Source organism: Anolis sagrei, chromosome 1 (genome assembly GCF_037176765.1).
Source record: "Anolis sagrei isolate rAnoSag1 chromosome 1, rAnoSag1.mat, whole genome shotgun sequence".
NCBI classification, from domain to species: Eukaryota; Metazoa; Chordata; class Lepidosauria; order Squamata; family Dactyloidae; genus Anolis; species Anolis sagrei.
This window is the reverse complement of record NC_090021.1, coordinates 288,510,902-288,749,762: the sequence shown is the minus strand read 5'-3', so window position 1 is coordinate 288,749,762 and position 238,861 is coordinate 288,510,902. Positions and strand designations below refer to the sequence as shown.

Here is a 238,861-nt window from a genome sequence, read left to right as displayed (position 1 = left end):
GAGAGGAGGGCCTCCCCAGAGGATCGGAGGGATTGTATAGGTTGGTGGAGGGAGATGCAATCACGAATGTAGGCAGGTTCCAAACTGTTCAGGGCTTTACTGCACCTTGAATTGGGACCAGAAGATGAACGGCAGCCAATGGAGCTCCTTAAACAGGGGGGTTGACCGCTCCGTGTAATTCGCCCCAGTTATTAATCTGGCTGCCGCACATTGGACCAATTGGAGTTACTGCGCCATCTTCAAGGGAAGCCCCATGTAGAGTGCATTGCAGATGTAGAGTAAGTTTATATTATTTTTCTAAGGGATCTAGGGTCTGGTTTGCAGCAAATTAATGTGGGACTGTCCAGAATGTTGATTTGACAGCCCCTCATTTATTGCGGGAGTTGCTGCAATAAAGGCCCTGTCTGGATGGGCCCTTAATGATACATATCTCCACCTGCTGGTAACTGCATGAGCAAGTATATAAACCATGCTCTTTTGCTATCTCCTCCTCATTCTATAATGTTGCTAGTGTGTTCATTATGTGTATTTAACTTGCATTGAAAGGATAATTGTAAACCACTAAAATAAGTATTAATTAAATAGTTTTTTTTAAGGAAGGCATTTTGGATTTGACAGGAGGGTCTTTGATAACACAAACATCAGCCAATCAGTGCTGTTTGGGGATAATACACCTTGACATTTGGGATCTGTAGTTGCTGGGATTTATAGTTCACTTAAAATCAGACAGCATTCCGAACCCCACCAATGATAGAATTGGGCCAAACTTCCCACGCAGAAACCCCATGCCTTGAAGGGACTCACTGGAGTGAACCTCCCTCCAGCCTAACACGCTCTCCCTCACCTGCACACGCACACCACGCTCCAATGCAATGAGCATGCCTGCTCTCCCCTCCTCGCTTGGAGTCTCAGAAACAGTCCTCCCCATGGCTGAGAGGCTGGCCAATCACAGCAGAGGAGGGCTTTTGCTGGGAGGATTCACTGTCTGTTTCCAAAAAGGAAGAGAAGGACATGTGGAGAGATCTTCAGCTTTTTCTGCCAAAAGGTTTTCAAAGACCATTAGAAATATATGTTTTCTGATGGTCTATGGTGACCCCTCTGAAACTCAGTCACAACCCCCCCAGGGGTCCCGACCCCCAGGTTGAAAAACACTGGTCTAAAGACTATCATCTTCATGGCATCTGTAAACATTCCCTCCTTTATGAAAAGATATGTGGTGGAACTTTATTTAGTTCCAAATTGATTTTATAACCAGACTAGAATGTCCACGGCATTTATTTCTCTATGTTTCTTGAAAGAAACTACAATACAACCCAGTATCCACCGAGATATGTTCCAGAACTTACCATGGAAACAAGAAATGCTAACAGTAAATCCTATTGAAATGAATGACTTCTGCTGGAAATAGTCCTAAAGGAATTGCAAAGTTCCCAGAGAGGATGTATTTTCTTGGATGTAAATGAAACCATGAGTTGTGGTCATACAATACAACACTTTGCAGCAATTCATTGAGATGAAATTAAGAAGAATCCAGAATCTTGCTTTCTCTTTGCAGAAATTCTGGGGTGGCATGTTCTACATTTAAGTGTCACATGCATGCATACACAAAAATATATTTATGCAAAATCTGCTGAAAACATTATAAAATAGTCTACATTCTATCATCGGTGTCAACCACTAGAGGACGGTCTTACACTATCTTTTCTGGAACCTAGATATTAGCCTTGTACTGTACAAGCTCAGAATATTTCTCTATCAAACCCAATGCGCTCTTCTAGGGGTTTTCTGAATAAAATTTGAAAATAGGAATGAAGTCCACACAGGCTCCCTAATTCATCTTTATGAGGCCATGGACTAAGGGTTTTGGGGAATCCTGTTCTGGTGTGATAAGGCCACAGTCAAACACTACACTGTGCTGCCTTTTTCTCCGTTCCTGTTCCACTAGGAGTGGTGCTAATATATTTAGCCAATTCGGAGTAGTCTGAAGTGGCATCCAAGCATTTTTCTCCCAAAAGGACAAATCTCAGGCACTTGTATTTGAAAAGTAAGAAATAATATTGCAAAAAATCATAAGAATCTTGCCTACCCCTTCTTCTAGAATTAACCAAAAAAAAAAAACAAAAAAAAAAACACTTGACCAAAGAATTTAATCAAGCATTACTTTCCCTTATGTCTTCCAGGAGTTCAAACTTCTAAGCAGTGTCTACAATATTTACAAGTTTTTCCCAATGACAATTGTTGTCCCTTCTAACTCCATGATTCTATCATCTGCTTTTCATAGAATCATAGAATCATAGAATCATAGAGTTGGAAGAGACCTCATGGGCCATCCAGTCCAACCCCCTGCCAAGAAGCAGGAATATTGCATTCAAATCACCCCTGACAAATGGCCATCCAGCCTCTGCTTAAAAGCTTCCAAAGAAGGAGCCTCCACCACACTCCGGGGCAGAGAGTTCCACTGCTGAACGGCTCTCACAGTCAGGAAGTTCTTCCTAATGTTCAGATGGAATCTCCTCTCTTGTAGTTTGAAGCCATTGTTCCGCGTCCTAGTCTCCAAGGAAGCAGAAAACAAGCTTGCTCCCTCCTCCCTGTGGCTTCCTCTCACATATTTATACATGGCTATCATATCTCCTCTCAGCCTTCTCTTCTTCAGGCTAAACATGCCCAGTTCCCTAAGCCGCTCCTCATAGGGCTTGTTCTCCAGACCCTTGATCATTTTAGTCGCCCTCCTCTGGACACTTTCCAGCTTGTCAACATCTCTCTTGAATTGTGGTGCCCAGAATTGGACACAATATTCCAGATGTGGTCTAACCAAAGCAGAATAGAGGGGTAGCATTACTTCCTTAGATCTAGACACTATGCTTCTATTGATGCAGGCCAAAATCCCATTGGCTTTTTTTGCCGCCACATCACATTGTTGGCTCATGTTTAACTTGTTGTCCACGAGGACTCCAAGATCTTTTTCACACGTACTGCTCTCGAGCCAGGCGTCACCCATTCTGTATCTTTGCATTTCATTTTTTCTGCCGAAGTGGAGTATCTTGCATTTGTCACTGTTGAACTTCATTTTGTTAGTTTTGGCCCATCTCTCTAATCTGTCAAGATCGTTTTGAATTCTGCTCCTGTCCTCTGGACTATTGGCTATCCCTCCCAATTTGGTGTCGTCTGCAAACTTGATGATCATGCCTTCTAGCCCTTCATCTAAGTCATTAATAAAGATGTTGAACAGGACCGGGCCCAGGACGGAGCCCTGCGGCACTCCGCTCGTCACTTCTTTCCAAGATGAAGAGGAAGCATTAGTGAGCACTCTCTGTGTTCGTCCACTTAACCAATTACAGATCCACCTCACCGTAGTTTTGCCTAGCCCACATTGGACTAGTTTCCTTGCCAGAAGGTCATGGGGGACCTTGTCGAAGGCCTTACTGAAATCCAGGTACGCTACATCCACGGCATTCCCCGCATCTACCCAGCTTGTAGCTCTATCGAAGAAAGAGATCAGATTAGTCTGGCATGACTTGTTTTTGATAAATCCATGTTGACTATTAGCGATGACTGCATTTGTTTCTAAGTGTTTGCAGACCACTTCCTTAACAATCTTTTCCAGAATCTTGCCCGGTATCGACGTGAGGCTGACCGGACGGTAGTTGTTTGGGTCGTCCTTTTTTCCCTTCTTGAAGATTGGGACCACATTGGCCCTCCTCCAATCTGCTGGAACTTCTCCCGTTCTCCAAGAACTCTCAAAGATGGTTGCCAATGGTTCCGAAATGACTTCCGCTAGTTCCTTCAATACTCTGGGGTGTAGTTGATCTGGCCCTGGGGACTTGAACTCATTAAGAGCGGCCAGGTATTCCTGGACGACTTCTTTCCCAATTTGGGGTTGGATGTCCTCCAATCCCTCATCCACTCCATCTTGCTGAGGTTGAAGACTCTCTTTTTGTGAGAAGACCGAGGCAAAGAAGGCATTAAGTAGTTCTGCCTTTTCCCTATCCCCTGTCAGCATTGCCCCATCTTCTCCTCGAAGAGGTCCTATCGCCTCCTTGTTTTTCCTTTTTCTACTGACATAAGAATAGAAGCCCTTTTTATTGTTTTTAATGTCCCTGGCAAGTCTGAGCTCGTTTTTTGCTTTAGCCTTGCGGACCTTTTCCCTACAGGTGTTGGCTATTTGTTTGAATTCTTCTTTGGTGATTTCTCCCTTTTTCCACTTCTTGTGCATGTCTCTTTTCTGTCTTAGCACAGTTAGAAGTTCTTTGGACATCCATTCTGGCTTCTTTGCACTTGTCCTATTTTTTCTCTTTGTTGGCACGGTTTGCAATTGCGCCTTGAGTATTTCACTCTTGAGAAATTCCCATCCATCCGTAGCTCCCTTGTCTTTTAGTATCTGTGTCCACTGAATGCTGCTCAGCGTTTCCTTCATTTTTTGGAAATCAGCTCTCCTAAAGTCCAAAATGCGGGTTTGACTTGTCTTAGTTTCGGCCTTCCTTTGTACCTCAAATTGCAGGAGCACATGGTCACTTGCCCCTAAGGATCCTACCACTTCGACCGCATCGATCAGGTCCTCCGCATTTGTTAGGATGAGATCAAGAGTAGCCAATCCCCTTGTTGCCTCCTCTCCCTTTTGTTCGGTTTCTGTGAAAGAGGTTATACCCCTCGATATCTACATTCCAGCGATAGGAGTCATCCCACCAGGTTTCAGTGATGGCTATGATATCATATTTGTGGTGTTGTGCTAGAAGTTGGAGTTCGTCTTGTTTATTTCCCATGCTCTGTGCATTAGTGTAAAGACATGTGAGCCCCTGGGATCTTCCCTTGAGCTGTTTAATTGGGATTATTGTGCTTTTGGTACTTGGTCCTTGTTGTGTTTGTGCAGCCCTCCGTTTAGCCTTCTGGCGATTCCCAGACATTATGGGTAAAGTAGTGTTCGCAAGGCTGTTGTCCCCCTCCCCCGGTGGACCTAGTTTAAAGTGCGTCTAATGAGGTTTGCGAGTCTGTGAGCAAAAAAGTGTTTTCCTACTTGTGTGAGATGCACCCCATCCCTTGCCAGTAGGCCATCCTCCTGGAATAGCAGGCCATGGTCGAGGAAGCCAAAGCGTTCCTCCTGACACCATTTTCTAAGCCAGTCATTGACCTGTACTATTTTTCTGGCTCTTGTGGGTCCGTGTCTTACAACAGGGAGGAGGGATGAAAAGACCACCTGTACATTACATTCTTTTAGCATTGCTCCTAGAGCTCGAAAATCATTTGTGATCTTTTGAAACGTATGCCTTGCAGTATCATTGGTTCCTACATGAATCAACATGAGGGGAGGACGGTGATAGGGCTTGAGGAGCCTGGTGAGCCTCTGAGTGATATGGTGTATTTTTGCCCCCGGTAGGCAGCATATTTCTCGAGCCATCCCATCTGGTCTGGAAATGACAGCTTCCGTTCCTCTAAGGAGGGAGTCGCCTACTACCAAGACCTGTTTACTTTCAGGAATGACAGCGCCCCTTTTGTGCAATGTAGTGTGTAGGTCTCCAGAAAAGTGATCCTGTTGGTGTGAATTGTGTAGGTGAAAAGTGTTGTCCTCCTCCTCGACATCCCCGGTGCATTCGTCAAGGACAATCCATTGAGATTCGTCCGAGAGCCTATGGTTCTCCTGTATGTGTTCCTGTTGCTCCTGGTCTATGGTTGGGGATGGTACACCTGCAGGATTGTGCAAGTGTGAATGTTGTGAAGTGTTGTCCCAGTCAGGGCTGTCCCCCGCACACTGATCAAGGATGAGCCACTGATCAATATCTAAGCCATTCTGGTCTTCCCCAATATGTTGTGTTTCTTGGTCAGGTGCTAGTTGTGTGAGAATTTGGAATCTATTGTGTAACTGCAGCTGAGCAGAGGTATTCTGAGGAGGCTTCTGGGTCCTATGTGTCCTTCTAAGGGTGACATTTCTCCAAGCCTGAGGGTTGTCCACATCTGAGGTGCTGTTCTGTTGAGCCTCCCCGTAATGTTGGTGTGATATGGGCTGCGTGTCTAGGCCAGTGTGGTGTGTGGTATCTAAGAAGAGCTCAAGTTCCTGAATGTCCTTAAGGGTCTTAATACGGTCCTCGAGTTGTCGTTGCTTTTATTGTTATCTGATATGAAGTACAAAGTGGACTGTCTACAGACGTCACGTCACATTCAACTCCTGGAACGATTCCATCTGCATTGCCTCTGAAAAATCCTGCAAATCTCTTGGGAAGAAAGGCAGACAAATGTCAGTGTGCTGAAAGAAGCAATTGAAGTGATGGTCCTACGCTGTCAACACCGCTGGCCATGTTGTCCGAATGCCCAATCACTTTCTCCAAAACCAGTCACTAGACTCCCAACTCAAGAATAGAAAACAGAATGTTGGTGGACAGGAAAAGAGATTTAAAGATGGGCTTAAAGCTAACCTTATAAAATGTGTCATAGAGACCGAGAACTGGGAAGCCCTGGCCCTTGAGCACTCTAACAGGAGGTCAGCTGTAACCAACAGTGCTGTAGAATTTAAAGAGGCACGAATGGAGGGAGAAAGGGAGAAACTTGCCATGGGGAAGGTGCTTCAAGCCATCCCTGACCGGGACTGGAAACCAATGCTCTCACTGTGGGAGAACATGTGGGTCAGGAATAGGGCTCCAGAGTCACCTACATATCCACCGCCAACACACTGCACTTGGAAGGCCATCATACTTGGCAATGAGGGATTGCCTAAGTAAGTAAGTAAGTAAAGTATCTGATATGTGACCCCAGAGGCAGCCCTAGGTAATTTTCAACGGTAAGCAAACAGTATTTTGGTCCCCCCCCCCCCCCAACCAATCACTGATATATATTTTATGTTTGTCATGGGAGTTCTGTGTGCCATATTTGGTTCAATTCCATCATTGGTGGAGTTCAGAATGCTCTTTGATTGTAGGTGAACTATACATCCCAGTAACTACAACTCACATATGCCAAGTTCTATTTTCCCCCAAGAGTGCCTCAAGAGCGCCCCTGGGCAAAATCAACTATACTGCAAATACTTACTTTGCGTAATGGGTTGAGTCGCCCCTGTGTGACCCTGAACCTGGAATCATCTGTTTGCAGTGCATATTCGCTACTATGTTTTCTAGAAAGAATGCCTTTTAAAAATGTTGAGTAAAAATAGTATACAATAAAGGTGAAGGGTGAGGTGTAGGATAATAATAACAGAGCATACACTCCTAAATCCTGCCACAACCTATTTGGCTAAGAAGATTTTTGCCCACCAAAATTTCACAGAGGAAAACTGGGAGGCATGTAGCCAAGCAAATCTGAGTGTGGTCAAGATGATAGATCTGGATCAAACTTGGTACGAATACTCAATAAGAAGATGATGGAAGAATTGGTGCTGTTGCAGTTTGCTTTTGCCAGAGCCAACCAGCAAGGAAACACAAGATTGAGTCTCCTTATCTCCTTCAACTGCTACTGAGTTAATTGAATACAAACTATGTTTGCATTTTGAACTCAGATTGCCTAACCTGAAGGAAGTTCAGGACAAAGATAGGAGGAGGAAAGAGAAACTGGGACATTTTAAAAGCAGCTTGAAAGTTGGATGGCAGGGGAGTAATTGGACCAGTCTCCAATAAACCAGAACTGCTATAATGCATGTTAGCCTCTCCTATTGAGGAGAACCCATCACCGTCGGTTTCGGAGTACATGATGTACTGTGTACTTTCTTCCTTGTGTGAATGCATAAACGTGTGCAAATCTTCCTTGTCTTATATGTTGGAGCTGGAACTGGGGCAGCCACCAGCTGAGCTGCCTGGGGCTATATGCTATGCTGTGTCTGGTTGGGAGCACTAGCTATTCCTTAAAGCTATTCCTTTAGTGACTCTTTGTCTCCTGTTCACATTTGTGCACGTGGATGAAGGCAAAGAGGGTCTACATCCCTTCTCCGTTCCCTGCTCAGATGGATGAGACATACAAAACTGAAGAAAGAAGATCACTATAGAAAATGAAGAATTGTGCCTGTCAGGAACAAAACTGAAATTACAAGATTATAATCTGATGTTGTGAGAAATTGCAAGGAGCTGGGAATTTTGCATCCTGGTTTTGATGTCACTCCATCCTGATTTGACATAAGCTAGAGATCTATTTCTTTCCCCATATGTTTCAGGAAAAAAGTGGCAACAATGCTCATTTAATGTATAGGGCCAATAGTACTTTAAGTGATAGGTTCCAGTAACATATGACTCACCTACATCGATGATATGACAGATATTTGAAAGAAAGGCTACTTGGAAGATCCCTTCATGAATATGGATGCAATACTTCAAGGGGAACATTTTAAACATTTCCTTTTGCCTCATGGGCCATTTTGCCCTTTCTTCAAATACCTATCTGGCATAGCAGGACTGTCACACAAAATTAGAAGGCACTGTGGACCTTTGTGTTCCTGCTAACCAGGAAAAACTGGTTGCATTATAATCACATGAAAAAGCAGAGTTATGATTTGTATTGTACAGGAAGCCTCCAGGCTGGTTGATGAAATATGTCCTTGAACCAGCCTGACTTTAGGGTGAGAGAAGCTGACGCAGAGAAAGTGCCTCTGGCTATCTCTAAAGGTGGTCAGGTCAGTGAAAGGGAACTCTAACCATAGGGCAGAAAAGGAATACCCTGGTTTCCTTCCTCATCTCCAGGCCTCTAACTCTTCTACGCAGATGAAGGGACTGGCTCAGTGTTAGTGCTGGTTTCTTTTTTTATCTCTTTGTCTGTCTATCATGACTTCTCAGCATGTCCATTTGTGCTGACAGGATGGTAGGGTGTAGGGCATGTGTACAGGCAGTCCCCAAGTTACACACATCCAACTTACAAACAACTCATCCCTAAGAATGGGGGTGAGACAACAGGATGTGAGAGGAATCTTCCCCTTGGAAGGGAAATTCATTCCTAAAAGAGTTATTATCATGGGAAAAACGTGTCTCAACTGAATCTTTATCAACAATCCTTGTTTCCACAACAAGCCAATTTTTTCAAAATCAAATTATCACAGGGACAGAAAGTGACATGAAATCTTCTGAACAGGGTCACACAGAGCAAAACAAACTCTGACCACAGGGTTTAAACCTTCTAGATGCTATCCAAAGCTTGCACCTCTCCCTCCATCCCTCTCTCTCTCTCTGATGGCTTTGATGGCTGAAAGTGAGGAGGAGCTGAGGAGCCTTCTAACCAAGGTGAAAGAAGAAAATGCAAAAGCTGGGTTTCAGTTAAACATTATAAAAACCAAGATTATGGCAGCCAGACTGACTGATAATTGGAAAATAGAGGGAGAAAATGTGGAGGCAGTGACAGACTTTGTATTTCTACCCACGAAAATTACTGCAGATGCAGACTGCAGTAAGGAAACCAGAAGACGTTTACTTCTTGGGAGGAGAGCAATGAACAATCTCAATAAAATAGTGAAGAGTAGAGTAGACACTGGCAATGAAGATCCGCATAGTTAAAGCAATGGTATTCCCTGTAGTAACCTATGGATGTGAGAGCTGGACCATAAGGAAGGCTGAGTGAAGGAAGATAGATGCTTTTGAACTGTAGTGCTGGAGGAAAATTCTGAGAGTGCCTTGGACGAAGAGAAGATCCAACCAGTCCGTACTTCATGAAATAAAGCCTGACTGCTCATTCGAGGGAAGGATAGTAGAGGCAAAGATGAAGCACTTTGGCCACATCATGAGAAGACAGGAAAGTTTAGAGAAGACAATAATGCTGAGGAAAATAGAAGGGAAAAGGAAGAGAGGCCGACCAAAAGCAAGAGGGATGGATGGTATCCTTGAAGTGACCTGCTTGACCTTGAAGGAGCTGGGGGTGGTGACGGCTGGCAGGGAGCTGTGGCGTGGACTGGTCCATCAGGTCACAAAGAGTTGGAAGTAACTGAACAAATAAACAGCAATCTCTATCTCTCTATCTATATTGAGTTATATTTAAAATTGTACCTGTTCTGACTTATATACACATTCAACTTAAGAACAAACCTACAGAACCTATCTTGTTCGTAACTTGGGAACTGCCTGTATATTGGTTTGTACAACAGGCAATACACTCTGGATTTTCTCTTACAGTGGTGTTGTGAACATATATTTGGGAGAAAGAGAAGCCATGTTCACCATGTGGGAGAAAGAGAAGTCATGTATCAGATCACCAAACTAAAAGCCCTGCCCAATTTACTTAAAATGAAACCAATTCATTACAGTCCCCCCCCCCCCCCCCAGCATATTTTTTATTGGATAACACTATGTACTATTTTTTAAAAAATCTGTTCCTGGTTTGAAAGTGTTATTTTCTGTTTAATTGTGCGGAACTTACTATGAAAGTAATTGTTATACTCCAGAAACCTCATTTTTGTGGCTGCCACAAACTATATTGAATTAGTTGAGAGTCTATGAAATATTTATTGAAAAACTATAGCAAATGTGCTGCACTCTGTCCTGCAAAAACAAAGTTTTAGCAGTTTCATTTTTCCCCCAGGTTTTTATGTAACCAATTAGGAAATAACATTTATAACCCAGGAACAAAAATAGTGTTACATAGTGTAATTTATCTTTTGAGATGCTAAGTACCATTTATATATTATCTTGCATGTATTCTCCCTTATTTTGGATGATGCCAAATTTGAAGGACTCATATTCTTGGTGCTCTTCTATTTCCCATTTCTGTGTTTGTGGTATCCATTGCTTCTCTTTTTTAAAATTGTAGAGACTGCACAAACTAGGCCATTTTGCTTTGTATCCATTCTGGTATCAGTTGCTCAAATTCTGTTAAAGGGAGGACCATTTGTCCTTTAATAGTTGGATCAGATATAAAATGAATAAACTGTTAAATGTGCAGCAAATGAATACACTGCCATTTACTTCTGGATTGACTTATGCAAGAGCAAGAATGACTTAAGTTCTTTGCAAGTGAAAATTTCTGCCAAAGTCTTCCTTGTCCTGTACAATGCAATTTGCCTCTCTGACTTACTATGCATTGTGTTTAATACAATGCATATACCCAACTATATCTATTTATTTTTCTTATAGACCTCCCCCCAGTGGCTCAATGAGTTAAACCCTTGTGCCGGCAGGACTGCTGACCAAAAGGTCGGCGGTTCGAAAACAGGGAGTGAGGTGAGTTCCTATCTGTCAGCTCTAGTTTCTCATGTGGGGACGTGAGAGAAGCCTCCCACAGGATAGTAAAACATCCGGGAGTCCCATGGGTAACATCCTTGCAGACGGCCAAGCAACTTGCAGTTTTTAAAGACGCTCCTGACACAAATTTTGTTTTTCCGTATTCAAAAGCGAATGTGTCTCTCATATGCAGTCCTGGGTCATACTGGGAAAAAGGCAATGGCTTAAAATTCCCTCCTTTGCTAGAGTCCAGATCTGAATTGGGACATTTATGCACACATTTGAGAAATCAAAACAGGAAGCATACGGTATGCTTGCAAATTATTGTGTAGTTTGGCTATCTGTCTCAGCTTATGAGAAAGTGTTTGAGGTGTTTAGTAGCTTTTGTAGGATGGAAGTGGGCAGGATACGGGGTTGTGCTGGAAGCCAGGTAGAAAAAAAAAGACCAGCAGAGGAAACAAATTTGGACTTTGAAGCTTCAGTTTTTCATCCCTAGAGGATGTAAATACTCCAAAACAGAAGTTACTACCTGTGGTTCTCCAGATGTTTGGGCCTCCAACTCCCAGAAGCCCTAGCCAGCTTGCCCAATGGCCAGAAGTTCTGGAAACTGAAGTCCAAAACACCTGGAGGGTCACAAGTTTAATACCACTGCCCTAAAGGCACCAGATCCCATCTGATCTTGGAAACTAAGCAGTGTTAGCGTTGGTTACCTGGATGGGACACCACCTATTAATACCAAATGTTGTCAGCTATATTTCAGAGCAAGAAAACGGCAAATCATCTTTGAATATTCCTTTAAATGTTAGCAAATTCTGAAGCCACCATAAATCTACAGGTGATTTGGAGGCACCAACATACACATGTATGGGCAGGCCTTGGAAACTGTTTTTGCACTATAACTCCAAGAATATCTCACTATATTTTACACAGTAATCCCTAGAATATCTTTTTATGATTCTGAGAGCTATAGTCTGAAGATAGGATACATTTTCAAGTTCTGACAGCTAATCTCACAATTAGTCCTCATCTACACTGCATTATATGAGGGTGGCACAGTGGGTTAAATCCTTGTGCTGCTGAACTGCTGACCTGAAGGTTGCCAGTGCGAATCTGCGGGATGGGATGAGCTCCGTCTGTGAGCCCTGGCTCCTGCCCACTTAGCAGTTCGAAAACATGCAAATGTGAATAAATCAATAGGTACCACTTTGGCAGGAAAAGGCAAAAAGATGCTCCATGCAGTCATGCCGGCCACATGACCAGGTGTCTGTGGACAACGCAGGCTCCTCGGCTTAGAAATGGAGAAGAGCTGGAGATGAGCAACGCCTCTAGAGGTGGAAATGAAAGGAGAAGCCTTTGCCTTTATCTGTGTATTTGTGTCTCATTGTATTTCACTGTAACACTCTGAATCCCCTTGGGGAGAAGGGCGGAATATAAACAAAGTGATATTATTATTACACTAACCATGTAATGCAGTTTCAAACTGGATTATATGACAGTGTATATGCAGCCTAAGTTCCCCATAGGCAGCCCCTGTACTAGCAAAATATTACAGGTATTTGTGAATCTGCGAGTCTCTGAATAAAAATCTCTAGTTCAATTAACACATTTCAGTAAACAAATCCAGTAGTTTTGAAAAAGATGCACGAACAGGCCAACTGCTTCCTACCAATGAGGGATTATAATTAACCTGTTGCTGTTGAATCTGATCCCACTTCAGCCTGTGCTTTCTTCTAGAACAAGTATGCATTTCTCAAACACCCGTCCCCCCCCCCCACATGAATAAGCTTGCTCCTTTTTTGAAACAGCCTGTTGTTCTCCAATCTCACCTCCCAGCAATAGACTCTTATCAGACCAAAACGAAGTATCAAATACTTTGCAGTGTGGTTTTTGAAAAGCTAAAATTAGAATTAATATCACATCATTTCTGGTCCAACAAAATGGATCCCTGCTCCTGTTTCAACAAGAGATCTAAGCTATAATACAGTATTTACCCAATTCTGATATTCTATGTGTTTCTGATTTCATCTTTGGCTAAGTCGGATGAGGTTTGTGGGAGTCCAAAACACTTAGAGGACTAAATATTGGGAATTGGTAAGTGTTTCAGAGTTATGATACACTTTTAGTTCAAACATGCATTATGGGCTTGACTTCTTGTGTGAGTGAGTAAGAGAGACTTACCCAAACTACAAGAAAGGAGATTCCATCTGAACATTGGGAAGAATTTCCTGTGAGAGCTGTTCAGCAGTGGAACTCTCTGCCCCGGAGTGTGGTGGAGGCTCCTTCTTTGGAGGCTTTTAAACAGAAACTGGATGGCCATCTGTCGGGGTGCTTTGAAGGCAATTTTCCTGCTTCTTGGCAGGGGGTTGGACTGGATGGCCCATGACGTCTCTTCCAACTTTATGATTCTATGACTGTATGACTTGAGGGTGGATTGTAGAATTAATGCAGTTTGACACCACTTGGATTGTCATGGATCAATGCTATGAAATCCTGGGAACTGAAACACCAGCACTCTTTGACAGAGAAGATTAAAGACCTTGTAAAACTACAATTCCCAGGATTCCACAGCATTGAGCCATAGCTGTTAAAGTAGCATCAAGATGCATTAGCTGCACAGTGGAGATGTACCTTGAGACTATGGGAATGCCAACTCAAACCAAGTTCTATTAGTGGATCATTACCCATAATGTAAATATGTACATTGAAAGCAGGACTCCTTCCTAGACAGAAAATCTCTGCTAAGGAGCAAGGAAAAAACACACATCCTTTTATTAATGTGATTCAGTTTATGTTGTGATATTTTAAGTGTTCGGTGTCACTTTATTATAGTGTATTTACTGACGTCACTAACTCTTTTTCTAAACATAATCTTAGCAACAATGCCATGTTTTTCAAGAACTGGAAACCTGCTGAAATAAACCGATTAGTCTTAAAGGAGCCACAAGACTCCTTTCCTTTTTAATACTGGAACAAACAAGCACAACCATCTTTCTCTCACAAGTACTTTCAAGACACCTCTTATTATCCCAGGTGGGCTAGCAATGCTTAAATATAAGAAACAGCAGCACAATCTTATACACTACTCCTCGGAGGTAATTCTCATTTGTGAATTAATGCCACCAATTTAAGTATCATGGCTCAATGCTACAGAATCCTAGGAGTTGTAGTGTGGTGAGGCACCATTACTCTTTGACAAATAAGGCTGAAGTCCTTGCAAAACTATAAAGCCCAGGATTCTATATCCCTGAGTTATGGCAGTTAAACTGGTGGCAAACTACATTATTTCCACAGTGCAGTTAAACTGAGTTAACACAATGTACTCCCACTTTATTTATTTATTTACTGTATTTATATACAGTCTAATAAGTTTAAAAATGCGGAAGATAGGAGCCCCCGATTGATAACTGATTGATAACTGGAAAATTGAGGGAGAAAACATGGAGACAGCGACTGACTTTGTTTTTCTAGTTGCAAAGATTACTGTAGATGCAGATTGTAGCCAGGAAATCAGAAGACATTTACTTCTTGGGAGGAGAGCAATGGCTAATCTTGATAAAATAGTGAAGAATAGAGACCACACTGGCAATGAAGATCCGCATAGTTAAAGCAATGGTATTCCCCGAAGTAACTTATGGATGTGAGAGCTGGACCATAAGGAAGGCTGAGCGAAGGAGATCTACACTTTTGAACTGTGGTGCTGGAGGAAAATTCTGAGAGTGCCTTGGACCATGAGAAGATCCAACCAGTCCATACTTCAGGAAATAAAGCCTGGCTGGAGGGAAGGACACTAGAGACAAAGATGAAGTACTTTGGCCATATAATGAGAAGACAGGAAAGCTTGGAAAAGACAATGATGCTGGGGAAAAGGAAGGAAAAAGGAAGAGGGGCCGACCAAGGGCAAGATGGATGGATGGGATCCTTGAATGACTGGCTTGACCTTGAAGGAGCTGGGGGTGGCCACAGCCTGCAGGGAGCTCTAGCACGGGCTGGTCCATGAGGTCACAAAGAGTTGGAAGTGAGCACAATTCAAAGTGCGGGCATTCAGTGGAACTGACGGGCATTCAGTGGAACTGACATAACAGAGGGGTTGTGTGTTCCCTGTACACTGCTCTGGTGAGCAATCTTGCTGCAGCCCTTTGGACCATTTGACGCTTCTGAACAGTCTCCAAAAGCAAACCCCTGTAGAGCATGTTGCAGTAGTCTATACATGATGGAACCAGCACATGGACCACCATGGACAAGTCTGATTTCCCAAGATAAGGGCACAACTGGCGCACAAGTTTTAATTGTGCGAATGCTCCCCTGGCCACTGCTGAAACCTGGGGTTTCAGGCTCAGCAGTAAGTCCAGGAGACCTCCCAAAATGGGTAAAGAGCACCAACCAATATATATCTGTATCCACAGATTCTCCATCCATTGATTAAACAGCCCTTTGAAGGCAACTATAAGGCTGATGTGGACCTGGATGAAAATGAATTTGACACCCCTGAAATAAGAGCATTAAAGGGCATCTTACTTACTCCCTCATAGCTCAATATGATTGTCTTCCAGATGTGGTGTCTTGGCGGTGGGTTCATAGGTAGCTGTGGAGCCCTATTCTTGATCCGCATGTTCTTCTGCAGTGAGGACATCGGTTTCCAGACAGTCAGGGTAGGCTTGACATACCTTCCTCTTGGCACGTTTCTTCCTTTCGCCCTCCATTTGTGCTTCTTCAAATTCTGCAGCACTGCTGGCCACAACTGACCTCCAGTTAGAGAGCTCAAGGGCCAGGGCTTCCCAGTTCTCAGTGTCTATGCCACAGTTTTTGAGGCTGGCTTTAAGCCCATCTTTAAATCTCTTTTCCTGACCACCAACATTCTGTTTCCCGTACTTGAGTTTGGAGTAGAGTAACTGCTTTGGGAGATGGTGATCGGGCATTTGGACAACGTGCCCAGTCCAGCAGAGTTGATGGCAAAGGGCCATTGCTTCAATGCTGGTGGTCTTTGCTTCTTCCAGCACGCTGACATTTGTCCGTCTGTCTTCCCAAGGGATATGCAGGATTTTTTGGAGGGAGCGCTGATGGAATCGTTCCAGGTGTTGCATGACGTTTGTAGACAGTCCACGTTTCGCAGGCATACAGCAGGGTTGGGAGGACAATAGAGTTATAAACAAGCACCTTGGTATCTCTACGGATGTCCTGGTCCTCAAACACTCTCAGCTTCATTCGGAAGAATGCTGTACTCACACAGCTCAGATGGTGTTGTATTTCAATGTCAATGTTGACTTTTGTGGAGAGGTGGCTGCCAAGGTAGCAGAAATGGTCAACATTTTCTAATGTTACACCATTAAGCTGTATTTCTGGCATTGGAGAGGGATTGGCTGGTGACTGCTGGAAGAGCTCTTTGCTTTTCTCGATGTTCAATGACAGGCCGAGCTTCTTGCATGCTTCTGCAAAGGTGTTTAGAGTTGCTTGTAGGTCTTCTTCTGACTGCACATGGACGACATTATCATCAGCATATTGGAGTTCTGTAACAGATGTTGTTGTGCCCTTGGTTTCGGCTATTGGTGATAGTATGATAGCTGGGTCTGGAAGCTCCGAGTGTTACGGAGATGCTGCAAAGGTGGCTGTGAATAAGGGAAGAGAGGAGGCGGAGTGAGAGTGGGGAGAGCAAAAGAAGGATAGAAAGGAGGGAACACTTGGTAAGGTTTAGGGCAAGGTTTAGGGTATGGGTTAGGGTTACAGATAGGGTAAGGGGTTATGGTTAGGGTATGGTTTAGGGTTTGGGTTAGTGTAAGGGTTTATTATTATTATTAAGGGTTGGGGTAAGGTTTTGGGTTTGGGTTTGAGTTACAGTTAGGGTACGGTTTAAGGTTAGGGTAAGGTTTAGGGTTTGGGTTAGTGTAAGGGTTTATTATTATTATTAAGGGTTAGGGTTAGGGGTTATGGTTAGGGTACGGTTTAGGGTTAGGGTAAGGTTTGGGGTTTGGGTTAGCATAAGGGTTTATTATTATTATTAAGGGTTGGGGTAAGGGTTAGGGTAAGGTTTTGGGTTGGGTTACGGTTAGGGTTAGGGTATGGTTTAGGGGTAGGGTAAGGTTTAGGGTTTGAGTTAGCGTAAGGGTTAGTTTAATAAGGGTTTGGGTTATGGTTTGGGTACAGTTTAGAGTTAGGGTAAGGCTTAAGGTTTGGGTTAATGTAAGGGTTTGGGTAAGGGGTCAGGCTTAGGTTTATGGTATTCTCAGGGTGGTCCACGAGAAGGCCTTGCTGGTACATTATTTAAACTGTTATGTTTATTCATATCATGATCTGATCACCATGCTCAATATATCCCATATGTATGGGGGTATGGGGGAAACGGTACAAAAGGTTTGCTAGGGTAGACCCTCTTTCACTCAGACTCAGCCCCCCATCAAACTCAGCCCCCCCCCCCCCCGAATCGAAATCCTGGCTACGGGCCTGGTTCAGGGTTAGGGTTTCACCACTAAAGAACTCTTACATTCCTTCTATATTATCTGTCTCCGGCCTGGCTTGCATTAGCTAAGTCTCTCTTGCGCAAACAGCGCTCCCGATAGAGCGATGCGGCATCTCCGTAACGCTCGGAGCTTCCGGACCCAGCTATCCTACTATTGTCCGGCTTTCATCCTACATGTGCCTGTTTCGGCTTGGTTCTCTATGAGACAGACTCGGGACATAGTTCAGCACTTACCAGGCATGGGAAAACTTCGGCCCTCCAGGTGTTTTGGTCCAAAACACCTGGAGAGCCGAAGTTTCCCCATGCCTGGCTTATGCCAATGCTTCGCGTTGCCTTGGGACTGTGACGGAAACCCAAGCAGCGTTTGGAGTTGTTGAACTTGGCGTGTTGTTGTTTGTGGGCTCCTCCCGCTCTCCATCCGCCCTCGCCCGCTCCCTCCACGCCCCCGCCCCCCTCCCCCGCGCACTTGCTTCCTTGCTTCCCTCCTTCCCCGAAGGGCTGAACTTTGTCCCTCCCCACGAAGAGGTTGCAGCCCACTCGCGGAGGCGGAGCCAACAACTTCCCCGGCGCTTCCTTCACTCGGATTTGGAGGCGCTGCCTGGTTTGAGTGAGTGAGTGGAAAGACAGAGAGAAGCGCGAGTGGGAAGAGAAGAGAAGAGAAAGAAAGGAAAGGCAGGGAGGAAAGAGCGGGGGTCTCCGGATCGCGCGTGGGAAGCGACGAAGAAGCATCAGGTTTCCTCCTCGCCGCGGTCGCGGGGGAAAGGCCCCCCATATGGGCCGGTGAGGGCGAAGAAGAGAGGCGGGGATCGGCTGGAGGGCCATGCTGGCCGGGCGGGCAAGGAGAGCCACTCTCGAGCCCATCGTCCGCGCGGAGGGGACTCCCTGAAAGCCCCGGAGGGTGCTCCTCCTCTCTCCCTCCTCCATGGAGGCCAGCGGGAGCAGCCCGGACTCGAGCCGAGGCCAGCGCCTGAGCGTCGGGGAGCTGCGGTCGCTCTTCGAGGCGCGCTGCGTGGCCGCCGCCCAAGGCACGCCGCTGCCCGAGGCGGCGCAGAAGGGCTGCCCGCGGCCCCGCAACGGGGTGCTCCCGCCGGTCATCCCGCAGCTGACGGTGACGCCCGAGGATGAGGAGGAAGGCAAGGGAGGTCCCCGGAGCCCCGCCGGAGGAGGAGGAGGAGGGTGCCGGCCAGGCGAGCCCGAGGGCGCCTGGCTGAGCACCGAGAGCGGCGCCCTCCTCCCTTCCACGCGGCGCCTCTCCACCTCCTCGCTCTCCTCCACGGGCTCCTCCTCGCTCTTCGAGGACTCCGAGGACGACCTGCTCAGCGACACCGAGGGCAGGAGCCAGGGCATCGTCCACCTCGAGCACGGCGAGGAGACCCACCAGGTGAGCAGGGGGAGGAGGAGGCCTCACGGGAGAGGGATGGGAAGGCGTCCCCAGAGGTGGCCAGCCATCGAATCCTAGAGTTGGAAGACACCTCATGGGCCATCCGGTCCAACCCTCTGCCAGGAAGCAGGAAAATCGCCTTCAAAGCACCCCGACAGTTTCCCATCCAGCCCCTGTTTAAAAGCCTCCAAAGAAGGAGCCTCCACAACAATCTAGGGCAGAGAGTTCCACTGCTGAACAGCTCTCATCTTCAGGAAGTTCTTCCTCATGTTCAGGTGGAATCTCCTTTCCTGTAGTTTGAAGCCATTGTCACCTGTTCTGAGAAAGCGCCCCAACAGGTGGCCAGCCATTGAATCATAGAATAATAGAATCTATGAACCAGTTCCTAGGTTAAGATCTTCCGGGGAGGTCCTGCTCTCGGCCCCACTGGCCTCACAAGTGTGGCTGGTGGGGACGAGGGACAGGGTCTTCTTGGTGGTGGTGTCACGGCTGTGGCACTCCCTCCTGAGCGAGATCAGGTTGGCCTCTTCCCTCCTGACCTTTAGGAGACAGCTAAAGACCTGGCTGTGGAACCAGGCGTTCAGCCCATTGTGGTTATTGTTTATTCGTTCAGTCGCTTCTGACTCTTCATGACTTCATGGACCAGCCCACGCCAGAGCTCCCTTTCAGCTGTCGCCATCCCCAGCTCCTTCAGAGTCAAGCCAGTCACTTTAAGGATACCTTCCATCCATCTTGCCCTTGGTCTGCCTTTTTTCCTTCCAACAACAACGACAAAACAACACAACAACTTTATACCCCACCACTATCTTCCCAAGAGACTCAGGGTGGCTAACATGAGGCCGTTCTGACTGTGAGAGCTGTTCAGCGGTGGAACTCTCTGTTTCAGAGTATGGTGGAAGCTCTTCCTTTGGAGGCTTTGAAACAGAGGCTGGATGGCCCTTGATTTGACTTGATTTGATTGTGCCTTTTCTACATGGCATGGACTAGATGGCCCATGTAGTCTCTTCCAACTCACAATCAAAAGACAAGATCAAATGAAGAGCAGTATTTATTTATTGTATCAGAAGCAAACAGAGGGTAAAGTTGTAATGTATTTTAAAAAACACAGAGTTTAAAAAACTTGGCATGATACTAAATGTCCTTTGACCAGTAGCTGGCCACTTGGAGTGCCTCTGGTGTTGCTGCAAGAAGGTCCTCCATTGTGTATGTGGCAGGGCTCAGGTTGCATTGTAGTAGGTGGTCTGTTGTTTGCTCTTCTCCACTCTCACAGATTGTGGACTCTACTTTGTGGCCCTGCATCCCATGCCTCCAGAGTGCAGTCTGTTTAGTGCCTTCCAAGTCGCTCAGTGAGTCTGAGGTTTCACTTAGAGGGCATCTACACTGGGGAATGAATGCAGCTTGACACCACTTTCACAGCTCATCGACTCCTCAGGTTGGGAAAGACCCCCCGCCCCCAAGGCATCCACTCCAACCCCATTCTGCCAGGCCAAGAGCACAAATCAAAGCATTTCTGATAGATGGCCAACCAACCTCTGCCTAAAGACCAAGTGTGCATAGAATCACGGAGTTGGGAGGAACACACAATCAAAGGGCAAGATCAATTAAAGAGCACTGAGGTATCACTTCAGAAGCCTCTATTCCAGGCCTGGGCAAACTTGGGCCCTCCAACTGTTTTGGACTTCAACTCCCACAATTCCTAACAGCCCCAGGCCTCTTCCTTTTCTGCTTAAGTGGCTGAGGGGGAAAAGGAAAGGGCCTGAGGCTGTTAGGGAGTTGAAATGATGGGAGTTGAAATCCAAAGCACCTGGAGGGCCCAAGTTTGCCCGGCCTAGATATATGCTGTAGAAAGAATGTATGCAGTTCAACACTGTTTTCATGTGGCTCATAGAGATTCCTGTCCAGCCCCATTCTTCCAGGCAGGAATACAGAATCAAAACACTCTTGTTCTTAGATAGCCACCCAGAATGTGTCAGACTCTGTCAGTCACTTGTTGCATAATATCTAATTAAGAAGCATGATGGCTTCTCAAGAATAAACTTTGCATATCTTTCAGCATACCACAGATGGAAACTAGGGACTTGTCTAAATTGGCACCTCCAAGAAAAAAAACAAACAAAAAAACAAAAACAAAAATAAAATAAAATAAAATAAAAACCAGACTCATAGAATGAAAACTCATAGAATGTGGGTTGCTGTGAGTTTCCCAGGCTGTATGGCCAAATTCCAGAAGCATTCTCTCCTAACATTTCACCCATATCTATGGCAGGCATCCTCAGAGGTTGTGAGGACGCCTGCCATAGATGTGGGTGACATGTCCGGAGAGAACGCATCTTAAACATGGCCACACATCCCGGAAAACTCTAAGCAACCCAGTGATTCTGGTCATGAAAGCATTCGACAACAAACTCATAGAATCTTGGAGTTAGAAAAGACCACAAGGGCCACCCAGTCCAACTACTTTCCATATAGGAACGCCCAGTCAAAGCAGAGCAGGAAAAGGGGCGTCAAGCTGCACTCATTCTACATCATTAATGTGCCCAGGGTTAGAGCAGTGTGATACTACTTTGAATGCCTCAAGTCCATATTATCATGTCCTAGAAATTCAGGGTTCCCCAGACTCTAGTCCTCCAGGTGTTTTTGTACTTCAACTCCCAAAAGCCTCACCTGCTGTGGCCAATGATTGGAGAATCTGGGAACTGACGTCCAGAAAACCTGGAAGACCAGTGTTTGGGAGATACTTCAACCAGAGTATCCTAAATCCCTCAACATCAAACCTGGAATTCCAGGGTTCGGAAAGATTGGACTAGGGCCTTTTCCAGACAGGTCCTATATCCCAGGATATGATTCCATTTTTTCTGCTTTAATCTGGATTATATGAGTCCACAATGCCAGATAATCTGGGATAAACAGAACACCTGGGATCAGATCCTGGAATATAGGGCCTGTCTGAAAGGGCCCTTGTACTGCTGCCGTGGTTTAGAATAGATTCTGAGTGTCCCCCTCTGTATTCAGTGGGTCTTACCTCTAAGTAAGTAAACCTCCTGTTGCATATTTGCTGTAAATAATTCTTTGTACATTTAAGAAAAGCACAAATACTACATATTTCAATCAATGCATCATAGTTCGATCATTTCATAGAATTCCAGCAGATTCTCAGGATATGTGGGATGCATGGGGGTGGGAACGTATGAGTGGCTGCCACATGTGTCACTGAAATACTCAAGGGAAGGTCTGTCTGCGTGACAAATACACCTTCCACACGGTTTTAGGAATAGTGCTTTATGGATTAGAATAACTTGCAAAGTGGCATTGAAGCCACTTTAAATGAGTAGAATATCAACACAATCCCACTTTGCACAGAACATGATGTGCAGTGTGATTATATATATGTTATATAACCAGTGCTCAGGGTTTCTATAGTGGTGCATCTAACCAACATCCCCCCCCCCCCCCACGTATTATTATCTCGGCAAAGATGAAACCAGCACTCTTTCCTTTTAAGTCAGAGGGAGCTTCCCCCCTCTTTGTGTATCTGCAACACCCACTCAGTTGGACCCGAGCCACAGTTGTCTTGTCAAAAAGGGATGAATCGAGTCTCCAGAAAACTTGAGACTGTGGCAGTTCATCTTTTACATAGGCTTCTACACTGTGTAACATCTAAAAAGTCCATGTTTTCAAAGACAGACGTAGTTATTGCTTCTTCCAGTTATGTTTTCTTTATGTTTTGGTACTTTGTTAGGCCTCACGTGCTCTTAACTTCAATTTGAAGAAGAACTTGGAAGAGGCACAGAGGTTTATATTGAGTAGTTTTACTTACATAAATTGCTTCTATTTGTGTTTTATGCTCATTTACTAAAGGGAAATATGCCAATTTGGAAGCAGACTTCTGGTCCATCCTAATTCTGATAATGGGCCGCTAATAAGTGATTGATGTATTGAAGTAGGTTTTAAGAGCTACTGTGGTTTAGAAAAAAATGTTTATTTAGGACTGCCTGTAGTGTGTAATGAGTTAGAAAGACTTCTTAGATCTGTTCAACTAGTGCTACTCTAAATTGGTTGCCCATGGACTAATGCCATAGAACACTAGTTTGGCAAGTTTCCATGAAAAGAAAAATAATTACAGTCATTGGGGAATGTATTGTACTGGTCCCTGGCACAGTGCAGAAAAATGCTGACCCTGCACATTTGCTTGCTGGAGATGCACTGTATTAGAGGACAAAGTGGAAGGCATTCTCTATGTGACTTCGTCAGACCTATTATGACAGTATTCCTACCCTTTCTCCCCCTCTACATGAAAATTGTAGTCTTGATGAGCCAGTTAATGGACTTCATTTTATTTAGACCTATATAAATCATATGGTTTGTTTCTAAATTAAATATGAAGAAAAATAAAATCACATTATAGTGGATGGTTTAATATCATTCCAGGGAGTAAGCATTTCTTATAAATCTGCTATGAAAAAGTTGTAGCATATCAGATAGGTGAAAGAGGGTATTTTTCCCCTCACAACTACTGGTTTGAATTTAATTAGTGATTCTCAGTTTTTTTTATTGCCATAATTACTTTCCAGTCCATGTATGAAAATTGCAGGACTAGAGTAGATTGTTTGCCTGAGTCTAGCAGTGACTAACTGTTGAATGTTTACTTCAGTTGTGGAATTGTATCTATTGTCATGACTCCATTTAGCAAGTGTTTCTCAACCTTCCTAATGCCACGACCCCTTAATACAGTTCCCCTTGTTGTGGTAACCCCCAAGCTTAACAATATTTTTGTTGCTACTTCATTACTGTAATTTTGCTACTGTTATAAATTGTGATGTAAATATCTGATATGCTGGATGTATTTTCAGTCACTGGATCAAATTTGGAACAAATACCCAATATGCCCTCATTTGAATACTGATGAGGTTGGTGGGGGGTGGGTGGGTTGATTTTATCATGTGGGAGTTTTAGTTGTCAGGATTTGTTGTAAACCTACAATCAAAGAGCATTCTGAACCCCACTAACAATAGAATTGAACCAAACTTGGCACACAGAACTCCCATGACCAACAGAAAATATTTGAAGGATTTGGTGAGCATTGACCTTGAGTTTGGGAGTTGTAGTTCACTTACATCCAGAGAGTACTGTGGACTCAATGATAGATCTGTACCAAACTAGGCACAAATACTCAATATGCCCAATTGTGAACACTAGTGTAGTTTCGGGAAAATAGACCTTAACATTTGGGAGTTGTAGTTGCTGGGGTTTATAGTTCACCTATAATCAAAGTGCATCCTGAACCCCACCAATGACATAATTGGGCCAAACTTCCCAGACAGAACCCTCATGCCTTGAAGGAACTTTCTGGCATGAGCCTCCCTCTAGCCTCACACGCTCTCCGTCATCCACATATGGGCACCATGTTGCCACCTGTTCCCCCCTCCCTGCTTGGAGTCTCAGAAACAGCCCTCCCCTTGGTTGAGAGGCTGGCTGAGAGTGTGTCCAATCACAGCGGAGGAGGGCTTTTGGTGGGAGGATTCACCATCTGTTTCCAAAAAGGAAGGACAGGAGGTGTGTCGCACAACTGTAACGAGAAACCTCTAAATCTGTGTGAAAGAAGCAATAAATCATATACTTTAAATAAAGGCTTTTATGAGATATGCTGTGTCCCTGTACATTTCGCTATTACAGTTTATGTATGTGTACGTATCTCTTATAGGGGGTTGTCTTAACCTCTAGTTTGCTAATAAAACTGAATTACTGTGCTGTGAAATGAGACATATCTATAAAGTATGTTACCAACATGAAATATTTGGAAACCTCTGATGTAGAGCAATAGGTTATTTGACTTGCAGGAGAAGAAAAGGAGTTTCCATCACCATTTCATGCTTTGTCTTTTACTAGAAATACTGTGGAAAATCTTTTTATCCTGTGAGCATTGGCATTCCGCTGTAGATTTCCTTTTCCTGGGATAACTATTGTTGCAAATCTCTTCTATAGTCAAATATTTGTAGTTCCCAGATATTGCTGAAGCCAGCAATGTTCAGATTATGTTTGCAGTATACTTCTTTAATGCACAATCAAAACTTTGTATGCACCTATAAACCTTGCTAACATAGATAGATTCAGAGATAATTCCAAACAAGGTTATTCATAAAATGAGTGAACCTTGGGCCTGTGTCTTCTATTGTTCTCTGTACTCTAGTTCCTTGGTGCACCAAAACCAGCATTAGTGCTTTCAAACCAACAAATTAGTTCATTGGTGCACCCAAACCTGCATTCTCAGGCATGAAACAGCAAACAGTGATTTTCTGTTTCTCAAGAAGAGAAAGGCAGCACACAAGGGGAAAAGGGGACATATGAGCTGCGGCTTACTCATGTGTTGTGTCAAACCTGTGAAGTGAGTCAGTGACAGGTGGGGTTTTGCCTGGCAGCATTGATTTTTACCAACCTTCTGTGACTAGGATTAATGGGGAAATGGGGAAGCCATTTGGGCTGACACATCAAGTTTACACTCCTCAGTAAATAAGGGAGATGCCTTTCCAAATAGTTGGGAAGTAGGTATGAACTTTCACTTGATAGTATGTATGATCAAGAGATATGGGGAAAATCTCAGTAGCTGCTTGTATTTCCAAAAGGGGTCTATTCCTCATTGAGACTGGAAGGGGTGTTTCCTTAGGTGTATCTTTTCTGTACAGAACAAATGCAGTTCGACACCACTTTAAACTACTGTGGCTCAATGCCATGGAATCATGGGAGTCTAGTTTACAAGGGGCCCTCCAGACAGTTCCTTTATCCCAGGAGCTTCTGCAGCAAACAGGAGGGTGGCCAGACACCATTCCTTGTAAACATCGAAGCAATCGCTATACAAGGCAGAAAATGTGAGATTTCCAGGTGTGGGAATATCATGGGTTTGAGCCGAATATCCTCATCTTCTTATGTTTGTATGTCGCTGCAATCAGAAATCATGGGATTTTCTATTTTAGGTTTGTTCCCAGATTTTGGATATTTGTTCCTGATTGGTCAGTTTCTGAAAAGAAGGAGACACTTGAGTAGAAACAAAAACTTTGTTTGTGTGGCAGATACTTCATGAAATGTCTGGAGGGCACTGTTTCTCTGGAAGAATTGAACTTTTGCAGTAATTAACTGTAGGGATTCTCCGCATATCTGCATATCTGCATATATTTTAAAAATTTCTGGTGGAAGTCCTGTGGTGGCCATCTTGGGAGCCTCTAAATCTCACAACAAACCATCAAGTCTGGACAACAGAGGCAGAAATCCCGGGACCAACAGGTCTGTATGTGGACCTCTTCTGAAGTCCCGGGATTTTTGCCCCTGTTTAAAACCCATGATTTAGTGCTGTCTGGAAGTGCCCCAAGTCTGTAGCCTTCTCTGCCAAAAGTGCTGGTGTCTCATTGAACTACAACTGCCATGATTTCACATCATTGAGCCATAACTATTACAGTGGTGTCAAAAACTATACAACATTCTCATTCTTGAATTACGATCAGTCAAAGCCAGTGTCAGAACTGGCAAGACAGCTCAGTGGGTTGTACAGCAGGAGCACTGATGGTCCACTGAACCTCTGGTCACTCAGGGATGACACCTGCATACTCAATGGGGTCCCAGCCTTGCCCTTAGAAAGATGTAGTTCCTGGTCTTTGGGTATACTGAAACCTCAAACTTATAGAAGTTTTCTTTTTTTTTCTAGTAGATGTAGTCCTTCCTTAGTTACAACTCATTTTAAAATGCTTTCTTGTTTAGGACAAGGGGATGGAAGGCTGGTATCAAAGTGTTAACCAATGGCTATAAAGGGATGGTGGCAGATGGTCCTTGCAGATACAAGTAAAGCATTTACCACATTCCCCAGATTTGCAATCTGCAGACCTGAGCACATGTACTCCACTTTCAGAATAGTTTTGCAAGTTGTAAACAAAAAAGTTTGGAAGCTTTTTAATAAAAGATGCATTTATAAAAGATCCTGTATTAGAATATAATAAAACTCCAGTATAGTCAATTAGTATCTGTGTTGTATAACAAATATCTTTTTTTAGTTGCTAATAAGGAGCTGCACACACACACGCACACACAAACTCTACAGTGTAGGGCTGTTGATTGAGAGCAGTCTGTCCAACACAATTTACTGCCTCTAATTGAGGTCCTGTTCTAGACACAGAACGTTTGCCAATAAGAAGAAAACAATGAGATGCTTGTACTCCATTGACAGTCTCTTGTTGCTTTCAGTTTCAGGAGATATGGAGTGTTCAGAGATAGATGTCTGCCCAGAGCATCACTGCTGATACCATCGATATATACAAGACTGTTTCTTGTGAAAGTCCTTTGTGCAGGAGGCATAGAGATTAGTCTGATTAGTCTTCTTAGATATGAAAATATTCAGTGGCATTTCAATTTCATGACATCCAGACATTGTCTGCAAAAAAAAGTTTTGATGACATAATTTCTACCTTTATTGAACCTTTGCTATCTCCTGATTTTCATTTTGAATTACATATATTTTAATGTTACTTTATTTTAGATTAAAAGCCATTCCTCCCTAAGCTAAGCTTCTATACAGTTGTGCTGTGAGTGTGATTGGAGATTGGGAAATGTTTCGAAAGATTAACACGTGCGCTTCACTCCATTTTGGCAATAATATGTTTTTTCCAGTAAATCTGTTCTGCAATTTGGCAGGTGCTCACATGCATAAGTCGCTTTAAAAACAAACAAACAAGCAAACTCCTTTTCATGGTATTATTGAGGCAATTTAACTTGGTTCTTACAGTGATTTTGGGAGGAGCACAAGCTGGAATCTGTTTTTCTTCCCAAATCTTTTCATATTGAGAAAGTACAAAGTGATTAATTTAGAGACAACAATGAGCAGCTGTCAGGGGGTCTTTTTTTCTAAGGAACCAACATATCAGTGGGAAAGAGATGAACAAAATACGTAGTGGGGATTCTACAGATTGGAATAATACATAACTGCAATGAAAGAACAACTGTTAAGTGGTTAGAAGAAAGGCACAATTGGCTTTTTGCTATGTTTTAATTTAAAATTCCTATAGATCTCACTTTGTAGCATCTTATGTACTTATCTGAATTATCTTATATATAAAACTTGAATTAGTAAAGAAGACATATTTATTACATTTATTATTATTAATATTGTTTCGTCTGAAGACTCTTAATAATAATAATAAAATAACAATAAACTTTATTTATATTCCCCCTCTCTCCCCGAAGGGGTCTCTTAAATAGGTCTTATAAGAAAATAATCATAAGCAGAGGATTGTGATTCCAGTCATAAGGGCCATCCAGTCCTTTATGTCTACAGCCATATATCTATCGTAAGGTCCTAGGGTTGGGAAGGGTACCCAAAGGCCATCTAGTCCATCTCTCTATTGGAAGAGGCATCCAGAGGCCATCCAGTCCAGCCCCCTCTATGTGTATATCCAGATCTCTCTCTCTTTCTATGTCTATCATAGGATCCTAGAGTTGGAAGGGTCACTCAGAGGCCATCCAGTCCAGCCCCTCTATGTATATAGCTATACCTATGCCTATGCCTATATCTACTGTAGGATCCTAGAGTTGGAAGAGGCACCCAAATATGTCTTTATCTATTTCCATAGTTATTATAGGATCCTTTGGAAGGAGCACTCAGAGGGCATCCAGTTCAACTGCATATATGGACATAGTTTTATCTATTTCTATGTATAGATATAGATATAGGCATAGATATAGAAATAGGTATAGTAGCTGGACACACTCTGAACCTGGTTTCTAAGGAGGCCTCCTCAAAGACTGAGTAAATACAATCGGACGTCCCCTGGGCAACATTTCTTGTAAACAGTCAATCTTTCCAACCCAAAAGCATTGTGTTATAACATTCTATGCAATGCTTTTGGCATAAAATAAATAAATAAATAAATAAGTGGAATAATAATAATAACAATAACAACATCAACAATATCACCAGTGTCCCTGAAACTATAGTGGCAGTTTATACATGGTTCAATGCTTGCTGGAACAGGTGTCAGGAGCAAAGTTATTGTAAAAATTGATTTGCATTTTGTTTGTTTATCTGTGACCACAGAAAAGTACAGATTTTCTATTAGATTTCCGAAGCAGCTTGTTATGCCATTGGCCGTTTAGGTATTGAGATGCATTTGGGATCAATGTCAGATAACTGAATAATTTCTAGCCTTTTTTAAAACAACAACAACAGAGAAGTTTAGAGTGAGTCGTCATTCAAACTGATAAAGCTTGCTCATGGTTATTGTTGCTGGTGTGTACTCAGGGAAATGGGAACATTGAATTCCAAACTAAATACAACACAAGATTACTTATGGGACCTCTTACTGATTTTTAAAGGCTTAATGGCAGATGCTGAAAAAGTTCCAATTCATATTGCAATATGTGTGGTGCTTGTATATGTTTCTCTATGGGCAAGTAGCAATCCATTTATAGAGAGGATTTCATTGCAGAAATGTCATGGGAAGAAAAGGTTATTCCTCCTTCTGTGGTTGTTAATGATCCTGTAAAAACTATGGGGAAAGAAGATCACCTTTTGGAGAGAAAAAAGCAGGATATTATTATTATTATTATTATTATTATTAATAATAATAAATATGGGAAGAGTCTGATATTCAGAGACAAATCCCAGACATTTGGACCTAATGTGCATGTGTGCTGCGATGTTATGTACATGTAATAAATGACAATATCCTTCCAAACTGATCAACCTTGAGATAGAAGGGAATCCTATAGTAATTCATACATTTATTATTTCATCCTTTAAAAATATTTCTTTTAGCTTCATTCCTTTTAGTATTCCTTTTAGCCTAATTGATAATGCGTTTTGCAAGAATTTGCCATAACTATCTCTGAACTAAACAGTATGTTTTGTAAACATCTTTATCCTCTTTTGTCCCTGCTTTTGTTCACTTTACTTGGCTCTGTGCAGTTTTGCACAACATATGCCTCTATATTATGGCAACTTACAGGAAAACAAATGCTGGCTTACAAAAAGATGTAGCATTGAGCTGCCCTAACACCAAACAAAGAAAAAAGGATAAAAATATAGAAACACATCCAGTGTCCTTGTTCGTGTACCCACCTGCTCCCAATGCAATATGAAAGTGCAGAAAATGTCACTAAATTAAGTATTACTATGTTATATACCAGGTGTGGGCAAACTTTGGTCTTCTTGGTGTTTTTGACTTCAGCTGTTAGGGATTGTGGGAGTTAAAGTCCAAATCACGCAGAGGGCCGAAGTTTGCTCATGCCTTTTACATACAATGTAGACTAGTACCAACCCAGGTGGAAGTTATGAGCTAACTAGTAGTAGCTGCATGGTTTAACCTCACAATCCATTGCATTTCTCCCATAAGCAACCCCAGTTGAGGAATTGACACTAGAGTTCTGTGTGCCTTTTGTGATTTTTGCTTAGTCTTTTTGCAAGCATATTTGCTTTCTATGAGATACTAGCTATACCCGCCACGCATTGCTGTGGCCAACCTTCCCTCCCCTCTTTCTCTTCTTTCTTTCTCTCCTTCCTTCCCACCCTCTTTCCTTCTTTTCTTTTCTTTCCTCTCTCTCTTTCTCTCTCCTTCCTTCTTCCTCTTCTTCTTCCCTTCCATCCCTCCCCCACCTTTTCTTTCCCTTCCTCTTTCTCCCCTTTCTTCCTTCGTTACCTATTCTTGGACTGCAGCTCCCAGCAGTCCTCCTCATCGATCTAACTACCTACCTACCCACCCACTGATCTCTATCTAATCTATCTATCTATCTGGAGGATTGCTGGGAGTTACAGTCCAGGAATAGGAAATTGGAAATATGCGGGGATTGGGATGCTCTCAAAGATATCCAAGGATAAGAAAGCTTGCAGCTTGGAAGCAGTGCATTTGGATCATCCTACTCTCTTAACGGGCCTGGTCTAGGGGATTCTGGGAGCTGTAGTCCGGAAGTGAGTGTGCATATGCTATTGTGTGTGTGTGGGGGGTTTTTTTTTGTCAGGGAGAGTTGTTTTGCGCATGTGCTGTAGCACAAAAAGTGGCAGGTTAAAACTTGGAACCTCAATCAGTGACTGAGACCGGATGAGAAACTCCTTCCTGGGCACACAGAAGACTGGGCGACTTGGAAGGCTCTGAACAGGCTGCACTCTGGCACCACGAGATGCAGAGCTAACCTTAAGAAATGGGGCTACAAAGTGGAGTCTATGACAGGTAAGTCCATGTGGAGAAGAGCAAACCACAGACCACTTACTACAGTGCAAGCTTGGCCCTGCCGCATGCACAATGGAAGACCTTTTTACATCAACACCGGAGGCACTCAAAGTGGCCAGCTTCTGGTCAAAGAAAATTTAGTGCAATGCCAAGCTTTTGACTTTGTTTATGGTTTTGTGTAACTGTATTCTCAATTCACTCCTGACACGATAAATAAATACCACACTGGCTGTCTAATTATCCATGACTTGATAGAATAAAATTTCCAAGCAGGATTTCAGCATTTCCTGATCACTAAGATAGTATGATTTGGCTTTTTCTTATTATATCAGAAACGTTTCCAGGGTAAACTACAGTATATTAAAATCAATAGATGTTAAACATTTAGTGCCAAATCTGTTTCTGTGGAACACATCTTCTTGCAGTGTGTTTCTATGAAGGATACATTGAAGAAAAGAAAAGCAGGTGCACATGAAATATTTAATGAAACATGAGAAGGAGCGTGTGTGTGTGTGTGTGTGTGTGTGTGTGTAGAGAACTCCATATGCATTACTGTTTGTAAAGCTGTCCAGGATTGTTTGATGAAGTAATGTATAAATGCAATGTATTGTTACCGTTTCTATTTTGATGACAATCAGATACTTAAATGAGAATACTTCACGGTCTAAAGAACTGAGAGAACATGTACCAAGAACTTCAAACAGGGGGCTATTACCATATCCTTGAGTTGTTCCAGCCTTAAGATGAAAGGAAGAATCCTTCTTTTATGTACAGACATCCAAGCAAATATGAGAGCAAACTGCTACTTTTATGATGGGAAATGAAAAAAGTGAAACTAGGGGCATGTCTATACTGGCCACGTACCCTGAATTGGGCCAGAAATTGCCCAGGTCCTTACATTGGGGGGGGGGGGGGAGTAAATCAAGTAACCCAATTTTACTCTGTGTTAGCAAAAGTTGGTGAATGCTCTGGAGTTTCTCCAAAACTCTAGAACCGTCCTACACTTTGGGGTTGGTGTGATCAAGTTCTAATTTGATTAGAAAAAAATGCTATAATCCATATAAGTTTTATTAAAATATATTCATTCTTTGTATTTTTTTTTAAAAAAACCTTGTAGCCTTACTTTCCGGATAACCCTCATACTTTGGCCAATCATTAAACAAAAATAGAGACTGTGATCAAGAAATTAGAAGAAGGCTAAGACTTAGACAGTCATACAATAAGTAGATAAGATCCTTAAGTAAAAAGGCTGGGATGGGATATGGGACAGATTAATAATAAAAGATGATTAGTTATGAAAGAGAGAGTGATCTCAGAATGTATAAAATAGATTTGTTCCACCAAGTTTGCCTATGCACTTTGGCCAAGAAGTATTTGTATCATTTTCTTTGGATGCAGTTAAAAGGGGAGGAGGGGGGAGATATATATGCATTAGTCACTATAGAAAATCTGCTTCTACAGTACGCACATGTCTCTTTTTCAAATAAAATAGTCATAAAGAAATACCGTAATACATTGAACTAAATTGAACTGCATACCTATAAAATAATACTATTTATATATTTACAAAGCAATTTGAAAAGCAACCTGCTTTGCCTCCTCCTCTGAGAACTACCTGTTGCCACCAGACATAAGCCATGGAACACACTTTTTGAAATCCATGTAGGCTGTTTGTCAAATGATTTTGCACATCTATGGAGAGTATTGTTCTATATGTATACATTATTATTTAGTTTGTATTAATCTTGCTATTTAATACCTGATTTAGTATGACACATATGCATTTCAGTCGGAGTCCTGGGTACAATGTATATTTAGTGTCACCTTTGCTTTCCTCCTAACAGCCCTCAAGAAGGCTATACAAACGTTTCTTAGCTGAAACGTGTTGGGCTACATTATGAAATAAAACCTTTCTTATACACTTCGGAAACTTAGTTTTTCTTCACAGGTGATTCATTGGAAATTTCCAGTTTCCTACTGCTTTTGACAGCCGGAAATTTTGTTGGGTTGTTTATTTGGAATTCTTTTCCTGTTGCAATGAAGCAGGTGAATTGTGGTATTTTATGTCCTGAGTTGCCCTTCAAAAACAGCCTTAGTACAATGTTGAAAGGAAAAGAAAAATGCTTTACTTCAGCAGACACAAAGGATAAGCAAAATGCAATTGAAAAGTACAAAAGAAAGCAAGGAAGTCTTAATCCAGACACAAATTAAAGTCTTTTACAAAATCCCAAAAGAAACAGCAGTTTCCATCAGACAATGGGCAATGATCACTAAGTCCTTAGCAGCAGACATAAAGCAGGTTCCATTGGAGTGAAAACATCAGTATCAGGATTGTTGTCACCAGCGAAAGCTGACTGCTCCTGCTTCTTTTATAGCCCTGAATTCCCCACGGAGTTGCTAGGGCATCTCCCAATTAGCTCAGTGTTTTTAGCAGCTATTCTAGCTAAACGCTGTCTGTGCTCTGTCTCTTTTCATCTCTCTAAAAATCTGGGAACTTTCAAAACCTCATCATCTGATTCTTCTTCTCCCTCCAATTCCTTAGCACTTCCCTGCTCCCCTTCCTCTTCTGAAGATGAGGAATCCCTAACATTTTAGGAGGTTGTTCATGTATAGGTCTTTGTGAGTTTTTATTTACAGTTCACACCACTTGCACATTGTTTTGATCAGTCCAGGCTACGTTCCTGGCATGAACAATTTTTTTCTTTTATAAGTCCAAAAGTTAAAATTAATGTCAGCCGCTATTTTTTTTGGTGCTTTCCACTAGTCTGCAAAGTATCACTTTCATTATGGACCTGTCATTTCCGATGTGATCAACATGATGACACAAATAGAAGTAGTGCAATTGTAGATAGTAGTACTTTATAAAACAAAAGGCATGTCCAAAGAAGGTGATCACATGGTAGAATAAATGGTGAGTTGAAACAGTGTGAAGTGGTAGGAGAAACAAAAGTACCATATATACTCTAGTTTAAGCCGACCTGAATATAAGCCAAGGCACCTAATTTTACCACAGAAAACTGGGAAAATGTATTGACTTAAGTATAAGCCGAGGGTGGAAAATGCAGCAGCAATTGATAAATTTCAAAAATAAAAAGAGATACCAATAAGATTACATTAATTGAGGCATTGAATATTTACATAAAACTGTAATTTAAGATTAAGACTGTCCAACTCCGATTAAACCATTATTCTAACATTCTTCAATGTAAATATGCTTATGCATCCTTCCAATAATAATAGAGTAAAATAATAAATGTAATAATAATAATAATAGAGTAAAATAATGGAAATGTAATAATAATAAATAGAGTAGAGTAGAATAATAAATATAATAATAAATAGAGTGAAATAATGGAAATGTAATAACAATAATAGTGTAAAATAATGTAAATTTAATAATAATAATAGAATAAAATAATGTAAATTTAATAAAAATAGAGTAAAATAAACATAATAAATGTCATAACAACAGTAATAGAGTGTAATAATGTAAATGTAATAATACAAAGAGTAAAATAATAAATGTAATAATAATAACAACAATTGAGTAAAATTAATAATAATAATAATAGAAAAAATAATTAACTGACAAGAGTATAGGTGGCTTTTTCTCCCTTAAAAAAGGGCTCAAAAACTCAGCTTATACTCTCGTATATACGGTATACAACATGACATCCTTATCTTCTGCAGACTAACTATCCATGGTTTCAATTACCACACTCCAAAAGAATTACCACACTCCAAAAGCCCTAAACGGTTCCGGCCCAAAATACCTTGCAGACCGCATCTCGGCCTACGAGCCCACGAGGGCCTTGAGATCATCCGGGGAGGCCCTTCTCTCGGTCCCGCCTGCCTCACAGGCACGTCTGGCGGGGACGAGAGAGCGGGCCTTCTCGGTGGTGGCCCCCCGGCTGTGGAACTCCCTCCCTGCTGATGTCAGACAGGCCCCCTCCCTCATGGCCTTTCGTAAGGGCCTGAAGACCTGGCTCTTCGAGCAGGCCTTTAACTAAGTGCTATGCTACGGGTAATGACAACCGGATTGAACTACGACGACGAGATTGGCCATGATCCCATAAATATGACGCAGCGGATTTTTAGTATAAGTTGATGTATGTATTGTGATGTTAATTGTTGTTTGATCCTTTTGTAAAGTGTCTTTTGTACTGTACGCCGCCGCGAGTCGCCCTAGGGCTGAGAGCGGCGGCTAACAAATGCAAGAAATAAATAAATAAATATAATAAATTATTCCCCAAAATGTTTGTGGGTCTCTCTAGGTCCTCTAATGATAAATAGTGGTGTACTTCTGGCCCATTATATACTCAAAACATGGGGTTTGGTATTATCTATGATTTCAGGTATCCATGGGAAATCTTTGAACATATCCCCAGCAGAAACGATAGTGGCGGCGGCATCATACTGTATTAGAAAGCAATATTCAAAAGACATTTGCCTGAATTGTCACTCGGGGAAAAAAAAAATAAACGAGCTTTCCCCAAAATTTTCCAAGAAAACTCAAACTTTATACTATCACTCTTCCATCACTGGTAGCAACAGACTATTTAAATTATGGTCCTGTTCTGCTTCCAGTGTTAATTTAGAAACCTGACTCTTCAGCAGTCTAATTTTTCTGAGAAACCACCTGTCTCTTTGTGTGTCTAATAATTGAATATGTAAAGATAGGTGGGTAGTGTTTGCTTTATGATTATAAATTACAGTTTTATTTCTTTGTATTTGGGCAACGCTTAAGTGCTAGGGCTCTACTGTCAGTGCTTCTAATCTATACAAACATATTTTATTAAAAAGTCATGTTCCTGATCACATAGGCTGAATTCACACCAGTAAAATAATGTCTCCTCATTTTGATCCTGGTGCTGTTAGAACACACAATGTTTCTCTACTGTCTTTTGGGATTTAATGTGATTTTTTAAATGTTTTTTTTAATTCTTAAGTGTCTAGGAAAAGTCTTTTCTTGCAATGAGTGAATGGGAATCGGGGTGGAATTGGAATGCTTGGCATGGTTGGAGGATAGAACAGGTGGGTGCGTGGTTGCTTAGGCCCAGTAAGCATGGTATTGCTTTTTTTTTTTCATTCAGTGCATATTCTATATACTATATTCATATTGAATACTCGTGTGTCTTCTGAAACATTCAGTGAATGTGTGGGTGGGAAGTGGGGAAAGATCATGATGGGAAAGTTTCCAAGGGGTTTATCTTGGCTTCCATATTTTTCACTTCAGTGTATGCATGTATGCACATTTCCACATATTTGACTATCCAGAAGAACATGTTCATTTCAAAAGCAGTGTGAGCCTGTGGATATTTGAATATGTGTTTATTCATATAAATACATACACAGAAGGAAAAAAAAACAACAACTGTTGACCTGTACACACTTCCTCCATCTTTCATTTGTGTATGTTTGTTTGTATATGTGTATTGGGAGAATTTAACCTCCTGGGTCAGTTTAGGCCATGACATTTAAAGTTCTGGCACTCACACAGATGCAGAAGGGGATTGGATGTGGGAACATCCACTGGAAGTGCAAAGTGGGTGGTAAGACTGACAAGAAATCTAGAAGACTATAGATTGATAGTTTATACATACCAGAAAGAAAATAAATTCAGCTGCTCTGGTTTGTGACCATAATGACATATAGGAATGAGGACTGTGTAGTGTTCAAGACCAATTTGAGTTTGTATCAAAACCTATAACATTAATGTGATCAAATCTGGGCAAGATAATGCAGCTGGGATGTAGCCATTGTGTGGATTCAGCCTTAGAAACTGGACAAATTATTATTATTATTTACCCTATTTCTAGTCCACCTTTCTCTACCCCAAGGATGACTCAAGGCGGCTTACATATGGCAATTATTCAGTGCCTTAAAGACATACAACATTAAGCTTAAAATCCATTGAATTGAAATTAATACATATTCAAAATTTAAAAATTACATTCAATATTAAAATCACGCCATCTAAAAGTGATAGTCTGAGGCTGTTCCATAGTCATTGCACATATTCCAGTTATATTATATTATTGCACTGCTTCTCTGAAGACCTGGTCCCAGAGCCAGGTTTTTAGTCTCATTCTGAAGGCTAGGAGGGAGGGGGCCGATCTAATGTCGCTACGGAGGGAGTAACACAGCCGAGGGGCCATCACTGAGAAGGCCCAGTCTCTCGTCCCCACCAGTTGCGCTTGCGAAGAAGGTGAGGCCGAGAGCAGGGCCTCCCCAGAAGATCTTAATCTCTGAGGTGGTTCACAGGACAGGTAAACTGGGCCGGAACTGTTGCTGGGATTTATAGTTCATCTGTAATCAAAGAGCATTCTGAATCCCACCAACGATAGAATTGGGCCAAACTTCCCACAAAGAACCCCCATGATCAACAGAAAATACTGTGTTTTCTGGAAGTCTTTGGCGACCCCGCTGACACCCCCCTCACGACCCCCTCCAGGAATCCCGACCTGCAGGTTGAGAAGTGCTGGTTTAGGGCTTTATATTCTAAAGCCAGCCCTTTGAATTGGGCTCGGTAGCAGACGGACAGCCAGTGGAGCTGATGTAACAGGGGGGGTTGTATGCTCCCAGTATATCGCTCTGGTGAGTAACCTGGCTGCTGCCCGTTGGACCGATTGAAGCTTCAAAACAGTATTCAAAGGCAACCCCACATAGAGCACGTTGCAGTAATCTATACAGGATGTAACCAGAGCATGGACCACCATGGCGAGGTCTGACTTTTCAAGGTATAGGCGCAACTGGCGCACAAGTTTTAGTGGTGCAAAAGCTCCCCTGGTCACTTCCCAAAACTGGGGTTCCAGACTCGATTATGAATCTAGGAGAATCCCCCAAGCTGCGAACCTACACCTTCAGGTGAAGTGTAACCCAACCCACGCAGGCTGTAACACTATATCTTCTTCAGCCTTGTGACTGACCAAATCACCAGTCTGTGAGCATGAAACATAGGTCACAGCTACCCTAAGTCAATTGGAAATAGTCCTGATCTTAGTGAGAATATTTGTCAACTGCGCTGTCATTATTTTCAGGAGATTGAAGTTGGCTTTACATGGCATAACTTGCCAAGGAATCATGTTGTTAACACAGAAGGCAGTTCCTCTGCAGTGCTGTATAAGCGTGTAGAAGCTTAGCATTCATTTTTTCAGGTCCCTTGAAAATTATTCTGTAATTTTCCTTGATTGTTCACGCCCCCTTCCAGTGTCTTAGATTTAGAAGGTACATGGAGCTGCAAGCTGAGGACATTGGCTCACTCATCCCTCCTACAGCTACACCAATTTGTACGCAGAAGTGTCTTTCCCTCATGATCTTTTGATCCATGCGTGTGTGACTCATGGATGAGAATAACAATAACAGCAGTATGAATCATCTTGCCACCCTTGACTAATAGGTCTGTTGTCTAGCCTTATTCTTCCAAACTTTGATCCTGTATATCCATCTGAATAGGTGAGTTATGACAGGGGAGGAGCTATTCTCAGTTTTCTACCTTCATAGGAACCCATCAAATAATAATAGAGATCCTCTTTGATTTTTTTCTTTGTGCAGTAGGATCCTCATATCCATGGGGGATACGTTCCCAGACTTTGAATGCATATGCAGAACTGCAAGTGATTGAAATGAATGGCCCAGGAATAACATAAAATACCATGCCGGATAACCTAAAAATGCCTAGAAGGGACATATTTTGTCTGATGTGGATAAATGAAACTGCAGATACCAGTCGTACAGTATGGGGGTTATACTGTATACACTCAACTTTCCAACCCCCTATAGAATCATAGAATCATAGAATCAAAGAGTTGGAAGAGACTTCATGGGCCATCCAGTCCAATCCCCTGCCAAGAAGTAGGAATATTGCATTCAAATCACCCCTGACAGATGGCCATCCAGCCTCTGTTTAAAAGCTTCCAAAGAAGGAGCCTCCACCACACTCCGGGGCAGAGAGTTCCACTGCTCAACAGCTCTCACACTCAGGAAGTTCTTCCTCATGTTCAGATGGAATCTCCTCTCTTGTAGTTTGAAGCCATTGTTCTGCGTCCTAGTCTCCTGGGAAGCAGAAAACAAGCTTTTTCCTTCCTCCCTGTGGCTTCCTCTCACATATTTATACATGGCTATGTTCACCAGCCTTTTTTGGCCTCACAAAACCTCTTCTCTACCCCTTGCTCTGATCTACTCTCATTATGACTGAATGTCCTGCTATCTATATGACCATTTATCCCACTTCTCTTTGCCCCATGATGCATTTTCCCCTGCCCTAAACTGAAAGCCTTACCCCTCTGTTTTATCCTTCTTGGGATCCCCTCACTTACACATTTTCTATTCCAAAATCACCCAGGGTTTTATCATTTTATCTTGCTCATTTGGCCTGCCCATCCTGTTCGATTTGATATTGTGTTATTTTTTTATTGTTTTGTTTTGCTACTGTAATTATTTTCTTCTTATTATTATTCCCTTATGGTATTGACTCATTACCTGCACTGCAATCTATAATTTGAAGCCTAAATCACATGTGGGAATTATGCCATGCTCCAGGTGTTGCTGGTTTGCAACTGCCAGATTTCCTCACCTTTGGCTGCACTGGCTAGGGCTGCTGGGATTTGTAGTCTAACAACATTTGTAAGGTTTCATGATATCCACCTTGTCTGCTTCAGATTTCCAGGCAACAGAAATAATCAGAGCTATTGAATTAAGTATTGCTTTCCAATTCATCAATGATGTAAATCTCATTTATTCAATTAGTTTATTCCAATTCATTAATGATGTAAATCTCATTTATTAAATTAGTTAATTCCCGCTTAACCTAGCAGTTGGACCACAGAATTTTTATGTAGCAGTCATCACAAATGCTTTTAAGTGCTAGTACATTTCTGTGATGTGGCCTATAATCCTTCTGGTCTTTTGGTTCTCTCTCCCTGAAATATTGGTAGGAAACAAAAGGGAATTGGGAAAGTTATTTGTTTCAGATGAAGTAAAATATAGGAATGGACTTTTTCTTTTCTTTCTTGGTCAGATGCCTAAAGTACTTCTTAAGTATAAATGAATTTCTGTTCTGGACCTAACTTGAGCAGCATGTTTTCCATAAAGGAATTGAAGGGTTTCGACTGAAGTATAAGCTGATAACATCAAGTATGACACTGAAAATTTCTTCTCCTCTTGAAATAATGGTTGGCAAAACACACCTGGTAGAATGTTCAATCTTAAAAAAGAAAAGAAAAAAGAACAGTCAAGTTGTGTATGAGCAAAAGCTTTCTAGCCATATAATAGATGAGCAATTCCCGAGGTTTCCTGAGCAGAGTAACCAGGGCCTGTCAAAATGGGTTGCTCTCACTGACCTTTTAAAATGCTTGGGTGTATAAAAATGTATACAAAATATAGGGGGAGCCCTTTCAGATTGCACAATTGTAGTGCTATTGTTTCATGATGTGACCCGATCCTATGGAAACTTTGGTGTTTTAAGTTTAGTGAAGCAAGAACTGAAGTACTCTGGTTAAGAATGTTAAATTCCTTTCTCTATCCTACAAATCCCATGGTTCCATAGGCCATAATTAGTTGGCAGGTAAAGTGAAATAGTAGCAGAGTGAATGGGTCTCTGATGCTTGAAAGATGGGTGCTGGCAAGCCTTCAGGAATAGGATACGGCCACTGAAAATGGCCTTTCTCTCTCTGTAGTCACTTTATTTTATTTAAGAAGGACACCTGGATGTGGAGAATGTGGAAGTGTTTTTTTTCCCCTTTGGTGAAAACTAGGATTTTTAATTGGGTCTTGAAATAGAAAAGCAACTAGTATAGATGGTGATGTACTTGCATACTATAATTGTATTGTCCAGCTCTGGTTTAACTGTCTATTTGGCATGCTTTACTCAAACTGAAATTTTTGGACCATTCTCAAAGGTAGCTCCATAGACAACATATTATAATAATACCAAATGTAAAGGTTGCCAGTATGTGAAAAACTATGGTTGTCTCTGCCAAGTAATTTGTATATTATTCTACCTGTGATTACTATTATTACTAAGAAGCAAATTTAAAAAGCACATTGTTAACAATTCACAAAAAACAAAAGTTTTAAAGATTAAAGAATCAAAAGTATTAAAATCAGATTAAATATGGGTCATTAAACTGACAGAGATGCATGCGCACAAATAATTAGCAAGATCCAGCACATTGTTTAAGCGAGATGGACCTTACTCAACAATTTGTCAATTGTGTGTTGAAGCAGAAAATTCTTCACGTGTCTGTAGAAAGCCAGGAAAGTATCAGTTTAACTACCTGAGAAGTAAGTTCTAGAGCCATGGAGAAGGCATGTACACCAGATGTACTTGTGAAGGGGATGGGACAGAGAAGGGCCTCACCTGCAGATCTCAAACCAAGGTTAGGATTGCAAGGTAGAATATATTCCTTAAAACAAACCTGAACCTAAGTTGTATACGGCTTTATAGGCCAAACTTGGAAGTGTGCTGGAAAATGGGCAGCAAGCCAATGGAGCTATTGCAACAAAAGAGTTCTGTGTTCCTTGTAGCCAGCTCTAGTTAGCTTTTTGGACCAGTTGAAATTTCCAAACACTCTTTTCTTGGCCCCACTTAAAACATGTTACAGTAAGCAAACTGGGATATAAAGTTGCATTTCAGTGTGGCTCGATCTGATGTTTCAAGGAACAGGTGCACCAGTTGTACAAGTATTAACTATGCACCCTTAGTCACAGCCTAAAACTAATTTTCAGGCTCAAATTGAATTCAGGAGCACACCCAAGCTACAAACCTGTGTCTTGACCCCATCTAGCACTTCTTTATTCCCTGATTTGCTTTTTGACTCACCAGGAGAAGCTCCTTTTTTAGTGGACTGAGGTTCAATTTGTGGGTTGCTACAAGTTTTCCGGATTGTATGGCCATGTTCCAGAGGCATTCTCTCCTGACGTTTCACCCACATCTATGGCAGGCATCCTCAAAGTTTGTGAAGTCTGTTAAAAACCAGGCATGAGGTTTATGTATCTGTGAGAGAAAGAACTCTTGTTTGCTTGAGGCAAGTGTGAATGTTGCAATTGGTCACCTTGATTAGCATTTAATGGCCCTGTAGATTAAAGACCTAGTTGGTTCCTGCTGGGGGATCCTTTATTGGGAGGTGTTAGCTGACCCTTATTTATTCTTGTCTGGAATTCCCCTGTTTTTGAGTATTGCTCTTTACTTACTGTCACGATTTTAGAGGTTTTTTAAAATATTGGTAGCCAGATTTTGTTCATTTTCATGGTTTTCTCCTTTTTGTTGAAATTGTCCACATGCTTGTGGATTTCAGTGGTTTCTCTGGAGCCCCCGGTGGTGCAGTGGGTTAAACCCTCTCCTGACAGGAATGATGACTTGAAGGTTGGGTTGCTGACTCCCCAGGTTCGAATCCAACCTGGGGAGTGCATGGATGAGCTCCTTCTATCAGCTCCAGCTCCATGCGGGGACATGAGAGTAGCCTCCCACAAGGATGGTAAAAACATCAAAAAACATCCAGCCATCCCCTGAGCAACATCCTTGCAGACAACCAATTCTCTCACACCAGAAGTGACTTGCAGTTTCTTAAGTTGCTTCTGACACAAAAAAAGTGGCCTCTCTGTGTAGTTTGACACGGTAGTTGTTAGAGTGGTCCAGCATTTCTGTGTTCCCAGATAATATGCCGTGTCCAGATTGGTTCATCAGGTGCTCAGCTATGGCTGACTTCTCAGGTTGAAGTAGTCTGCAGTGCCGTTCATGTTCCTTGATTTGTGTTTGAGTGCTGTGTTTGGTAGTCCGTATGTAGACGTCCATAGCTGCATGGTATACAGTAGATTCCTGCAGAGGTGAGAGGATCCCCCTTTTCCTTTGCTGAACATGGCCATACAGCCCAAAAAGCTCACAGCAACCCAGTGATTCTGGCCATGAAAGCCTTCGACAACACAAGAATCAAATTGTTCACCCTCATGCAGTCTATTGTTGATGACAGGCAGAAGTTTAGGACACAAACAGCTTCATTGGTTTGTGATGGAAAGGAGTAGTAGATTTAAGTGACACCTGTATCCCAAAACTTTGGACAACTTCTGATAGTAATAGTTCAGGTGCAATTCCAAATTAATAATCTCAACCATTAGGATACCATTCCTTATCGTGGCGAGCTCCAAATGTTGTTGAAAGCTGTGTCCATGAGATGTAGCCAGTAGTGACAGAGCACCCTCCTCTAGAATAGGATGAATGCCATTTGGCTGGAAAGTGAAACTCCTTACAAAAGTGTCTCTGGATTGTAGTAGAAAGGGACAGGAACTAAGTCATGTGTGAGCAAATCTGTTAGCATAAGGGCTCAACAAGATGGCTATAGAAAGTCCTTAACCAGCAATTTCCCTTGCTACCCTCATACCTGGTGGAAAATTCATAGTTTGGACATTGGAGGTAATACAATGCTGTCACTATAGGAGTATCCTCAGTCAATTTGTCTATTCTCTTATTCAGGCATCTACGTTCGTGGCACCTCAACACCATATATTTCAAGCCATGGCCATGTACTGTGTGAAAAAGTGCTTGCTTCATTAGATGACCTAATGCTCTTGTATTATGGGAGAGAGAAAATCTTTTTGCTGTCTGCTTTCTCTGTGTCATGGCTGCTTTTGATCTCTTCACAGTTTTAGAGGGTGACGCTGTGACACCATCAGTTTTGTCTCCCCCTGATCCTAAGGAAAAGATGTGACTCTTTGTTTTAAAAAAGAAAAGAGCAAATGCAAGTAGTTCACTGCTTCTAAGCATATGTTTGTCAACACTCAAGAGTTTGCCATCAAATCTTTTTTTAACTTTGCCACAAATATACAATAGAAACAGAATTTTACTTTTGCCAGCTGGATAGAAATTAATGAATAATCCAAAACATAGGATACAAATGCAAACAACTATAAATTGTTCCCTGCCCTCTGATTAAGTAAAGAAAAGGCTATAATTTGTGCTGACTCATCCCCAATAATTGTTATGTAGGTAAGCCACATAATAAAATGAAGTACTTATCATAAGAGTGTTTATTACTGCTTCAGAAAGATGTTGTCAGGCTTCATTAATGAAGGACCTTTTGTAATGTTTGAAGAAAAACAAATCCCTTATTATTGACAAGAATGATAACAATTGATATGAGCTGTGGTAGAGTCCAGACACACAGAATTTCCAGCAGTTTATGCATTGAATCTAGATATTTACCTTACCTTCTTTTTTTTTTTTTTGTCAGACTCATTCTAACATGAACCAGAAAGTCAACTGGGAGGGAGGGTGGGAGAGAGGAAGGAAAGAATGTTGATCGAACTACATCTATCCTTATTTGCAACATACACTGTGGTTAATTTATATTGCACCCATGTTGTGCAGAAAGCAACATAGTCTCAATTGTTTTTCTTTGCAGCCACTCTAGTTTTTTCTTTTCTTTTTAAAATGGTTTTATTTCTGAAAATCGTACAGATGACAATGCATTATAATACAAACCTTGACATTCTAAAAATCAATATAGATGATTATTTACAGTTTCTGTAACTATGTTACATGTTCAGTTTGTACTTTGATATAGATCAATAATAATAATAATAATAATAATAATAATACTTTATTTGTTCCCCGCTACCATCTCCCCAAGGGACTCAGTGCGGCTTACATGAGGCCGAGCCCACAATACATCAGCAAAACAACAACAACAGCAATACAAAACAATAAAATGAAACTCATAAACAAACAAAAAAACAAACAAGCAGTATGCATTAACAATAGCACAACAAAGCTTAAAAACCTATGGCTGGGCCAAATGTAAATAATTAAATTTTTTTAAAAAAATGCTGAGCATGACCAGGTGAAATATATAACTAGGATAGAATTTTGGAGAGGAAAGGGCGTGCAGACAATCCTGAAGTTTATAATAATGCAATGAGTTTCTCCTTAAAGGCCATGTTTCCAGATCCTATCTTGTTTTGTCTTTCCAACCTCGGGCAATTTGCAGCCGCTCTAGTGAGAAAGAGATTTTTTTTTTTTGTAGAATAAGAACTAAGCATACATGACTTGTCCAGAGATGTGCACTAATTCTGCATCTGAGCTGGGAATTAATCTGGTGCATCTGTCTATATGTTGAATATTGTGGTCCAAGGACTAAATCCATTAAAAAATTCATAGGGGGAAAAAAGAAATTTAACTGATTTTTATTTTAGCATGAGCTTTTGTGGCTATCAGCTCACTTCATCAGATGTGTGGTATTGAGACCATGGATATGAAGCATATTTATATAATAGGGGAGTGGAATGTAATAAGAACTAGAAATATGCAAATCATGTCCCTTTGACCTAAATTTTTAAAGGATTGGGAAGGGTGATACAATCTTTCAGATCTTTTCAGTGATCAAGCATTGTTGATGTGTGAAAACAATACATCTGTTTACCAAAGTAAGTTTCTCCAGATTTAATACTCTCTCAGAGAAGATTTCATTTTTTATATGTCTGACAGTCAGGATTCCAGTATTAATATATGTGTTCACACCTCTGTTCCTGGATTGGATTTTGTGAGTACAACATGATTCATTCCAGCTGCTTCACTTTCTGGATGTCCTTTGTAATTTTCTTGTTAAAGGACCATGATGTGTAAATCCCTTACTATAAATCTAGGAAGTTGAAATGATCTGCAACAGTTTTTTGGGCATTGCATTTCTAATGTCACATTTGTGTGCATTAGTCCTCTTCTGTAGAGATTGCCCTATGTGTACCATGGGGAAGGGTATTATTGGCAAAGGACGGCGTATATCAAATTGGAGAGAGAGCAGGTCAGTACACCTCTGTTGTTGTGGATGAAGTTTATAATACTGTAATTTTGCACCCAGAGTAGATTTGGGGGCAGAGTTGGCACAAAAAACTTCCAATTCCCCAAGAGGTTATTTTTCAAGTTCTTAATCGGCAATTGGAATACTTTTTCAGAGCAATTATAAAGTTATTTCTTGGAAACCAGGAGTGCAGAATTTTATTAGTTATGTCAAATAAAGACATGAATCTTCACATTCTCTACTCCTTGACACATTCCCATGCACCCTCAGGAATCGTCCTTCCTTCTCTACAGCAGATGGCTAGATCTCCTTTTCTTGGAACAATTTCAGCCATTGGGAATTTTGTGGCCCAGCACAGCCAACGGTGATCGATTAGTGTACATTGCAGTTCAACAACAGTTGGAGGTCCATATGAATCCCACCCATCTTCTGAAGTGACCACAGCAAGAACCATAATCTAATACTCAAGGACTGAACTACAGAGAAAATCAAACCTTTTTTCAACAGGGCAAAATCTGAATCTGTCTCTTGCAGCCAGGCAGAAATTAATAAGCAGCTTTTGGAATAATGTGTTCATTCCATGCATACTTGTTTCGGTCTAGATCTTTCTGTGCCTTTTGGCAGCAATCCTGGAAAAGTCATAGGCTGATCAAAACACACAAGGATAGCCAAGAAGACTTGTTTTAAAAGTAGGGTGATGTTTCTTTCGAAACTCATTTACATCTTGGGCCAGTTCTACAAAAATATGGAGAATTGACTTTGAGAGATCTTGACTACTTGGAGCACACTGGTTAAGGCTGCAATCCTGTTTGCACTTGCCTGGGGGAAATTGTTGTTGTATCGACGTCACTGGTTCCTACTACTGATCAGACAGGCAGGGGAATGTGCAAAGTCATGCCTTTTTCTCTTCTATTACAACTGTGTGTCATAGAATGATAGAACTGGAAGAGACCACAAGAGCTATCTCTCCCAATTGGTTGTCAATTTTATAAGGGTGCCTTCTATTTCATCATCCAAGTTTATCGGTGGGTTTTAATATAAATGTTATTATACTATCAATGTTTTATTCTTTATGCTTTTTGTCTAATTTTTTTAATGTTTTAACTTGGCTAGGTTAATTTTTAGTTATATGTTATTGTCTTGCTATTATCTTTTGGTTTTCACATGTATGTATGGCATTGAATTTTGCCTTTACAATGTTGGGAACTGCTTCGAGTTCCCTTAGGGGGAGAAGTTGGCAGTTAATCCCCAATCCTATGTGTACCGTGTTCTAACTGTAGCATTGTCTATCCCACATGTCTATTTCCTCTGCGTTTTGACACTGTTTTGGGTATTAGTGACTAAATGCAAAGAAGCAGCAGCAGGAAACATGAAAATCTTCAATTACTCCAGGAGAATGACACTTTTTTGGAAAGACAAATCTTACAGTCCATTTTAATCAAAGTCCTGGAAATGTTGGCTGCGAAACGTGTTTTGATATTTTTTGTTGTTTCTAGAATCTGGAGTTTCCTCTTTTGTGTGAAATGGAAAGTGGCAGGCCGAACAAATCATAATTATCAGTAATTACACAGATGTAATAGATTAGCTAGTTAACTACCAATGTTTGGATAAAAGCAACCTCAATTTTCCATATTTGGCTAAAATGGCAAATCACAATTTGTTTCAAATGTCAAAACCCAAAATATGCAACAGTTTGTTCCTGTTGAGAGCAAGAAAAGAAGTAGTGCTATGCTATTAAGGTGAGTGTGTTTATTGAGTTTTTAAAAGCCATCAGTATCGATAAACAGATCAGCTCAGTTCTGTTGGAGAATAATTACTACAGTTCTGTTTTTGAGAAAAGAAAGAAAGGAAGAAAAGTTTTTTCACTGGGTGTGAGATGGAAGTAACTATTGATATCAGATTTGCCATTGCACATTAAAGAAAAGAAGCATGGTTAAAAACACCGAGCTGTTAATAAAACCTGGCTTGAAGCCTTGCCTTTGCATTTGTAGACTTGTGATCACTGCTCAGAAAAGACAGCGTTTATGTGAGGAAACAGCTTCTAAGCATGCAAATGAGCTTTTTGCTTGCAGAGATCCTTGGTTCCTCCCTCACACCCCAACTGGATGCTGAGTGGGGTGAATAGCTTTGCTTCGTTTTGTATTCACAATGAGCCATTGCTTCCTGATCTAGTGCAACCTTGACTGTCTTTCCAAATTATGCTCTAATGTTGGAAGGCAGCACTTTTTGCTGTTACAATGGCCTGATTCTGTTCAGGGGAGAGCTTGTCCTATTTGGGAAAGCCAGGGAACTACCCATCTTTTAGCTTGACACAAATAACTGCTGTGGAGGAGTTATGCTGCATCTGTAATTAATAAGACTTACATTGTTCATTGTTTGGGGGGAATCCCAGAGTGTAAGTACAGTTGACATGTAGTTCCCTTGCTGCATTTGTTTATTTTCTCACAGTACAAAAGGTGAAACATGTGTTTACATTAACTCAGTGGTGGGCGCACTAGAGGCTTTCCAAATACTACAGCTGTAGTATTGATGGAACCATTAGTGACAGTAGTTCTCTGTGTAAATTAATTAAAGGAATTGATGGTGATAGTATATGCTTGTTCATAGAGCAAATGGAAATAAAGAAATGGCTCCTTCTAATATGACCTAGGTGCCACTGACTACAATAAAATGTAACTCAGTGGTGGGTACACTAGAGGCTTTCCAAATCTACAGCTGTAGTATTGATTTATAGATGGAAACTTTGCTCAATAGGCATGTACGTACATTGAGTTTAAAAATTCGAAGTCCAGGAATTTGTGATGTGCTGCCAGAACTAAACATAGTCCTTTCAAGCAAAAATCTATTTCTTGTTATGTCAGTCTTTCTTCATTTTAGCAGTATAAATCATCAGGTGAAGCAGAGGGCAAGTAATTTTATTGCAGTCATTGTTAACTAAGTTAGAAATGTTTGCCAGTCAACCACAAATCACTGGAAGATTGGTCAAGCTTTGGCCCAGGATTGACTCCTTCCTTTATTATGTAAGCTGGGGAGTAAAGTTCTGTTAACCAGTTGATCGAAAGATTGCATGTTCTTTACTGCCATTTTTTTATCAGTCTGTAATGACATTCTCAGTATGTCAGCCTTTCAAATATTTAAACAATGCTATTTTGCCACTTCTTAAGCTTCTCCCTAAGCTGCTCCTTACAATGTGCAATTTCCAATCTTTGGCAAATTTGGTTGCCCTTCTTTGGACACATTTCAGCTTGTCAATATCTTTCTTTTTTTTTTTAATAAACTTTATTGTCATTTTCAATACAGCTATAAAAACAATAGAAAAGACGCCACTACAGAACACAAGAGGCTATGAATAGGAAAGGGGAGAGTACGTGGGGGGGGGGGGGAGTCTAGGAAAGAAAACCAGGGGATAAACAAGGTGGGGGAGTAGGGGTTAGGGTTTGGGTGACTAGGGGGAAGGGTGCGGGGGGGGGGGGGGAGAACAACTTTTAAAAAACTGGACACACCGGGGGTAGCTTTACAAGTACTTCCAGGATGAGCAGACAGATCAATATTCTTCTAAACATAAATTGCTACTGATAGCATATCTATCAGATTCTATTCTAATACATTGACAGGCTACCGCTTAAATTTGTTTCTTCTAGTTTTTTCTTTCTTTGTCCAGGTACTCCAGAAACTTCTCCCAATCAGTATGCTTCTTTTTATCTCCATTATCTGATAGTCTCTGAGTAAGAAGGTCCATGTTCATCACATCATATATCTTTAAAGTCCACTGTTCGATTGTAGGGATTTCTCGAGATTTCCAGTAACGGGCCAGTTGGATTCTGGCCGCTGTCGAGAGGTGGAAAAGGATCTTACTGTCATTACTGTCCATGTCAAATTCAGTTATCCCCAACAGGAAAAGTTCGGGTTTTAAGGGGAATTTCTTTTTTAGTATCTTTTCAGATTCTCTGTGAACTGCACGCCAAAAGGCGTTTACCTTTTTACACCCCCACCACATATGCCAGAAAGTACCTGTAGTTCTTTTACATTTCCAGCATCCGCTCCCCAACTTCCCTCTACTAATTCTGGCCAGTTGTATTGGGGTTAGGTACCATCTAAAAAATAGTTTGTACCAATTCTCCCTGTAATCATTTGAGTGTATACACTTTATTTTTTTGGACCAGATTTCTTCCCATTCTGAGAGATGTATTGGGCGTCCCAGATCTTTTGCCCATTTCACCATATTATTCTTAACTAACTCTTTTTCAGTTTCCCACTTTAATAACTGCTGATATAATTTTCTTATATGTTTGTTCTCGGATTGTATTATTCTATCCCAGAAAGATTCTCCTATTTCGAACCCTGTCTTTCTATCTGCGTAGAAACATTCTTTAATCTGGTGATATTGGAACCATGAAAGAGTTGGATCATAGTTCCTCAGTTCCTCCTGGGTTTTGAGTGTTGGGTTCCTTAAGTTTCCTTTTAAGATTTGTTTGTAAGTCAGCCATCTCTCTCTACCGGCCCCACTAATTCGGCTAGCTTCATTAGGGGAGAACCAACTCGGAACTTTAGAATGAAATTTGTCTTTGTACTTTTCCCAGATTTGAATAAGGGGAGCTCTCACAAAGTGATTTTTAAAATTTCTTTCTTTCTTTGCTGCTCCTCTCCATAAGTATTTATGCCAGCCTTGCATTAAGTCGTGACCCTCAAGTGCTAGTAATTTTTCTTCCTTAAGGCTGATCCACTCCTTAACCCAACATAGCGCGGCGGCATCGTGGTAGAGGCGCAGGTTCGGGAGGGCAAGGCCTCCTCTTTTCTTGTTGTCACAAAGGTTAGTAAAATTAATCCTGTGCCTGCCTTTCTTCCATATGAATTTTAAAATATCCTTATGCCAAATTTCGAATGTTTTTTTAGTTTTGATGATTGGGAGGGTCTGGAACAGGTAGAGCATATCGGGGAGAATACTCATTTGAATCGCGGCTATCCTACCTAAAAGTGAAAGTTTTAGTGGTTCCCACCTTTTCATTTTCTCTTTGATTTGGGGCCACTTCTTTTCGTAATTGTTCTTGTATAATTGAACGTTTTTTGCTGTTAAGATGACTCCTAAGTATTTCACTTTCTTAGCCACTCTGAGTTTTGTTTTATTTTGTAGCTCCTCTTCTTTCTTTTTGGAGATTTTTTTGTCAGCATTTGAGTTTTATCTTTGTTTATTTTGAATCCCGCCACCCTTCCGAATGCCTCCAGTTCCTGCCACCATTTGTCTATGGTGTTAAGAGGGTCTTCTACAACGCAGACTATATCGTCCGCGAAGGCCCGAATCTTAAGCCTATGTTTTCCGATAGTAAGGCCTTTCAATTCCTCATTCTTTCTGATATTGTTTAATAACAGTTCTAGTGTCATTATAAATATGAGGGGAGACATCGGACAGCCCTGTCTGGTTCCCTTTTCTATATCAAACTTATCTGAGATAAATCCATTTATTTTTATATTTGCAAATTGATGCGAGTAGATGGCTTCTACTGCTTTATTAAAGTTGTGTCCGGCGTCCATTTCTTTTAATGTTTCCTTAATTAGGAACCAATTGACATTGTCGAACGCCTTCTCGGCGTCGATGAATAGAAATGCCACTTCTTTATTGATTTTTTTATCGTAGTATTCTATCGCATCTAGGATTGACCGGATGTTATCCCTAATTTGCCGTCTCGGAAGGAAGCCTTTTTGATCTTCTTCTATCCTTTCCACTAGTATTTCTTTCAGCCTCTCCCCCAATATTGTGGTGAATATTTTATAGTCATTATTAAGAAGGGAGATCGGCCTGTAATTCCTGGTACTCGTACTATCTGTGTTTTCTTTGTGTAGTAATGTAATACTGGCTGTTTTCCACGTGTCCGGGATTACCCCTTCTTCTAGTGCCTTATTCATCACTTTCAGAAGTGGGCTCGTCAGGAGGTCAAAAAAGGTTTTATAGTATAGGGTCGTAAACCCATCAGGGCCGGGAGATTTGTGGCTGGGAAGCCTCTTTATTGTTCTTTGTAGTTCTTCTTCTGTTATCTTTCTGTTAAGTCTCTCTCTCTGGGTGTCTGATATTTTGGCTATGCGTTGCTTGCCCAAGTATTGCATCACTTCCTCTCTTGAGATTAAGTCATCTGAGTATAGATTCTTATAGTATCTTACAAATTCTTTTGCGATTTCTTGTGTTTTAAAGTAGGACACCCCTTCCCTTTCTATCTCTGTTATTCTTTGGGATTGTTTTTTAATTGCGAGTTTCCTCGCTAACCATCTACTAACTTTATTTGCGTTTTCAAAATAATTCTGTTTTACGTATTTTAGTTTTTTTTTCCATCTCTTCTAGATCAAGGGTGTTAAGTTGCTTTCTTAATATCTCTGCTTGGTATTGTATATTTTTGTTTGAGGGGTTCAGTTTTGCTTGTGTCTCCTGCTGTTCTAATTCTTTCATTAACTTGTCGTGAGTTAGTTTTTTTTGTTTTTTCTCCCTGGCAGCATGTTCCAGAAAGTGTCCTCTCATAAAGGCCTTTGAGGTGTCCCAAATGATTTCTATTGGTGAATCTTTTTCCACATTGAATTTAAAAAATTCTTTTATCAGATCGTTATAGTTTTCTACGTTCTTTTTTCCTCTAATTAGATGTTCATTTAATTTCCACTGAAAGCTGGTTACCTCGTTCTTTCTCTCTCGGAGTATTATGAGTAGTGGGGCGTGGTCTGATGTTAACATTGGTAATATTTTAGATTTTTCTATCTCGTTAAACATTGATTTTGAACACCAAGCCTGGTCAATACGCGACCACGTTTGGTGGCGGTTTGAAAAGAAGGTGTAATCCCTCTCATTTTTATGTTGCAGTCTCCAGACGTCTACTAGGTCGAATTCAGCTAATATTTGGGTACACACTTTAGTGAAAGTCCCTTTTGGACATTTGGGATCTTTCCCTTTTTCTATCGATTTGTCTTTTTGGCTATCGGGGACTGCATTAAAATCTCCCAAAATCAACAATTCCTCAAATTCACAATCAAGTATATAATTCCTCAATTTCTGCATAAATTCCCCTTTTCCCCCGTTGGGGGCATATATATTACAAACAAGTGTTTTGGCTCCATTTACCTCTATCAACACTCCCAACATCCTCCCGTCACGGTCTTTAAAAGCTAAACTAGATACCAAGTTCTCTCTCACATAAGTGGCTACTCCTCTTTTCTTTTCCCCACAACAAGAATGATACAATTTCCCCAGTTTTTTTTGTTCCAAATATTCAACATGTTTTTCTATAATGTGGGTCTCTTGTAAGCAGAGTATGTTACATTTTTCCTTGCTCAGGGAGTGCCATATTTTCCTCCTCTTACTTGGTAGGTTCAAACCATTGACATTTTGAGTTATTATTTTTATTCTCTGAGCCATTTTGATTTATTTTTTATTACCTTGTTTTCGTCCATTTGTGTAGAACCCTCTGATCCGGTTGGTCCTCTCGGATGGTGATGCCCTTTGGGGGATTTCTTCCTAGCCCTTTTCCTTTTTTTCTTACTTAAGCCTAACTCTGTCGGGGATATCTCTTCACTACTTTCCTCTTCTTCTTCCTTTTCCTCCGTGCTGGCCTGTTTCTTCTCTGGTTTCCTTAATGGGGTTTGAAACTCCTTTCCTTCTTCTGTTAATAGTTTTTCCCAAAAGTTCTTGGCCTCTGTCTCCGTTGATATCCAATGTCTTTTTTCCCTCCAGGAGATCATCAATCCCTCACTTTTCTCCCATCTAAACCGGATATCCCTTTTTTTTAATTCATCAGTTAAAAAATGATATTTCCTTCTTTTTTCTAGGATCGTTATGGGGATTTCTTTTAGAATTACTATCTTGTTTCCGTTGTAAAATGTTGGGGTTCTTGCATTTTCTCTCAATATTTCGTCACGGATACTTCTTTTTGTAAATTGCACCAGAATATCTCGGGGTACCTTGTTTTTCTTAGCGTAGCTGGAATTGACTCTGAAAATTCGATCAAAGGTTTTTCTTGTAGCTTCTAAGCTGGATTTCAATATTGAAGACACCAGGTCAGCGAGTATTTCTTTCAAGTTTTCATTATCCTGTTCTATAATATTACGGAATCTTAGTTGTGATTCCTTTTCTCTCAGTTCCTGTGTCTCTTGCTGGTTTCTCAAAGTAGTAATTGAGCCTTCCATTGCCTTCAACTTTTTTTCCATATCTACATGTCGGTCTTTAAAGCTCTCATTTTCCTTCTTTAAAATCTTATTTTCTTGCTTCAACCTCACAACGTCTTCCTTTACCGTTATCAGTTCCCTATTGAGAGCTAGGTGTACATCCTCTTTTATTTCTTTCTTCATTTCCTTTAGTTCCCCCTTAAGTTCTTCTTTTAACGCGTTATTCTGTTTGTCATTTTTGTCTTGCATTGCTTGAACTACCGCTTGTAGTTTCGTTATTTCAGCCAAAATATCTCTGAGGTTCGGTTCTTCTGGTGCATTGTCTTTTTTCCCTCCTCCTTTCTTTTCCTTTTCCTTCTCTTTCTCTTTCTCTTTCTCCACTTTCTCTATCCTTTTTTGTGTGGACATTGTGCTTCTTTCCTTTATGCTTCTCTCTTATTCTTATTCTTATTATTTGTCTTATTAATTGACTCTTCGTCAGCCCTCCCCTCGGTGGATTTTAATCCGGCCTACCTTACTGTGGCCTCCTCTCCTTCCTTTTGCAGGCTTGGTCCCTGCTTGTGACTCTCGCAGGGAGTTTAGTGGGGAGGCCTTCTCCTCCAGCGGGGAGTTCCCCTTACTTCTCCGATCTCGCGGAGGCTTCTCCACTCTCGCACGCTTCTCTCCCTTGCGTGAGGGTTTGTTTTCTCGCGGATATCTCCTCCTTCTCGCGAGGTTTCCTCTTTCTCCCGAGGTTGCCTCCTTTCTTGCCAGCCCCCCACGAGGCCTCCGAAGCTCTGCCGCGCCGTCGCCCGTCACTCCTTCTCCCTCTCCTCCGCGCCGTCTCTCACTCTCCCTCGCCGTCGCCCCGCCGCCGCCTCCACCGCCGCCGCCTCGCTGCCGCCGCCTTTGCAGTCTGCCTTCTTCCTCCCCTCTACAGTCTCCCTCCTTTCCCCCTCCTGCGCTCCGCTTGGCCTCCGGACGCAGGGCTTGGATAGCTTGGGCAGCTTGGGCAGTTTGGGAGGCGCCGGAAGCACAAGGAGCACAAGGAGCAGGAGCAGGAGCAGGTAAGTGGCTCCCGGGGGGGGGGGGGGTCGAGAACTTTTCAGGCTTCTTGTCTCCGGAGTTCCAAAATTACAAGTTTGTTATGTAAATATTGTATTGTATTGTTTAAGTTATTTCTATGTTGCCTTGCCTTGGCTACTGGCAACCTACCGCAGCCCAAATTGCGGCGCCTGTCCTTCTTATCTTCCCCCTTAGTATATCGTGCTGTCTTCTATCTTGCTCACCTTTTCGTTTTCTTTTTCATTCCTGTTGTTCTTAAGAAAGGATGGTGGCTGGCGTCCTGGCCCGGGTTTCCCCAGGAACCTATGTTGAGCCTTACCTCTTCGCCAAGTTTGGGGGTCTCCTTTGGAGCTTCTTGGTCTGAGAGTTTACTGCCTCATTATTTCCACGAGGCAGGGGAGGACAAGCCCCCCTGAGGCTTTCAACAAGTTGCAAGGACTGACGAGCGTCATGAACTTGCTTCTCCCGCCATCTTGCCTCCACCGGAAGTCTTCTCTCCATCATCGTCAATATCTTTCTTGAATTGTGGCACCCCAAACTGGAAACAGTATTCTAGGTGAGATCTGACCAAAGTAGAATAGAGGGGCACCATGACTTCCCTCCATCTAGAAACTACTCCTTTTGATGTAGCCCAGAATCGCACTGGCTTTTTAACTGTTGTGTCACATTGTTGCCACATATTCAACTTGTTGTCTATGAAGACTCTCAAGATCTCTTTCACATGTACTGTCTCTTCAGGATAGGGCGGTAAATATAATAATAATAATAATAATAATAATAATAATAATTTGAAACACAACAAGATGAGTCCACAGCAAACAAGATAACTCTGCTGGCTGTTGTGTTGGATCACATGTCGGACACTTCCCAAATGTCTAGGACTGTGTGATGTGTCGGCGAATAATGCATGCAGATCCAAGTAGGGTGGCATTTTGCAGCTGGCAGATGGTAATCTTGTCAGCGCCGATTGTGTTTAAGTGCAGGCCAAGGTCTTAAGGCGCTGCACCCAGTGTGCCGATCACCACTGAGACCACCTTTACTGGTTTGTGCCAGAGTCTTTGTAGTTCGATCTCTAAATCCTCATATTGTGTCAGCTTTTCCCGTTGTTTCTCTTAAACCCTGCTGTTGCCTGAGATTGCAACATTGACGATCCACACTCTGTTTATTAACACGATCGTGAGGTCAGGAGTATTGTGCTCCAAAACTCTGAATTATTATTATTATTATTATTATTATTATTGTTGTTGTTGTTGTTGTTGTATTACTGTTGTTGAGCCAGGTGTCACCCATCCTGTATCTGTGCATTTCATTTTTTCTGTTTAAATGTAGTATCCTATATTTTGCCTTGTTGAAATTAATTTTGTTAGTTTGAACTAGCTCTCTAACTTGTTAAGGTTGTTTTGAATTCTTGTCCTGTCTTCTAGACTAGATTATTAGCTATCCCTCCCAATTTGGTGCTCTCTTTCCCACTATCAAAATCATTGATAAAGATGCTGAACAGCATTGATCCCAGAATCCTGTGACACCCCACTTAGCAATTATCTCCAGGATGAAGAGGATCCATTGGAAGCACCATTTAGGTTCAGTCAGTCAACCAATTATAAATCCACTTGTAACAGTAGCATTGTCTAAGCCACATTTTACTACCTTGTTTGCAAGAATATCATGGAGGACCTTGTTAAAGGCCTTTCTGAAACCAAGCTATGCTACATCTGCAACAATCCCTTTCTCTACCAGGCTTGTATCAATATCATAAAAGAGATAAAATTTAGTCTGATATGACTTGTTTTTAAGAAATCCATGTTGACCTTCAGTGATCCTAGATTCCTTTCTACATATAGGTTGTCTAATGATCTGCTTTAGAGTCTTTCCTGGCATTGATGCCAGGATGACTGAAAATGCCTCAACCATGTAGAATTAATGCAGTTTAACATCACTTTTACTGTCATGGCTCAATGCTGTGGAATCCTGAGATTTGTAGTTTGGTGCGCTACCAGCACTCTTTGGCAGAGAAAGCTAAAGACTTTGCACAGCTATAGCTCTCATGAGTCCATAATATTGTGCCATGGCAGTTGAAAGGGTATCAAAGTTAAAAGAGTGGGACATTTCTTGTCTTCAGTTTGGTTTCTAACATACTCTATTGTAACCATAAATTTCTAAGCTTTGCCAAAGTTATAAAGTAATTTTGATAAATTTTTACCATAAATGTTCACTGAGATGTTTTGATACTTCTGGCATATATATACAAATATGTCTTTTTCCTGGCTTTTTCTGATCTCAAAACTCAAAAAATGTGGACTTACTTTCCTATGGAGCTTTTAATTCTACAAAATATGCATGGTAATTCCATGCTGCATGCAACTAGCTTACTGTAACAAAAACACAAAGGTTTACTTTGTTTGCTTTTTCAGTTGGCTTTAGAATTTAAGAACACTTTAATATGGGCTACACATATATAGCATAACTGGTATATATCACTACTAAATATTGTCCTGTTCTCTTAAAGAGTTATAATAGGATTCTCCTTAAGCTGTTAAGATTGCAAAAGAAGCAGTGTGACAGAGGAGTATTCAAATTCAATCTCTGGGAAATCTTAGGACATGATCAGCGTCTTCATCTCGTGGATCATTTCAAGTTAAGACTTGCTCCATTGCAGTTGGAGTGGAGACCTTTGCCTAGAAATGGAGGAGAATCTGCCCAACTGTAAGAATTGATCAGTTCCAAGAATGAACTAAACTCTCTCTTCGACATACTGTTGGCAGTGGGAGAAAATACGTCATGCGTGACCTTAATGTTCTACTTGGGAAGCTGAATCAGAATTTCCCTCAGTGTGGATTACAGTTTTACCAACTAACTTAATGTATAGTATGAATAGCCTCATAGGCTTTTAAAATTCTATGGAGCAGAGAAAGAAACCAGGAGAACTAAACCAAAACAGGACTACTGCTCAAAGCATGGTTCTGGGTGAAGCATTCCTCTCTTGTTCTTATTTTCATTTAATTTCTCTTTTTCTGAAAAAACAAACAAACAAAAAACCTTATTGTAAGAAGCCTGAGGTACAGTTCTCTCTCTCTCTCTCTCTCTCTCTCTCTCTCATTGTTGCTAGTTACTCTCTTAAGTCCCATTCACACTGAGGGCATGGCTTTGAAATGTATCCTCAGTTTCTGTTCTTTGGTCTAAGTGCATATTTTGCATAAACACAAGTGCTAGCTTTGAATAAATGTATCTTATATGTGGCCTCAACTTTCAGAAACATTTGAGATAATAAAGAACATGAAGTGATCCCCAGGACTTGGTAGCCCTTACTGTGCACACAGCCGAAAATATTTAAATACCTGAAAGAAATTCAGCATTCTTCCAAAGGGAATTCATGTATACATTCATTTTAAGATTACACCTGTGATGTTTTATACTTTTATATCCTTCCCTGCTAGGGATTACAAGCAGATTTCCAGCTCTTATCTTCATGCACTATAACCAGTAATTGTTGTATGACTAAATCCCACTTTGACACAATGGTTTGGAACAACCCTACAAATGACGATGTGAAAGTGGTTGGTTATTAAGCAAAGTAATTGCTGAAGGATGTGGCTTTCCTGAAGGTAAACACCGCTCCCTTTGAGATAGCACACAGTGTTGACTTTTGCATTCCTTTTCTGAGTCTGGCTCTTACTTGCACAAAACACGCATAGTACCTACCATAGTATGCATTCTACAGAACTTAGAGTAACTGTTCCCTGACTTGTAAAGGAGCATATGTTATATTTAAAGGAAGAAGATTCGTGATGAGGGAAACTATATTGAACTTGGGCTTTACAAAGATTAGAAGAGAAGGAAGGAAGCCTTGCCAAGGAAGCCTGCATTTTCTTTTAAGGCCTGGAGTGGAGAAAATGTGGGCCAAAGGGCACAAGCAGTCCCAAGGATGTTTTTGTAGATCAAGGCCATCCAGTTGGCTTGCCTGGCAATTAAAAAAAAGAAAGGAAAAGCGTTTCCCAGTCTTAAGTGTCCTAGGAACATCAGATTTTGTACAGCGGAGGGAAAGTTAACCTCCTAGATTCCCAAATCATTTGGGATCCCTTCCCATTTTTCTGTTTCCAGGCTTGTTGTGGCTGGACTGGTTCCGTGGATGAAGATGTAGGTCCCAACCCTGATGAAGTTGCTCACATTTCTCCTAGGCTTTATCTTGAAAAACCTTTAAGTTTTACCACTGCCTTTCAAGTCAGGATTTCTAAATGTTTTTGAGGAGTAATTGGTCAAAAATATTTAATCCCTCCTGTGAAATAGTTCTGGAAACTTTGAGTGGAACAAAATCTGAGCAAGTTATTTGATCTGCCCAAAATCACTGGCAGTTCTCCAAAGATAAGCATACAACACCTCCTTACAGTACCTTGGTATCAGTAGTTGTGATGTATACTTTACTATTCAGTAACCTTTACAAATTTGGCTATCTTATTGTTTACCTTGATTTATGAATAAATTAAACAGAGCTAATTCAATGCACGTTTTTCAGGCCTCACAGTTTACTTTCCTGTCTGACAAAAACCTTTTCTTGCTGTCATGTAAACACAATGATCTGAAATTGTAATGCTGGTAGTTTTTCAATACTGTTATAATTTTGGTTTTGTGAATACGAGCCATAACATGCATGGTGTTGCTGGGTATGTTAGTTCACTTAATATAGGAATATCTAAAAGAAATATATGGCAGTTTCCTACAATCATTGTTATATAATTTATTTGCTAAACTACCATATTAGTAGATTTGCTATGTTGTGTCTGTATTTGTTTCTGAAAAATAGTAAATTGGGCAAAACTATACTCCGTTATAGTTTACCTAAAGTCCTTTGCTTCTTTCATTCTTACATATGGAAACAATTCCCAGCAAAATGTCCTCAAATGCACTTTAACTATCCGTTTGGATTGCGCTCCCCTCACTTCTTTAAAATTTATTTATTTATTTATTCATTTCAAACATTTCTACCCCGCCCTTCTCAATCCCTAGGGGGACTCAGGACGGCTTACAATTGGCAATAATTTAATGCCGCATCATAAAATACAGAATACAGAATAACAAATATAACAATTAACATGAACATTAATAAATAAAGATTAAAACAGTATACTTACACTCTGATTAGCTATTGCCCGTCTGGTGGCTGTTTAGCTAGCCATCTACTAATGAGTACTCCGCTTAATTATCCAAACCCTCCTATTAGATATATCCTACCTGTTCATGACCAGCGTTATTTTTTAATGTTTAACTATTTTTAACTATTACATCTGGTCTGCCCATAAGTTTTAAATCCTTGTATGTTATTGTTTATATGTAATTTATTTAATTGTGTTGTTGTTATTTTTTATTATTGCTTTTTTGTTACTGATGTGTTGTTGGGCTTGGCCTTATGTAAGCCGCTCCGAGTCCCTTGGGGAGATGGAGGCGGGGTATAAATAAAGTATTATTATTATTATTATTATTATTATTATTATTATGTTCAGAGGAAGATTGCGGATTAGTTTTTCCAAATTAAAAACAGGAAAGTGCAGGATTGGAGATAGTTAAATGGCTAATAGCAGCTGGGGAAGAACAATGTTTGAATTAGGAAAACAGCAGAAGGGAGAAGGATAATACCTTCTTGTACTGCTCTGCTGCCCCAGTTGAATTATCATCAGCTCCTTTCCCACAGTTGTTTTTGTTTTGTTCCTTTTTATTCTTTTATACCAAGGGTGCTGACTAGAGGCAACTTTCAGGGTGTGGTGCTTCAAGAGGATTAGAAATGTCAAAGGACCCACATTTTTAGCATTTCTTACACACACCCGCCCCAATTTCCCTTCATATCGTGGAAAGAAAGGTAGCCTGAAGTAAAAATACATGTAAAGTAATTTCCATAGTTCATCATCATGAACTAGACCATATTCTTTGTGTACCTACTCATTGGGTGAGAGAGCAGGCACTACCGAAACTGCCTGCCCTTTCACATTTTGGAGAGAGAGAGAGATTTGTATGTTATGATTAATATCTTGCTCAGTGTCCCTAATCAGCTGAGCTGACGGAACGTAAGAAAGAGCTATTGCCCTCCTTGCCCTTTTCTCTCCCCACCCACAAATATGCCGATGGACCACATGCTTAGACTATCTGTAACCTCCCTGTGGTGATTCCCATTTCAGTGCTCAAGACGTGGTTAAAGGTCACAGCTGTGGCTTGCCGACTTCAGCAGGTGTATCCTCTGAGGTTTCTTATTTCCTGTTTATATCACAGGACAGGCTGAGGTAGGCCTCCAAAGCGTTAAGAAATCGGTGTTGAAACAAAGGACAGGCGGCAAGTTGTCATCCCATTGGACCCGAATTCTCTCTGATTTCATGTCTTGCAACGAAGAACGGCAGCATGACAAAATGCTTTGTCATTGTGAGAGGCAGGAAGCAGCAATAGAGGCAAACATGCCAAGCTGTTGCAGATGTCATAGGTCTAACACCATGTCTAGGTTCTTCAGTATGACTATATGGTCAACTTCCTTCAATCATGCTGGATGATCTAGAGATTTCTAGGGAATTGTCTAGGAATCTCTAGGGGCAGATCTAGACAACGGAAGCTTCCACAATAAAAAGGGGGCTGTCCAGACGATGTCTTGGACAAATCCGAATTAATCTACCACAAACCAAGAAAACCCTGGTTTGTGGCGAATTAATTTGATAGTGGGTTTATTCCACACCTTCTTGGAAGGTGCATGATAAATCCACTACTTCCAGTGTCTCGACTGCAGTATACTACAGTTCAGACAGCATTCCCACAGTTTTCTGGGCTAAATTAGCCTTGAAAACTGGGGAAATACCAACCCGCTCCCCAGAAGCCCCCCTAAACAGAGTGAAAAAAGAAAAGACCTTCATAAGATAGCTGCCAGAGTTCTCCTGGTGCATACAAATGATGCGTTAGGAGAAAGGAGGGGGAGGAGGAAAATCATTCCTACCCCCCCTTTTTTTTCTCCTGGCACGTCATTTGTATGCGCCAGGAGGACTTCGGCAACTGTCTTACGGAGCCTGGTTGAGTTCTTTTATTTTTGTACTCTGTTTAGGGGGGTTTCTGGAAAGGGGGTTAAGTGTCCCAGTAGAACATCTGGACATCCACCCCAGAAAGTGCGTGCTTTCTAGGGTTCATGTAGATGGGCCCCCAGGAAGATCCGCATTTTTAAACACAGATTTTCCTGGGATAAAGGCCTGTCTGGAAAGGCCCTAGCTCTTCCAATGCAATTTTGTTATCTGTTTCCAGCTGAATCTCTCCTGGCAGACAATGAAATTCCTAGAGAGGTGTTCTCACAGATAAAAAAAACTACAGCATTTTCTTTATTCACAATTTTTTCCTTTGTGTGTGAGGGAGCTATGCCCCTTATCTCAGCAAAAGTGGTGGCTCAGCAAGGGGCTCAGCAAGATGCTGGGGACATTGGAGATTTTGCCTCAGAGGATGAGTGGAATGATTGAATTTTCACGAAATCTGTGTGTGATCAGGCTGAAATACAGACAGAAATGTAGGCCGTAAATCAGTGTTAAAGGCCGATAGCTGCAAAAGAGATTCCTTCTGTCCTGAGAATTGGCCTTCATGGCCTTCTCGGCCTTCAGAAGATAAGTTACCCAGTGATATGAGATTAGGCCTATGGAGAGATATGGAGAGAGCAAAGGAAAGGTTAATTAGGAGATCAGAAAAATCATTGTGAAACAGTCCTTGAAACACAGATGCCGAAAGGATGATCTCATGGCATCATGGTCAGGTTTGAGATTAAATTAAGAGATGGTTCTTTGGTCTCCTTAGAGCAGACAACATTGTCTTGAAATCAAGTTCATGTTAAGCTGTCATATTGTCTGTCTATGTTGTCTATGTTCCTGGAATGGTCTGGTCTTGGAAAAGTTCTTGTATTCATGCTTATGTCCTGTTCCATGCTTCTGGATTTATGGATTTATCCCTATGCTCTTGACTTCATGAATTTCATGTACCTTGCTTTCATATTTTTGCACTACCACTATTTCATTACACTTTTACTACTGGTTTTTGGGAATTGCCATTTTCCCTTTTGTATATACTTTTTGTAAATAAACTGTAGTTAGCTACTTCTGGACTCTGTGTGGTGCTGGGTGAAAAGGTGTACACATCTAGTTTTCAGTTGTAGTGGCTTTGTTTGGCTTCAGGGAAGGAAAAAACAACAGTATTGCATTGTGAGATGTCTACCTGTTGCCATCCAGTTTCACTGAAATAATTTCAAAGCATAGCAGATTTCAGCAGTTGCTTGGTCCTAGCAACCAGGGTTCACTGTTGATGTCTTCACTACAGTGCTTGGCAGTTTAGTCTAGATGCCCCTTGAATTTAAAGGGTGGTATGTTCTACATCAGGTGTAAGCATGGCAGTCCTTGGAGAGCTGCTCTCTCCTCCCAGATGAGGAGGACCCATTGAAGCAACAGGAAGTCTACCTGATAGTGCCTTGCCAAAAACCACCTCAAACCGTCAACTGAGTTTGTTCTTGCTGTCCTGTATTTGAGGCTTCCTAGGGTTTGTAACGTGTTTGATTATGCTCTGGGTGCAAATGTTTAACAGAGCAAAAACACAGGAAAAAATAAGCCAGACAGGTGTGCATATATTTACAAGACCTTCTTTCTTCAGGGTGTTGAGTGACATTTGTGATGAGACAGGCTTTGTCTCAAATAGTTTGCATCTTTCAAATGATGGCAAGTAGGTAGATACAAGCAGGCACAGAAGTTCAACTAACTCTTAACACATTTTATTTTCTTTATGGCATTTATGTGCCACCCACTGACAAGTTTTCGGAGAAAACCCATAAAAGACAAAACCATAACTTTAAAATTAAACATAAAAACAACAGCGGGAAATAAACCAACTGTAATAAAACACCCAGCACTGTTAGAAATTTTATGATTTCAAACATGTCACAGGATCTAGAGATTGCAAAGAATTTTAAGAAAAGAAATTAAGTGAATATGAAAATGAAAGACTGGGCTATACCTGTTAGCTGAACCTCATTGGGGATGGTTTTTGTAATGTGTGTGGCATTACTATCTGTCTTAATCCATTAAGCAAGAATACCTTTAATAGCTTTATTTATACCCCACCTTTCTCAACCCTGGAGGGGACTCAAGGCGGCTTTACATATAGGCAACTATTCAATGTCTTAAAACAATGTACAATTGAAATCAACATTTTGAACTAGAATTTAAAACACATTAAAACATTTTAAAACATTACATTCCCTATTAACCACGCTATCTGCAACAGTAATCCGGGCCATTCCAATATTAATTGCAAATAATTCTATTTTCATCTATTGCATTACAAGGCTTTATTCCCAAAGCCACGTTTTCACTCTCTTTTGGAAGTTCAGGAGGGAGGGGGCTGACCTAATATCCCTGGGGAGGGAATTACACAGTCAAGGGGCTACCACTGAGAAGACCCTGCCTCTCATCCCCTAGTTGCGTTTGTGAAGGAGGTGGGACCAAGAGCAGGTCCGCCCCTGACAATTTTAAACTCCAAGATGATTCATAGGGACATACATTTGGACAGGTAAGTTGGGGTGGAATTGTTTAGGGCTTTATAGGCTAAAGCCAGCACTTTGAATTGTGCTTGTTAGCAGATTGGCAGCCAGTGGAGCCGACATAATAGGGGGGTTGTATGTTCCTGTATGCTGCTGCGATGAACAATGTGGCTGCTGCCTGTTGGTGCATTTGATGCTTCCCCATGTAGAGCTCATCACAGTAGTCTATTCGGGATGTAACCAGAGCATGGACCACCATGACTAAATCTGACTTCCCAAGGTACAGGTGCAGCTGGTGCACAATTTTTAATTGTGCAAAAGCTCTCTTGACCATCACCGAAACCTGGGTTCTAGGCTCAGCGATGAGTTCATGCCCAAGCTGCGAACCTGTGTCTTCAGGCGAAATGTAACCCTGTCCAACACAGGCTGTAGCCCTATACCCCGTTTGGCCTTGCGACCAGAAGAACCTCTGTTTTGTCTGGATTCAATTTCAATTGAACCAAGACAACACAGTTTTGGTACAGGGCTTGGAAAATTGTGCTTTATAGCGAAAGAACGCATATCCTCAACATGTTTTTTTTAATTCCTGTAAAAAAAATTCAGATGGATTTGGTGTCTTTGGGAAACAAGCTCAATATTTTGTTTCTAGTGACGGTACTGGATTTAGGAGCAGTTGCAAACTGCAAATCTAATCTCCAGTAGGATGAGCATGACTCAACTGGAATTTACCCCTGCTTTTTGTCTGAATCAGCTTCATGTTCTTGTCATGTAAAAGCATCTTGGCAGAAACAGAAGGGATTGCAGAGCTGTAGATCAAATTGGCACCCTCCAGATACGTACCTTCCCAGGGACAGCATCTTCTCTGCTTTTGACACTTGCTTCTTAGCTTCCAAAAGTACTCCTCTGGATCCCCAGCAAGCACACAAAATCAGTATTGTTGTGTCCCAACCAGAGCTGGGGAAAATGTTGACTTTTATGACTACAGCTCCCATTGTCTTCAGCCAGGATGATTATGGAACCAAAATGTTACTTTCCTAAGCTCTGTGGTTTAAAAGCTTAGATTTTCAAATTTCATGTCTCCTTGTGAATCTTGGCGTAATGAATGCAAATATTTTCTCCACTCCTAAGCATTCCTTTCTCTGTCTCCCCCAACCATCAGGAAGGTGGTAATGATTTTCAGTAGGTATTGCCCCTGAAATGTCTGGAATAGAAAATCCATACTTGCGACTTAATTTCAGCTGTTGTTCTCAATGTGTGTGTGTTTGTATGTAGGTAACATGCACGCACTCTCACATGTGGTGGCTCTTACTCTGTCAGAGCGTGCTCTGAAAGTGTTCCTTTGTTTTATCATACCATCCTACCTAGTGAAATCTCTCTGACAAGGTATGAGTCATATTTGAATTTGGTCGGAAGAAGTTTATTTACCCTGGAGGGATTGGTTCCTGACTGCTGGAGGGCCTCAAAGTGGAAGTATCTTTCCTATTTTTGTGTTTGCATAGATTCTATCTCAGGTCAAAATATGTCCCAAGTTTGTGCACATGATTTATTTGCAGACTTCAGAGACAGGTTTTTCACATATTTTCAAGGAAAGGGTAAAATCTTTAATAAAGCAAATCAGTGAATACCAGCCTCATTTGAATTCTCTTTCCCTGATTTTTCTCTCACATTTATTCTTCATGATATGTGCAAAGAAGAATATTTGCAAAAAGCCTGGTTTTTCTCTCTCATCCTTCACTCATCTCCCTCATCTTTTAATGCATTTTATATCTAGGTATAAATAGACAGATCTTTGTTATATTCAGTAAAATAGGTGTGCCCTGATTTTAACCAGAGATAAATTTGTAGATCACCCACATGATAATAACTTTTTGTGATTTAATGTGTATGAAACAATTTAATCATGATAGGTCTTAGTTGAGATAAAAAAAACCCCTTTGGTGATGTGCAAGGAATTAATTCTGCCTTTGAAATTTAGAGGTGTTTCTCTTACCCTAAGTAACATCCCCTTATATGCTTGCATTTCTGTACCTTTTGTGTATTTTTCACCTTTGAAGCTGGTGGATTTTAAACATCTCTCAGGATGGTTTAATTGAAGGTTTTTTTTCTTCGTGGTGTCCATGAATCACATAATTGAGTTATACTGCGTCTGCAGTTGGAATTTGAATTTTGGTGGCAACCCCACCCCCTCTCCCCTGAGCATAAAGGTGCCTGCTCGCTGGTAGTCTCCTCAGTTCCTTTTTGTCTGCTACTGCAGTTAGTAGCTCTTTAGATCAAATAGCTTTCATTTCCACAACATGTTTTTTGCAGTTCTCCATGACCTTGCTGATGTCTCTCTTCAGTATGTTGACCACAAGGTTTAAGTAGTACACTCAGTACAATAGCAAGATGCCAGACTCAGATGGACAATCCAAATGTCTGGTCTGCCTAGGAGAAATCTCAAGTAGGCTCTTGTTCCTATTGCCAGTCTTTCATGTCTCAGGTGAGACAGAACAGGGAGACAAGACTGCACTCCCTTCTATACCAATCAGCACTGGAGCCTTTGGTACAGCCCTCAATTTTGAGAGCTCTTTTATTGGTGTTGTTCAATAAAGTCGAGACTGACCCCATCAGTCAGTCAATTTAAAAAAAAATATTTAAGATCTTTTGCTGTGTTTTTAGCTATGAAACAGGTTCAAGCTTCTTAAATTTCATTTACAGTACTTTCCTCCTTGACTCCCTCAGTGCTATTGGCTGCACTCCCAACATCATCCATGTTGGGTGCACTGCCAATTTCATCATTAATATGCATTGCCCTAAAGCACTACTTGGAGGAAGCTGCTAGAGCTAGCCCAGGGAGAAGTCCTTCACTGGTTCTCCAGGGTTATGAGGCAGAATTAAAGAAAAAAGGAGGTAAAAAAGAAGAAGGAGGCTACTCCTCCCTAACCACCTGCATTATCCACCAACGAGACCAGCTCTACCACCACCAAATGTCTCCCCAACATCGATTCACAGTCACTCCACCCACTCTCACCATGAGTCTGATGTGGAATCCATTGCATACCTTCTGTCGGTTGGGATCAATATCTCTCCAGAACCAGACATGACCAGTACTGAGCCCACATTCCCAATGGACAAAGTCAAGGGCTTTGTGGACCAAATTCTGAGGATGGTGGCAACCCTGGGCTTGAAGTCAAACAATCTGCAGGTGCAGTGGATGACCCAATGTTCAGCAGGGTCCAAAGTCAAACCCCACCGACAATCTTGCTACCATTCATCATGGCAAACTCCATCATCCATCCCACTAACTGCAAACAAAATTGGAGCTTGGCATTGAGTAGACAACACTGAACATGGATGGTTATTCAAGCACCCTCAACCAAATTCAGTGGTGGTCAAGGCATCACAAGCCTCCGGTGCCCGCTCTGCCCGAACGACAAAGAGGCAAGAAGTTTGCCTCCATTGGGAGAAAACTATATTCTTTTGCTTCTCTACTAACTATATATGTGTTTGGTGCAAGTGTGTGTGTGTGTGTGTGTGTGGTGGTGGTGGTAGGGGGGGGGTGTTATTATCTGGAATTCTAATAGATGTTATTAAAAAGTTCTTCCAATATCTAGAGTTGGATGCTCAAAATGTTATAACTCCTCTGTGGAAATTAAAATTAGATGTTATGCTCTTGATTCATTTTAATGTTAAGGAAATATCTGTATATTTGCATTATCTATTTCCAGTATTAATTTGTATTTGGTAAAGGAGAGGTGTTCAGGAGAGCAGAAAGAGGAAAGCTAGATATTAAGGCTTGGTCCGTGACGATGTCAAATTAGAGCAGGAGTTGTGAACTCTTTCCCCACTTCATTCTCTGTCCACACTTATTTTTCCTTCTGTTGTATAACCACCACAAGGAGTTAACCATCCTATTCCATATTGCCCTCCCATACAATGTTGATCCAGAATTGAATTTAAAAAAATACTGAAAGACTGAGACATCCCAGATGCTGAATTCTGCCTGAGTTTACACACTCCCTGCTAGTACTGTGAACACACTGATGTCCAGAATGTGTACAGCCTTGTCTAAGCCTTCCAATTTAAGCAGCAAATGAAGATAAATATTTGCCATGCTTCTAGATGAAATGTTTCAGGGTTGTGTCTTCTGTCTGAAATTTGCCTTTAAAATTATGACATGGTATGTCCTACTTGAAGACTATAAAATGTGATATAATTATATCTTCTTCTTTATGGTTTTCTGTACTTCACACAGTTAAATTTCATGCCCGTACCCCTTTGGTAATGTTAACTGTTGCTAGATGGACATGAAATTAGCAAACCAGGACATTTGTCTTTTGCCTAGGTACATATAAATCCAAACAATCATACATCTCTCAGTTCTTGTGGGTTTTTTCGGGCTATATGGCCATGTTCTAGAGGCATTTCTCCTGACGTTTCGCCTGCATCTATGGCAGGCATCCTCTGAGGATGCCTGCCATAGATGCAGGCGAAACGTCAGGAGAAATGCCTCTAGAACATGGCCATATAGCCCGAAAAAACCCACAAGAACTGAGTGATTCCGGCCATGAAAGCCTTCGACAATACAATCATACATCTTATGACATACTTCAGAAGGAGCACTGCAGTCTTAAACAGAGATGGCTCTTGTGAGGTACCACCAATGCATGTCAAAATATATAAGTTTTTGAAAGAAACCTAGACATAGACAAACTGTTCACTGATTGTTAAATGCAGTCTGCAAGAGTAACTTCTGACTAATTTAACCACTGATTAAAAGCAATTCTGTGGGGGACAAAGATCCAAGGATTGATAATTTTAATGTTGAAGCAAGTTGTTTGGCCCATCTCCCATTAGTTTTTGCTATCAAAGGAAAATAAATTCCTTTCCTCTTATATTTTAAATATTCCCTAACTTTCTCCATAATTCAAATCTGTGTTGTCCTGCATTGTATTGCATCCCTATCAAAGTTAGTCTGCCTTACAATGTGTTTCATTCTGGCCATAAATACATGATTGTGCCATATGCTATAGCTCAGCATGTGGAATGCTTCTAGACATGTTCAGCATGTTAATCATTTACCAATGAACAGTGATGTAACAACAGTGAGTGATGATAAAGTTAGTTTGTTTATTAGAGCAACAACCATAATAATCAGAAGTAATACGTAGTTGAGGAGGAGGAAAATCCACCCATAGTGGAGCATGTCACCTGGAGAACATATGCTTCCTTCAGATGAGATACGAGAGGAAGAGCACATAATACAATACAAAAGGTCAATACTAGTAGACAAAGGCTGCTTCCAAAGGATTTGATGAGACAACATCCAGGTATTGTTAACTTTATCCAAATACTTCGTATGAGTTCTCTGGCTGGACATTAGGCAAGAGCAAGAAAATGATTGCAAATATGACTGAAAGCTCATGGGTACAAAACTATTTGCACAATTAACATCACATCTTATTTGGCCCTTAGAGTTCTGTTTACTGAAGCAACAGGTGGCTTCCTGTGTAAACATTTCAAGGATGACTCCCTGTATAGTCAAATTAAACACAATGGGCTATCTGGAGCTGAAAATCATTCGATTCATCTCAGGTGTTCGTAAGGTTGGATTGACAGAAAGTTCACACCCACAACTAAGAAGTTGCATTGCTGACATCAGTATTGTAGCAGTGAAGGACAAAAAATTAGCTCTAATCAGAGAATGCGCTGACTAGTTTTGTTGCCAAAACAAAGGAACCTGTCCTGTTGAAACCTGGAACACGCTGTAACCAGTTATTTCCAAGATGCTTACGATATTCCTGTCTATGTTTCTAGTGGTGGTAAACACATCTAAATGAAACATGAATTGAGAGTTTTGGGGTGTGTGTGATTTGGTAATGACATTTCTTAGTCTGTGTGATATTAAAAAATCCAAAAGGAAGACCTTGACACAAAAATACAAATAACTGTACTGAAGGTCAGTTGTGGAAAGGATCCTGGAATCTGTCCCAGTCTTTTCATGTGTTCACTCAAAGTCTGAAGAGGACCTATAACAGTATTAAGCTGATCATGGTTATAGTGCTTCCCAGGATGAAAGATCCTGATGGCCTAGTCCTCTGAAAGGCTATAATTGCAGTCTTCTGTACTAACTTACATTTCCTCTTCAGATATTCCCTGCTAATGTAAGATGGTAACAGCATAGAACTCCTCTGTTCCACCAGCTCCACTGGCTGCCGATCAGCTTCTGAGCACAATTCAAAGTGCTGATTTTAACATTTAAAGCCCTAAATGGTTCTGGCCCAGACTACCTGTCTGAACGTATCTCCTGTTACAAACCACCACAAAGTTTAAGATCTTCAGGAGAGGCCCTGCTCTCAATCCCACCACCATCGCAAATGCGGTTGGTGGGGATGAGAGACAGGGCCTTCTTGGCAGTGGTCCTCCCTCTGTGAAACTCTCTCCAGGGACATCAGGTTGGCCACCTCCCTCATGTCCTTTAGAAGAAAATTGAAGACTTGGTTTGGGACCAGGCGTTTGATTAGTGGACAGCAGCAACTGGAAAGAAGACTCAGGATATCAGCGACATTGAATTAACCCAGACTTGGATTTGGTTTTAATTAGCGTGTTAATCTATTGTTTTAATGTTTTAATGTATTTGTTGACTGTTTATATGGTAATAGCATCACATGGTGCTTTTGTGAGGCTGTCCAGAGTCCCCCTTTGGAGGGGGAGAAGGGTGGGGTAGAAGTGTATGAAATTAATAATAATAATAATAATAATAATGGTTGAAAATAGAGAGGCAAATGTCCGACATGTTACCTTCTGTTCTCTATGCTTAACATTTTTGAATATATGGGGATAAAAGTTTTGCTAGTTGAACCTTGATTGTGGGATTGCATCACACAAAAATTGATGACTTAACTCACTGCTTCGTAAACTGTGGGTCCTGATGTCAAATGGGGTTCCCTTAGCTTAATGTTGGAGGTCCTGAATGTCATCTAGTGTTGTTAAACATTTAAACAACTCTGTTGACTAGTGCTTACAGACTAGTGCCTGCAGAAGATGCTTCAGCTGTACTTCATAAAAAGGAAATAATCCTACTTAGCAAGTTTGCAAATGCTGATCAGTTATAAGTAAATGTTTGATTTTTACATCTATTTTAATCTACTTATGTACCTGGGGTCATGTAAATATTTCTCAAGTTAAAAGGGATCCCAAGTGGAAATATTTAAGAAGCCCTTCAACTGACTTACTAATAAGGCACAATACAGTCCACCTCCTTGCCAATGTTCTTAATGAATGCCTGCCTCAGGTTGTCTGGTAGTCTTAGAGAAGAAATTAGAAGTGTTTACAACCCAGTAAATTAAGAACACCAGAAAGCGATCAGAATGTGTTTTAAGATGGCCTTCTGTTATTTCTCTTCACCTTTTTCTTATCCAAATAGACTTGCTCTGCTGATATAGTCCTTCATACATCACATTGTCTCAATTTTGCTGTACCCACAGAATTATAATTTTTATGTATATGGGTTTTTTTCAGATTATATTTATATCCGATGAAGTGGTATCCTGAACTATTTACCTATTGGTCTTATTCTGATTTTATGTTTTGTGTTAATTAGCTGTTTTCTCATAGTGTAAGGCAGCATCAACCAAAGGATTATAGAAATGAAATAAAGAATTAAAGCTTCTTTTGTATTTCAGTTTATAGTGTACTTCCTATAAGCCATTTATGCTTTACACCTTGATGGGCATGGATAATGTCTTGCACTTGTGCATTATATTATACATTGGATCTGAACAAATTGATACATGGCTTGAATATCCAGGCCCTCTGAAAAACTGTTTTATCTCCCATCGAAGACTTCCTGGATTTTGAGTTCTGCAGGAATTCTTAGATTGCAAGAACTTGCTTAATTCTTAGATTGCAAGAACTTGCTTCCACAACTGCTTAATTCAAGTGCAAGGTTATTTTTCATACTATAAAAATGCCATTTATTAAACCAACTGCAGGCATTCAATATATCGCTCATCCTTTCTGCCAACTTCTTACATGAAGCCTAGCGTTTACTGACAGGACCTACATCCAGTTTCAGTGAAGCAACAAAGTGATCCTGCAATAATATGAGAACTAGGGGAAAATGCAAGGAATCATAAAGCCAAATCAATCAATCAATCAATCAATCAATCAATCTGATTTTCCATTCACAGATAGATCATTGTTGATTAGCAGAGCAGGTGTTTCTTATCCTTGAAACCTATAACATTGTTGACAGAAATGAGAATGAAACTGAATTTTATAGACTCAAGATGTCCCCTTTATATGGATTAGAGTTCATTGTGTGAATAGCTGTATTGTAAATGATGGCATTACTTGCGGGGTAATATACTGAAAATGAATTGCACTTGTGAGTCTGCTCTTTGATTCTTTTTGCAAGCACAATAGTGGGCTGTATGCAGGAAATGAAGAACTGTGAAACACGAATGCTGTATATATGGTGTCCCTTATATAAAATGGCAAAATGAAGGTTTCCCTTTTGGAATTTTTGAAAAAATACCTTTGGGCCATGGTTGAACCCATTGATGCAGAATCTGTGGATGGGGAAGTTGGATTGTGTGTCAATTTCCTCACCATTTCTAAATCAATGAGCTGAACTTCTTTCAGGTGCCTATAGCAGAGTTCTTTATTTTTACCTTGGCATCAAAAGCCTCACCTATCAAGGTATTTAAAGCAGGAGAGATTTGTGCACCCTTATTCAAGCCATGCTTCCTCATTAAACTTTTGGTATTATTCTGATAGAGGTGTTCTCTACTCTTCCACATGAGCGTGATAGAAGCATGGTTAACTTTAAACATGCATTTGCACCACATGTGAAGTATTGTGCTCTAGAGAGAGAGAGAGGAAACATTCATCAGTGGCTATTAGAATACACTGTTATATAAAAATAGATGATCTGTTTTCATAGTTACAGTAGGAACTGTCACCTTCCTTCTGTGCTTCTTGGGCCCCTTCTACACTGCCATATAAAATCCAGAATATCTTATTTGAACTAGATTATATGTCAATGTAGACTCATATAATCCAGCTCAAATCAGATAATGTAGATTATCTGACTGGTAATCTGGATTATATGGCAGTGTAGAAGGAGCCTTAGAGGAACCTGGGCAGGTGCTGGTGAAGTGCTTGATAAAATAAACTTGATCCAAAAAAGCACAGTCATAGGCCAAATCCTGTGCTAGTTCTGTTTAGGGTACATCTACACCAGTGGTTCCCAACCTTTTTTTTTGACCAGGGACCACTCTCCAACATTAGTACCAAAAGGGTTACGAATCGGTTTTAGTCAACTTTAGATTTGTTTTGGTTGTTTGGAGTGCTGATTCAGAAAATTGCATTGGCTAGACCAAATCAGTTCTCGTTTCTGATACAGAACGTATGCCATCCAGTAGTCGTCATCTGCTCCCCCACAGAAAACCATATTTCATAATCTACTGCTACTTTGGGGGACTCTCCTTCTCACTCTCTCACTTCTTTGCTCATGCTGTCAGATGAGTCTTCTCTTCCCTGGCCTGGGAAGCCTCCCAAGGCTAAGAAAGCACTGACGAGTGCAACAGCCTTCTTTCCTTCCTTCTCTCCCTCTCCTTCTCACTCTCAGCCCCATTTGCGTGCCGCCAGGTGAGTCTTCTCCGCTGGCCAAGAAAGCGCTGTTGAGGGCAACGCACTGGGATCTCTTTTTTTCCCCTCCTTTCCCTCCCTCTCATGGACCTTATTTTAGGCCTCACGGTCCACCCATGGGCTGGGACCCATGGGTTGGGAACTACTAATCTACACTGTAGAATTAATTCAGTCTGACACAATTTAACTGTCGTTACTCATGCTATGGAATCATGGCAGTTGTATTTTGGTGAGGTACCAGCACACTTTGGCAGAAAAAGCTAAAGAACTTTAAAAATTCAGCTCCCAAGATTCCATATCAGCTTAAGTGGTATCAAACTGCATTAATTCTGCAGTATAGCTGGACCCTTACGGATTTAATCATAACTAACCTAAGTCCCACTGATTTGAAATTGTTTACTCTGGTTTCTCCCTACACTTCTAAATGTACTTTGGCAGCATAGAATATGCTGTAGACATCTAGATGTAATATACTTAGCTTTAGAATTATCAATTCAGCTCAAAGGACACAATAATTGAAAGAAATAGAGGAGGATGGCTGGCAATTAATTCAGAACATAGAGAAAAAGTCTTCCCGCTTTTGTTTCTTGCTATTATAATAGCACTTTGTGGGCTTGTGTAGGCTTGTATCGCTGAGCACGAGAGCTCGGCAAAGGGGGGGGGGGCAGGAATCTAACATAATTTTGCTCAAAACACCAGCAGAGCTTTTGATTTGAGAAGAAGAGAGATCCAGGGGCCATGTGCGTAGGCAGCCTAGGCAGTAGGATTCCTCCCCCACTCCTCAGGAGTTTTTTTTAAAGCCATGAAACATTTTAAACTGGTCCATGAGTTTCAAGCAGAATATTCTTCTACATTTTGAAACTATAATTATTTTAATTGAACTGTGTGATTAGCAGTACTGTGCAATCTTAGTCGGGAAAAAAGAGTCACACCCTCAAATGTATTCACTGTGAACATGACCTTCTAGATAGCTCTTTGAAGGGAGCTGTGCAGGAATGAGAAAGCAGGCAACCGGGGAGAATAACCTCAGCATGGAAACAGGTTTCAGCACATGGGATCAGCTAGAATAAGAGCTGCTCAAGCATTTGTGCAAGAAGCAGGCGGTGGAGGAATAAAAAACCTCATTTCCTTAGGAGGCATCCATACAATGCTGAAACTCTGTGGCTTTCTCAGTTCAGATCCCTATGGCAGCTGCCTGATGTGAGCAACAGAATGCAAGACTGCCCTGAATACAGATGTTAGTCTGCATTGTACTAAATCTTTGTTTGCTACCAAGCTTTGTGTTACTCTGTGCTTTGGAATTGCTAGGCAATCTGGTATTGCAGCAGGGGTCTGCTCTCCATGTTTGTGGGTGTCTGAAAGAGAGGGGGGGAAACCAGACCGAGGTGCTTTTTTCCTAAAACATAACAAATGGATTGCAATGTTTTCATGAATGTTGGTTAGGATTGCCAAATAGTTACTGAGCAATATCTTTTAGGAAAAGAGCAATCACATTGATCAAAAGGGAGCTTTTATGTGGAAAGGGTATGGCATTTGGGGCTCTCTAACTTGAAAAGGAGGTATTTATTTATCGTGTCAGGAGCGAACCAAACAGTTGTAGTGTATTTAAAAACACACACACAGAGTTCGAAAACTTGGCATTCTATTAAATGTCCTTTGTCCAGTAGCTGGCCACTTGGATTGCCTCTTGTGTTGCTGCAAGAAGATCCTCCATTGTGCACGTAGCAGGGCTCAGGTTGCATTGCGCAGGTGGTCTGTGGTTTGCTCTTCTCCACACTCGCATGTCGTGTATTCCACTTTGTAGCCCCATTTCTTAAGGTTGGCTCTGCATCTTGTGGTGCCAGAGCGCAGTCTTTTCAGTGCCTTCCAAGTTGCCCAGTCTTCTGTGTACCCAGTGGGGAGTCCCTCATCCAGTCTCAGCCACTGATTGAGATGGTGGATTTTAACTTCCCACTTTTGGACTCTTGCGTGCTGAGGTGTTCCAGCGAGTGTCTCTGTAGATCTTAGAAAACTATTTCTTGATTTAAGTCATTGGCATGTTGGCTGATATCCAAACGGGGTGGGCCTGAGATGTCACTGCCTTGGTCCTTTCACTTTCATTGACAAAAAAACAGCAACAAAAACTGCAATGTAGTCCATACAGACAAAACGATGTGAATTGAAGAGTTATTGTAATTGGTAGTGATGACAATTCTGACTAGATTAGATCATAGCATAGAATCATAGAGTTGGAAGAGACCTCGTGGGCCATCCAGGCAACGCCCTGCCAAGGAGCAGGAAAATTGCATTCAAAGCACCACCAGCAATCCCTCATTATGTCTCCTCTCAGCCTTCTCTTCTGAAGGCTAAACATGCCCAGCTCTTTAAGCCATTCCTCATGGGGCTTGTTCTCCAGATCCTTGATCATTTTAACCATCTTCCTCTGGACGCATTCCAGCTTGCCATCATCCTACTTAAATTGCGATGTCCAGAATTGTACACAGTATTCCAGGTGTGGCCTGATGTGTATTGGAAGGTTCCAAAATTAAATTTAGATGGAATTTCAGCTATGTAGGTATATTGATATAGTACACATAAGCTGAGCTTATGAAAACAATGTTTTTGTGGTTATATCTAACTACAGGGACATTAAAAAAAGATAAGAATAATAAATGTATGCTAAAATACTACCCAGTTAATTTGGTGTCGCCCCCTCTGAAGGTGTGACCCAGTATAGTTTACACAGACACACCCATGGCACCCACCAAGTGATGCCACTGGACAGCTTTAAAAGAGAAGTGGGTACATTCATGCTGGATGGTGCCATCTTTGGCTAATAATCCTGTTAGTTACATTTTAACTTCATTATGAGTTAATATGTCTTTGAGTACCAGTATTTGTGGAACGTGAATATAGTAGCATGGCATAATTGATTTCACATCCTTCTTTTGAGTTTCTCACAAGCAACTAATTGGCTACTGTGGGATTGCTGGACTAAGCAAGCCAACATTCCTGGCAAATAATTTTTTCAGGAAAACTTAATCTGTTGGGAGTAAAACATGCTTCCACTGTGCTAATCACCCCCACTTTCAGTTCTGGAAAGTAAGGCTTCTGTGTTTTTCTTGTCATGCTGTTAAAGGTCATTTCCTTTTGTTGACACGGCAGCTGTTATATTTCCCCTTTGACCGATAGGAGTATATTCAGAGATGTCATGGCTGCATCAGAAAAATGTTAGCAAGGTGGCAAGGTAACTCCTAGACCTTGTTTGACTGGGTGTTAACCAGCTGTAAGAATAAAAGAGAACTATATTAATTTCTTTGAAATTTTCTAACCTTTACATGACTGTGAAAATTCCTTCCTGTAAAGACTGCCACATGGAGGAAAATAACAAAGCAGTCACACCTGAGAGTTTTCTAACTAGAAAACATTCAGATGACAATAGAAAGTACATAATTGCCTGTTGTTCACATACCTGATAGGAGAAATGGAATAGATTTCCTTAGAGTTAATGTTCCTAAAATACAGTGCATGGATGACATTAACCTTGGGATCCTTAATATGGGTAACCTGACAATTTTAATGTGTAGGCAAGACAAATGGAAAAGTGGCAGTTTCCAAAATGTTTTCATATCAAGTTTTATGAAGTTTCAAAAATAAATAGTGACGATTACAATTGTGCTCAGAAACAGACTCTTAGCCAGTGAAGATATTTTACAACTGATGATCTGTGTTCCTTTTGATTAGTTGAACTTCACAGCCTGACTAATAGAGGTTACTGGGAATTTTCCAGATGGAGGCTCCATATAATGCATTGCAATAATAATCACTAAAGAGTGTATAGCCACCAGTATTAGCAAGACACTCATGCATTGAGGTGTGCTATTGGGAGCAGTTGGTCCGCCCACTTCGGCTTGCAGAAGTTGCTATGTGCCAAGGAAGCAAGTGTGTCCTAATCTGCTGGCATTTTAATTTAAGGGGAGTTTATTTTAATCCAGAACATCTTCAATGCTCCCTCCTAAACCGAGCCATCTATTTGATTGTCTAGATTGCCTCATCTTCCAGATTTCTTTACTGAAAATATAATAATAATAATAATAATAATAATAATAATTGTATTTTTTACCCGCCTCTTCTCACAACACTGCTACACATGTCTTCAAGGATAAAAAAAAAAATCAAAGATCAAGACATTCAAGTAACAGATTAGTTATTTTATATATTTATCGTATCAGAAGCAGACTGAGGGTACAGTTTTAATGTAATTTTTTTTAAAAAAAAACAACAATACAAAGTTTAAGAACTTGGCATTATACTAAATGTCCTTTGACCAGTAGCTGGCCACTTTGAGTGCCTCTGGTATTGTTATAAGAAGGTCCTCCCATTGTGCATGTTGCAAGGCTCAGACTGCATTGTAGTAAGTGTTCTGTAGTTTGCTCTTCTCCACATTCACATGTTGTGGACTCCACTTTGTGGCCCCATTTCTTGAGAACAGATGAGCTGAAACAGTTCCAGTTATTTTCAAGGAAACCACAATAAAGCAGGTTTTAAAAGTGTTGTTCACATCAAGATCAAGAATATGACTATGCTGTTTGACTCCGAATTTCGCTATCCCAACCCCAACCCCTGATTTTTTAAACAATACATCCCCTTCTTTGTCTTTGATAATATATGCTGAAAATTAGCTGAGCCTCCCATAATAGCTTTTGAAAAGCATTCCTGTTAAAGTATCTGCATGGGTTAATGTACTTACCAGTATTTTAAATAAGAAATTAAATGTATATGGTATTAGATCTGATTTGGAGTTTGATGTGGCCTGATGAGAGCAGGTGAGAAGCCCTATGTTTATTAACAGAAATGTCAGCTCACTTGGTATTCTCAGCACTAATTCTCTTTTTTTTCTGTTTTAGAAAAAAGCATGGCAGACCATAAAAACTATTGTCAATTTGCCAATCATCAGCCCTTTCAAGAAGCGCTACTCTTGGGTGCAGCTGGCTGGCCACACAGGTGAGAATCCCCTTACTTTCTTGCTGGATCCATTGCAAATAGAAAACTTCTTATAAAATTGTTAATAAAATGGTAATACCCCCAAATTCCCCATCCTATATTTGAAAAAATGAACTAGTGTTTTCAATTTCAACACTCCCAACTGTATAATAAAAATTGAACTAGTGCTTTCAATTTCAACACTCCCAAACTGTATAATCCTGCTGTCCAAATGTTTGGACTTCAATCTTTATCAGACATTGAATTCAGGAATGATTAGAATTGTGATTCAAAGCTTTTGAAAAGTACAAGGTTGGAGAAATTGAAAGAACTGATCAAGCGGAGAAAGAAACATGTGGTTTATAGACCTGACCTTTAAAAAAAACAAAACCTTGCCTCTGAATATTTGGGATTAGGCAGCAAGCACATTTAAATCAAAGCGATGATGTAGGATCATGTTAATTGATTAATTCAGCCAGGCTGTCCTGCAGGCAGTGTAATTTCAGCTCACCTAAGAGTCCTGAAAATACCAGATGTCATGTAACACTATATGTTTCTCACATTTTCTAATGCAAAATAATGCTTGGACTTGATGTTTCTGACAGGCACAGAAAGAGGAGATAGGTCATTAATGTTAGCCTAAGTCTAAAAGGAAAAACAACAAGATGTGGCGCTCGTCCGTTTTGTGATTCTCAAATTATGCTGGGAATATGCATCTCCTTGTGTTCAGGCTGTGTTTTCCACTAGTTGGGTGGAAAATCTGCTATCCAACATGTCCACCACTCTTGGCTGGCATTAGAGCAAATGCAAAACTTATACAGTATAGTGCCAAGCTTTGGTTTTCATTGTGTGCCCACATAATGAAATGCTGCCATATTTCTCTTTGTTGTAGATTGATATATCACAGTCCAACCATTTCCCTTTCTCCTCTAAAAGCTATTTCATTTCAAAAGGGCATTAATTAACATGAGGCCAATGCTGGAGTTTACATCACAAAGACTTGAAAGGAAAGTTGGGTAGGATAAGAGCTGCTTAAGCAGGCTACTTCTTATTTATCATTTGTAGAAATGGCTGGCATATTCTCTTGGCCAAGTTTTTTCCCCTCTGTTGGCTTTATGTGATTAGTGCTTGTTGTCTTTACTGTTTCTGTAGTAACCCCCTGAGGTAAGAAGAAAGTAAACACCAACAGAGTTATGTGCAGAGTTCTTTAAAGGAGGAGGAAACATAATAATAAGCATTTTCTTGTGCAGTCTACTCCCCTCCTTTACAATCCCAGGAAGATAATTAATTTGTTTCTTTACACTTAAAGTTCTCCTAATTGCTAGGGAAGCCATCCATCCTAGTACTGAGTACACAGAATTGTGGCAATGCAGCCGAGGTGAACCAACTTATATCTAAGTGAAATGTATAATTTAAACTTCGCCTTCCTCTCCTATCTTGTGGAATATATATTTGTTTATAGAAAAGGTGTATTTCAGTCATAGAATCATAGAATCTGTGAGTTGGAAAAGACCTCATGGGCCATCCAGTCCAACCCCTTGCCAAGGAGCAGGAAATCAAAGTTAACTCATTCCTTTTGGAATTGGCTTCATTTGGACCTCAACTTTCTCATTTCCTTAGTTGTGCATCTTACCTTTGATAAGAGTAGTAAAATAGTTGGGCTACAGGGTTCCTGGGCCATTATAGTATCTAGTGCACTGCTTCTTAAACTGTGGGCCCCAACCCCAAATGGGGTTCCCTTAGCTCAGTGTTGAGGTCACAGAAATTTTGCAACAGTAATAGGTTTCTGAATGCTACCTAGACATTTACACAAATCTATTAGCAACAATGTACAATGGATTATGTAGGAAAAGTTTCAGCTGTACTTCATAAAAAAAGAAAAATTGCCAGTTTAGTAAGCATTGCAAATGCTGATTTATCAGCAAATGTGTAATTATATACACATTTTTATATATGGAATTGCAGAGAAATTTCTTGGGTGGAAAGGGGTTGGAAGTGGAAAAAGTTTAAGAAGCCCTGATTTAGAGAAGAGTGTGTATGTGTTCAAAGTACACAGCTTGCCATCCAGATTTGGGTTTGGTTTGGTTACTGACCAGTGACGGATTGGCCCTCTCTTGTGTGCGTTGAGTATGTACAGCATTGAACTCAGTTTAGGACACAATGGTAGCTTTGCATATATTTGATCATTTAATCTGGCTACTAGACTAATAAGACAGTAACGATTAACATTCCATACTGTCTGAAGTATCTAGATTTGAACATGCTTTTGTTATTAGTGTAGACATTTTTACAAAGGTTTTTGTTCAAATAGTTTTTTTTATAGCCAGACACTGTTTGCACTGGGTGTTCTTTTTACAACTCTTACATTATCTTTCCAGGAAAATCATCTCACTAGAAGGCAGGGTGCGGCAGTCTTAACAGGAAGGAGAAAGGCCTTTTCCTTGTAGCAGATGGAAAATTATCTGTCTTCATTGTTTTGTTTGCCACAGGGAGCTTCAAGGCAGCAGACGGTGGGACAATTCTGAAGCGCTACTCAGAGAATGAGGAGAAATGTTTTGAGCTGCTCATGAAAGATCCACTGCGCTCCTGCGTTCCCATCTTCCATGGTGTGGTGGAAAGAGACGGCGAGTCCTATATCCAGCTGGACGACCTCCTAGTTAACTTTGAAGGCCCTTGCGTAATGGACTGTAAAATGGGAATCAGGTGGGAGATATTTAAAACCAACAGCAACCTACCCTCTCGTTTTGGGGTCTATGCTTGATATCTATGATTGAGATGACATCTGAGCCAGAAAATACCATATTGGCACTGCAATTATTTTGAGACCAGAAAGCAAAAACTGTAATGGAAAAAGCCACTGGGCATGCTGGCCAAGAGATTGTGGGATAATGTGCCAATCTCACTGTGCGCCCACTATTTCTGCGTACTTCCTTCAAACTCTTCTTTGTTGTCACCCAGAGTTAGTGGGAGAACATCATTTCTAAACCTGTCTTATTTTGGTCCAGCTCAGATCTGACTCTGAATCTTGAGTGCTGATTGACTCCATTGTTTGTAGATTTTGACTCGTTTGATTGGCAGTTGAAATTTCTTCATCAGAATGGGGAGAAATCTTAGGCTGGTTCTACACAGGCCTTTAATCCGCACCCAATCAAGTTTCAGAAAACTGACTGAGCGCAGATTAGAGTTCATACACCTCCCCTACCCACCGTGCAAACCTGCGCTTTTTGGGGGTGGGCATGTCTAGATGCCCTTCTGGACCTCCTGGCAGCACACCCAGACACAAAAGAACCCCCCCCCTCCAAAGGGCTACAAAGTAAACATTACTTGTGTGGCTGTTATGAAAGTGGTGCCGGAGATCTCCTGGCATGTTATTTCTTTTTACTTTTTAGCCCTTTTGGGGGGAGGGGTTGGGAGGGGGTGGGTACAGTTTTGAATTTTACGGGCCCTGGAAATCCTGAGACAGCTGTCTGGATTGGGCTTGAAAGTCAGGCCCAATCTACACAGGACCCACATCTGGAAAGACCCAGGTCTTTCTAGGTGTCAAATTAATTCAGGACAAAGCAGGGTTTTACTGTTTTGTCCCAAATTAATTTACTTTTACCTGAGGCATCGTTTGGGTGCCTCAGGTAATAATGTTTAAGCTTGTGCATTTTGGGTGCTGTGTGGATGTGCACTCCTAGACCCACCTAGGTAGTGTTGCCATTGGCTGTGCTGGCTGGGGAATTCTAAGACTTCAAAAAAAACTTTTCCAAGATTTAGTGTTTAAACATTTTTAATCTTGCTGTAACTTATTGGAAATCTCAGGGACATTCTTATCAATGTGGCAAAAATGACAAATTGGTCTTCAACTTCATTCCCCATTCCTTGGAAAATGTGGACATCTTAATGTTTAGCTCTGTACAGAATGCTTTCTCTGTGTGTGTTCTTTAGTGTCAGTTCAACAGTTATTTACCATATATAAAAAATCTACCACTGAGGTGCTAGAATACAGCAAACATAGCACCCTGTATCTAAATGTATATTCCAGTCTGGTGCAGAATTTGTGATAAGGTTATTAATGTACTTGTTTTGGTCCCTATCTGCACGGGGAAGACCATTTTTTGCCCTTGAGTGAAATCATTTTCAAAGGTCAAGGCTTCTGATTCAGAGTCATGCATAGAAGTAGCACAGATATTTTAACTAGATTTATTGTGTCATCACATCTATTGCAATTACAGGAGAATCAAGGTCTTTCCTCAGTTTTGACTAAGTAGCAGGTGGTCTGTCCCCACATTTCATATTAGGATTATAATGTTTGCAGAATTATTCTGCTCTTTATGGATGGTTGGCTGACGGGAAAAGATAGTGATGGATCAGAGTAATATTACACTACATTATCACCTTCGGTTTAGCAGTATTTTAACCTCTATGGCCCTATTTTAACCTCTATGGCTTAATCCTATGAAATCCTGGGATTTGTAGTTTGGTGAGACACCATTACTTTTTGACAGAGAAAACCAAATACCTTGCAAAACTACAGCTCCCACGATGCCATAGTATTGAGCCTTGGCAGTTGAAAGGGTGTCAAAGTTAAAAAAATGGGACATTTCTTGTCTTCAGCTTGGCTGTTAACGTAGTCTATTGTAACCATAACCCCAAAAAGTCTAAACTTTACCAAAATTATGAAGTAACTTTTGTAAGCTTTATCATAAATGTTCACTCAGATATTTCTGGAATATATATAGAAGCATGCACTTTTATGGCTTTTCTTAATCTCAAATACTCTGGGATTTGTATTTAGTGAAGCACCAATACTGTTTACCAGAGAAGGCTAACCATCTTGCAAAACCACAATGCTCAGGATTTCATAGCATTGAGCCATGAAAGTTAAATTGGCTCCAAACTGCATTAATTCTACAATATAATGCACCCTAAACTATTTGACACAGAGTGTCGATGCATCCTCAGTCCCTCCAAGATTCAGGAGATAGAGTTCCTAGTTCAATACTTGGAAATTATAAATATATTTGAATTACTAATGTGAATTACTACTGTGAACTAATGTGAGCCCCCGGTGGCGCAATGGGTTAAACCACTGAGTTGCTGAACTTGCGGATCAAAAGGTTGCAAGTTTGAATCTGGGGAGCGGCGTGAGGTCCTGCTATTAGCCCCAGCTTTTGCTAACCTAGCAGTTCGAAAACATACAAATGTGGGTAGATCAATAGGTACCACTCCAGCGGGAAGGTAACGGTGCTCCATGCAGTCATGCCGGCCACATGACCTTGGAGGCGTCTACGGACAACACCGGCTCTTCAGCTTAGAAATGGAGATGAGCACCAAAACCCAGAGTCAGACATGACTGGTGTTAATGTCAGGGGAGAACCTTTACTTTTACTAATATGAAATCAAAACAAAACAGAAATCCTAAATTGGTGGTTGGGATCATGTAGCCTTCAAAAGTTGTACTGCAGCTCTCATAAGCCCTGATGAGCATATCTAATGGCAACCTGGAAGAGGGCAATTCCTTTATAGTTTCCTGTAAGGGAAGCTCACTCTTGGGAATTTCAGTATCAACGAAGTACTCAGTGTCAGGTTATTTTTGCAGGACATATTTGGAAGAGGAGTTGACGAAAGCAAGAGAAAAACCGAAGTTACGTAAAGACATGTATAAGAAGATGATTGATGTGGACCCTCTGGCGCCCACAGCAGAGGAGAACACACAACATGCAGTGACTAAACCACGGTATATGCAGTGGAGGGAGACCATTAGCTCCAGTGCAAACTTGGGCTTCAGGATCGAGGGGATTAAGGTAAGCCATCTTCCAAACCTTCCCTCTCTAGAAAACACTCTCTAGTTTTTCCTAGTTACAACATTTTTCCATAGTACAATAAAGGTCTTTTGAAGCACTAAGGGCCCATCCAGACAGTACCTTTATTGCAGTATCTACAGCAATAAAGGAGAGGCTGTCCAGACAACGTCCTGGACAGTCCCAAATTATTTTGCCACAAACCTGGAAAACCCTGGTTTGTGGTGATTTAATTAGATAGTGGATTTATTCTGCGCCTTCTTGGAAGGCGTGGGATAAACCCACTACTTCCGGTGTCTGGATTACAGTCCAGACACCAATGTCACAGTTTACTGGTCTAAATAATCCCCACCTACTCCCCCAAAGCCCCCAGACCACTTTGAAAAGTAATGAAAACTTACTTGGCCTCCATTACAGGCTTGGAGCAGGTCTCCCGGCATGTAAAAATGATGGACTATTCCCCTCCCCCCACTCTCCTAGCACATCATTTTTGCACACTGGGATTGCTGCTCCAAGCCTTTAATGGAGGGTGGGCAAGTTTTCATTATGTGTGCTTTCTGGGGTGTGTGTGAACAGGCCCCCAGGAAAATTCTCAAGAAATCATCTGTATCTGGAACTACATGATTTATTGAAATGAACTGGCACTCATTTGGATTTCCATATGGTATGTATTTCTTTGTCTGTTAGTATACTGTCGGGTAAGCAGGAACAACATAAGTTAGAGCTTGAAAATACTGAAATGTTTTAACTCTGATCTAATAAAATCATCCTCTACGTTGGCGATGGTCCAGTCTGTCTTACTGATTTTTTTTAAGTCCTAGAAAAATCAATTATTTAGTGATGTAATCCACCCACTGTTTGTTCTTTTCATAACCTATGAAAACACCACTAGTACAGATTGTAATTGACTGTTATTTCATAGTCATGTTCAAAATGTAGAGATATAGTAGATTTTGAACATGAAGGGTACCATAACTCCTCTCAAAAAAGCGTGCTTGATCTTTTTTATGTTTGATTTGGTCTGTTTTAGCCTTTTGCTTGACAGATAGGCTTGATAGGTAGGCGTTGGAAACCAAATGCAGTATGCTTTTCTCAAGTGCTACTGAGTGTTGAAATGGCCAAGGCAACAAGGCAGTATTTGTTTATGTTAAATTGTTTCCCATGCACTAGTTTCACTGCCACAGGGTCTAGTATGGGTTGGTAATTGTGGGATCATGTTGGGTAGGTATGCTAGGAGCTAGAGTTGAGCCATATCTGGAAAACTGCACAATTCTCTCTCCAGTCTAGTATTTGAAAGCCTTCATAGTTCTGGCCCAACTTACCTGTCCAAACGTATATCTCCCTTTGAACCACTTAAGAGTTTAAGATCATCTGGGGAGGCCCTGCTCTTGGTCTCACCATCTTTGCATGTGCGACTGGCAGGGATGAGAGACAGGACCTTCTTAGTGGTGGCCCCTCGGCTGTGGAACTCTCTCCCCAGGGATATTAGATCAGCTCCTGCCCTCCTGACCTTCCGCAGAAAAGTGAAAACATGGCTTTTTGAACAAGCCTTTGGGAACCTACTGCAATTGATAAACACAGAACTATGTGAAATCGAATCCTGGAACGGCTTAGATGATGTTTTTGGATGACAAGGCTAATAGTGAAGGTAGTGGTTTTATACGTTAAGGTTTTAATGTATGTGTTTTGTAATTCTGTTTTAAATGTTTACTGTAATTTTACATTGTTTTAATGGCAATGAATACCCGCCTATGTTACAAAGCTGCCTTGAGTCACCTTCGGGTTCGGGAAAGGCGGGGTAGAAATATTGTAAATAAATAAATAATAGTTGGACAGTGTATTGATCCTCTATATCAAGCATGGGCAAACTTTGCCCCCCTCCCCAGGTGTTTTGGACTTCAACTCCCACAATTCCTGGGAGTTGAAGTCCAAAACACCTGGAGGACTGAATTTTGCCTATGTCTGCTCCATATGATTTGTTGTTTTCAGCATGAAACTGCATTTGTCTCTATTACACTGTAACAAAATCTGAAAAAAAATCTGTTCCTGATTTGAAAGTGTGCCAAAATAAAATTGGAAAAAGAATCTTGGCTTGCTGATGGAAGAGTAAAATGGATCCAATCTTACTTTTAGAAAGAGACTTCCAGAGCCCAGGAGCAGTAACTGAGAAGGCCCTCTTGTGCCTGTGAGAATGGCAGGGCTGAAACAGGTTTTTAGGGCTCAAGACTGGCATATATGGGAAAACACAGTCCATTTGATATCCTGGATTTGAGTTCTATAGGGCTTTATTGGTGGTAATGATTACACTGAATTGTACTCAAATACAGAATGGTAACAAGAGAGTGTGGTCTCAACATAACCAGCTCCATTAGCAATGTCAAATAGTGAAGTTTTCTATCACTTTTTAAAGATAGCCCTTCATAGAACATAATACAATAAAGGGAATGGGCTGTAACTAAGCAATGTTTTTTAGGCTATCCTTCCCCAACTTGGTGCTTTTGGGGTACAAATCCAACTATCTCCAGTCAATAGTTGGATTATGTAATTTGTATACATTTGGAAATGGTCAGAGATTGGAGAAAGCAACTTACAGTGTACTTTTAAAGGAGCCAGCAACAACTGTGTTGCATGCAGCCTGTACTGTAAGTCAAGGTATTTATATGATTGTATCTGTTCGTCCTATGATTACACATATTAACATGAATTATTAATATAATGGTGTAACGATTAGCGTAATGTCAGCAGTGTTGGAAGTTAAACATTTTCACTGTCCAAAAACAAAACAAACATTTGAGCTCATGAGCAGTAGACAGCAAGCTAGAAACCCTTAAGGCATTAGATCGTGTCTGATTTTGGATGCTAAGCAGAGTCAGTCCTGGTTAGTACTTGGATGGGAGGTTGACAATGAATACCAGCTGCTTTGAGTTATAGTTCAGAGGAATGATCTGGAAAAATAACCCACTTTGTTTAAAGACCCTTCTACACAGGTCCTAAAACTGGATTAATCTGGACTGAAAGGTCTGGATCTGTTGAGGTGCTCAGCTTGTGGATATTAGCTCCTGGGATCTCATTCCACAATCCCAGGGTCAATCCCCACAGTGATCCTGTTTTTTTGGGCTCCTGGAGGGAAATCCCTCTCCTCCCCACAACCTGCTGTGTTATTTTGACATGCCAGGAACTCTGGACTGGGTGGGGTGGGGGGCTGAGCATGCCAGCAGTAAGTTTAGGGGTGAAACAGGGGGCTGGTGGTTGCTGAATGCCCTCCTGGGTCAACTTCTGGAAGGCATGTAGCCACCCCCCAGAGTTGGAGGTGGGGACTAAATTCCGGGAGGAACTGGGATATAATATTGGGTCCCATATTAATAGAACAATAGAATCTGAAAGCTTTTTTGAGTGGGGTTGGGTGGGTATTAGTAGCATGTAAATAAATCAACCATTTCAAATGGGGGTATGTGCCTACTCCCCATAAATATGGGTGTTGTGTCAGGCATGGATATTAGTCGAAAAATCTAAAGGATCCTGTTAGATTTTCTCCTCTAGTAATTGTTAAGCGGGTGTTACAGATCACACAGCTAGTGTGCCATCTGGTAGCAGCCTGAAAGGATCCTTTCTATGTGTTCACAGACATGCAGGAGTACATCACTTCAGAGTTTTCTGAGATTTCTCTGCCTACGATATACACTGCAGTTGCATAACTTTCTCATCTTGTCAGCCTGTATGCACTTGTGCTTGAGCCTGGCCCACACATTTGGAGCAGAAGCACTGGATGAGAAGCTACGAAAAAAATCGCCATAAGCTTGTCATGCAGTTTTTGAAATCAGCTGAAAGATCATTGTATAACTGATAAACATGAGACCAGATTTTACTGAGCATGGTGCTACCAACCCAGGCCGAATTTCATTCAGTTTTAGGAAGGTTTATTTTGAATTCTTTAATTGATAGAAGCACTGATTTCAGAACATAGTGCTCTTTCCACAAGTGCGGAATTCATTCATTGTATTCCTTCCCACTCACCTTGTTTACAGTGTAGGTTGGATTCACTTAGTCACACTTAAGAACAGAGAAATAATTGGATTTAATTTAATCATGCTGAGTTTAAGTACCTTAGATTTCAATGGTTTTGTGTAAGATTTACCAAATCTGGCTCTGACCCAAAGCATATTATTTCTCAAATGGCACTGAGAATTATTTGCAGTAGGCCCATGTATTACACAAGAGATCTCTTTCCAGGACCCTTACTGTAATACGATTTTTGCACATAATCTTGGATTCTATTTTTCTTACCTGAAACGGAAGATGTTTTATTCCATTTCAGGCACAGCACTTCATAGAATCTCACAGGAGAACTAGCAATGCCTAGAGAAATGTTATCTTGAGTCCTCCAATGTGGTTCTATGGTCAACTTCTGGAGGAACCTAGTTGTAATGCAATGCATCTTGGAGGCATCAGGCAGAGGAGAGTTACTTTATTTATTACTAGCTGGATTTATTACCACATGTTGCTGTGCCCAACCTTCACTCCCTCTTCCTCTCCTTCTTTCTTTCTCTCCTTCCTTCCCTCAATTTTAGTCTTTCCTTCTTTCCTTCCTTCCTTTTCTCCCTCTTCCCTTCCTTCCTTCCTCCCTTTTTCTGTCACTTCCGCTTTCTCTTCTTTCCTCCTTTTCTACCTATTCTTGGACTGCAACACCCAGCAGTCCTCCTGATTGATTTATCTACCTTCCTATATAGCTCTATCTAATCTATCTATCTTATCTTCCTGGGAGTTACAGTCCAGGAATAGGAAATTGGAAATATGCAGGAATTGGGATGTGTTTTGTTTACCGGTGTGTGTGTGTGTGTGTGTCATTTTTTGCACATGTGCTGTAGCATCTTTTGGCTTTTTTTTTGGCTTTTTAAGTCTCTTCTGCTGTGTTTTTCTGTGTTTTTATGAATGATAGTCACTGATGGGCCTGAGAGGTGTATTGTGTCCAAATTTGGTGTCGATTCATCCAGTGGTTTTTGAGTTATGTTAATCTCACAAACTAACATTGCATTTTATTTATATAGATTAATTGCAAGTTGGGGTTCCAGAACTTGGGTGCTAAAGCAGAGAACACCTTCTCCTACTCCCTCCCACAATGATAGGACCTTGGTGTCTTTAGACATAGTATTGGACTGATGATGACTTTTGCAAATAGTATGCCTAAATACCCCAAAGATACCAAATTTCATCTGATCTTGGTTAGTACTTGGATGGTAGACCCCCAATTCATACTAGGTACTGCAGTGGATGAAACGGGCAAAGCCACCTTTGAGTGTTCCTTTCCTAAGGAACATCAATGGAATTAATCATGTGTTAACGGGTGACCCAAAGACACATACACACATAGACATAGCAGTGAGTAGTTCTCCTTACTGGTATGGTTTACTTGCATTTCGATAAAAGACATCCATCTTGAAATTAGTCTTAAATCATTTGTTTCAAGTTAACTTTCTCAGGCTTCAGAAACCTGGGCTTTTGCCTTTTTTGTCATCCCCCCTATAAATAACAACTCACTTTATTCCTCTTCTTTCTCTTTATAATTTGCAGAAGGCTGATGGGAGTTGTAATACCAACTTCAAGACAACCAAGACATGGGAGCAAGTTTTCCACGTTTTTATGGAATTCATTAAAGAAGATACTGCTATATTGGTAAGCCAAACATATACGCTTAATGCCACCTGCTTGCATTATTATTGAGCCTTGCTTTGGCTGCTTAATTGAGGTGACCAAAGGAGAAATTGATATTTGGCATCATTGCTTTTTTTTTTTAAACCAGAAGAACCTATGTTGCCACCATTTTCTTTGTAATAGCTTGGTGGTGATGGTGGAAAACACCTCCCATCCCCTTTTAACAGGCCTCAGTCCTGGATATATTAGGTAAATTCCAGTCTTGTGTGTAAAGTGTCTGAGCTTTTGGTGGTGGCCCAACACCAGGATTTCTAGGATTATCTTTGTCATTTAGACCTATTTTAGTGTGATATCTGGCTTGATTTTAGATGAAATGGCCTCTTTTTAAAAACCTTGGTAGATGATTTGTTTCAGGAACTAAATGAGGAGTGGGTTTCTGTTAATTTGCTGGATCTCTTAGTAGTTTTTTTTTTTGCATCTATAGCATTTTTCTTGGTCACCCAACAGAATTGGGATAATAAAGTCCATGTTTTTGTTTCAATCTTATGTAAAATGCAGCTTCAAGAGGTGCTGCTGGGATTCACAGTTAAGATAACTTCTACTTGTTTCTTTGACTGTGAGGCCTATATAATCTATATAAATAAAAATGTAGTGTTAGTTTGTGGGATTAACATAACTCAAAAACCACTGGATGAATTGACACCATATTTGGACACAATACACCTATCAGGCCAACGAGTGACCATCACTCAGAAAAACACAGCAGAAGAGACTTAAAATCTAAAAATAAATAAATAATGCATTGCAACGCATGTACAAAACCACATATATACACATATATACAAATACATACACAAATATATACACACACAAAACACATATACACAGACTGGGCCATAGCAATGCGTGGCAGGGGACAGCTAGTCAGCCATAAAGGGTTACATCTTGTTCTCCATGTTGTTGAACAACTATATGAACCACTGCAAGAAGCTGTCCAGATAACTGGAATACGGTGCCATCTGTATGGTGATGGCATACAGCTCGCCTAACCCTGGTAACCCTGAACTTAAACCCAGGGGCTATGATGGACTGTGTGTGGGCTAGCAAGCTGAGACCTAATCCACACAATACTGAAGTGCCTATAAGCAGGTAGGAAAACAGATCTGATGATGGATGTTCTGCCTGTGAAGGGATAGCAGTTCCTTTGAAAGACCTGGCTTTGTTCCTGAATGGTCAGTTTGCAGCTTTGGCGAGGAATGCTGGTGTGTCAGTTTTTGGCTTTTCCTGGAGTCAATAGATCTGGCTGCTTTGATTTCATCCCCTCTTATCTGTTGGACTTATTTTGAAGAGTAATACTGCGAGGAATCACAGTTTTGCAAGAGATGAATAGTAGTTAAATGTTAGCAATTTACTGTTCTAGGGATTTTTAGGATTTGCATTGATGTTCCTACCAGGTGGCATCTCAAATTATCCAATGCCCACCCATCTGTATGACCATAAAATGTTAAGTAACCAACCCCTCTTTTTTAACAGAAAAAATATTTAAGACGTCTGTATGAAATTCGTGGTATCCTCGAATCTTCAGAGTTCTTCAAACGGCATGAGGTGAGTATGGGTGAAAGCTTTTGAATTCAGTGCAGTAAAGATTCAAGCAACTTCGTCATTTATTACCATTTCCTTTGAAAGGAAGCTCTGACAATAGCCTTGACAAAATGATGGCTGTGTAAGGTGCATAAAAGAAACTTAAAATGTAGCTGATCTCAACTCTTTTCTCAAAGACAAGTTCCCTCTTACTAAATCAGTTTATAAAGCCCTACCTCAACTTGGGATCAGCTTATCTACTTTCCAGTCTTGAAACTAAACCTGAGTCCATAGTAGAAACCTCCTACCTAAATGGCACTACCTAAAAGAATCCTCCACCTTGTGCAACTGTGGAGCAGAGCAGATAACACAGCAACTGTATGCTTGTCCGCAATGTCCTGTCTCATGTACAGAGGAAGAATTGTTGGAGGCTACAGACAATGCGGTTGCTGTTGCCTGTTTAGCCACTTGTGCTCTTTCTATTTTTATCAGTTTTATACTAATTTGCGCAGTGTTTTTGATAAAAAATAAAAAATAAATGCATCTCACTGCATGAATTTAATTAATACTAAATCCTTCAAATTTGATTCAGAAACTAGACAAACAAAGGTTGTCATTCTTATGATTGGTTGTAGGGCTTTTGTTACAGAAAGGTCACTCATATATGCTTCTCTGCCTGGCATGTTGGCTACTAAATATATGAAGGGTAAGCTAATTGTAGAATCTGCAACTTCTTACACATCACATTAGTATTTCTCTACCCTTTTCTTTGCAGGTAATCGGAAGTTCACTGCTATTTGTTCATGATGAAAGTGGGCATGCCAATGTATGGCTTATTGATTTTGGAAAGACTACTCTTCTCCCAGATGAGCAGACCCTGGATCACAGGATTGCATGGGAGGAAGGAAACCGGGAAGATGGATACTTATTTGGACTGGACAATTTGATTGCTATCTTAGCAAGTATCTTGGAGAGATGAGAGGAACTGATGCAAGTTCAGGAAAGGACTTCACCTTAAGTTTTAATTTTTTTTCATAATCAATCCCTCTGCTAGAGGTTAAGCCTTTTAAAACTTGCCATACTCTGTGGACACAAGGACCTAGGATGCTGCTGGAGAAAGAAATAGAAATGTAGAGCCACCACGCAGTGATCTGGAATGCAAACTGGATGGATTCGGTTTTATGGAACAACAGAATGAATCTTGAATATTTATACATTGGATCAGGACCAAGTGACTGCTTCACTCATGAACTAAATCATTCTGGATCACCTTTTAGCAACTTGGAATAAATGTTGCTTGCCTCAAGTGAGATTGAAGAGACCAGACCTCTTCTGTGGAGGAGTTGTCTTCAAAATTAATAGGCCGGCCTCTTTTCTATTTCTCACCCCATTCAAAGGGATGTTCACATTCCAGGGGTTTCCTTGAAACACCGTATAGAGATATAAGGCCTTCAAGCCTTTATTTTAAAGTCATAACAGTAATAGCAATCTGGTTACTATAATGCAGGGAAATTTGAAAATGTACATAAAATGCTGCTCAATCTTCAGAAACCAAAAGGCACTTGGGGCTTCTACTAGCCAATTCAAGTGTATATTTGCCCTTGTTCTCCCCATACCCCTTCTGTTCTTCCCAGCCTTTCTTCCCCTCCCAATCTGTTTTCTCTCCCTGTCCCCTCTCATGCATAGTTTTCTATTCCCTTTGCCAAAGTGCTGTGCAGTTTGCCAGTTGCAGAAGCAATCCCTGCTCAAAATGTTTTATGCAAATCCAGCCTGTAGTCTTGCCCACAAAACAGGATTGCAGTGTAAAGAAATCCATGCAAAAGGTGTGAATTTGCATGGCTTTATACTGAGCTCAGAGTTGGTTTGATTGAATATCAATTTCCTTTGCTTGTGTCAACCTGGGGAGTTCTATACTATCAGCTGTCATACCTTGAAGAAGGCTAAATATGGGAGAATTGGGTCTGCATTTGATTTTGCACTAGTGCCTCCATATTTTCATCTGTGACTCTTGTTATAACCTGCTGGATTTTTAATTGTTTTATGCAAGAAATGCTACACATTCCAGAAAGAAAGCATCAGTATGCTTTGAAAGGGGCTTAGAACAATTTTAGAGAAGTTTGTGCTGGCCCAGAAATGACCTCTTTTTGCCAGCTGGCATTGCACCTGAATGTTTGAACATCTGAAGGATGACATCTTACTGGCGTAGTTGAGCTAGTAAAGGTAGAACTGACGTATGTAGTTTACACTGAAATGTTTCATGTCCAAGGAATCAGGATGCCAGTTTTGTTGCTTGGTGTAAGAGTGCTTTAGCTTTGACTGATTCCAGACCTGCAGTTTCTGCATGAATATATTGGCAGATTTAAAAGAAATAGTTATCTTTCTAGAGATAGATAGAGATACACTGAAGACTTGAAAAAGAAGGTGCTAGGTACTTTGTTTGGGAAAGTATTAAGAACTGTTTAGTGCATCATTTGAAAGTGGTATTTCTATAGCAACCACATATTTTGCAGCAACAAATCAGTTGTGAAAGTGATGGCTTATGTTACAGAAAATACTGTAACTTCCATCCTTTTCTTCTATGAGGTATCAAGGCTTAAAGTCACTAACAAAAAGTATCATGGATTGATCTGGCAGAACATTTTTCTTGTGTTTTGCAGCCTAGCCATAAAGTTCCATTAATCATGTGATACATGTGTCAGTTGTCACAAAACTAGTTCCAGCAGTGGCAGTAGCAACTGTGTGTGTTGTTGCCTCTGCATGCACTACAGAAAGGTTGGCTGAGGTTAGGCAGGGGTTGACTCTCTTGATTTGATGCCATTGTTGGTGCCAGGCTTTAGGAGGCTGTAACACAATTGGAGGAGATCGCTTGAGTTGACTACCCTATCAGTCATGATTTCAGTTGGTCTACTATAGTTGGGATTAACACATAGGATTTCAGCCTAAAATGCTGCAACTAGAAATATATCCATAGCTATGACAATGTAACTCCAGGTAGTAGGGATGGGGAATATGTGGCCCTACATTTCTTGTGTGGATTGCAGCTTTGGTATGCCAGTGTAGTGCTGGTGGGAGATGCATCCATTATCAGTTACTGAGCCTCGTTCCTCTAAAGCAGAGCTAAGCAACTCAGCGTCCTAAACATGTTTTAAACTTCATGATCCCTGGCCATGCTCGCTACGATGTGAGTTATAGCCCAAAACTATAGGAAGAGTGCCAGCCTGCCTACTGCTATCATAGAAGATATAAAATGTGGAACTATATTCCAAAAAATAATGGTTGCATCTTTTATCTTCAGTGACGAAAGCATGGAAGATCTGATATACTGTTTAATTCCATGAATTATACTTCAGTGATGGGGACTCATGCTTCAAATGGCCGCAACTCTACTTCTTTTGTAACCAGACGGAAAGTCTTGTCGTATTTGTAGAGGATGTTGCTCTGAACACTACATTGCAAACAACTGTATAGGCATCTTAACTGTATAGGTTGAGAAGTTTAATAGTTCCAGTTCAATAAAAATTTCACTGAAGACATGTCAATTCAGTTTTTATATTGGGGATCCTTGTGCCTCTGACATACATTATTTTCTTCCTTTGCTATTCAATATAATATAAAATTCATGCACATTAAAGATACTAATAGTATCTGTTTGAATATGAGTGATGATGGATTAATTATATAGGGATCGCAGCCTGTCTAGGTATAATGCTGGGAAATAGTCAAGGATTGTCTCCAATTCAAAACCTCAGCCTCAGAGAATAAAGTTTTTTACACCGACAGCAGAGAAAGTAATGATGAGATTTTCTCTTCCACCCAATGTGATATTGGTAATTTTCAGCTCCCACCCTCATGGATACTCTTGGTATTTTAATAAGCATTTAAATGTATAAGAAGGTGCAATCCAATAGGTCATATTTTCCTTTGTTACCAAATAACGATGTTGTTTTGTTTCAAGACTTGTGTTGTATTGGCAAGCTGATTCATTATCTGGACCAAAATGAGTGCAGAGAATCAGCACTGCTGATGGATAAAGTTGCAAGAATTATTGCTCAGGAACATCTCTCAGCACTTTGTGAACACCTAATGGTGGAAGGACAAAGCCATTGTTGTAGGACTAGTGCGGGAGTGGTGCAGGCTGACGAAGGGCTGAGAACGAGTTTGGCATGAAATGGCCACAACTTTAATGGTGACATCTGTATATGTTGGCATGACATGAGGCACATAAGGACATGAGGAACTGGATTCTTGACCTGGAGCAGGAGTCAGTAACAGAGATGGCAACCACACAAGCACTGTGTGGTTCTGTGTCACCTGAGGTCCAACTTGAAGTGGGCATACCAGCAAGCCTCTATCCCCCACACCTAAAGGCTCCTAATGGGACATCATGATAGATTGATGGACTGCAAGGCAACTGAATCAAGCATCTTACAACTCTCTTCACTCTTCAAGTTGATTTGTAAGTAAAAATTACAAATCACTGTAGATTCACCAACAAGTTTGAAGGCAAATGTTACGGTAGGGGCCACCACATAACCTCCAGTGCATGCAAGCCAGAAAGGCGATAGGAGTTGAAACTTGCAGGGTGTGACACTCCTATAAACATACTTTCCAAGCAGTCATGAGGTGAAACTGCATTTCTAAGGGTGTCACCTGGGATGACCCCACTCCAGTGCCAATTGGGTACCTGTCTCTAGACGCATGAATGGCACAAGGGAGTCTAGGAAGAGGAAGCTGAACAAGTAGGGAGAATATAGTGACTTCCAAACACTTGCATCCCTGATGCAGCATGAAAAGGAGGGGCCCCTTATTTTTATGATAAATAGTAATTTTATTTCAATCTTCGTGCATCCCAACAAATTGGGTAAAACATTTTTTAAGGTAATGCTAGAAAATAATGCATCAGTGTAGCTTCTTAAAGGATTTATTCTGCCTTAGCTCAGTGCATCCTACAGAAACAAACTAATGAGCCTACCATCTGCAGGCATTCACAATATCATTGCCCATAAATAATTGTGTTACAGCCAGACAATGATGAACTCCTCGGAGGGAGGTCTTATTCCTGAAAGTTAAGATATTGTTTTAAAGTAGAAGTACTCCTTCATAATGAGCATGCTTGTATTGTCTCTAGATATGTAAATCCTGTTTGCCAGAGATTACAATGGTACAAGAGCAATAGCAGCCGCAAGCTATGCTGGGCCATGACTTCCAGAATCACATGGTGCAGGGAATTCTGGGAGCTGTATTCAAACAAAGCTGGAGAGCAGTTGAATGGAGAAGTTTGCTATATGCAAAAGGAACAAAATCTCTTCCAGTCCACTTAAAATTAATGGACAGTATCAAGGACAAAACCTAACATTTTAGTGTGACAAATATAGTGCATTGGTAAACTCTCCAAAAAGTGGATTAGAAGCTTTCATTTTTTATGGAACATACACGGTATCCCTCTATTATTATATCCCCAGAGTGGTTGACAGAAAAGTCTAGGCAGCTTGTTAGGATGTCTTTATTTCAGCATTGCAAATATAGAAGTATACATCTTGTCTGGATTGAAATTGCATAGAAGCAGACTTATTATTCACAAACGGAACAGTGATCCCCAAGGGCAAGATGGCAAGCACTGTCGCCATTATTAGAGGTAAGGGCCGCTTGAAAGCAATTCATGTAAGTACAAAAATGGTGAAGATGCTGAGATCGCTTAGTTTTATCACAGGGTGTATGGTTTCTCTGTGCTATTGCAGAAAGGAATTAAAAGTAAATGGGTGGATCACATCAAGTTGAAAGGTTTTTTTAAAGTTGAAGAGGTGGTGGATTCGTGATGTCCAAAGAAAGCACATTGCTAGAGAAAGGTATAGGGCATAAGAAAGAGGGAAGGCTGGGAGAAAAGAAAATGGCTTGCAGGGATGCTGTGGAAATCAAGTTGTTAGAAGGAAATGCATCAAGGGAAGCCCAAAAATTCAAACTCCATATTATTGTATACATTTTGCTATCAAGCCTCCATTCTAAAATGTGTTTTACAAAAGCAGTCAACTTAGATTACATAGCTATAATATGAAAATATAGGGAAATACTAGCAAGGGCTGTACCTTAAAATAACTTATATTGGAAATGATTTTTATTAATTCGGCATCACTAAGAGAGGCAAGGTAGTGAAGATGAGCTTCAAGAGTGCCCACCACTTGAGTAGTGGTCAGTATCATTTCACCTTCATCCTTAACCAGTATGTGACTGTGATCCTATTTGATTCTTTTGCTGTATTTGGACCTGAGGCAATGCTCTCTAAGTGTGTCAGTGAAGTGGTGGAAGATCTTTACCTCTGCACAGTGACAATGGTACATAAATACGAGTATGCATATTTATACTTTAGACCAAACCATAAAGCAGTCAGAAACATAAATAATCTTAACTTGATGCAATGATTAGAAACCACTTATGAGAGAACAACTGGAACACAAAGGCAAGATTCCCTGTTTTTAGGTTGTAGACCAGTTCATACAAAGTTGGTTCAACAAAGTTTTATAAAACTCTTGATTTCAAAATCTGTCATATCCCTGTCATAAGAGGCCTCCATTACTAATGTTCAGTCCTTAGGATTCCAATGGATTTTGTTTTCAGGGCAATTCTAGAAGGGAAGAAAGTGCTCTAAGGTGGAAAACTAAATCCAAAACTCTGGTTAGCTAATAGTAGTAGAACATGGGAGTGGGATCTCTCCCGTTGGTTCCAAGGTCGGCTGTTTCTCCATCACCAGTAAAAATACGTGTTGCAGTAAGTAGAAAGTTTGGTACTTGAACCATTTAAAACCCCTCTATGCCCAGGACATACTCCTCTTGCTTTTTGCTGTTTCCCCGTTGGCACACTCTTAGCAAAAGTGGTGGATGTTCCATGTTTACAGTGGGAAGAGTGGTGTGAGGGAAGATAAGATTTGCTAGGTGGGAGAACTCACAATAGCATACCTTTCCAAGGACTGTAGAACTGTGTCCTAAATGTACTCAAGAGTGGAGCCAAAATAAAGTTTGGGCCAATGGGCATGTGAGGAAAAAAAATTAAGGTGGCCAAAAGTATATTTTGATGAAGTGAGATGATAATAGAACTCTGTTAGGGATATAAAACACCTGCTTCTATGTGTTTACTGCATGAATAGGAATTCTAAGTTTAGGAGGGAAAATAAAATATTGCAGCAAAACTTGCAAAGCCTTTCACAACTCACTCTCTACTTTGAAAGTATTTGAGAGGTGAATATACAAAATATTCCCAAGCTGCTACTGGCTCTAAGCTCTCCATGAAGCTTCCTGGAATCAAGAATTTTGCATCCATGAAGAATGCCTTACAGTAGGCCTGCATAACTTGGCAGTAGTAAGCGGCTCAAATTAAATAGGCTAAACTTCTTGGGGCCACAGGCAGTTTTTTAGCACCTCACTTTCCAAGTAAAGGTATAATTAACGATTAATTAGGATTATTGTTGCATGCCTTCAAGTTGTTTCCAACTTAGGGCAACCATAAAGTGACCCCATCACTGGCCTCCAGATCTGGGATCTGGCTTCTCTCTCTCTCTCTCTGGGATCTGGAGTCTAGGCCCTCCCTTAGGCTTCCCTTTTGTTCTGCAGGCACAGCAGCAAGGAGCTGAGAGATGGGAGGAAGAAGCCCTGCATGTCAGGAGCAATGGACAGACATTACCATCTGCTCCTTGCATATAGGGCTTCCCCCATCTCACCCCCTCTCTCCATGCTCTCCATCTGGATTCTTTCTCTTCCCCTCAAGGTGCAGTGGAAAGGGGATGGGGAGATGGGAGAAAGCCCTGTGTCCCAGGTCCAAGAAGTCAAGGGTTGTGGTGGTGCTATTATTTTGCTGCTTCACCCCTCTGCGAGCTGCACCAACTCCTTGTGTGGGCTGCATCCAGCCCTTGGGCCACATGTTGTGCAGGCCTGCCTTATAGTGATTTTAAAGGGGGAAAGTATCCTTGAATTACTTATGAAATGCTGTGGCTTTCTATAATGCTGTGTTAAGGAGCTCTGTTAATGTGCTGAAGTAGATAATCATGATTTCTTGGTATCCTTTCATCCATCTACTCTGAAGCTTGACATGCTAATAGTAAGTAGTAGATATCTCCTACACATGATTAGCAGACATTTGTTAATAACACAAATACAATTACCAGCCTTTAAAAAGATGTCAGATGACACCTAAAAAGAATCAAAATGTTTCTTGGTGACCTCGCCTCAAATAATGGCCTTTATCATGTTTCACCATAGAAGAGCTTTGAATATATATATATAATGTTCAGTTTACCAAACAATTAATACAAGAGTGTGAATTACTACTGTTGAACAGTGCTTTTTTAAAAAGACAGAGTTCCTTGTAAGTCTATTAAAAAATCTTGTTCATTTTATGCATTGAAGAGTATTCCCGAGACCTAGATTGTGGTGCAAAGCAACATTCAGTAATGAAAAAAGATTATATCAATTCCATTTTCCTCTTAAAATAAAGACAGTTTACTTTCCTACATTTTAATGCTTTTTCTGAAGAAAACAAATTTTATATGCCTTCCTCAAACTTTGGATCTTCTGGGTTGTTATAGGTTTTTCCGGGCTATATGGCCATATTCTAGAGGCATTTTCTCCTGATGTTCAGGAGAAAATGCCTCTAGAACATGGCCATATAGCCCGGAAAAACCTACAACAACCCAGTGATTCAGGCCATGAAAGCTTTCGACAATACCTTGGATCTTCTGTTGTGAAAATACTGGTCCTTCCTTGTTGCAACCTATAGCTTTCAGTCATTGTATCCAATGCAAACCCATTTTTTACTCACTAAATCAGACTTAATAATTGATCATCTGGAAAGTGCAATACAGACCATTGGGCTATAACAGTAACTCATGTTTTTGCCAATTCTGACCTCTTGTGGTAGGGATAATTTTTCACTGGAGGTGATTGGGTGTGACTGCCTCCATGGACCATTAGCAAGGACCTCATTATATCCTGTAACTGCAAGCAATGGCTTAATAGGTTGGATCAACTTTTATAATTTTGAAATACTTCATTGGGTATTCACAGTGCTGGCAGCCAGAGCAAAACAACATTAATCCGTTTGTTTCTAGAGGGTGGAGAGTGGGAGGAAGAGCTGGAAGGAAAGAAGGGAAGAGACAACAAAAAACAGGCATTTTCATTGCTGTTCTGGACATACTCCCAGAGCGAAGGCCTAACTCTTTGGAAGAGCATCCCCTATTACACAGGTGTGACACTGAGATCGTCAGATAAGGAGAGGCCAGAGTCCCTCTCTCTTGAGGTTTTCTCTGGCTTTGAGAAAAGTGTGCCATCTCTGTGCAGACTGGCACTCCTCAAAACTGTGGTTGACTCTGCTGCCAAAGGTGAAGGCCTATTTGCTTCATAGCAGAGGTCATCATAAGCATAATTCACATTGCCACAGGGAAAATTCTGTAGCTTCACCAGTTCAATCCCAGCAATATCAATATGAGGTGAATGGTTCTGGCTTGGAGATGAAGGTGATGCTCGAGAACTGGGAGAAGAACTGCAGTTCCCATCAAAACCAGAATCTTCCCGTTCTTGTGTTGGATTGAGTTTGGAGCTGGGACTGGGCTGGCAAGTGTTCTCCAAGACCCAGGACCCATATGTTGGATTCCAAAGGTTTTTAGTTTTGTTCTTCAACTTCTGCTTTGGCTGACTTGTGGAATCCAGTTTTGGGTCTATGGTTGACTGAGCCCAAGCCTCACTGCTGGAATCACTGGTGCCAGGCAAGCTCAGTCCTCTGCCTATCCAGTTACCAAGGTTCTCCACTAGCAACTCTTGTGGACATTGCCCATATTTGTTCCCTGAATTATGATCTTCCAGTGTTCGGGGGTTTGTCTGAGGCGTACAGGTAGAGTTCCCCAGGAAAGGAACCATGCCAGTGGAACTATTTGGATGCAATTCAGTGCTTCCTTCATCATCTGGTGTTGGGCTGCATTCAATGGGCAGCTCTGTATTGATCACATCAGGGTCCTGAAAAATAAGCATTTCAGTTCAGTTCCTTCCTCTCTGGAAGCAAATTTGTTTGACTTCCCAAATTCTATCCAATCAAATCTGACATGCAGACATGACTGAGCTATAAGTTACCTACCTATGATTGGAGATGTGACATTGGTGCATATGTGTATGTGGATTAATGTTTCCCTTGTCTGCAATGCTCCAGGAAGAAAACTCCATTCCTTGGACTTAATGATTTCATGGGGCATCCCCTTTAGAAGGCCACATTTATAACTTAACTATGAAGCGCTTGAATAATAATGTTCCTCCTCCTACTGCAAGCTTTACAACTGCTTCTACATTCCTGAGAGCAAAAATAGCACCAAAAGCCTGCTTGCCAACCCTGCTTTTAAAAAGAAAAAAGAATTGTTCCAAGCTGGTGTCATTTTACATTTTTAGCTTACTCAGATCCGGGCACCAACATACCTACAGTAAATACGTAACATGGCATTTTCTTCTGCTACAGAACACACTGACATGAGCATAAGCATAATCTTATTGTAGAATGGAGAAAAATGTTTTTAAGTTCCATTCATTTAATGGCTCCTCTCTATTCACTGAATGCAACCCATTGCATTTTAAAATCCATAACCATGTTGCCTTTTGTGAAAAGAAACCCGTATGGGAAGGACATCAGTCCCAGTACACTCAGGCTGATGACAAGCTTTTTTGCACTGATTGGTGCTGTGTGATTTCCATTCGGCTGCCAACTCTACATTCTGAATTTCATAGGGTTTGCTTAGGCAAGAAATACTCCTCTCATCTCTCTTGCTTTTTCACCTCTCTTTGTGGGTCTTGGGGAATCTGATACTTTGCCCCAAACTGTACTTTGTCTTCATTTTCCTGATGATGAGGGGAGCTGATTTTTTTTCTTGGACTACAGTTACTTGGGAGCCCTGGTGGCACAGAGGGTTAAACCGCTGAGCTTCTGAACTTGCTGACTGAAAGGTCAGTGGTTCAAATCCAGGGAGCAGGGTGAGCTCACATTATTAGCCTCAGCTTCTGCCAATCTAGCAATTTGAAACCATGCAAATGTTAGTAGATCAATAGATACTGATTTGGCAGGAAGGTAATGGTGCTCCATGCAGTCATGCCAGCCACATGACTTTGGAGGTGTCTATGGACAACCCTGGATCTTCGGCTTAGAAATGGAGATGAGCACCAACCCCCAGAGTCAGACATGACTAGACTTAATGTCAAGGAGAAACCTCTACCTTTTACTGTTACTTGTGTCATTGAGTGCTGAGAGAAAGCTTCCTGACTTTTCTGTAGAAGTTCCTTGAGCACAAATGCCTCGAAGAAAAAGGGGTAAATAGCTTGCTCCTATGGTTTAGCAGATCATTCATGATGCAGATGGAGTTTTTGGATGCCCACCACTGCGTGAAGCACTCCTGTATTTTGATAAGAATGTATCTTACCTGTGTGCAGTACTTTATTCTTTCCAGAATGGTAGAGAAATTGGGCCGGTATTCAGGGCTGTGCTGCCAACACTGTGTCATAATCCGATAACTTGTAGGAAAAATAAATTAAAAAATCTATCAGTATCAAAAGTTGAGGATTTGAAAATCTCTTAATTACATTTTCCTTCTTTTGAGCAGTTGAGTTCTGAGCTCTGGTTTTTGAGCTTTAACCAAGATATGTCTAGGGACCATTTCACACTACCCAGTTCTTGCACTGTGATTCTACTTGAATTGTCCTATGTTGACCTGGAATTTCCAGTCTAAGGAGAGGTACTTAAATTTCTCAGCCAGAATGTTCTAGTTTCTCACCAAGCTATATGGCCATAACTGCAGCCATAGCAGTTAAGTGGAATCACAGCACGAAAAACTATATAACACAGATGTGCTTAATGACAAGGTCCTAACCTGGATTTGGAAGTTTGCCAGCCAGTACCAGATAGGATTAAAGTCCCTACCAAAAATGTTTGCAACTTTTATGTGCTTTTGGACCTGTCACTCAAATCTGTCACTCCAAATGACAGTCCTATCAATTTTGGGCCAGGTGCCAGCTGTGACACTCCTTAGAGATGGAGAATCTAAAAATGTTAATACTAGTAGCCTCAAAGTTGGATTTTGCAATGCACTGAATATTGATCTAGAGGGAGAGGTGGGTAGAAATGATGATGATGGCTGGAATCCTATTGGGCAGCTAAGAGTGTGCAAAAGAGGTTTATTCACTCATGATGGTTTCATATTTATAATCTCTATGTTGCCCCTAAATTAGGGTCTAATGTAAGGACTATGAAAGTCCTCCAATCTCCACTTGCCAGGGAGGAAATGTTGTAGTTGACAGGGATCTGTTCTCCTGTCAAATGGGAACCAATTGATGGTCTAATGCTCCCTTATCCAAGATATCCCTGTCATAAGGGAAAATGGAAACAGGTCCTCCTTCTGCCTGTCACACCAGAGATCACTCATGGATGTAGTGAGACCATTAGTTGCTTCCTGATCAACTGCGGAACAGACTCTTGTCAATCACGGTGGCTGCTTCTCAATACATGCAGACTAGGAGTATTGAGTTACTATTGCTATATACATAAATCTCCAATAAGATTCTGCCTCTTAGTCTGGAGGTAAAAATGGTGGAAGTCCACTTATAGTCAGCAAATTGCCAGTTAAATGAAAAGTGGACAATTTTAATTTTTTTTAAAATAGGAGCTGAAAAAAACCTAGAACTTGAAACCTACTAAGACAGCCTTCATTCCACTCCCAAGTGTCATTTAAATCAAGAATGCTATTAAGAGAAAGAGGGGGCTGTTTTTTTCTATGGAAACTGACACAATACAGTTTCTGCAACATGTGTAGGTGGTGAATTCCAACATTTGTCAATCACCAGATTTTTAAAAAAAATCTCAGTGTACACAGTCATGTACTATCTGAAGTCACCACAATGTTTTTCTCATTGATGGGAGCTGTTGCGTCTATAAATACTTCAGGACCTCCCACTGTCAACACAGAAGAAGAATGAAACTGTACTTACACAGGCCCTGGGCAGTTCTTTGGGGGATCCATTCGTCCACCACTGGTGACAAATTCTAGTACTTCCTGGTTGGTTTTGCAAGGATAAGGCATGTAGCCCAAGGAGAAGATCTCCCACAGCAACACTCCAAAGGACCTAGCAGAGAAACAGTGAATGCAGCTCATGGGTTTTGGTTGACACCACAATAGTTTTATGTAGCACATGCAAGTATATTGCTCACTCCTTTGATTTTGTGGTCAACATTAATATGTTGGTTTGATCTTGTTGTTCTTGTTGTTGTCCTTCAAGTCATTTTCAAACTTAGTGACCTTAAGGCAACTCCATAATAGGTTTTTCTTGGCAGGAAAGGTTTGTCATTACCTTTCACTGAGGTTGAGAAAGTGTGACTTGTTCAAGGTCACCCAGTGGATTTTATATTCAAATAGGGATTCAACCCTGGGCTCAAAAGTCACCATCCAGGGCTCAAACCTTTACTCCATGTTGGTTCTTGTCTGATCTTTACTGTCCCGAACGCTCTTTATAGCTTCTTCTCTCCCCCCCCCCCCTACTTTGTTAGTGGAATCCAGAAACACACAGACGAGGGTGAAAGCACCATTTTAAAAAAGAAAGGCAATGCCCAAATTTCTCAATACTCAGATCGATGAAGTGACTGGAGCAATGATCCAATGAAGACAAGTGACATTATTGGTGGGATCTAATTTATGCATTGGTCTTCAGAGTGCTATTGAAGGAGTCATCTGAACTTTCAGGCCAGGGTCTTGAAAAAGATGCTGGTTAGACACAGTTTCCTCAGCAACAACCTTGCACTTCCAAGCAAATTTGGCATTGTTTTGAAATTCAGTGGATTTGCTTCAAAATACATTGGAAGCTGCTCGATTTCAAGTCAAACCACAGGCCAATTTATCTCAACCTGCTGCCTTTCAGATATATATATATTTAAAATTACAATTCCCATCAGCCCCAACCACCATGACCCACAGTCTACAATGGAGGGAGTTGCAGTTAGAAAGTCACCAGGTTCGAAAAGATTGCTACAGGACTTGTCTGCATTGACTGACTGTCTCCAGAAAAGATATCTAGCTGGGGATATCAAAGATTAAACTTGGGAAATTTTACATACAAAGCATATATCCTACCATTGAGCTGTGGCTGTCTTCAAACATGAAAAGAATCAAGGGCAAGAACTCCCCCTCCCAAAGGTAACTGCTACAATGATTCTTGCCAGCAGGCATATATATTACTAGCTGTCCCCTGCCACGCATCGCTGTGGCCCAGTCTGTGTATATGTATTTTGTGTATGTATATATTTGTGTGTATGTGTTTTGGTGTGTGTATATATATGTGTGTGTGTGTGTGTATGTGTGTATATATTTGTGTATTTCTGTGTTTATATGTGAATATGTGTGTGCTTGTGTTTATGCATATATGTGTGTATATATATGTGTATGTATGTGTATATGTGTGTGTATGTGTATATATGTGTGTGCTTGTGTAAATATATGTGTGTATCTGTATGTATGTATGCATGTGCATATGTATATGAATGTAAGCGTATATGTATATATGGTTTATTTTGGGGGGATTTTAAAGTCTGGTCTGCTGGGTTTTTTTGTGTGTTTTTAGTGGTGGTGGTCACTTTTTGGCCTGATAGGTTTATTGTGTCCAAATTTGGTGTCAATTTGCCCTGTGGTTTTTGTGTTATGTTAATTCCACTAACGAACATTACATTTTTATTTATATAGATTTTTATCCTGGGGATCCAAGCACTGTAACTAGGGTTGCTGTATATATTTGTGTTAAAAGCCACCCTCGTGTTTAAGTCAAGGACAAGTTTTGGAGCCAAAGTTATAGATTTTAATATGACCTATTACATTGCCCTCATATTCTGCTGCTTGCTATCAAAAATACCTGTAGACTGTGGTAGAGGAGAGTGGATGAGCTATCTGGCAGCCTGTGCATGCACCCAAAGAATGCTGGGACACAGAACTCACGTATACACCGGCCATAGTTTTCCATCTTACTTTATACACATATATGGGAGTACGTCTTACTCAACTCGGTGCGAACACTCCCAAGCAATTTTAAACATGCCTGTGTGGTGAAAGGCACTTACCAAGTGTCAGTCTTGGAAGTGAAGATGCCTTCCAGGAATGCCTCTGGGGGCATCCACTTGACGGGAAGCATGGCTCGCCCTCCTTTGCGATAGTAGCTTGCCCTAGCAAGGCCAGAGGGAAAGGAGAGTTAAGGCCAGAAAATAGTAGGCAGGCATTAAGAAAGAAAGGAAAGGACAACTTCCAGAATGTTTACCAGAAATGTAATTAACAGAAACAGAAGGAGAAAAACAGAAACTTCCTTCAGACCACACCTTTTGTCTTTTTCACTTTTTGTTGTGTTATAACCTTGAACTGAAATTGATTCAGTTGGGATTGTTACTATTTTATACTCAACACCGAGAAATAATAAAATAAATTTCCTGGATCACAAATCTTAAACAAAGTGCTATTTTTTGGGTGCACAACTACCTCCCCTCCCTGAGTTATTAGTTGGTAGAAAAGGCTTTGGGAGCTGATTTATCTGTTAATCTTCTTGGGCAAATTTCCTATGAGCTTTGTGCATCTGACCCCTGCATCCTTTGCCCATTCATCTCGACAAAAACACTCCAGTTCTGTCAGGTTAAATCAATGGTTCCCAACCTTTGGTCCTCCATGTGTTTTGGACTTCAACTTCCAGAAATCCTTTGTCATTTTGCCAGCTGTTAGGAATTGTGGAAGTTGATTTCCAAAACACATGGAGGACCAAAGGTTGGGAACCACTGGGTTAAATGAAGACCCTTGGGGAATAGAAGGCTTCCACATCTTTCCAAGGACACTCAAATGGGCTGAGATTTGGGATTTGTCCAGGAACATTTTAAGACACCCAGGGTCTGATTTTAAGCCACTTCAGGTTGACTAGCATATCACTTGGCTAAGTGTTCAAGGACATTGTCCTGCTTGAAGGTGAAACTCCACCTAGTCCCATGTCCTTTGCTGACTGAAACAAGTTTCACTCTAGAACTGCCCTGAATGTGGCTCCATCCATTGGATCCTGAACACTCTTCTAGTCCCTGTAAAGGAAAAGCATCCCACAACATGCTTCACTGGGGGACAAATATCTTCAGAGTGATTACTGATGCTGGCTTTGCATTACATATAATGCTTAGCATCATAGCTGGAAACTTCATAGAATCATATGATCATAGAATTATAGAGTTGGAAGAGACCTGGTGGGCCATCCAGCCCAATCCCCTGCCAAGAAGCAGGAAAATCACATCCAAAGCAGCCCTGGAGCACCCCCGGAGCACTGTTCTCCAGACCCTTGATTATTTTCATCTCCCTCCTCTGGACACATTCCAGCTTGTCAACCTCTCCCTTCAATTGTGGTGCCCAGAACTGGACACAGTATTCCAGGTGTGGTCTAACCAAGGCAGAATAGAGGGGTAGCATGACTTCCCTGGATCTAGAAACTATACTCCGATTGGTCTAGACACTATACTCTAGATCTAGACACTATACTGCTATACTTCCATTCTCATCTGACCAGAAAGCCTATTGCCACTCACATATGTGCCTTTTTGCAAACTTCAAATAGGGCTTGGTAGCAGCTTGTTTCAGCAATTGCTTTCTTTTCACCATTCTTCCATAACACTAAGCTTTGTGGCGAATCCAGATGATAGTTGTCCCATGAACACCCATCTCAAACTACTACAGAACCCCTTGTTTGCCTCTGCGAGTACTTCCTTCTTTAATCAATCACTGAGTTTTGGTGGGTGATCTTTTCTATGGAGAACCACAGTTTGCATTTTGTAATAATGGATTTAATGATGTGCCAGAAATTAAGCATATATATATATATATCCCAAAACTGAGGGGTGCTTCTGTGGAATTTTATTCCAGAGTTGTTTTATGATAGTGCTCATTTAGATAGGTTCTCTAACAAAATTGTGAAGCCTTCCAGAAACAGTTGTCTTTAATCTGGGATCATATTGGACTGAAATTGGACTCCATTCAACTGCATCTGTGACTTTTGAAGGTAAGGGGTTGCACACCAGAGCTCATTTAGGTGTGTCACAACAAAAAGGGTGAATAACTATGTAACTTTAAGTGCCTGTTTGTTTCTGTTCACATATTTTATGTTCTGAAATAAAATTATTTAGCACCTTCATAGTATTGAGTATCAATACTATTTGGTCACATCCCGCCTCGACTACTGCAACGCTCTCTACGTGGGGCTGCCCTTGAAGACGGCCCGGAAGCTTCAGCTAGTTCAGCGCGCGGCAGCCATGTTGTTAACGGGGGCTGGACGCAGAGTGCATACAACGCCTCTGCTGTCCCAGCTCCACTGGCTGCCGATTTGCTACCGGGCCCAATTTAAGGTGCTGGTGTTATCCTACAAAGCCCTAAACGGTTCCGGCCCAAAATACCTTGCAGACCGCATCTCGGCCTACGAGCCCACGAGGGCCTTGAGATCATCCGGGGAGGCCCTTCTCTCGGTCCCGCCTGCCTCACAGGCACGTCTGGCGGGGACGAGGGAGCGGGCCTTCTCGGTGGTGGCCCCCCGGCTGTGGAACACTCTCCCTGCTGAAGTTAGACAGGCGCCCTCCTTGATGGCCTTTCGTAGGGGCCTAAAAACATGGCTCTTTGAACAGGCCTTCAATTGAGTGTAGTTAAATTGACAATGGAATGAACTAGGACTACGAATTTCGGCTATGACCCCAGGACTTGACGAAGCGGATTTTTAGTATAAGTGTATGTTATGTTGTATCCGTCTGGTTTGTATTGTCTTTATTTACTGTACATTGTCTTCTTGTTGTTGTTGTTCACCGCCCCGAGTCGCCTCCGGGCTGAGAGGGGCGGTCAATAAATGCAAGTAATAAATAATAAGTGGTAACAATATGTAGTCAAATCCAAGTTTAGAATTGGCAAAGGTAGTTAAAATGTATCAAAGGAGTCGAAAAGCATATATTGAAGGATAGAGGAGGAAAAAAGCCAGCAAAAGTCTTCACTTGGGTTCTTATTCAGTGCTTCTAAGCCATGCGCTAAATTCCATACAAAGAAATGAGAGCTTTTCATTCAGTTTTCCATTCTACTAGACATTGCTATGATAGCTTACCTATAGATATCTCGAGCCATTCCAAAGTCACCAATTTTAGCTACTCGTCCAGGCGCCGTGCAAGTCAGAAGACAATTTCTTGCAGCTATGTCCCTTAAAAAAACAAAAACAAAACAAAACCCCATGGATATAAGATGAAAGCTAGTAATTTTGACTCTCAAGTGAGTACCTTCAACTTATAGAAATTCTCCAAGCATGAAAGCTGTCATCTATTAGTTCTGAAAGGACAGACCGTTCTGAATGCTAATTAGTTTAAATTTTATCATTCAAGTAGCATATATCATTAATGGATTCTGTGCCATAACATCACCAACTGCTAAATATTATCTAGAGCACAATATGAATTTATTTTTGAAAGCTACACCACTCCAGAGAGTCTCCAGATTCATTTATACTGCAGAATTAATGCAGTTTGACATTACTTTAACTTCTATGGCATCCTGGGAGTTGCAGAGGAAGACAAAGACTCCTTTGATTCCATAACATTAAGCCATGGCAGTTAAAGTGGGGTCAAACTGCATGAATTATACAATGTAGATTCACTCCCTGACTCTGAATATTTTTTTCCCTGCAAGGTGACAGAGTGATGCTTGTATTCTCTGGCAGCCTGCAGCTATACAGAGCTATATGGAGTCACGCAAGAGGTAGTTCCCAAGATATTGTGGGTATATAAAGAGAGAACCAGTTAATGTCCAAATCCCAACTTAAAAAAGTTATTTGCCCACAGGCAGCGGCAGCACCCAGATCACCCCTGGGAGAGAATTCCACAGCCATTGAGAAAACTTTTGTTTTATGTCCTCATCAAATATGTCTGTAGTGGTGATAGGACACACAGAAAGCTTTCCCCATAAGACATACAAACGTTAACACTTTTGTATGGAAAAATATGATATTCTGGATATAAGCCTTTATGAGACTTTATACGTCAAAACGAACCCTCTGAATTGTGTCTAGATTCATACAGGTTTTATAAAGAGGTAAAAGAAAAAGGGAATCTCCATTTTAGTGGTCACAGTGTATGAAATGATAACATGGCATATATTCTGTCACTAATCTCTACTAGAGTCGAACCACTAAATCAATTTTATTTACCTAGATCACAAATGAGGAAAGTATGGCTATGGGGAAAAAGCTGGGAAAAGCTGGCCCCTGGGTCTCGCACTAGTCGTCCACAGATTAACAACTGATTGGATAGGTCTACTTTAGACAAGATTAACCAAAACCAAAAATATTTATTTTTTATTTATTTATTTATTTATTTATTTATTTATTTATTATTTACAGTATTTGTACACTGCTTTTCTCACCCCTAAGGGGACTCAAAGCGGTTTATATGCAAGTAAATTCAATGCCAGTACAAACAATTACATTTATAAACTACAATTAAACATAAATCAAATTAAAAATACATCCATAAGCAATAAAACAATAATTAAAACAATAAAACTATTATTATTATTATTATTATTAGTAGTAGTAGTAGTAGCAGCAGCAGCATTGATTTATATCTCACCTTTCCTTCAATATTGGGGCACAAGAACCAGAAACTTTTTTATTAACAGCAAGGCATTGGTTATTATATGTTTTTAATGGTTTTTGTATTGATTTTATAATGTTGTTTTAAATGTTTTAATTGTATATTGTGGATTGTTATGGCATTGAATGGTTGCCAATTTGTAAGCCATCTTGAGTTGCCTTCAGGCTTGAGAAAGGTGGGATAGAAACATCATAAATAAACAAAGCAATACAAATAATTATTTTATTTGTATTGTTTTAAATATGTTGCTATTTGTATAGTGATAAGGATTTTTTTCCCTAAATCAATATTTTTAAATTAGTATTTTCCAGTTTGTGGTCTGTGTGCCTATAGATGAAATTGTGCAAGAAACAGTAATGCATATTTTTCTTTTCAATTGTACACCCCAAAAGGCAAGTAATGAAACACGTAACTGAGGGTGGGGGAATCTACAAAATGCATACACCAAGGAAAGACTATATTAATATGATTTGGAACTTGGATTGAGTTCCAATAGAAAAAGGCCCTATCATGTTTTTACATCCTCATCTATGGCTACAAGTAATGGAAAAAGAAAATGTCTTATGGTGCAACACTACCATCCTGTGGACAAGTAGAAGAACTTCAGATAGAAATCTACAGTTCTCAAGCAGTCTCTCTTTCCAGATCAGATGTTTACATCACTGCTTTATTCTGTTGCATGCCCCCCTCACATTTCAAAGATCAAAACTAGAACAAGCAGCCTTGGAATGTGGTCAAGAAGGATTAATTTATTTATGCAATGTCTATTATAAGAACATGAGCCTTCAATTACCATACTTGCAGCAAAATCAAAATCAAAACAAGTTTCTATTTAAAGATGGAACAATTCAAACCTGTCTTTGGAAATATAAACCATTTAGGGGTCATTCATTTATGATTTTCTGCAGATGAAAAATCCCCCAAAGGAAATGTTATATGGAGGTGTCTTTTTTTTACCTATGAATGAAATGATTCTCCTCAAGATACTTGCAACCACAAGCGATATCCCTTGCTATGTCAAGCAAGTCCTGCATTGTCAAAGTAGATGGCTGATTCTGCATGAGATGCCAATAAGAAAGAAGAAAACAAAGATCATAAACCTAGAACAATGGGGGAAAACCAGAACTTAAAAAGTAAGTAAAATGGGAAAGAAACACAAGTAGGCAGCAAAAGAGCAAAGGAAACAATTATCTACAGGAGGTAGCCATAAAGATTTGTCTTCCAAGGCCAAAATCCCATTTTTTCCCATCCTCAAATCAATCTGCTAGCTATCTGTGAAAGCATGTAAGTATATGAGCATGTATGTACCTTAAAGGCTCCTACGTGGCTAGATGGATATGGACCAAACTTAGTACACACAACCTTCATTAGAATCAGTGGAATGGACTCTCAAAAGATTTCAGAGTAATTAGTATGCAGAGTTATGGATTGATAATCTAGAGTTGGGGATCCATCACTGCTCTGCATTCAATAATAATATACAGTTTTACAAAAAGATTATGTAAATGCCTCCTTCCACTGCACCTTTACAGCCATAGTTATGTGACCCCTGAGCTTATGCGGGGAGGCTAATTTAACTAATTTACGACACCATAAAACCTTCCAGCAGCGTACGTAAGAATGAAGAAGTACTCCATCAAGGATTTGATGTCACAAGTGGACGGTGAAGCAGCAGCTCCCCCTGTGGCCAGAACTGAACATACCCTTGTGTAGCTGGAAAGCTGGAAATGGCCTCTGTGTCTGTCTATATATGTTGTATGTCTAATGGCATCGAATGTTTGCCATGTAATATTCTTGGCAGCTTTTAAGAAATACCTTAAAACCTGGCTCTTCTAATGTGCCTTTGGCAAATGAATATATATTCTACTCATAGTCTGTTCCTACTACAGCTCTGTCCTCATGATGCACTTCCCCCCTATTGAAGGTTTACCCCACTCTTTGGCCTTTTTTGAGCCCCCCCCCACAGAAACACACTCTCTCTTAGAAACATATTCTACTTATCTCATGCAGGGTTTTATCAATTTCTATCCATTTTTTTCCCAGTACATTTGGCCTGCCCACTGTGTCCCATTTTTATTTCATGTCATTTTGGAACTGTTTGTTTTATTTCATTATGTTATGTATTTATTTTGATGGTATTTTGCTTCTCTGTATTTTATTTTGCTGTATTTGTTTGTTATTTGTTGTAATTTTGGGCTTGGCCTAATGTTAGCTGCCCCAAGTCCCCTTTGGAGAGATGGTGGCGGGGTATAAATAAATTTATTTATTTATTATTAAATTCCCATATTTGAAAATGCTAAAGTGGAATGTTGATGGTTTAATCACCATCATGAACTGGGAACTTTACAACCTCACCCAGTGGCTTCTTGTAGATAGTGAAGAGAATAATAATAATAATAATAATAATAATAATAATAATAATAAATGTATTTATAGGTTGCCCTATCTCCCCAGGAGGACTCATGTGGATAAGATGGTGCCATGTGGCACCCCTCAGCTTTATAGCCAGGGAGCTGAACAGGATTTTTTTTCCAATGCTACTCTTTGGACCTAGATAGGAATGGATTCACTATAAAAAGTGTCTTCTACCCTCATCATACAGAGCTTGTCGAATAAGATACCATGATTAACAGTATCAAGAGTCATTGAGGGATCAAGTTCAACAGGGTAGCATATCCCTGACTTTCCTCCAGAGCAACTAAGATAATTTGGAAATTTGGGAACTGAGGATGAATTGAATAAATGCATGTGTCATTTGCACCATCAATGACACAATGTATCATGAACAAAAAAAATCCACTGGAGCATGCCAATCCCCCATTTGCTTTCCTGCATTTGATGGAATTTTTCCCTCCCCAAAGGCCTTAATCAAGTAGGACTGTGTTCTTGCCTCCTCTCACTCTTATCTTGTTCACATTCATACTCTAAGCACTGAAATTATCACTGGTGTGCTATGCTCTCAACTTTGTGACTCATTCTCCAGGTTTTAAAGACAAAAGGTAGTGATTTTGATTCAAGGAAGTCTTCTATCAATGGAAAAGTATGTAGTATATTTATTTGGTGGTTACTTATGTTTGCTGGTTACTTATCATTTTGTTTAATTTAATTAAATGCATTGCTTATAGTTTACACTGAGCCTTTATACACTGGCTGAGATCCTGTGCAACACCAGAGGAGCATCATGTGCACCTAAAGGAAGGAATCCACCTGGTGCCACGGGGAGGAAGGCACCACTGTGTCCCCAAGCTGAACTGCCTTTAAGCTGCTTATTTTGCTATGGATGAATAGAGAATCACTTCCGTAAAGGCATAACTCCTTATACAACTGTGTAAAGAGTATATCTGCCTGAATAATCAAACGTTAAACCAATGTAATGCCCCAACAGAATTCCAGTCTATAAGTTAGTTGTCCAACAGAACTTGAGTCTAGTCTTCTGAATATCAAGCATATACATTTTTTTCTCTTTTCTTATAATCCTCCCTTCACATATTATAATCCTCTCTTTGCTTATTAAAAGAATGAATAACTACATTATACAGGCTCCTTCATGTGAAATTAATCAGCATAACAATAAACCCCTTGTCAACATGTTAGTAGACATCAGAACAGGGAAGCAGATGGAAACAAGGGTTGACTCACCACCCGAGGCCGGTTCTGCCGAAGGAAGCTTTTCATATCCCCACCAGTCATAAGCTCCAAAAGAATGAAGCGAGGCAAGGTTTGGAGGCTAACTCCAATGCATTGTACAATATTCTGGTGATTGAACTTGCTGGAGATTGTACATCACACCGTGGCATGGTAAAGAAGGAAAATCAGAATTATTGTTAGATACTGGCCAAGATCTGTGACTTCATCTGCTTAATTAAAGCCCCTTCCACACAGCTGAATAAAATCCCACATTATCTACTTTTCACTGAAATATATGGTAGTGTGGACTCAGATAAACCTTTTCAAAGCAGATATTGTGGAATTTTTTGCCTTGATATCCTGGATTATATGGCTGTGTGGAAGGGCCCTAAGCCACACCATCTTTCAATATGAGCCAAGTCTAGAGCTTTTAGACCTGAGTGTTGCTACTGAAAATGGGTCCAAAGCCCCTTTGTTGTTGTATCCCTTCCATTTATTTCTGATCTATGTCAATTTATTTCTGAGCCATTAATTTAAGTGGGTGTTTTGAGCGTGCTAGGCTCTCATTACCACTCTCTTATCAGAATCCTAAAGCCATGACCAATAACATCCTTTTTGAAAGCTGTCTTGCTTCTTAACTAGGACCTGGGAGGAGAAACAGATTAACCAAGGGTACAGTTTAACCTATGAGTTAGATTGCTAAATTATCCTTTAAACAAAGAAGAAAAGAAAACTTGTAGGGAGTTACTTAACCCCAGATACAGCATGTCACTGAATGTGGAGCACATGATGTTACTTTAACTTCCCAAGAGATCATCACTTTTATCTATCAGCACAGAAGCAGGGAAGAATTTTGCAACATTTACATTTTTAACAAGTCTCTTATGCAATAAGCTTTTGTGTGGGCAGAGCTAATGGACCCTTGTTCACAATAATACATGTTACAAATAATGTGTTAATCTTTAAGATGATATCAGTATATTCATTGCATCAGAATACTTCCAACTTAATGTTTTGCCCAGGAGTGTTCTTTTTTTTTAAAACAATTTAAGCGAGCAGATGTCACTTCCTAATCACTTCTTGTTTCAAAAATGGCTTCTCCTGCGCATGAATTGGCCCTGTGTCCCCCAAAACATGGTATGGATGGCCACAAGAGACCCTCAATGGCATTCAGGAATATTTGGGGGCATTAAAAAAGATAAATCAGCAACTTTTTATGCCTGGAGAGCCATGGGAGCCTTCAACTATTGTGGAAATCCACTCCACATGCTACTTTCTGAAGGACCAGAAATTACATTTGCTCCATCCTTTATGTGACAACCCCTCAGGAATTGGAAAGTGGATAAAGAGTGAAGTAGACAGTGAGATTAGACATGGCCAAATATTACCAGACAGAAAGACAGCAAGAATTGAGTAGCAGAGAAGGAAAAAACAGAGAAGAGAAAATATGGAAGGGAAGAAATCTCGTGGCAGGAACCAACTGACTGTCTCAATTTTGGTTTTGATAAGGACATTTGCAATCACCAGTGAAAAAGGTTGGCACATTCAGCCTTATACAAAATAACTACAGACACTTCTACTATATTACTGTTCACTCTAAGGACCATGGATGAGGTCCAGTGTTGCGATTCACCAGCTTCAGTAGCAAATTGGGGAGGTAGTGGGGTAATCCTTGCATCCTAACTGGCAGCCAACTCTTCCCCATCACATGTGGGAAGCATCGTAGTGCGTCTTAATCCCATGGCAGCCACAGTGTTCCTAATGGAACACAGGGAGCCTATTGTGTTGGAGTGCTGCATCCTACCACACTGCTACCCCAGTTCACTCATGGAGCTCCTGGTGGAAGTCAGCCTATATCATCTGGTGGATGACATGGGGCTCCATGTGTGCACTGGGGCTGAAGAATCCTAAGATGCTTATTTTTTCATGTGTGATGAGGTCAAAAGTCCAAATCATTTCACTCAGTTGTGTTTTCCACATAACCTACACCTTTATTTATTTATTTATTGTTATTTACAACACTTTTATCCCACCTTTTTCTGCCTGAAGATGACTCAGGGAGGTGTACAGATTGGTACATAGACAATAAATACAAGGAGCACAACCCCCATAACAGTCAAGCTTTCTTATGGTTCATTTGTGAGTGGGAGTAGCTAATAACTCAAACATATTAAGAGGTATCTGCAGGGCAGATTTTTTTAAAAAACACAGTGTGAAGTGAAACCTCTTTTGCCCATGACTGTCACTCCAAGCTTCATCAGCTTAAGAGGAGGGCAGACAGTTGTCATCTGTTTGGTCCCAGCAGCTTGTCTGAGCTGGAAGGTGGGAGGATGCAACCTCCCACAAATGTCTCCAGAAGAGTTTTTATTTCAAACATGAGTAATTAGCGTTGATCAGCCTAGCCGTAAATCATGTACCATCTCATAGTTACTTTATATTTGGATGTACAAAACTTACAAGAAACTTTACAAGCCTCGATTTTTTGTAGGCAAAGGAGAAAACAAAGGTGAACTTCTCATAGTCCTCTCCTCAGTTGAGCTTATTTGGGGCACAGAAGCAGATTTCATCTTACAGGTCGAGTATCCATATCCAAAATGCTTGGGATCGGAAATGGGTTTTAAATTTTTTTGTTATACTTGCATTCGCATATATGCACATAATGAGATAAATGACCTCATCCGATGTGGGAAGAATTGGTGGCATACTCTACTTTGCCACCCCTTTAAGCACAGAGCACACTGGCTCCTATTACATGGGAGGCTTCCTGTGTTGCCTTGGATCAATGGGGGGAAGCCGAATGGTCAATGCTTTCCCCCTTGGGATCGCCCTGCCAATAAGCCGGGCAATGCGAGATGATGGGTTTCCCATGCCTTCAGATTCGTTATGTTGCGTCGTGATTCCGGTGGCCAGTGTGAAGAGGTCCATATTGCAGGAGGGACCCAAGACTAAATGCAAAATGTATTCATATTTCATATACACCTTATGCACATAGCCTGAAATATTTTACACACAATATTTTCAATATTTTTGTGCATGAAACAAAGTTTTGTGTATAATGAAAACAAAGGCGGCAATATTTCAGTAAACCACATGGACTATATCAGATTTTGAAATATTTTGGAACCCTAGAAAAAGGATACTCTGCCTGTACTAAAAACATAGATTCTCTTTTGCATATTATCTAAATTCTATTGTGACGAACTGGCTATGACCAAAGGTAAGGTTGGAGTCATAACACCCCCACACCCATAGCTTGCTTAGTGAGACAATAAAGCCAGTCAGACTGGTAACCTTCATGGATGCATGAAATTATTCAGTCTGACATCACTCTAACTGCCATGGCTCAATGCTATGGAATCTTTAGAGTTGTAGTTTTACAAGGTCTGTAGCCTTCTGTGCCAGAGAATCCTGGTGCGACACCAAATCAGAAATCCCAGGATTCCATTGTAATGAGCCATGGCAGTTAAACTGATATCAAACTGCATTAACTTTCCAGTGTAGATGCACCTACTGCCTTCACGTGTGCAACTTAATACTGCAATGGTATGACTAACAGGGAGAGACAATCCAGTCATGGACTCTTACCCACAGTATCTTCCGAATGAAAATAAACAAATGAAACGCACCTGATTATCAGTGCTTCCATTAGGAAATCCATCTCGTCTTGCTCAGAACATATTTCAGGCAATGTCTGTTAAGAGGAAAAAGAAAAACCTGAATTCGGCACAAAATAATTCAAAATAACTGGCATGAGTGAACAAAAAGATGGACTGATCGTTTATTCAAATATCTCTTTGGGAGTGTTGTGACCTGCTTCCCCACTTTATTGAAAAATGAAGCCCAAAAACGGCTCCAAGGCAAAATAGGAAATTCAAATACAACAACAAAGTGGCATAAAAACCAAATCCTTAAAAATAAAACAATCATAATCTTGAAGTATCTGACACTATAGGCAATACATAGAGCCTTATTATCTGCAACAACCTCTCTTCCCATCCAAAGAGGGTTGTATTTCAGGTGAATGTTCTCTGGTTTTTCTGAGTGGGAATGATTGCTGGGAAGGAGGAAGAGAGAGACAGCAAGCGGGGGTAGAATATATATATTTTCAAGTGGGTTTTCAGAGAACATTGATGCTCACCCACACAAAGACTAGCTACAAGCTGTCTCTACATGATTAGAACCAGAGAAAAGAAAGAAAAGGAAAAGAAATATTCTGCTAGTTTAGTCTATAGCTCAGGAACTGGCTGACCTCTCATGTGAGTGCTCACAAAGCTCAGTGGGTTTCCTGCTCCTTTTCTCTTACCAATTTCTCATTTCATTCAGAAGTAGATAATTTGCCAGTAAGAGAGAGCCTGGCACCCTTTCAGCAAAATCCTTCCCCCAAGAATCTCCTTCTCTGAAGGAGACATGCACGGAGTTGCCTTTCCAATGGGAGCTGCTGGTTCTGAGGTCGGTAGGAAAAGTGAATTTGAATTTAGTCTAAACTGTAAAGGAAAAGTAAAGAACTTCCCACCCAATTCATGAAGTTTAGCATTTTGTGTAGTTCCTTTAAAGTTTGGACTAAAAGCTAGAGCAGATTGACCTCTCCAATCACACTAAAGACGCCAGCTGCCATTGGTTATTTCTTGCCAGAGATCTGGAGGGATTGGTGCCAACCCTCCTGATACTTAGTAGTAAAAGTTACCCTACGTGTCATAAAGTCGGATTGTCAGCTACGGCTTCTCACGTGGGGACATGAGAGAAGCCTCCCACAGGATGGACAAACATCTGGCATCCTCTGGGCAACATCCTTGCAGACAGCCAATTCTCTTACACCAGAAGTGACTTGCAGTTTATCAAGTCACTCCTGACATGGAAAACAAAAAGGCCAGACAAAAGCAGAGCTTGAAAGTAAGAAATTACATGTAATGAGAGTTACTAGCAGTTCACTTTTTAAAAGGCGAAAATGATGTCATGAAGGAACCTTTGAATAACAATTAGGAATGACATTAAAAAAGGATGCAAATAATAGGTAACAGATCTTAATATTCGGAGAGTTCCTTCTAAATGGCATTTTAGATTTTCTTCTCAGTAAACATTGCATTTATTAATGAAATTCTATTCTATGATCAAATCTAGGTTTGCCCTAAAATAATGAGAAAGACAGTAAACAGCTTAATGTTAATTATAATTAGGTTGCTGTGAACTTTCTGGGCTGTATGGCCATGTTCCACATGCATTCTTGCCTGATGTTTCACCCACACCTATGACAGGCATACTCAGAGGTTGAGAGGTCTGTTGGAAACTAGGCAAGTAAGGTTTATACATCTGTGGACTGTCCAGGGTGGGAGAAAGAACTCTTGTCTCCTTGAGGCAAATGTGAATGTTGCAATCGACCACCTTGATTAGCATTTAATGGACTTGCAGCTTCAAACCTGAGAAGTCAGCCATAGCAGAGCACCTGATGAACCAATCTGGACACAGCATATTATCTGAGAACACAGAAATGCTGGACCACTCTAATAACTACCATGTCAGGCTACACAGAGAAGTCTCTGAAATCCACAAGCATGTGGACAATTTCAAGAGAAAGGAGGAAACCATGAAAATGAACAAAATCTGGCTGCCAATATTAAAAAGACCTCTAAAATCAGGACAGTAAATAAAGAGGAACACTAAAAATATGGGAATACCAGACAAGAATAAATCAGGGCCAGTTAATACCTGCCAACAAAGGATCCCCCCAAGCAGCAACCAGCCAGGCATTGAAACTTGCAAGGCCATTAAATGCTAATCAAGGTGGCCAATTGCAACATTCACACTTGCTTCAAGCAGACAAGAGTTATTTCTCCAACCCTGGACATTCCACAGATATATAAACCCCACTGGCCTAGTTTCCAGCAGACCCTTCAACCTCTGAGGATGCCTGCCATAGATGTGGGTGAAATGTCAGGAGAGAATGCTTCTGGAACATGGCCATACAGCCCAGAAAACTCACAGCAACGCAGTAATTCTGGCCATGAAAGCCTTCGAAAACACATTAGATTTAATTGTTTCCTTCACAAAGCTAAGAACTTTAAGCAAGGTATATGAACTGATTTTTAAAAAGTTACTTTCCCAGCTTTGAGGTAAAGGTCTTTCCAGAAACCTCCACCCCACAATGTAAGTTTCCTGAAAATCGTGGAAATGAAAAAAACATGGGGGTAATCTGCTAAACCCACTTTTTGATAGCCCTATTCAATATTGCTGTGTGTGTTTTGAACTAAAGTCATTTTGATGATCTTTTGAGCAGTTTTGCTTCAAACTATCTCATCAATCACTTACGATATTTAAATGAGGGCCTGCTTGTTATTTTCTCCATTTTCAAATTGAAATAGGTGGTTCCCCTGGGTGTAGAATGTTCTCCATAAACAATTTTGTATGGCGTTGTTTTCAATGTCTTTTTTGAAGCCTGTCCTGTCTGCTCCGGGCTTTTCATGCCATAAATACAAATCAACTTCACTTTGTTTCCAATCTGTTATTTTTACTTGTATTTGTTCTTCTCCTTGTTGCGTATTTTAAAATGCTCCTGGTGTTATTACCATTTACCTGGGACTTGGATTGTTGTATTTATTGATTTGTATGCAAAAGAGAGAATTCTGAATAGATGTAGACACTAACCTTGATAGCCACTTGTAATGGACTATGATCTGCTGTGATTCCTACCACTGTTCCTTTGTAAACTTCACCAAATGCTCCATGTCCAAGTGCCCTGAAGCAACAAAGAGACAGAAATTATGCATAAATTTATGTACACCTTAGGTCTCCAAGGCATCACATTCAGAAGCTTCAGTAGGAAGGTCTAAAGAACATTCTCTGTGAGATATTTTGGGCTACTTGGTTACAAATAAAACACTGGGAAACAAACAAGTTTGCAGACAAGGGCTTTCAGCAATAACATCCTGAAAAACAATACAACACTCCGAATTCTCTCTCCTATGTTCCCAAACTATTTGTTTCCCGGACACATGCGAGTGTGGAGAAGAGCAAACCACTGGCCACCTGCTGCAATGCAACCTGAGCCTTGCCACATGCACAATGGAGGACCTTCTTGCTGCAACTCCAGAGGCACTCCAAGTGGCCAGCTACTGGTCAAAGGACATTTAATAGAATGCCAAGCTTGCAAACTTTGTGTTTTGTCTGTTTGTTTGTTTGTTTTGTTAAAAATGTAATACAACTATCTGGTTGCTCCTGACATGATTGATAAATAAATAAATAAATAAATAAATATGGTAATTTCATATGAGCATTTCATATAAGCATGTGCACATGGGTAAGAAATTTGTCTTAGATTATTTTAGGGAATTACCATCAGCTGTTGAAGCAAACAGTCAAGTGCAAACCCTCTAACATACGACAAATGAAAACCATTGCATTTCATGATGTCCAAGATCTATAGAGGCACACTCAACTTTCTGGATATCACATAAAAGCACTATTGAATGCTTGTATAACAACCAGTTCCACACAATGGTGTTTGTAAGAGGGTGAGAGCTTAGGAGATGCTAATAAACAGTCTTTTCAGGAGACTTCTGTTTTCTGCTGGTCTAGAATAATTATATGAGACTCCGCTCCAGATGATTCCGGCCCAGCTTACTTGTCCAAATGTATCTCTTCTTATGAACCATCTAGGACTCTAAGATTGTCTGGGGAGGCCCTGCTCTCGGTCCTACCTTCTTTGCATATGCGTCTGGCAGGGACGAGAGACAGGGCCTTCTCAGTGGTGGCCCCTTGGCTGTGGAACACCCTCGCTAGGGATATTATATCAGCCCCCTCCCTCCTGACACTTAGTAAAAAAGTCAAAACCTGGCTTTTCGAGCAAACTTTCACAAATGCAGCGTAATAGATAAATAAGGAACTATGGAACAGTTGGATGATGAGACTGGAAAATGATTTTAGTAAGGAGATGCTGATGACTTACATTTTTATTGATTTTGTATGGTTTTTATATTATATGCTAAATATTTTAAATTGTATTTTATGTCTGTTAGGGCATTGAATTGTTGCCCAATGTAACCCGCCTTGAGTCACCTTCGGGCTGAGAAAGGCAGTATACAAACATCGTTAATAAATATTGTAAATAAATTATTGACTTTCTATGTAAATGGAGGCAGCTTCTATGTGGTACCAATCAGCAAAATTATGGAGCCACTTCCATAGGCTGGATTCTAGTAACAACTTAACAAAATGAACAATATGGGTTAGGTGACTGATATAGTTGATCTTTTAATAATTTATGTTTTAATCATTTGGTTTTAATTGTAATTGTTTATTTGATACATGTATGGCATTGAATGGCCTGTTGTAAGGCCACCTTGAGTCCTCTCCGGGGTGAGAAAGGCAAGATACAAATATGGTAAATAAATAAATAATAGTTGCTTCCTATGCTGGGATGGTTACTCTCAATATAATGTGGGTAATGATAGCGAGATCAAAGAATGTTAATTATATTGAAGAGCATGGATAAAGAAAAGCAGTGGGAGGAAAGAATGGGAAGCCTTACAATTTAACTTGTGAAGACACTTTTGCTAAAATAAACTGCTTCAGGATATCTAACTAAAAAATGACATTCATGTATCTAAGGAACTTTTGCCATGGGAACACGCGTTGACAAGAGAAATGAGTGCTATCTTAGCTCAAAATAGACTATTTTCTTAAAATAGTATTTGAATTTAATGTTAACATTTGCCCAGGGGGCTTGGGAACATGGGACATATCTAGAACCAATGTGTCATTTGCAACTCGCCCACTGAAAATTTCACACACAATACTTATGTCAGATCTTGCTGATCCATAATTGGCCTTTTCAACAGACAGAGAGAAGAAATAAAAAAAAATCACACTATGTTTTCCAAAGAAACACGTCAAATTTGGAAAAGTATCAGAAGGAAACACAGACCTTGCAACCACTTGTTCGATCAGTCATGGACACAAATACCTCATACAAAATGTTGTTTTGCATTTGAAAATGAGTATCTAAGCTTTTAAAAGAGCAAGACTTTAATTGTGGTGGTTGTGAAGAACAATTTAACAACTGTAGATTTTAACCTCTTACCTCAAAGACAGCAATCCTGTCAATAGTTGAGTACAAATTCTAGTTCCTCTCTGTGATCACAATCTCCCTCTTTGTAGCCAAGCCTAAAGGAATGTCTCTACTCCTACTTGTTTATGTGCTGAAATCTTCTTTCATTGACTTTCTCCAAGGTTTACCATTATCAGAAATAAGGGAATGGCGACCAGGGAGAGAGCCTTTTTAATAAAGGCATTTTGTGGACAGAATTATTTTCCTTGAAAAACTTATTTGCATCTTACTTTGCTAACTTTGTCATGCCAGGAGGCTTGCCCGGTCCTTATATTGCTATGGTTTCCATGCTCGGTGTAGATATTTTCATTCTTAGATACCTTGTGTGTCCCTAACATTCTCCTTCTTCTAACCTATAGAAAAAAAGATATCACATCTAAATTCTGCAGAGATATCCCTAAATAATATGTGACATAAAAGAAAGTATTCAGACTAAACAGTTGGCCGCGAGAACGAAAATCTGGTTTGCGAGCCTCCTCCTCCTTTCTTTATTTTATGTATTTTATTTCCACTCCCTTCATGCCACCTGCCACTTCTTCCCTGTTGCTGACCATGGTGTATGTTCTGTATCAAATCTAGAGCTGATGTGGTCTATCCAATGCAATTTTCTGAATCAGCACCCCAAAAAAGTGGTCCCTGGTCAAAGTGGTCCCTGGCCAAGTGGTCCCTGGTCAAAGAAAGGTTGGGAACCATTGGACTAAATGAATGGTCTTCGTGTAAGGTATAACTGAGTCCAATAATATAATAGAATGTTTCTAAACAAAGTATGTGCTATAGAATAAGTGCAAAAATCTAGACTTTTGGGTCACCACAGTGACTTCAGAGTCACAAGAATCAAAACAAAGCTGCCATTCTTTGCCATGTTGCCACCTCCTAAACCAGTCAAGAATGCATGGCCTTACCGAAGTAGGGAGATATTCTTCCGTGGGATCTCCTTGAGTTCACTGAGTGTGGCTGCCTTCCCTGCAAAGCTGTAGTTGGGGTTATAATCTGTCATGATGGTGGAAGTCCGGATTTTGCTCAGATTATATTCTGGGCTTTGCAGTCGGGCTCTGGCCCCTTCCAACTGCTGCTTCTTACGGTGATACACTGAAAAGATTGAGTACAGAAATAAAGAAGGGGCATAACCAACATCTGGAAAGAACAGAAGACAAATTAGGCAATGTAGAGAAAGGGACAATGAGCCCTTCCAGACAAGAAGGAAGTACCAAAAAGTACCAGGATCACATAACATTTCTTAAACCGCAAGTATTTCCTGGGAACTCGCGGCTATATATAAGACTTTGAATGTATACTCTGCAATTTATGAGGAGGCCAAAACATTGGGTTGGATTCAGGCACATGCAGCTGAACCCCCAAAGCAGCTTTAAAGCTGCTTAAAAGATTAGATATAGAAGGGGGAGAGGGAACCCAATGATTGTGAGTAGGAAGATAGGGGGTGGTGGATGCCTTGAAGATTTATACATAGGTAAGTACTTCTGTCCATCAAATACAAATTCTGGTTCTAACTTTTTACCATAGATATATTCTGTCCTAGCTGTTTTACTACAGGTGGTATATTGCCTCTTTCGATTATAGACTGCCAAAACATGCCAAACTTTCCCTTCTTTTACCTGGATCTTTTTGAGCTACTTTTCTAATGGGAGACAGGAACAATGTGAGAGCCCAGTTCACTGGAAGTTTGAGCTCAGTCAGTACTCAAGAAATAACTTCACAAATTAATTTGTGAACTTCACAAAGGTCATCTTCACACTAGTAAGTTGCATTTGGCTTGGCATATCTAAATTTGTTCAGCTAATATATTCTCTCCATTCTCCTTTAATTTTTAAGCCATGTGTTTTAGAATGTAAGCCTCCATTTACATTCTATGGCTTAGGATAATTTTCAGAACACTTTATACAGTCAGACTTATTGTTATTTTTATCAACCCCACAACAAAGCTCTGGTTTTGCATGACATTAAATTGCTCTTTGTTCTTTTGATGACTCTATGCCAGGCATGGGCAAACTTGGGCCCTCCAGGTATTTTGGAAAACACCTGGAGGATCCAAATTGGCCCATGCCTGCTCTATGCTATTCTCTTACACTTCGGTGGCTCAATCCAGAGATGACCTTCTACAAATAGAAGGGCCCATTTTGTTGCCAAAGGAAAACTGGATCCTGTTGGCTTAAGTCAGATATATATTATTGTAACTCACTTTGGGAAGACATTTTGGAGGTTGGATTTTTGTTCTGACCATGTACCAACCAAAAACTCCACTGATTCACCTAGTAAGCAGTACAATCTCCTTTGTGTTCTTGAAAAGCAGAGGGACTCATTAGGGACATGACACTATTTTTCTGTAGTTGGAGATGCTGTGACAAGCCTCTGTAGTGAATGCTGGAGAGTCATCAGGAATGTTCAGCTACAGGAAATTGTTACATTGGCTGCAGTGTTTACAAGGTGGGTTTGGAAGGCAGCATTTTGAGACAGAAGCCTCATCTATACTGACTATTTTGGTCAGTGTGGGGTCAGATCAGCCAGGGGCGAAGGCCATTTAATGAGGCTGCACTCCGGGTTACAATGAACAAAGAGATTCAGAACTTTATCCAGTGGGAAAAATAACTTTGCTTTTAAAATTCATAAATGGGAAAACCAAATAAAAAAGCAGATGCCTAGTCTGAAGCACCCCCCAATTAAGGCAAGAGATTTTTAAGGAGTGGCAGAGAAAAAATAGATATACCACTGCCTTTCTCCAGGGAAGCTCTGCTAAACACAAGAGTTTGGATCCAGCCTGTTATCATTCTAATGCTTTGTAGATTATTTGTGGATCCAATATTATTCTTCAACACTTTTACCAAGATGTGAACATATTAGACCAGTAGTTGTGTGAAACAGAGTGAATGCTTCTTACCAAATGATAGGCTGCCACAAGTGAGAGCCATCCCAAGAACCACTACAATAGCAATCACAGCCAGGAGAAGGGGAAGAGGCAAGCGTCCCTCCAAGATGGGTCCACGAAGCACTGGTCAGAACATTAAAATGAATACACATATATCATCATACACACACACCCCTGACTGGTGTTTCTGACACTTATGACTGTCTAAAATTAATCAGAGCCTGACTTTATTGAGTCTAGAGAAGACCTTTCCTGGTGCTCGTTTTCAGAGTCATTAATCAGAATCATAACATCTTTGAATAGTTATTCTGGCTACTTGCCACATGAAGAAATTACATCTTTGTGTTCTGGAGTTTTCAACAACTGTGAAATAAACAACTATGAAAAGAAATAGGATGGTAAAAGAAATGGCACCACCAGTTCTTGATGTTTTAGTTCATGTATTGATCATGAAGCAGAATTAGGAATTCCGTATGGAATGATGTGCCCCTAAGGAGCATTTTAAACTAGAATATACGTGACACAATATATACTTTTATTTTATCTCTCTGAAGCTTGAACAGTATATCACAACACAAATAACTTCAAAATCTGCCAGTCTGCTACTGAGCACAATTCAAAGTGCTGGCTTTAGCCTATAAAGCCCTAAATGTTTCCGGCCCAGCTTACCTATCCAAATGCATCTCCCCTATGAACCAACCCAGAGATTAAGATCGTCTGGGGAGGCCCTGCTCTCAGTCCCGCCTCCTTCACAACATGACTGGTGGGGATGAGAGACTCCCCAGTGATATTAGATCAGCCCCCTCCCTCCTGGCTTTTAGAAAGAAAGTGAAAATGTGGCTTTCGGATCAAGCCTTCAGAGATAACTGTAATGCAATAGATGAATTGATGGGTACAGAATATGTGCAATGACTACTGGAATGGCCCCAGACTATGATTATGGTTGGCATGGTTTTAATAGTGATTGTAATGTTTATAAATGTTTAATGTGTATTAATTTTAATGTAAATGTTTGTTTAACTGTATGTTGTTTTAAGGCATTGAATAGTTGCCTATATGTAAAGCCACCTTGAGTCCTCTTTGGGGTTGAGAAAGGTGGGTTATAAATATGGTAAATAAAATAAATAGATAAATATCTCAAAACAACAGCAGCTGAAATGAAATTAAGACATTCAGCCTAGGGACAGATAATTATATTGAATGGGTTCAATATTGGAGAGTAAATATGGTCCCTGGTAAAGTCTGGAGAAAAGCAAAATACCAAAACAAAAACACCCCAAAATAAAACAACAAAATAAAACAAAACATTTTATTTTGTGAGAATGTTCCACATTTTACCTATGCATGAGACATTGTCACTAGCCAAGACAGTGTCATCCTGACAAATACAGATTGGCAAGTGGGTGTCAGGAGCTCGTTTGCAGAGGCCCGATTGACAATGGTTGCAGTTTACATAGACTTCAATTATCACTTCCCCATGACTTTCTATCACTGCAGGAGAAAGAAATGGATAGAAAATGAAGTTTATCGTTACATTTCACATATACAGTGCAGCTGAAATCTACTAATGAGGAACAAATGTTCTTCATCAAAGGAAAAGGAAGGAGGGAAATGACTGAATGGTAACCATTCCCTCTTCCCATCCTCTTATCACTCCCTTACCTTCTACCAAAATTGTCAGTATGCTTACTGGATATGATACTGATAGATATTTGTGAAGAACTGAGAACATATAATTATTGAGGCAACTTTACATATCACACTACGCATGTAACAAAATCTTTGCACTGGCCACCTCAAAGCAGCCTTGCTTGGCAGTCCTTGGATGTCAGAGAAAGAACAAGTCTTGTCCTTAGCATTAAAAACAACAACAACAACGAGTCTTGTGACACTTGAGGATTACAGTAAAAAAACAAAACACTGGAGGACAGCCAATGAAATTCACTGGAAAAACAAGAAACACAACCTAAGATGCCCCAAGACGGTCTGTTTATTAGCTAGAAATCCCAACTTGTTTCAGCCTATGGATGCTCTTAAGGCCTTCTTCAGGAAAGCTTCAGAAATAAAAAAGACTTAATGTCCCCAAGCCCTCTGATGCCTGTGAAAATGAACAGCAGCAGGAATAACAACAATAAAAGCCCCATAAAATACATGCACAAAGAAGAGACTATATTATCACCTGCCAAGGGACTCAAGAAGACCTCCCCGATTGGATTGACAAAAGAAACGCCATCCTGCCCATCGGCTGTGATGTCATCTGTTTCAAAGGCATGGCCACCTAGGTGAAGAAGAAAGGATCAGTTTCATGTTTCCAAGAAAGACCATGGCAGCCCAGTGGACTCTCTATGCTGCTTATATCTTTCAACAGAGTTATTTGTTTGTTTGTTTCAGGGCTGGACAAATATAGGGGACATTTTGCATATAATAGCCCTCTATCTTTTCCTGCACACAATCTCTTTTTCACTCCATTTATGAGATGTGGAGGTATTTTGGACCCCCTGGACAATTAGAAGGCACTTTGGGACATTTTGAGAGGGAATTTTTTTTAAAAAACCCAGAAAATGTTGTCTTTATTCCAAAGGTTTTACAGAAACTTTAAACACATTGATCAATGTATAAAAATGCAGAACACTGCTGATTCTTGTAGAATGTGAACTTTTTATGAGTTTTTATGAGAAACAGTGGCATCTGGATGGATGAATGAATAATTAACTAAATAAACAAAATCAATAAACAGCCTAGAATTATCAGGTCTTTAATAATCATATAAAGACAGTTCAGGGCCTTCCATAATGATGAGCCCCGCTCTTGTATGCAGTCAACCTAACAGAACGTTTAGGTAGAAGATATGAACCATGCTATGATTTGCATAGATCAGCGGTTCTCAACCTGGGGTCCCCAGGTGTTTCTGGCCTACAACTCCCAGAAATCCCAGCCAGTGTACCATCTGTTAGGATTTCTGGGAGTTGAAGGCCAAAAACATCTGGGGACCCCAGGTTGAGAACCACTGGCATAGATGAAAGAAGTCCCTCAAATAATCCAGTCCCGACCATTTAGGGATTTAAATGTAATATTTTGATTTGGGTCTGAAAACATAGTGACAATCAGTCTAGCTAGTTGATTTTAATTAACAGATGGATTTCATGGGATCATATTATTAGTATTTTTTTTCCATTGGGCCCTTTAATAATGCAAGGCACTGCCCTTTCTACAATCAGCTGGAAACAAATACAGAAATGTGATTCATCTGTTCTAAATGTAGAACCATATTCTACCTTCTATTCTCACAGTTCCTGGTCAACTTAAATGATAAGAATTATAATCAAATTCGTTGTAGTACTCTCAGATTTGACTTTCTCAAAACACTATTCGGAGCACTCTGTTTTCATGTTTATTATAAACAAAAAAGAGACTGGAGGTATGTGTCATAAAATTTTATGTATGGTTTGAATGGAATTGTATGGAAGGTGTATGAATGGGGTCTAATTGGGCTGAAGACACAATTCTAAAATATTGAAGCCTGGAAAACAACTACGCTCAGGAATTGTAATTAAAAGTCGCTGATGATAACTGTGACAAATGTTTTAACTGTTGACATGGCTGATCTGATGAACTTTTAGGGAAAAACAACATGTTTACATTATAAGAAACAATGATTTTTTAAGTTAAGGAAATGTTTACAAGATTCCTTATGTTAAAAAGGAAGTCAATACAAGGCTCCTTAAGTTTACCAACACTAATTAAGGAGAGTTAACATTTACAGGTACAGGGAGAAAGAATATGGTCATATTTGGATGGATGCATGAGAATTAATGAAAGTGTATGGGTAAGTGAATGCTGAGTAGACGTGGAATCCCCTTTCTTTGTTTGCTAGCCAGTGTAACTGTAGGTTGTTTGTGGACTCAATGTAGTTACATATAATCTGTATGTTCAATGTCATTCTTTGTGTAAAAGTTCTGATATCCCTTCTCTTACTGGAAAATTGCATTAAAAAGAACTTATGCTTTAAAGTTACTGAAAAGTTATTCATAACATTGGCACTGTTTTGGGGAAAGTAGAAATGCTGAAAGTTCTGACTGTAGGCACATATATTATTTTGTACTGCACTTTCTTGATATAACATTATCCGTTTCTTTCCTCTATTGATCTTGTATGAACTTGACATACTACAATAGGCTAGTGTAATAAGCTTTGACATAAATGTAATAATGGTATCATTTGTTATGAAAATGTACCTTTGTAGCCTCCGCCACCACCTCCGGATGTGCAGGCTCCTCCACCTCCACCAAAACCACCTGAGGTGGCCCATTGAAGCTTTTGTAATGCTTGCGGGCAGGCCTCCCCACCTTCTCCACCTTCCAGAAGTGATTTCCCAGCCCAAGGGACCTGGGTGGCACCTTCCCAGCCTCCACCTCCACCTGTACAAGTTGAATGCAAGGGGCAGAAGTCACTAGAGGACGAAACTTCATGCTTTTGACATATAGATGTAAGCATTTCAATTAATATATCACTTTGAGGGCACCCTGGTAGGCAAAAAAACATCATTGGAATTATGTGTATTTTGCAAACAAACAGATTGTCATAACTATTATGTACTACAAATATTCATTCATTCCTTTCCAGACCTCAAGTAACCTCAAAGTGATATGCAACAAAAATGAAAGGTTGTTTTAATTGCATAAGTATTTTAATTATAAAGAAACTCCACCATTACTACATTTTATAATATCCAAGAGCTTGATGTAGGAGACAAAATTGGATGTAGGTACCCCCCCCCCCCCCGCCCAAATTGTGGAATTCTATGATGGTCTTGCTTTTGAAATCAGTCTTTCTAGCGTTTCCCCTCTTAACATCAGATGACATTGGTTCTGTTGGATTACATCCCATTATGTATGCATTTTGATATTAGTTTCCCCCTGATCTCATTATAGTTTACATCTGGCTCAGTTGTAATTTTTAGGTAGCATTCTCCTTTCTGAGCCCAAAGTTTGTGTGGATCAGAGTCACTTTAGCACTTTAAGTTTTTATATCCCCCTCCCCGCTCCCAATATTAGCAGCTATCCAAAATATGCATGATTTCAGAGAGGCTTGTTTAGAAAATCTGCGGGTGTTGCTTGTCCAGCTGCTAAGCATATACAGGCAGTCCCAAGTTACAAACAAGATAGGTTATTTAGGTTTGCTCTTAAGTTGAATTTGTTTGTAAGTCAAAACAGGTACAATTTAAGTGTAACTCCTGCCCTATCTATCTTTCTATCTATCTATCTATCTATCTATCTATCTATCTATCTATCTATCTATCGAGAGAGCGCTTTGAATGTCATAGGGAAGAGTTAACATCCTGTGATGTTTGTTTTGCTGTTTTTGGCCCTTTTCAAGAGATTTGACCTCACTTTCTGTTCTTGTGATAAATGGATTTTGAAAAAAAATGGCTTGTTGTGGAAACAAGGATTGGATATAAAGCTTCGGTGGAGACACCTTTTCCCCATGATAACGCCTTCAGAAGTGAATTTCCCTTCCAAGGGCTAGATTTCTCACACTTCCTGTTGTCTCAGTCCCGTTCTTAACTCTGAGTCATTTGTAAGTTGGATGTTTGTAACTCAGAGACTGCCTGTAAGTCTATTATCACCTTCACAACCTCACCTGCTGCCCCAGTTCTCCCACTGATTCCAGGTACTGCTGTGTCATTGACATACTGTTCCAAGAACTCATCATCAAGGGAGCCTTCCTGGTATTTCATATAAGCCTTCCCTCCACCTCCTGCCGCAATGAGCAAAGGTTCAAAAACGCCATTCTTCTTCTGTTTGAAAAGACACACAGATGTAAGCATGGTGCATTAAGAAATCACCAGAGGTTCAAAATTAGACTGCATTAGGATGACTGGTAAACACTCTCATCCTTCAACCATAGAATCATAGAATCCTAGAACTGGAAGAGACCTCATGGCCATCCAGTCCAACCCCCTGCCAGGAAGCAGGAAAATTGCATTCAAAACACCCCTGACAGATGGCCATCCAGTGTCTGTTTAAAAGCCTCCAAGAAAGGAGCCTTCACCACAGAAACTTTCTGCCATACAGAAACTTTTGAGAAATCTTCTATAGTGTTTTGGCCTACAACTCCCAGAAATCACAACAGTTTACCAGCTGTTAGGATTTCTGGGAGTTGAAGGCCAAAACATCTGGGAACCCACAGGTTGGGAACCACTGGTGTATCTTGTACACGAGGCCCTAAGCAAATCAGTAAAACTAGGGATAAGTAAAACATTATACAGTGAATTGGCCCCTGGTGTGCCTTGGTACCGTTGCTCTCAGCAGAATAGGTTTATGTCAATCTCAGTACAAAAACGCTACGGCTCCAAGATGAGTTGTTTTAGGCTTTTTAAAACAAGATTATGGGAAAAATTACTTTTAAGGTTACAAACCCCAGAATCTCCTCTCCAGCATGGTCAATCTGCTGGGAATTCTTGGGTTACACACCTCAGTTTTCTACCCAGCTCTGCTTAAAGCAGCCTCCCTATGGCTGCTACATATTCCAATGGCTACTTATACAGCTACTGCTAACTAGAGACTTGTCTTGAAGAGGTTGGAAAGAAAACGTGAAAACTTACCCGAAAGATGTAAGTGGCTCCTCCACCGCCACCCCCTCCTCCAGCCCATTCAGTGAGTCCTTTTTCTTTCTTGTATTCTTCTTCGATTTCTGATGATTCGCCCAGACAGATCTGCATCGTCTGAGAGTTGGCCTGGAAAACCGGAAGAAATGGAGATAGGAATAATTTATTTAAAACATTATTTTTTAAAGGAAAACAAAACAAAGCATAGGAGTCCTGATCTGGCATTCTGTTCATGACACACAGGTAAAGAACATCTGAACTTTAGGAAGAACTTTCTGACTGTGAGAGCTGTTTAGGTACCCTGTTTAGTAGGCTTGGGCGGTTTCGTCGTTAATTTCGTAATTCGTTATTAATTCGTATTTAAATTAGCTTACGATCCAATATTGAGCCATGCAGGACTACTGTGAGGAGTAATTAAAAATTGAAACAATTTTTCCAATTTATTTCGTATTGTTTCGTAATTGTTTCGAAATTGTTTCATAATTATTTCCGTATGTCTGGTGCAAGTTTTATAGTTGTTGTTTGTTTTATCAGTGATAAAAAATAAATTATCACACCAACAGTCAACAACAGAGGGAGAGGGAAGCTTCAGAAGTTTCCCCTGTCCCATTTGGAGGGTTTTTTAGCATATTGCGCAATCGCGTCCGCCATTAACGAATCAATTCGTAATTTTACGAAATTTCGTATATTTCGAACTTTTTTAAAGGAAAATTTCGGAATTCTTTAAAAAAACGAAACGCAAGGGCCCCCCTAAAAATGAAACGAGTTTAGAACCAAATTTTTCCGTGGTTACCGAAGCCCACTGTTTAGGTACCCTGCATGGCATGGGGCTTGAACTAGATGGCTCTCGTGTGCCTTCTAACTCTATGAGGCTATAATTGTATTCAAACTTAACAATTAAAAGGATCAGTATACTAAATAAAATGGCTTACTTATTTAATAAACTCATGACTGAAATTGTGAGACAACATCCACCTTACAATGGGCTTATCCAAACTGGAAAACTAGAAAGCTTTCTTTAAAACTCATCATGCTACTCATAGAAACAAAAAGACTTAAGAAAGAAAAAAAAGGAAAGCCTGAAATGTATCAGAATTGCCAAATGTTGTTGGGATCTCAGAAATGGAAGAAGAAGTTACAGGAGGAAAAATCATAATCTCCAGATACATCTGGCTATTCTAGGAGAACTCACCATCACAACTGTTTCATATCAGTAACTACCATGGGATATGTAGTTTGGTGAGGGACTTAAAATTCTCCGCTAGAGAGCTCTTGTACTGTAGTTCAAAAGAGCACATTTGGCAATTCTAAATACCTCATCAAACAACATATCCCATGACTGCAGAGGATGGAACCACGGAAGTTAATGTGGTATCAAGCTACTATAATAGCGAAGTATAAATGCTCCATTGTACAGTTGGGAAAAGCATATTATTATTGCAAATTGTTTTTTTAAATTTAGGTTTATTTGAACATGTGAGCTCCAACTGGTTTTAGTTTTGATATTTTTGATGTCTCTTTGTAGAGAATATCCAAATGCTCCTTAGTGCATTCACAAAGGTCTTATGGGATCTGGATTTGATCACTAGACACTATGTTCTTTGTAAACAGACACTATTTTTAGTGCACCTTTGTTCAGAGCCAAACACATTGAGCTGATACACACAGGGAAAAATACTTAGGATTGAAACTAAGCAAAGTCCAATCTGGGACGAAACATGTTTGATGTGAAGTCTAGCAGTTTGATCCCTGCTCTTCATTTAATTATGATTGCTCCATTAAGGCAAATGAAATGAGGGGAAAAATTCCTTTGAACGCAATGGGGATTTGATCTTAACAGCAATCTTTCAGTGCTAGTGTGGGAATAACAGAAAAGACCTACATTTCCTTCTTAGAATATGCAATTAAATCTAAACTGCAGGTCAACATGGTTTTCTTGAAGGACAGTATGTGGTAGCTTGTTAAAGAAAATGAAAGGGGGGACCAAGCTGACAGGGCAATTTTGAATTCCAGAATCAATATTTTAAAACAGACATGCTGTGACTATTTCTCTTTTTTGGAATTTTATATAGGCATATTGTCATTGCAATATCCCGCGGCTATTTATACGTTTGAGTCCTCGGTGGCGCAGTGGGTTAAACCGCTGAGCTGCTGAACTTGCTGACTGAAAGGTCAACAGTTCAAATCTGGGGAGTGGAGTGAGCTCCTTCTGTTAGCCCCAACTTCTGCCAACCTAGAAGTTTGAAAACATGCAAATGTGAGTAGCTCAATAGGCACCGCTCTGGCTGGAAGGTAACAGTGCTCCATGCAGTCATGTTGGCCACATGACCTTGGAGGTGTCTGCGGAAAACACTGGCTCTTTGGCTTAGAAATGAAGATGAGCAACAACCCCCAGAGTTGGACATGACTAGACTTAATGTCAGGGGAAAACCTTTACATTTACCTATTTATACATTTAGCAATATCACGCAAGAAGCTCTTCCTGGATTTTACCAATTTAGGAAGATAGACTCTCTTCCTTAAAAAAGGGAGATAGAATACACATTTCAGTAAAAAAAAAATCCACCCACAGAATTCCATTTCAGATGTAGCAATTTAAAAATAAATCAATTTGGCATGCTCAAAAAACTGCTTGAGATGGAAAGTCAGCATCTTCGATGTTTGCAATCCAACAGAAACAGTTATGTTCCTTATGCTGCTTGTTGCTAGTCTGATGTGATCAACAGATTCAATACAAGAAGCAGAAGTAATATGAATGAATATCTCTTCTTGGGCCCCTTCCACACAGCTGAATAAAATCCCACATTATCTGTTTTCAACTGCAATAAATGTCAGTGTGGACTCAGATAACCTAGTACAAAGCAGATATTGTGGGATTTTTCTGCCTTGATAGTTTGGGTTATATGCCTGTGTGGAAGGGCCATTAGAGATACTTTCTTTCCCATCTTGTTTTGATATTGTTGATTCATGGAATTACGCTAACCTAACTCACTCACTCCCATTGATTTATCTGGAATAATGGCACTTAGTGTGGACAGGGTCTATCTCTCACCCCCGGGCAGGCATCTTCTCCTTGTTGGCCCACTAAGATGTAGAGGAGTTCATCTTTCTCCAATTTGAAGATGGCCGAAATGAAGACCCCATGGGAGCGCTTGTTGTGGTTCTTGGCTCCTTTACCTCCAGCTGCTCCATATGCTGAAATCCTGGATAAAGAGCAGCAGAAATTAGACAGAAAGTCTACATAGCACAGCATCAAAGCAGCCTCCGCTGGAAAGTCTTCATGGACACACCAGTGTGTTTCTACTTATAACAAAGCCTTTGAAGTGAATTCAACCAGGTACACTCAACATTCCCTACACATTAATCTTCAACATTCAGGGAACAGCAGAGCTTTAGAAAGTTATTGTTTGGATTGCAACTCCTAGAATTCAGGAGATATAGTAATGTTGACTGGGAATTATTGGGGTTGTAGCCCAAAAGGGATTTTTTTCCCACATTCTGGATGTGCGCTATCTTACAGGTTAAGTGCAAAAGTGGGAATAGGGTAGCTTTCCAGATGTTGTTGGACTGCAATCCTTAAAAGCGCTAGTTTACATAGTCAATATAGAGGAATGCTGCTACTTGCAATCCAAAAACATCTTGAGATCCAGATGCTTTCCATCCTGGATTATTGTAAAGATCATCAACAAAATATATTCAAATTGTTTTAATATTTAAAACAGAGATGAGGAATTGTAGCATTTTAAATGTGATTGGACTACAAGTCCAGTCATCCTGGTCACTGGCTCTCCTGGTTGGGGTTGATGGAAGATATAGTCTACTACATCTGGAAGTTAGAAGTTTTGCTCCCAGTTTCAAAACTGTGGGTTTTTTTGTCAGTTGATAGCAAGGCAGAATAGGGAATTAGTGTATTGTCCACTCCACTGCTTAACAGTCTCCTGTCCTGAATTGACTTAGGTCTAATGATGTTTTTGGAATCCCTCTCCCCTTTTGTCCACAGGGACTTCAACATCTATGCTAAGCCTACTTTTTTGGGAGCGGCTCAGGACTTCAGGTACCACATGAGTGCTAGGAGTCTGTTCCAAAAAGAATCTGGCACCATTCATATTACAGGACACACTCTGGATCTAGTGTTTTGTACTGGGTGATCTGGAGGTAGAATAACTTTCCAGAGTTTCACTGTCATAGACAGGTCATAACTTGATGTGTTTAAACTCACTGGGACTCAGAGTATCTGCAGGAGTAAGGACCAATTAAGATGTTATACACTAAGAGGCTTATAGATTGGGATGTATTCCTGATGGTTCTTAGGGAATTTCTTGTTGCCTTAGCTGGTGATCCTGCTGAAGTCCTGGTTGACCCCTGGAACAGGGAAATGACTAGGACAGAGGACAAAATCACTCCCAAGTGTCACCTCCCATGAAGCAGAACCAAGCAATTCTGTTTGGTAAACTGGTGGTAATAAGACAAGTGTGTTGGAGACTGTGGTGTTGACTGTGGAAAACTCAAGAGTAAATCTTATCAAATATTGCTTAGGGTCCATTTCAAAGTTTATGTTGTGGTGGTGATAACAAATAAATCTTCCTTTTCTGCCACCATTGCAGTGTTGTGCAGTGAAGCTGTCCTGAAGAGCCTGTCGCCTTTTATGTTCTATCTTCCTAGAGCAGTAGGTAGATTATGCAGAAGCCCAGTGCAAATAATTTTTGTGATACTTTGCAGACAAAATTGCTCAGATATACTCCAACTTGCACACTGTGGTTAATATTGGTCTAGTGAATGTAATCGTGGCTTCTGCTTGTCTTGTGTTATTTCATATATTTTAGTTTGAGCATCCTGAGAAGTGAGCAAAATCCTTGGAGAGATGAGAACTGTCATAAATATACTAGATTCACACCCTTTTTGAGAAAAAAGTGATCTAGATTCATTTCAGGTTGACGTCAGACCTGGCTATGGGTTTGAGTCAGCTTAATTTGTCTTGACGGATGAAATATGTATGGAATTGTGTAGGGTGTGTATATGTTTCTTCAGCTGGGCTCTGGATGTTGATACCATTGAACATTTTTCTGGGTCACCTGTTTGGGATGAAACTCAAGAGCAAAATTCTACAGTGGTTCCAGTTCTAGATGGAAAGGTGGTTCTGGTGGATGCCTGGTTTGCTCCCTGGACATTGGCATGCGGGATATCTTAAATGAACTGTATTTATAAAAACATTTTTCAAGAATCGCACCCATATTTTTTGGATCCTGTGCAAGGAGAAAGGCAGGGTATCTACCTACCTACCTACCTACCTATCAAGCAAGCAAAATTACTATATGAAAGTAACAAATTGGCAGTTGTAATACCATCACCATACAATGACAATTACTCACATGTACTGCTTTGTTTCTGGTACTTTCCATATTTGTACTCCACGTAGTGGTCCTTCTTTCTCAACAGTCACTGAAACATTGCTGTTATGATAGGCATTTTGACATTGTGCTTGAGTTGGCCCCTGAGGGCCGCTGGCCCCACAAGATGAGAACCACCAAGGAACATCTGGGGCGTCCCCTACAACCAGAAAAATATCCTGAATTATGACAGATCTGTCATCTATCTTTTGTTTCCTTCACTAGTTCAATATTAATAACATCAGACCATTGTAGCTAGGCAATACATTATCCTTAGGAAAAATTATCTGTTCCAGTTTCTCACTGTTTACAAAAGGGGATCATACGCTAGCAAATCTGATGGAAAATTAGCCAGAATAGAAAAAAAATTCTCACTAATAACATGGTTAGCATCAACAGCATTAGTTAGCTGCCAACTTTTTGAAGTTATGCTATGTAGATGTTTGTATAGCAGCCTCTTTTGAAACACAGATAGATACAGGAGATTTTGGCAAACATAATTGGCAGCTAAGTAAAGCCTAACAAAGGGTAGATATTTCCTTTAGTAGTCAGAAGAGTTGTAGCATCAACCTACGGCTATAGATCCCAGGCTCTGGTCTATAAGCATCTTTGCAAGGAGTATAAAGGAATTGTTATTTTGAAGAGCTATGTATGAACTTGAAAACATTTCTGTCATATGGATGAATCTCCAGATTGAGGTTATTCATGTGTCTTTGATGATATAGTAAGCGGAATGGCTTATCATATGTGATATTGTATAACTTTCTTCAGTGATTCTGCCTTCTACATTCCCTCTACATTCAGACTAGCAGGACAATATCACTACTGCCATTGTTTTCCACACTGATTCCTTTGCACACAGCAAGGCTGGTAGTGCAAGCAATCATGCCTAACTGCGAGGGACTCTTCCTCAGAACTAAACACTGTGGGCAGAATGCTTCAGAAGACTACCTCTGTCGAATAGAAGACAACTGGCCTGTGCTTTCCTTTCCTATCGCTCATATCCTTCTTATGCTGTCTGAGGCTATTTCACCTTCCCTCATTATAAGAATATTGAGGAAAAGTTGCAAAGAAATGAGTGAATCTAATCAACCCAGCTATTTTCTTCTTCTTCAGGACATTCTATGCAGTTTCTGAATTTTGGGAAGGTCTTTAGGAGTCGTTAACAGTTACTTTATCAAAAAGGCCACTGGTCCTTCCTGTAGTCATAGTATCGGATTTAGCATCATTAACATATTAATGTTATCATGCTGAAATAATTTAATTGTAAGGTAATGATAAAGTAGTACTGTGAATGGATTCACAATTGATAAAATGATCACCTAAAGCAAGGGGTTCTTCTAATGGATTAAAGAGACGCTCATCCAGTGTGTCGATGTCCAGTTGGTAATGTTGGTTTTCATCAGGATGGCTTTCTCTTCTTCCTGTCAGAATTTGAATATGAGTGAAAAGAAAAGAAAAAAAGAAGGTCAGGAGAGGAATCAGTCGGCTCCTTTTGCCAAGACATGAAACAAATGGTGTGGGTGTGTGTATGTGTGCTATGATGCACGCTCATTGCTACTATTTTGAACCAAGACAAATTCAGGTATGTTATTGTATACAGAATTGATATACGGATTGGTTTACCAGATTGGGTCCAGAATGGGGTTCCAATAATGTCAGTCACAGAGCATAACATGGCACCATAAAGTTCATCAAGCAGGATAAAGGCACCTGTCCCCCCTCATCTTCCAGTACCCAAACTTTCAGCTGTATTCATCTCCTCCCGACACAACTATGATCCCATGGATGTACAGTGGCCATCCTTGTCCCTGAATATACACTATAAACGTCCTGCTTCAAGATCAGCTAAGCATCAACGTTATTGAAATCCTGTTTCAGGTGTACAGTAGCTTCCGAAAAAGAGCCTATCAATTCACTGAGATCTCTAAGGGTGGCTTTGCTTCACAACCTTGAACATTATAAATTGCCATTGGTTGCGAACCCACTACCGACTACCAAACTGAATAATTTAAGTTGAATAACCTTTTTTTTCAAAATCTCATGAAGAGTTTTTGTTTTCAAATGGAGCTTGGCTTATCAAACTGTTGGCTGCATTTATACTCTCTGGGTTTTTGTGAATGTTCTAATCAGCTAAGTGCTTGGCTATTGTCGTTTAACTGCTAAAACATGCCACTTTTAAAAGGAACAGTACCGACTGAAAACATTGGCTTGGGCACAAAATTTTCTTTTCCACAAATGAAAGGACCCCTACTGTTCAGGGAAGGCTTTCAATCTAGGAAATATTTATTCCAGCAAGAAGAGGGAGGAAGGGGGTCATTTAAATCAAATTTTGCTGTCTCCCGTAGTTCCCAACATTATGTTCACACCATTCTAAGGGATTTTCCAACCATAAACTATTTTCCAACCATTCAAAGTGCTGGCTTTGACCTTTAAAGCCCTAAACGGTTCTGGCCCTACATACCTATCCGAACGTATCTCGGCCTATCAGCCCACCAGGACCCTAAGATCTTCAGGAGAAGCCCTTCTCTCCATCCCGCCTGCTTCACAAGTGCGGCTTGCGGGAACGAGAGATAGGGCCTTTTCTGTGGTGGCCCCCCGGCTTTGGAATGCCCTCCCTACTGAAATAAGATCAGCCACCTCGCTAATGGCATTTCGGAAAAAACTGAAAACTTGGATGTTTGAGCAAGTTTTCAACTAATTCCGATGTGATGATGTTTTGACCATGGACTAGCAATCAAGGATAACGAATTGGATTACGACTTTAACTATGAGATGTTCCGGTCTGTATTGGTGGCCCAATACTATGTATGTATATGTATGTATTTTTATATTTTATTTTATATTTTTAAAGTGAATATTGTATTTTTAAATATGTTGTAAACCGCAATGAGTCGCCGCACAGGCTGAGATATTAGCGGTATACAAGTGTACTAAATAAATAAATAAAATAAAATAAACTACCAAAAAAATTAAAGAGAGAGAGACAGAGAGATGTAGAGAGCTATAAAGGAAGGAAATACAGTTTGAGATCTCGGAGTTCGAACTCTCTTCTCTTGTCCTTAGGGCAAAGAGGAGGAATTGCACGGAGACAACATTGTCTTGAAAATGCTTTGGCTCTCTGTAGCTACTGTCTTCTGTTCTGCTTGAAAAACTCTCTTTAAGATGAACTAATCTCCCAAGGGTTCTTCAAAACTGTGTTTTAAAAATTTGTCAAAAATGGAATGGGCAACAGTATGGTTTCTCCCTGTCATTGTTCAATGAAGAGCTAGGAAAATAAATTTTTATATCTAACCCAAAGATATTTTTATATCTCATGCTTAATAAAATAATCACAACCCATACCTGTAACATCAAATTATCTCTATATCTCAGACTTGGACCTTGAAATCTCAGGGTCTGAGATGCTCCTGACCTGGCAACTCTACCATCAAAATAAGGATGACAGCTCAGGCAATATCTTTAGTACTTTCAAGCAGTATTTCTTTAATGGTAGGAAAGTAGAATGTATAGAATATCCACATATGTTTTCGTACTTGGCTAGATTGAGTGTCCTGACAGCTTGGGGCAAATTTGTGAGAGCCACAATGAGAGATTTTTCACCACTACTTCATATTTCCCAGTTCCTAATCCATTATGAAACTTCATTGGCTGCAAAAAAAACCCCCCACAAAACCTCATGAAGGCAGGGCTGTAGACAGGGCTGTTTAAGGGTTCAACCCCCCCCCCCCAAACTGGTTTACTCAATAATTTTAACTGGTTATGAGTAAACCAGGTTTCTTTTTTAACCTCACACATTTCAGGCCAGGGTTGAAGTTTTAACACCCCCCCCCCCCCCGGCTGTGGCCCTGCATGAAGGTTTGTTATATGTTCAGAAACAGGAAGGTGCACTAAAACATTACATTTTGTACTAAAGTTATTTTATTTTGGTACAAAAAAATTATACCATTTTTTTGCAAAAAAAATCCTAAATTTTTTTATGACAAATAATTGAAAATGTACAAAACATTTAGCAATCTTGTCCAAGAGGGATGTCTTTGTATGAAAAAAATGAATATTTCCATCCCAAAGGAAAAGTAATATAAGACAAACTATTCGTATTGTATTAAAACAATGCAAAATGCACCATTACTATAAAGCAGTGCAATATACATACACACATTTGCCTGTTGTAAAAAGGACAACTATCCAGAACAATTTTCCAAGGGTGGCTGCATAGACAGTTGTGGGGAAGGGGAGGATACATTCCAGCAAGCAGAAACATCCCGTGACAAACTTCCATTTAATTGTAACTCTGGATCTAGCCCAGTTATACCAGAGTCATAATGGACATCCCAGTATTTCTTTTTATATTTGTGTTTAATTCAGTTTTGCTTGATTTTCAGTCTGCAGCAAGAAAGGGGGGGATCATGACCTTTTAACTCTGCCTTATACCTACACAGCAGCTGTTTCCTGCCAGATGAACCAGTTCAATTCTAGCTGTGCAATTATCCTGAGCACGAAAACACTTAGAGATAATAACCTTGTTTCCCTCTCAGAGGCAATCTTGGCAGAGTCACCAATAAGCAATTGTTTCAGCATTTCAGCGAGGCAGAAATGACCTCTCTGGGGGTTAGGAATTATCCTGGGGTGAAGAGGGATGAAACAATAGTTCAGCAGATATGAGCTCTCCCCATGCTTATCAAGACCAGTGGATGAATGGGCTAAACAAAATCTTAATACCAAATAGATCTAAAGAGGTTCCTGGAATGCAGGAATATAAGAGGCCAACACAGGCTAAAGACTGTGCCTTCGAGTCTGAGGATTGTAGAGACTAGATATGCATTTGATATGTATCCTATTAAAAATGAGCAAGGCTTCCTTGTTTGATTTCATAGTTGCCTTCAGATGTTGGGATCCAAGTCACATCAATCCTAGCCAGCAGAGCCAAAGGTGTTGGATGATGGGAGTTTCCGTTTGGCAACTTCTGAAGTGGCACATATCCCTGTGCTAGACTGTTGCTACATATGCTATATCCAATTGGTAGTGGAAAGTTCCAGTTTTTCCTGTTGGGCAATCCAGCCACCAACTATGATAAAAACTGAGATTAATGTAAAATAAACTAACTGGATAAAAGAAAAACCAAATATCGTTACTTTACATTGAGTACAAAGAGGTTCTTAGTCTTCTTGGCCTTCAATTGAATTTCTTAGGAAGCTACAGGTCATGAACTCCTTCTAGCTCAGCTGCTGACATCCAGAGATACACAATAAACCCAGTCACTTTCACAGGATGTGGAGGACTCAAGAAGAACACTGCCTCCGTCTGTATGATGCTTCAGTCTTTTGCACAGCAGCAACACAACCAGCTGTCCTCGGGCAGTTCTTCCTCTCCAAACAAACAGATCTTCCTCCTTTAACTCAATGGCCTGAAATCCATGTAGACTACATCTCTCTTTTGCTGTCACATTCTTGGCATCTGATAAGGATTGTGTTCCCATATCCATGAAGAATTCATTGGAATTCTGTGATTTTGCCATAAAAGAACCATAGCACCATATTAGTAGGTTTCAACCAAATAGCTGTGTTAGGTTTTTTTGCCACATAAAAAGGAGCAAGGAAAGAGGAAGGGGAGGATTAAAAAAAGAATGTGGCAGGACCTTTAAGACTAACCGGATTTTATTTTAGAATGAGCTTTTGCAGATATGAGCCCACTTCTTCAAATGGGCCACGGTGATATTAAATCCTCAGGTATAAAGTATATTTATAGTTATGGGAGTGAGTTGGAATGTCATAGGATCCAGAAATATGTTAATCATCTCCCTTTCCCTAAATTTTCAAAGAGCTGGATGAAGTGATACAGGTCTTCCAAATCTTTACAGTAGCAAGTTAATGTGTGGAAGGGGTAAATCTGCTTACCAAAGTGAGATTCCGTTGGTTCAAAAAAGGAATGTTTATATGCTCTGCATCAAGCTGAATGCTAGAACTTTACCAAAGGAAAGTCAGTTGGGATGGAGTTAGATAGATAGAGCTAAGCCTCCCCTACCTGAAAGAGCTGTGTTTACCAGAGAAGACTACCTTGGTGAATCTTAAGTGCCTCCACAGATTACAAGATGTAGTGCAGTTACACAGTAAACCTGGTGCCTGCCAAGTGCTAATAATAGCACTAGGAAATATATTAGACAACTGAAGCAACAGCTTGGTGGAATATGAAGGCAGAGATTCGAAAATAAGACAACTGTAAAGTAACCCAGGAGTAAGGAGACAGGTAGAATGGAGGGACATGGTTTCAAAGAAAACCTAGAAGAGCCACTGTATTTTTTAGTTTGTATGTTCTAGATACAAAAAATAATAATACTGGCATTGTTATTCAGAATCAGAGGACATTTTTACAAACTACTGAGTCTAGAAATTTTAGTAAAAAAAATGACATCAAAATTGTGTTGACTTATCCATGGGTAAATGTAAGTATAGGCAGCCCAAAGTTAAATTTATTTGTAAGTCGGAACAACTACATTTTTTCAGTGTAACTCCAGCCATATATATATATATATATATAGAGAGAGAGAGAGAGAGAGAGAGAGAGCAGATGGAAAGGTAACACCCCTGTGGTGTTTGTTTTGCTATCTGTGCCCTGTTCTGAAGATCTGACTTTACTTTCTGTCCTTGTGATAATTGGATTTTGAAAAATGTGGCTTGATGTAGAAACAAGGATTGGTGAAGGAAGTTTAGTGGATACACCTTTTCCCCAAGATAAATCTTTCAAAAGTGGATTTCCCTTTCTAGGGGCAGATTTATTTCACTTCCTGTTGTCTCAGTCCTCTTCTTAGCTATGAATCCTCTGTAAGTCGGGTGTCTGTAATTCAGGGACTGCCTGGACTCTATTTTAACTCTCATCCAAAAAGTTACCATCTTGAATGGGAGTGACAAAAGGCAAAGACATAGTCCACTCTTTGAAAATCTGAAAAAAGCACCAACCTTCTCTGACATACTGCCACTTCCATCCTTTTTGAATGCCTGGTGGCTGGGGGCAGCTGTCACTGGCACTTTCTCCTCTCTGCGGAGAGACCCCAGACTTATGCATGGGTTATATATTAGTAGGTTTTAATTTTATGTTGTGATAATTGGTTATTGTACTTTGTCTATTGCTTATAATATTTTTGTATCTGTAGATGGTTGTAAGCCACCCTGAGTCCCTTTGGGGAGAATAAATACCCCCCCCCAAAAAAAACCCTGCCCCCAACTTATTCATGAGTACCGTGTACACAATAGTTGCATAGTGTTGTGCCCAAGAAACTGGAATAAATTTCAGATCCTCAACATTAGACCTTTTTCAAATCACACAGCTGTATCCATATCTAATTTTGAAAGAAGGACAGCAAACTGAATAGCCAGAACAGGAAGAAATCAACATTTCCATCTCAGACAGAAGTAAAATATGCTTTCCTTCCTGCTCTGCTTCCTTTCTTCCTTCCCTTCCTTTTGTGAACAGTTCCAACATAACCTCTTTGCCTGCCTATTAACTGGCTCTGCCAATGACATTCGAAACCTCTCCTGGCAAAGAGAGATGTAATTCTATTACCGAAAGCAAAGCAGAGCTGCTGGGCTTTTCCAAGATCTAATTGAATTAAAAGGATCTGATGATGAATGGAATGGCCTGTACTCGGAGGAAAAAAACAACAATGCTAGCTTACAGGAATTCAAGCAACAACAACAAAGCTGAGTTGCAAGATATGCAGATCCTTAGCTGGACAGCAGAGGTGGCCAATAGTCAGCCTAGGAAACACCCTTGCCTTCTCATTCATTTGTAAAGTTCATTTTTTTTAGAAATGGGGAATGCTACACTATGTAATAACATAGTGTAGTTTCTGTCTTAACTTGTTGTCAGTCCTGCGTTAAACAAAGCCAGTTTACATGCATTTTTTTCTTGAGATATTCACAGCTTCTGTCTCACTTTTGATAATACATTTCAGAAATTGATTTCCAACCATTTCCACAGAGCCTTCCTTATTATTATTATTCATAAGGAGCCCCCGGTGGCGCAGTGGGTTAAACCCCTGTGCCGGCAGGACTGAAGACCGACAGCTCCCTCTATCAGCTCCAGCTCTTCAGGCGGGGACATGAGAGAAGCCTCCCACAAGGATGATAAAAACATCAAATCATCCAGGCGTCCCCTGGGCAATGTCCTTGCAGACGGCCAATTCTCTCACACCAGAAGCGACTTGCTCCTGATACGACAAAAAAAAATTATTCATAAGGTTTATGCAATGTCCTAAAACCCATTATTATTATTATTATTATTATTATTATTATTATTATTATTTAGCAATATCAAACTAGCTAAGCATTAGTGACCTGTGGAATCTGTCTCCTGAATACTAAAGCTATGTGGCAGCGTTTGTTGCTAATTCTGGAATTCTGAAATAATACAAACAGACTGCCAAAGTGAATAAATCCCATTTCAGAAAAAAACAGATTCCTCATCTAGAATTCCAAAATTTGTAACTTTCTACGTGGGAGCATGAGATAGCAATACCTTTCCTTTCTGATGGTTCAGTGTACCCAAACTTTGCTACACATACAAAACTATTTAAAATATTGCGCATAAAATTATCTTCAGGCTACATAAATCTGGGACATAAATAAATTTTATGTTTAGACTTGGGTTCCACTGTGTGTGTGTGTGTGTGTGTTCATTCAAATAAAAGTATTCCAAAATCTGAAAAAAATCCAAAACATTTATTGTCCTAAAAATTTTGGATAAGGGACACTGGGTTAATTTTAATTGACCAAGAAGTAGGAAAGAAAAGTCCTTGATAATGCCAGTAGTTCCCAGGAAATGCATTAGGGTGAAGAAAATGTAATATGGATCTCCAAAAGAAAATCGGTCTATGCAAGTACTGACAACCTGGGATTGTTCAATACTTCTTTTCATCTAGAAAGGCTCTAAAATGGCTGCTGGGAAGTTCAAATTGGCCTCCTTTTCATTAGTAAAGTACTGGAGCATATGTCAAAATGTTCTAACCAAGTCAAATGATACGTGCTATTGGCTTTGAATCACAAAGGAATATGTTGTTCCGGGATGTCCACCTGGAATATAACACATCCATGCAGTTCTGGACACACGTTCTTGGACACTGGAGACAGACTTTAAACCAAGAGGGAGAGAGGAAACGCACAAACATTCTCACTCCTGTTGAACTGCATTTCACAAAACGCTTCTGATAGCCCTAAATGAGGTGGCTGAGGAAAAACTCTCCTATAGTCTTGACGGAAGGCTATTAATACAAATTGTTCTCTGCAAGAGAAGTCATCTGGAGCCAGAGAAACAATAATGTGCCTGTTTGCTGTGATATACCACAGAAATTACTTGAAAAGATGTTCCATAAAGATTACAAAATTACATAGTTTAGAAAAGCTACATTTTGAACTGCACCAATCTGTAGTCAACTTGTAGTCAAAACAATTTCTTTTTCAAGCTCCACAGAATTATTCTAAAATATGGAAAATGAGTAAGAGGTGATACTCAGAAAAGAACCAAGTCACTTTTAACACTACTGCGCACGATAGCATGTGAATCACTATCTCATGGTATTCCCATGATGCTAGAAAGTGTTACATACTCTCATTGTAATAGGCAATATTGCATAGCGGCTGGTGTTGCACAATTGTCACACCTCAGCATTGTGAAATTGCACTTACAGATAGACAGTGTATATCTGCTTTCCTGTTGTACTGCTTCCCCTTCTTTTTCAGGGCAGAGGCGTGGGTGCTACCACAGAAGCTAGGGGACCTCACCACACAAGGTAAGTCCTGAGATTATGATGTGACCAGGAGCAATTGACAGGCTTTGCTCATCAATAACCATGGATAGCTTCATTTTAGTGAGGTGGCTGAGTGGCAACCACATTATGCGATAAGGACCATCACCACAAGTCTGTTACTGTGCATTCAGCATCGAACTAATGATTCTCTGCCATCAACCTAGACTGTCGAAATGTCCAATCACCATCTCCCAAGGACATTACTTTACTCTCAGCTCAAGGATGGAAAACAGAAAGTCTGTGGTCAGCAAAAGAGGTTTAAAGATGGACTTAAAGCAAACCTAAAAATATGGAATAAATACTGAGAACTAGGAAACCCTAGTACTTGAAGGTTCTAACCAGAGGTCAGCTGTCATCAAAAGTGCTGTGGATTTAGAGGAGACATAAATAGAGAGAGAAAGGGAGAAATGTGCCAAGAGGAAGGCGCATCAAGCACACACTTGTCAGGACCACTTTCCACCTGGAAATGTATGTCCTCACTGTGAAATACCATGCATGTCCAAAATAGGTCTCAACAGTCACTTATGGACTCACCACCAAGATTCTTCCCCTAGAAGACAGTCATCCTCAGCCAGGAGTGTTAGTCTAAAACAGTGGTTCTCAACCTGTGGGTTCCAATATGTTTTGGCTTTCAACTCCCAGAAATCCTAACAGCTGGTAAACTGGCTGGGATTTCTGGGAGTTGTAGGCCAAAACACCTGGAGACCCATAGGCTGAGAATCACTGGTCTAAGATGATGATAATGATGTTACTGCTGATTCACCACATCCATGTGAAAAAGTCCTTTCTCTTGCATGCTGAGACCATAACACACATTCCTTATATTGCTTTACATGTTGGCTGCCTGTTAAACCTTCTTTAATCAGAAGCAACTCACCATTAGAGAAGCAATCTTGACCAAATGTAATATTGTCTACAGCAATGTCAGCTTGTGAATTCCAGCCCCAAGTTGCCACCAGCTTCAGGTGAAAGCTTTTCAACAAAGGATATGTTTGAAATGAAAGAGGGAGACAGATAAGGAGAGAACATATGAAAATATATTCATGTATTAAATACATATTAACCTACACATACATAAAATAGAATAAATATGTTAATATATGATATTGTATTAATGAATGATATTAATATGTAATATATGAAATCTATTTTAAAATATTTAACTACCATATCTGAAGTTTAACAAAATATATGTGCAAATACATATGAAACTTCTGTTACTTCTTTATGATTACCCAAAGGTTAATTTCACAAATTATACAGTTTCACAAGTTTCACATTGAAGAAGAAAGCAATCACAAAAAGCAGACCTGCGAAACCGAGAGTGATTAAATCTTTTAAAAAATGCATGCTAGTTTTATAGGAATTTGCCATTATAAATTTAAAAATGACCTCCAATTTGTTCCTTCATGTACAGTTGTTTTTCACAAGTCGCAGTAGCAATAGATGTATTATAGTACATTAGCTGGCTTATCTAGAAGGACAGGAAAATCAATAATGCTTGGGATGAAGATGTTATTCTAAATACTCTTGCTAATTTAGTATGGCTAAAAATATATTATCCTACTAATAGGCAAAGTACATGTTAAATTAGCATCCAGAGTAAACATAGATCCTTAGGTTTACAATATTATTTGGGAATGTTTAAAAAAAATAGCAAGACAGCTTCTGCAAGCAGAGAAGAAATTCCCTGTGATTTATGAGGGAATAGCATATTGACAGGAAGAACATGTTCTACTTATTATGTTATCAATGAGAAAATAATCCTGTTATAAATATATTGGAGAGACTTAAAATATATTACCATATATACTCAAGTATAAGTCAAGTTTTTCAATCCTTTTTTTAGGCTGAAAAAGCCCACCTCAGCTTATACTCAAGTCAAGGTTATTTATTATTTTACTCTGTTGTTGTTGTTGTGGTTGTTATTATTATTATTACATTTATTATTTTGCTCTATTTATTAGTATTATTACATTTACATTATCTATACTATTATTATATTACATTTATTATTTTACTCTACTTATTATTATATTTATTTTTCTCTATTATTGTTATTATTACATTTCTGTTATTTTGCTCCATTATTGTTATTTTTATTACATTTATTAATTTACTCTCTTTATTATTATTGAAAGGATATGTAAGCACATTTACATTGAAGAAGATTAAAATAATGGTTTAATCAGAGTTGGACAGCCTTATCTTAAATTACAGTTTTATGTGAATATTCAAAAACATTTAACATACTGATGCCTCAAATAGTATAATTTTATTGGTATCTATTTTTATTTTGAAATTTACCATTAGCTGCTGCATTTCCCACCCTCGGCTTATACTCGGGTCAATACATTTTCCCAGTTCTTTTATGGTAAAATTAGGTGCCTCGGCTTATATTCAGGTCAGTTTATACTCAGGAATATACAGTGAGTATGCTGTGCAATGCCGTGCTGGGATTTCAAATGGAAAAAAGTTACCCGTGAATAAAATCTGGCAGGGCAGAAGAAGAGCAAGTAACCAGCATGGTGCTCAAGGAATGCCTCTTAACATAATGGGACGTTTTTCCATGAGATATTTTATGACACATTTTTAATTTCATGCCTCAACAGTCAGCAGACTTTGAAGAGTATTGGGGGGAAATGATACGGGAACTGGACTTTTTTTAGTGACTTCTGTTAGCACAACTTTGCCAGTCATATCCTTTGATGTGCCCAGCTATGCATGAACAAAGATCTCCCATGGATTGCATGCGTCAATGATAGATCTGACCTGCATCTCAATCTGACACACTGCACATGAGCTTGCTGTTATTGTGCAGCATGGAAAGAGGCACACCCTTTGGTCCCCAGGCTTCCAGCACAAATGCAATGCCAGAGTTTTACATTTTGTGGTTATCCAATTAAACCCCAGCCTAGGATTTTGAATGTTTTTTTTTAACCTCAGCTCCATACAGCTCACGGTAGGAGCCCCAGTGGTGCAATGAGTTAAACCCTTGTGCCGGCAGGACTGAAGACTGACAGGTCAGAGGTTCTAATCCAGGGAGAGCACGTATGAGCTCACTCTGTCAGCTCCAGCTCCCCATGTGGGGACATGAGAGAAGCCTTCCACAAGGATGGTAAAACATCAAAACATTTGGGTGCCCCCTGAAAATGTCCTTGCTGACAGCCAATTCTCTCAAACCAGAAGTGACTTGCAGCTTCTCAAGTTGGTCATGATACACACACACACACACACACACACACACACACACAAAGCTCATGGTAGTCACAATGTTTGCTTTTGTTGTGTGCCTTTGAAATCATTTCTGACTTAAGGTGACCCTGTCCTGGAGTTTTCTTGGCAAGATTTGTTCAGAGTGGATTTACCACTTGCCTGCATTTGAGACTGAGATAATGTGACTTGACCAAGGCCACTAATTAAGTACCCATGGCCAAGTGGAAATTCAATCTGATTTCTACTCTAGGACTCAAGCCACTATGCCATGTTGGCTCTGATTCATAATATACCTATTGAAATGCAAAACAGAATTGAGCCCAAATTTAGCAAATGTTTCCAATCCCTGAAAAGACCAGCCTCTTTTCCAGCTGTTATGAGGGAGGAGGGATAAAATGATAGGAAGAAACATTCCCACTAGAATGGGAAAATGTATTCTCTTTCCACATTGTGATTGAGGACCCAGAGAAGAATTTATTCCCAGTTTTATGAATAAGCATTAAATTAGTGCAGCAGGATGATACAAAAGAGACAGAGCATGACTAGCTGCCAAGGCAATGAGGATGTCTTCCTTCCTTTCCTCCTTCCTTCCTTCCTTCCTTCCTTCCTTCCTTCCTTCCATCCATCTCCTTCCTCCCTCCCTCTCATAAGACTGAGAACAACAAGTGGTCTTTGTATGACTACATGTAACTATGCTCTTTTGGCCAGTGTAGATGTGACCTTAGAAAGCTTATTAGGACAGTTTTTTTTCTTTGTTACAACTTTGGAAAGTATCAGACTCAATGATGATACACAATATGTGTTGTCATGCTAATAATAATCAGTCCTTACCTGTTTTGAAGCCTTGGCATATCCAATGTTATAAGAAACCATTGGTCACTCCAGCTCCCTGTCCTTTCCCACACCAGCGATGGAGCACTAGTTTCATTTGTCTGCTCTTGGACAATGAGTGAGATAGTGCCATTATAACTGCCAAAAATATATGCTGAGAACTGCACCTAAAGGGAAGAATTAGGGAGGAAGTCTCCATGAAAGTCTTTCGAATATATCTAGAACATTCGAAATTAATAGGTTTGGATTATAAGAATTTACTGAACTTTATACAGAAAGTTTCTATGTCCAGATATACTGAGGAAGAAATAAAAAATAATTCAGAAGCAATAACAATATGCTGGTTCAGAGCAAAGATCTATCTATTCCAGCATTCTGTTCACACAATGGTCAAAGAGTTGCCTATAGGAAGTTTCCCATCAGAATCTGTATGCAGCAATACCTACAACTCAATTTCCATTACCCAGTATCTGATCTACAGAGGTATATTGTATACAGCAGTGATTTCCAACCTGTGGTCCGTGAACCACAAGTGGTCCAAAAGAATGAAAATATGGTCCACAGCCTCACCATTACTACACTGTTGCCTCAAAACCATGAAGCAATGAGAGCACTGGTCTCGCAAAACCCTGTTACATTGCCAAGGGAATGGGGATGTCGTGAGGAAGAGGCTGACTACCCACGAAAGATTACTGCTACCACATCAGCTCTAGATGATTAAATATGGTTTTCTGTGGGCAAGTAGATGGCGGCTATTGCATGGCATATGTTCTGTATCAGAAATTAGAACTGATGTGATCTATCCAATGCAATTTTCTGAATCAGTACCCCCAAATAACCAAACTGAATCTAAAGTTGACCAAAAACTGATTTGCAACCCTTTTGGTACTAATGTTGGAGAATGGTCCCTGGTCAATGTGGTCCCTGTTCAAGTGGTCCCTGGTTGAAGTGGTCCTTGGTCAAGTGGTCCCTGGACAAAGTGGTCCCTGGTCAACGTGGTTCCTGTTCAAGTGGTCCCTGGTTGAAGTGGTCCTTGGTCAAGTGATACCTGGTCAAGTGGTTCCTGGTCAAAAAAGGCTGGGAACCACTGGTATACAGGCATTCCCTCGGGTTATTGACAAGATAGGTTGTGTAGGTTTGTTCTTAACTTGAATTTGCATGTAAGTCAGATCAGGTACATTTTAAGTGTAACTCCAGCTATTTTTTTAAAAAAGGTTTTAGATAGCATAGGGGAGGGTTAACAGCCCTGTAAAGTTTTTCTTGCTATCTGTGTTCCTCTTCGGAAGATTTCACTTTTCTGTCCCTGTAACAATTGCATTCAGAAAAAATTGGGTTGCCGTGGAAACAAAGATTGGTGAGAAAGCTTCAGTGGAAACACCTTCCCCCCATGATCACTCTTTCAGAAGTGAATTTTCTTCCCAAGGGGTAGATTTTCTCTCACTTTCAGTTGTCTCTTCCCTGTTTGTCACAAGGAATTGTATGTAAGTTGGACATCTGCAACTTGAGTACTGCCTGTACAGTAGAAGTATACTTCTGCTTTGGCTAATGCATACCTCCCAACAATTCTGATTTCCCAAAGATTAATTCTTTGTTACCCAATTATGTAGTTGCTTTTAAAATGTCATTTTTTCTCTTTTCCTCTCATTTCTCCCCTTGCTTGTTTCAATTACTGTGAACTGGGTCCAAAATGTCCAAGTAATTTGCACTAAATTTGCTAAGCAGATGAGAGAGGACTGGAGGGTGTGGTGGATTCAGGCTAAGGAAAACTTCTGAAGCTTCTCCAAGCTTTTATATTCCTCCTCATTAATAGCTTTTATCCTCCCCGCCCCCGGTGCTGCAGTGGGTTAAACAGATGAGCTGCTGAACTTGCTGAATGAAAGGTTGGCAGTTCAGATCCTGGGAGTGGGGTGAGCTCCCGCTGTTAGCCCCAGCTTCTGCCAACTAAGGAGTTCGAAAACATGCAAATGTGAGTAGTTCAATAGGTACTGCTTCTGAGGGAAGATAATAGTGTGCCATGCAGTCATGCTGCCCACATGACTTTGGAGGTGTCAATGGACAATGCCGGCTCTTCAGCTTAGAAATGGAGATGAGCACCACCCCCTAGAGTCGGACACAACTAGACTTAATGTCAAGGGAAACCTTTACCTTTACTTTAATAGATTTTATCACCTTGGCCACAGTCTGATGTAGTTTGGCCACACATGTCCTGGTTTTCATTTGTGAAACACTGGACATTATGCTAGTTACCTCAAATTCCATGGAGGATGACTCTAATTTCTATCCATTTTCCTGGTTCCCTTTGAGATCCATCCAATTTGGCAGCCATTACTGCATCTTGTGGAAGTTAATCCCACAATTTAACAATTAAGTTACTGTCTGTCCTGAATCTCCGGCTACTCAGTGGACTTTAATTTGTTTAATTTAATTTAATGTAATGTGTCTTAATGTATTTAAAATATAAACAGAGAAGACCATATAGCTGCACGTCAGTCATTTGCGCAAGAAAAATGTAATTCCATGTACGCACACATTAGCCACTTCAGAGAGCTATGTGGTTCTCCTAAGTTACATATAACTTTCCTTACATGCTTATAACCAAGGGGTGCTCTGCTTGAGTGATTTTAAATGCATAATAAGGGTCTGAATTTTGTGATGCTGAAGTAAAGTATTGAAACAGATTAAATCACCCACATTGGCTGTGACCACATGGAGAAAATGACTGAAGTGGACCAAACTGGTGCATTTCAAGATTTATGGTGTGGAACTGGCAATTTATTTTCCAAATGTGCCATTTTTGTGCTCATTTTGTGCTCATACAACCCCCCTCCCCCAGAAACTCATTACAGATCATCAGTCAATGGCCCACAACCTAGCATCAGTTAACACAGAACCACATATTGCTCTCTAGAGTTGATATCCAGAACCATAGTGTCACATCTCATATAAAAGCCTATACTGAAATAAATTTGCCCCAAGACTCCTTCCATCTTATTATTCCAAGGTTGTGTGACTCTTTGATAAGAACTTGTGTGACCTTCATAGCTCACACACATTATTTCCCTGAGAATCAGGAGCAATTCTATGACCAACTTCTGATGGAAGTTGATCAGAGTCATGCTGGAGAACCCAAGGATTCCTAGAAAGGTGTTCCCTCGGGTAAAAAAACCCAGTGTTTTTTTAATTCATGGGGATCCAATGTATATAAATTAATACATCTAAAAAGTCAAGAAAATAAGCTTCACAGGACTAAATGTCCCATGAATAGAGGATGATGAACAACATACCTGGTAAGATCCACTGGCAAGACCGGCAGGGAAATTAGGACTGACTGTCTTGGCAATGCCATCTGTGTGATTGCTATCTATGTGAAGATACAGATAGTGACCTGGAAAAGAAGTTTTAATTAGGTTTTAACGAGGTCAGTCAGGTTTTTCTACTGCTGGAATCCTCACAAAATTACACTCAAGGTTTACTATTATCTCCTGATGGAGCCAACAAGTTCTGGCATATCGTCATTCTACAATGTGAAGTTGTACAGGAGAACACAGGGGCCATACAGTACAGCTCCCTACCATGCAGGAACATGCAATCAAAGCACTCCCAACAGGCTATATTTTGCAAAATATCCATATCCTGCAATATGACGCTCTGAAAATAATTAGTGTACCTTGCCTTTAATTCCCTTAGCCATGCACAAGCGAAAATCTCCATTGCATTGCATGGATCACGCACATATCTGGCTTGAATCTCAGTTACCGTTGCAAATGTTAAAAGGCCTGAAGCAGCCCGGGAAAGTTTCGACAAGATTTCAGACAAGCAACTAGATGAAACAATAGAGCTCTCATTCTCCATGGACTCAACAGTTTTAGATTTGTTACATGCCGTATTGCCTTATTGTATTTGGAAAATGATGACACATGGTTTGTTAACACACAGCTAGCGCGGCTTCATCCTTATATCCCATTAAGAGCCAGATGAAATAGTTTACCTTGTTTCATTTACTTCCAGCCAGTCTTTCAAACATTTAAAACTTACTGCTTTTAGGACTTTAAAAAAAAGATATACACTGTCTCTAATGGTAGATGAGCACTCATTCAATTGGGATGGGGTGGGTTGGGGGTAAGTACATTTCCCGAATAAGGGCATGGCCCATAAATACGAGAAGAAGTGCAACCTAATCACACTTCCTCTATTACCGCTTCTTTAGAACATGAAGATTGTTCGGAAACTCCAAATGGTCCAACGGGCGGCAGCCAGGTTATTAACAGAAGCGGCGATCAGGGAGCACACAACTCCTCTGCTGCACCAACTCCACTGGCTGCCAGTCTGCTACCGAGCACAATTCAAAGTGCTGGTTTTAGCCTATAAAGCCCTAAATGGTTCTGGTCCAGCTTACCTGTCTGAATGTATCTCTCCTTATGAACCATCTAGGACTCTAAGATCGTCTGGGGAGGCCCTACTCTTGGTCCTGCCTTCTTCACAGGTTTGGTTGGCAGGAACGCGAGACAGGGCCTTCTCAGTGGTGGCCCCTCAGCTATGGAATGCTTTTCCTAGGAATATCAGATCAGCCCCCTCCCTCCTAACATTTCACAAAAAAGTTAAAACCTGGCTTTTCGAGCATCAGACAAATTTAGATCTACGGAACAACTGGACAATGCAGTCGGATAATTATTTCAGTAACGAGACACTGAGGATTTATGTTTTTATTGGTTTTATTGGTTTTGCATAGTTTTTATATTTATGCTGAATATTTTAAACTGTATTTTGTGTATTTAGGGGCATTGAATTGTGCCAACTGTGAGTCACCTTCGGACTAAGAAAGGTGGTATATAAATATGGTAAATAAATAAATAAACATACAAACTGGCATTTGGTTGTTGTTTTATTCTATGGTGTTGTTCTGTGCGGTCAAGTTGTTTTTGACTTCTGGCAAGATTCTAGCAAGAGATTTTTTTTGGCAAGGTTCATTCAGAGGGATTTTCCATTGCCTTCCTCTCATGCTAAGGAAGGCTGAGTAACTCGCCCAAGATTTCTCAGTGGATTTCTAAAGCCAAGTAATTCAAACCCATTTCCTGGAACCCTAGCCCAGTATGCAAACCACTAACTAAACCATTCTGGTTTTAGTTGAACAGGGAGATAGCAAATATTTAACATACCTCTAGTGGTGTGTAAGGCAGATCCTCTAAGCAGATCTTCCTGGAAATTTGAATGTCCAGCAATAGACCAGGAAAAGTTCAGGTTATGATCCAACATCCAGCCGCAGAGATCCTCCTCAAAGGAACAATGTGCACCTTCCGGTAAAGTGTCTGCTAAGAAAATACAAGTCTTATTAAGAAAAAAAACAGGATAAGTGTTTTATATTGAACTAGATTTTCTCCTGCTAAACTGGATTAACAAACAAATGTAGGCATGTCGAAGGCTTTCACGGCTAGAATAATTGGAGTGTTGTGTGGTTTCTGAGATGCATGGCCGTGTTCTAGCAGCATTTTCTCCTGACGTTTCACCTGCATCTGTGGCTGGCATCTTTTGAAGACTGATCATTGTACTCAACTTCACTTTAATGACTGTATTGGGAAGGGAATATATTTATATCCTACATTCTTATATTTTTAAAAGACTACCCAGGATACAATATCCTGTCCTTAGGCTCCTGAAAAAGGACGAATCCATATCATATCTCCTTGCTGAGAAACAGGGCTCAGGTATTTCATATAATATTTCATATACAAGCTTTACATGGAATAAAGAGAACTTCAACTACAGCCTCTGCAGATTGCAGGTGAAAGCTCAGAATTTTTTCTTCTTCTATTGCAGCAGCCTTGCTCAAATTGATGCCTTCTAGAGATGTTTTGTCATTCATTTCCAGCCAACACAACCACTGGGACAATGCTATTGAAGTTTGGTGCCCATGCAAGACACCAGGCTCAGGAAGAAAGCAGTATAACTATTTTTCCTTTTTGTAGGAACTTGTAGGACAGAAGGGAATGGGCCCCAAATCCACACTCAAGGAAGCAAATAATAATCCACTGAATGGTAGTGTGTGAGAGAAAGATCCACACTCACCACAGAAAAATTCATCATCTCCCTTGGAGGGACAATCAGTGCTGAAATCACAGACCTGGAGCTGGCTCACACAGCCCCTCTGTGGGCAAGGAACAATGGAGCCCTCATCATACTTGGAAAGGTGTAGTCCTTCTTTGTCTTAAAAAAAGAAAGAAAAAAGGAAGAGATTTATAAACAAATACCTACATTGTGGCTGTAATAAGTATATTGCAAGCTTCATTCCATGTTGTTTACACAATAAACAGGAAATAAAGGAAATATACCCACAAAAGAGTTTCAAAAGCAGAAAGAATAGACAAATTAAACTTATTTAAAATAGTGACATCCCACCTCTCAGGAAAAAAAATCTACAAGGAAAATGCATGCAACTGGTAGAGTTCTAAATTTACATACAAGAGAAAAATGATTGCACAACTGATAAAATAAATCCACAGAAAGGAGAAGACTTGAAATTGGGGGATGATATTGAGAGGCAGACCTTTCCTCTAATCTGTTGAGACTCTGGCAATAAATCTATTTACTATAATACCAGGTAGAATAGGTAAAAGATGCTCTGAAGAATACTTTTCTAACACTGGCTGCAATACCATAAATGGTATCCAGTAACATTGATTTTAGCTTAGAACTGTGTCCTATGGGATGTGGCATTTTTTTGATTTAGAACCAAAGTACCACCATCTTAAAGGACAAGAGACAAGGAATGCACTAAGGTCTGGGTCAGCTGAACTCAGTTCTTACCTGCCTTTGCAGGACAGAATAGAACCCTCTTTTATCACAACTAATGACTATATAACCCAGTGGTTGACCAGGGACCACTTTGACCAGGGATCATTCTCCAACATTAGTACCAAAAGGGTTACAAATCTGTTCTGAGTCCCTCCACGGAGATAGAGAAGAATGGGATATAAAAGTTCTAAATAAATAATTCGGTTTTTGGTCAACTTTAGATTCAGTTTGGTTATCTGGGGTGTTGATTCAGAAAATGGCATTGGATAGACCACATCAGCTCTAGTTTCTGATACAGAACATATGCCATGCAGTTTTCGCCATCTGCTAGCCCACAGAAAAACATATTTTATAAGCCTCGGCACTATAAGAGGGTTTTGCGAGACCAGTCACTCTTGTTGCAACAGTGTAGTAACATTGAGGCTGTGGACCATATTTTAGTTCTTATAGACAACTGGTGGTCCATGGACCACAGGTTGGGAACTACTGATATAACCAAACCAAAGTAAACTTTACTGTGACCACTGAACTATAATATTTATCCACATATGCTGTAACTTCCCTTAGTTTATAACCATGTGAACTTATAAATTTCTTATTGAGGCAAGGGAAAGCACTTGATCAAACACAAAATTGGGCCATAGTCTTTCTCCATTGGCTTAAGGGCCTGTAGAAGTAGAGAGGGTTTTGTGGCAGACCTGGCATTCCAGTGTATGCCCCCTACACTGGCAAACATGGTTCATGCACAGTGAAAATAAATACATTTGACATTTTGACCATTCCCTGGTTCTACGTATGTCAGATGTGAAAACCAAAAATAATGTATTGAAAACTCTGTTCACAGTCATGCATTTGTCACACACTAGGGATGCTAATATTCAACTATTCAATTCTCACAAGTGAGGAGAAATAATTTCCACAGTTTTATCCCCACTGTAGAAAAAACAAATATTTCTGTGCAATTATCACATTTACACTTCCTGAGAAATTCTGGGAAATTATTCCACAAAAATAGATGTTTTGTTTTGGATGAGAAATGTGGCATTTTGCAGAAAAACAAATCAAAACATTCTTTCTTGGCAACCATGTGTGCTTTTTGTATAAGATTGCAGTTTTCCAAGCAAAACAACCAAAACAATCACAAGCCCATAAAATCTTGCACAACAGGCATCTTACATATATATATTCTTCCACAAGGAAGACTGAGTGAAGGAAGAAAGATGCTTTTGAACTGTGGTGTTGGAGGAAAATTCTGAGAGTGCCTTAGACCGCGAGAAAATCAAACCAGTCCATACTCCTGGAAATAATGCCTGACTGCTCACCGGAGGGAAGGATATTAGAGGCAAAGATGAAGTACTTTGGCCACATCATGAGAAGACAGGAAAGCTTAGAGAAAACATTGATGCTGGGGAAAATGGAAGGAAAAAGGAAGAGGGGCAGACCAAGGAAAAATAGATGGATGTTACCCTTGAAGCGACTGGCTTGACTTTAAAGGAGCTGGGTGCAGCCATGGCTGCCAGGGAGCTCTGGCATGGGCTGGTCCATAAAGCCCATAAGAGTTGAAAGCAACTGGACAAATAAACAACAACAACAACAACAACATTCTTGCACAAAAACAACAACTTGCCTGGCAAAACCATGTGCCTGTGCCTATTTCTAATTTTGTACATATTTTTGTGTTAAGATTTTTATTGCGTAATATTATTGCTTTATTATTGTAATTATGTTATTAGTGTAATTATATTTTATTTCAAGTACTTGTATTCTTCTTTTATTTTAATTTCTTTTCTTTGTCCTAAGTTTACTGATATTATTTTGTATTTGTATTATTTTGTATTATTTGATGTGTTGAATTTGATTATGGCATTGAATGTTTTCCTTTTTGTATGTAAACTGCCCTGAGTTCCCTTGTGGAGAGAGGGCAGTCTATAAATAAACTGTTTTGTTGTTGTTGTTGTACAAGACTACTGGCTTTGGGTAGGAAAAAATAGCCATCTTGCACACAAACACAAATGGCTGTCTGGAAAGGGGGAGGGAGAGGCATAAAAACCCAGAGTTCCCCTTATAAAAAAATCCACAAATATTTCTGTACAGTATAATTTTCTGAAATGCTGCAGGATGTACACATACTGAGCAAAAATTCTGCAAAATTATCACTTCTGTACTATTTTTCCCAACTAGGTTACTCATGAAGTCTATTTTTGGCTCAGAAATAATGGTGAATATTCTGTAGCATACACTTGGGAAGGGCCAAAAGAGTACCAGTCCTTTCTCATCCTAATGACCTTTCCAAAGAAGAGCCACCAATGAAGTACCCATGTTGATATCACTACTGGAAAAGGTTTCAGGCATACTCCAGAAATGATATTCAACTCTTCTCCATTTGTTTTCCCCTACCACAGTAGAAATTTCAGCTCATAGAAAGAGCAGGTAGCATACATGTATCCTTAGTTTCTTTCCTCTCTTGGGAGTAAAACTGTCTTTGTTAGACCATGTCTACATGAAAAAACAAACAAACATACTCATTCCAAACCCAGTCCTAGTAGTCTTCATGATTCACAGGGACTTCTGGTAAGTATCCAGAGTTTTTACCCCTTAACCTGACTTAGCATCTCAGTAAGCAACATTGCAGGATCCCCTAGAGTTTGCAGGAAACTTAGGGATGTCTGCAGATCTTGTGGCCATTTGGACAGCTGAATTGGGTCTGATTCGGCATGATCCATTGCCAACCAAAGTAGTTTCCCTGCTTTGATTCACACAGTGAAGAGTATGGGTTTTAGGTTGTCTCTGTGTCACTTTTGTCACTCCTTCTTGGCCATAGAGCTCTGTGAGAGTTCCTGGTAATCTCGTTCACATCTTTTGATGTCAGGATAGAACACCTCTGAAATGACCAAGAAGATGAGGGGACACTTTAGCCCCTCCTTCTGCTACATGGGTGTCCCATTATGATTTCAGTAGAACCAAGTGCCAGGAGCTTGCAGGAAGCTCTGTGGCTGGCAAGAAGCAGTGGAAGCAACAGGCACGATAAGGGGACAGTCTAGCAGTGCCAATGTGGTGTTGGCCTAACTGGACCATCAGGACAGCAATGTCATGCCACAGAGGGATCGGCCCAGTGTATGTGGCACCCTTCAAGGCCAATTCAAGGCCAGTTTGGAGCATAATGCTGTAGGCTGGCCATGGATTAAGGGACCAGTGAAGGTGAGGCCTTAGTCAATTAGTTAGTTGACTCTTTCACTCTGCACAATTATAGTACTAAAATTCCACTTGAATTGCCATTGCAACATCCTATGGAATCCTGGGGTTTGTCATTTGTTGAGTCATTAGAGATTTCTGGCTGAGACTTGGAAATACTGCAAATCCCAGGATTCCAAAGAATGTTACCAAGGCAGCCCAGTGAGTTCCAACCTGGGAACCTGGGCAACCAAAAAGTGGAAAGAATAACATTTTACATATTAGATATTTTTCTGCCATCCCTAATACAACTTAGTTAATATGTATGTGGGTATAAGATCTCCTCGTTCTATGTGTCAGTGGCCCTTGATAGGAAAATGGTTCTTCAGCCCCTCAGCTCAATTGTCTTAGAGGCTGGATCATGCACGTTTGCATCAGTCCTTACTCCAGGGCTAACAAGAAAGTACCACAGATTTCCATTTTTTTAAATACTGTCATGTATCCATTAGAATTCATGTGCAGAAAGAGAAGACTTTTTTCAGGGAGATATCAAATTATTTAATATTAAGAAGATGTGTAAGTAAGCCTGCCAAATTCTGTTCCTCAAAACCAAGCAGGTGACCTTTGCAGGTGCTGGATTTAGTGGTGCCTTCCAGCATTAGATTCTCTGCAGAGTGGCAGTTGGGTTATCAATGAGGATGCTATATTGTTTGCTTTTTTAAGTTTTTCCTTCAAGTTGTCACTGCATTTCTTTGTATTCACATTATACTCCATTTCACAGCCTATTGATAAATCATTGTTTGTCTTAAATCACTCAAGTTCCCTTTCTGTTCTATATATTTTTCACTAAATATGCCCTCTCTCATAAATATTTAAGGCTACAAGAAGAATAAATCTCTTTCATACTATTGCTTTTTTAATAAAACAAACAGAAAAATATGAATTGATGGTGAAATGCATGATAACAAATATTTTTCAAAAAACGAATAAAATCAGAAATATATTTATGACATTCTGAAAACAAGAGTATTTATTCTAAGCCTTATTAAACCATTTAAAGTGGGGGTAAATGATATAAAAATTCAATACAGTTTTGGACATATCACCAGCCAGTACAGTGTTGTAGCCAGGCAAGTATCGGGAGAGCTTTCTGAGTGCTCAGAGGATGAAGAAGGGGATGCAAATTGTAATTTCTAAGGAATCTGTGGAAGACAGCAGCAGCCTGGAGAGAGATGTTTTGGATTATCCAGGCTGTTCCCAGGTAATGGAAGAAAGTTTCCATTCCCATGAGAATAGGCCAGAGTGGCCTTTGGAGGATAATGTGGGAGATGAAGATTTTTCCAGATTGAGTCATCTTGAAATTAGGAGGCAGAATGTAAAACAAAGACAAACTTGTTTTTCTCAGAGGCTTAGAGATAAGGAGAGAAAAAGCAGGTGTGTGCAAAGTGATGTCATGGGAGGGATTGAGGACTTTTGAGTGTTTTCTGGGTCCTCAGGCCTTTAGTGGGAACAGCATTGTAGATAGGGAAAATAGCTCCTGGTTTCTAGTCCTAAGTTCCTGGTTCCTTTATTTCAAGATTCTTGGTTTGATTCCTTTTTATGACTTCATGTTCTTGGAGGTTTTGCCTTTCTTGTGTTCCTGTTTTCATGTTTATGGATATAACTTTTGAACAATACCCTGCTTTAGGATTTTTTTTGTTTTGTGTTAACTCAAATCTTTGTGGATTTCTTTTTGATGCCTTGGTTCAAAGGCTGATTAACTCATTGATCTACTTGGGAATTACTTTTTGTACTTTTGCTGCTTCTTTTTTTTACTTACTTTTTCCTTTTATACTTATTCATTAATAAATGTTTACTTATTAGATTATTTGAACATTGTGCAGTGTTGGATAAAAAGGTATTCAAGGGCTACAGTACAACACACAGATCAATTTAATAAAGCAGTTCTAGACACACCCAAAACCATTTTGGTCATATCCAAAACAGCTTAATTAAACTATCTTTTTAAATCTGAATTTAAGAAAGACATGTGAAGGATAAATATGTTTGCATATGGCCTAAATCTAGCATTAAACTAATTCATCTTTGCTATTGTATTCTGTCAGAGACCCTTGTGTCCTCTTGGGGAGACAGGGTGGAATATAAATACATAATTATCATTATCATTATTATTTCTGAATAGTATCCCCATTCTCTGTGGTAGGTTTTGAAGGTGAAAGGTATATAAAGGGGAGCCAGGAAGACAGAGTTCTACCATGTTTCCTGGGTCATCGGTTGGGAGCCCCTCCCCTCAGTAACAAAAAAGTAATATATAATGCTAATATTGTGCTATGCTAATATTATATTGTATACACATATAATATTGATAATATTATAATGTAATATAATATGATACTAATAATAATACCATAATTTTTATAATTATGTAATATGAAATATAATGTAATATGAAATACATGTAATATGAAATATAATAATTTTATATGTCATGTTACATGTAATTTTACTAATAATATTATGGTATAATGGTATAGTACAATATAGTTATATCTAATACTAATATTGTGCTATGCTATTAATATATATTGTATGTACATATAACTTGTAAGTTGCTCTGAGTCTCCTTCGGGGTGAGAGAGGGTGGCATATAAATATTGTAAATAAATAAATAAATAAATAAATGTTACCGGGAAAATAAAGAGTCTTATTAAACAAGTGCAATTTTTGTAAAACACACACACTTTTCTGAACTGAGTGGGTACATCCAGACATACCATGAAAACAGTTTCTGAGTTGCAACGAGCCTATTGCCAAAAGTCCAGCTCTTTTTTCTCTACAGCCTGAATACAGCAACGTGATCTCAAAGGGCCTTTCCATTTGCCCAACTGAACCTATCAGCACTTTCCATTTCACCCTGCAAAAAAAAATGAAACAAGTAGTTACAATTAGCAACATTTCACAACTATATAATCATTTTCAAATGTGCATAACTCCTATATCTTGTTTCACATAGCTTATATTTGTAGCATCAGGTATGTTTGACAGTTCTGCACAGTATTATTATCTCTTTTGCTCCAGATAGAGTGCAGTGTGACACAAATGATAGTTTTCATGGTAAGCCTAATATATATCTGCTTTAAATTTCACATATAATATATTGTGAGGTTTCAGGAGGCACATGAAAATAGGAATTGGAAAATATATCTGGTTTTTTTTTTTACCCAAAAAAAACTTTTTAAAAGCTTTATTTTTTACTTCCCCCAAGAAAGAAATGTATAGAAATAGGTATTTTCCCCTCAGAATTGAACTGAAATATTTCCTCCCTCATCTGTGAAAGAGATGACAATACATTAAGATCCCCGTATCCATAGAGGATATGTTCCAGGCCAGTTACATGAAACCATGATATGACTGCATTCAAAGGCCTTAGTAGATGAACGTGTCTAGTCTGGTTTCTCCCAGACTTTTAAAATCACAAAATCTGTATTTTTAGATTTTTTCTAATATGTAAAAATATTAATTGTCAGCAATCCTTGTGCAGCTCTCCGTGAAACCTCCCACACAGGGAAGTATTTTGTTTGAATTGCTAAAATAGTACCCAAGAAAAGAGAAAACCAAACAAAGCAAGCATTAATTAAACACACACACCTTGTTATTTATTCATTTATACTTGCTTTCCTCCCAATACTGGGACTCAGGAGAACTTATTGAAATAAAAAAAATACAAATAAAATGTACACGAAAACATCACTAAACACTTAAAGAGTTGTTATTAAAGTGCAATGAAACAATCTATAGAATTAAAGCCATCTAAATCCATTAAGAGAAGATAAAAACCAACAAAGCAGCACAGCATTAAAAGCCCATTATGGTCAGTTCCTAAAAGTCTGCTGGAATAGAAATGTTTTCACTTCCTCATAGGAGGAAAGCTAACAACTAGGGTGACCAGTGCCATGTTTTAGAGACCAAAGTTGCTGAGTACAGGTCTATTAGAGAAGCTACTTGAAAATGCATTAGTGGCAGCTAACATTGGATTTGCCCAGAGGTGGACAAATAAGGATTGATACTAAAAATACCGGAAACAACGTATTTGGATAAGTACAATATAATGAACTTATTCTGTAGGACAGGTGGGCATCAAGTGATTTCTGAGCCATTAGTATTACAGTGTTAAAAGATGGGATGATGCCAGCTTGCATCCCATGCTAGTCACTGAAGGCTCTGAAGCTTTAGTGATCTGAAGTAGGGGAGACCAATTGTACCAGCCTATTTTGCTGCCCTCCTATCATACTGCATGCTGTTCCAATTTGGAAGCAGATTTGATGGAAACACAGAGGTTTGCAGAAGAGAGGTGGAATCCGCAAAAGTCACCTATACCCCAACCTTCAGTTCACTGAAGTTTCTAGTTAATCAAAGTTCTTCCATAAACAGAACTGCTGGGTACAGTCCTGGATTTACCATTGGGCTTAGGTGTGCTTAAGCACAGGGCCTTGTTGGCCAGGAGGATCCATCTTCCTGCCATTTTTTAAACCATGTATTTGGTGCAATTCTACATTGGAAGGTGTTCTGTTTTGGAGTGATGTAGAAGTATGCCACAAAGCAGGTAGTGTAGACCTACCGGGCCTTTCTCCTTCAGGGCCCAATCAAGGGGCTTCACAACTTAACTAGGACATTGGTCCTAAATCTGACACTGGCTGAGCATAATCCTAAATCCAATTGCTACTATACCTGTTGGTAAAATACTGGTGCTTGACATACTGAAACAAACTTTATCTCAACCAGTGCTGTGAATAATTTGCAGTACTGAGTCATGATGGCTCCTTTGGGCAAAGTTACTGTTTGTTGTCTGTTGTCTTCCTGCTTGATTTCAGAGCTCATCCCAGCTCCATGTCCCACTTGGCTGGTGTTTCAGTGCCTACTCAACATACACTCACTGAATTAATAGTCTACACACTCATCATTCAACAAAGGATGGCCTTACCATTCAGCATATGATGCAGTGGATTTACTCTCATTGGGACCAAAGTCTGAATTCAAATCTATATATTTGCATGTGCTTATGTAAACTTGCATATGAAGAATTAGGAGGTGTTGCTGTAGAAGAGAGATGGATATAATCACCCATGAAACATTATAAAATGCCTGGGTAACTCACTCTGGCATGTTTGCTTATTGGATTTTATTATGGGGAAGGACTACATGTGCAGCTGGGCTTATGGTAGGTGTGCATGTTTATTTTAAATAAGTCCTGCTACCTTAAATTTGTCATGGTATTTTATCTTGTTTTACTCTATTTATATACCTTTCTGACCTCCCTGGAGACTTTTTGGCTGAAAAGAGCAAAGAAATAAAATATAACATGACATCACCATTTACATTATCTCACTGTATCCCACTGTGTTTCTGTGGTACTATTACTGTTTTAATCCAAGTTTAAAAATATATACAGATCGATAGCCATTACGTACACATAGCTCTGGTGCTGCATGATGAGCGCCTCTTCTGCTTCCGCACACTGCCCAACCCACCTGCTCTGATTCATCACTAACTCCCTAGTGCTTTAGTGCGTCACAGCAGTCAGAAACCTGAGCGATTTTACTCTACAACTATCATAATTTACAGCAGAACATCCTAGCAGCCTTTCAGATTTAATCACGAGTACATTATGTCTGATGTACAATCACAGCACTACATTTTGACAATCCTGGCTCATTCTACTAAGGCATTTTCCTCTACAACATGATTTTTTGCACACAGCATCCAGAATGTGAAAGAGCGGAAAGAAGCTTAGTCCTCCCAAAAATAAATGTGGGAACACCCGATCACTATCATAAAACTCTGGCCAGCCATTCACCATTGTAGTTTGATTCTGGCAAATGGGAAATTGCTGTATTTAAGCACAACAACTTCACTCAGTGTCATAAATAAGATCCTTTCTATGGCGAGCCTAAACGGGAATTCTTCAGAGCCAATTTAATTTCCTTAATGGAACTCTGAACAAAGCCCTTTGTATACACATTAGAAAATAGATTGTTATAACAACAATTCAGATAAACTCAGCATGGCAATGTCTTTACTATTGATTTCATGTCAGGGGGATATACCTTGTTAAATTAGCCAGCATTACACCATGTTGAAATATAAACATTAATGCTGTTACATAGAGCAAAACAGGTCTTTGCCCAATGCGCATCTTTTAAAAAAGTGTTTGCTCAGTTCAAAATGAGTCAAAAGTAAGTATGTTAGTTATGATTCTCACCTCCCAGAGGACCCTGTCCACATCCTCAGGCTAAAATACCAACAGTCTTATTAAGAACTCATAGTGTGATGGGTCAAAGGCTACTCTGTTCACCAGCCCATACTAGCAATGAACAAACTAAAAATTCTCACACTTCTCACTGTCTGCATCATCACGTCTTTGCTTCTAAGCCTAACAGACTATTCACTAATACATCACGCAGTCCTAGACACTTGAGAAGTGTATGACGTGTGATCCAATACAAAAGCCAGCAGAGTGATCTTGTTTGGTGTGGACTCATCTTGTTGTGTTTCAAATAATAATAATAATAATCATCATCATGATCATCATCATCAGCAACAACAACTTTATTTGTGGACTGCCCTATCTCCCCGGAGGGACTCAGGGCAGTTTCCAGCATATATGACAAACATTCAATGCCAACGAGAAGACATATAAACAAATTACACCAAAACAAAACACCTCAAACAATATAGAACAGCCAAACTTTAAAACCAAATAGAAATTAACCAAAAAATAAAACTAAAATAACCCAGCAGTTATTTCCCAGCAGCTGTGTTAAGCTAAAAGTGCTCCCATGCTTTCTGACAGCACTTACAGAAAGGATTGGTGCAATAACAGAAGTTGCTATCCTGGCATACTCCATTACAAATCATGATCTGTTTGCAATTAGAACCTTGTGCATTAAAGTTCTTTTATAAGAATAAACAAATTACTTAAATGCTGCTAAATCTTTTACAGTACTGAATAGCTGTGTGCTTTGGACTTTAAGAAAAAAGCAATGGCTAGATCTAAAATTGTTCTCAAGTACTTATATTTTAGCTGGATTTGAGATAATCTGGTCATTTTGATCATATATTGCATTTCAATAAAGGGATAAAAAGGATCCAAAGCAATTGTACTAAAGTTTCCAACCAAACACTCACAGTATAATTAATCTGATTTTTTTCTAAATCAGTTTTCCAAAGAAATTATGTTTTGCACTTCAAGAAGGTTCCTCATTCTTATTTTTTTTTCTTGGACCTTGAATCTTAGGATATCTACACAGGCATCCATGCAACTGCTAGTTCATGCCTTACCAAGCATCCTGTTCATGTCCTTTTTGAAGATGGATGGCTATAGTTTGATTCGTATCCACATATTTCATTTCAGCAGAGAGTCCTCTGAGAGAGGTGCCCTTTGAATATACGGCCAGCTCCAACAGACAGGAACTAGAGCTCCAAGGCAAGATAGGGCTGTGGAGGCTGAATTTGCACCTGCCCGTGAGTTTACTAGTGTTCAGAAGAAGAATATCCCCTAGAAAAGTAAAAGTAACAACAATATACAATTGAAAGTTGGAGAAAATAAAGAAAAAATAGCAGGAAATTAGACATTTGTGGAAAGAAAGAAGAAATCACAGGGCTAAAATGAGTGAGAGATTATTATTAAAAAACAGAAACAATTATATATATATATATATATATATATATATATATATAATTACAAAAGGAAAAAGATGAGAATGAAATGAAATAAGGTGGAATCTAAAGGCTTGTTTACATATGAAAAAACCACCAACAACCTATACTAATCCCAAATGGTAGACTGGCTGTCCCTACAGTGCACAGTGGCTTCTGGTGATTATTGTAAGTTTTTCTTTTGTTTTGTTTTAAACGGACTTTTCCCCACTTTGGGCGTTATTATTATTATTATGTTTATTATGTTTATTTATACCCCATTTTTCTCTCCATAAGGAGGCTCAAAGCAGCTATCAAGGGAAACCCTGGAAACTCTGAAGACTCCGGTAGATTTGGGGCAATCTGGACAGCATGATTGGCCCCCCCTGGCCTGACCAGACTAGAAACCAATGCCATTATCCTTTCTCTGAACTTATAAGTACAGAGAAAGGGGATGGATCATGTCTATGTAATTGCCACAGCTGCTCCTAGGTGGCCACGGTGTTCCATCTGAGCTGCTGGTCATTGTGGGTGCTTCTGCTGACATCAGAAGAGGACTCTTGCAATGGCCAGCAAAAATCTCTCAGCCTTGTTGTCATTCTGATGGCAGAGATCCCCACAATGGCCAGCAGCTTGGATGGAGCCCCTTTGCCAGGTAGGAGCAGAGGTGGCAGTGACACGGAGGAGGTGAGGTATGGGCAGACTGAATATGCACCCTGTCTTTGTGAACAATTGCGATGGAGCATATATACACTGGGCTAAACTGTCCAGTATAGATAAATACTAAGTGAAGTCAACCGATACAATACTTTAAAAAAAGGTTGGACTGAAAAGTGGTTTATTCTATCATGCTGAATATTTCACAAGCAGTCTTCTTTAAAGCTTGTCACAACTGCCAAATTAGATACTTGACACTTTTCCACTTTCACTTCCTCAGTGGTGGGAACAAGTAATGGCTGGCCCTTAGCTAAGTCAACATTTTTGATCCATAAACATAGGTGAAGGCAATAGCATGGCTTTTTCTCACCAATTCATTGCCTTTAGTGGAGGAAAAGATAATAATTGGGTCAGGGTCACGTGGCTACTAGACATGCTTGTTGGAGTAAGGGGCAAGATGCTACACCAAGGTGGTTTTCCACACTGCTGCTGGAAACACGCCATCTTTTCATTTTTCACATATATTTCTGTTTGTGTAAGGAAATGTGCCAAACTCCAGTAACGAAAGGAAGTGTCAATTTGCTGCAACTGAAACCCTCTGGAAACCCACAATACATCTTTTGTATTCTTTATATATTTTTTAATATACTAACAGTGTTTAGCACATGATGCAGGGCAATGAATGGAAAGTTCTCATTCGGAAAATATGCAACATGTCTATGCCATTTTGTGACTAATAAATATGAAAAAATCAATTTGTGTTTCAATCCATAACATTTATAGTAGGATGTGCTGAACACTACTGCGATACAGAAAATCTAATTAAGGGGTTGAAAACAGTTGTCTAGGATAGCAGGACAATTAACCACACATCTGTTTGCCATGCACAAATGAACCTTCTAGATCTCTGTTGGATGAGCTGTTTTCCATAATCTGCTGATCTTCTTGAGACATCAGTGCGACAACTGAAGACAGTATCCAGTCTGGCTTTCCTGCAGCATTGGAAGACGTAACCCAGGAACAGTTCCATCCTAAGTTACATGGGATTTCTGGTAGAAGAAGCACAGAAAAACATAAGTGCAATCAGTCAGGTTATAGAATGATAGAATCAAAGAGTTGGAAGAGATCACAAAGGCCATCCAGTCCAACCCTGTGCCATTACAACGGATGTAAATGGATGAGTCATTTTCACCAGAAAACAAAGGTTATTTTATTACTGTTATTAAGGATAAAGTACTAGGTGAAAGGCTGGCAATAAGCAAATACAAAACAGCAGGCAAGCTGTGCCTCACATTATTCTCCTGTATATTTTCAAGGAGTGACCAAGGAAAGGGTTTCTATCATAAGTAACACAGCTCAACCATTTGGGCAATCATTCAGGTTATTATTATATTTGATGATGATTTATGTTTATGATTCAGTTTTCTTTTCCTAAGAGGAACAAAGGATTTTTTTATTACTGTTATTAAGAATAAAGTACTAGGTATGGGTCTGGCAATATGCAAACACAAAACAGAAGGCCTGCAAAGCAAGAAAGGATTGGCATGATCTTCATTGTCTTCTGACTGTTATCCACAGAGATATGCCTTTGCTGAACAACTGCTTAGTATTACTGAACACTTGTGCTTGCTGCATACAAATCTTATACATTTTCTGAAAGAATTATCTGGGGTCTTAAATTTATTCTAGAAAGAAAGAAAAAAGTAATTTTGTTGATGTTGTTGTTGGGAATCAAAGTGGTGTAAGTTGGATATAAGTGGCTGGAGATCAAATGTTGAATTCCCATTCAAACCTACTTAGTGACCATAGTCCCACTCTCTTAATTGAAAAAAGAAGGCAATGTCAAACCTCCTCTGAAGAAATTTTGTCAACAAAACTCTCCAACAGATTACATATATCGGAAATGACTTGAATCACACAATGATAATGGATTTTGAGGATAACAGGGTTTCTATTGAAAGGGGACAACTGTATTCGGTCCTAAATGTACCTTCTTTCACTAGGGTTTCACTGAGGACTGGGGGCAGAACTGGTTTTTCATGTTTCAATTAAGTTGGCTATCCATGGTACTGACTGTGAGAGTGACTCGGAATCTTTTTTCCATGCCAGGAACACCTGCACTCCTTAAAAGAATAGCTTATTTGGATAAGAAATTGCAACAAGGCTGAAGATGAACAGATAATGCATGAATCATGAAATTATACAGTCGGAAAGGGGCCACATGGGAACTTAGATCCAACTCCTTGCTCAATGCAGGATCTCCAGCTAGAGCATCCACAGCCTCTTTTTGAAGACATCCCACTACTTCTAATGGAAATTGGACCCATTGCTAAACCATTTTCACTGTGAAAATGTTCCTTCTGGTATTCATCTATGCTCCTGTAAACCGAAAACCATTAGACCTAGTTCTACCTTTTGAGGCAGTAAAAAATTAAACTTGCACCCTCCCCCTTGTGACAGCCCTTCAGGGTGTGATCATGTCATTCCCCTATATCAGGGGTCCACAAACGTTTTAAACAGAGGGCCAGGTCACAGTCCCTCAAACTGTTGGATAGCCAGATTATAATTTGAAAAAAATATGAATGAATTCCTATGCACACTGCACATATATTATATGTAGTGCGAAAAAAAGGCTCTAGATGGCTCATAAAGGGAGATATGTTCAGACAGGTAAGTTGCTTGAATCAGTTGAGAGAGAAATTATTCTGCTTCGTCTTTCTCCTCCCTGCTGAGTCAATTGAGTACAAACTAGTTTTGAATGTTGAAAGTTTGAAGCAACTGGAGTAAACTGAAGACAAAGGAAAAAAAGGGGAGGGGAAGAAAGACAAAGAGGGATACTTCAAAAGGAACTGGAAATGTGCTTTTAAAATGTGCTAGAAAATTAATCGGACTGCCCCTGGCAAATTGGGACAGTTAGAGACTGCGCATCTGCCTACTTTTGGGAATGTGTCTAAACTCAGAAGGAACACAGCCACCATATTATTTTAACACAGAACATGTGCAAACCTAGCATTGTCTACTGCTAACATAGCAAGTACTTCCCTTTGTCTTGCACATTTCTTGTTTTGGCTGAACTACACTTAGAAGTGTTTTAGAGTGCAATAGACATAGAATTTTAAATAAGAAGCCTTGAAAAAGGCGTTCCACATTTCCAATGTTCCCTACAGATGTGCATGTGTGAAAAAAACAAACCAAGCAAAACAATAGAAAAGTTTCATTAAGAACAAAGTCTACAAATGGCTGAATGTGATGTTTTGATTACAATATAAGAAACTAGCGGTTTGAGGATTGTTTGTTTTTAGTGAGACAGCATTTGAAAATTTCTATTCAAAAGATACTATCAAGACTGAGCTTTACTACATTGCACATGATATGAGCCAATTTCTTTCATCTGCCTTGACTTGCCAAGCAGATCTACAGAGAATCCATAAAAAATCTCTCTGTAGATCTCTGTGTTGCTAACACCAGGTGAAAACTACTCACCCATATCAGAACATATATGGTTCCCATTACTTTTGTAACTGGATAGCTCTCTGTTGTTAAAGATCTTTTATCTGTTTTTAAAGAAACATTCATAATAAAGATCATTTTTTTAAAAAAAAGATCTTATGTATAACATTTTTCTGCATTTTTTCAGTCATAGTCAGATTGTAATATAGAGGTAATTCAACTTTACAAAAGTGCAAAATGGGAGAGCATTGGGGAATTTATTTTTATTTGCAAATCAATCAATCAGTCAGTCAACCAATCATAGTTCCACCTACAAATGTGTAATTTTGCTAAGATGTTTCATGCCCTAATGAAATCAGGCTTTAAATAAACTTTTTGCCTTCCATTAATTTTCATTAGATAATATACAAAGAATGCATGCCATGTGGACCCAGGATTTAAATGAAAACAAAGCTATGTTAATAATTCTATATTAAAAGGATATACATCGATAATCTATAGAAGGCTTGTTCCATACAAATAAACAATTTCTGGGGAATAAAAGGGTGGGTAAGAAGTGCTTTTCTAAATCGGCATCACATAATTCATTTGATTATTTGTGGGTGTGAGGGAAAAGCTCACTCAGGACATAGAGAAAGCAGCAACATAGATTTTTTTTTTCAAGATTAACATCATGCCATATATTTATATAATTAAAGGTAAAGGTTTTCTCCTGATGTTAAATCCAGTCATGTCTGAGTCTGGGGTTGGCGCTCATTTCCATTTCTAAGCCAAAGAGCTGGCGTTGTCCATAGACACCTCCAAGGTCATGTGGAATGACTCCATAGAGCAGGGGTTCTCAAACTAAGGCCCGGGGGCCGGATACGGCCCTCCAAGGTCATTTACCCAGCCCTCACTCAGGGTCAACCTCAGTCTGAAATGACTTGAAAGCACACAACAAGAATCCTATCTCATCAGCCAAAAGCTGGCCCACACTTCCTATTGAAATACTAATAAGTTTATATTTGTTAAAATTGTTCTTCATTTTAATTATTGTATTGTTTTTAAGTGGTTTTTGCACTACAAATAAGATATGTGCAGTGTGCGTAGGAATTCATTCATGTTTTTTCCAAATTATAATCCGGCCCTCCAACAGTTTGAGGGACTGTGACCTGGCCCTCTGTTTAAAATGTTTGTGGACCCCTGCCATAGAGCATCATTACCTTCCCGTTGGAGCTGTACCTATTGATCTATTCACATTTGCATGTTTTCGAACTGCTAGGTTGACAGAAGCTGGGGCTGATAGCGAAAGCTCATGCTGCTCCCTGAATTCGAACCTGTGACCTTTTGGTCAACAAGTTTTTCAGATCAGTGGTTTAACCCACTGCACCACTGGGGGGCTCCATTTATATAATTATTATATCATATATAGTACATAGTATGTTGTATTATAACATATATAGAGAGAGGGGGAGAAAGAAATATATGTAATATATTATATTACATACATGGTGGATCTATATATATATACATATATAATATTCTATATACTAGAGCAGGTCATGTATTATGTGAGTGTTACACAGTTTCAGTTATACAGTTTGCCCTTTTTAGGTGAAAGCGAGGGAAGTGGGAGATCGGGCCACCTGCAACATGCTCCCTCTCTCTGGATGCCAAACCTGGTGGAAAGGTGGCTGGAATCAATTATACACCTTCCCCCCTGACAAATGAGTCCACCCTTTTCCTCTATGGAGAGAAGTGATGGTGTTTCAATCCACTAAGAAGTCCATCACTTTCTCTGCAGAGAGAAGTGATGAAAATCTGGCTGTGCTTCTGTTCCTTTAGTTTCCTTTCTTGGTGAATGCAAAGGCAGCCAGGATTTCAGACGTAACACAGCTCCCATATTTGCAGGGGATGGGTTCAAATACTCTTGTGAATTTATGAAACTACAAATTGTAGTGAATTCTACACTAGATCTTAGCTAAAAGGCCAAAAATACTTTATTTTGATAATACTTGGGCTAGGTAAATAAGTTGCATAACGAAACAGAATTATTATGTGTGATTATTTTTTCACATCTCTTTGAATGAGCTTGCCCTCTATTTCAAGTAAAGATTTTCTTGTTTTATATCTGAAATCAAACCTGAGACCAATTTAATGATGTCTTTGCAGAGAGGTTGGGAAGAAAGACCAAATGGAAGTAAGGAACCAACATCATATTCATACCACAAAGAAGAGCATCTTGGTTTTGCTCAGATTGATGGGAACAAAAGTTACCATACCTGGATAGGAAGACTGATCAGAAGAAATCATTCGATTCTTGCTTGGAGATAGCTTAGGGGGTGAATAGAGAAATGCAGAGGCTTTCTCATCTGATCTGATAGAAAAAGCAGCTGTAAGAAAGGAAGAAAAAGAATGAAAAAGCATCTAAGATATGACCTCACTACCTCTGAGGATGCTTGCCATAGATGCAGGCGAAACGTCAGAAGAAAAATTGCCTCCAGAACATGGCCATATAGCCCGGAAAAACCTACAACAACCCATCTAAGATATTGCTTTTGAATGTAGATACTTCTATCTAAAATTAAAATACATTATTAGACACTGGTCCAATCATGCCAGCATGGTGTAGCAGTTTGAGCATTGGACTATGACTACATGATTCTGGAGACCAGGGTTCAAATCTCTGCTCAGCCGTGAGAACCCAGTGGATGACCTCAAGCAAGTCAAAAACAAATCCTCTCTGGACAGCACATACCAAGAAAACCCTGTGATAGCTTTGCTTTAGGGTTTCCATAAGTCAGAAATAACTTGAAGGCATAAGAACAACAAAAACAAGTATTTAAAAAAGGATCCTTCTGAGAGTAAAGAAGGTCCACCCAGAGGAAAAGTGTTCTTGCCATACATCAAGGGAACCACTGATGGTACAGGGAAGCTGATGAGGAAACACAACCTACAAACTATCTACAGGCCCACTAAGAAAATCCAACAAATGCTACGTTTAACAAAGGACAAAAGGGATCCTCTCATCTCCGCAGGAGTCTACCGTATACCATGCAGCTGTGTACAAGTCTACATAGGGACCACCAAAAGCATCATTTCCCAAACACAAATCAAGGAACATGAAAGGCACTGCAGACTAATTCAGCCAGAGAAGTCAGCCGTAGCAGAGCACTTGATGAACCAAACTGGACATATTATTTGAGAACACAGAAATGCTGGACCACTTGAACAACTACCATGTCAGGCTACGCAGAGAAGCCATTGAAATCAACAAGAATGTGGACAATTTCAACAGAAAGGAAGAAACCATTAAAATGAACAAAATCCAGCTATCAGTATTAAAAAAACTCTAAAATTATAACAGTAAATAAAGAACAACACTCAAACCCTGGGGAACTCTAGACAAGAAACAATCAGGGTCAGCTAATCACCTCTCAACAAAGGATTCCCCCAGGCACTAACAAGGCACACCTAAAAACTGTCAGGCCATCAAATGCTAATCAAGGTGGCCAATTGAAACATTCACACTTACCTCAAACAGACAAGAGTTCTTTCTCCCACCCTGGACCTTCCACAGATATATAAACCCAATTTTCCTAGTTTCCACCAGACCTCACAGCCTCTGAAGATGCCTGCCATAGATGCAGGTGAAACATCAGAGGAGAATGCTTCTACAACATGGCCGTATAGCCTGAAAAACCTACAACAACCCAGTGATCCCGGCCATTAAAGCCTTTGGCAATACACTGATCCTTCCCTTTTCCATAAGGAGTAATCAGTGAGACATTATATATTCTCATTTCTGTACAAGGCATGTATACGTTGAGGTCAAAATGAGAGGCTTTGATCTCTGGACAAGTTGGTGATCATTCTGCAGTGAGGGGAAAGCACCAATGTCAAGCCAGGAGCCAGTCGCCCCTGGCAGCAGGATTCAAAAAGGCCAGAAGCAGTGGCACAGTGGAGAGAGTAGAAGGTGCTAGTGCTTCTTTTAGGTTCTCCCAAGATGGACTAAGATAACTCTTGTTTTTTGGCACTCCACTCAGAGAAAGGGGTGATTCCTTTTCTCTTTTTATAATTACTTAAGGACTCCTTTTTATTAGCGTCTTTCAGGTACTTTGGTGTCCGTCCATAGGGTTGTTCGATTTGTGCGTGTAGCTCAACATTTGCTTGTGTATGTGATTTGACATGGCCACATTTTTTGGAATTAAATGGCTTTTATATCTTAATTCTCACACTGACCCACTGACAAGTGAACCCTGGTTTTTGGGATTGTTTTTTTTTACTAGGATTTCTACCCTTATATATAAAAATATAGTGTATTTAAAGTACCAATGACCATATTTGTAAAGTAATGGCACAAAAGTATGCAAAACAGGGAAAGCTTCTCGTTCTGCTGTGATGCCAAATGGCTTTGCCAGCCTTGACAGCAAAAGCAGCAGTTAGAATGACGCAAGCTTCTGCTTGTTCTATCACAATTGTATTAGGCTGAGAAAGCAAACAACAGGGATGTAATCCCTTTATTAAATGCAAGCACAAATACTATTATAGTCTTCTCCCCACCATGAAAGAAAATGAATCTTCCTTCACAGTATACTCCCTATATTTGAATATTCCAAAATATTGCAGAGGAATTATTCAAAAACACAAGGAGGAAGGAGAGCAATTCAGTTTTTCCTGCATAGAAAACAGGTCCTCTACGCATATTTATTTATTTATCGTGTCATCCGCAACCAGAACATTGTATTACGTTTCTAACAGAACAAAACAAACAAACAGATTTTAAAAAAAAACACAAATTTTGCAAACTTGGTAGCTGATTAAATGTCCTTTGACCAGTATCTGGCCACTTGGAGTGCCTCTGGTGTTGCCGCAAGAAGGTCCTCCATGGTGCATGTGGCAGGGCTCAGGTTGCATTGCAGCAGGTGGTCAGTGGTTTGCTCTTCTCCACACTCGCATGTCGAGGATTCCACTTTGTAGCCCCATTTCTTAAGATTGGCTCTGCATCTCGTGGTGCCAGAGCGCAGTCTGTTCAGCGCCTTCCAAGTCGCCCAGTCCTCTGTATGCCCAGGGGGGAGTCTCTCATCTGGTATCACCCACAGATTGAGGTTCTGGGTTTGAGCCTGCCACTTTTGAACTCTCGCTTGCTGAGGTGTTCCAGCGAGTGTCTCTGTAGACCTAAGAAAACTATTTCTTGATTTAAGTCGTTGACGTGCTGGCTGATACCCAAACAAAGGATGAGCTGGAGATGTCTCTGCCTTGGTCCTTTCACTATTGGCTGCTACTTCCCGGCAGATGTCAGGTGGTGCAATACCGGCTAAGCAGTGTAGTTTCTCCAGTGGTGTAGGGTGTAGACACCCTGTGATAATGCGGCATGTCTCATTAAGAGCCACATCCTCTGCGCATAAGGCATGGTTTTTGGAGCAGGAAGTGACCAATAGAGCCCCAGAGCTTAATTCCATGAATAAAGAGAGCACTATATCATAATGTTGCATAGTTTTTTGGTGACTTTTAGGAATTTCACTATTTGTGCATTGATTAGAGGTGGACAACGAATCTGGAGTTGTGTTGGGAATGCTAGAAGGATTTCTATATTCAACTACATCAGACAAGCATTTCTCAACTTGGGGGGGGGGGTTCATGAGGGGTTGTCAGAAGGGTCACCAAAGATATAGTATTTTCAGTTGGTTGTGAGGTTTCTGTGTGGGAAGTTTGGCCCAATTTTATCATTGGGGGGGGGGGGGGGGTTCAGAATGCTCTTTGATTATAGGTGAACTATAAATCCCAGCAACTACAACTCCCAAATGTCAAGGTCTATTTTCCCCAAACTCCAGTGTTCACATTTGGACATATTGAGTATTCATGCCAAGTTTGGTCCAGATCCATTATTGTGTGAGTCCACAGTGCTCTCTGGATGCAGGTGAACTACTATTCTAAAACTCAAGGCCAATGCCTACCAAACCCTTCAAGTATTTTCTGTTTGTCATGTGGATTCTGTGTTTGGTTTAATTCCATCACTGGTGAAGTTCGGGATGCTCTTTAATTGTAGGTAAACTATCAATCCCAGCAACTACAACTCCCAACTGACAAAATCAATCCCCCACAACCCCATCAGTATTCAAATTTGGGCATATCGAGTATTTAGTCCAGTAAATGAAAATACATCCTGCATATCAGATATTTACATGATGATTCATAACAGTAGCAAAATTAGTTTTATGTAACAGCAACGAAAATGTATTATGGCTGGGGGTCACCACAACATGAGGAACTGTATTAAGAGGTCACAGCATTAGGAAAGTTGAGAACCACCGGACTAGATGATCCTTTGTGTCCCTTCCAACTTCATGATTCTATACATAGCCACATTTAAAAATATATTTAAATATTCCCTTTAATTTTATGCTAGTTTCCTTTTCTCATCTAGTCTCCTTAGATCCCTTGCTTCTCTCCTCGTCTCCCTCGGTGCAGTCAAGATCTATGGAGGTGTTTTGCTTGCATGCTTTCAATTCTACATACAGTTTCCAGACAAATCATATTGGCCCCAAGATCCACAGTAATAACTTAGCATCCATTCATTGAGTCTTCACATTTTGGCCTGTACAAGTCTTTGTTCATTCAAAGAACTCTATAAAATGCAGTGTGGTCCTATATACAAAAGTATACATATTTAGAATACACACAAGTGTATGTATTTTGAATTTATAATCAAAGTTGGGACACCAGGAAATGAAGTTCTTTATGTTTTCCTTATTTGGAAACAAGATAATTTCCTCTATTTCCTCTCTTTCTCATTTTATTGCTCTCAGTCTATTAGTTCCACTTCCAAGTAGATCACAGTTTCATCAGAACTCAGCCTTCCCAGATTTCAGTTTCGGCATTGGCGTTTCCACAGCATTCTTCCTTCTTTATTTGGCAACATTCCCTCCCTCAATTTTTTCCCTATCTCTGTGTTTGCACTTTTTTCCTTTCTGTTAAATATTTGTGTTAAAAATAAAACCTCAACTGCTTAACCTGTGTTAAGAATAAAGCTTGAACTGCTTAACCTGAAATAGCTACAGTATTATTATCACTCCTGTCAAATACGGTGCTTATTCTCCTTATTCTTCTGTGTGCATGCCACAGTTCTGGAGGAGATCCTTTTACTCCTGCCTTTTTGTCATGACACATGTACGCATGTGAGGTCAAGCACTGGTGTCATCAAGGTTATATAGCAAGTGACTGGGTATTTTAACTCCCCAAACAAACGTCCTCAATGAACATCCAGGTCTGTTGGATTACAAAACTCTGGATTTCCAAAAAGTATGTGTTAAAACCAGCGTGAGGTATACTTCAACACATCTGCAGGGTGCTGGGTGAAATGAATTAGCAAAATCTTGCAACTACCATAAGAATTTCCAATGGAATTTTGGCCTGCATAAATAGGAGTATAGTGTCTAGATCCAAAGAAATCATGCTACACATCTATTCTGCCTTGGTCAGAATACACCTGTGTCCAGTTCTGGGCACCACAATTGAAGGGAGATGTTGACAAGCTGGAGTGTGTCCAGAGGAGGGCAACTAAAATGATCAAGGGTCTGGAGAACAAGCCCTATGAGGAGTGGCTTAAAGAGCTGTTTAACCTGAAGAAAAGAAGGCTGAGAGGAGACATGATAGCTATGTATAAATATGTGAGAGTAAGTCATAGGGAGGAGGGAGCAAGCTTGTTTTCTGCTGCCCTGGAGACTAGGATGCAGAACAACGGCTTCAAACTACAAGGAAGGAGATTCCATCTGAACATCAGGAAGAACTTCCTGACTGTGAGAGCTGTTCACCAGTGGAACTCTCTGCCCTGGAGTGTGGTGGGGGCTCCTTCTTTGGAGGCTATTCAACAGAGGCCGGATGGCCATCTGTTGGAATGCTTTGAATGCGATTTTCCCGCTTCTTAGCAGGGGGTTGGACAGGATGGACCATGATGTCTCTTCCAGCTCTATGATTCTGTGATTCCAGTGCCATTCCCCCCCCCCCCCCCGCCCCCCAATATAACTAGTAAAATGTATTAATCAAAGCATTTTTCTAGCGTTGGTATAATGCTTCAGATTTACTGGGTTTTCCCATAATTCACCTGGTGGTAATTTGGCAATGCTTCCGATACTCACACTTTCATTCTGGTTCCTCTTGCTTTTCTAGTGATTCCACCCTGTCTCTGTCCTTGAACTACATATTCCTCCAGGCACTGATTTACCACCATCGGTTTGACTATGGATCTGACCAGGTCTCTCTTAATCTACTTAAAATTACATTTTAAAAAATTTAAAAGTCACCATTTGTATGTGTTATACAGTCTAGGTAAATAAAAGGTTACTGGCTCTCCTTTCCAAAAATGGTATGATATTCGGTATTCTGTGTGTATATGCCTTTAGGTGGCCTATTGTCTTATGATGTCCCCATGAATTCCATAGGGTTTTCTTAGGCAAGGAATACCCAGAGGTGGTTTTGCCATTTTCTTCCTCTGAAATATACCATATATACTTGTGTATGAGTTGATAGGCTGTTCAGGGGCCAATATTATGGATTTTGTTATGACCTGTGGACAAGCTGAGGGTTGTTCTGCAGAGACAGAAAAGAGTCAGTGCTGTCTCAAGGGGCCAGCTGCCCCATCCAGACATTCAAAAAGGCCAGAAACAGCACCGTAGTCAAGAGAGTAGAACAGTGGTTCTTAATCTGTTGGCCGTGGACCACCAGTGAGCCATGAGGACAAAAATCTGGTCCACGAGCCTCCTTCCTCTTTATTTATTTTATTTTATTTCTGCTCCTTTTGCGCTGTTTGCCACTCCTTCCCTTTCACTGACCATGGCATGTGTTCTGTATCAGAAACTAGTGCTGATGTGGTCTATCCAATGCCATTTTCTGAATCAGCACCCCAAACCAAATCTAAAGTTGATCAAAAATGGATTCTTAACTCTTTTAGTACTAATGTTGGAGAGTGGTCCCTGGTCAAAGTGGTCCCTGTTGAAAAAAAAGTTGGGAACCACTGGAGTAGAAGATCTTGATGTTTCTTTTAGATTCCCCTGAAATAGAGTAAGCTCTCACCTATTCACCACTCTGCTCAGAGGAGGGGTAGAGATAAAGTGCAGTGCTTACAATGACTCAGAAATAAGTCAGCCTAGGCCTTCTGGATGAATTTTTAAAACAAAGTTTCTAGCCTTATACATTAATATGTTCAGTGGTGTACAGCCATTGGTATTAAAGCGTGGTTTCCTACCCTGCTTAGCTTAGATCTGATGGCATCTGGAGCTTTTATAGTATTTAGACCCTATTATCCAATCTTTATAGAGAGCTAGAGATGAGCCAACAAGTACAGCCATCTATTAACAGCTGTTAATAGGTGATTGTGTTGGACAGCTCATCTCTAGTTTTCTTCCTGAAAGAGTTAAATATCACTATTATTTTCCTGAAAAGAGGGTTGAAACCAGTATTGCTGAATACTTGTTCCTTTGGCCACGCTAGTCCTTGGTGATTTTCCAGGGAAAAATGGGCACCAATCCCCCCTTGGGCACCAGTATCATGCTGATCCATGACACATTTGAAGTCCCTCTCATCAAAAAGCCTCAGAAGCACCAATTTAATTCATCCTGCCCATATGGAAATAATACAACACATTAAAAAAAACATTTCTATTAACAGTGCCCTCACCAATTGTGGTGAGTGACCAACATGTCAGGCAAGTAGTAACTCATTTTATTCTGGATTTTTATTGAACAACTCAAGGTATTAGTTTGTTTATTTATTTATTTAAAACATTTATATTCCACCCTTCTCACCCCACAGGGGACTCAGGGGGGAGCACAACATAAATACGGCAAACATTCAGTGCCGGGACATACAACCATAAATATATACAAACATTAAAATCACTTAGATCCAGTTTAAAATGGGTTGCTTAAAAACCATCTCAGGACAGTATTTGATTATTGCTCATTGTACTACCACAAAGACTTGGTCCCACAGCCAGGTCTTCACCATCCTTATGAAGTAAAGGGGGGAGGGGACTGATCTAATATTACCAGGAAGGGAGTTCCATAACTGGGGAGCAATTACTGAGAAGGCCCTGTCTCTTGTCCCCACCAAATGTGCCTGTGATGTTGGTGGGACTAAGAGCAGGGCCCTCCCAGATTATCTTAGTCTTTGCAGTGGTTTGTAAACGGAGATGTGTTCGGACAAACTGGCCCGGGGCTGTTTAGGGCTTTATAGGCCAAAGCCAGCACTTTGAATTGTGCCCGGTAGCAAACTGGCAGCCAGTGGAGCTGGCATAACATGGGAGTTGTGTGCTCCCTGTATGCTGCCCCACTTATTAATCTGGCTGCCTCTCGCTGGACTGTTTGAAGGTATGGAACATATTCGGGAAATAGGGTTCAGCACCTAAATTTTGGGATGATTCATCACACTTCTGTTCTGAAAGCAACCAGCCACCACTTACAACCTCTCCTGACTACTAGCCACTATAAGGATCAAATAGATTTGATGCATTTCTCAATATAATCAATTTGGGGGGGGGGGGGGACCCAGAAAACTACACAAACTAACCCTGAAGCAATAGCTTCATTTATTGGAAACAAAGATATTGCTACTTGACAGTCCCATTAATTATCTCAAGAGGAAGGAGAAATAAACAATCTATTTAAATCTCAGAGCAAGAATGAGATACAATGAAATCACATTAAGTGCATAGAGTTGTGGGATGATGTTATTCCAGTAGTGCAAAACTCGCAATATCCTTGTTTTCCTCTTTGTAGAATATTATAGCCAGTGCTTTGATTCTACTTGTGTAAGTCATCACAGAAGCATTTTTACAACACTATGGTGCTTGTTTGCTATAGTTCTCCTGAGGAATGTAAGAGATAGTAGTGCATCTCATAAACAGAGTAATTAGCATGCACAAGTCAAATATGAGCAACAATCAGTCTTGCACTAGACCTCATCTCTCACACACAGGATCTAGAAAAGAAATCAAGCCAGCTTAGTTGTCTTTTGGGAACTTATGGAGTAACTTTGCTTGCAAATATGAAACAAACAAATATTGAACATGTCTTGGTGAGAAGTAATGCATTCTTCAGACTTTAGGAAAAAGGGAACTGCTTACTATAAAAAGGAAGAGGAACAAACTCAGATTAATTGTACAGTTAATAATGCAAGAAGAAAGAGGGAATGGCTAAAACCAGGAAATAGGAAGTTTGAGCAAGCGTTTGGAACTGCAGTGTGATTAGATAAACTCAAATAGGTATATGAACACAGAATGGCTAAGACAATGTAAACGGATGAGGAATTGAACCGGAAGACATTGGTTTTATATATTTATATAGTTTTTATTGCTTTTATGTTTTTATATGTATTTATGATGTAATTTAATTGTTTTTAACTGTGATGAATGTATATATATATCACATCTAATTGTGTCGGTTTTGTACGCCGCCCTAAGTCGCCTTCGGGCTGAAATGTGCAGGATTGAAATAATGTAAATAAATAAATATAATCATGCAAGCATGCTGTGCCTAAACCTTATAGAGACGTGCAAATTGGAAACTACTTGCTATCTGTAACAAATTTTCCCACTAGCACTAGTGGTAAATTGCCATTGCCATTTCTTGCATTATTTTCTGATATTGGGCATGTCTTTTCGACTGTACACTACAAAGATTGTAAACTATATGATACATATGAAAGGAGAACAACATGGGTGAGGGTGGGGGTGGGGGTGGGGAGACTCCATGGCTGGAAACACTTTGAGAAACACTGAAGTGAAACAAATTAGTGACTATGAGTTATATTATCATGCTTTAAATGGGACAATATTTCCAATCAAGTTCTTTTGGTGAATCAGAACAATTTTTCCCCTATGACACAATTGATTTAATCAGTTTAAATGCTTACTACACAGGGAAGTGGATGTTACAAAGCTATAGGAAGTGTAAAACGGAAATGGGAAATCTGGACTTCAGGAAACATTTATGAGTGCCAATAAATATGGCACAAAAGTACAATGAACAAAAGCAATTATGGGGAACTAGTAAAATTAACCATAAACAGGCAAGTATTTGTTAGGAAGTTCTGGCAAAATATTTGAATGACATTATCTATTAATCAGAGCCCATTAATTGAATCAGAATCACATTAAGCTCTCAAAGCCCTCTGTCCAGATGAATGAATCTGTCAAAATGGGTCCAGAACAATTCCGGAAGAGGGACTCCCTGCTGGATGAGACTTTTGATAGTTGTTGTGCAACAATTAAATCTCATACACGCAAATGTGGCAAAAGGTTAAATTATACTACGTAAAAAAAAGTAAATCCATAATCATAAAACAGATAGTCATGATTATTTTAGATAGAGGTCACGATGGCACAACAGGTTAAACTGCTGAGCGGCTGAACTTGCTGACCAGAAGGTTGGCAGTTGGAATCCACAGGACGGGGCAAGCTCCCGCTGCTAGCCCCTGCTTCTGCCAACCTAGCAGTTCGAAAACAAATGTGAGTAGATCAATAAGTACTGCCTCATCATGAAGGTAAATGGCTCTCCATGCAGTCATGCCAGCCACGTGACCTAGGAGGTGTCTATGGACAACACATGCTCTTTGGTTTAGAAATAGAGATGAGCACTAACCCTCAGAGCCGGAAGGAGAAGCTTTTACCTTTATCTGTGTATCTGTGTTTCATTGTTTCTAGACATTGAATGTTTGCCTTTCTGTCTGTGTATGCTGTGTATCAGTTCTGAGTCCCCTTGAGGAGATAGGGTGGAATAAAAATTAATTATTATTATTATGTTCTTAATACTCCAAAAATGGGATACAAAAGGAATGTTATATTCTATTGATCTTCATGAATATATAGGGATCAGTGGATAAAGTTATTAAATCTCAAGATCTGAATCTCTTTCTCTAGGAGAAGGGATCATATTACTTACATTTTATTTTTCTTTGAATGTTACATTCTGTGTAAACGTGGCTGATGCCCAATTGATCATGGTTAATGGCATCGCCAAGGATATCTTCTTGTAATATTGCCACTGTGACATCTCTGGGGACAACCTTTTACAATATCACAAGAGGATATCCTAGGTTTCAGAGTTTGGTCCTGAAATAGTTTTGGTCTAGCAAGCCTATCCTTGGAGTAATATGCTATTTTACAAGAATTGCAGTAAAAGTTATAGAACTTTAAAACACGAGTTAAAATGTCAATTTCTCAAAACACATAGTCTCTAAGGATAGGGTATCCGTTTATATTGCTGGATGTAATGCATTAAAATGTGCATAAGTAAACTCAATTTCTGAACATGTTGACTTGAAAGACAAGACACTGGAGAGAAGCCAAGTGCGGAAGCAGAATAAACCTTATTTATATTTACTGCTGCAAGTGAATTTTGCAGGTCCATATGCATAATAGGTTAGATGATAGAGGACCGAGCCTTATCAAAACCATATGAAGAAAGCTGTTATGGAGTGAAACCTTTATTAGATATCCTCTACGAGTTGACATATTGATTTAGCTGCCCTTATAAAAGACAGCCAAGTTTTTAGAAGTACATAAAACAGAGCCAAAATGTCAGAGCAAGAGACTAGGTTCGCTTCTAACTTCAAAACTGCAGTGTCACACTTTTGGGGATATTAAAATTGTTTGAAACAGTTTGAATTTTAAATTATTTCCTAAAAGGTGACCAAGAATTTGGAGAGCAAAATAATTCAAGATGGACAGAATACCACAGCCCCCTTTAGAGCTGTTTTTCTTTTAAGCATTGAATGGCAGCCATACTGTGATGAGCATTGGGAATATGATATGTATTGGAAATTCCATAACCTATTGGAAATAAGTGCACCATAACCTTATTGAAAAGGTAAACATGTCACATCGGTTCAACAAATGTGAATCTCCATGAACATGTGGAGACCACCTTTTGAAAGCCACTAGTCAAGAAAAGCATGATCTTGTTCAAAGTCAACTCTTTGAACAAGTGGTATTCATAAGCATTCATGTAATGGCACACAGCAACTCAGCTGTTAAACTGGAGAACCATGCCTTTAAACTGCCAAGGATAAAGACATGCAGCTACAAAAATATATTTGGTTGGCAGAGGATGGCTGTTTGTTTGAAGTAGAATTTGGAGTTGCCCATCTGCTCTCCCTTAAAAACCTCTTGTTTAAAACATGCACTCAAGAGGCAAAAACAAAGTAGTCTTCTTTAAAAATAACATTTCAGGTTTACTAACATATATTTAGCATACAGGCATATTCCAGCATACAGGCACATTTCAGTTAGATAAGATGTGGAGCCACCGGTGGCACAGTGGGTTAAACCGCTGAGCTGCTGAACTTGCTTACCGAAAGGTTGCAGGTTCGAATCTGGGGAATGGCATGAGCTTCTGCTGTTAGCCCCAGTTTCTGCCAACGTAGCAGTTCGAAACATGCAAATGTGAATAGATCAATAGGTACTGCTCCGGCGGGAAGGTAACGGTGCTCCATGCAGTTATGCCGGCCACATGACTTTGGAGGTGTCTACAGACAACAACTGCTCTTCGGCATAGAAATGGAGATGAGTACCAACCCCCAGAGTCAGACACGACTGGACTTAATGTCAGGCGAAAACCTTTACCTTTATCTAGATAAGATTCAGTTTCATCTGTGTTGAGTACACAGGGTATGATACTTAATCAACTGTCCATAATCTTTAAGAATATAAATATAGTTCAAACTGTATAACTGTACTCTGAAAGGAGGCAAACTGCATCCACTTTCATTGAGGTCTAAAAGCAGATTATATAACAAAAATGGAGTCCTGTGTCTGAACCCTCTCCCACACCAAAGAGGTACAGTCAAACCAAGAATGTACATACAATACAGGTTAAACATTATATACATTTACAAACAGTTAGTGGAGGTTTGGAAGGTTGCTATTTCCAACAATATGTGTATGTGTCCAGCTAAAAGATGAACAAGAAATCTTCCTAAACACTCAAAAATTGAGGTTTATGTAAGTAGATGTCCATTAAAATAAGGTTGTATTACTTTTAAAAAAAAACTAAGACAAGCTTGTCAATATTTGTTTGAGTGATGTCATCAGCTAGCTTGAGCTGGATTGCTTTTTCATGGAAATGGAATAGAAATGATAGAAGTAAATAAGTAAATAAATACAGCACAATATCCACAATGATATTGTGTGGATACATAAAACCATGAATGATAGTGAATCCTGTTGAAATGAAGAACTTTTAACCCAAGAACACAAAAGATGAACTGGAGCATCTAGACAATGACAAAAGATGCCATATTTTGTCAGGCGTAGATAAACGGAACTGCGGATATGAGGACCATGCTGTATATTCATATTGTAAAGCTGGAATGACAGATTAAAAGAATAATTTGAGGCCAGTCGTTGTTAATTGTCAAGTTCCTGCATGCTTTTCTTTCAGAAAGAATTAACAGATGCCTTTAAGGAAACATTTCTGGATATATGCCACTAAACACTGCCTTGATCTCGCAGAGCTGTTAGAGGAATTCTTCATGAAGTACAGGAATTTTCATCCTAATCATAAAAATAAAATGCATGTACTTTGCAATAACTAAATCTTAATGATAATCTTATTTACATTCTTCTTTCACCATTTCAGATAAATTTTAATGTGTGGCTACAGAAAGAGAAGAAGGAGGGAGGGAGGGAGAAAATGGTGTATCATATACACCAAAAGGTATTTGAATTTCAATACAAATAAGATGAAAGGGGAAGAAGATGGAATAGTGCAATTAAACCAGAACTAAACAATTGGGAAAATGACTGGAAAGTAACCTAACAAACCTTAATTTTTCCAAGTTCTAGATCACCTTTTTTCATTTTTTTTATCCTGAAGGTTCCCTTGAAATAATGTCCACATATAATGTCCTGCATAAAAACTAAAAGTCTTAGGGAACTCCTCTGTAAAAAGTATTACATCTGTAGTTTTAGAACATTTATTTTAAAATAATGATCTCTTATACAACCTCCAACAACCTCTCCAGGAACCCAAGGGTTCTAGAGAAGCCTTGTTGAGAAATCTGTTCTACATAGTGGTTACAACCTATACTATGGTAGCCAAGCTGTTTGGGTGATTCAAGATATACTAGACTTTCAATTAGCAGGCACCCATGGGGATTGGTAGATGCCAGACAAATGTAGTTCCTGGTTGCTTGAAAATTACTATTAAACTTAATACTATACCCTATACTATAACATACCATAATGTTTGTATTGGCTTAATAATAATATTGAAATACAGTAATTAAAAACTAATAAAGACAAATTTAAATTAATGTAACACAGTTTTACTGTATATGTGTATTTTTATTTTTATTTAAAGAATGATTTCTTCAATTTTTTTGCTGGTTACTTGAGAGCTCTGATTGTTTGAGTTTCAGTTAAGTGAAAGTCAACCCTCTGACAGTTTCACCTTTGTTGTTGTTTATACATTCAGTCATTTCCGACTCTTTGGGACCTCATGAACCAGCTCACACCAGAGCTCCCTGTTGACCATCACCACCCCTCAGCTCCTTCAAGGTCAAGCCAGTCACTTCAAGGATAATGTCCATCCATCTTGCCCTTGGACTATAATCTTATATAACCAGTTGGTGGTATTATAGGGCACATAATGCATTCTCTTACTATAACAACCCATACTATCATGTGCCATATGATACCAACTATCATAAAATAGAATAGCTTTATTTGTCATTGTGTTATTGCACAACAAAATGACCTGCTTTCCCCCGCACACACTACAAAACAACACATCCATTCCTCCAACCCCCCTCCCCCACCACACAGCCCCCAATGCCATATCAATGTGAAACCACTGAGTTCAACATAGCCACAGCTCTAGGATAAAAACTAACCTTCAGTCTGTTTGCTCTTTTCTTTGTTATCCTCTACTGTCTGCCAGATGACAATAATTTTTTTAAAAAATGCTGGGTGAGATGGATCCTCAAGAATGCTTTGAGTTTTCTTGAGGCTGCAGGGATTATAAAGTTCTTCCAAAGAGGAGAGAGGGCAACCAATGATTCGCTGTGCAGAAGTGGTGACCCTTTGGAGCACCTATTTGCCACTGTGCAGCTACCAAACCATGCACAGATGCTGTAGGTTAGGACACTATAGCAATGCAGTAGAAAGTCACCAGCAGTTTTCCATTCAGTTGGTGGTTCATTAGGAGTCTCAGGTAGTACAGTCTTTGCTCTTAACTAACACTGTTGTATGGGTGCCCCAGCTCAGATCCTCCTTCACAGTGACACCAAGAAACTTAAAACTGGCCACCTGCTCCACTTGGTCTCTATTTATGACCAAGGGCTGAATTTCTGGTCTGTTCTTGCTGTAATCCACTATGTGCTCCTTGGTCTTCCTGATGATGATGGAAGTGAATGTCACTGGTCATCATGTTATATGAAGAAATACTATGCCTTAAAAGTAATTGAAATCTGGATCAGGGAGTTTCAATTGCTTGTCATGCACAACCAAGAGCTTTAAACAAAAACAGAAGTTTTTAAAGTGTTAGACTCACCAACCAGAAGAAAAATGGTGCAGAAAAAAGCAGGAAATTGCAGTAACTTGCTTTGTGAATGATTATCATTTGTTCCAGGTGGAATCCACATTTTAATAAAGATTAATGGAACTGAGCATGTTGAAGTGGGAAAAGCTTTTCATCTGTACTGGGAATTTATTGTTTCTTAATGTCTGTTCATCCCTAGAAATTAGATCATACCTTCATTCTTTCAGTTCCTTCCCTCTATTGGCAAGGAATTGGATGGATAGGGCTTGTAGTCTCTTCCAACTCTATGATTCTACAATTCTGCGGCTGAATCTACACCATGCATTACATGGCAGTGTAGATCCAGCTGAAGATGGTTTATCTATTCTAGAAGTGTAATGTAAAAATGAATGAGATAATAAACATAAATAAATTTGCATAATAAAGCAACAGAAAGTATTGTGTTATTAGTGTTCTTTATTAGTATGGTTTATTTATAGGTACTAGAGCAACCTCGAGAATTTTTATGGGGAGAATGGCCTTCCTGGCCCCTGTGCAACTGGGGCCAGGAAAGGGGTTTGCTGCCTCCCAAGCAGAAGACGCTGGCAGAAACTAGTTTCGGAAAGGACTACTTTCTGGAGGGTGGGCCTACAGTCGCAATTCACCCTCTTCTTCAGTTTGCCGCTAACTGTTTGCATGCTGGTTTAAGCAACACTGACCTGGTTTCACATAGCCTTCAAAAACACAGGTGCATTCAGTGTAAAATCAGGCAGCTTACAGTATGGTTAATATGTGTTTTTCACAGAGGTTTGAAAATAAATTATTTCTATTATTATTATTATTGTTATTATTATTATAGTTTATTGACACAAAAACACAGTATGACACAGCAAATGAGATATATATGCTGGATTTCATATCACAAAATCACAAGTCGAATACCTTCCAAGTGTTTAGAACTGTGTGATATATTTTCGAATGATGCGTACAGGCCCTCTCACCATTACTGCAGCTGGCACTTATTTTATTCCAATGGTGCCAGTAATTTACTGCCATGCTTAGAGGATCACAGCTTGATTGAGTCTGAATTGATGTCTTTATATGTGCATGTGTTTTATTGTATTTTATATTGTGTTCACTTTTATGTTTGTTTCTAGGCACTTTGTGCCATCTGTATTTTATTTATTAATTATTTATTTTGGGCTTTTATACCCCGTCCTTTCTCAACCTCCGCAGAGGGACTCAGGACAGCTAAACCGCACCGAGTCCCTTTGGGGAGATGGTGGTAGGATATAAGAATAAAGTTGTTGTTATTATTATTATTATTATTATTATTATTATTATTATATTATTATGGCATTGAACTATTGCCAATTTGGAAGTCACTCTGAGTCCCCTTCACAGTGAGACAGAGTGGGGTAAAATACAGTAAATAAATGAATAATAAATAAAAGTTCTTGCCTTGCTTTGTACTAAACTCATAGTATGAAAAACACCTGGGGTGAAAAATGATAGCTGGCTTTTCTTTGCCTCTCTAAGTAGGCATAAGTTCCTGCTCTGTCATGCCATATATTCCTTGAAAAATGGATTGTGGTTAGATATATATATATATACACTGATAAAAGTTGACCATGTGCCCCAAAAGGCATTTTCTTCAACCTGTCATCTGTGAAACATTGATATCTCTTATAATGTCAGTATGTAACTAAAGCAGCGAGATCTTCTGACCACTGAATTGTTGCAGAAAAATTTTGAATTAAAAAAAAAACCCTCACTTCTAAATATGGGAACTCAATCAACTTTAATTGTTAGCCTTCTGCAGAATTGAGAAAGAAATCCTTGGAGAAAAATGTTTCTAAGCTGGCATTTTTTCTAAAGTCAACAAATTATTTGAATTCACATACATTTAACAATTGGTTCAATGAGTCATTTCTAGTTGGACAAACCAATGTTACGCTCTGATATCAGGGTTGAGGTTTAATTAGACAAAAGCAAGGTAAGCCAGAACCATATTTCACTTATATAGAAAACTAGTGTCTTGTGTCTTTCAAGGTCTGGCCAAAAAAAATGGAATTGTAGCACAAAAACAATAATGATGAACACTGCCAAAGTCAAGAGTCCAATTAATGAAGACAAGTTGAGACAACAAACAATAGCCAAGATTACAGTCCAGGAATTCAATTATCAGGGTTCATATATCAAAGACTAAGAATCCAGGAGTACAAACCGAAGTCAGAGTTCAGAAGTCAAGCCTGATGCAAAGTCCATAAATCAAAACCAAAAGTCGGTCCAGAAGTCAGAGTCAGGGATTCAAGTTACAGGCAGGGTCCATAGCAAGATTACAGAAACCAAGGTCAGAGTCCAGAATTCGCACCGAGGGCAGCAAACCCGAAGTTATCTGATAGGAAAAGCTATCCATCTTTAGGCCATTTTATCAGCTGCTGCCCTTTTTAGAAGCCTTCGTAGATTAATGGTGGAGCCTTTGGCCCCCTCCATGTTGCAAAGCCCTTACCAAACTTGCTAAAATATTGGGAAGAGTCATCCTTTGCGGTGCCAGGCCAGACAAACTTCAAGCCATGAAAATCAACAAGATTCTAGCCATTTAAACTACAGCAGTTTTCCACGGGTTGTTCAAAGTATGATCTAACCTTATACCCATCAATTAAAACTTGATTAAAACTATATTTAGTATTTTTCAACATTTATAAAATAGATTTGTTTTGTTTTCTCTTTGGATATAATTTTATTTATTCATTTTGTTGTTTATTTGCTTATTTATGTAATTTATAAGCCGCCTTTCTTCTAGAGCAGGCCCAAGCTGGCTTATAAGAACAATAATTAAAGCTTCTGACACAGAAGTAGACGAGACACAAAGTGTATGGTACATACAATATGTCAGTGTGAAAGACTTCTACAGGTAGTCCCCAAGGTACAAACAAGATAAGTTCTGTAAGTTTGTCCTTAAATTGAATTTGTATGTAAGTCAGAACAGCTACATTTTTTTAAGTGGAACTCCAGGGTATGTATGTATGTATGTATGTATGTATGTAAGCATTGGATAGCATAGGGAAGGGTTAGCACCCCTGTGCTGTTTATTTTGCTGTCTGTGGACCTGTTCAGAAGATTTCACTTCACTTTCTGTCACTTTGATAATTGGATTTTGAAAAATTCAGCTTGTTGCGGAAACAAGGATTAGTGAGTAAGCTTCAATTGACACCTTTTCCCATGATAACTCTTTCAGGGGTGAATTTCCCTTCCTAGGGGTAGATTTCTCTCATTTCCTGTTGTCTCACTCCCATTCTTAACTATGAGTCATTTGTAAGTCGTTTGCCTGTATTGCCCTTTTTTGCAATCAAATGTATTTCTCTTTGATATCTTCTAAATAGGACAAAATAAAATAGTGAGGAGACATCACATTGGCAACAAAGATCAGCATAGTAAAAGCAACCTACGAGTGTGAGAGCTGGACCATAGGGAAGGCTGAGCAAAGGAAGATAGATGCTTTTGAACTGTAGTGTTGGAGGAACGTTCCGAGAGTGCCTTGGACAACGAGAAGATCCAACCAGTCCATACTTCAGGAAATAAAGCTCGACTGCTCATTGGAGGGAAGGATAGTAGAGGCCAAGATGAAGTATTTTGGCCACATCATAAGAAGACAGGAAAGCTTAGAGAAGACAACTATGCTGGGGAAAAAGGAAGGAAAAAGGAAGAGGGGCTGACCAAAGGCAAGATGGATGGATGGGATCCTTGAAGTGACTAGCTTGACCTTGAAGGAGCTGGGGGTGGTGACAGCCGACACGGAGCTCTGGAGTGGGCTGGTTCATGAGGTAATGAAAAATCAGAAGCGACTGAATGAATGAACAACAATAACAAAATAGGACAGTTGATCTCTCAGGGTAATTCTGGTGGACACTTTACAACTCTGGAAAAAAAATCAGGATTCCAATATCTTGAGAAAGTCTCCAAGTATAATCTCCTCTTGGAGAGCATTTATTTATTTTTATTTATTTACAGCATTTATATTCCGCCCTTCTCACCCCACAGGGGACTCAGGGGGGATTACAGTGAACACATATATGGCAAACATTCAATGCCAATTTTGACATACAACATATACAGACATACACAGAGGCTATTTAACTTTTTCTGGCCGCCAGGGGAGCTGTCGCCTTCATCCTCTATTTGCAACACTGATGAAGTACTTCCGCATTCCCTGCATGCTTTTTTTGCTGGAGTGCTTTGCTGGAGTCTTTTTTATGGCCTCATAAATTAGTTAATTTAGCTTCCCCACACAAGGTGATACCTAATTTTCCTACTTGACAGATGCAACTGTCTTTCGGGTTGCAAAGGTCGACAACAGGCTACACAATTGGTTGGAAACCCACTCCAATCCGGGCTGGCTTTGAACTCATGACCTTTTGGTCAGAGTGATCTTAATGCAGCTGACACTCAGCCAGCTGTGCCACAATCCTGGTGCATCAGGAGAAAGTCCTGCTAGAACAGGGCATTCAGTGTAGAGAGGTATTAAAATGGCAAGGGGTATGTCGACTTAGTTTCTTGTCTCCCCTCTGAAGGAATCCTCATATATGCATGTGTTTCTTATATAAATATCAGAAGGAATATCTGACCTTACATATCTGAAGAAATACTATTCCTACTACCAAAACAAATTTCTGCTATATCTTTATATACTTTGTACATAATTAGTTTTCCAAGAGTATTTGTTTCCAACTCATGAGACACAGTATACTTTCCCAGAGCTCTGTTGCTCAAAACTTCAATTTCTGTAAATTTACTTTGCATATCATCATCATCATCATCATCATCATCATCATCATCATCATCATCATTTTACCATCTCCTGTACATGATGCTTTACAGTAAAACAAGTTAAAAAACAATAGGGCCTGTCAGAAACATAAAATCTAAAATATGTGTTTGTACAGATACACACACACACACACACACACACAAAGGAAGAAGGAATAAGAAACCACAAAACTATACAATACAACTGCAAAGTAAATCATTCCAGATTAAATGCAATTAAAAACCCCTCCTAATGTAATCTAATCTAACAGAACACAATACAATACAAAGTAAACTAAAATTACAAGTAATAAAAACATAAAAAATACAAAACATCAAACTAAAATCCTCAAAGCTTTGAAAAATAAAAACAGTTGAAATAACCATTTTAATTCAATAAGTAAACAATTGTAAAATGTGGACTTGTCTTGACCTGTGTAGGTTCTTGGTAAGTCTGAATTAAAAAAAAACAGTGTAGAACCTGGGAAGAATGAGGGTCCACAAGCACAATGTGAAAAAGTTTAGGGATTGCATGCTTATGCTTAATCCAATTAATCCAGTCTGATCTAACTGCTGCCAATGCTATAGTACTGACATTCATTAAGAATTAGTTTGGTTGAAGCACTATTTTAATGAACAACTAAAGCCTGCATTCTGCTGTAAATATACGCAATCAAACACGTTTGAACGAGTTACTTCAAGCTCTCTTGGCATCCAAGGATGGTGATTTCATGCTTTTTATCATTGCAACAGTAGCTCCATTTTTCTGAGGAATTGTAGTTAGTATCAAGCAGAAAGGGACTGGTATTGGTAAGTTGGGCTTGCGTACTACTGCTTTGTATTGTTTGCTCTGTGTGCATGCATATGTGTTTGCCCATCTATTCCTGAATGGAAAGATGACTTTTTATCACCAAAGATGATAAAACAAGTAAAAAAGGTCCCCATGTATTCAGAAATAATTTCCTCACAGTTAACAATCATACCTAAGCAAAGAGAGTTTTTCAGTCATAGCCCGTGTTGATTATCAGGGGGTGCTGTAATTCCCAGTGGTTTATGGAGAATAAATGAGATGTGAAGGAGAGTTGCTGATCTTACCAGCTGTCCCCAATTAAACACTTACTGGTTCTCTCCTTAACTGTGTGAAGGGACTCTTCTTTAAAGAAGCAGAAAGAAAGAATTAAGATCTGACAAACTGGGAGTTGTAGGAGGCCTCCAAGTTTGCTTTTGCAGCCCTCAACCCTTCCAAACATCTCTGTTATTGGTGCTGTTGTTACATGTCTTCCAGTCAACTCTGAATCAATGATTTCACATTGGGGGAAGCATGGAGTGTGGGCTATACCAGGTGACACCATCTGAGGAGATGACATCAAAACAATTGCCTCCTCCAGAGTAGTGTACCTCTGTTTCAAGTGACATGGGGGGATATCTCCATTTCCTTTCCTCTTCTTTTTCACTCCCCAGCAGGCCTAACTCCGCATTCCTTTCCTTCTGTAGCCTTGATGCTGGATCTATGGCAGGCAGGGAAAGGGACTGCCATCCAGGACAAATGTCTCATCAGCAGCACCTAGTTTATGGCTGCTTATGACAGATCTGGTCTGGTGGGAAGAAGACAGGTCACCAGCTGAGCTCTCTGAGGGAGTGAGGGGACCTGATGTCCTGCAGCCTGGGGTCATGTGGATTCCCAGCTATCATGGCAACTCTATACAAGGGTTTTCTTGGTAAAAGTGAGGTTGTCCAGTGACATTTCATGCCTGAGGGGGGATCTGAAGACCCTGGCATCCCAGAATCCTAGCCCAATATTCATATTATCACAATACACTTGCCACCTTATCACACAAGGGGCTTTTGGCCCCTTGCTACTCTTTGGCCACAGGGCCTGCCAAGCACCATCACATGATGCTAGCTTGGCCCTGCCCCATTCATAGCCAAAATAGCGAGAAAGCGTCACAAAATGCTTCCTTGCCAATGAAGGTTAGGTAAGTGAGTTTTGGGTATCTCTGATGGAGCTACGTACATTTTTGGGTCTTTCCCCCATGTGAGTTGGGGGAAAGGGCAACACAGCAACGTATGTTGCCACCCTTTCCTTGTCTGATGGGAAAGGGACATGGCACCAAAGCATCTTGTCCTGATGTCCCCATATGATGGGGGAAGGTGGGAGGGCATGCACGTCACTGCAAGGAGTCTCGCATGCCTTCGGTTTTGCCAGCGAAATGGAACAAAATGGAGGCATCCGTTTGATGAGGTCCTAGGTCCCAGAGTCCAGAAAACACACTTGTTAAGGCATTTCTCTTTTTAAATGGCACTGTGGCCAGAGGGAAAACTGCCATACATCTAACTGCCATGCATCTAATTCCTTGCCCAAAATTCTTCCATAGGTAAGTTAAGTTTGTTTTGACAGGCCTTTGATGGCCATGGATAAGGGGCCTCTATACAGGCAATCCCTGAGTTACAAACATCTGACTTACAAACAACTCATAGTTAAGAACTTGAGGAGGGGGTGAGACAAGAGGAAATGAGATAAATCTACCCCTAGGAAAAGAAATGATCTTATCATGGGAAGAATTATCATGGGGGAAAGCTGTCTCCACTGTCTCCTTGTTTCCACAACAAGCCAAGTTTTTCAAAATCCAATTATTTCGGGGACAGAAAGTGAGGTGAAGTTTTCTTAACAGGGACACAGGCAGTAAAACAAACACCACAGGAGTGTTGACCCTTCCCTATGCTATCCAAAGCTTTTAAATATATATATATATATATGGCTGGGGTTAAGACTTTAAAATATACCTGTTCTGACTTACATAGAAATTCAGCTTAAGAACAAACCTACAGAACTGATTTTGTTTGTAACTTGGGGACTGCCTGTATAATGTGCTGTTTTGACTGTATTTACTGTTTTTCTTTTAAATAAATTTTAAAATATCTATTGATAGTTTAATTATGTTTTTCTTTTCTATCATACTTTAAGCTATATCTATTTCAACCTTTCGGTCTTAGGTCTGGTGAAAACGTTGGAAAATATAGTTACAATAAAAGCAATGTGGTGGCTATTAACTTACCTCTTGAAAAGAAACAAATATGTATGTATTTGTTTTGTTTTTAAAGTGCAGATTTGTTTACTGTTATAAGAGAAAGAGCAAAGAATTTCATGTTAATTCCAAACATAGATTATGTCTGAAAGACTGTAGCTTGATATGGGAGTCGAACAGAAACAAGATCTTGAGAATGTAAGAGTTTTGAAAGTGAGAAATCCCTGCTACAGGCCAGTTACAATCCCTGCTACAGACACAGATATTTGATGCCCTTCTGGAAATCAGGTTTTGTTAGAGTTGCACAGCTAGGTTATCAGTAACTCTAGAATCATTATGGTTTTTTCCCCTGTCTGGAGAAAGCAGTTCTACTGGCTTAAGGTTTGTTTTATGGTTATGGCTCCTCAAATTTGCATTGCTCCTTGGCCTTATTTCTACAGAGCAAAGTGGATTGTGTGTTAATGCTGACAAAATGTTTTCCTTTCATTTGTTCTTCTATGACCTGGTTCTCCAATACATTGATTCCTACATCTTTCTCCTAAGAGAGGTTGTCAGTGTGGTGAAGTGATATTTTGCATTCATTAATCCTTCTTATCATGAGCCGCAGATGCTAGCTTGGGTGAGCAGAAAACATATGCAGTTCAATTTAGCAGCTGAAGTCCTCCAGAGCAGGTCCAGCAAACTTCTATTTGACAGTCCAGATGCAAATGTTCACATCTCTGAATGTACCTCACAGAAACCGCAATACCCATGGTCTCTACCAATGGCATTCTTCCACTTCCTTCTTTCCTTCCTGACAAATTGCTTTTGTCTTTCTCACTGCTTTTAATCAATATTTTAATTGGGATAATATTGCTTGGAAAAGAACTGGACTTCTCTTTCCCATAAGGTAAAGGTAAAGGTTTTCCCCTGACATCAAGTCCAGTTGTGTCCAACTTTGGGGATTGGCGCTCATCTCCATTTCTAAGCTGAAGAGTCAGCATTGTCCGTAGACAACTCCAAGGTCATGTGACTGGCATGACTGCATGGAGTGCTGTTACTTTCTGGTTGGAGTAGTACCTACTGATCTTCTCACATTTGCATGTTTTCGAACTGCTAGGCTGGCAGAAGCTGGGGCTAACAGCAGGAGCTCACGCTTCTCCCCAGATTCGAACCTGAGACCTTTCAGTCAGTAAGTTCAGTAGCTCAGTGCTTTAACCCACTGTGTCACCTGGGGCTCCCCTCTTTCCCATCGTACTGCAAATAAGTTTTGTTTTCTAATAATGTGGGAATTTAATCACAGATTCATCATGTCTAGTTCTGGTCCTAGGAAAGAAACATTAATATTCTTCTGGCATTTCCCCCCATTTTGCAGGGAACAAAACAAAAGCAAAATCTTTCACAATTAAGGTAGCCAATTGCACAATACATAGAAAGCAAAAACTGACTGGCAATCCTTTCTTCCAATTTACAACTCCGTGATAGGAAAAACTTCACTTTAGCATATCATGCAACTATTAAAGATGCTGAGTATATGGCCCCAACCCCACCACAGCAACCCTTAACACCACCATTATTCGGGGGGGGGGGGGTGGGTGGGTGGAGGCATAAAAACTTCCTGAAGAAAACTTCTATCCATTTCTAAAGCAGAGTTTCTTTGGTCTCAACATGTTGTAAAGCTACTAAAAGATGTCAGACGAACTGGAAATTTGTAATACAATACCTGACAAGACATTCTAGACTTCTGTCTTTTTCTTTTTGACTTGTCATGATGAACAAGGGATGGTAGAGATAGTTTCTGTATTAATAAGCTAATTGTACACTGGCTTCTGTTTATTTCAATGACTCCTGATAGTGTCATGTGCTACTAAATTATACCATGTTATTACTAACACATAGGGTTTCGTTTCTCTCTCTGAAATTAAATATGAGCCCTGGATTTTATGTACATTGACATAAAATCTGCATACTTCATTCCAACTTTCTCTCTCTTTTTATCTCCACATATACAATGTGGTTGGCATCCTGTTAGTAACATATGGAGATGTTTAGTCAACCTGCACCCATATGTATTTTTGATTGCTACTAAGGTTGATATACCCTTTCTCTCTCTGACCAAAGCCTCGGATCTCCCATAAATCCACTGAAGCCATACACACAAAACACACCGCAAGCCACAGGCATGGGAGGAGAATTAAGGGAAGGAATCACATAAGAATCTGGCTCTGCCCCAGATTCAAAGGGATTGCATCATTCACTGAGACCTCCAGAGAATCCTGGCAACCATAAATAGATGATGCAATTGCTTTGCATTTAGCTACAAGAATTTCATTACATACTTCTACAAATGCCCCTCCAATTCCCTTCCTAGCATGAATGGATACAGGTGAGGGGCATTAGCAGCTCTTCAACAGGTCCAAGGATAATAAATGTTTCAGTGTAAATGTTTTTGGAGTACATCCACACTGACTATTTAGGTTGGTGTGCAGACAGATCAGCCCAGGGGCACTAAATGCTTAACCCACATTAAACAGGGAGAGCTGTTTAATGTGGCTTTTCCGCAGGCTAAAATAAGTCAGGCCAAACCTCAAATCCTGAAGCAGTTCCAAATTCAGGGTTGTCAAGACAGCTGGGCTACTTCCTAAACAGAAGCGACCACAGCTTTGTCTGTCATCCTGGGCTCCCCAGGCTCAGGTGGCCTGGGGATGAGGGATGACTGTCCCCTCACATTCTCTCCATGTTGTGGTCATCCTGGCTGCAACATGACAACTTACCTTGCAGTTGGAGGTCTGGTAGCCCTCTGCCAGGTCTTGAACCTTGCTAAGGAGGCCGGGAAGAAGGGGGTAGTGATTAATCCCTGCTGCCTCAGGGCTGGTTTAGGGAGTCTCTCTTAGGCCACCGCTTGGACCTGATCCAGCATGTGGGACATCAAATTGGGTTTGCATTTCTGGTTCATGCAGAAGGGCTCTTAATTTAACATGCAAGGCTGAGCATGAAGGATTGAAGTCTGTATGTGAAATTGACTATGCTTTCTTTTAGTCTAATGCCATAAAAGAAAGATTAGAGATGGGAAGATCTGAAAAAAATTGACAAATTGAAAAAAAAACACAACAGTTTCCTCATTTTTCCCCAACCCCCCCCCCCCCCATTTTTTTCTGTTATTTTCCCAAATTTTCTGGGGGTTTTTTTTCCAGGCCTTCCCATCTCAAACAAAGATACATTTGCACAGTTGGATTTTCTCCTCTGGTAGGAGAGTGTTAAACCTCCTTTGCTGTTTTAAGTTTCTGAGGTTAGATTGGGTTATAGAGTTCAAAAGATTTTGTTGATGGCTTCACTCAGAGTTTTCTCCCTACAAGATTACAGTACAAATGGCCCCCAAGTTAGGAACAAGAGAGGTTCTGTAGCTTTGTCCTTAAGCTGAATTTGTATATAAGTTAGAACAGATACATTTTAAAGTATAACTCCAGGCAAATATATAGATAAGCTTTGTGGTGTTTCACCCCACTTTCTGTCCCTTTGATAATTGGATTTTGAAAAGTTTGGGTTGTTGTAGAAACAAGGATTGGTGATAAAGCTTCAGTGGAGACATCTTTTCCACAAGATAACTCTTTCAGGAGTGAATTTCCCTTCCCAGGGGGAGATTTCTCTAACTTTCTGTTGTCTCACCCCCCATTCTTAACTATGAGTCATTGGTAAATCAGACTGCCTGTACTTGGTCCTGATCAAGTTGGGCTTCCCCTAAGGCACCAATATTTCACAGCCTTTTCCAAGTTTTTTGCTTGTTCCTTTTGCATGAATAACTCTTCTGGCGAACCTTCCCTTTCAGTTCAAATGTTATCCCCTCTAGATCCAGCTCATAACAGTGGTTGACCAAGCCTGTTTCTTTTGAATCCACCTGGCTCAAGGTAAGCATCCAGTGTTGGCGGGCCATCTGTCAAGCTGTCTACAGCTTATCCAGGCACAGAGGTTACAGGAAGAGTTGGGTGTGGGTATATCAAGCTTGACCACTTTAGTCCTACAACCTTGCTGGCTCTTTCTGACTTCTCTGCCTATTTCTCTCTCACTTTTAATTTATCCTGCTAGTTAGCGTTTCCAAGATAGCCTCTTACAGTCATGCCTTTTTCCAGCTGTTACAATTCAACCCGCGGAGTCCAGCAGGCAAATGGGTTGCCTTCTCTCTTCTTGAGTATTCCTGGTTCCTCTGGTCCTTCCTGACTGGCATACATGGTATATGTATGTGTGTATGTGTGTGTGTGTGTGTGTGTATTCCTCTAATGTCTTACACATAATCAGACTGGAGAAAAAGACATAGCACATAAGAGGTAACTTGATATTTATTGTTAAAGACTTTCATGGCCGGTATCACTGGGTTGTAGGTTTTTCAGGCTGTATGACCATGTTCTAGAAGCATTTTCTCCTCATAGAAAATGCTTCTAGAACATGGCCATACAGCCCGAAAAACCTACAACAACCCAACTTGATATTTGATTTTGCCGGCGGGGACTGCTGGGAATGGGAATCTAGCAACATCTGAAGGGCCACATATTTCTGTCGTAATACACATTTGCAAAGGATACATGCTTGTTACTTCCTAAAGGGATGAGGGAAGGCAAGGCTGAGACTGTGATACCATGTCACATTTAGCTTTAGAAGCATTCAGTATCTTGCACAATTAGAATAATGAGTTTCACACCTCCTTGTTCAACCTATAGTTGGGGAAGGAGGCACTTTCATACTATTTTCACATTATGTACTGATAGTAATAATTACCATGACACTAAGGTGGATCCCTGTTAACACATATACAAGTGTTCTTTTAAGTCTGAGCCAAGCTCCATAGCTGATTTGCTCTCTGTTAGTGGAGTTTTATACAATGTCTGTAAGAGGCGACAGGACAAAAATACCCTTGTCTGAGACCCCTCAGGCCACACTACTGTTTATTTAGATCCTTTTCAAATGCCTCTCTCTATTCCTCTCCACAATCCTCTTCTACACACAAGTTAAGTATTTCTTTGATAAGATGTCTGTAAATCTAGCAGATCATGTCCATCACATGTCTGACACACCAGCAAGCTGTTTTTCCTTCTTTCTTTTCAGGGAAGCCCTTGTTCTTCCCGCCTTCCCTGGAGCCATAGATTTTTTTTAACTAAAAGAGCATTTCTTTTCCTTCATTGAGAATTCTTTCAAGATGAAGTAGCATCTAAATTTACGCGGAAATTAGTTCAGTTTTCATTTTTTTCCTTAAGCACACAGAATCAATAATAATGTCAGTTAAACTAATAAGTCCCTTAGGGTGTTTGGAAATCTCCCCTTTCTCTGTCAAAAGATGAAAAATACAGACAGGTCCATCTCTTTATCATATTGCTGTGCAGCTTACCTCTACACTTGTTGAAACATACAAAATACAGTTTCCTTAACCTCATACAATCCATTTTTGATCCACCAAGAGAAGCATGTAATTGTAATATGCATATTACAATATATTCACATAACCTGTTATAATATCATCCCTTGTAGCCACCTAGATGGTCAGTCAAGGTCTAGAAAACAAGGAAGAACACTAGTTATAATGGATAAGGGGATTTTTGTTATCATGTGCTGTGGTTTATTCTTTTCACTCTATCAATAGAGAGCCCCTGATGGCACAGCAGGTTAAAGCTCTGAGCTGCTGAACTTGCTGACCAAAAGGTTGACGGTTCAAATCCAGGGAATGGGGTGAGTTCCCACTGTTAGGCCCAGCTTTTGCCAACCTAGCAGTTCGAAAACATGCAAATGTGAATTGATCAATAGGTACTGCTTCTGCGGGAAGGTAACGGTGCTCCGTGCCGTCATGCTTGCCACATGACCTTGGAGGTGTCTACAGACAACGCCGGCTTTTCAGCTTAGAAATGGAGATGAGCACCAAGTCCCAGAGTCAGACTCTTACCTTACCTTATCAATAGAGATGTAACTTTTCTCAAATGTAGCAATGAGTACTTTCCTCAACGTCCTTCCTATTGAAGAGATTATTTGAAAGCCATACTGTTTTCAGAATCTGTTTACAATACAAGACTTATTCTGAATAGAATGTGCATGTGTTTGTTTTGCACAAAAAAAAGGATTTTCTGTGCAGAAAACATCAAATGCCATTAGAAATTGCTATTTCCTGTGCAAAGCAACCATGTGCTATTTTTATATAAATAAATCTCCAATTGCAACATTTTCTGTGCAGTAAATAGAATTTCTCTGCTGAAGTATTATTTTACATGCAGAGTTGAAGTTTTATGTTAAAAACAATCACATTTGAATCAGCAGGTCAAATATACCCAGAAAGAGGTCTAACATTTGAGGCACCAAAATGTGTGTTGCCCAGTGTTATTAAATCTGAAGTCTTATTCTTATGGTGTTGATTCTCTGGGCAAGGCAATTATATTCAGAGCCAATTAGATGCTGGAGCTGGAAGGGATCAGGGAGAGGCATCTTACAGTGGGACCCCTTGATGTGTTTGGCAGCACCCCTCCAGATTCTGGCAGGCACAGAATTCGATACTTTGATGTTCCTGCTAGAAGATCTTCCATGACTCAGGTGAAAGTGCTCACTGTGGCACTGAGGCATGGATAGACTTCAATGGGTTGCTTCGGGCTTGGATCTCCTATTAAGAGCCGATGGGAGACAGCCCAAGAAGGCATTCCCCAACCCACTCACTGTTGTTCAGCCAGCTATGGCTCCACCTCAAAGTGGCCTCAGCTTTAGCCCATATTAGCAATTTTTCACCTAGGAGACTATGAGAGATAATTATGAATACTTTTGCTGGATGAAAGATATACTGTGTTCTTGGCATCCCTGGGATCTATTGGACTAATAACCATGAACCACCTCATCTTTGTATTTAAAGATAAGTTTGACCCTTTCTTCAAGGGCCTCCTCTGTTTTCTGACTATTTTCCAAGAAAACAATAGGTCTGAAACTAAGGGTGATGTGCCTTACAGCATAGGAAGGTTGAACTTTATGGCCCTTGTGGTCCCTTCCAATTCTATGATTGTATAAGATGGAATGAAGTATCCACACCTAGTTTTTAAGCAGTATTGTAAGATGTTCAGTAGTATTTAGTTTTTAATCTTTTATATTTACAGAACTTTCTAACACCCATGTCTAAAGTAGAAGACATTTTGCTGGTGATATAGTCTGAGAGCAACTGTAGATCAATGTTCTTAAATTATACAGTTCTCGCACGAGGAGGTACTTTTCTGACGAACGTTTTAGCCTCATGACAATGGCATATCTGTCCAAGTTCTTCAGTGTGAAACACACATGATGAAGTACACCTACTTCAGACCATAGCCTTTTTCAGATCTTTGCGGCATTTAAGGGTGGTGAAAAGGGTTGGGCAGACACCTCCCTCCTTTTGGCTCTCCTGAGATGAGTAGCAAAGGCTTAGGAATTATTCTCAGGACATTCTGATCTTTCAACCTTGTTAAGATGGTTGTTTTAATATCTATGGGAAATTTTATTTCTGATGTTGGAAAGGAAGATTAGTTCATCTCCCTCAAAGAAATGATTCTAGTAATCAAGTCACTGAATAGCCAGAAATGGAGGGTTGAATTCCAGGGCCCTTCCACACAGCCATATAACCCAGAATATCAAGGCAGATAATCCACACTATCTGCTTTGGACTCGGTTATTTGAGTCCACACTGCCAGGGCTGTAGCCAGGATTTTGATGGGGGGGGGGGGTGAGTTTGATTCGAGCAGGGGGTGGGGGTGGGTGAAGCCTTTTGTATCATTATTCCAATATCCCCATGCATATGGGATATATTGATGATCAGATCATGATATGAATAAACATAACAGTTTAAATAATGTACCAGTAAGGCCTTCTTGTGGACCACCCTGAGAATTTGGGGGGGGGGGGGCTGAAGCCCCTCAAGCCTCCCCCCCCCCCCCCCGGCTACCTGCCTGCACACTGCCATATAACCCAGTTCAAAGCAGATAATGGATTGTATACAGTTGTGTGGAAGGGGCCCCATTTTCTCATTGCTGAAGAAGATAGATGAGCTGACATGAAAACCAATTGCATCACTTGCAACCACTGTGTCGCCATTAATTAAAAGCAGGTTTTAATGGAATGATGTTACTTCAAGGAATAATAGGAGTAAGTTATTCCTTTTAGGAAGAACAAGGCTGTCTAGAGTAATGGCAAGAATGTCACCAGATCTTTTGAGATGTAAGGGGCTCTTGTCTCTTATGACATCCAGGTCAGCCCTTCATGCACTATTAAATATATAGTGTTCTGTATTTTTATGTCTTACCCAGGTCAAGATTATTAAAAATTAATACCCTGGTCATATGAGCACATGCTCCATTGCTACCCTTTCAGGCGGCTGTTGTTATATTCCTGAAATTCCAGTCAAATGCTGAATATAAAATGATATCAAAGAGCAAACAAGAGAAAGGGACATTTGATGAGATACTTTTTCTGGTTCTTTACTGGTCAATTGCTATGAAAAAAATTAAATGCTTCGAAACTAGATGAATTTCTGGGAATCAAAAGATTTTTTAGCCTTGTGATAATCTTAAATTTCCTTCATATGAATGCAAACTCTATTTCATAAGCTTGCAAAACCAGGCTTACAGGATATGCTTAATTTCCTGGGTAAGAGTCAGAAATGTTATTATACAAAAGCTAATAGATTATGATTGCTTTTTAAAAAGCAGTTTGTTGCTTATTAGTTGTTCCTAGCATGTTGCTACCGCATTATATTTTAACTGGTTTTTAATCATTCAGATACCAAACATGCCCCCATCAGTGTTCTGATCTAACTAACATTGCACATTACAATAATAAAAAACAATGATGTTAGTAGTCATCACATTATTTTTCACATTAATTTGTTAATGGACTCCCCATATTACAAGCAATTAGTTGCACTGCATTTCGTCAGAGTTCTACAAGGAGACACGTAAGATGATATCTATAAAAGGCCATACTAAAACAAAATAATAAAGCCTTAAAGGTGCAGCCACCTTCCTTTTGTTGTTCTTCCTTCTTTTTAGGGAGCATCTTTCTAAATATTGCCTGGTTCATTTTTCCATATTCCCAACTGAAATAGTAGTCATTTCATGTATGTTCCTCAACTTGGATGCATTCAGGTTATCCAGCTCTAATTGGGTCTGGTTCACTGTACAGTTTTGGATGAAACCTCATAGATTCTAATTTGTGATTCAGTCATTTAAGAACGTCTTCATGCACTCTCCCTCCTCCCCTCATCACACATTGGGGATGGAAGAAGGTGCTTTGACACTCTTTCCCTCCTCCCATGCGTAGCAATGCACGTTGTCTCGCCACCCTTTCTGCTGTCACATAGCAAAAAGGGGAGAAAAGTGCGGGTAGCTCCATCAGAGCTAGCTAAACCACACTTTCCTCCCCATAGTGAAGGAGAAAGTGCCTTTCAGTGCTTCCCCTCCACTTTGGGAGGAATGTCAGTGGGGCCTGCCGTGTATCATGTCCTCCCAAATCAGCTTTATAGGATCTTTTGGTGGAAGGTTTTGGAGACATAAAGGATGAGAAAAGCAAATCATCCCTTTGGTGTTCTCTTAACAGAATCACTCAATGTAACCTGTTATTACTGTTATTCCTGATGTCAGGTTTTCCCCTGACATTAAGTCCAGCCATGTCCGACTCTGAGGGTTGGTGGTCATCTCCATTTCTAAGCTGAAGAGCTGGTGTTGTCCATAGACACCTTCAAGGTCATGTGGCTGGCATGACTGCATGGAGTGCCGTTACCTTCCTGCAGAAGCATAACTCATATTTTGATCTACTCACATTTTTCATGTTTTCGAACTGCTAGGTTGGCAGAAGCTGGGGCTAACAGCAGGAGCTCATGCCGCTCCCTGGATTCAAATCTGCAACCTTTAGGTAAGCAAGTTCAGCAGCTCAGTGGTTTAACTTACTGCACCACTGCCCACTGATGCAAGAACCATCTGAAATTGATACACATTGTCTGCATCCCCATTTTGTGACAGGACCAGGTTAGACTGCTTTAGCAAACATCTTATATAAAGTAAACAACTGAGTGGCCCAAGGCCTTAAAGCAGTTGTTTCTTTGTGATTTGTGGCAGATGTTGAATCTTGCGGTATCAGTCATTGAATTAGCAGTATTAATGCTAAAATGACTATAGAACTTTGTTGGTTCCTGGGGGATGGTCACTAGGATAGCAGGTTCTGCTTTCTCAACATACTCAAATATTATGCATTGGTAGGCACATGTGCATCATGCCATTTCTAACATATAAAGTCCATTTGTCTCAATAGCACAATGTGTTACTGAAGGGTTGTTGTTTTGGTTTTTTTTAATGACAAGATAAGCATCTTGGAAGCCAAATCACTTGCTGACCTTCTTGTATTTATACAACAGTCCAGTTTCCTGTAAACAAAAATCTCTTGCACTGAACGTGTGTTCCAGTTATGGGGGGAAAGGAATTTTTAAGATATAAGTTTAGTCAGCTGAATTCACCATCATTAACTAATTTGGAATCCCATGATGTGCAAGCGGTTGTTAATAATATACTATTCTGTGCATGTTTGGATTTCTCTTCACTATGTTAGGTCCATGAGAATGATGATTAGCTAACAAAAGCTGTCCTTTCACAATTCATTTTTTAAATAAAAAAACATGCACAAATCTGAGAGTGAAAAGAAGAATCCCGTGTGAGTTTAACCATGCTCTTGCATTGTGCTTTTACCATTCATTTCAAAAGTTCACATTCTCTTTGTTCATCCTTGATGGAAACTTTCACAAATAGTGAGAACCTTTCAGTTTGGCCTCATTCTCATACTGTCTGGAATAGAAGGAGCTTGTGACTTCATGCTCTCTCTCTCTCTCTCTCTCTCTCTCTCTCTATATATATATATAATCATACAAAATCACATCATTTAAAATTATTTTGTGGAACAGGTTCGCATGGCTGGAATCACTGGGTTGTTGTAGGTTTTTCGGGCTATATGGCCATATTCTAGAAGCATTCTCTCCTGACGTTTTGCCTGCATCTATGGCAAGCATCCTCAGAGGTTGTGAGAATGTTGTCTGGACAGCCCCTCCTTTATTGTGGTAGATACCCCAATAAAGGTCCTGTCTGGATGGGCCCTCACTGTTGTGTCTCAGATATAGCGCCCTAATCATGACCCAGTGTGCCCCTTTTATACTTTATTGGAAAAGGAATAATAGCCAAGAATAACAGGTTGGGGTGTCAAACTCATTTTCACTGAGGGCCATATCAGCCTTATGGTTTCCTTGAAAGGGCTGTTGAATCCATGGATGAACCATCTATGGATATTGATGGCTAACTATATATTTTTGCACAGTAGTCAATGCTCATTCATTTTAACCCAATTTAGATGCGCAGATGTTGTTGTTATTATTATTGTTATTATTATAATATTTATTTATACTCCAGTTTATCTCCTCTGAAGGTGACTCAAAGTGGCTTAACATAAAAGCATCATAATGACCATCTAAAATATACAAACATACAAACATTAAAACAGGATTAAATATAAAAAGTATTTTAAAATTCCCAGTTAAAAACCATTAAAACAAATTCAAAGTTAAAAACCACAGCACCCCTTTACTTGATCTTAAACTCTTTCAATTTTAAAAGCCTGTTTGAATAAAAAGGTGTTAGCCTGTCACTGGAAGGACATCAGAGAGGGGGCCATCCTGGGTTCCCTGGGAAGAAGGGAGTTCCAGGGTCGAGGGGCAGCCACGGAAAAGGCCTGCTCTTTCGTTCCCACCAATGGAGCTTGAAATGGAGGTGGAACTGAGAGGAGGGCCTCTCTTGAAGATCTCAGGGCCCAGACAGGTTCGTACAATGGGATGCGTTCAGCCAAATAACCTGGACCTGAACCATCTAAGGCTTTAAAGGTCATAAGCAGCACTTTGAATTGTGTCTGGTAACAGACTGGCAGCCAGTGGAGCTGCTTCAACAGGCGGGTTGTCTGCTCCCTGTAGCCAGTCCCAGTTAGCAACCTGGCTACAGCTCTTTGGACCAGCTGAAGTTTCCGAACTTCCTTCACTTTTAATTATTCACCATGTGAACTGCTGATAATGGAAATTGTAACCCAATAGCAATTGTGGCACTGAGGTTGGGGAAAGGTTCAAGGACATTTTAAAGTCAAACATCATATCCACAAGCCTTGTATCTAAATTCAAACCCCCCAAATCCTGTAGCCTTCCAGATGTTACTGTATCAAATTCCCATCAACTGTAGTCATGATGTCAAATGATGTCTAATGATGAGGAATGCAGGAGTTGGAGCTCAGCATCTGGAGGGCCACATAGTATGACATGGTGGCCCTTGTGTTTGACACATGTGCTTTAGATTATAAAGATACTGTTAACTTATTTGAACTTTTTGAAAAAACAAAGAAGCAACTTCTTTAAACAAAACAAAGCAGAACTAGAGCTAGAGGAAAACATGGGCTATATAATGCAGTCTGAAATTGCATTGTATGTTCAGTATAGTAGACTTATATAATGCAACTGAAATACATTGAACTGCATTATATGGATCTACACCAGGCATGGGGAAACCCAGGCCTGCAGGCTAGACTCGGCCCCATGGCTCTTTCCTCTGGTGCTTGTCTGCCTCAGCCCTCCTCAGCATGGAGAGGCAGTGGCCCACTGCATTGCCAGGCTGAGAGGAGAGCCGGGGCAGAGACACATGGCTGCCAAGAGCTTTCTGGAGCTCTCAACCTCTGCGTGTCTCCTCCTCTCAGTCTGTGGACGTGGCAGGTCATTGCATCTCCAGGCTGAGGAGAATCAGAGCATTTGCACATGGCTTTGACCCCCCCCCCCATGCCAACCCCTCCACATCAAATGTGCTGTCACTACCACCACCCCCGTGTGCGTCTAATAATAATAATAATAATAATAATAATAATAATAATAATTTATACCCCGCCATCATCTCCCCAAAGGGGACTCAGGGCGACTAACATGAGGCCAAGCCCAAAATTACACTGGGTAGCGAGTTCCAAAGCCTAGGGTCCACAAAGGAGAAGGCTCTCTCCTTCGTCCCCACAAGCCACGGTTGTGATGGAGGTGGGAGCGAAAGGAGGGCCTCCCGAAATGATCGAAGAGATTGTGCAGGTTCATAAAAGGAGACACAATCACAAAGCTAGGTGGATCCCAAACTGTTCAGGGCTCTGTAGGTGATAACCTACACCTTGAATTGGGACCAGAAAATGAAGGGCAACCAATGGAGCTCCTTAAACAGGAGGGTAGACTGCAAATGGCCCCCTGCAGCAACTACCCCCCGCCCCCCTCCCTCACGGCCCGGGCCGCAATGTGGCCCCTACCACAAAAAGTTTGCTCATGCCTGATCTACACTCATATAATGGTGCCATGGAGGCTATAATGCTGGGCTCATATTGCCAGTAACTATTTCTGGCTGTTAAGAGTTGCATTCTGAATAAAGAGATATATATGCAACATTACTTGCTAAAAGTATTAGACAAAGTGTTGCTGAAGCCAAAAATTGAGGAAATATGTTTCAATGTTTCAATCAGCAGCAAAGAAAGTCAGCAGCTTTACTAACACTGTCTCTAAGTTTCACAATTGTTTAGAGTTTGGGAATAGTAATTTTAGACTTCATCTCTCCAGAGTGGAGGAATGGTGGAATTTGTAATCTCAAACAATAATTTATCCAGGTTCTAAAGAGCAGGTACTGATAGGCCTAATTATGTTGCAATCATAGTGTTAACAAAGTGAAAATGATGCCCTTATGAAGATATTACTTAGTTTGTTCCTTGAAGAAAGAACATTTTGCATTATTAGATAGAGATTGAGCCTGGCCTTGCCCCTCAGTGAGTTTGGGCCTGTCCTAGACATGACTCATTTGTTTATGAATAAGTGGCCAAATCAATACCATTACTGGAAATAGTACAATTTTGTTAAAAGAACAAATCCTAAACTTCAGTCCCATTACCGCTGTTGTAACAGAGTTCATTATTTCTTCTTTTGTCACAACTTCTATCCATGTAATTGGATTTATGTAAGATTTTTTCTGCTGTCTCTTTCATTAAAAATGGTCTCAAATTGAGTGATAGTATTAGGTTTGATATTGAGGTGGAAAGAGGATATATTCTGGCACACATATTATATACTTTACAAAATTGGTTTTAAAATTGAAATTCTAAATATTCTGTCCTCAAATCAGGGATGGGGAACCTCATTTGACAGGAAAGGAGGAGTCCCTTTCTTTAAACTCATTGTGGTTAGAGATGTGCAGTCTATTTTACATGCTTATAAAAGAGCTCCTTCTGCCCCATGCAAATGCCCATATCTGATTTATCCTCCTCACCACCCCTTCAGTCAAAAATGTATGAAGATATTTTTTCAGCCTTTGTCATCCCCTTACCAGGGGCAAGCACCATACAAAGAACTTCCATCCTTCCTCTTCTCTTTTTCCTCTCTATTTTGAACCTTTATAGCTCCCAACATCAAGCATTTTGCTGTTCTAGGGCAAAGACAAGTTGGCACTCCTGTTCCCTGAAAAGCCAAATGAATGTTCTTCAGCACTGTGTGGAACACATCTCACCATGTTAAAACAGTGGAAGTGGCTCTTAATGAGACATGCCGCATTACCACAGGATGTCTACGCCCAACACCACTGGTGAGATTATACTGTTCAGCCAGTATTACACCACCTGACATCCGCTGAGAGTATCAGCCAATAATGAAAAGATCAAGGCAATGACACCTCCGGCCCTTCCTCTGTTCAGATATAAATAAATAAGGCACACTGGTTGCAGTCACATCATCCAAGAAAGCAGCCCAGCTGAAGGGATCCTGGGCAGATGCATGGTATATATGGCGCTTCTCCAATACCAATTGCCACCTCCCAACATTTTACCGAATTGCAAGGCTGGTTCTGGCCTTTACAGCAAAAAGAACATAAAGGCATAGCTGCAGCGGAACAATTAGATTCCTAAAATTTAATCAGAGATTTGAGGTTTTGAGCAGGAAAGCTGTGCTGGGCAACTGTGATCCACAATCAAAGGGTTTTCTTTCAATACATGAAAACCTGGTAGATGATAACAGAACCATTGAGAGGTGGCACTGGGGATGAGGCAAGATGACATATTGGGACAAAATGCATGCTTGGGGTACCATTCCCCAAGTTTAGAAATGGATTTTTGCCAAGATTCTAGGTTGCTCAGCATAGTGTAATAATTCTGTCCCCACCTCACAGTTGTGCTGTGATAGCCCCCTTAAATAGTCATTTCATGGCTGCTGGCTGCTGGAGAATGAGGAGGGGTTGGAGAAGATATTGGCAGGGATAAGATGGACCTAACACTTGCATGTGTCACTAACAGGATGCCTACTATTGTTTGTTTTTTCACTGTTCAGGCTTGAGAGTCCTGGGCCTTCCAGGTACTGCAGATTAGGAATTTTTGCACCTCTCCTCAGACACTGATGGTGCAGCGGGTGAAACTGCTGAGCTGCTGAACTTGCTTACTGAAAGGATGGCAGTTTGAATCCTGGGAGTGGGGTGAGCTCCCGCTGTTAGCCTCAGCTCCTGTCAACCTAAACATGCAAATGTTAGTAGATCAATAGGCACCACTTCTGTGTGAAGGTAACAGTGGTTCATGCAGTCATGTTGGCTACATGACCTTGGTGATATCTATGGACAATGCCTGCTCTTCAGTTTAGAAATGGAAATTAGCACCACTCTCCTCAGAGTCGGACATGACTAGACTTTATTTCAGGGAAAACCCTTTCCTATTTCAGACACTAGAAGACATACACCAGCAGTATAAGCAAGCCAACCATGTTGTTCTAAAACACTATTGCTGTCTGCCTTAGTTTTGCTTCTCTTCTTTCACATGAATTCCTTTCCCCCTGTAAATGATGAACTCCCATTTCATCAGATGAGGTACCACACTCTTCACAGCAACTGATCTCTGATATATCCTCCTGGTTCCCATAAGATAGCAACTAGTTGTTAGAAAGATGGTTTGTGGGGAAACTTTGCAAAAAACTAGATTGCACCAGTGCTAACTTGATCCATTTGAAAAGATCTCTTCTATATATGGGCCCCTCTGTTGCAATATGCTTTTTTTACCCGGCTGATGCTCCAGGCTACCTTCATTGCATGCAGTACATAAGTATCAGAAGGTCACATCAACTCCCTGTTTTCAGCATGAAATCAATGCCGGAGCATCAAAGAGTGAGGAACACAGAGTGTCTACAAGAAACAAAGTATCATGGGAAATTTTCCTTCTCATTTGCTGACCATGGATTAATCGATTAAGCTAGTTAGTACCAATGCACATTCAGCTACTGGAAATAGCCCTTCACCACAGCAGTGATCTGTGCCTCTAGACATCATAGAAGTGTTAATTTTTCTTTGTGTTTCCAGTGCTTCACGGGACACAGAATCAGATGCCATGAAAAAAAAGCAAAAGAAACAAATAGAGCATCAACATTCAATCTTCTGCATTCAACATTTCAAATAAGAGAGAGGATTTTTTTTAAGAGCCAGGATAGTGGAGGGACATCTCCAAAACCAGTTTTGCTTTGGAAGCGCATGACTGGCTAGTATTTTATGCTATTATTATGTATCTAATTGCATATTTTACTCATTATATTACACAGAAAATCTGAGGGGACGAAACCTCTAAGACAGTCTGCTTTCTAAGAAATAGCTTGAAAGCAACTCATTCTTCTGTGATTTCCCAATGCTGTGTTTCCCTCATATGGAGCTAGTGAGGAGGAATCTGCTAGGAAGGTTTAGTGGGTGGCTGATATTTAAATCTTTTTCTCCCAGTCAATTTTTCTTATAGGCATCTTTTCTACCTAGCCATTTTAACTAGTTAGCCTCTGAAATGAACAACAAGTCCAACAGAAAGGAAGAAAAGGAAGAGGTAAAGCTCCTCTTGACAACTGATTGTCTCCAGCAAGTGCCCTCTGCTTGCCTGCAGAGAAGTGTAAATTCTGTTGGTGAGTCCAACCAAATAAAACCTGTGGAATCAGTAAGATTTGCCTATGTGCTGATTTGCCATTCAGCAATTTATCCAATGGGTCAACTCTATTTGGGACATCCCAACAGAATTCTGACCAGAATTTGAAAATTTGTTTCCCAAGATAATGCACTATTCCCCTCTAAATCTGACTGGGTGGGAAAGGATTCCCACTGGTTTTAACATGTGCTTTAGGTAAATGGAACAAGGCAACATCTGTTTATCATGTGTTTTAGGAAAGTGAGCCAAAGGTAACAGAAAACTTAAGAGAATATTCTGTTGCCTTCTCTTTTTTAGTGATTTTCATTTTTTTTCCATAGTAAGAAAAGAGTAGACTTCCTAAGAAAGAAATAAAACTTCAGCTCCTGGTTATGCTAAAGCTATTAAATATTAGAAGCACTTGGGTAGGCAGACGGTTGCAGCACAAGAGGAATGTGCATTTCCTTTCCATACATTGATTTGTTCCTTCCTCATGTTCTTGTTTGGAGATCAACATCTGTTGGAAAGTACCAAGAGAAGCCACAGTGGAACCTTCAGTCCAGGAACTAAATCTTTGGTCCATAGTAACAATTCGATTTGTTGATGTGGAAATAGTTTGACATTATTACACAGATCACATTTGTGAGGGTGAGAAAGGGATCTAGCTTGTGGAAAATCTGGATCCCCTTCCCCTGACTTTCCTTGGCCAATGCATCTAGGGAAGTCATGCTACCCCTCTATTCTGGCTTGGCCAGACCACACCTGGAATACCATGTCCAATTCTGGGCACCGCAATTGAAGGGAGATGTTGACAAGCTGGAATGTGTCCAGAGGAGGATGACTAAAAGGATCAAGGATCTGGAGAACAAGCCCTATGAGGTATGGCTTAAAGAGCTGGGCATGTTTAGCCTGAAGAAGAGAAGGCTGAGAGGACACATGATGTATAAATATGTGAGGGGAAGTCATAGGGAGGAGGGAGCAAGCTTTTTTTCTGCTGCCCTGGAAACAAGGACGTGGAACAATGGCTTCAAACTACAGGAAATGAGATTCAACCTGAACATGAGGAAGAACTTCTGTGAGAGCTGTTCAGCAGTGGAACTCTCTGCCCTGGAGTGTGATGGAGGCCCCTTCTTTGGAGACTTTTAAACATAAGCTGGATGGACATCTGTCAGGGGTGCTTTGAATGCAATTTTCCTGCTTCTTGGCAGGGGGTTGGACTGGATTTTTCCCACTCTTAGCTGATGTTTCCAGGACCTGACTGAGCTCCATTCAGGACTCAGCTGACTCTGGAAACAGCATCTAAAAATGGGTTTTGCACCTTCTCTTTTCTCACATGCGAAGGGGGGGGGGGACTTCACACGACAATATTGTCTATTCACTATACTTCTACACTGCTGAGAACTAAATTGTTCCATGCGATCCACCAATCGCTATGCCACTTTTTATATAGAGGAACAATTATCAACTTACGTTTGCCACCTGAGCTTTACACTGTGTTGCCCAGCATTGCAAAATTGAGAAGCTGATGGGAAATAAGCCTAACAGATGTCCACTGGTGTAGCTACTTAACTGAAAAGGAGAAGCCCTGTTATGCTCCCTACCTGGGGTTACTATTCCACTCTTGCAACATGATATGCTCTTTAATCAAAACAGACGGTAAAGTGACAAGGAGCATGTAGCTGCACAGCATCTTCAAAATGCCTTGGAGAAAGCCTTCCTTAATCCTACCATTTCCTTCATATTTTTTTGCTACATTAAAAAACCAAGAGCGGGAGAGAAGGATAGAGAAAAGAAAAAGAAAGAAAAACCAGCATGTCTCTGCTATATTCAGTGAGGCTGTGACTTTCACAACATCCCTGTATTTTAAGCATGTCTGGCTGCTGGCTATTTGCCCAACACCTGGATTTTTACTCTTCAGCCATGAATTATCTGAAAGGGATTTAACTGACAGATTAACCTGAGTGCAAGAAAGAACCTGAAAACTCAGTAGGGGCGGGGAGAGAGGAAGAAAGAAAGAAAGAAGGAAGGAAAGAAAGAAGGAAGGGAAGAAACTATGTGTGAGAGAAATTTAAAGTAGCTCAGCATTCCACCTTGCAAGATGCCATAGATATTTCCCCTTCAAAATAAAATATTTTTAAATGGGTGGAGCTACAATAAAGTACATTCAGCCCTACACATTTCACAGGGCATAAGTGAAAAATCACAAGAAAAAAAATGTTATCTTTAGGAATGTTTTCTGCCAACCTAGCAGTTCAAAAACAAAGATAGAAGTAAGAAAGTGATAATGTCATTTGTGTATACGTGTGCATTCTTCTCTAAAATGGCAGATATCTGTGTGTGGCAGAAAAAAACACTTATTAAAAAATGCTTGTCGGAACAGATATGTGATCTACAAACCACTTCAAATGGGTAGAATGTGAACTGTGCTGTTTCCAGCCTGCAGGTGATATCCGAGAGATTAGAAAGAATTCGTCATAGTGACACGTAAAGTACCAAAAGTAGAAAATTGTATCTGTTTAGCATTTAGCTGCCACCCCAATATACCACCGGTTCTTGTAGGATAAAGGAGATAAAAGAGGCAAGAATATAAAGCAGGGTATATACAAGATTTCTTCTGATACCTAAAAAAAAAAAGGAGCCAGTGGTGACGGATGATAACAAAGGACATATAAATAAATGAGGAGAACATTACTGACCATGTTTCTGCATCTAAATTTGCACATGAATAAAAATTGTGTCATTTGTTGGTATTCTTCATGAACCAATTCTGTTAGTGGGGGGAAATGGGAAGATTACTTGTTAGATGACAGAACAGAGAACATCTGTGTTGCCAAAACATGGGTGGAGGAATTATATGGGATTCCTACATCCTTATATACCAGCAAGATGTGTGTTTGTTTTGTAAAATGGCATTTATAACCTTGTTCTTTATTATCATTATCTATTTATTTTTATCCTGCTTTTCTCCCGTGGGTGGGACTCAAAGCTGTATCCCTTACAGTATAATCTTCTCTTGTGGTATACAACCAGATAATGTTATGCTTGGCAATGGTTTCAGTTGTTAGACTGAATAACCTGTTATCTCTGATCTGTTAGGAAAACAGATATTTTGCCAGTACTTAAAAAAGTGCTTCAGAAGTGTTTTTCAATGCCCCAAAACATATACTCTTCCATAAAACAACTTGTTTTATATCATGCTCTCAAGAGACAAAAATGAAGTAGACTTGGATAAAAATGACATACTTGGTTTCCTCACAAACTTCATGAGTTCAGCATACACAAGTTCAGAACTTATCAGTCCGGCTATCAACAGGTCATATAGTCAAAAAGGGGGGGGGGGAGCATGTGGTCTGAAGCCCCTTTTATAGCTTCTCGAGAACCATAGAGTACAGGAAGCTGCATACCAGAACATACATACAGGAAACAGTAAGCAACAGGATCACAGAGAAACATAATACTAGAGAAGGCTTGAAGAAGGTTGTCATTTCCAACAGTTTGCATATCCCAATAATTCTAAGTGTTGAGGGAGTTGAGATTTAATCTCTTTATAAATGGATGCTCCTTAGAAGACATATGTAGCTCACTAGTAACAAGGTAAGAGTAATGATAAAACATTTCTTGCATAAAGAATGATTGCCTGAAAAAATCCAAAGGAAATGGAGAAGCTGTATTTAAAGAAATAGTCAACTATATATCTCTAAACTGTATGTTTCAGACTCTCTCCTGACTAATATCTCACATAAGGCTTTCCCAACTTCCCTGTACCTTTAGACTGTGGCTAATGTTTGGCTTTTCACTGATCACCAGGTATTCTTGGAGGAAATTGATTATCTGGATCCGGTGTAGTCTGGCTTTAGGCCGGGACATGAAACTGAAATAGCCTTGGTCGCCTCAGTGGCTGATTTATACAGGGAACTGAACAGGGAGAGTGTGTCCCTGTTGGTTCTCTTGGACCTCTCAGCAGTCTTCGATACCATAGACCACAGTATCCCTCTGGAATGCCTTACGGGAATGGGGCTTGGAGGCACTGTCTTGCAGTGACTCTGGTCCTTCCTGCAGGGTCGCTCTCAGAAGGTGTTGTTAGGGGATATCTGCTCGGCCCTGCAGCCTTTTTCCTGTGGAGTTACATAGGGCTCAGTATGATCCCCCACATTGTTTAACATCTACATGAAGCCTCTGAGAGAGATCATCCAAAGTTTTGGAGTTTGATGTCCTCTGTACGCAGATGACGTACAACTCTATCACTCTTTTCCACATGCTGCTAAGGAGGCTGTTCAGGTTCTGAAATGGTGCTTGGCAGCTGTGAGGATCTGCATGAGCACAAACAAGTTGAAATTGAACCCAGACAAGACAGAACTACTCCTGATCAGTTGTAAGGCCGAACAGGGTATAGGATTACAGCCTGTGCTGGATGGGGTTACACTCCCTCTGAAGACACACGTTCACGGCTTGGGAGTTCTCCTGGATTCATCACTGAGCCTGGAACCCCAGGTTTTAGCGGTGGCCAAGGGAGCTTTTGCACAATTAAAACTTGTGCACCAGTTGGGCCTGTTCCTTGAGAAGCCAGACATGGCCACGGTGGTCCACGCTCTTGTTACATTCCAAATAGGCTACTGCAACACACTCTATGTGGGATTGCTTTTGAAGACTGTTTGGAAGTTTCAAGTGGTCCAACGGGCAGCAACTAGATTCCTCACTAGAACAACATACAGGGAGCATACAACTCCCCTGTTACATCGGCTCCACTGGCTGCCAGTCTGCTACCAAGCACAATTTAAAGTGCTGGCTTTAACCTATAAAGCCCTAAATTGTTCTGGCCCAGCTTACCTGTCTGAACATATCTCCCTCTATGAACCACCTCGTAGGTTAAGTTCTTCTGCGGAGGCCCTGCTATCAGTCCCACCTTCCTCATAGGTGCACTTGGTGAAGACATGAGACAAGAGACAGGGCCTTCTCAGTGGTGGCCCCTTGGCGAGGGAACTCCCTCCCCAGTGAAATTAGGTTAGCTCCCTCCCTCCTGACCTTACAAAAGAAATTAAAAATGTGGCTGTGGGACCAATGCCTTGAACAATAATTCAGTGCAATAAATGGATATGGAATAAGTGCAATTACGACTAGAATGACTCTTGGACTATGATTTTGAACTGTGTCATTTTAATGATTGGTTTTAATGTTTAGATTTTTTAACTTTTTGGTTTTTAATGTATATATTTTTATTTGTATGTCTGTTTTTGAGGCATGTAATTGTTGCCTACTTGTAAGCCGCTCTGAGACCCCTTCAGGGTGAGAAGGGCGGGGTATAAATGTATTAAAAAATAAACAAACACCTGGATTTAAACCCTGTCATCCATAAATAACCATAGATAAAAGGGCTATAATTTGCAGATTAGTACATGCAAGAAAGAACTTGAAATCTCAATAGGGCATCTAGAAGCTCTGTTTATTTCACAGTGGCCTTCTGCTCTGACAAGTAATTAGGGCATAATTTTTATGTCTAGCTCCATTGGGCTAAAAAAAGTTGCTCCATTCTGATGAAAGTAAAACTAGTTGATTTTGGTGAAACACAAAAGGTTTTGGCTTTGACCTTATCATGGGATGAATGATAACACATGTGGAGCACATATCAAACTGTAGTCACCGCCAGCAATATTCTCATGGGAGAGTAGATGCATCCTAGGGAATTTGTTCTGTCTTAGCCTCATCTCTAATATATTAGCTTCTGTCTACAGGGGATCTTTTACTTGGGGGAAGCATTCAAGCAGGTAAATCCCCTACTGATATCTGAAACCATGTGCTTCAGGACACAATGTACTGCATTATTTATTTTATTTCTATACAAACATTGACATTGCAATCCTTCAAGTTGCCTGCTGATTTATGGTGACCCCATTAATTTTATTTGGTTTTCTTAGGCAAGGAATATTCGGAGGTGGTTTGCCATCACATTCCTCTGAATATAGCCTACAGCATTTGGCATTCCTTAGCAATCCTCCATCCAAGTACTACCCGGGCCTGACTTGTTTTCCTTTGGAGATCAGAAGAGATCTGGTGCCTTCAGGTTATTTTGAAGCAGACTCCATTAAGTTCACTAGAAATTATTGCCAGTTCAATAGGAACACAGTTGCAGACTACTCCTGTTTTCAAAACAATATAAAGTACACAAAACATGGATGGTTCAGAAGAGAGCCTCTGATTCCTAACAGTGCTACCATTTCCACTTTTGTCGGAGCATCCAAGATCACATGCAGCATTAGGTTTCATACCCAACCTCTTGCAAGTTTTGGAGAAAATTTACTGAGGAGGTGTGGTGTCTGAATCTCTCCCCTCAAAAGATGTCCTATAAAGTAATGTACATAAGAAGCTTAAATAACCCAAAACATCCTACATTAGCCTAAAGTGTTTAAAAGTTAGCACACATCAAATTTATTTGACACTGATTAATAAACAATTTATAAACACACACATGCACACAACCATCAAATTGGCAGTAATGAATGGCAAATTTCAAGAATAAAAGTCTCCTTAAATGCACAGAAAAGCTGGACAATTGAGGGTTCCCTAGCTAGGGTCAGTTCAAAACAATTTCCTGCCTAATGTGTAGCAGCACATTCCATTTTCCATCTCACCAAGCCAAGGCAAATAACACCACAAGCCAATCAAATTAGTGTATGATACAGAACATTTCACAACTGTTTGGCAGTACAGATATAACAAAAATAAAGTAAGTAAGCTGAGTTGCAGTTAAACATTAAAATAAACCAAGATTATGACAACCAGACTGACTGATAACTGGCAAATAGAGAGAGAAAACATGGAGGCAGTGACAGACTTTGTATTTCTAGGTGTGAAGATTACTGCAGACACAGACTGCAGCCAGGAAATGAGAAGACGTTGACTTCTTGGGAGAAGAGCAATGACCAATCTCGATAAAATAGTGAAGACTAGAGACATCACACTGGCAATGAATATCCGCATAGTTAAGACAATGGTATTCCCCATAGTAATCTCCCTGTAATAACCTATGGATGTGAGAGCTGGACTGTAAGGAAGGCTGAGTGAGAGAAGATAGATGCTTTCAAACTATGGTGTTGGAGGAAAATTCTGAGAGTGCCTTGGACTGCAAGAAGATCAAACCAGTCCATATTCCAGGAATTAAAGCCCAGTTGCTCACTGGAGAGAAGGATATTAGAGGCAAAGAAGAAGTAGGAAAGCTTGGGGAAGACAATGATGCTGGGGTAAATGGAAGGAAAAAGGAAGAGGGTCCGACCAAAGGCAAGATGGATGGATGGTATCCTTGAAGTGACTGGCTTGACTTTGAAGGAACTGGGAGTGGCCATGGGCAACAGGGAGCTCTGGTGTGGGATGGTCCATGAGGTCATGAAGAGTCAGAAGTGACTGAACGAATAAACAACAACAACAAAATAACTGTTTGCTGCCTCCTCATGATACCAAAAATCTACTTCCTATCACATTTTTTTCTGGAGCTGGGAGTGTGTGCTTGCCCAAGGCCATCCAGTGGGTTTTCATGGACAAGGAAAGGGAACCAAACTCTTGCCTCCAAAATTGCAGTTGAACAGTCAAGCCACTATGCCACATTGGGTCACCTACATGATATAGCTATAGCAATTTCATACTACTTCAGCTACTGCGGTCCTATTCTACAGTACTTTAGGAATTGGAGTTTGGAGAGATATTTAGATTTCTGGACCACAGAGATCTAGTGTTGGTGTTCTAGGCAGGGTTCACTTTCATATAATTTCAAACTTCAAACCCCAGGATGCTATACAATAGAACCATGCTGTTAAAATGGTGTCAAACACCTTACTTGCCGAGAACACTTGCTGTGTTCTCTTCATTCTATACTGCATTTCACATACCTTTCAAAATATGTGTTTTATAGAATTGAACATGATATGTTAGATGAGTTGTGATCTTAAATAGTTCTTTTTAAAAAGAGTTTATTGATTTAGAAAAAAGACCTTTAATTTTAGCTGATATTCCAGTTTTGGAATTCCTTTCAAATCAGAATGAAAACAGACTCTTGAAACTGTCGGGATGTATATGCTTTATCTCCCTCTAGTGGCTAATCAATTCGGTGAACAGTTTTTGTATTTTTCCACTTTTGGTTTTGGGATTGCAATCTAGAAAATTTGGTATATGAGGTGTTCCAGCAGCATGTCTTCTTAAAATAGTTAATTATAAATATAGCGTAAGGTTCAAAGAAACACATTAAATAATTTATGCCACCAATAATTAAATTGACCAAAAATTAGAACTGTTAAAAGTATTAAAAGTGCAGTCCCATATTTGACTCATGCCTTTTGGACAGGGAAAGAACCATTCCTAAGTCCCCTTGTGGCAGTAGATGCCAAAATTATGACACTGCAGGATATCCATGCTGATGCTGCAACATCACTGTGTTGGCAGCCCCCACCACTGGCAGCATATTGCCAGCACAAGTGGAAACCCCAGAGTCTTCTTCTGCATATGATTCTGCCACATTTCTCTTTTCATTAGAGAGCTGTAAAAGATTTCTTTCACAAAGCCTGGCTGACCTCCTTCTAAATGATCCTGCTTTGTTGCCTCTCCATCAGTTAAGAGGACTTCTTTTCTGCCTTCTATTTTTGTACTCAAAATATTTCAAATAATTATTCCACTTATATGTCATTTTAACCTGGATTAAAGTTTGGATGATATCTAGCTTCATCACCTCATAACATTGGGGCTACCAGCCTGCACTACTCCACCTCTTCTTTCTCACACCTACATAATTACCAGATTCAGCACAGATTCATTGTCATTCAGGAACAAAGAGTAGAAACATATACATTATTCTGCTTCAGAAAGTGCAGTGGAAAGTAAATCATAGACTTGTAGAGCAGAAGGGTTTACCTACTTCAGCCCTGGCAATGCAAGAAAGCCACAGTTAAAGTATGCCTGATAGTTGCCATCCAACATCTGTCAAAAATTATCAATCAAAAGAAAGCTCATCACCCTGAGGCAGATCTTACTGTCAGGAATCTCTTCCCAATTTTTACTGAAAATTTCCTTTCTTGTAATTTGAATCTGGTGATTCAATGGAGCATCAGAACAAACTTGCGACACATTCTCTTTTACTGTCCTTTAAATATTTGAAGATAGCTAAGTTCTTAGTCTATTCTTCCCCATAATAAGCATATCAACTGCAGTAATCATTTCTTATGCACGATGGTTTCAAGATCTTTGTTGTCTTCCTTTGGACATGTCCTGGATTGTTGAACCTTGTGATGTTGATAATGAATAGTTGTGGAAAAGGCAGCAAATCTCTATCACCCCATCTGTCAAATGTGATAGAAGTTTAAGTGCTCAGGCGTTTATTCTTTCTCTTTCTTGTGCACACACAAACACACTTTTCAAGACTTAGGCACATAATGATGCTAGGCTTACAGGGCACTGTGCCCATTTGTTCATTCAGTGGTTTGCACACAAGGGAGACCATCAGATTCACTAATCCATAGCATTTGGTGATGGCAGCATTTCATTTGACATAAACCTGCTAAGAAGTAAAGGCTGTTGTCTCAATCATTTGCAGCTTTGAGATCTGCTGTCCTACTCCACCAATGCAGCTTCAAGGTGGCATGGACTTGTTTCAAACATACAGAGCATTGTTGCCAATTATTCAATCTGGGTCAATTTTGCCATAAACATATAGATTAAGCACTAGCTAGTATGAAGTCATCCTCTGTCAGATTGCTTATGAAGAGCCAAACTCCTCTGAAAAATCTCAGTAAATTAGTTTTACCAGAACAGAATCCTTACGTTAGCATTCTTTCTCTGTTCCGCTTGCTCTATTGGCACAGGTTGCTCAAGACTGCTATCATATTGTAAAACAACCACTACACCAACAACCACCATGTCAGACTACACAGAGAAGCCATTGAAATCCACAAGCATGTGGACAATTTCAACAGAAAGGAAGAGACCATGAAAATGAACAAAATCTGGCTACCAGTTTTAAAAAACTCTAAAATTTTAACAGCTAAACATCAGAGAGGAAGAAACCAGGCACAGATTAACAACTCCCAGCAACAGATTTTCCCAGACTCAGGCAGGCCTTCAAATGCTAATGAAGGTGATTAGCTAACATTCACACCTAACTGCAGCAGGGAAGAGCTCCTTGCCCCACCCCAACCATTCCACAGATATATAAACCCATTGTACTAATTGCAACAGACCCTCTGAGGATGCTTGCCATAGATGCAGGCGAAACGTCAGGAGAAATGCCTCTAGAACATGGCCATATAGCCCGAAAAAACCCACAAGAACCCCTGCAGGGTTCAGGTTTAACTTTTTACATCAATAGATACTAAAGACAGGATGGGGGGCATCACACAAATAGTTTTGTCATCCATACATGAGATATTCCTATCTTTTTACTGGCAATACAAATGACACCTTTCTTGTTCTTGTTTGTTCAGCTACATTTCATGACATCAGTTGCATTTTTAGTATGTTGCAGAAAACCAAAAATTAACACATTAAAATGAAACCAGTTGATGTTCTCTGTCATATCCGTTTTCTCCATCATATATTACTTCATGTCAGATGATATCTGATGAGTTTCTGGGGGAAACATGGGTAAGCAAAGCCAGGGGAAGCAAATCCATTATTAAGGGGGCCATACTATATTTACTTCTGTCTCCACCTTACTTGATGGTAACTTCACCTTCCTTTCTTCCAAGAACAGGGAAGGGGTATGGGAGATCTTGAACTGAGCACTGAACATGAGGAAACAGGAGGGGAAGAGTGGAGAGAAGGCAGGACATTTTTGAGGAGAAAGGAGCAACAAGTAGTGCAGATTGTCAATAATGAGGCACCATAGTACATCTACTTGTCTAGCAACTGTGGAAAGGCACTGTTGCTGGTAAGCTGTGGATAAAACTATCACCATCATAACAACAAAACTCTGTTCAGCTTTTTTCCATCTCTTGTTTTCTATTCTTCATTGGAAATCTGAAACTGACACCCATCCTTCCTTAATGTTCTCATTTGCCTGGTCCTCACTGGCTTTGTCATGCCTGTTTTTAAAATGCTCTACACTGAAAGTTAAACTTTCTATTATGTTAATTGGCAGGATACTTTGTGCTATGATTTTCAGTGAGATTTGTAATCAAAGAGGTAAAAGGATGGGTAGACCTCTCTATGATCATCACAGCAACAGCTTCAGAGGAGAAAACAAAGTGAAGAACTTCAGTTATGCATGTGGCCTGATAAAACAAATACACCGCACAGAAACAAAAATAAATTGGATTCCTTTCCTGTTTAAGTTAGCAGACATTTCATGCAGAAATTGTAGCTATTTCACAAGTTAGACTAAAAAAAGAACACTCAGTGTCTTGAAATGTGACTGAAAGAAAACTGCATATGTAGATTTCAATTAGATCAAAATCTTCTCTTCATCTAAAGATATTTAAGGGTTCATTCATGCAAGAGATCTAGATGGCCATGGACAATTCAGAAGACAAGGTTATGTGGCCAAATATTATGCATAAACTAGGCGTGTATATAACCAGCTCTGTGACCTCTTGGTTCACATTAATTTTTCCATAACAGGCATGAGACATACTCTGTGACCCAAAGACCACATCAAAAGATTTTATTTATTAATTAATATTTGCTTGTTTGTTTTCCAGAGCTCATAAGGGCAGCAGAATGCCATCATGGCCTCTGTTTGGGGTAACTGGAAGTTATGTCACACCATTCCTAGTCATCTTTTAAAGATTTTGAGAAGTGGGGCTTGTTGTTTAGGGGATATAGCATATAAGTGTTTTTGTTGTTAATGTGTACTTATTTGTATCTGGCTTATGGCAACCTTAAAGAGAAGATATCACAATTGTTGGCATTATTTGTTTAGAGGGGGGGTTGCTTTTACTTGCCCCTGAAGCTGAAAGAATGTGACTTGTTCAAGGTCACTTAGTGGCTTTTGATGACTGGGTGGGGATGTAAACCCTGGTCTCCAGAGTCATAGTCCAATGCTTAAACCACTACACCATGTTTCTCAAGTTGAAAGTGGTCTAGATTGTTATTATAAGTTCCAGGGCATTTTGGGTTGTACAACACTGTCATCCCCAAGATCTTATACAGCCTACAGGATGCATGATTACCATTCCTGGTCTGTATAAACATGTGCCCGAAAAAGGTTGCACGTGCTCATGCAATGAGACAGAAATTGGCTCACATAAAATCGATTGAGATGAGGTGTGTATATAGGTAAAATATTGCTATACAACTTTGTTCTACTGTTACCACTGTTACTACTGTTATGCTTGTATTCAGGACCATGAATATTCTCACCATGTTAGTGTGCATGCCTGTATGCACTTAATATAACGTGTACTTAATTTTCTTCTTTGTGTAATTGCTACTCCCAGTGAATGGTCAAGTCATGGAGCTATCCAAGGTATTGAATGTCTGCTTCCTGTTAAAGCTTGGAACAGTTACTTTTTGGACTGCAGCTCCTAGGGTCTTCCCAATAACCCGGTTTCTCTACTACCAGAAATTTTCCAAGAGACACACATTCCACATGTACTTAACTCTGTTTGTTCAGGAACATTTTTTTTGTACATGGGCCCCAAAATCTGAATTGAATCAGAAGATGCTTCTGAATGCTTACAGGATTTCCAGGAATGTCTGGGCCTTAGCATGCGGTAAACCTGGTTGAACCAACTCAGCTCTGCATTTTTTAATTGTGTCAGAAGTGACTTGAGAAACTGCAAGGCACTTCTGGTGTGAGAGAATTGGCCATCTGCAGAAACATTGCCCAGGGGATGCTCAGATATGTTACCATCCTGTGGGAGGTTTCTCTCATGTCCCAGCATGGGAAGCTGGAACTGACAGATGGGAACTCACCACATCTTGTGGATTTGAACTGTCGACCTTCAGGATGCAATGGAGTTGGGTCAGCACTGATGCGGCACTTTATCAGTTGTGATATAGCCTAGTCTGGAGGCAAATTTTTCTATACCAGGCATGGTTGTACCCTTCAGGTCGGCAGTTCAGCTGGCACAAGGGTTTAACCCATTGTGCCACCATGCTCTGCATTAAGAAAAGTAGGGGAAAATTGTGGAGCAAGACTCTGGAGCAGCCTCATACTTTAGGCAGGGGATGGACAGCAGTCCATCTCCTTATCAGCACAGGGAAAAGGAGACATCTTGGGCCCATATTGTTTTCATCATAGTTCAAACAGCTACAGAGCTCTGGAGAACTTCTAGCCACTATGGGGATCCATGTTGGCATCAGCAAGGGAGAAGCAGAGGTGATCGCATGAGTACCTTCTCTCTGGTTGCACCAGCACTTTTCCTGATGCCAGCAAATACAATTGCAATGGCCAGGAGCTCTCCAGAGCTCTGTAGCTGTCTTCAGCAGCAATGAGGACTGGAAAGATATGATGATAGTCTGACCAGGCTGAATCAGGTCAGGGATAGAGTTTGTAAACATCTACATGACTTCCAGGGCCAGTCCAGAGCTGCTCCAGATTGGCCCCAGTATATAGCCAATGTAGATGCTCACACTGCTAGCAGGAATCTGTTTTCTTCTTTAATGATTTTTCATGTAAAATCCACATGAAGACATGGATGATGACAAGAACAGGGATGATAGTTTTCTTAGCATAACCTTTGTGCCCAGATTGTCTTTCATGGAAGAGATACCTCATATGGAAACTATACCCCTTACTTAAAACAATTTCTGCAGAACTGTGTAAAGGGAGGTAAGCTCCTTGCATTTTCATGTAACATGTTATTCGCCATAAGGAATCACTTATATTATGGCATCCATTAATATTTTTGCTTCTCGTTCTGGCTCAGGTATTTTTTTGCAGCTGTTTCATGAACAGGAAAGCCAAGACAAGTAGTTTCTTTGTATGTTTTAGGTAGGTAAGAAATAAATGTTATTATTTTTGTTGTAAGAAATAAGCTGAGTTCTAATAAGTATAATCGACAACCATTTCTCAGCTATAGCCATTTATCTCAAATCCATAACTTTCACAGCAATTCATAAGAAAGGCTGAAAGTGAGAGGATGGCCCTTGTTGCAAATATACATAATTGATAAAGTCACTGTTTGAACCGTAACAGTTCATCTCCCTGTAATGCGTTTCTAAACATCTGACAGATACAATTGGGTTCCTATGGGTTCTTTTGATGGGAACAGGAACAGAAACAGTTCAAAGTTTCAAAGGTCACAATGACCCAGCAGCAATCAAATGTACTTTAATTTGTTTTTTTTTTTATCATTATAGGGTAAGCTTCATATATATGGTGCAGAGTTAGAACAGTTCAGATGAAAAACACAGACACCTCTTTTTCAGAGGATTGGGTTGTTTCTTTAATATTTTATATTATTTCCCCCTTTGTGCTTAAGAGATGGATCTTATAGCACTTAGCTTGGAGAAGATTGTGAGGAGATCATAGAAACATCAAACAATGATGGATCTGGACCAAACTTGGCACAAATATGCCCAAATGTGAACGCTGGTGGAGTATGCGGAAAATAGACCTTGACATTTGGGAGTTGTATTTGCTGGGATTTATTGTTTACCTACAATCAAAGAGCATTTTGAATCCCACCAACTACAGAATAGAAACAAGAGCCATCCAGTCCAACCCTCTGTCACACCAGACCCCCCTTGTATTTTATTCCATTACACAAGTAACACAACAGATGTTGATGATACCAAAAACATTAGGACAGTGTTTCTCAACCTTCCTAATGCCATGATTCCTTAATACAGACCCTCATGTTGCGGTGACCCCCAACCATAAAACTATTTTAGTTGCTACTTCACATCTGTAATTTTGCTACTGCTATGAATCGTAATGTAAATATTGGATATGCAGGATGTATTTTTGTTCACTGGATGAAATTTGGCACAAATACCTGATACGCTCAAATTTGAATACTGGTGGGGTTTGGGTGTGTGTGTGTAGGAATGGCTTTTGTCATTTGGGAATTGTAGTTGTATATTTAACTTATAACCAAAGAGCATTCTAAACTCCACCAATGATGGAACTGAACCAAACTTGGCACACAGAACTCCCATAACCAACAAAAAATGCTGGAAAGGTTTGGTGGGCATGGACTATGAGTTTTGGAGTTGTAGTTCACCTACATCCAGAGAGCACTGTTGACTCAAACAATGATGGATCTGGACCAAACTTGGCACAAATATGCCCAAATGTGAACAGTGGTGGAGTTTGCGGAAAATAGACCTTGACATTTGGGAGTTGTATTTTCTGGGATTTATTGTTTACCTACAATCAAAGAGCATTTTGAATCCCACCAACTACAGAATTGGGCCAAACATCTCACACAGAACCCCCATGATCAACAGAAAATACTGTGTTTGCTGATGGTCTTTGACAACCCCTCTGACACCCCCTTGCGACCCCCCCCCCCCCGGGTCCTGATCCCCAGGTATAGTAATGCTGCATTAGGAGATATTGCAACACTGCAGAATCATAGAGTTAGGAGAGGCCACAAAGGTCCTCCAGTCCAACCCCATTCTTCCATGCAGAAAGACACAATCCAAACACTCTTGACAAACAGCCATCTGGCCTCTGCTTAAAAATCTCCACAGAAGGGGACTCCGCTACACACTGAGGCAGCACATTCCACTGCCAAACAACTCGTACTGTAGGAAAATTTTCTTAATGTTTAGGTGGAATCTATTTTACTGCAATTTGAGTCCATTGTTCTGTGTTGTAGACTTCAGAGCAGCAGAAAATGATTTCCCTTGCCCACCTCAATGTGACATACTTTCAAATGCTTCAACATAGTTATCATGTGTTGTCAAAGACTTTCATGGCCAGGATCACTGGGTTGCTGTGGGTTTTCTGGGATGTATGGCCATGTTCCAGTTTTCTGGAACATGGCCATACAGACCAGAAAACTCACAGCAACCTATGGTTATCATGTCTCCTCTCAGCCTTCTTTTCTCTAAGCTAAGATACCCAACTCCCTCAGCTGCTCCTCACTGGGCTTGTCTTCCAAACCTTTGATCAATTTGGTTGCCTTTTTCTGGACACATTCTAGATTTTTCAGTATCCTTCTTGAATTTCAGTGCCCAGAACTGGACACAGTATTACAGATGAGGTCTGACCAAAGCAGAATAGAGTGCAACTAGGACTTCCCTTCATATAGACACTGTACTCCTACTGATGCAGCCACAAATCATATTGGCTTTTTAAGCTATCACATCATATTATTGACTCATGTTCAGCTTGTGGTCTTCTAAATTTAATACAAAGCAAATTCTGCAGCCAGGAAAATCTAAGTCAATAATAATAATAATAATAATAATAATAATAATAATAATAATAATAATTTATTTTTAGGCTTCCCTATCTGCCCGAGGGGACCTTTAGCCACTGAAAATTATGTAGAGTTGATAACATGTGCCTCAACTGTCTCTTAACATTTACAAAGGACTAAATTCAATCTTAGTTCCAGTTAGAGCAGATCTACTGAAATCAAAGGAACCTAAGGTGGTTGTGATGAATGTGTCCCAATCATTTTCATATGTCTACTCCAGATGGGATTAATGTTGGATTTAGTCCCAGAGGCAATTCTTATTTCTTTAGAAACCTATTGTTTCATTTTGTACCTAGTTGTACCTTTTGGGAAATAATCACTTACATATTTATTTATTTATTTGATTAGTTAGCACAGATGAAATTTTCAGATTTTCATTCCCCATTGTAGAATTAATGCATTTTGACACCACTTTAACTACCATGGTTCAATGCTATGAAATCCAGGGATTTGTAACTTGGTCACACCAGTATTCTTTGGAAGAGAAGGCTAACGAACTCATTAAACTACAAATCCCAAGATTCTATAGTATTGAGCCAGGGCTGTTAAAGTGGTGTCAAACTGCACTATTCTACAGTGTAGAGGCATCCTGAGAGGCAGACCCGTAGCCAGGATTTCGATTCGGGGAGGGGGGGGGGCTGAGTCTGAGTGAAAGAGGGTCTACCCTAGCAAACCTTTTGTATCGTTACCCCAATACCCCCATGCATATGGGACATATTGAGTATGGTGATCAGATCATTATATGAATAAACATAAGAGTTTAAATAATGCACCAGTAAGGCCTTCTCACGAACCAGCATGAGAATTTGGGGGGAGGGGGCTGAAGCCCCCCAAGCCCCCCCCCCCGGCTACATGCCTGCTGAGAGGAAGGGTACATGCATTTTCACTTCAAAATAGACCCTCAAATGCTTGTGCGTAAACACAGCCAGTTAATTCACACACAAAGGAGGACCTCAAGGGATTTTTGAATGTTGATTATATGATGTTTGTGCTTTTCCAGTATATTTTTAACTTTAAGGACAACTAGTCTCTTAAGTTTCAAACACTGTAGAAAAAAATATAAATCCATATATTTAACCTTCTCCGATTAATAATGGGGAAAGTGGAACATGACCATAATACTTCTATGATAATAAGATTGTTACAAATATATTCCCATTTACGTCTCCAATGATAAGAAATTAAGTAACTTGTATATATTTCTGATTTTTTTTCATGATGGATTCTGCTAAAGAAAAAGACACCCAAGTATTAAAATATTTCGTTTTCCAAATTCTGGAATCTCTATGCCCATCCTGATTGTACAATCACAAATCCCATCTTTATCCACCTTTAGCAAAGTGCAATAATAAAGTTGTGATTTTGGGCAAGTTAAACTGTCTCCACGACATTATTAACAATGACTTTTATTAACTATGACTATTATGTCCCTAATAAGCTCTTTATTAGAAAAGAGGATAATATTTTCCAATAACAATTCGTTAATTCTCATTCTGCTTTTTCCCTTTTGTTGAAAACAGACATGAAACAGCCAACAGGTAGTATGAAAAAATTACATACAATTGAAAACATAGCGCTCCAAAGTGATGTTCAATAATTTACAATCGTATGCTAGGCAACCAGGTACAGTTTGGGCAGGTGCTGTATTCATGGCTACACATCTGTGACTATTCAAAACACAACTCTCTTTGTGTTATTTACTAACATCTCCCAGTATCCTTGTGTTGGCTGCAGCTTATAGGAAAATACAGTGCAGCAATATCTGGAAGTCCCCATTTTGGATGAAGCAACATCTTTACGAGAGAGAAAAAAGTTCACAATAGAAACATGCAAATTGCTTAGAAAAGGGGGAAATATGTCAAGAGGAAGGCGCGTCAAGCAAATCCTTGTAGGGGCCGCCTTCCATCTGGAAATCTATGTTCTCATTGTGAAAGACTGTGTGAATCAGGAATAGGTTTCCACAGTCATTTATAGATCCACTGCCAAGACTCTACCCTTGGAAGACAATCATACTTGGCCACGAGTGATCGCCTATGGTGATACAGGACTACAGAACTTGCTTAAAACAGTGTATGAGCCAAAACAAATTGTATGAACCATGTCTAAGTGTATACCATTTTTCCCCAAACCAATTAACACTATGTAACACATTTTTTGTTCTGGGTAATAAATGTCATTTCCTAATTGGTTCTGTCATAAAAATGTGGAAAAAGTTTGTTAAACTGCAAAAACTTTGTTTTTGATCATATTTTCATTAAGGAAAAATACAAAATCAGATAGTAGAAGGATAAAAAACAGAAACGAGGTTTTTGGAGTGTAGCAACTACTTTCAAAGTAAGTACTACACAATTAAACAGCAAATAACACTTTCAAACCAGGAACAGCATTTTATTTTCAAATTTTGTTACATAGCGTAATGTATACCTCAATCCTATGGATGTTTACTTCAAAGTTATACACTTCCTTAATAGTAAGTAACTTTAAAACCTCTTCCTTCCTTCCTTCCTTCCTTCCTTCCTCCCTTCCTCCCTTCCTCCTTCCTTCTTTTCTCACAGACAATTATGTAGTGTCGTGAAACATTCATCACTTAATAAATATGTTAGTTAGCAATAAAGAAGGCTAAACTACTGTCATTCTAAGTTTTGCACAATTACTGCTTTCTATTATTGCTATAATGGTGTACTAAAACTTCTTTTACAAAGTAAAGAACTGGTAGATCTCTGCCCAAAGCAATTCACAATAGTCTCACTCCATTCAAACTCTGAGCATTTTTCTAATTAACTCTGTTTTCTGACAGTTCTAAAAGCATGGCCAGAGAATACTATGCAATGTGTATGTGCATATATATGTATCAAGAGAGCATGACCTGTTATTGCTGTAAATTTTCAACTGGATTGTATTTGCATCAGAAACTGCTCTGGGAGTTAGTTTGGCAGAAATATCGAATAAAAATATAATAAATAGAGCCATGAATTAACCATTGTTTTCTCATACAGTCATACTTCAAGCTGAGATAAATTGCTTATTTTTCATCATTTTTCAAGCATTCCATTCTGCTCTAGAATTCCCAAATCATTTTCCCTGAGGTTAAGCTGCCAAAGACGAACAAAGCTAAACACAGCCACTGTTCGATACGCTGCTTATGCACCAGTACTCCATTGGGTTGCTGTCACACCCTTTTCCTCCAGGTCCTCAATAGTCTCCACTGCCACCTCCTTTTGTCTTTACCCCCCCCCCCTCTCTGAAGGCAGCCTGTATTGCCTTCAGGACATCACCCCAAAGTTTCCTCCTTTTATTCAGATCTAACCTGTCCTTTACTCCCCCCACTTCCCAAAGCATCTGGTAGCAATGCATCATATGTTCAAGGTAATACATTTTATCCATACCCTTGCAAAACTATCTCCAGTCCAAAGCAGAGGAAAACATTTTCAACACCAGGAAAAGATGTGGCAATTTGTTTTATGTCTGGTTCACCATGTGCGAGCCAAATCTGAATCCGGTCTTCACAACTGACGACTCAGCATGAATGTCCCTTCTCTCACATCCAGGGGAAGGAAGGTATTTCATCTTGAAACATATACAATCAAAATATATTTGGCAGTGATAAAGCAGACTGCTTGGGATTGCCACTTTTTCTCCTTGATGTTCTTTTTTTTTCAAGTTTCAGAAAGGTAAAAGAAAATTTCATTGATTGGGAGCACTTTGCACCAAAAGGAATGGAAATACAGCAACCATCAAGTGCCTTACCTATTGTGGTTATCCAGAGCACTATTTGAAAACCGGGAGGGAACTGTGGGGGGAAATCCATGACTTCCTTGGTCCAGGATGGTCCTGCTCCGCACTGGCCCTCTTCTCTGCTGTCAGTCCTTCTCTCTTAGACTCTGCCAAAGCTCTGATGTTAATGCTTGGTCTCTTGCTGGCTTATAGAAGAATTTCACCTCCTGCCATGGAGGGCTCTCAGGGTCCTAAAGCCCTCGTGGTTCCCTCGCCACATGCGTTCATTCACTTTCTTTTGCAATTCAGGAAGCAGAATGACATGCATTATTAACATCTCTATATACACATTCATTTCTTTAAATGGGAACATTATGTTGGAAGAGCTGATATAGGCAACTTTGTCTCCATTTGCATCCTGACACTGCACAGAAAAACCCTTTGTGTTTGTTTCTAACTAAAATGCAAGCTTGGGTTAAATCAACTCTCTTTCTGAGTTTCTGACAACAGTATCAATATACTGCAATCCAGATAGCTCTCTCTGCGGTAATTGTACAGACTGATTTTAATAAATGAGCTTTGCCTACCCATATTAATATCAATTAATGTTTCCCCAAAGGAGTCACCATTCCTAAAAATCTAGGCTTGATTTGATTCACTGCAGTCATGCAAAAGCAGATTGAGAATATGAGCGATTTCCCATGTTATATTTCTGAATCGTACTCCTAAACACGTCTGGAAGTTTGTACTTTTGTCTCCTTCTACAAAAGACTAGGAAAATGTTAAGCCACTCCAGATATTTTGCATACCTGTATTTTTCTTGGAAGGAGAACATGTTGTAAACACTTCATATGGGTGTATCTGTATTGGCTGTTGGCCACTAGAAATATTACTAAACACTTTTAGTACATGGTTCACCCTTAACTTGTTGAAGTTGTCTGTTTAAATTATTGCTGCAAAATGCAGACGTGTGTTACTGCTTCCCCTTGATATCTAAGAAAAAAGCAGTGCAGACATTCTGGAGCACAATTCTTCTGGCCATGCTGCCTGGGGGAAATCTAGTAACAATAGTTCACGAAAGTAATATTTCCAGGATCTAGAAAAAGATACGTAGAGATTCTTTCATAAGTCCCTACTCAATTTTGCCAGATCATAATGATTCAGATGATTATATTGGCCATTTGAACCAGCTCCAAAAATAACTAAAAAGGAAAATGTATATAGTTTCTGACCTGTTTCCTATTTCTGGTTTTCAAAATGAAGCCCCATTTACTCTTGCAGGTATAAAGCAAGCCAGTTTGCATGCAAACACCCCTGATATCTCCAGCGAGGGGTGCAAAACAACCCCATCTTAAACCCTGGAAAGC

The 238,861-nt window shown here is 40.1% G+C and overlaps 2 protein-coding genes across 3 annotated transcripts; one reads left to right on the top strand and one right to left on the bottom strand.

Moving 5' to 3' along the window:
* The first annotated feature begins 18,080 nt into the window (after window positions 1-18,080).
* Window positions 18,081-95,775, top strand: ITPKA (inositol-trisphosphate 3-kinase A). Its single transcript, XM_060760733.2, has 7 exons — window positions 18,081-18,940; window positions 79,155-79,251; window positions 81,720-81,933; window positions 84,815-85,019; window positions 90,585-90,686; window positions 92,199-92,270; window positions 93,022-95,775. The coding sequence occupies exons 1-7, from the start codon at window positions 18,482-18,484 to the stop codon at window positions 93,223-93,225; spliced, it is 1,353 nt and encodes a 450-aa protein (XP_060616716.2). The 5' UTR covers window positions 18,081-18,481; the 3' UTR covers window positions 93,226-95,775.
* Window positions 95,776-97,735: 1,960 nt separating this feature from the next.
* LTK (leukocyte receptor tyrosine kinase) lies at window positions 97,736-237,695 on the bottom strand. 2 transcript variants are annotated; one of them, XM_060760745.2, is made up of 29 exons: window positions 237,528-237,695; window positions 177,404-177,514; window positions 172,589-172,741; window positions 170,679-170,895; window positions 166,115-166,254; window positions 159,444-159,581; window positions 158,537-158,689; window positions 156,665-156,765; window positions 153,381-153,547; window positions 150,211-150,305; window positions 140,854-140,955; window positions 139,514-139,691; window positions 137,197-137,347; window positions 134,142-134,273; window positions 133,178-133,334; window positions 131,773-131,955; window positions 129,717-129,815; window positions 128,876-129,028; window positions 127,550-127,660; window positions 125,559-125,745; window positions 122,196-122,286; window positions 119,183-119,247; window positions 115,569-115,698; window positions 112,887-112,984; window positions 110,393-110,485; window positions 107,358-107,459; window positions 105,245-105,379; window positions 103,684-103,774; window positions 97,736-102,241 (listed from the first exon to the last, which is right to left on the bottom strand). In XM_060760745.2, exons 1-29 carry the CDS (start codon window positions 237,586-237,588, stop codon window positions 101,468-101,470), a joined length of 4,368 nt encoding a protein of 1,455 aa, XP_060616728.2. In that variant the 5' UTR covers window positions 237,589-237,695; the 3' UTR covers window positions 97,736-101,467. The 2 variants fall into 2 exon arrangements, with proteins under 2 accessions (XP_060616728.2, XP_060616736.2); XM_060760753.2 differs by having other exon boundaries at window positions 158,537-158,686.
* Window positions 237,696-238,861: the final 1,166 nt, after the last annotated feature.

Bases quoted from the DNA above. Each gene is read 5' to 3' on its own strand.
- ITPKA (XM_060760733.2), top strand. From the start codon at position 18,482: ATGGAGGCCAGCGGGAGCAGCCCGGACTCGAGCCGAGGCCAGCGCCTG. The intron at 81,934-84,814 runs GTGGGAGATATT...TTATTTTTGCAG, and splicing joins GACTGTAAAATGGGAATCAG to GACATATTTGGAAGAGGAGT. The intron at 90,687-92,198 runs GTAAGCCAAACA...CTTTTTTAACAG, and splicing joins AAGAAGATACTGCTATATTG to AAAAAATATTTAAGACGTCT.
- LTK (XM_060760745.2), bottom strand. From the start codon at position 237,588: ATGGATTTCCCCCCACAGTTCCCTCCCGGTTTTCAAATAGTGCTCTGG. The intron at 131,956-133,177 runs GTGAGGTTGTGA...CAACTTGTACAG, and splicing joins TGGGAGAACTGGGGCAGCAG to GTGGAGGTGGAGGCTGGGAA. The intron at 129,029-129,716 runs GTGATAATATAG...TTTCTCCTGCAG, and splicing joins CTTCTTGAGTCCCTTGGCAG to TGATAGAAAGTCATGGGGAA.